The sequence below is a fragment of the Cnephaeus nilssonii genome (genome assembly GCF_951640355.1).
Source record: "Cnephaeus nilssonii genome assembly, chromosome: 16".
Lineage (NCBI taxonomy): Eukaryota > Metazoa > Chordata > Mammalia > Chiroptera > Vespertilionidae > Cnephaeus > Cnephaeus nilssonii.
The window spans coordinates 50,718,088-50,965,809 of record NC_137087.1 but is presented as its reverse complement, the minus strand read 5'-3'; the positions used below and the strand labels follow the sequence as shown (position 1 = coordinate 50,965,809).

The 247,722-nt window shown below is 47.0% G+C and overlaps 1 protein-coding gene across 2 annotated transcripts; it reads right to left on the bottom strand.

Moving 5' to 3' along the window:
* Positions 1-38,476: 38,476 nt before the first annotated feature.
* Positions 38,477-222,889, bottom strand: RBM20 (RNA binding motif protein 20; the record flags this gene model as incomplete). 2 transcript variants are annotated; one of them, XM_079794193.1, is made up of 14 exons in its annotated part: positions 38,477-38,678; positions 42,988-43,109; positions 50,467-50,601; positions 52,194-52,854; positions 53,988-54,074; positions 60,456-61,125; positions 62,825-62,904; positions 68,981-69,112; positions 71,527-71,670; positions 82,777-82,874; positions 83,480-83,571; positions 85,377-85,438; positions 86,831-87,917; positions 222,738-222,889. In XM_079794193.1, the coding sequence occupies 14 exons, from the start codon at positions 222,884-222,886 to the stop codon at positions 38,568-38,570; spliced, it is 3,630 nt and encodes a 1,209-aa protein (XP_079650319.1). In that variant the 3' UTR covers positions 38,477-38,567. The 2 variants fall into 2 exon arrangements, with proteins under 2 accessions (XP_079650319.1, XP_079650318.1); XM_079794192.1 differs by having other exon boundaries at positions 53,988-54,083; positions 222,738-222,886.
* Positions 222,890-247,722: the final 24,833 nt, after the last annotated feature.

Genomic DNA, 247,722 nt, shown 5'->3' with positions numbered 1-247,722 from the left:
CTTCCTGAGGGTCCCTGCCCTCATTTCCCTCAGGGGAATACCCTTCATCTTTCCGGGTCCTTCTCTAGCTGCCCCCCTAGACTCCTAGGTGTGCAAACCCCTTTGCTAAGGAATTTATCTCAGTGAATGCTCTCAACCTTTGAGATGTAAATCACTCCCATTAATGAGGAAACAAACTCAAAAACTCTTTGAGGCCTGGCCAGTGTGGCCCAGTTGGGAGCATTGTCCCATGCACCGAGAGGTTGCCCATGGGATTCCTGGTCAGGCACATACCTAGGTTTCGGGTTCCATCCCTGGTGGGAGCACCTATGGGAGGCAACCAGTCAGTGTGTCTCTCCTGCATCTATGTTTCTCTCTTTCCCTCCTTCCCTCCCTCCCCCTCTCTCTAAAATCAGTAAAACATATCCTTAGGCTAGAATGAATAAAAATAAATTGAAACTCCTTGAAGTCCCTTTGCTATTCATGAGTAGTCAGGCCACTGGCATTGAAACACACTACTCTCAATTCCAAGGCTGGGTTTTGAAACTCTGGCTATAATCTCTTTATTGAAACTCCCACCTCTTTAAAAGAAATTTTTTTTTAAATTTTTTTGAGGAAACTCCTTGCTATTTATGATGCAGCGATTCCATTTTGGAAATATATCAGAGGAAACCTGAAGCACTAATTCAAAAGAATATATGCACCCCTATGGTCATTGCAGCATTATTTACAATAACCAATATTTGGAAGCAGCCCAAGTGCCCATCAGTAGATGAGTGGATAAAAAAGACATGGTACATTTACACAATGGAATACTTCTGGGCTGAAAAAAAAAAAAAGAAAAAAAAAAGGAAATCTTACCTTTGCAACAGCATGGATGGACCTGGAGAGTATTATGCTAAATGAAATAAGCCAGTCAGAGAAAGACAAGTACCATATGATCTCATATGTAGAATCTAATGAAGAAAACAAACTAAAAAACAAAGTGGAAACAGACTCATAGATACGGAGAACAGACTGTCAGAGTGGAGGGAGTCGGGAGGCTGGGTGAAAAAGGTAAAGGAATTAAATTTTTAAAAACCCTCATAGATACAACAGTATAGTGATTACAAGAGGGAAAGGGAGTGGGGTGGGGTGGTAAAAGAGGGTAAAGGGGGATTAAATGGTGATGGAAAGAGACTTTGGATGGTAAACACACAATACAATATACAGATGATTATTAGAGATGAAACCTATAGAATTTTATTAACCAACGCCATCCCAATAAATTTCATTTAAAAAAGAGAGAAAGACATCTCCACCTCGTGTGGCTGTTCTTTGTGTCTTCCTCCTGGCTCTTTTCTTCTCATTCTTTCTTGTTCCCTAACCCCTGAGGTAATGACCAGAACCTTCTGTGTCTCTGTGGTCAGAGGACTCAGGCACTATCTCTGGCAGGATTTTCAGATTGATCCTGGGTGTCTCCAAAACTGAAGTGCATCCTCCCTCACTAGGTGAGCCCCTTTCCTGACTTACCCCTGCTGTGCAGTCACCCGGCCTGAGAATCATCTCTAATGCTATTATTCCTCTACACACACACACACACACACACACACACACACACTTCACTAGATACCCATTGACTACCTGGACACATACACACACACACACACACACACACACACACACACACACACTCTTCACTAGATACCCATTGACTACCTGAAACATCAGAACCTGAACCAGGCATTCAAAGCCCCCCAGTGTGACTTCAAGACTTTCTCTCTACACCCCTCCCAGTCCAAATACCCGCTTGGCTGCAACCCACTTGGCTGCAAACTCTCACTGATCCATATGCTTTCCCACCTCCTGAAGATTCTTTATCATATTGCCTTGAAATGCCTCTCCTCTTATCTCCCACTACTGCCTGGTGCAATCCTATCTATGCCTCATGGCCCTCCCACATAGGCCTTTCAGAGCCTCAAGACTTGATATGATCTTCCTGTCACCTGATTCCTCGCAGAATTGGCTTCTTGTACCTCTAGGGGCACTGATCACATTCTACCTTTCCTTGTCTTAGCAAAGTCCCTGTCCTAGCTTTCCTCCTGTTAGACTGTCACTTCCCTGAGGGTAAGGCCTGTGTCTTACTCACGTGTTATTGTGGTGCTTAAGAAGACACCTTGCACATTTATTGTATTCATTCAATAAACACACCTTGGTCTGAGTTCACTAAGGTTCTCGGCTGTTGGTGCTCAACCCAATCTCCTGGCAGGGCCCTCCTGGCATGGCCAGCATCCAAATCAGCCTCATGAGTCACTTTTACTTTTTAAAAGCAAAGCTTCCTGTTCACTCCGTTTTGTTTTGTTTTTCAGTCACCTACAGCTGTCTCCTTTCCTTTCTCTGCCAGGGCTCAACTATCGTCCACTGATCAGTGGCTGCTGGCTCCTATTTTTCATCTACGCCTCTCTTTGTTCACATTGTTCCTTTTCTCTCTCCTTTTCAGGCCCTGACCCTTTCCTTCTTCCTCCCTGCCACCAACCTCCTCTGGCCCCACTAGGTTCTTTAACATTTATTAAATAAGTGGTATATCCAGGCTGCAATGAAAGGCACCTCAAGTACTATGGAGTCACAAAAGAGTGGGATACAATTACCCATTTTTAAAAGCAACCAAAACAGCTGAAACTGGTTTGGCTCAGTGGATAGAGCGTCGGCCTGCGGACTCAAGGGTCCCAGGTTCGATTCCGGTCAAGGGCATGTACCTTGGTTGCGGGCACATCCCCAGTGGGGGGGTGTGCAGGAGGCAGCTGATCGATGTTTCTCTCTCATTGATGTTTCTAGCTCTCTATCCTTCTCCCTTCCTCTCTGTAAAAAATCAATAAAATATATATATATTAAAACAGGAAAATAAAAAAATAAATAAAAGCACCTAAAACAACCTCTATCTTCTAGTAAAGTATCCCAAAAGAACCCATTATGGAGTAAATGTTCTCATCCTTTTTACCCATTATCTTAAGGGCTACATATAATGCCTGGCATCCCAGAACCCGCCTTAAGAAATGCCCCCTAGTTGGGTGTGGTTGACCAGTTTGAACCAGGCAGTCAAGAAACAAGGCTCTAGTCCTAGCTCCCCTACTAACCACCTATAAGAAGTTCAACCCCTCTTAGAACCTCTGTTTTTTTTTGCCAGTAAAATTTAGAAACTGGGTTCAAGTAGTGGTTCCCAAGGTATTTTCCAGAGACCATAAACTTGTGGAACTTTAACAGATATGACCAAAAAGATGGGGGAGGGAACTGTTCCATAATCAAATCGACTTGGAAAGAAATTATTTTAACAAAGTTAGAACGGTCTATTTCCCCCCAAACTCTTCTCAGCCTATTTAATGTGCCTCGAGAATCTTGGGGAACCAGAGTAGGAAGTTAAATAATGTTCCCCCAACTTATTTAAACACAGAACCTTTATTTATTTTTTCTTTCAAGATACCCAGAATCATTGGTACTTAGAAATGAGTTTGGGAAATACAGATGACAGCCACTATCACCAACATCCCTTCCAGCTGTATTGAACACTAACCACCTGCACCTCTGCTAAACATTCAAGAATAAAAAATTAAAAAGAATAAGATGGAACATGGAAAAGTGAAAAGAATGTTTGCCCACCTAATCAATCCATAAATATTTATTATGTGCCTATTCTGGGAAGAGATGGACCTGAACCAGCTGTGTTTTTTTTTGTTTTTTTTTTTAATATATTTTATTGATTTTTTACAGAGAGGAAGAGAGAGGGACAGAGAGTTAGAAACATCGACGACAGAGAAACATCGATCAGCTGCCTCCTGCACAACCCCCACCGGGGATGTGCCCGCAACCAAGGTACATGCCCTTGACCGGAATCAAACCCGGGACCCTTCAGTCCGCAGGCTGACGCTCTATCCACTGAGCCAAACCGGTTTCGGCTGAACCAGCTGTGTTTTTAGCAAAGGTATTATATTCTACCTTAGGGGAGGTAATACTGAAAGCATAACTGCCCAGGCCTCTGGACCACGGTGTACACTTTCATTTCACATCGTAACTGCTTACTAACTGACTTTCAGTTTCCTAAAGCCCTGTGCCTAGGGGTTTGTGTTAATTTAGCTGTTGGGTGAGAGAGCTCTTTCCCTTAACTCATTCTATCCAGAATGATGGGATTATAATTTTCATTTCCCTTAAGAATGACCCATTTTAGGTTTTGGACATCATAATGTCTTCCCTGTACCCTGTATCCCTTAGAATTCAGTACTATTGAGATGCCTAGAGGGACACAAGAATGTTGTTTCGTTGTTTAGTTGTTAGGGTGTGTGAGGGTGAAGGTGGAGGATAATTTCTAGTTTTGCCTCTTAAGTTATGCACTGTGTCCCTAACTAGTTGTGCTGCTTTGGACATTTCACTTCTGGGTTGACTGAACGCTTCAGCTTCTTACACTGTCGAAGGCTTTGCCTCAGCAAGAAGTCCTTAAGGAGCCATTCCTGTTCTGACACCCAGTGATGCTGGGCCCTGAGATAGCACCCCTGGAGTCCTTTGGTGGGGGACGAGAGATGAGCGGGCTTGCCACGGGTGGCAGGGAAGAATGCCACCAGATGTGGACCAAGTGACTGTCACTCCCAACCCAGGGGCTTTCTCTGAATGCGAAGCTCAGATAATAACACCTCCCTCTATAGTACAGAGTCTATACCAAAGGCAAGAGTGAAGGCTGGTGTCGGGTTGGGAGTGCTAATGAGTTAACGTGGGTAAATTACTTGGAAACCCACAGGTGCTCAGCAAAAGATAAGCACCTTAAATTACTATTAGATCGCCAAGAGCTTGTCAATTCTTTAGACAAAGCTGTACTTGAGAACATGCGTTCCTTAGTAAGCACTGTTTGTGCCCCTTGAAAAAAGTTAAGAAGAGGCCGTCTCTGGAGACGGAGGGAGGCCTTAGCCCACTTCCTTCCGAAAATTTTTCAGCTGCTACTGCCATTTGCAGCAACTTCACCTGCCTGAGCTGACACCCTACCTCCTATTTCATCAAACCAAAGACTGAATTGTAGGAATTCCTGTAAGGCACTGAATTGATCTTCCAAATGGTAAAAGACACGAAACATGTTCAGAAGAAAGAGAGCTGCATAAAGAATCCTAATGATCATGGTGGTAGCTGACAGTTGTGTTGTGTTTTAAGGCTTACTGAGCCCTTTACCCCCTCCCTATGAAGTAGAGCAGCAGATATCACTCTCTCTGCATCAAAGAGGAGGAAAATGAGGCTTGAGCAAGTCACTGGTTATCATAGGGCTTTTAGGCTAAAAGGAAATGTGGGGATCCCTGGTCCAAACCCTTCATTTTACAAATGGAGCAGAGACCCAGAGAGGTTAAGTGAGTTGCCCAAAGCCACACAGCTAGTTAGTAAGTGGAGGCAGAATACAAATGAGATTTCAGTGTCCCAGCATTGCACATGGTAGGGACCATGTTGATAGGGGAAGTCCAGACTTCTTGACACCCAGGCCAGGGCTGGATCCTTTCTGCCACTCAACCTTGAGTCTTTTGCTTAAAAAAAAAAAAAGTTATGTATCTGAGCTCATTTCTGGTCTCCAGAGCCTCTGGCTAGCAGATGAGTCCATTGTAAGGTCCTGGATGTGAGGAAGAAGAGGGAGTTGGGGGAGGGGGAGTTGGATGATGTTTAGAAGCTGTTGATGGGGACATTTTCAAGAATCTCTTTTCTAGAATAACGAGCATAGAGTAACATGAAGGCTAGCACACAGAAGGAAATGCGGTGTTTTAAAATAGTACGTACCAAGGAAGGCTAATAAGGTTTTACTTCCCCAATTCAAGTTTTGAGGGTTTTTCCTGGTGTACGTCTTTCTGTTTTCCCCTCCACCAGATCTCTCCAGCTACCTTAGGATTTAGAAACAAGCTCAATTAGGACTGAGGAACTCCAGTAGATCATCTTTCCCTGCAAAGCCCAGAAATGTTAACACATTTCCTGCACCTGGCCTGAATTTTAATCCTGTAAAAACTCCAGCTCCTCCAAATTTTTCAACGACCCCGATGCTTTCCAGGGCTTCCTAAAACCGTCACACCCTGTGTCTATTTCACTGTGTTGAGCCAGGGTAGAGAAAAGCTCCTCCAATTGTGTCTCTGGAGGATTTATTTTCCTTCTCCTGGAACACTGGGTCCTCAGCTAGGCATCACGCTTCTCAGAGCTCATCCTCTTTTCTCCAATGAGCCCTGAATGAACCTGAGGTGCCATTGTGCCCTCCTCCTGTCTAAGATGCGATTTCTGCTTGCCTCCCAAACGAGGTTGTAGAGCCCAAGAAGCTGGGTGTGGAAATGAGGGACCCTTCATGCTGGAAAAGAAGAGGAATGAATGATCACGTGATCGAGAGCCTGAGCTACCAAGAAGCACAACCAGGGGTGGAGGGCAGGCTCGGGAGGTCAAAGCTGGGTGGAGGGAAGAAAAGGAAGTTAATAAAGGGAACTAATCAAACCTCTATTTATTTTGGGTAAAAAGGAATAAAAGTAGTAGAAAATAAGGAGAGAACAGGGGCAAGCCAAGAAAGATACTGTTTTTCATTATAAAATATTTATAATAAAAATGAAGTTAGCCCCGTGGAAGGTCAGAGATTGAAGAAGGTCCCAGGAGATGGTCGAGCGAGGCCAAGTTGCTCAGAATTCAGATGAAAAACTGAGGTCCAGAGAGGGGGAGAGGCCTGGCTCCAGCCAAATTACAGACAACTATTGTACCTCTTTCCCCTATGTAGAGCTACCTTCCTTTTTCCATATGGTTTTCTGAACACATCTTGTCCTTCAGCCCCCTTCCTTCCCCTCGCCCATCCATCTGTCTCTCTCTCCCTTTCCTCCTTTTCTTCCTTCTGCCTCCCCCCTTTCTTTCTTTCTTTCTCTCTCTCTTTCCAAATAGGGATGCTTCCAGGAAATAAATAAACAAAAAGCACACTGGGACTGACATTTTAAAGCAGCTCCAGGAACTCCCCAAATTCTGCATTTAAAACAATATGATTGGCAGCCCTTCAACACAGTTGACAAAGCCAGCATCGAAACGGGAACTAGCAGGCAACAAGGTGCCCTCCAAGAAACCAAGAATTCAAAAGAAAGAAGGGAATAACTCCTGAGGGGGCAATTTGAAGTCTTACCACCATATCTTGTGTTGTACATGTGTGAGTGCATGTGTGTGTTTGTTTTTAGAAAGTTCTTTCTCAGGGCAATGAATCTAGGCAGTGGTTTACTGATGAGCTTCAAAAGAACATCTTCAAATTTTATTATGCATATGCATTTTCTGGCACAAGGGGTCTTTAACATTTTTTCATAAGACACCCAAGAGAGTCACATCCCAAAATAGATGAAGAACTTCTGGAATATAGCATCCCCTTCAGAGCGGGTGTTCCACCAGAAAATGCCACCAGACTTCCCTCTGTGTGTCAAACCAGGTACAGAATCCAAGTGCCTGCAAAGTAACCACAGCAGGGAAACAAAACGAAACAAAATTGGTTTTAAAGACAGCAGTGGTCCTAAAAAGAAATGGACGCCATCTTAAGACATCACAGTAGTCACTGCAGTCAGGTATGGCAGCTGCCTTCCATTATGTTCCTCAATGGGGCAGAAATAGAGGCTGAGCCTCCCAATGTTTCCTAAACAAAGGCCACAGCTCCATCACCCATGAATTTATCTTTAAAACTCTTGAATTTATTTAAGAGAAGAAACAGTCTATGGCAAGCATGTCAAACTCAAAGGCTAACAGGGGCCAAATAAACAAAGTTTAAGTTTATGTGGGCCACAAAAAACAAAAGCTTCAATTTTCATAGAAACGTAGGTTGATTTCGATAAGAGACATGCTGAATACAAAGGGCTGAAATAAATGAGCCATCGTTAACATAAAATAATAGAACATTTTAATAAAAATTGTTTTTTCTTGAATATTAACTTACCAGACACTGAAAAACTGCACAAATTAATAAACGTAACGCAAATAAACCTATTTTTCTTGTTCTCCGAAAGTGAACAAGAAACAAGTTGTGCACACCAAACAAGTCAGCCCAAGACTAATTGACGTGGCAATTGGCTGCTAAGACATTCGCTGCTGGTATTAGTGGAGAGAAATGGTGCACCTGTGCATAAGGCGCGTAAGAGAAATGAATGCAACACGATTATAGTGATCAGTCATTAGCGAACATTGTAGTTCGTTATTAATAATTATGTATAACAGGATATTGTACAAATTAAGCTACAAAATTTTTATTAACTTTCTGACATACCGTTACATTGGCTGGGCCGCAAAAATATTCGTTGTGGGCTGCATGCCACCCATGGGCCACGAGTTTGACATGCTTGGTCTATGGTGTCTGTCAAAATACAGCAGGTCCTATCTAGCTGGCGTGGCTCAATGGTTGAGCATCAACCTATGAACTAGGAGGTCACAGTTTGATTCCTGGTCAGGACACAGTTTGATTCCTGGCCCGGGGTTTCAGGCTTGATCCCCAGTGAGGGAGTGTGCACGAGGCAGCCAATCAATGGTTCTCTCTTGTCATTGATGTTTCTATCTCTCTCTCCCTCTCCCTTCCTCTCTGAAATCAATAAAAATATGTTTTAAAACAGCGGTCGCCAACCGGTGGTCCATGGACCACTGGTGGTCCGTGAGGTCCGAAAGGTTGGCAACCTCTCTTTTAAAATATAGCAGGTCCTTGAATATCATCGTTTTGTTCAATATCCTTTGGTTATAACTCTGATGAGGGGGGAAAATGAATTCCTGGCCAGGGCCTCTATGTATGTGGAGTTGGCACATTCTGCCCATGTCTACGTGGGGGCTCTGGTTCCCTCCCATGTCCCAAAGATGTGCCCATGAATTGAATTGGTGTATCTAAATGGTCACAGTGTGAGTGAGTGTAGGGGTGTGTGAGGGTGCCCTGTGATGGGTGTTCTGTCCGGGGTGGTCTCCACCTTGTCCACAGAGACCTTGGATAGTCTCAGGCCCCCAGCCACCCTGAAATGGAATACACAGGCAGGTAGGAAAAGAAGTAGATACTTCTGTTTCTATTTATCTTACATTTGTATAGCTCACATTTATTTTAATATTTAATACTAGAGGCCCAGTGCATGATTAAATCATGCACGTGTAGGGTCTCCTACATGGTTTCGCTTTCAATCGCGGTGGAGCTGGGTGCCTGTCCGCTGGTGCACCAGGCACCCAGCTCCCACACTTTTGATGGTCTGTGGCGGGACGTGAGCTCGCCGCCCCAGAGGCCCCTTCTGTTCCGCAACACAGCCATGGCTCAGCGTCCTGCTGGCCCAATCGGCTACCCTGGCCACCCCGAGTCCCGCCCCCTGCGCCTCCCTCTGGCCCAATCGTGGGCGTAGCGGAGTGATGGTAATTTACATATTACCATTTTATTAGGTAGGATTAGAAGTGTTTTGGGTCTGTTTAGAAGTTTGATATTTTTGTGGCCAGAAATATGCTGTAGGAACATAACTCGTGTTTATATCAATTAGACTATGGTAAAATTGGTTTTGGTCATCATTTTGCTTGAAGTCACAGAACCTATCAACAATGTTAAGTGAGGACTTACTATGTGCTCCACAGATGTTCCACCACAAAAGGGCTCTAGGATGAAGTAATTTGGGAAGATTTGTCATCTCCCCTCTTATAGGATCACAATAAACAGTGGTGTTTTAAAGGTTCTGAGAAATCCTACTGTAAGTAAACCCATTTAATTCTCTCTAAGCCAATATTGGCTGAACTTACTTGACCATGGCACTCTTTTTGACACAAAATTAACATCTATGGGATACACACTGGGAAGCACTTACATAGCAGAATAGGACCTGGGCTAGAAGGCAAGAGGCCAGAATCCAGTCCTAGCTCTGCTACTAATTGGATGTGTGGCCTTAGGCCATTTGACTTCTCTGAAGGTGTAGAACTTAAAAGGTCTCCCAGATTCTTTCTGGGCCTGTGATCCATCCAGTATGACCTCTGGGTTGGCTTATGGCCTAAGACTCTGCTTTTAGCCATTTTCAATGACTATGCATATTTTCATGCAAGAGGCAGTATGGTATCCGCTACCGTTAATAAGGACAGTCTCTTAAGAATCCTGTGGGAGGGTAAGGTAAATTTCCAGGTATTAGAACAAGATGGAACCAACAGTGCCAGGCTGGGTTGGCTTTGTTCACTGTGACCCATGCATGTGGTCGTCCCAAAGCCATACACCTGAGTCCACACAGAGGCAGTTTGACTGTGGCCTTGCACACTTGATGGGACCGGTTTCTTGGAAATAGCACAACCCCTTTGAAGGAGCAAGGTTTTTTCAAGCATGATCACATATTTTAAGAGCAAATGCCTCTTTTTAAAAGACCAAAATTATCCCCACCGGCATTAGTATCCTCTGGGAGAATCCCGTATCTCAGAGAAAAGAAGTGCTGACTTTAGCTCACTTTCAAAGGTGTTTGAGTCAGTAACAGCCCTGCCAGCAAGCTTTCCCAGGGCACACCAGAGGCCTGGGAACTCTTTAAGTACCCCCTGCGAAGGTCTTAACTCTTGCACAACCAGTGGGGAAGTAGCCCAAGGTGACGCATGAAGATTACATGCACTTTCTGCATCCAAGGCAGAGGAAGCGCTATAAAAATTTTGCAGGCATAACGTAAGGAAGATGTCGTAAAAAGCAGGGGCCCAGAACTGCAGGCAGCAAGGCCAGAGATATGTTGGGACTTGTTCCATGGAAGGGCTTTCCCCAGCCACCGCTGTAGGAGTGTATGTGTCCTTGTAGCCAGGTGCGGCCACATGTTGAGGCAAGCTATGCTGAGTGCAGCTTCTTTCCTCTCAAACCTTTCAGAAATACTAGTAAAGCTATCTCATCACCCCTTTGCTCCTGGGTGCCCTGTGAAATGTAAACAGTTTAGTAAAGCATACCCACATCTCCCCAGCTAGGACAAACTGCCTTGTGTTTGAAAGGCTGGGATCAACAAATGGAGAGTGAGCCTGGCTGGCGTGGCTCAGTGGTTGAGCATCGACCTATGAACCAGGAGGTCACAGTTCAATCCCCGGTCAGGGCACTACCTGGGTTGCCGGCTCGGTCCCCAGTGGAGGGTGTGCAGGAGACAGCTAATCAATGATTCTCTCTCATCATTGATATTTCTATCTCTGTCTCCCTCTCTCTTCCTCTCTGAAATCAATAAAAATATATTTTTAAAAAACAAACAAAACAAAAACAAATGGAGAGGTATACAGCTGTGTAAAAGAAAAGGGACAATCTCCATGTACTCCAATGGAAAATTCTCCAAGACTACATTAACTACAAGTCAGTATTAATACATGCCATCTTATGTTATAAGAAATAGGGAGATATAAGAATAGTTATTCAGGCTTGTTTATCCTATATAATAAAAGCATAGTATGCAAATTGTCCCCTCGACGGGGAGTTCGACCAGGGGGCGGGGCTGGCCGGGGAAAGGGAGGGAGGCCCTGGCAGCAGCAGGTGGCAGGGGGAAGGGATGAAGGCCGCAGCCAGCAGCTGCTAGGGACCCTACCAGTGCACGAATTTCATGCACTGGGCCTCTAGCATTTACATAAAGAAACATTGAAAGGGTATACAAGAAACTAATGTAACTTTTACAACTATAAGGGCAGTGGAGACACAGGATATACAGGGGCCAGGAGGGGAACGACTTCTCAGCACATACCTGTTTATGTTATTGTAATTTTTGAACTTACTAAAACGTATAACAGACTGGGCTTGGGAATCAGCAAGACTGGATTTGAATACCGGCTCTTCTGTTTCCTAGTTTTGAGCAAGTTTACTTCATCCTCTCTGACCCTCAGTTTCCTCACCTGTCACATCACCTGGATCATTACAGCACCTATTGCAGTAGGGCTGTTGTTCAGACATGTTTGTAAAGTACTCAGCAGAATGTCTGACATAAGTACCTAATTAATCAAAATACTTTGGTTGCTATTAATATTATTTTTCCTTATTGAATTCTGTGATCCTTCAGATTTGGATAAAACAACACCTCCTGTGAGATGTTTTCCCTGATCCAGGGCAGAGTATGATAGGCCTGTCTGGTCTTATGCTGGTCTCCCAGGCTCAGCTTTTTGTTTGCATGTTGGCTCCCCACTGGACTATAGGCTCCTGAAAGAAAAAAAAAACTAACCCCTGCAGGAGGCACATAGTAGGTGCTTGTCGATAATAGTTGGAGACAGAATAAAGGACCAGATACTATTTTGATTTTCTGTACAGGAGTTTGCCTGAGGCGTCCATGGGATTTCACTTCCTGGTTTAGCCCAGCAGTGGCCTGTCTGTCAGTCGCTGCGTCTGCAGGGAGCTGCACAGGAGCATAATCTGCAACAATCGGGCTTCAGTGCTTGCAGCTGAAGCCTGGCTTTGCAGAGAATGAACCAAAGAGGGGGACTGTGGCAATGTATAGGGGCCTCAGGAAGGGCAGGAAGCTGGAGCTCTCCAGGGACCCCAGCAGTGCCAGACCCCAGGCAGAGCGTGCAGAATAACACTCCGGCTGTCTCAGGAACACTCTGGCCCAGCCCGCGGAGGAGGCCGGGTTGATATTTCTGCCTCAGCCCAGGGGCCAGACCCAACAGCCCCTGAGCTGTTTGTGCTCTCACAGAGCCTGCTCCCCTAGGGGGAGGGCTGGTTGGGAGGAAGAGCTGACAAAAATAAAACCAGAGTGGTGAGGTGCCACACAGGAAGCTGCATGTCTGGGAGCCAGAACAGAGCACAGGTATTTGGCTGACACACCACACCAAAAACGCTGCCTGCGTATCAGCCCGCACAACAGGACCCTATTTGCATTTGGGGGTTTCTTCTTTCAAGAGTCAAGTCAATAATACCTTCTGCTGTCAGGCAGATGGGGGTCCAGAGTTAGCCTCTGAAATTAACCAGATGATTGAGCGTAGATAAGGGACCTCTCTGAGCCTTATTTTTCCTTGTCTGGGAGCCTTTGGGAGACTTACGCAAAAAAACATATACTCAAGCATTTACATAATAAATGTTCCTTTCCTTTCTTTGTTCTTCAGCACTGTTAAAGAGAAAACTACAGGCCCCAAATGGTGTCACTTGTGTGAACATCCATGATACCAAACCTACATTTAATACCTGACCTAACTGTTATTTCAACCTTTCCTAGAAATATAATCTTAATCAATCGACCTGGAATTTTCTGGTCAAGTACCATTAAAGTAATCTGTCCAGTGGGCCCTCTCAATTGTCCCCATAGAAAGAAGAGGCAATCTTTATGATAGAACCCCTTGCCATGCCCTCTCCCCAAAAGAACACATCTTATTCTAAAAATAATCCTTTTATTTTGTTAGTAGCTCCTTGTCCCACTCTACTTCCCACAAACACCTTCCATTTTTGTACAACCCCTCAGAGCAGCCCTTCTGCTTGCTAAATGGGAAGCTGCTCGATTATGAAGCACTTAATAAAACCAGACCTATTTTCAAATGTACTCAGTTGACATTTGTTTTTTAACAGCACCATTGAAGGTGAAAGACAAGGCTGAAGTTAGGAGGTGAAATCTCACTGAAATAACACCATACACAATATACACACGCTGTCTACATACACACATACCACACCACACACACATAAGCACCACACCCATATATCCCACACACCACATACACAAACCACACACATACACATGCTAAACTTAAAACATTTATGAATCAACAACTCTAAAGTTCACAGTCCTTCCATTGGCTGCTCCCTAACTGGAAACAGATTGTCTTCCTCCTCAACTGTTTCTGGGGCAGAGCTCCCCTATTGTGGGTCTGCTCATAATGATTTCCTTTCCTTTCCTCAGTCACCATTACCGGTGTTCTCTGCAGCTCTGTCCTTTTATTCATAAATCTGGGAACTGAGGGCAGATTTACAAACAGTCATCAAGACCGCCATGTATTGGGTGACTAGTGTGTGCCCTGCACACTCCAGGATGTCTGATCCTCACCAACCCCAGCAAGATACTCCTATCATCTCCTCACCCAACAGATGAGGAAACTGAGCCTCAGAAAGATTTTTTTTAATTGCTGAAAGCCTCACAATTGGTAAGGGGCAGGATTTGAACCTAAGTGACCCATCATCCTGAGCTGTTTCCACTGCCCACTGTAGCCTAGCAACACAAAATCTGACTCAAGTTCCTAACCCACTGTCCTGAATGCCACCCAGGCCATTTCTCTCCCAAGTTACTACTTGGATTCCCCTTGGCCCACGCTCCCTCTCCTCCCCTCTGCCCTCTTCCCTCTTGGGAGCTGCAGGCTTTGCCCTCTTGGAGCAGTGCCCTGTGGGCAGGAGGCTGGAGGCCTCTACTTCCTCCAGCCCCAACAGCATGGCCAATGCAAACTTCTCACTGGAAAACACCGAGCCCTCTGGACAAAGGCTCTGTGTGATGTTCTAGTGCCTGCCCAACCGGTCTTCTGTGAAAAGACCCAGCTGGGGTAGCTGGGCTGCCAGGCCTGGGACAGGCAGAGTTCATCAATAGCTTCTCTGGCCACAGAGCTCAGATGGGACTGGAGCCAGGTACCGCCTGCCTTAGCGCCTAATCCCTCCCTGGCCTTGGTCAGCCAGAGCCTTTTTCTGGGAAATCAGCAGGACAGCTGGATTTTCAGAGGCTGAGGCTGGGGGGGGGGGGGGGGCGGTAGGGAGGTGGGGGGAAACCTATACAATATAAACTGAGTTTGGAGTCAAGCAGACCTAGGTTTAAACCCCACGTCTACCACCTTCTACCTGTCTGACTTTAGGAAAGTGACTTCTGCTGGCCAAACTTCCACTCAAATGAATAACATCCACTGTTCCTAGCCCAGTCCTTGGGGCTCAGTCTCCCTGTCTCAGAAATGCAAGGGTTGGGCCACATGACTTTGAGGTTTCTATCTAACATGCTCTCTGAGCAGGATGGCGTGACCATGTCCTTCCTGTTGTGGACAGCGGGGAATTGGATGTCTTGTTGTCTCTGTCAAGGTGAATTCAGCCTTGTGGAAGAGTTTCTGGTTTAATTAGACAAATGTTATTGAAGAGTTTGTGGAAGAGTTTCTGGTTTAATTAGACAAATGTTATTGAGCACCCCAGAACAGCCTGCGCCGTTGCAAGAACTCAGAGTACAAAGATAAGCATAGGCCCTGCCCTTAAGGAGCTCATAGACTAGACGGGTAGGAATGATAAGACCCATAAAAATAAGTAGAGTATGCAGTGAAAAGTGATAAGTGTACTGGAAGGGGTAGAGAATAAGAGTAAGAATGTGGAGAGCAGAGAGGGGGTGATTCTGGGCTGCGAGATAAAGCTGTGGCCATTCCATGAAGGGTCTTGAATGATAGCTTGGATTTTATGGGGCCTGGTTGTTGGAAGACATTAAAGGCTTCTGAAAGGGCAGTGGCCAGATCAGAGCCGTGGGGGACGGGAACCTTTTGTTAGTTCTCTACCACCTGGAGCAACCAGAATGGAATTTCTAAAAAGGAAAGACTGAGGTTCCACCATTTTTATAAGGGCTTCGTTCCCTGAATAAAATAGTGCAGGGTTTGCATAAAATTGCAGTGGTCAAAAGCTGCCTATTGTTCCTGAGTGTTCCCTAGCCTGATGCTCACCATCTCTCTCCTATGTGCCCTCTTACCCAGCTATCTCCCTGCAGGAAAGACATGAGAACGAGGCATATGGGGCAGGAGGCAGGTATCCAGCTCAGGGAAACGGTCCTGGCTCAACAGAGTGCCCTGAGTCCTTTGCTGACCTGCCAGCTTGGCTCAGTTCACAGCCTTCTGGGAAGGAGTTGGCCTATTGAGGAAAGGACGGTCAGTGAGTTGCATTTGGCTTAAATTGCCCTGCAGGGGGAGGGAGGGAGGGTTGTGTGTGTGTGTGTGTGTGTGTGTGTGTGTGTGTGTGTGTGTGTTCAGGACTAGTGTTTTGCAGCTGATTTCAATCTGGGTCAGAACTGTGCAGCCCTCAGCACATGGCTATCTAGAGAAGATAAGCTTGAACAATCCCCGCCAGGCCCCAGCAGTGATAAACTAGCCCTCTGGAAGTAAACACAGCTGTTTCCCAGGCTCTAATTTCTGACCATGAGGCGGCCTGCTTTGTTAGCAGAAGGGATCCAGGTAGATTGTGGGTTTGGGTAAAACTCCCAGAGAGGCCAGGCTCCGCAGCTGGCCCACTCTTTCGATGACAAACACAGAAGAGGCAATAGCGTGTTCTGCCCCACCCAAGTTCCTGCCGCTTGGTCATCCAAGAAAGCATGGTTAGGGCCACACCCGACAGGACCATGCCACTGAGGAAGACACCCAGGTTTTAGTGCTTATTCTGCCACTCAGCTACCATGTGACCTTGACCAGGTCACCTTGTCTCACTAGCATCCCTGTCCTCACCTATAAAGTAGGACTAACACTTTCATCAATGTGAAAATCAGGAAGAAAATCCCCCAAAGACTGCTGAGTAATCCAAAGAAATTACTTTGCCTGTTGGTGTATCTCATATTTTTTACTCAGAGTAAAGCTCCTTAGATCTCCTCTCGGAGCATGTGTTTTCTTAGTTTACACATAATGAGAATACGCTTGGTTTTCTGGCTTCCTGGCTACCACAGATGACAAACAATTGACAGCAGGGAGTACGCCTGCTAGAGACAGGCATACTGTGGACTGACAGAAACATTAATAGGCAACCAAGGGAGCAAGAAAAGAGAAAGAAAAACTAGAAACGAGATCTTGAAAAGCAACACCAGCCATTTGCTTATACATGTCAACAGCTCCAATGGCCATCAGGAGTAGGAGCCTCGTCAGTAACTGATGCTTATAAGGACTTTTCCAGGGAAATTTCAAATGGCTGCACTCTATAGCTACTGTTTAGCAAGGCAAGCTCCAAATAGAAAACTTTCCTTCCACATGTTTCAAATAAATAAAGCCTTGGTGCTTAAAGAAGGAAGTCTCCAATATCCTGAACATACAGATATCAAAAAAGACATCTATAGCCCATGAGTGCTCTGGTGGGCACAGTCATACCTGTCCTCTGCATATCAATATTTGGCCCAAGTATCGAATCCAAGAATAGAAATGCAGAAGCTATAGAAAAGGTAGAACCCACTGTCCAAATTAACCATTGGGATAGCGAGGGCTAATCCCTGGGTCTCAAATTATTTTTGAAGACTATTTAGGAATGATCATGGGTGTTGATGAGTTGGCCTAGAACATAAATTTGTGTTGCCTTTACTCATGTTGACGTTGTTACCTTTTCCCAGCATACCCTCTGTGGGAGGAGTTAGAAGGGGAATTTAACCAATCGAGCCACACACTTCTTCATGGGGCTGTTGGCCAGACGCCATTCTAGGTCCAGGGGAAGGTGGAGTCCCTAAGAAATAGGGGATTGCCCTCAAGAAGCTTACAGGCTAGTTTCTTTTCAAGGCCAGGGTCTAGGTCATACATGAGGTATTGGGTTAATAGCACTCTTCGCAATACTTTTATTTTTAAATACATTCCAGTGCACTAATAATACTCATTTATGCAGAAAAACAAGAAAATACTGTTGAGAAGAGAGAAAAATTAAAGGCATCTGCAATCCCATCACACAGGAATAACCAAATTAACATTTACTTTAATAACCAATATCAACAACTTGTAAAATTGTTCAGATAAATGAGCGCATTGATAGGATCACATCAAACATCTTTTTTTTTTTTAACTCAAAACATTATGGGTCCCTTAATGCATTCAGAGGGATGAGAGAAGAAAACCTCAGAACTGCATCATCTATGTTGGTAGGACGAATTCCTTATCTACTCCAAATAGGAAATCTTGAAATACTAAAGATATGAATGTAAATAAATGGAGCCATAAAAGTATTAGAAGAACACAGAGTCGATTGATTATGTAACATCAGGATGGAGAAGACTTCTTAAGCAAGAAGCCAGGAAGAAAAAAACCAAAAAAACACACAGATTTGAATAGTGAAACATTTAAAACTTCTACATTATGAAAGACAGCATAGATAAAGTTTGAAAGCGAATAGACGGGTAAAATATTTGGCAACAGAGGATTAACACCCTAATGTCAAACACAGACCTCTGGCACCCCAGTACCTGCTCCAGATGTCCTACCCCTAGCCCAAGGCGCTTCAAAACACAATGTCCTTTCTTTCTGCCAACAGATGTCCATGCTTAATGTACAAAAACATGCCTACAAGCAAGAACAACCCAAACAGAAAGATAGGCAAGGAATATAAACAAATAATTCATGCAAGAAAGGCAAATGGCCAACAAACATGAAAGATGTTCAACTTCACTGTTGTCGGGGAAAAGCAAAAATTTAAAAATTAACAGAACCCGGTGCTTGGAAGGATCTGTAGAAATGAGTGCTCTCACCCACCATGAGTGCAAATGTAAATTAGCACAACTTTGGGAGGAAGGGGATTTGGTAGAATCGAATGTGTATACTTGAAATGTATGTACTTTTTATCCAGCAATTTTACTCTCAGGATTTTCTCCTAAAGAAATAATAACATAGATTTACAAACATGCATGTCCACTTGCAGCAAGGTTTGTTGTAATAGAAAAACATTTGTACTAAACTAAATATCCACCAGTAGGTTGCATGATAACCTTGTATCCATTAGGGAATATTACCCAGTTGATTAAAAAGAGTAACATTTTGCATAAGTGGACTTATGCAAATCATGTATGTGAGAAGTTGTTGAATAGAAATAAATCAAATTGTAGACCAATATATACAACGATTTTTGGTTTGTAAAAATATGCATATGTATACATACATTCCTATCTGTGTCAGTATAAACCTAGGGAAAAGTGTGAAAGTATTTGAACCAAAGCATTAATAATGTATGCGTGAGGAGGAGGACTTCATTAGTCAGGAAGAGGACTTTTACTTTTCTTTTTACGTATCTTTTAAGCAGGTACAATTATTATCTTCTCTGCATATATAAGAAGTTGTCACTTGCCAAGGTCAAATGACAGAGATGCTACTGAGTGACAGAACCAGAGCTCCAGGGCTCCAGATAGGTTCACACGGCCTGAAGGCCCATGTTCTTTCCACATTGCCAGGCTGCTCCCTGGCTTAGCAAGAGCAGCTCACAGGATTCTACCTGCGCTTATCAGGCAAACAGAATTAAGTCTATGACTAGCCTTGGAGCCATTTCTTGGGTGGTTTCTGGCAGCAGAAGGGCAAGGGGGGAGCTGCAGGGATGTCCTGAGAAGGTACTCTGCTTCTGACCTTTGCCCCTGTTCCTGGAGCCTCAGAATTCCATGGGAGGTTCTGAAGGGGAGGGGGGTATGGTCACTGAGGCACCCAAATGGCCTCTCTGGAATGCTTTTCTCTGAAAAAAAAAAGGTTGCAAGAGTAGGTTTTGATACCTGCCAAGCTGAACACAGAGTGTAATCTAGGCCATCAACGGATGCTGCCTGGACCAAAGGCCAAGACTTCAGCAGCCTGGAGCACTCCAGTTCCCCGCTGTGAAGTCCGCTGGAGGCTGCGGCCATCAGAAAAGAGAATTCTGATCTAAAGGAAGGAGCAAGTCTGAGAACTGCTCAGCCTCCCAAGAGGAGGATCCCTGAGCCCTTGCAGAGACTGTGAAACAGCCCCAGCACCGGCAGCCTTGCTCACCTCCTTGATTTTCATCTGCAGGTGCTGTTTTGGCCAGCTCTCTGGCCTCTTGCCTGAACCAATATGACAGAAAACTTATCTTGGTTGATTTTCCTGGACCTGGCTTCTCCGCTGCCGGTCTCATGGTGCTCACCTGATCCTCCTTCCTGATCCGCCCTCCCGGAACTTCTCGGAGCTCTGAGCAGCTGCGTCCTGGCCAAGGTGACCCACTGACAAGCTGACACATTTATACTCCAAAGTTGTCGGGTGTCACTTTGACTCCTCATCCCACAGACAAGTGCACGGAGGCTGGTGAATTTCCAATGTCCTGACTCAGGATTGTAAACTCCTTGCGAGCAGGGACCCTGGCAAGTTTGTCCACCAATTGCACACTCATGGCCTCGTCCATAGGAGGCTCCCATAAAAAGTTGTTGATTAAATGAATACTAGATGAATCACTTAAACGCCCGTCTCCCCTGCCACATATGACAGCTTAAGGCGTTCTAACATAGCAGATAATCCACTTGTGCAGGGGTCTACAAACCTTTTCTGTAAATAGGTTAGGCTTTACAGGCAAGAGGCAAAACAAAGGCTATTGCATAGGCACTTCAAAAGCAAAAGACCCTGGCCAGGTAGCTCAGTTGGTTAGGATATCGTCCCGATACACCAAGGTTGTGGGTTTGTTCCTGGGTCAGGGCACTTACAAGAATCAACCAATGACAAAGAATGCATGACTAAATGGAACAACTAATCAATGTTTCTCTCTCTCTCTCTCTCTCTCTCTCTCTCTCTCTCTCTCTCTCTTTCTCTCTCCCCCCCCCCAGTATAAAAAAGCAAAAGGGAAAACAATTTCTATGAAGTTATTACTAATGAAATTCAAAATGTAATAACAATGGAGTACAGTTTTAAAAAATAACACAGTTCTCCTAATGAGAAGAATAACATTATTTTCTGAGGAAAGACATTTTGCTTAATGGGGTTCAAAGTTAGTGACCTCTATTATTTAAATCTATTGGAAGTGATCATGTATTAATGCTGATGATCTGTAATGAGATTTTATGTATTCCATCTTTGAAAATGAGTGTTGAGTTTCATATAATTCTCACCTGTCACAAAATATTATTCTTTTAATGTTTTCTTCCCCCACAGGCAGTATAAAAATAAGCAGGGGGCAGGCTTTGGCTTCAGGCTGGAATTTATTACTCCTGCACTTGAGGATAATTTAGAGGAAGATATTTACATTCTCTCTCTCACCACAACCCCCCAAATCCTATACTTTCTAAACCTCAGGGTTTCCAGGACATTTCACTCCCTTTTTTGGTGCCCTTTTCTTCTAAAAAATGGACACGTAGGCTGAGCCTGGCAACTTCCCAAGAAGGAGGTCTGGGAGCATCGTTATTGCCCAACCAGCCCAGCGTTAGCTCTTTGCCAACCACACGGAAACGAAAAACCACTGGGAAGGGCTTGCTTGAGCTTCTTCTCCAGCCCAATCCACAGTGGGAAGGAGGGGATGGGGAGGGCCTCAGAGTAGCTGGGTTAATGGGAAACAGTTGTTCTCCTCCCCGCCCTGTGCATAGAGGGAACACGTTTTAAATGCCTAAAATCTCCTTGCATCCTCAAAAACATATCATTTGGAAAAGACAACAGACCACAGCTCAGAATTCAATGCTGGCAAAACAACATAACTAATGCACTATATTTTGCAAATGAAAATGATTTTCAACCCAGAAATCTCTACCTGGCCAGATTCCCGCTCAATTCTGAGAGTAGAATAAAGGTGCTTCAAGAGTTGCAAAGCCTCAAAAATATTACCCCCCATGTTACTCAGGAGTTATTTGAATGTATGCTCTACTGAAAACAAAAGTAAATAAACAAAGAAACCCGAAGATATGGCTCCTGGAAATAGGACATGCAACCCAGGAGAGATTCAAAGGGCATCTGGGATGATGGTAGTGACAGTCTAGGACAACAGCTGTGTGGCAAGTCCAGAGAGCAACGGATTCCAACTGGAACTGGATAAAGTGGCTCAAGTGGAGAAAGAGTCCTAGAGGAAAGCTCCAGGCAAAAACAAAAACAAAAGAAAACAGAGATATATCTGACTGTGGAAAATTCTATTTACAGAACTAGGAAGACCTTTCCATTGGGGTCAACAGAAACTAACAACAACAAAAAAAAGGTAATTATTAACGAAAAAAAAAGTATAAGAAAGGCAATGGGATCAGAGTTTGCTACTTTGTTTGGGAGTGATTTATATCTATTTAGCTATAATCACAAAAAACACAAATACTGATTTAGAATGAGAGGAAGGGAGGTTGGGAAGGTTGAGTGTATGCAAGCTAAGACTCTCATCTACTAGTCCAGGAAGTCAATGGATAGTGTCTATAAAGTTTATTCATCAAGAATGAATGCACTGCCCTGGCTGGGTAGCTCAGTTGGTTAGAATGTCATCCCCATATGCCAAGGTTGTGGGTTCAGGACACATACAAGAAGCAACCAATGAATGCATAAATAAGTAGAACAACCAATTGATGTTTCTCTCTCTCTCCCCCCTCTCCTCTGTCTAAAAACAATAAATAAATTTTTAAAAAGAACACACAGTATGCACATTATTTAGAAACACCGAGGCAAATATCAGAACTAAAGCTGAAATAGTGGAGAGTGGTTGGGAGCTGGATGGAGATTGTGTGTGTGTGGGGGGGGGGGGGGGGCGGCGGGGGGGCAGTAAGCAGGGGAACACAGGGGACAGGCATTTTTGTTCCAAATCTTTTAGCACTACACTGAGTGGCCAGATTATTATGATCTCTGAATGCATAATAATCTGGCCACTCAGTGTATATCCTATATAATAAAAGGCTAATATGCAAATTGTTCCCTTGACCAGGAGTTCAACCAGCAGGCAGGCCGGCCAACCGCCCATGTCCCCTCCCCCTGGCCAGGCTGGCCGGACCCCACCCATGCACGAATTCATGCACCAGGCCTCTAATACACACACACACACACACACACACACACACACACACACACACACACTGAGTGGCCAGTTTACTATGCATTCAGAGATCATAATAATCTGGCCACTCAGTGTATTTGACTTATGTTAAATACATACATTACTTTGGTTTTTTAAATGGGGATGGAAGGCTATTAACCAGGTTGTCACTGGCTAATTGGCTCATACCGTTTGTCAGTTTCAAACCTTGCACAATTAAAAGTTCATGGATTAATAAAATGACAATTCATTGCATGTTCTGGACTTTGGGGACTCCTAAGAAAGAGTACAAACTGGGAATGTCAAACCTGAGAACAATAAGGACTTAGCACCTCATTACTCAGGATGCTATGCATGGACCAGAAGCACAGACATCACCTGGGGAACCTGTTAAAAATTAACCATCTCAGGTACCACCCAGACCTGCTGATTTTAAAAGATCCCGAGGTGGTTCATATGCACATTAAAGTTTGCACTGGGATGGTGGAAGGTAGCAGGGTAAATGGGGTGGGGTCGGGGTCCTGTTACAGATGATATGGTATACAGGCCCATGATACTGTCAATGGTAACGAATCAAGAGGATAACTGGGGGAATGTTTTAAGGATCTCCAGGGTTTAGAGGTCCTAATCCACATTATAATAATCCCACATTGAAATAAAATGTATATATCTACATACAAGGTGAGTTGAATTATAGGAAACTTGTTGACGTGTCACATGTTGTAGGCATGTAAAATTTAAACACTTATCAATTAAAATCAACAAAAAGTACAATGTCATCCAGAGAGTGTTCAGTCTAGGCACGAGCCATGGACCAAGAGTCTGGGCCAGACCATTATGCCGATGAGGCTATTGGTCAGCAGTACCCTTGGTTGCAAATGATAGCCCAACTCAATCTGGCTGAAGCAAAGATTATAACTGGAAAGCCTTCTTCAGGGTTGCCTGCGTGCGCATCTAGGAATTTGTTCCAAATATTTGTATATATCTGAACTGTGGCTCTCTCATGTTTTTGCAGTTCCGCTTGGCTTCCTTTTCAAACAGGTTCTTGCCACATAATGGCAAAAGGGCAGCTGGCTGCCTAAGCCTATAAGCAGTAGTTCTCCAACAGTTCTTAGAATTGAGGACCTCAAAGTACTTTTGTTTGTGTGCATTACAGCTATCAATGTTTAACTCCAGTAGAAAATAAAACTGAGAATTTTTTAAACGTATAATTAGTTCATTTAGAATAGCAATAATAAATCTATTACATGTTAACATACATAACATGTTTCTATGAGAAAATTCTGTTTTCCAAAAAAGAGTATTTACTAAGAGTGTCACCATTTTTTACATTTTTTAAATAAAGATCTCTAATCTTAGGCTTAAAAGAAGATAGCTCCATTTACTTATCCACTTCTGAATTCAATTTGTTGTAATATGTTGTTTGGGTTGAAGTATATGGCCTCACAAAGATATGTAGGTAGAAAAGGGAGAAATATTTTAATAACTTTTTCAGATAATTGTGGTCATGCTTCTTTGATACTACACCAAATTCAAAAATGGTAGTTTTTTAATTTTAATTTTTATTGATTTCAGAGAGAAAGGGAGAGGGAGAGAGATAGAAATATCAATGATGAGAGAAAAATCATTGATCAGCTGCCTCTTACACGCCCCTCACTGGGGATTGAGCCCCCAACCTGGGCATGTGCTCTGACTGGAACCATGACCTCCTGGTTCATAGGTTGACGCTCAACCACTAAGCCACGCTGGCCGGGTCAAAAATGGTAGTTTCTTAAAGGGCAGTTACAATGTGGAATCTAGAAACATGTAAATGACATTTTCATACTCTGGTACATTAAAATTCGTTGATCTGTCCTGCACTTTGAACAGATTTTTACCCATGCCTGATTTTAAAACATCATGGATTGATCATTTGAAAAATATTAGTTCACTGGGTTTTGCTAATCTTTCAATGTTGATGCATTTCATTATTCAATATTCCAAAATCACATTCTTTAATATCACCACTTAACCTCATCAGAAAAACATGTAAGTATTGGGAAACTATTAAGCTCATGGTAGAGAATATGACATTTCAAGATTCCAATTTTTACTTCAAAGCTTAAATTTTATCATTGATAACAAAACCATCATTTGTTTTCCTTCAAATCATAAGCTCACATCATTCATTTTTTAAATTTATTTTTAATTTTTATTTGTATTGATTTTAGAGAGAGAGAGGAAGGGAGGAAGGGAGAGAGAAACAGAGAGAGAGAGAAACACACTGATTTGTTGTTTCATTTACTTATGCATTCATTGGTTTCTTCTTATATGTGCCCTGTCTGGAGATTGAACCCATAACCTTGGCTTATCTGGAAGATGCTCTAACCAACTGAGCTACTTGACCAGAGTCCTTTATTCATTTTTGAGGAAACTTCTGGTGAATACCAAGTATGAATAACCACAGTTTGCCAGTCAGTCATTCTTTTCAGCCAAAATGATATTCCATGAAAAAATGTGGCTAGCTTAGTTCACGGCTCAAACAATCACATGGAGTGTTTTTCTTGAGACAATTCTGATATTTTGTGATGCAAAATTACATATAGAACCTCCCAGAAATAGACACCGAGAAGAGGTTAGATGTGAATGGTGGACTAGCACCACGAAGGATAAAGGGGTGGGAGCTAGGGAAGGTAAGAGGATCCTTAGACTAGAATGCTGGCCCACCGAAGGAGGAAGAGGAAAGGAAAGAGAATCAGGTAGGAAAAGTCTTGGACTGTAGTATCCTATAAAATAATAATAAAAGCCCAGCGATCAAACGGCAGAACAACCAGAATGACCAGTCGACCAGTCATTATGACATGCACTGACCACCAGGGGGCAGACAACTCAACACAGGAGCTTCCCCCTGATCGTCAGTGGGCTCTCACAGTGAGCCAATCCCTGCAGGCCACGCCCCCCCACCAGTGCATGAATCCCATGCATGGGGCCTCTAGTAGTTCAATAAAACTTCAGCCAGATCAATGAGCAGTTCTCAACCCAAAGTCAACCATTGGAGGAGTCTCTGTCTCCCAAGAATGAACCTGCAGCAGTGCACCCACTGTGCTCAGTCATTGGCTGGGAGTAGACCAGGGAAGCATGGCCTGGGCACAAATGTGCCGTCTGATCCAGAGGACAGCAGATGCCCAGCGGGAGATCTGAGTAGCACATTTTCATGGCCACCACAAGCTTTATGGGTACTTTCCATTTCATCACATCACAATATTATAAAGACATGGAAGCAAAGGTTGAGGTTTAATAATTTCTACTGCTTCATCCAGATATTTCTTAAGTGAAAACAGTTTTTTCCCCTTTTGAGTGTGTGGCAATGAGGAAAACAAGAACTACAAGTTTATTTTGGTGCCACTGCCTTGATTCATGCCAAGGTGCCAATATTTTTACCCACCATTGCTTTTGCATTATCAGTGCAAATGTCAACACAGTGAAAAAGGCATGTGAAATCTCAATCCTATCTAATAAAAGAGTAATATGCAGATTGATCATCACTGCAACACACAATATAGCTGCCCCCATGTGGTCAAAGATCCTGCCCCCATGTGGACACAGGATGGCCACCACAAGATGGCCAGCAGGAGAGGGCAGTTGGGAGGCACCTGGCCTGCAAGGGAGGGCAGTTGAGAAGGACCAGGCCTGCAAGGGAGGGCAGTTGGAGGTGATCAACCCTGCAGGAAAGGGCAGTTAGGGGTGACCAGGCCGGCAGAGGAGGGAAGTTGGGGGCATACAGGCTGTCAGGGGAGTGGTTAGGGGGTGATCAGGCTGGCAGGCAGAAGCGGTTAAGGGCAATCAGGAAGGCAGGCAGGCAAGCAGTTGGGAGCCAGCAGTCCTGGATTGTGAGAGGGATGTCCGACTGCCCGTTTCCGGGATCAGGCCTAAACGGGCAGTCGGACATCCCTTGAGGGGTCCCATATTGGAGAGGGTACAGGCTGGGCTGAGGGACAACCCCCCTCCGTGCACGAATTTTGTGCACCGGGCCTCTAGTATTATTATAAAAATAGTGTTGGCCTCAGGGATCCACTGAAAAGTTGTTGGGGACTCTTAGGAACCTACAGACCACACATGGAGAAACACTGACTTAGAGCTAGCAACCTCAGAGTTAGAGTGCATGGTGTTTGTTTGTTTGTTTTTGGATGGTTCTGGCAAAAGTTGAGGGGAAGATTTTGATGGTCCTATTTGGGTCATATTCCCCTCCCTGAATAAATTCCTGTGAAGTGGAGGATGAGGTGCTCTGATTGGTCAGGCTTGAATCCCGTGAGCACCTGTCTGAAAGGATGGGACAGATCAGTCTAACCAAATCACTGAGAATGGGCTTCTGTAAGGAGCCATTCTCTCCAAGGAAGATGAGCTAAGCGACGCTCACTGCACAGGCCAAAACAACCCATTGTACAGTTCAGGAGAGTAAGAGAAGTTGGCAGTAATATCCGGGCTACAGGGCCAGGCCTGTTCCTGCTGGAGGCTGAGGCTGAGGCTGGCGTCAGGCAGGGAAGTGGATCAAAGTGGAGGAGGAGAAGGTTCCCGGGCAGGAGCCAGTTTGGCAGCACATTAATGCAGCCCAGCAGAAAGGACCCGGCAACCAGGCCCAGGTTTGGTCAAATTATGTGTGTGTTTCCAGGGGCGAGTGCTTCATTCCGTGGCTCCTGTCACAATGGAGGGGCTGTGACTGTGCATGTTTCCTCTCGGTCAGACTTGACTTAGGAATCAGAACCCAGAGGGCCCTCAGGGGTGAGGCGTGGGGCAAGGCTGAGGGGATTCAGATGTTAGAAGCTGCCGATGGAGAATGACTGAGTCGACTACCCACAAGCCAATGGAAAGGATGTCCCACAGGCACTGCAGTCTTAAAATGGCACTCGCTCAGGTGCTGTTCCACCTGTCTAGACCTTTTCACATTTACTGTTTAACACTCTGCGCCTTCTACTTGTTGATCCTCAGAATTACTGCGCACTTAACTAGTGAAATGTATCAGGGTTATAGATGATCAATTCATCTTTTCAGTTCTGGTGACCAACCCCCTTTCTTGGGTCCCCTCGGTATCTCTCAGATTTCCTCCTCCCTCTCCAGCTGCTTTGCTCAGATTCCTTTGTACATCCCATAAATGAGGGCAGTCTTTGGGGGCTCTGCCATAAAACCTCCTTTCTTCTCTGTCCCAGTGCTCTTAATTACTACCATGTTTCTTTCTTAAAACCGCTGTAAAACCTCCTTCTCCCCGCCTCAGCCTGCACAAACACGTTCTTTGTGTGTGAGATCCCTGGCTATACTTTCCTCAAGAGCCTGGCATAATCAGAGCAATTGGTACACTGCCGGCACCAAGGCCACCAAGTACCCACACACACACAGGAGGATTGAAATCGGGTCATCTGGTCACCCAGATGTCCAGACTGTGGGGTGTGTGTGTAGTGGGGGATGAGAGAGGGTGGCACGTGCTTGTCTACCCATCTTTCAGATATTCATTTAAGTGGGGGGAAAAAATATGAAGACATTTGTAGAGGACCTGGCTGCAGCCCCTGAAGTCACGCTGCAGCTAACAAACGATTTGATAAGAATACAGTGTGTTAGGATTTAATTGGCCGTGTTTTTTCTTGCCTACTTGTACAAGAAATAAAAATGAAACTTACAATCCATGCTGTCACAGAGTCGATGAAAACTATTATCTGTGTCTTTCCAAGAATACTGAAAGCAAATTTGTAATCCAGAGACTGTAACCTTCCATCCCTGCTCCCATTTCTTTGGGTTTCCAACTCTCTAATACCCATAGCAGCCCAGAACCGCTCTCTCCATCAGGAACTCTCTACTCTCCACCAAAACACGACAAAACCTCCCTGGCACCTTCCCCAAAGTGAGTGCGTTCTCTCTCTTCCTCTCCCTCCTGCTCACTCTCCCTCTCTCCCTCTCTCCCTCTTCTCTCTGGGAGTCAATCTTAACCATCATCAAAGGACATCTCCCCAACCTCACTCCTCTGGTTCCTCCCATCCCTGCAGATTGACCAGTTTTGCTCAATAACGAAGAGAGGGAGGGGCAAAGGCCTGGCAGTAGGATTTTATTTAGCAAGGAAGGAGAAAGGGAAAGAGGCTCTGAATAGTCCTACAGGAATAATTCTTGGGCCTGGATCGAGAGAATAGGCAGATCACAGTGTGGGTTAAAATGGAGGGGGTGCACTGTGCTACAGCAAGGGGCAGGATTGGGGTGCAACCTGTAGTGGGGTATCCTGGGAAGGCTCAGATTTTATTTATTTTTTAATTTTAATTTTTTTGTTAATCCTCACCCAAGGATATTTTTCCATTGATTTTTAGGGAGATGGAAGAGGGAAGGAAAGACAGAGAGAAACATCCATGTCAGAGAAACATTAATTGGTTGCCTCCTACATGAGCCCTGACCAGGGCCTGGGCCAGGGAGGAGCCTGCAACCAAGGTAGGTGCCCTTGACTGGAATCAAACCCAGGACCCTTTGGTCTGCAAGCCGACACTCAAGCCCAGGGGTCCTCAAACTTTTTAAACAGGGGGCCAGTTCACTGTCCCTCAGACCATTGGAGGGCCGGACTATAGTTTAAAAAAAACTATGAACAAATTCCTATGCATACTGCACATATCTTATTTTGAAGTAAAAAAAACAAAACGGCAAAAACACTCGCATGTGGCCCGCAGGCCGTAGTTTGAGGATGCCTGCCTAGCCACTGAGCCAAACCAGGTAGGGCTGAAGGCTCAGATTTTAAAACTATCAACTGTGACCACAGGTCTTCAGAAGCTTCATATGCATGTACGCATACACACACACACACACACACACACATGTACACATAGGCACAAACACATGTACACATACACACGCACTCAAACACTAGGCAAAGGTCTTTCTATCCTACCTCACACAGCACCAGGAGGGAGGAAGGCAGGCGGGCCTGACCATGGCCTGTTTTCCTGGGATGCAGAGGCCCAGGGAGAGAGGTTGTGCTGCCTGGCTTGAGGTCAGGGCACCACAGGAGCTGGAGACCCCACCCCTCCCACCTGCCCCAAACTAACCACCCAAGGCTAGACAACCCGCTAAAAGAGTGACCTCCCCTGGGAAGGAAGGACTCAGATCAGGGGAGATGAGATGTGGAGAAGGAGGGTAGGCAGGAAGGTGGCCTCTGGGGAGAAGATCATGCTTCCCTGGGACCTTGGAAAAAATAAGGGAAGAGCTAGAAGGAGAGGTCTGCAGAGGCCCAGGGAAGGCGAGAGGGAGGGAATGAGGGAGCCCCACTTTAGCCGCCTGGCTGAGCCCTGCTGTTTGGATCCAGAGCTTCCAAGTTGCTCAGCAACCACCTGGAATCTCAGGGTCCTTATGGCTGGAGAAGGACCAGTGGGAGAATTTAGGAGGCCCCTGGTGATAAGGGTGGAATGCAACCTGGCTAACCAACGCCCACCTGATTGAGCTGGATGCTGCTCCTGGGCCAGGATCAGACAAGCAGCCAAGCCCGTTGAGCGTGCCCTGCACTTCACAGAGCGCAGGGCGGTGGGAGTGTAAGAAAGAAAGTGGGGAGGCTGTGCTCAGAAGGAACTCTCCATGGAGTGGAGGAAATTAGTGTCAACACAGGTGGAGCCAAAGTTCAATCTCATCTGCAAATCCCACCCCAGGGCAGAGCCCCCAAGGCTGGCTGCACCCTAGAAATTGGCCAAGCCTGCTCAGACCTCAGAGCCTGTGGGAAAAGTCAGGAAGGCTTTATTTACGGTGGACTTGAAGGACCTATGTAGGTGGATAGGAGCCCTGAGACTCCTAAGAGGCGATTTCCCAGGGGGCTTTGGGCATGGGGCCCATGCAGAACTGCTCTCTGGTGATGCCTGGCTGCAGGGTGTGTGTGTGACTGAGAACAGTCAGATTAATTATTAATCACCTGGCCAGCCTAATCAATCTAGACCAAGGTCTCTCTTCCAGGCAGTGAAATCTCGCTCCCTGACCGAGCCCCAGTGTTTTCTAGAAGCAGGGGAGAGAGAAGCCTCCCTGCAGCCCCTGGGGCTTTGGGAGGCATTGAATAGGTGTGGGCACCAGGCAGGGGTGGTGTCCAAGGTGAGCCAAGGCCATCCACCCAGTGTTTACACAACTGTCATAAACTGTGCCTTGTTCCCAGATCCGCCTGGAACGGTCCCTGAGAACTGGGTGGGCCTGGCTAGGTGGGGATGCAGAGCGAGTGAGGACAGATAGGTTTAGACACAGAGAGATGAGGCTGGCATAGGAGGCCCAGTTCTGTGGCTATAGGAGAATCTGACTGTTAAAAGGCCGAGCTCCGGGCAACACAAGCAGGGTTTGTGTCACCAGCTATCAAAGCCACCTCCCAGTGCTGGGTGGGTGGGAACCTGGGCGGGGGGTGGAATGGAGGGGGAATAAACAGGGTCAAGGGTGGGGGGTGGAGGGCAGGTGCTCCCTGGCACTGTTCCATGGACACACCCTGCTTCTCCAGCCAGCTGGTGGCCGAGCAGAGATCTGGGGCTCAGGCCTCTGTTGCTCCAGCCAGTCCCAGGGTAGGGCAGAGACGCTGTTCAGTACTTGCACTGACAGTCATTGATGGCTGTTCTGTGGCAGCCACAGGGGAGCAGACTCAGTGGCTAATGCAGAAACAACCCTACAAACAGATCACAAGGCAGCCTGATAACAACAAGGCAACCTCTGTGTGTGTGTATGGGGTGGGGACTGGGCCCTGGGACACAGTGCTGGAGCAGCAACACCTGCGGGAGGTCAAAGAGGGTCAAGGAAAGCTTCATAAAGAAGGTAACACTCACCTAGAATCGGAAAGAAAGTCCTAGTTTCCAAATAGAGAGAAAAGGGAAGGGCATTCCAGGCAGTGGGAAGACCATGTGCGAAACCAGGAGCTGAGAAGGAGCCTGTTTGGGGACCTATGAGCACTGAGCACGGCCAAACCATGAAGGAGGCTATGGGGGTGAGAAGGAGGGTGGAGATGAGGTAGGCATTAAGCAGGTGTGGCTGATGCCAAGTGAAGGCATACGAGGAGCAGGGCTAGAGACCAGGATGGCACCTGAATAAGCCTGCCCCACGGAGCGGGACTTGTCCTCTGCAGATGGGAGACTGCACTGGGAGGGTGGTGACAGGATCATGGCTCCCAGCAGGCCTGTGGCAGGTAGCCCTGGAGCTGTGAAAAGTACAGGGACAGAAGTGACCACCCCCACCCCCTTGCTGCAACCTCAGGCAAACACAAGGCACACGTCAAACGTGTAGGAGGCACACACTTGCCCAAGCCTGAGCGAGTTCGTTGTGGATTTGACACAGGGACTCAAGGGTCCTGGTCCCCAGCACAGGGACCTGTCTCTGAGCCAGAAAGTTCTCTCCCTCCTGGCCTTGCAGACAAGTGAGGGTGAGAGATCTCCTGGGCAAATGGGCAGGGGGTGCCCTCTGCACCCCTCATCCCCAGGGCCAGTCCTTACCAGACAGGTTTGAGGTAGTTCCCAGTCAGGTGGGGTTCCTTCCTGGTTGGCTGTAGTCAGCCCATGGGGGAACCCCAAAGAGTAAATGCCCGTGAGGTTTTCCCCAGGACCAGAGAGAGAGGGGACCCACCCAGAGCACCATGCTGTCAGGAGGGGGTGCTGGGAGTCAGGCGGCAGGGATGGCAACGGCCTCTTCCTTGTCGATGGGCATGGCCCCAGAAGCTCAGCCAAGTAACAGGAGACATTTGAAAACAGTTTGAAGGAGAAAACACACACACACACACACACACACACACACACACACACTCAAGCCAGCACACTGGCTCATGTGAGCTAGACAGGTATGAGCCAAGGTCAAGCCATTGGACACCTGGGGGTGTCACCTGACAGTAGGAACCATGTCGCACAGACCAGGAACCAGCCTAATGTCTCCCCCAGAGGGGCATCCACTGTGCTCTTCTCCAGCGTTGGCCTGCCAGATACCTAAGGATTTTTTCCAAGCCTCTCGGGCCCTCTGCTCACACCACAGAGAATTCTTCTAGAATACAGAGTCCAGTAGAACAGTTTCCCCAGATGAACTGGAAGGCTCGTGCTATTCTACCAAGGAGAGCCCAGTAAGGGAGCATGCGTCCCCGTTTTGCTCTGGCTCCCAGGAGGCTGCCAGTCACATCTCATGCTCCTTCACCACGATTCCACCGACCCTCCCAGCTCGCGCACTCGCCGCCCTTAAACTCTCCTCCGACCTCACTTAGAAGTTTTCAGTTGGCTTAACCTGGTCACACGCGGCTGCGTTGTATACCATCTCAGCTCCCTGTTGGGAAGCGGTGGCAGGTAAATGAGCAATGAAATTTCATCAGGAAGGAGCGGCTAAAGTGCAAAGTCTGGCTCGCATTCTGCGGCCCTGGGAAGTCCCCTTTTGGTCACACCCTTACACCCCGAATTATCCGAGAACAGAGAACAGGGTGCTTTCCTTCCCTCTCTGATGCAGGAGGAGGTGGCGCAGCCCCCACTCCAGAGTCCCTCCCTCTCTCACCTCCTAGACCCAGCTCCCCTGGCAAACTCTCTTCCGTGAGGAGGAGGAACAAACTGCTTCGCTGGCTCCTGCCTGCGTTCCTGGCAGTGTGCTGGGCGGGGGACCTTCTTTAACTACTTTGTGAGGAGGGGAGGGGTTGAGGAGATCCATTTCAGGAATTTAACAATGCAGGTCACTCACAAGCACCTGAGTCTCCCGCGACCACTGTTCCTGGGGGACCCAGGGTCTGGAGGCTTCAGGGAGATGCAGGCACAAGACCCCACCCCTGAGACAGGCAGTGGAGAAGAGCGGTTAAAACCACAGAATCATGCAACCCTGGGTTTGAATCCTTACTCTGCCGCACACCGGCTGTCTGAGCCTGGGCAAGCCACTCTGCGTCTCTGAGCCCCCTTTTCCCCATCTATGAAGTGAGAGAGTAACAATACCTGTCTGTCAGCATTGTGGAGACCAGGAGATAATGTCCCACAGTGTACACACCGAGTGTGGCGTACACGCTCAGGAATCTGCAGGGCTGATACTGGCATTAGAGCTGGCTCATGGAGGGCGGGGGACAAAGTGTGTGAACTCCAGGGCTCCTTGCTGGCAGTGACATGGCCCTGGGGGATGCCCCTGTTCCCGGTGACTCCAATCTCCCCAAAGGCCTGCTGACTGTGCTCAGCTCTCTGCCCTGAGGGGCAGGGCTCTCACAGATCTCATGGGAGTCTTAATGAATACAGTGCTTTCAGCCATGAACCAGGATAAAGAGACCATTGGAAAACTGACTTTTGCCCAAGCACTGTAAGTAGGAAGACAACTAAAAAATTCTGACACGTGCCCCAAACCCAGTCTGATGACCACCCCCTAACACCACCAGTTCCCACCATCACCATCTGTCTCCCGTCTTTAGACTTTTCCATGCTGGCGTGTCTCCTACCTTGAATGGTCTCCATTCACATCTCTCCTGCCCTTCCTCCGGTAAAACAAATATTCCAGGGGCTGTTGGGAAGTCCCCCGTCTAGGGCAGTGTTTTTCAAAGTGTGAGCAGCGGACTCTGCCTGCATGAAGTTTCCTAGAATGTAAATGCCTTCCCCGGGGCCTGGTAGGACAGAAACCCCGTGGAAGGCTCCAGGAACCTCTTTTTAACAGGCTCCCCAGGTGATTCTGATACACACAAAGCACAAAAACAGACCATTTTCTCCTGAGTCCTCGCTGAGTGCCGAAGTCCAGCTAGGACCAGACCTGGAAAACTCATGAAACAATGCAACGGAGAGAACTTAAATCCCCTGTCTCCAGCAGGAGTGCCCAGGAGATCTGGATTCTAGTCTTGATCTTATACTAATAAGCTGTGTTGCCTTGGGCAAGTCACTTTCCCTCTCTGGGCCTCAGTTTTCTCACCTGCAAATGGAAGGGCCAGGACTTGGGGGTCTCTGGGGCCATCCTACTTTGACATGCTTGGAAATCCACTTGGGACAGGCTCCTTTGTAGGGCCACCACGGTGGGAAAGGAGAAGGGGTGGGGGGAAGCCCAGATGTCCCATCACTGCCTAGGTAGACGGCCAATAGACGTTCAGAGGGGCACAGAGGTCTTAGGCCAGACAGGGACTAAGCTCAGTATCCAAGTGGCCTGGCCTCGTGGGGAACTGTAAGGAGCCAAACACCAGTGCCTAGGCCGCGGCAGGCAGGGAGGGGCAGTCCGGTGCTGATTCCTGGTGAGAGAAGTGAGCACAGAGAGCGGCTCTGAATGTCAAGCCCAGATGACTGGATCAGAACCAGATTCTAGGGCCACAGGAACTTTGGTGAGCAAATGGGAACACCAGGCATGGGACAAGGTGCAACTTGTGGGCTCCCCAGAATATTGCCATTGCACAGCTCCAGGGGGTGCTTTCTTACAGAATACCATGTGCCTGGTGCCTCCCAGAGTTGTGCCACATGGAGCGACATGCTGGGACGAGGCACCAGGGGCACCCCCAGGCATCCTGGCTCCTGAATGTAGGGGAGCAGGACGCGATTTAGGCCCATTCAGCACTTTGGGGAGCAGCCGACAGTTGCGGGAAGGTTTCTCCACCCCTCCTGGCTGGGAACTGGAGGCCTGCGCTCCGCTCCACCCAAGGAAGGTAACCTAGGCCGGGGGTGGGGCCGGCTGAACAGGCACTTTCCTCAGATCTAAGTCTGCTCCCACCAGCTACAGTGGCCCTACTCAGTTTGTCTTCTGGGGCCAGACCGCCCAGTCCCTTCCCCAGGGACTCAGGATCACTGCCAAGAGGAGGGCAGGGCCCGGAGAAGGTCCCAGATTATTCAAAGGGCTGGCCCACTGAGGTCCGGAGGCCAGCACTGGGTGGAGAAAGAACTTCAAGAACCACTGAGCTGTTGTTCAGAGCACAGATTCCAAAAGCAAACTAGATTTCGTGCTGTGCAGCAATGTTTTCAGTGGTGATTAACTTAACCCTGAAGGAACCGGGAGGGGATTACTACCATTATCCCTTCACGCCCAAGGAAGTGCAAGTTAGGAAGTCACAGGCTAACAAGTGCTGGGTGAGGCCCCACCCCCACAGGGGATGAAATTGCCAGAAATGGCCCGAGTCTGGTGCAGTGCAACAGGGTTCAGCCACCAGAAGACTGGGGAACAATAGGTAGCAGGATAGAGGGTTATAAGAGGCCAAGAGATTTTTCTACCTGATCTCCAAAAGGGACCCCAGCTCCTCACTTTCCCAGACTCAGTCCTTCCCAAGGTTCACCCTTGAGAATCTCCAAGTCCCCCCAAAGTCCCAGGTGGAAGCTCTTGTGTCTCCTCTTTTCAAGCCTTTAGAAACATTCCAGATCAGAGAGGGGCCAGGCCCCGGCCTCTGTGTCAATGAGCTTCCCCAGCTAAAGGTCAAGGGATCCCTGCGTGACAGACAGCTACTCCCAAGCTTTCAAATTCTCTTTATTAAAAATCTTTTTTTTTTCTTTTCTTGCATAAAAACAAGCACTTGCGGTCAGTTATACAGATCAGGAAAAATGCCGACAATTTATGGGACACTCAACAAATTCCAATACTTTACAAGTTCGAACTTCAATTAACTAGTGTTTCTTCTTTTTCTCGTAAGCTCAAAAAACAAACGCTGGTTGTCTTTAATACTGCGGTGTGTATGACACACGTAGGAATAAAAGGAGAAAATTAGAGAGTGGTGAAGGACCATGCCAATGGAATTGTACAAAAATAAATAAAAATAAATATATATATATATCTATATATATACACACACAAATATAGATTCTTAGATGATTTGGCAACTGAAGGTTCTGATTGAATGCAGAGCACACCTCTCCTTCCTTTCTCCCACGGGCTCTCTCCAGCTTTGCCATATGGAGAAGGTCAGTCTGTCAGCAAGGGAGCCATTACTTTCCTCAGGACCGAGGCTGTTTGAACAGGCATCCAGGTTTCCATGGAAACGCTGCTGGGGCGGGGCGGCGGGGATGAGCTGGTGGGGTCAGCTTCCCCTTTGCGGGGAAGAAGACTGCCAGCGGCTTTGAAAATGCACAGTCCTGGCCTCTCCTGAGGCCGAGGCTTTTCCCAGCAAGGTTTGGCCGGGAGGCGGGAGAGCTGGCCCTGGATGGCCCTCCAGTGGGAAGACAGACACACTGGGCCCAATGTTTTCCGAGAAATGGAGGAGGCTGGCTTCCAGAATGCCAGGTGAGAAAAAGGCCCGTGGAGGCAGCCAGGGGACCAGTTCTGGGCTGAGTCACCATCTTCCAACCGGGCTCCGAAACCCCGACCTTTCCAAGGCCCCCGGTGGCCCGGTGCCAAGTTCAGGTTTCCTGCTTCCCGCAGCCTCTTCTCACCACACCTGTCCGGGCCCATCTGTTTCCTCTGGTGCCTTGACTCTTCTCTCTCGCAGGTTCCCAACAGGTCCCTCCCTGTCGGTGACTGTTGGCCCCAAGGTTCACACGTGATCGTTTTATTTGTGTTCTACATTTCTTTCCTGTCTGTGCCTCAGTTTCCTTACTGATAAAAAGTCGGTGTCGAACTCAATCTCTCTACCCTTCTGCCATTAGTGGAGGACAGAATATGCGGGATAGTGTTATCTACCTTAAAAAGAAGAATGCAAAAACAACAACAACAACAACAAATCCCACCCAGAATCAACCTCTTCCTAGTCTACCTGCTGGCGGTCAGGAACAGAAACCACTGGGACTGTCTGCCAGGGGCAGAGCCAGGGAGGTCGCCTCCAGGCGAGTATCTCCATTGTGGGAATAGCACCAGGCTCTCTGAACTTCTCCCCGTCTTCTCTAGGGCAGCCGAGCCTCATTTCCCCCACACCATTGTCCCAAAGCCTTCCAATGGGACATTCGACTAGAGACCTGCAGTCCGCCTGGGGCCTAAGGCACTGCCCTCCAGTATCAGACAGCCTGCTGGGAGCAAGGGCTCTGTTCTTCACAGCATTTGACATCAAAGTCTGCCCCTGGGGTCAACTCTGAGAGGCCCTTGACCTTCTGCCAAATTGAAAAGGGCCTACCTACAAACACCAGTAACCCTCAAATGCTCTTCAGTCCTGCAGCCTCCTTTCCCTCGCTTCTCTGCCCCCACCCCGCCACCTGAGATACCATTTAAAACCACCCCGCAGGGGGGCTGCTGGAGCCGAGTGTAGGCGCCAAGGGTGAGCCAAGGACAGATGCCATTTCCTTGTTTTGGTGACACCCATGGCAGAGAGGCCGGCATTCAGCCTAAGCCCTTACCAACTGCTGTTTCAGCGGGAGGGGGAGGATGCTTCCATTTTCATCTTTAATTAGAGCGAATCTATACCAAACTCTTTGTCCAGGACAGAACGAACCCTGGCACCTCCTGAAATCAAGTGGAGGGGACTGTGTTTCGGGGAAATGATCGGAGGTTCCAATACGAAGGACTCATTTCCTCCCCCTGTAAAATTCACTTCATTTTACTTTAAGGCATGAGCCTGGCAGACGCCTAGAATAATTGAGAGGGTGAAGGAGTTATTCATAAAATCAGGGCCTTTTCCAACAGGTGGTCCAGCTGGAGGAGCTCCCAGCTTCTGCCAACGGACTGTCGAAGGGGCCCCTCTCGGGACGGGGGACCCCACCCAGATGCCCGCGCAGCGTGCCAGGCAGAGACACTGCCCAGGTTCGCCGAAGCGGTTCTTGACCCAGGAGTTTCCGTGAAATCTTTTCCTTGGGTGACTCAGCCTGGCCTGGCCTGGCCTAGCCCACCAAGAAGTTGAACACTGTGAAAATCCCTGAGAAGTTGGCTTTTATGAAAAGAAAACAACCATTGGCACGAAGGAGGGAGAGAGGGAGGGAGAGGGGAGAAGAGAGAGAAGCAAATGAAAAGACTGTCTGAAGGCAACGAGAGTGACAGGGAGAGAGTGGGTGACCCCGGGGTGGGGGGGTGGGGGGGGGGGGGGCTGGACGCACAGGGTGAGGCCTCTGGGAAACACTCCAGCGCGTTTTCCTGAGTCTCTGAGAACGAACCAGGCCCCGTGGCCAGCCTGGTGTCCTTTCCTCTCTGGCGTGAGTCCCTGTCCTGGCGGGCAGGAAGGCCCCACCTGGGTGGGCCCTCCCTCCCAGCTTCCAACAGGCCCAGGGTGTCAGAGCTTTTTCTTTTCAAACTGGGGCACGATTCCGCTGTCCTCGGGCCGCGGGCTGCCGGCCCCCTCCGGCTCCTTCAGGCCCTCCTCGGCCAGCTGGGACAAGTACTTCTGTGGTGGGAAGAGAGGGACACAGGAGGAAGGAAGAGGGTCAGTGGTGACTTAGCAGGACAGGAGAGGAGAGGAGTGGACGGTGTGTGCTTGGCCTCCCTCTCCTGTCACCCCATCTAGTGGGTGAGACCCCTCGCCGGCCTCCCCAGATCCTGCTGGGGCCACGGCACCCAGGATAAGCCATCTGCTTTCTCCCCCTTTATGTCAGGGTACAAGGGACGTGTGTCTCCTGCAGCAAACCTACAAAGTACAGCTCCTAACAGTAGCAGACACTTCCACAGCCCCTATCCCGTGCAAGCTCTGTTCTCACTGCTTCTCTAATCTACACTCGGTTAATCCCCAGGACAACTCCCCCTGTTTTCCAGCAGCCCAGCATCCGGGCAGCACATCCACGTGTGAAGGAAGAGGGAGGAGGGGGAAGCTGGAAGGGCCGTGGAGAGAAATGCTGTCCCCTAGAGATGGGGACAGACAACACCGCCGCCTGACATTTGAGACGCCTAACAGCCTGTTTCCTGCCAGGCAGGCGGGCAGGTGGAGTGGCCTGGAGGTCCTTCCACGGACTCCTGTCCTGTAGTTGGGCTGCCTCACAACCCGGGACTCTCACACTCCAGGCCGCTCCGGGGCTCTGGGTTCATCACAGCGAGACAGAATAGAAAACGTCGGGGCCCCAGCTGGGCCCTCTGCGTGCAGGGCAGCCAGGGGTGCTACAAATAGCCCTGGATTGGGAGCTGGCAGAGGTAGGCCCAGCACATGGTCAAGTGTGTGGGCTCCGCTGTCAGGTGACCTGGGTTCAAATCCTACATCTCTACAGGCCAGTCATGCAACATCTCTGACCTCTGTCAAGTGTGGGTCATATAAACTGGACAATGTAGGAATTTTAAACTTTAAACGATCATTTGGCTCCTTTGCTATTTCATTTTTAATGCAACAGGACTTAAATGAACTTTGATCTTTGTTTTAAAGGTTATTAAAATTATATGTATATACATATGGCTCTTGAGGACACCCAGCCTTCACTACACTACAGGATAAGATCTCCGTGTAGCACATATAAAACTGTAGATCGGTTTTCTGAGTGCTTTATACTGTAGATTACATCGGCACGTAGGGCTGAAGAGAATGACCTATCTATGTTCATCTCTAAAATTGCAAGTTAAGTACTGCTTTGATTTATTGTTTACACTGGAATTTTTTCTCCCCATGAAATGTAAGTAAAACTTAGTGTTTGTCCCCAATAAATGATAAGACTAAATTTTTTTTGTTAATTTGTTCTCAAATGTCACTAACTGCACTGACACGGGTTGCACGGACAGAACTCCTTCCACCTGCCCCTATCCTTCTTTTTAAGGGAAAAGGAAAAATTTGTAATGCTTGTGATTCCATTTGGGCAAATTCTGAAGGTCTGAAATAACTTTATATCAAACCATTGATTAATAAATGGCTACTAATAAAAAAAGTGTGGGTCATAACGGAACGGCCACATAAGGTTGCTGTGACGAGCAGGAGAGGGACCATAAAGCACTTAGCACAGCGCTGGCACCGAGTAAACACTCAGAGGCTGCTCTTTAGCACGAGTGGCACCAGTCATCTGGCTCAAGGGAGTCGCCCATCTTGGCCCAGCCTCAGACTCCAAGCTGTTACATGGGGGGAACCGTGTCTTCCTCCTCCCAGGGTGACCGAGGGGCAGAGAGATGACGGGCACAGGATGCCTGGGTCGGCCTGGCCTCTCTCTGGGTGGCTTTGCGAGGTGGTGAGCCGGATGGGAGAGGGGCAGGCCGTGCCTCCCTGCAGGCCAGGCTTAGATGGCGGCCGGGAGGCTCCTCCGCCTCAGCCAGGGAAGGGGGAGGGGAGCACAGAGAGGCAAAGGAGTGAGTGTGCGGGGTACGGGCATGCTCCTCGCTGGCCTGGCGCCAAGCAGGTGTCGCGTCTTCCCATCTGGTCCTGACTCCACCTGTTGTTCTGGATCTCCCCGGGTGGGTTCTCCCAGGGCCGGGACCAGCAGTGAGGCAGGGCAGGGGCTGCACTGACAGAACTCCTTCCACCTGCTCCCTGCCTCGAAGAGTAACACCCGGTCCCCACCTCAAGGCCTCCGGGGGGTGGGGACGTCGGGGGAGCTAAGCTTACAAGCTGCCTGACTTAGGTGTCAGCCAGCACCTGCTCCGTGGGTCTGAGTTCTTCACTCTTCACACCTATAACTTGGGCAGGGTGGGTGGGCAGACTCTGTGGACAGAGACAGTGTGTCAAGGTCACTGACAGAAACCCTATCTGGGAAGCCTGTGGCGGAGGCTCCCAGCTCCCTGACAGGTGCACAGGGAAACCTGAACTGTGGTTGGCAGGTGTGAGGGGCTTAGCCTCTGTCTGGGCTGGACATGCCCAGGGACCACAGGAATGGCTCTGCCCTGCTGTGGGAGGCGAGTCTGCCCGGGAGGGAACGGGGGTGTCTGGCCCTAAAGCCCAGAACGCAGTGTAGTCCACTACCCTGGAGAAACACGGGATTTAGAAGTAGAGGCTCCGGCACTCTTTCTAAGTTCCTGGGTGACCTTGAGCTGTGGGGTCTAGCTTATAATATCAAAAGTTCTTACATTGAGGTATCAGAATCCACTGGAAAGATTTTTAAAATTCAGATTCTCGTGCCCAGCTCTAGAGAGAATGAATAAGCAGGTATATGGTGGGTACAGGAAGCTGCATTTATAGCATTTATAGAAGATGCCAGCTAGTATGAGGACCCAGGTTTGGGAAAATCTCCAGACCCCACCCAGCGATGCCATTCTATAGGTTTCATCTTGTTGGGGTGGGGGCTGGTGATGTCTTCAGGGTGGATGGCTGCCCTCAGTGACTCTGTGTGAACTGTGAACCCGGTGTGAGCTCTTAGTCTGGCCAACTCAGGCCCTCACTGCCCTCCCCCAGGAGGGGCCGGGACCTGGGCCTCACCCCCATGGCTTCCTTGGCCACAGCGCAGCTGCTCTCTGGAGGGAAATCAGGAGGCTTAAATGACCCGAGTGTGGGCACAGCCAATGACAGTCCCTTGCAGATGGTGGCCCAGGCCATTACGGGTCTCAGTTTGCAGGACCAGCTTCGTAGAGTAAAAAGAGGAAAGTGATTAAGAATCAGGTGATCTGTTTCCAGGCCTGGTACCTCACCCTCTGTGTGGTGTCAGACACATCCCATAGCTTCTCTGGGCCTCAAATATAAAACAAGAGAATTGGCCCACCTCTGAGTTTCTTAACTAGGGGTGCACTTCTAATCATTTGGAGAACTTTCTCAAATTACATGTTCCCGGGTGCACCCCCAATTCTACTGAATAGCTGAGCTAATGTGTATACTTCTGAAATAGTGTCCACATCTCGGCCACTCTAACCATTTAATTGTGACAGCAATGCCTGCTCTGGAATTAGGACACGCTGCCACCCTGAGGGTCTTCCTGAGTGTAGACCTTGCATATCAAGAATCAGTCTGATTCCTGTAGCAAAGGATGTAGTAAAAACAGAAGATATCCCATGCTTTCTGATATGCCACGCTTTCAATTGAGTTACTAAGCCCAGCCTATGCCAGAAGTTAAGTATGAAAACCACTTTCTAATATGCTACATATTAGTTAGGTGTATATCCCAGAGCATATTACAATATTTCACTGATTTTTAAGATGCTTTTCCCGCCACAATAACATCTCTGAAATTGAGGAGCTGATGGAGTCTCACTGTTTAATTTTCAACGTTTTTTTCTTGGTATCAAAAAACAGTGTGTCTTACAACTGATGGCACCTTAGATTGGATGAAATATGGCACATGGAGTACTTTTTATACATCACCTGTTCATACACTATAAAACTTATTTTATTTATTGCTTATTTCCTACGCTAGATTGGAAAATCCATGAGGGCAGGGTTTCTGTCTGTATGCTTTTGTTTTTTTGTTGCTGTGACAAATAGTTGCAACGTCTGGACATTTAAAATAGAGGACAGTAGTGGCTTTTAGTCTAGCAAAGAGGGGCACCACGCAGGAGAACAGAAACACGGAGAAACCTCTGCATCAGGAGCACCCAGGCCTTGTGAAAGGGGTCAGCCCAACCATGGGCCAGTGAACACGAGCTCAAGTTACTCAGGATAGAGGGAGAGGCAGGTACAAAAAACCTGGCCCAGCAGAACGTGTTACGTGCCACAGTGGAGGCTGGCGCTCTGAGAGCGCAGGAGAGGCAGCCACCACGTGCAGCAGCCTGGTGGAGCCAGGTCTCCATGTGGTGAAAGGAGAGAGAAACTCGGAAAAGGAGACTCGAGAGCGCCCCGGTGCCAGGCAAGGACGGCCACTGGTTACCTGTAAGTTCCTGTAATGGACAGCACTGCGACAGTGGCTTATCTTCGCCATCTCCTCACTGGTGTAGAACAGCCCACACAGCTTGCAGTAAAACCCGGTCCTGGGTACCACGAACTCCACCCCTGCAGAAGGATGGGGGTAGGCCATTAGGAAGGCATGGGAGGCCCCTGGGGTCCTGCAGCCTTCAGGGGAAAATGGGGGCAATGAGCTCTGCCCCTCATTTGCTGTTGACTTTGGCGGGTGAGCTAGCTTCTCCAAGCCTCCATCTCCTCATGTGAAAACAGGCAGGAAGAGAGTAACACCCATTTCATTCACAGGTGGCTGTGAGTGGAAGGCATGGCCATGCTGAGCAAGAATACGCTCTGCAGCTCTGCAAGGGCCTCTGGGAACTAGGTCCAGGCTCTCCTGGTCCCAGCCCGCTTCTGGGGAAAGGAGGAGGGAGGAGGTTTCATTCATTTCCCTTGTTGGATGTCGTTCCTCTGTCATCTACCCCTCTCTGCAGCGCTTGTGGCCAGGACTCTGGAAGAATGCTCTCATTTTCGCTGGTTTGTTTTAGAATGATGTTCACCAGAGAAAACCTTTTAAATAAACAGAAGTGAGGAAACCTCACCCAGAGTCTTCCCAATCTAAACATTTTCTTCCACACTATCTATAGGGAGAGCCTTCTTCGGGAGAAGGGGGCAGTTTTAATTACACCCTAAGTGCAATGTGTCTCCCCCCTTTTTCATGTCCTAGTGTATCATAAACATTGCCCCGTCTTTCTCCAGTCTTTACATCTGAACCATCAATTCATAGTATCTCAATGTGTCATTTTAGAATCTGGGAGGCCTTTGGATTCTAAGGAAAGAAAACAGTGGCCCGGCAGCCAGAGAAGTGAGTGTCTTAGCCCAGGAAATCCATCTTTGAGGGGACAGCGGCTGCTCCAGCCTCCACCAAGGTGTTTGAGGGGCGCAGTTTCCCTCTCGAGGACACTGTCAGCAGAGTGGAAAGAGTCTGGGTCTGAGAGGGCACAGACCTGGCGCTGAGAACCTGTGTGCCTGGGAGAGTCAGCTGACCCCGCCCACGCCTCAGTTTCTCAGGCACCTGACTGCCCGGCGCCAGCTGGAGAGCAGGGCGTGAGGGCTGAGAGGCAGGACCCAGCGCAGGACGCAGGCCGGGGCCCCACCCTGCCTGTGCTGACACATTGCGGCTGGGCTTTGCTGCAGCCACAGCCGGCTGGTTAGCTCCCACTGCCCTCCTGGGGGTGGGCGGAGAGCTGGCCACGGTGGGAGGAGGGAATGGGGGGCTGGGTTAACTCCCACTGCAGGGAGAGGGGGTGGAGGGTGAGGAGTGGGGGGCGTAGGGGATAGGGAGCCTGGGAGGTCACACCAGGGAAGCCGGGAAGCGTAGCTTCTTGCAGAGAGGGACCCAGGCCAGGCCTCTACCAGTCTGGGGCTTCCTTCCCTTTCCGCCGAGTGCCCAGGAGGCCCCATCATAGGGAAGCAAAGGCTTGTAATTACCACTTTTTTTTCTATTAAAAAAAAAAAAAGCCACTTTTCAGTGTGGAGGGCAGGCCTGAGGGAGGAGGGCGCCCAGGCCTGCCCACCCCTGCCTGGACGGATTGCTCCTCTGCGGTTCTGGCCTGGGCCACCTCCTCCCCCAGTTCTCTCCAACTGCCACGCACACAGTGCCCTGCCCTCGGCCTCAGGCGTCTACAGCCGTCCCCAGAAGGGAGGCCGCCTCCCTCAGGCCCCGCTGCCCAGAGGGAGGCTGAGTCCTTCCCTCCGCTCCCTGTCGTGCCGGGGAGTGAGCAGTTGGCCCTTCCTCCTCACAAGCGGGCCCTGGCTGCTGCTGCAGCGAGCAGAGGCTCACGCAGACAAGATAAGGGCAACTAGAAAAGGAGAGGCACCGCCCGAGGCCACGGGAGCAGACGCAGCCTGTGATCAGGGCCACCCCGTCTGCCCTGCCCCAGACCCTGCAGGGTCGCCAACCGGCTGGCTCCAGGAAAGCAGCCTTGGGTTTGCCCTGCAGAGCCTGGCTGAGGCCTCCAGGATGCTCCAGGTTTCCCGAGAGGCCTCCAGCCCCTGCCTGGTGCCCAGCAGGGGTGCGGCTGGCTCAGCAACCGGCGCAGAGCGCGCAGCAGGGCCTGAGGTGGCAGCCCGGGCCCCTGTCAACCCAAGCAGCACAGCTACCGCCTGCGGTCTCCCGGGTGAGATTTCACTTCCACAAACGCTCCCATGGCCAAAGAGCTCGGAAGCCACAGGGTGGTGGGAGCAAAATGGAAGTTAGAGTTAGACAGACCTAGCTCTTTTCCTTACCCAGTGATCTCAGGTACATTACATTGGTCAACCTTCTTTTCTTTCTTTTTTTTTTAAATATATTGTTTAATCAATTTCAGAGAGGAAGGGAGAGGGAGAGAGAGAGAGAGAGAGAGAGAGAGAGAGAAACATCAATGATGATAGAGAATCATTGACAGCCTGCCTCCTGCACGTCCCCTACTGGGGATAGAGCCCACAACCCGGGCATGAGCCCTGACTGGGAATCGAACGGTGACCTCCTGGTTCAGAGTTTGACGCTCAACCACCGAGCCACACCAACCAGGCTACTCAACTTCCTGAGATGAGTTTCCTCATCTGGGAAACAGGGATAATCACACCACAAATGGTGCTATAGGGAAGCGCCTCTCGTTTTGCCTGGTGCTCAGAAAATCTGTTTCCACACGTTAGACATTTCTCTACAGAGGCCGACCTCCCACGCGTTCGCCTTCCTGCCCTCCATCCTTTCCCCGCGGCCGGGGGGGGGGGGGGGGGGGGGAGCCCAGACTCCACGGCTTGGCAGCAGCTCTCCTCGCTGCCCCGCCCAGCGGCCGGTCAGAGGCAGCGCTGGGAAGTCTGGCGGGGAGGATCCCCAGACACCTGGGAACTCCCCCAAGTACCTGGGAGCTGCCACAGAGGCCCACACCGCCTCAGGTCGCCTCTGGCATGTGAGAGCCAAGGGAAGCGGCAGCATCAAGAAACACTGCCACAGCCCCGACAGGTTCTGGAGCCACTTGGTCCTCCCCTATTTCAGCCTCTTTAAGTGCAATAATTAAAGCGGCATTTGCCTTCTAATAATAGCTCCTGGCGGGTAATTACAACTCCGTCATCCCAGCGAAGCCTGGGATGGGTGGAGGGGAAGCTTGCTTTTTGCAGGCAATGCCCTTTGGTTCTGGTTAAGAGCAGGCCTTGGCAGGCTCGCACTGCCTGGGGTCACCCAGAGCCGCCCACCCTTCCACCATGCCCACCCCAGACCCTGAGCAAGGGGCCTTCACCTCCCTTTCCTCCTCATGGTGTGCCCAGACCTTGCACTCCTCATTCTGCCTCTCTGTCCCCCACCTTTCTAGAAGTCCCTCTGCAACAGTGGCCGATCCTGGAGGTGAAGGGTTATGCAGCCCGAGTGAGAGGAAACATAGTAGGTCTCAATAACTCCTTCAGGAACAAATAATAACAACAGACAACCCTTTCTAAGTACCTCCCACGGGAAGACACTAAAACCTCACAAGTATTCATTCATTTAAATCCTCAAATTAACCTGGCATGGTAGGCTTCTGTGACTATGCCTGATTTATAGATGAAAAACGCCAAGCAGGGAGATGAAGTAAGCTGCTCTTTGCCCCCCGCCAGCTGGGTTTGAACCCAGGGAGTCAGGTTCCGCAGTCCGTGCTCTGACCCACAGCACGCAATTGCCTTCCCTACACGGCTGCCTGAACTGGGGGAAGAGGAGGGCAGAGTGGTCTCAGGTTGGAAATCCTCCGTCCTGACCTGAACTCGCCGTGTGGTCGTAGGGAAGTCTCTGGGCCTCAGTTTCCTCGCCTGTCAAATGCGGAAAATAGTACCACACACCCCGCCCCACCCCCAGAGATCAATGAGATCATGGGTTTCAAAGCGATAATCAAGTACGAAACGACTATTTTTACCAGCGCCAAACCAAAACGACTCAAGTGCCCATCCACGGGTGAACGAATAAACCAAACGTGGTATCCACAGTGCAATACTCCTCCACAATAAAAAGAAACCAACTGTGGACTCGCCCAACAGTACGGATGAATCTCAAAACAATTACGCTGAGTGAAAGAAGCCAGGCCAAAAACCGTCATCCCGTATGTTCCCTCTGTATAAAATTCTAGAATGCAAACTAGTAGTTAGCGTCCAAACTGGCATCAGTGGTTACCTGGGATTGAGGTATGAAAAGAGAGGGATTACAAAGGAGTATCAGGAAACTGGGGGGCGGGGGGGGGGGGTGGTGATGAATATGTTCATTATCCCGATTGTGGTGATGATCTCACAGGTATATACATTTGACAAAACTGATCAGACAGTACACTTTAAACGTGTGTACGTCATTGTACATCAATTACACCTCACTAGAGGTGCTTCAAAAATCAGAATGAGATGCCACGTTCCTCCTAATAGGTTGGTGAAAATGAAAAGTTAATAGTAGCCCTAGCCGGTTTGGCTCAGTGGGACAGAAGGGTCCCAGGTTTGATTCCGGTCAAGGGCATATGCCCGGGTTGCGGGCTCCATCCCCAGTGGGGAGCGTGCAGGAAGCAGTTGATCAATGATTCTCTCTCATCATGGATGTTTCTATCTCTCTCTCCCTCTCCCTTCCTCTCTGAAATCAATAAAAATATATTTTAAAAAATAAAAGCTGGTAGTATCCAACGTTGGCTGGGATGTGGAGAATGAGAACTCTCACTCAAGGTAGCAGTTAAAACTGGTGTAATCCTTCTGGAGTGCAATTTAGTAGCAATTATGAACATCTAAACTGCAAATACGTATGACCACACAAGCCCCAGGCCAGGACGCTGCCCTCCAGAAACACTGGCACACGGACAAAGGTGACAGCTCGCCTAGGAGGCAGCAGAGCACAGAGGCAGCCTGGTCCTAGAGTGAAACTACCGGGATTGAAGTCCCGGCCCCAGTCCTGGCTGATCTGTAGCTTTGTAACCCTGCATCTCACATTTCTGATCTGGGACACGGGAATAAAAATATTGCTGACCTCATAGGAGTTTTCAGAGAGCTAAATGAGATAATACATGCAACACACCAGGAATGGTGCCTGCATGGCAAATGATAAAAGCTAAGTTATTAAAGCATTTTAATAACGGGGGGGGGGGGGGAGATTTAAAGCATCCTAAGTATTCACCAGTACAGTGGTTCAATAAGTTACGGGGCATCTTTAAGATGGAGTATTTGCAGTGGTTAAAAAGAATGAATTTTCTATGTACTGATATGAAGAGACCTCTAAGATTCACTGTTAGATTAAAAAAGCAAATTGTTGAACATTATGTATATAGTGTGATCCTGTTTTTGTGGGAGGAAAACTTTTTGAGGATATGACAATGGCTACCTCTGGAGTTGGGGAGAGGCTGGGGGAAGAGATATGACATTCAATATTTACTTTATGTGGTTCTTAGTTTTAAAATTTGTTACAGTAATCTTTCACACTTTTTGTAATGAAAAACAGTAATAAAAAGATATAAATTATAAGGTAGCAGATTTTGTTCTTATCTTTTGCTTCTGTGTGTCAATTAGATTCCAAGTTCTTGAATGACGAGAGACTTGTGTTACATTTCTCGGTCCCTCCCCCAACTCCGGAGTGCCCAGGACAGAGCCGTGCACACAGTAGGTGCTGCTGACGGACTGAATGCATGAAGAATGCATGGATGAACTGTCTAGCACCCTTTTCCTGAAAGGCGGCCTTCACCACTATTCCTCAGGGTTACAATACCCAGGGCCCCTGTGCAGTCCTCTTAGTTCATTCTAAGGTCAGTGTTTCTTCTTTTTAGTTTCTATCCTGAGGCATGCTGGAGGCTACGCAGCAAATTTATCCCTTAAAAAAACAAAAGGACATTTTCTTTTCCATCTCACTTTATGAAAAAGATACACTTGGAGAACAGAAAGAATAAGAAACTTAAAAAAAAATAAAAGAGAAGCCCTAACCGGTTTGGCTCAGTGGCTAGAACGTTGGCCTGCGGACTCAAGGGTCCCAGGTTCGATTCTGGTCAAGGGCATGTACCTTGGTTGCGGGCACATCCCCGGTAGGGGGTGTGCAGGAGGCAGCTGATCGATGTTTCTCTCTCATCGATGTTTCTAACTCTCTATCCCTCTCCCTTCCTCTCTGTGGAAAATCAATAAAATATTTAAGAAAAGAAAAGAGAAGCATGACGAAATGGGTGACCCTCCATACTGACCTCCCTGCTGGAGCAGACACGCGGTCACTGGCAGTGGCCATCACATAGCCCACACGTCGCCCACTTCCTGACGGCACCTTCCCAAGCTCCTCTCTGAGCAGCTGCTACTCCTTTGTCTCGCCGCTTTCCAACCTTTCAGGGTCAACGCAAAGACTCAAAGGTGACGTTGGCTGAAGTGGGCGTCACTGGCTTAGCGGTGGTGTCAGCTCCCACGGAACCTTCTTAAAGGACCTTCACTCCCTACCCTGAAACTCTAGTTAACTCTCCTTTTTGAAAATGTGTCCTAGGTGGCTCTATTACTAACCTCCCTCCCCGCCCCACTCCAACACTTCCTTCCGCCACTGAAAAACCACCGATCTGGTCCATTCCCACATTACAGATGAGGGAACGAAGGCCCAGGAACGCCCAACCCATGGCTCTGTGTGAGGCGGTGCCATCCCTTTGTCCTGGAGCTAAGCCATCCCCCATCAGCGTCTCCCACCCTGCAGACCTCCCCCCTCACGCCACCAGCTACTCCCCTGGACAGAGGCCTGATCTCTATTCGGCCTCTGGCTGGGTTACCTTCCCTGGCCATGTGAACCCTGACAGCACCTCCCGCTCCCAAGCTCTCTGAGAAAAGTCAGTCTCTCTCTCTCTCTCTCTCTCTCTCTCTCTCTCTCTCTCTCTCTCGCTCTCTCTCTCTCTCTCTCTCTCATTAGTCGACTTGTTACTAAAGGACTTGGAGTGACTGGGGAAAAATACCCCAAGACGAAAACCATTCCTGGGCATGATTTGCCTGAGGATAAGTACTCACCCAGTATGGAGAAGGCTGGGCCCCAGGTCCCTCTCTGTTCAGTGCCCCCCACTGTCAATTACATAGAGCCTGCCCCCAACAGCCCCTTCAGCATCATTGCCTCAGAGAAGCTAATCACCCTAGAGAGAGAAGAGGCAGCCCTGTTTCGGGAAGGGCTGGCCAAGGACCACAGGGAAGACAGAAGCCATGCAGCCGTGGGGCTTCTGCTTCCCGCCCGGTAAGGCTGCCGCTCAGGAAGAAAGCCTTTCCTGGCAGGAAGCAGCCCCCAACCCCGAGCTCTGGCTCCCGGGGAGCGCCGTGCAAGGCCTGGTCCCCAGAGTCTCTGCTCTCCGATGGGAGCCTGCCATGGCAAGAGGCTTTAAGGTAGCACCTTGCCAACGTAGGTGATTGCATCAGACATGGACCAAGTGCCAAGCTCCGAGGCGTTACTAGGGAGCTCTCGCTTCCTGGGGCTGAATTCGCAGGAAGGACCTACCCAGAGGAATGCTGAGCTCACTGAACACATCCTCCGGTTCCCAGGAAGGCAAAGAAAGGGGCTGTTTCAGCTCCACTTCCGTGTACTCCGGTGACCTCACGTCCAGGGATTTCATTTCCAGGTACCTGGAGTTTTCTGCAAAACATGAGCCAGAGCAAAGAACTGATGAAACACGACATGCCTCCGCGAACCCCGGAAATGCCCTTGGCCGCGCTGCTGCGGGATCAGGGCTGGCCCTGGGACTCCTTAATTACCCGGGGCCAGGCCGGGGCCAGGACTGCTCGTTAGGACCCAAGTGCTATAACTGAAGAGCTTCCCCATTGCCAAGAGAACGCCACACAGGACAACGCGGCCCATCTTTGCATTGGGCCTGGGGGGGGGGGGCGGCTGCTGATGCCTTGGGTGGGGATGATCCGCACCCATTCCCCCAACTCCGTATCACCCCATCTCTGCAGGAGGAAGAATTACTGAAGGGCAATTACAGGGTGCTGACGTCCACAGGAGCCCCGAGGCAGCTGGGGAAGGCCATGCCTTTCTCTCACCCCACGCTCGTGTTATTAAATACGAACTCCAAACCCTGGGTGAGCTAAAGAGCCACGCATGCCAGTGCATGTTGAGACCTGTACCATGAAAAGAAAAAAGTGTGTGTGTGGGGGGGGGGGGGGGCGGTTTCTAGTGGAGCAAGGTGAACGTTTCACTCCTTTATTCTTGGCCTTCTCTGGATACAGCCCAGGCCCCGGCGTTTCTCTAGCAACAAGGCAGCACATGACAGAGTTTCCATGGAGACTCGGAGCCACGCAGGTGGAAACAGCTAGGTCAGCCTGACACAGAGGAAAGCCGGGGCCCAGCTCCCAGCACGCTGCCAGCACAGCCCCGGGTGGGACTGTGGACCGTGCCGCCTTTCCTTAGTCTCTGCCCCCTTACTTCAGCCTGTCCCCCGGACTCCAGCCCCTCAAAGGCTGCAGGCTTTCTGTGACACGAACCTCTCCTTCTTTTCCCCGGGAGGACGTGGACGGCTACTCCCCCTTCCTGCCCCCCGGCCCTGGATGGATCTTAGTTTCCACTTGGCAGAGAACACAGGGCTTAGCCTATTTTAAACTCTGTTTTTCATGATGTCATAGTGCCAGGCACAGACACAGCATCCCCTCCGGCGGAAGGTCCTGGGGCGAGTCCTGCTTCACCATCAGACCCTGGAGAAAAGTGGGTCTGAGGCGGGAAGAAGGGGGACGGGCATCCCCCTTCGTGAGCCCCTCATTCTTCCCCCTGCCCGCTCCTTCCTGGACCTCCCACTGTCTTTCCGTCCCCCCCCCATCCCCAACCGCCCCCCCTCATCCCGTTCCCCTCCCTGGGGCCTCACAGAAACAGCAGCCTGGGTGGTCCTCTGTCCTGCAGACAGAGCGCCGGCTGGCTGGCCCCGGGGAACTTTGGCTGATAATTCAAAACTTTTGCTAATTGTCGTTGTCAGCGTCCATCTGGGCTCCCATAAATTCAGAGAAGGCTGCCCTATCTGAGTTTGCTTCTCAGAACACATGTGACCTCCTATCTGATTTCCTCTGCACCATTTGCCTGAAAGCTCCAACACTTTAACCAGGCTTTTAGCAGCTCACTTTCTGCACCCGCCTAAACGCTGGCTGAGACCTTACCCATGTCCGTTCCGGCCCACTCCCTTCTCCAGGGGAGCCGTGGCCCATCTGCCCACGCACACAGGGACAAAGGGAGGTAGTTACCCTGGGTCGACACTCCTTGGCAAGCCTGGCTTTGGGGGTCGGTGTCGGCGGGGGGGCCGGCTTTCTCTTCCGGGGGACTTCCTCCACAAGCCCCATCTTCGGGAGTCCCCGTGGCCTTGCTGTCGACAAGACCCGGGCTGGGCTGCCGGGCCCTCTCCTCGGCTGGCTTGGGGGAAGACATTTGCTGGAGTGTAGGGGACAGACGAACATCTGAGCTCTCTGCTCCCTTTGCCTGCTTCTCGTAGCAATCTGAACCCTCCAGCGAGAGGCCAGTCTCGCATTCAGCTGGCTTCTGCTCAGCCTCCAGATTTAGGCCAGGCATTTCCACGTCCATGTCACTGGGACAGCTCGTGGGGGCAGACGGCCCTCCTTTGGGAGAGTTGGGGCTGATTTCCGTAGCCCCGTTACCTATGGTCTTGACTCCCTCCTTGGTGAAATCCTTGGCCAAGTCCAGGTGTAAGGCGGTGGTCACACAGGGACACATATCTGGGCACAATTTGTCCTTCTGGTCAATGGGCACGATCTCTTCCAGCTCTGGGATGTCCGGTTCCATGATAAAATCCTCTTCCTCCCCCACCTCGTCCACTGTAACCAGCTCCTCCATGTTTGTGGGGTACCAGCTCTCGTCCTCTGCTTCGCTTCCACTCTCCCAGTCTTGATCCTGAATAAAAACGCAGGATGGAGGTCAGAGGGTGGCTGAGGAACAGGTCTCGGTCTTCTACCAGAGGGCACGAGCCTCGCTCGACCCCAGGTCCCCTCAAATCAGAGTGATCCTGAGCATTCTTACCTCTACCTGGGAACATTTACTGGGCACCACTCGAGTCCCACATCACTGATTCATCCCTAGGATGAGGCTCAAAACAGCACAGGATTTGGAATAAGCCCTTAATGCTTAACCTACCACTGTTTAAAGTGACACAACGCATTTCAACTACCGGTACATAATAGGTGCTCAATAAACAGATTTTGGATGGATGATTAATTCGTAAACTCTAAATAGATCAACTTGCTAGGGTGATTTCCTTGTATGTAAAGCATCGCTAAATGTAACTGTGGGAAAGTCCCCCCTAAAATTCCCCCAAGTACCCTCTCCCAGCAAGGGTGCGACTTCCACAGCCCGGCTCATCGTCGGCCCCTCCCCCAAAGCTGTCCCCTAGTATCCCCAGCAGCCTACGGGCCCAACAGCCAGATTTAGGAGATCAGCTTCCTGGCCAGTGACACCCATCCCTCCGCCTCTCCTGACCGGGAAGGCACGAAGCTGGCCACATTCCAGGGACATCTCTTTGAGCTGTGGCAGCCCGAGCACTCTGTTTTTTTGTGTGTGTGTGTTTTCCACTTTAATTGTGTCAAATAATCTTTATGAGCACAGGAGATGTCTTGTTAATCCCAGGGTCTGGGCCTGCTGAGGTCATGGCCCCAGATGGAGTGCCCAGAGCCCCCCTTCCTGTCCCAGCCTCTCTCAAGGGACCTGCCTATTTTGGGCACCTGGCTCTGAAGCCCGAGTCTTTTTTTGGGCACATGTTTTCTCGTATGAGCGCAGCCAACTTGCTGGAGAGTACGGCAGAGCCCAGGCATGCGGTCAAGATCTCCCCATAAGGAGTACACGGAGAACACAGGCGGAGCCGGTCCTCCAGGGCGTGCTGGGACGCGGCTTCATTCATGGAACCACTGGTGGGCCCTCGAGCACATCCCACAGAGCAGGCGTCACTGGGCGGGACGGGGACTCTGTCGCTTGGTCCCCAGTGACCGTAGTGCAGACATGGCTACACGGTCGGCTTCTGCGACAAACTTTACCTTCTTGGTTCTTGTATTTTCTGGATCAGAGGACTCTGCTTCCCTCCCGTGCCGGTCCACTGACGGGGGGCTTTCTTCCACGTCCCCCTTTCCAACCTTGCCAAAGGAAGAACAGAACAAACCAAAACAACAGTCAGCAGTGGCACAGAGAGAAAGGAACACCACGAGAAACAACGATACTGAGCACAGCTAACAGCTGCCGGGGCTGTTGCACATACGTTTCTTCTCTCCTCACAAAACCCCTCAGAGGCAGGGACTCTTATCATCTGCATTGTTCGGATGAGGGAACTGAGGCTCAGAGAGGTTAAGTAACTTGTTCAAGGTCACACAGACTAATGGAGGCCCAGATATCAGAAATGTCTTCAGGGCTGGACGGATACCTTTAGGAGGTCGGAAACCCCTGGCAAACGGGGCACTTCTTACAGATGTGAAACCTGTACACAGGGAGGGTGAATAGAGAGCCAAGGGTGAACTGACCCTGGGGTGAACAACCATCACGGTGACATCTCCCCAACAGATCTGTCTTGGCCATAAAAAATCACATCCAGCCCATGTATGGGTACGAAGGAGGTTGTCACCCAGTCAGTGGCCCTCTCACCGCTCTTGTGCCCTATCTCTGTCCTGGAGCGACAGCCCCAACTGGCCATCCCTTCTCCCTTCCTTCTAACGCCCCCCTCAAATTAAGCCCCTCAGAATGGTGCTCATCCGGGAAACGGAACAACTGAAAGCAAATGTCTGGGTTGAGAATTAGGGTCTCTCACCAGCCTTTAACACGGGGGTCAGCAAACTACAGTCCTCAAGCCAAATCTGACCCAGTGCCTCTTGGTATAGTCTGGGAGCTAACGATGCTTTTCACATTTCTAAGTAGTTGCATTTTGAACGATTATATAAGTACCTCTATAATATCTTCCATTTTCTCCTTGGTCCACGTAGCCTAACGTATTTACTATCTGACGTTTTGTAGAAAAAGTCTTCCCACTTCTGCTTCAGAAGTTTTGGGAGGATATTCTTCCGTGATTTAAATTTTGGCCACCAAATCAATGACTGTTCCTGGGGACCCCAGGGGCAAGTTGCATTTTCTCCACATTTTTGCCTGAGGTTGGTTTGAAGTAAATGACTCCGACTTCTGATTCCTTCAAAGCAGACACACCTCACCGGAGCTGAGAGGAGCCAGCTGGGGCAGGAGCTCGGGACTAACTGGTTTAACCAGTTATTATGGACAAGGCGGGGACAGTTCAAATCCTCAAGTCCTTATTCTTTCAGTGTTTGGAGTACAAAATTCCACCAAACCCCTGCTCATGCCTTTGGAGCTAACCTGAGTGCACAGCAGGTCCAAATGCCATTTTAGCCATCAGAACCCATAGCGTCTACCAGCAGGGCACCGCTGTTGTTTATTTTTATCTCTCTGCATAAATTACCCATGGCCCTCCCTTGTCGAAATACATAACCCTCCCCTTCCCAAGCAGTTACTGCAGCCACACTCCTAGGTCAACACAGTAAGGAGAGCCTCTCCGGTTGATGCTGGGAGGGGCAGGGCAGGCCGAAAGCCCCCACCCGGCGGACCCTGCCCTTCCTCCCTGCACACACGGCGACAGGGCAGTGCTTTCCGTGCACCCCTGGCCTTGGCCTTGGAACAACTTCCCGGTGACAGCAGCAGCTTAAGGGGAACAGACACATGCTGCCAATGCACCCATGGCCCACACCAGCTCATGGACCAAGAAACTAGGTCCCAATTGTTGCAAGCAGGGGCCCTGTCACCACAGGGCCATGGCCACCACTAAACCTCCTCCTAACCGGTCTCCCCCTTCTGCTCTGTGACCTTCTCCCTCCTCCCAAGTCTATTCTCCCCAAGGCGATCAAGAATGATCACTCCAAAATAAAAAAACCCATCATACCCTCACTGCACCGTCCTGCTTAAACATTTTCTTTGCCTCCCCTTGCACTTAGGATACACAAACATCCTTCACCTGCCTCCAAGGCCCCTCATGACATGGCCTTTGTTGACCATTCTAACCCAGTCTCTCTGCTCCAGCAGCTCTGGCCTCCAGCCCCTGGGCCTTTGCACATGCTGTTCCCTCCGTCTGCTCTTCTTCCTTTCCACCCAGTAAATATCCACCATCCCTTCAAATCTCAACAGTCACATCCTAACCTAGGGAAGCCTCTGATTAGTTACAGGCACTGACAGCAATGTGTGCCTCCATCTCCTTCTTAGCCCTGAACACTCACACTCTCCTGCTCACTTGAGGAATTATTTGATTCATCTGTCTTTCCACTAGACCAGTGATGGCGAACCTATGACACGCGTGTCAGCACTGACACGCGTAGCCATTTCTGATGACACGTGGCCGCTGAGGCGGCCGCATGCTGAGGATGAAACATTTGCAAAATAATGTTTTTTCCTCAAAGTGACACACTACCCGAGTTATGCTCAGTTTTTTGGCGAAGTTTGACACACCAAGCTCAAAAGGTTGCCCATCACTGCACTAGACCATGAGCTCCATGAGATCAGGGGTCATTTCAGCTTCACTCACAACCGAGCGCCAGTGCTGAGTGCTCCATGGATACTGGTCGGTAAAAGAATGGAGGCTGGCAGGAGAGGGTGGAGGGAATAACAAGCTTGCACCTGCCTCCGTGTGCTTGGGTCTCTGTCTGGCCTCTGAATAGAGAGTAAGTGGTTTTCCATGTCTCCTTCCCGTGGATTGTTTATTCCCGTGGCCGCATTCTGGGCTCCATCTGTCCCCGGCATGTTTTGGTCTATAGTTTCTAACACGTAGGAAATTTTAACAGACAGCTGGGCTCTGGTCTTGCTCTAAGGAACGGGAGATCTGACAGCCCAGGGCATGCGCTCCGGACGGCAGACCCAGGATGGAGCTGAGCAGTGGCTGGCTGCTTGCTCCCAACACAAGGCGCCTCCTCCTCGGTCTGCCACGGTCCCATCTCTCCACCTGGCTTCACTCATTCCATCTGGCCTGGTCACCTGCCTGGCTTCTCTCCCTGGGCGTCTGGGTGTGTAGCCCCCGACTCCCTCCCAGCAGGTGGAGGAGTGCTTCTTTCCCACGGTCTCTCCAGCCATGGCCTTGCTCTCTCTCCTCCTGCCTATGGTCTCGCAGTCAGGGTGGCTCTCCTGCATGCACCTGGCCACCCTCAGCACCGAGAGCACAGACAGCAGCGCTGCCAGCCCGGGCCCTTCTCCAGAGACCCAGAGGGTTTCTAATGAGCACACGCTCGTTAAAGGCCAACCACAGCCTTGTGATCATGCCATTTCACAACCAAGAAAATTTGAGGGAGAGAAGAACAGGGTGTGACCTGGTTCTCAGAAGCCAGGCCTTGGCTTCCAGAGTCCGGGTCCAGTCATTCATGTCTTCAACAGGTACGCACTGAACGCCCACTCTAACCTAGGGACGAGGGACACAGCAGTGAGCACAGCAGACAAAAATGCCTGCCCTCATGGGCATTACACTTGGAGGTGGGGGTGGGGGCAGGGGGGATACAGACACTACATAAAATAAATAAAGGCGTTAGGGGATCGGTTAGAAGGAGATGGGTGCTACCAAGGAAAGGAAAGCAGGGAAGAAGAGAAGTGTGTCGTGTGATTGGGTGCTGTGGCCAGGATAAACTTGTGGGGATGTGACAATGCCTAAAGGCAGAGGTGAGGAGGGACCCACGTGGACTCAGGGGTGCGCCTGGTGGTGGGAGGTGCCTGGCATATTAGAAGAAAGGCAAGGACACCTCCTCAGCCCTGTGGCCTTCATCCCCAAATCCAGCCCCTCCTGTCTGTAATCTGAGCCCTGGGCGGCCCGGTTGGGGATCTGGGTTGTTCTCAAGATCACAACATAGAGCGGAGATCAGCGAGGAAAACTCTGTTCTGCTAGTATTCCACCACCGCGTGGTGGGCCCCTGGCTTCAGACCCACAGAAGAAGTCTGTTGGGGACCCCTACTAGTCCCTACTGACCCCACTCTAGGGCTCTGAGAGGCAGACGAATTACAGGGCCAGAATTGTGGGGAGCCCACGGGGCTTTCTGAATCTTTTCTGCATCAGGGGCTCTCAGGGTGACCTACCATGCGTGTCACCTTAAGGGGGCAAGGGTTGTGCGAACCAGTGAAGAGTGGCTACACAGCAGGAGAAAGTCTCTAAAGAAGAGTCTCAGAAGTGGGGGTCGGAGTGTGAAGGGGCAGCTCCACCCCTCTGCTGTGGGGACAGATGGTTCCAGACTGGAGGCATGAGCCCGTGCTCGCGGCCCCTCGGTGCCTTTTCTTGAGTCACTGACCTGTCTCCAACACCTTGGACATCTCCAGGTATATATGGTTGGCCCTCTATCTGCAGGTTCCTCATCTGCGCATCGGATAGAAATTCTCAAAACTAAAGTTAGGTTGTTGTTGACGTATACTGCATCGTGGCATCTATACTAAACATGTACAGACTTTCTTTTCTTGCCATTATTCCCTGAAGTGCAAAGTATAACAACTATCTACATAGCATTTACGTTGTATTAGGTATTATGTAAGTAATCTAGAGAAGATTTAAGAATTCACCGAAGGATATGTATAGGTTATATGCAAATACTGCACTGTCTTATATAAGGGATTTCAGCATCCTGGGATCTTATTATCTGCAGGGGTCCTGGAACCAGTCCCCAGAGACACTGAGGGAAGACTGTACACTCTTCTTAAACACACCCACTTGTCCATAAGCCCTCAGGATCCAGTTCAAGCCCTCAGCGGGGCCCATGAGGTCCTTCACGTCCCCTCTACCCATTTCCTAGTCTCCTCTCCTGACCTTCCCCCTGCTAGGCCAGTCAGGACAAACTGTGGCAACGTGCAGTGGGCAAAAAGATCACCGGTGTCCCTTCCATGGAATGCTGGGCCGTTTGCCAGCACACCCTTTGGGTATCTGGTTCTGTGAGAGTCTGGACTTGCGCTTAAACTGAGCTGCTTTACAACCCTGTGAATGCAGATAACTGAGAGTCGTGCAAGCGATTCTCGTCCATGGAGATGCAAAGGAATTTTATCTGGTCCCAGGTTCCCCGTGGAAGAGGTCAGCTTGCCTCTGTTAGCAAATCCGTGTCCACATTCCTGACTGCCTCTACCTGTTGCCTGATCTTTACCTTCTCTTCGGAACCGGCTTTTACATCTTACTGGTTCCCTCATTCATTAAGGACTTAAATAGCAGCTCTGACAACGCAATCATTTTATGTTTGCACGAAGCCAAGATTTTACTTTGTAAAAACATGATCCTTTAATATGCCCTAAAGATACAGTCATGAGGAGTATCTCCAGGTTCTTCAGCCAGTCTTTCTCACTTTTGCCCTTGCTTCTTCCCGATCTGTCTTCCCCCACTTTCAACGCTCAGCTCAAAGGTATACTCCTCTGTGCAGAGCTAACTGCCCACAGAGCAGCTCATCTGTTCCAGCCTGGGCTCCACTGTCTGCAAATGGTTCCTGTATGTCTGCTTCCACCATTAGACTGTGGCCTCTGCCTCCACACAGACTGTGTCCTATTCCCCTGTGGACCGAGCACACTACCTGCAAAGTGGCATGCTAACGCGCTGGCCGAAAGTGTGACTCTTCAACGTGCATGGAGCTGAGAATTGGGCTCCTTATTTGGGCTCAGCATTGCCACCACCTCCTGGGTCAGACTAGAAGATAGGCACGTTGGGATATTCCAATCTGGGTTCTCTGTGCAGACCCCTCAACCCACACTGCCCCACTCCTGCTGAAACGTAGGTAGTTCCAGCAAGAAGGAAGTGTAAGCCAGGTTAGCACATAAACCTTGCACCCAGAGGCCTCCTGCTGACCCACTGGGTGAACTGAAGTCACGCAGCAGGTTATGAGGCCTTTCAGACGCTTCGATGACAGATGCCAGCCAACTGCTGCCCATTTTTGTTACAGCGGAAGCAAAACACGGTGGACAGTGGCTAGAGAGACACACCACGTATAATTCATGGGTGGTGGCTGCTTCTCCTTTACCGCCTCCCTTCGCGGTCCCAGGACTGGTAGATGCCTTGGGCAGGAGAGGAGACAGAGTGGACCAAAGATCTAATCTCCCTTGGCAGAGTCTGTGGGTGCAAACGCCTCGGGGCGCTCCACCCTGGACAAACAGGAACACGGAGGCCTTTGCACCCCGTCCCTCCCTAACTTCTAGGAAAGGCAACAGGTGCTATGGCATTTGGTCACCTACGTGTAATTGCAGCTCTGCCATTTCCCGGCTGTGTGTCCTTAGGCAACTCACTTAAGCTCTCTGTGCCTCCATTTCTCATCTAGAGTAATAATAACATTATTAATATTGCTACCTCATAGGATCGCTGCGAGGATTAAAAGACTTGATTGAGAAAAAGTCTTAAACACAGTGCCTGGCACAAACATTCAGTTAGCGTTTCATTCATTCAGTAACTGTTGATCATCCTGATAGTCCCTTTATTACCTGTGGGAACCCGCCTCTCTTCCCCGTGGAGGAGATTACATCATTACCTCGTTCTCTGCCATTCTGCTTTCTTTTCTGTCCTCAGCTCCTTCTTGGTCTTTGTCGGCTCTCTTGGTTCTGGTTTTCTCACTCTGCTTAGACTTGGTGCTCTCGGGGGCCCTGGGGACCCTGGGCTCCAGCCCGTCTTCCTTGGCCACATCGTCCGGGTAGGGGTGTCTGCTCTCCCGCAGCCTGGCCTCGTCTTTCCTCCTGGACCGCCCGGGGGCATCCTGCTGCTGCTTCAGATACTTGTCCGACTTGCCTTTGGGCTCTTTCCGGTAGTAGCCGTCTTCCCGGCTCTTGTAGCCTGATGCAGAGTGGAGAGGGTTGGGGGACCCAGACCTGGGGTGCTTCTCTCGGTGGCCCCTCCCTGCTTCGAGCCGCTCCTCTAACTCGGCTTTGTCCAGCGGCCTAGGGTAGTGCTTGCGATCATGGGCCCACACATCCGTCCGGTCCCTCTTGTCCTCCCCGTTCTCCCTCCAGGGGGCCGGCTCCCTCTCTTCCTCCCTCCTGGCGTAGGGGGAGTGTTCCCAGGAGTCCCGGCCATTGCCCCAGTCAACCCTCGAGGGGCCCAGAGGACTGTGGGAAGAGCTGCAGGAGGTGAAGCTTGGCGTGTGGGACCTCGGGGACAGTGACCGGCTCACAGGACTGCGAGACCTCGGCCTTTCAGGGCCGTATCTGTGAGGGAGCAAAGGAGGGGGTTTAGAATCTGCACCCCTCCAGACCATGCCCAGATAGCCCGTCTGTGCACATAACCCCATCAGCCAGACGCTCTTTATCATGACTCCTCCTCCCTCCGGCTTCTAGAAGCAGGGGTTTTCCCTGAGCTCAGCCCTGCTAGCTCTGCCCCTTCGCCCATCCTGCTCCTGGAACTGGGATGAATAATCAGGCTGGTTTGGCTCAGCCCCATTTCTCTCCCTCTTGGAAATGAGCTCAGCTTTCCCATGGGTGTGCAGGTGGGGGGGCGGGGGTGCGAGGTTGCCCTGCTCCGGCCTGGTGGGCAAGGCTGTCTGGCCCTCGGGTTCAATGTCTGAAGCCACTCCCCCACTTCCACCTCTATCAGCATAAAGGGGACCTCTAGGCCTCCGTTTTCCTTATTTCTCATCTCAATTTGTTCAGATCCTGGGCATGGAATAAGGGTGCTAATGGCTGGGGGGCGAGGAGGGGAGGGTGGGCTCAGAGATTCCAAAAAAGAAGAACTAGGAAGGCATTTTGGGGTTGGCAGAGACCTTAGAGCACTGACCTGGTCGTTTTTCAGATGAGGAAACTGAAACACAGAAAAGGACCCGGACCTGCCTAAGGTTCCCAGCAAGGTCTCCTAGGTCACCCCTCCCCAACCCTCCCACCACAGAACTGCAGATGGCACAGTATGGCTTTGCACGTGTTTTTAAAAACCCAGATAACTGTGGTTTAAAAACAAACAAAGAAACAAAAATCCCAAACCTAAAAAGCTACATACAAAAACATACACATACAGATACTCACACTTTCTCTCTCTCTCTCTCTCTCTCTCTCTCTCTCTGAAGGTTGTTCAGTTATTTAGCAGGTAAACTGAGTCACATACCCCATATTCTGAAAGCATGGGCAATTTTCATTTAGTTCCCAAATCCAGGAAGACCATGCGGCCCTCACTGAGCAGGGGACATTGAGATGTGGCTCCCTAGGACCAGGCTAGGCTGCCTGGACCTCAGGGGAAGCAGCCTGGGCTCAGCGCCTTGCAGTGATGTCAGAGCACTATCTGTGGCCGCCCTGGGTAAGAACCACAAGGCACGCAGGCCAGGTGCCCACTCCTGCTGTTCTCCACCTTGGCTCTCTACAGGGACCCCGTTTGTAGGGCAGCGACAGTGGCAAACTTGTAGCCACAGCTCTGTGCGGTCACAACTTCAGTTGGGAGAAATAAGTTGGAAAATTTAATGCATTCAATGTTCAGAGTGATGAGTCATGTAGCTGCTTTTAGGGGGGTCATCTCTACTCCTACTCCTACATCTACATTTAGCCTTCAAAAATCAAGAGCTGCCTCTAATTAGCAGACACACACACACACACACACACACACACACACACACACACACTTTCAGGCTGTTTTAGCAAAGTATAGACTTCCCCTAAGAGCCAATTACCAAAGATCCTCTCCTATAGTCCTTTCTAACAAAGGAGGAGCCGCTGGAAGGAAGCTTAGCATCTTGCATTTTCCTGAAATTTAGCCTGAGCAGCACTTCTGACTATTGTGTTCCATCGGGCACATGGAAAGGTAGGGCGCAGAGAGATTGATGGACAGGGCAGGGGCAAGGGCAGGGCATGACTCAAATACCCTCAGAATGAGAAACAGGAGAACGTTCCAACTGCCCAGCATATGCCCTGCGATCTAGGACCTCACCTGTCTGCTTCCCGGAACATGTCCCTCTCCCTCTGGGAATGAATATCCTGGATGATGGCAGCCACATTTTTCCCGGGTTTCTAGACAAAGCGAGAGAGGTCATCAGACCAGAGACAGCCTTGCAAACACCAGAGGGACGCAGGTAGGACTTGGGTTCATGGTCCGGTCCACCAATGGGGAAAAGTGCCTTTTAGGGGAGAAAAAGGTTCAATAACCCAGGGGAGGAGGAGGAGGAGCATAATGCTGAACATTAGTGGGCTGAGTGGTCGAGGGAATTTGGCGTCCATTGAGCTGGGAGAGGAAGGAGCACACTCATGTGCTGGGGAAAAGTCTCTCTCAGTCCATCACATCTGCCTCCCACCCCTTCCTGAATAAAAGAAAATATCTGAGATGTAAAGGAAAGTAAGGGAAAGAAGGAGGAAGAGAGAGGGAAAGAGGGAGAGAGGGAGAGAGGGAGAGAGGGAGGGAGAGAGAGAGAGAGAGAGAGAGAGAGAGAGAGAGAGAGAGAGAGAGAGGAAGGCGGGGGTTGGCGGTGGGGGTGGGCAGGCAGGCATTGTAACTTGTAAAGAGACTTGAAGATCATCGAATGCAGTGTCCACATTTGACACTTGTGGAAGCTGAGACCCAGAGGGATGGAGTCGGAGCTCTCCTTGCACACCTCCAGGGTCACCAGCCACACTGTGGTCCAGGTAGATAGTGACTCCTGGAGTTGTGCTGGGTCAAGGAACACGTTCGAAGTCACAGACGGTTAGAGAATCAGGATTGACAATAGGCATTTCAACTCCAAGATCCTTTCCATGACCCATGCAGTACCTTACTCCAGCGTGTTCCTCCACAGCGGGGTGCTCAACCTAAATCGTGGGGTGGGCAGCATAGGCTGTGAGCCAGGATTCACAGCTGAGGGTGCCAAGCACCCAAAGGCCCCACCCATTTCTGAAATCACTATTTGGTGGCTGTGCCAGGACAGGACCAACCCCAGCCCCCAAATCCTAACCACGCCCTTTCCTAAACCCAGAACAGAAAACAATACCAAAATAATAAGAAATAAACCATTAGCCCTAGCCAGTTTGGCTCAGTGGATAGAGAGTCAGCCTGTGGACTGAAGGGTCCCAGGTTCAATTCTGATCAAGGGCACATGCCCGAGTTGCGGGCTCAATCTCCAGTGTGGGGCATGCAAGAAACAGCCAATCAATGATTCTCTCTCATCGTTGATGTTTCTCTCTCTCTCTCCCTCTCTGAAATCAATAAAAAATATTTATATAAAAAATAAGCAATTTAAAAAAGAAATTGATGGACACAAAAGAAAGGCAAGCATATCTTTCAATAGGCTACACAGAATCCATCCATTCCATTAAAATGTATGGAGCAGGGTGAATTTTATGGTATATGATTATATCTCAATAAATCGAAAAACCCTTGGTCTGTAATGTCAACTTTTGACAAAGAGTTTTATTAAGAAATGTAATCAATGGCTGTTTTTAATCCTTGATGTTTTTCTATATGTCTTACAAAGAATTGTGAAATCTCAGAGCTACGTGAATGTTAGGTATGATCATATGTCTCATTTTACAGCTGGGAAAACCAGGGCCAGAGATATGCAGTGAGTACGTGATCCAGCGGGGGTAGAATTCTGAGTCCTCCAGCACACGGCTGCTTATCTGTGTTAGGGTTGAGACTGAGGGTTGGGTTAGGGAAACACAAGTCAAGGAGAGAATGAAGGAGGAGGTGCCTGTGGTTTCAGGGAGAGAGGTCAGGGCTGGAACACAGGAAAGGGATACGAAATGTTCAAGCCAGGGAGGGAACTCTGGGCAAGAGGACCTTCAAACTGCCCTGACAACTTTCTGATCAGTCACTGGAAGACACTGGATTATATTACCCCAAGTTCCCTTCTGCATGTAAGATGCTATGATTCTGGAGAAGTCTCTATAGAACAAACCAGAAGATAATTCAGTTTTCCTGTCTGGTCTGCAAGAAGAAAAACACTTTCTATGTGTTCCTAAAGATTTTCTCTTTCTCATTTATTCCATGCACTTGTTGGACACCTGTTATGGGACAGGTTCTGCCCCAAATGCCCTAAGGACTAGAACTTTCCCTACAAAGAGTGTGTAGGGAGATAAGATTACAGCATGAAGAAATAGTCAAGACAGGAGATTGCAAGTACCTTAAGCTCTCTTCTTTCTCCCCTTCCACCTTGCCTGGTGAGCAAAAGGTGAGGTTAGGGGAGCAAAACCAATCAAAACTTCCCTCCACCTCTGCAAGCCCTCGTGGTACCCCATGTGGTGGCTCCTCTGGCCCTGACATGTTTGGATATATGCATGGATATAGTGTTTTGCTGTCTACTTCCCCAGTAGCCATTCCCCTCTCTCCACCCCTGCTCCAAAGATGCAGCAGGTGACAGAGACTTCACCAATCCCAGCACAGCCGTCCCCTGACCACAGAGACTGGTTCCAGGAAGGACACGTATCCTAAGGGACCTGGGTGATCAGGGTGCCTCTCGGGACTTCTGTGGGAGCCGCTGGGGAAAACTCTGGCTCACTCTTGTTAAAGGAAATGGGAGGGCGAGAAGCCAGAGCTGCTGAAGTCAATGACGCCATCACGCCACCTAGAGGAGAGAGCCTGGGGCTGCCAGGGGCATCCCAGGGAGACCCCAAAACAAAGCCAAGTGAGCAGAACACAGCATGGAGAGAAGCCAAGGCCTAATGCCATCACTTGGGCCCTGATTCCAGCCATACCTGCAGCCAGGGCTACTCCTGGACTTCTCATTTACACGAGCCAATAAATCCCCCCCCCACCTTTTGAAAACTTTAGTCAATATGTTTAATTGAGACAATTTTCTGTTCCTTACAGAGAAAGGTCCTAGCTGATGTCATCTTAGGGGCCATAATGCATGCATTGCTGTGGAGTTGAAACATGCTTTGAGCTGCTTTCTCACAGAGGCAGTGTGACAGCTTGGGGAGCAGGAAGCCCTTATGAAAGGTCAGACAACAATGTGTCCTAGACCGTTGCTGCTCAGAGTGCTGAGGTCCAGCTGCGCTGGCATCTCCTGGGAGCTTGTTTGAAATGCAGGATCACAGCCTTGCCCCTGAACTACTGAACAGAAATTTTAACAAACTCCGCGTGGAAGTTTGAGAAGCTGTTAGAATACTACCCCTGCGGTTTACTGCCCGCGTGACTGTAATAAAATCACCTGATTTCTGTTTTTCATGTGGACTATGAAGATCTCAATAACACAATATAGAGATGCAGCTATAGTGCAAACCCAAAACTGTCCTAGGTTTTAATGATGGTTCTTCCAGTAACTATGGTCTTGGCAAGTTGCCAAGCTCTATGAGCTTCAGTTTCCTCATCTGTAAAACTGAGGTAATAATACCGGTTTGACCAAGCTGATGTCAGAATTACAGGAGATAATGTATTTACGTAAAGTGCTCAGCACATTGCTTGAGTACCAGGACTCCATCAAAGGTGTGTACGCTTGTTATTATTGCTGGACAGTTATAATGACTGTTATTATCCACCCTGCACACCTCACAGGAGAGAGGGATTGTGAGACTCGGAGTGACAATGTATGAAAAAAAAAATGCTTCTAACCAAGGAACTCAGAGTATATAGTCTTTACTGATCTGGAAACTGAGGCTCACAGAGGTGAAACAACTTGTCCAAGTTCGTCAAAGCAGGAAGGGGCAGAGCCTAGGTTGGCACCACCACCCTTCAATCTGGCATAGCTCACACGGCTGTGGGTGGCTCTGTGTTTACCTGCTCTTCCTCCCACCAGACTGTGAGCTCCTCCACAAGCTTGCTCCCATGGTGCTGGCCCACTTCCTGCCCACAGTGGGTTCCACATTTGCTGAATGCAAGTGGACCACATGACCTCTTTAACCCCTGGTTTCTGCACCACCCCAAACTATCTCCCTTGGTAAGGTACTGGGGTGCCTCAGTACCTTGCTTTAAGAAGTTGAGTACTGCTATTAATCTTAATTACAACTTAACAGAACAGTTCATCTGGAGAACAAAGCTCCACTGGGAACCCAGTATGGAAATTCAACTTTAGGCCCCTGGGGAGAATGGGAACTCTGGCTGGGTGGAGAATGGGGTGGGATCTTTCACTTGTCTGAGAAAAGCCATGTGCTTTCATTAATCAGAAAAGAAATAAAGCCAGGTTCTGACAGAACTGTTGGCAAAGGAACTTCAGAAGCAAGATTGCAAGCAAAGCAGAATCAGGGCTTTGTCGGCTGGTTGACGTATACCCGACCTACATATAGGGACTTGTCAGAAGGCGAGTCTTGGCCAGAAACAGCCGCTCGGCCGTTGTCTCTGACTTTAACCATGAAAGCAGATTGAAGGCTGTGGGTCCTAAACGAAATGGACCCCAAGTAGATGTGGAATGAGCTGATGTGACCGGGAAAATCCCTATTACATGGGACGGCAGAAAGCACAAACTAAGACGGTAGATTTAAGCACAAAGGTAGCATTCATTACAATAAATTCAAATGGACAAAGTGCTCTAGATTAGTGAAATCCTGCAGACCATTAAGAGGACACATCTAAGAGAAAAGCATGGGCAAAGCCTTGAAAAGAAACTTTCCACCAGAGAAGATCCAAATGGCACGGCCGGTAAGCATATGAAAAAAGTGCTCAATATCAATTGATAATCAGGAAAATAAAAAACAAAACCATGACAAACCATTACACTCTCCCCATACAGGCAAAAATTAAAAAGTCAGATAAAATAAAATGTTAGCAAGAATGTGGACCATTGCCCAGCCGGGTATGGCTCACTGGTTGAGCATCGACCCAGGAACTAAGAGGTCACCAGTGGATTCCCAGTCAGGGCACATGCCCAGGTTGTGGGCTTGATCCCCAGTGGGGATTGTGCAGAAGGCAGCAGATGATCCTTTCTCATCATTGATGTTTCTATCTCCCTCTCCCTTCCTCTCTGAAATCAATTAAAAACCAATAAAAATATATATTTTTTAAAAAGAATGTAGACTCTCAGACACTACTAATAGGAGTGTAAATTTGGAACAACTAATTTTTAAAAGAGCTTGCTATTACCTAGCAAATTTGAGGCTATGCATGCCTGTGATTCAGCAAGTCCACTCCTAGTTATGTACACACCCTTAGTTATACATTGGTGTATGTGTTTACAGGATAATGTGTTTGGGAATGTTCACAGTAGCATTCATTGTCTCTAATACCCTAAAACTAGGAACAACCCAAAATGTCCATCAACAGTGGAATGGATAAATAAACCTGTAGTCATACAATAGAAATTTATACAACAATGAAAATAAACACACCCAACATGAATGGCATAATGTTGAGTGAAAGAAGCAAGACATAAAAGAACACAGACAGTATGATTCCATTCATATAAAGTTCAAAAATAGGTAAAACTAAACAACACTTGTTAAGGAAGGCACATTGCTTGGGTACCAGGACTGTAAGGTAAAGGAAGGAAATGATGATCCTCAAAGTCACAGGAGTGGAGAGGGAAGCGTTGAGCATGAGGGGCCTTTGGGTGCCATCAATGTCCTATTTCTTGACTTTTATGGGACTTAGGGGATTTCATCCATTAGTGCATTTAAAACTGTGTAATGCTTAATTAGTCACTTTTCTTTATGTATGTTGTATTTCACAATAAAATAAAAGAAGAAAGAAAGAAAAGACAAATGTAGGACAAGCTAAAACAAAAACAAAAGCCCTGTTTGGAATTATCTGAATTCATCCCTGAGTTCTGACAGTGGCCAATTCAGTCATGTGTGGTTTAGAAGGATTTCTATGGGGCTGAAGACATAACTACAGAGGATAGAGACAAGAATAAGATATCAAGGAGGGTGACAGAGGAAGAAAGTTACTGAAGACCTGTGTGTTCAGGGTTTATGCCTGGAACTTCTACCTCCTTCAAGACCTCCCCTATAAATCCCTTGTGGGTCCCAGGTAGTTAGTCATCCTATCGCAAACAACCCTTTGCATTCTGTACTTATATCCATAAGCATGTTCCTTGTCATATTATAATGCTTTGCCTTCCCATGTGATATCCTCAAAGACAGAGGGTAAGTTTTGCATCTTTCCTGTCTTCTCCTTAGGACCGTGCCTGGCAAGGACACACTCAGCTGATGCTTGTTGAATGACTGAATGAACAAGAGAATGCTTTACCTTCAGCTGCAATTCCTTGTATCTCTTAGACATCCGAATGAGCAACTTCTCCCCATTGATCATAGCAGACTTTTCTTGGTAATACTGGACCATGGCTTGAGCAGCTTCTGTGTAAGCCATCTCTAAAAAGGCCTAGGAAAGAATGGCAGGGCATACATTGGACTTGGCATGAATGGTCTCAAACTAAATTTAGTACAAGGTATGATTCCAAGTATACGGAGCTCAAGAATAGGCAAAACGGCCTGGCTAGCGGGGCTCAGTGGTTGAACCAGGAGGTCACGGTTCGATTTCCGGCCAGGGCACATGCCCAGGTTGCGGGCTCAGTCCCCAGTAGGGGGCATGCAGGTGGCAGCCAATCAATGATTCTCTCTCATCATTGATGTATCTATCTTTCTCTCCCTCTCCTTTCTTCTCTGAAATAAAAATAAATAAATAAATAAATAAATAAATAAACAAACAAACAAACACAGACAAAATGAATTAAAGGTATTAGAAGTTCAAGGTCTGCCTGGGGTGGGGTGGGGTGGGGTACTGACTGGGAAAGGGAGCATGAGGAAACCTGAGGTTCTGGAAATGTTCCATATTTTGACCTGGGTGGTAATTACATGGGTGTACACATGTAAAAAATTAATGGCGTTGTACCCTTAGACTAGTGCACTTTAGAGCATGTATTTCATACCTCAATAAAAATAAAAAATAAAACAGCAAAGGAAGAGCTCTCTTTGATCCCATCTGCTCAAAGAGACCTATTTATTAACTTCCCCAAAAGAGCTCATTATAAGATGACCCCTCTCCGGATCCCCATGGTTACCAAACATTCTTCTTAATTATGTATGTCCATCCTGGGCTACGTCATGCCACAGGAGTCCCTCTGCAATGGAAGGGTCCATTACCAACAGCTTCCCAGGGGAAGGGGTGACACAGGGGAGAGTGAATTTACTGCACAATGGACTCAGGCCAATCCCTGCAAAAGTTGTCCATTAACGGTGGCAATGGCAGAAGACAGAGGCACAGGCCCTGAGTATTGAGCTCTCACTTTCTTTGTGAAAAGAGAAATATATTTAAAATAATTCAGGGGCTCTCTAGGCTTAAAGGAAGGTCATGTCTTTGTGAGTTAAAGAGAGAGGAAAACCCTGTTATGTTTCCATGGCAGCTTTCCTCTTTATTTAACTGTTGTGATAACACACACACACACACACACACACACACCAAAGAAATGGTCTTTTCCATTCAGTTGGTGTCTATAGAGACTTTCTAAATAGCCTGTTTTGACTGACCTGTCAGTTTATCCCAGTAGCTATTGTGGGGAATTCATTATTATTATTATTCCTTAGATTTGTTTGGTTTGTACCGATCTCGTCCCTCAGTGTTGAGGAGGAAGTAGTCTGTGAGAATGGGGCCCTGACTGTGAACGCCAGCTCTCCCACTGCCTTGAACAAAGTCATCCTCCTCCTTCCCTCACATTTGTTGTTTAATTGAGATATGCTTTTCTCCATGCTGTCAGTCTTTGGCAGAGTGTGGGAGACTAGGAGTCAAGATTACTTAGAGTTTTATTCAAATTCTGCCACCCAGCTTTCGAATTGCCTCTTTGTTCATGCAAACATTTTAGCATCTCTAGCTCTCACCTGTCAAATGTGAATAATATTAATTCAATGACTTTCACTGCACTATTCTTACAAGCTGAATTTTGGATATTTACCCAAAATAGAATTGTGAGAAGTAGGAACAAAGAGACAAGGTGAGCTATCTAAGCCCAGGCTGATGGAGGAAGACCATTGGGGGTCCGATGTGGCTTTGAGTCTCCAAGGTTCATACTTTAATTAAGAAAAGAATTTCTTTTATGCCTGTTCCTCTGATTCACAAAATAAAAATACTTATTAACAACCAAATACAAAAATTCCTATTTCTGATCATTCTCTGTAAAACTCTCTCCCTGACTTTAGAAATGAAGACAAATGCGGACTCCCAAGGACTCCGTCCATTCCCTTATTTCCTAGACTTCCCAGGCATCCATCAGTTCCCACTTATTGGGCCTCAGAGGGTAACACCAAGGGTCCGTGAACATTCTTGCTCCCAAGTCAGTTGCTGGCTGGCTCAAAATCCAGGCCCTCAGCTATGAGAAGCTTAGAAGGCAAGACTAGCATTAGCTCAGGGGATTGGATTTCTATCTGGGGGGCCAGTTAGCTTTTCTATGCTATTGAGCACCTCATTCCAAAGCACCTCCTCACCTCTCGGCAACTTACAAAGGCCCGTAACCATCACAAGAAGGGTAAGGTGAAACAAAATGTCACCTCTGTTTGTTGGTTAAGACCAATGGGAGTCCAACTGTGCAATACCTCTTTATGCTAAGGACAGCTTCTTTAAAAAAAAAAAAAACAATAAAAATAATATATATATATATATATATATATATATATATATATATATATATATATATATAGAGAGAGAGAGAGAGAGAGAGAGAGAGAGAGAGAGAGAGAGAACTGGACAGACCACCAATTTGTGATCTGTCTGGTACATACCAGTGTGAAAGTGCCCAGACCTACCTGATTAGTAGACTTCATAAGGATGTAATTGGTGACCTTTCCAAAGGGCAGCCCCAAGTTAATGACGTCATTCTCAGTGCAGCTTCCCTCGGGAAGATTGCAGATATGCACCACGCGGCCAGCGCCCGTTTTCCGCTGTACAAACTAATAGAAACAAAGAGCAGTGGCGGGTCTGCAAAAGACATTTCCCTCTTGGCCTCTATTCCGGTCGTTCCTAATGGCTCTCTTCCCCCGAATAATGATTGCAAAACTACAATTTACAAAATTAATGCAGAAAAGAATTCATTCACACGCACACATAAGACATGGATGTTATGCCATCTCTTTATACAAAAGATTCACAACATTTTTAATGAACAATCATACCCAGGGCTTTGAGGAAATGGGCCATTGTTGCTGGTGGGAGGTTATCTACAATCTTTCGAGACTATACTTGAGCAATAGTTAATAAAACTTAAAATATACATAGCCCTGATCTTGCCATCCCACTTTTGGAAATCCATAAATGCGTCAGTATGCAAACACTTATGTACATGGATATTAGTCACAGTAATTTATAAGATGACAAAAAAACAAAATTGAAACAGCCTGGATGTCCAAAATAGGTGACAACGGGTTGAGATAATGGTGGTTCAAGCAAACAATGGGAAACTACATAGCCATTAAAAGGAGGCGGTAGATGAGCTGACAAGAAATAATGTTTAAGATAAACTACGTAAAAAGACAGGTTGCTGATTAGCATGCCATTTTTATAAAACCAAATAAAAAAATTAAAAATGCATGAGAAAGAGCCCAGCCGGTGTTGCTCAGTAGTTGAGCATTGACCCATGCACCAACAGGTCACATGCCCGGGTTGCAGGCAAATCCCTAGCAGGGGGTGTGCAGGAGGCAGTTGATTGATGCTAATGTTTCTCCCTCATCAATGTTTCTATCTCTCTCCTGCTCCCTTCCTCTTTCTCTAAAAATCAATAAAAAGGTATTTAAAAAATAAAAGTTTAAAAATATATGAGAAAGAGATAGATGATGCAAATGTTATAAAATTTTGATAATTATTGAAATTGGGGGATGGGGATACAGTGTTACTTATATTAGTCTTGACTGTTCTGTTTAAAACTTTCCCCAAAGGAAAAGCTGTTAAAGGATATCAGCACAGAAGTGAAAGGTATTATGGGAGGATACTTATCAACACTGGGTATCTACAAAGAGCAGAATGGGAAGGGAGGAAGGGAAGCAATGTTTAACCTTTTTCTTAGATACATCATATCGCCTCACTTATAATTTTTTAAAATTCCAATAAGGAAAACAAGAGCATAGACAGGATTTGAGGGATCTCAATGCATTGACATACACGTTCACAGCAACAGTGGTTTAAGGACCTGGCTTTCAAAGCTTTGTTGACCTTTGGAATCCTTTCTTCAAACAAAAGCTTGCTCACCAGCCTAACATGTGGGACACATAAGAGTCGCTGCTCTGCACAGAGTTTGGGGTCCAGCACCCTGCTGCCACACTCCAGCCAGCAGTCCCAAGGCACCTCTAAGGAACAGTTTGGAAGCCAAAACCAGGCCTAATCAAAGCTCCCAGAGGAAGGAAGTGTGTCTGTTTGGTCTGTGCAAACCTTAATCAGTCTGAGTCTCCAGAAGGTTTGAGAATTAGTGAAATCATAAGCCAACCCAATGTGGATGAGAAGGATGCAATTTTCCAAACCCAAAACACACTCTAACAGCATAGGCTGCATTTGCATAATCACCATTTTCTACGATAAAGTGAACGTCAACATCTAATTACATGAATGAGGGGGCTGGCTTGTTAAGGTAACAGTGGGCAAGTCGTAGGGCTAACAAGGGCTAATACCTGGGTAAATCGACCACAAAAAGCCCCCCCTTCTCCCATCTGGGCTGAGGACAATTAGAGTCTGTAAGAAGTTCCTTTTACGGTTCAGCCCTGAGATGGAGGAACCCAAGTGCCCCTTTCAGATCTCCCCATCTGCGATCACTTTCCCGACGGGAACAGGACTCTGGGTGTGACCCAGGTGGGACCCAGGGCTCTCCAGGGATGACAGGAGCAGGGCACTTAAGAGGCAGGATCTGTGCCTCTCGTCAGGGTCGGCGGTCCACATAAAGACACAGACCCAGTCAAGACAAAGTGGCCAGTCCTCCGAGTTTATCAACAGGAGGGCTGAGGCTGGGCGCTCTGACCCACTGCCTCCCAGCTGGGCACGTTTCGGCCACATGTGACTGTGTGTGCTTGGCCTGGGCTAACGTGTGCTTGGACAGCAGAGCAGACACGCAGGGCGGTTCTGGGCCGATCCCCTCTCCAGTTGCCTAGTGACCGGCACAAGGGCCAGCGCCTCTCTCATTGTCTCCTCCGGGCTGAAAAGGCAACTGGAGAGGCTTTTATTGGCGTGTGAGTGCAACAAAAGCTGCTGCGGGCGGTGGAACAGGCCTCGGAAGAATAAACACCCTCGCAGCTGCCAGTCGCCCAAGACCGAGACGAATTCATGCTGCAGACCTCGTTAGAGAGGCCCTGCAATGAATGGGTCTCAATTAAGGTTCGCACTGAAATGTTTAAATGCATTCCATGAGCGCTTTTTTCCTCCTAAGATTTTCAGTCAGAAACAGAAGTTGGATTTTACCGAGTCTTTTGTTGTCCTTTAAGGTAATCTCAAGATCTTTAATATTCCTCCACTTAATTATGTTCATGTGGAGCTTCCCAACTGGCAAACTGCAGATGGGATCTCGGTATGCCAAGATACTGACCGCTCAGGTGGAGGCCAAGTACCTCCAGTGACCACGAGCAGCTTCTTTGGTTTACCATTTTCTGAGCCAGCCATGAAATGAAAATCTTTGAGAATCTCTGTGTTAAGGGTTTGCTTGGAATTGTGTCTGGCTTCTTTGCATGTGACAAACCCCATCCAATTATAAAACAATGTTGTATGTGTTACAGACATACCTCGCTTTATTGCACGCCGGAGCACTGTGTTTTTTACGCACATTGCAGGCAAGACCCTCCACCCACAAAAAGATACGACTCTCTGAAGGCTCAGATAATCATTGCTAGCATTTTCTAGCAATAAAGCCTTTTTAGATTAAGGTATGTACATTGTTGTGGTTTTTTTCCCAACAAAATGCTGTTGCACACTTTATAGACTACAGTACAGAGTAAATATATGCACTGGAACAACAATGTTAGTGTGACTCGCTTTATTACAATTCGCTTTACTGCATTGGTCTGGAACGGAACCCACAAAATCTCCAAGGTGTGCCTGCATATTCTTTTGCAAATATTCTGTTTAGGACAGTTCAGGCTGCATTCTTTTCTGCCATCAAGCTAACATATCTCTTTGGTAAACCCAAATAGGTTCAAAATCATATTTGATTATATAGACATAGCTATTATTGCTATAGGTGCTCTGGCAAATCTGAATGATGAGTGAGAAGGTGAGGAAGGAAGAGTGGACCTGAGGTGGTCCATCGAGAGTAAAATTTGTTCTGGGGGCACAGACAACCCTGAGTGCCCTTGAGCAGCATCATGCTGTACATGAATTCCCAGCCCAGGTTCTCTGACAAGTCCTTAAGGGGTCTCTATATAATAACATCTGAAGGGACAGTCATTATTTTTTGACATTTTAAAAACCCGAGTTGAGGTCATACTTTGAATTTCTTGACTCTATCCGTATGGCAGCCTGGTTAGATCGTAGGTTGATCAGACAATCTGACTGGCGTGTCTGTGTTTCTGATGAATAAAAATGGGTGGCTAGTTAATTACTCACTAATATAAGTACTTTGGCAGATCCAGTACTTTTCCAAACATGGAATGCAGGATAGTGGCTGCTTGAGGTGGGAGTAAATCATTAAAAGGGGTTTTGGCTGGGAAAAGCTCAGACTTCCTGATGTAGTGGAACGAACCTAATCCCGGAAGACAGGGGGCCTGGACTCACTGATTAGGTACGTGACAGGGGCAAACTAGTTTTCCATTCTAGGCCTCAGTGTCCCAGTGTCTGGAATGAGGGAGGTGGCCTATATGTCTGAAGTCCTTTCCAGATGTAAAATATGCATGCTTATGTGGCTCTAAGTTCTAAAATTCCACTCCTCCCAGAAGTCTTGCCAAGCTAAACCCTAAGATCCAGGATAATGATAACTTTCCCCAACTGTGTTGGGCATATACAGGAAACCTGTGTCTTTCCCACTCTCTGTCCCAGGGAGCAAAATGTCTGTCCTCCCTCCCTATGCTAGCATCTGTGTCAGCATAAATACAGTCACAAGCATGTCCGTCTTTCAGACATGCCTGTCTGTGTCGGTGGTGGCCTCGTCTTTATAGGGCTGAAGATGAGCCCCAAGCAGTGAGAACCTTGCTAATGAAGTCTGCCATTCCCTGAGTGACTCTCTTCAAGGGCAGACACATATCAAGTGTGTGCCTCATGGTCTCCAGGCACCAGTGCCAGGGCCATGGGAGTGTCAGATAGACCTGGATCTGAATCTGCTCCCCAGGGACCCACCTTGGTCAAGTGACTGAATTTCTCTAAGCCTGAGCTGGCCTGTCTATAAAACAGGGAAAATAAAAATTGATTCCACACGCCTGTTCAGAAGACAAGAGTGCCACAACGTATGTAAAGTGCCTTGGTGCAATGCCTGGTGTCCAGCTGGCTCCTTTCCGCCCACAGTATAAGAATGTGCCGTGGTGATTCTAGACTGAGAGGGTGAGGGGGGATATAACTGTACTGTGATTATGTATGAGAAAGTCTGTGTTCTTAGGAAATTCCTACGGACATAGTTGGGGTGAAGAGATATACTGTCTCCAATCGTTCAAGAAAAAACAGGCATCAATGATTGCATAGATGGATGAAAGATAAACAGAGATAGATGAGTGGATAGATAAATGACTAGAACGATAGACAGAGATGGGTGGACAGATAGAAATGAACAGACAGATTGACAATTGAGACACATACAGAGAGACAGAAAGACACAGAGAGAAGGATAAGTGGGCCAAATGACTCTGGGTAAAAGGCATATGGATGGTCCTTAAACTTTCCTATAATTCTGAATTATATTAAAATTAAAAGTTACCAAAAATACATTTTAAAAGCTGTGCCCTGGAGCAGGAGTAGATGGGTTTAGAGAGAATCATAAGACCTCAGCCAACTGGGATTTTTGGTGTGAGGTGTTGATGGGCCCCATTAACCTCCCACCCGCTGCTCTGCCTGCTGAGCTTCCGGGAGGCGCATGTGGGACAGGTGCCTTTGAAACTTTCCAATCCCAGGTCGAATCTCTAAGAGAGCTGAAGTGTCAAGGGTTGTCACTAAAGTCCTAATTACTAACCTAAAGGGACAGATCCTTTCCCAGCCTGGGGGAATGCTTCAGTAGGCCTGCAGGCCAGCACTGCTATTGCCCCTAGTCCCAACCCCTTAGCCCCCACCCCACCCCTGAGTGATCAGGGGCCTGGGTTGTCCATTTTCACATGCTGGGGCCATTCTCTTAAAACCAGAAGCTGCTTCTAATGGTTCATGTGGCTGGGTCCCAGACCTCTCGCCTCACCCACAAACTCTTTATAGACGGAAATATGAAAGGAGCAAACACACTTGTGTAGCAAGATTCAGACCTCTCCGTGCCCTCTGATGCAGGTGGGAACAGGCTCTGCAGGTGAGTTCAGAGAACAGGCCCAGTTCAAATAACTCACAGAGTTGCAATAAAAATGTGGCTGAGGGCAATAGGCCTGGGGGTGGGGAGAAGTCTCTCCAAGTGCTTGCTAGAGCCACAAATATGAGCTTGATCTTCAATAAACCATTTCTGTGCTCCACACTGATCTTCTTTAGGCGTGTCCTAATTTCACCTGGCACTTGGTCTGCGGGCCTCTGTTGGTTTTGTGCTAGGGACACGTGAGGACAGAACCAGGGCAAATATTTATTCCTCGTGGTGTTGATTTAGAACATATTGTACAGATAGCAAAAGGGCGTGGGTTCCACGGCTATGGCTCTTGGAGGATAGACACAGATGTCTTTATTGACACTTTCTAATATTTTATAAAGCATATTAGCTTTGATTTAGAGTAAATCGACCTTTATTGGTGCCAGACTAGCCTAGGGTCTCTGGGTGGTGTAACATGTAATCCTTAGAGTCACAGAATCTTAAAACTGGGAGGTCATCTGGTCCAAACCCATCACTGCATATGTGGACACATGTGCCTGGGAGAAGTTAAGGAACTTAATCTGTGTGGATGAAGTAGTGCTAGGTTTGTGATTACAACTCAGGCTTCACTGAAAAATCAATCAAACATGGACTTGATAAATTACGGTAAATGCATACAATAGACAATGTTATATATATGATAGGGTTTTGTGTTCAGATGCAAGAAGATGGCTAGAAATCAATTAAAATACGTATTGTGAGCTCATGTTACGTGAAACAAACCATCCTGCACAACAGATTATATGGTGTTATCTGATTTGTGCAAAAATGCATACTCTTGGTAATTGCACCAGCAGATGTACACCAGCCAGAAACCCATAATTAGAGTAAAAGATATCTACCTCCAGTTTTCTCTGCTGGGTTAAATTTTCTATGGTTTACATGTCTGTGACTGAATTTTTTAGACTGTGTTTGTACTACTTTTGCAACAAGACAACATAATTAAGACCCGTAAAAAGAAAAGGAGAAGGAGAACAAAACCCACCCACGTCTGTTTCCTGGCTCTCTGTTCTCTTGGAAAATGCACAAGGTGACCCCCCGGAGGGGACAGGAGCAGTGACAGAGCTGGACTGGTGGGAGAGGGGTGGGCATCACGTGTCGCATGAATTGCTCCTCCTCGTGCTCTGGAAGCCAGGGGACCACAGTGCTCCGAACCATAGGCCCCGGGAAGCCAGATGTTCCAGGAAACAGCCTGCCGCCTGAGGGGCACCCTCTGGCCCTCCACAAACCCTTATGCTTCCCCGTGCCTCGGTTTCCTTATTGACACAAGTTTCCTGGCGCGCGGCGGCCCGGTGAGAAAGAAACCATAAAACCCATTTGTATCCTCGCAGGCCAGGGAGGCCCATCTGTGGCGCTGGCACTAAAGAGTCCCCAAGGTGGCTGTGAAAGCTTCCCTGCGGTTTTATGGGGACAGCCAGCAGGCCAAGTCCATCTTGGGCAGGTGCAAGGAAACTATTTACGGCCTGAGAAGGCCCTGAAGGCCCGCTCGGGAAACCTGATTACTCTATTTATGACGACTCTGTCAGCCAAAGACAAAGTGCCACCACTCAGTCAATGGCAGAGCCTCCAGCAAGTGAACACCCTCCCCCGGGGACCCTGGGATGGGCGAGGAGGGGGTGGGGGCAGACACTAAGTCACCCCCTCCCCATCTCCATCAACAAGAGACATGGAAAGGGAGGCTGGTGCTCCCACAGAGGCGAGACAAGTGTCAATTTCGCAGCCAGGCCCGGGCTGGCGGAGGCAGTAGACGGGACCTGCGACCGTTTTACCCCGTGTGACCCTCCGGAGACTGTCTGAGGGCTCAGGCCCAGAGCCCCGGTCACTGTGTTCTGCTTAAGAACGGGGAGCTGTAGACGCAGGGACCGCTCTTTGCTGCACAAGCAACAGTGATGCTACCACGGCAGAGGCCCTGGCTGGTCTGCAGCAAAATGTGCTTCTGGAAAGATGTGCGGAAGTGGAACGGGACGGAAAAAGCCCTGGCCCAGGCCCGGGAAACGCTTCTGCAGAAAGCCCAGCAGAGATTTCATGGGTTCTCATGGGGGCCGCAGGGGGATCCGGGAGGAATTTCCATCGCTCGTTAAATTTGCCTTTTCCGTTTCGATTTTCACAAAAAGCATACATTTTGTAAGCAGGAAAGATCGTGGAAATGAATACGCACAAGGAGTTCACTGGGCAAAGTGTCCTTTGCTAGCAGAGTAACTGCCCCTGATGCAGCTGCTTATCTTTGGAGGTCGGTATTTGTAGGCAGGGGGGGAACAATCAGTAATTTCCATGAGGGATGCCCCTGCTCTAAAGGAGCCTTGTAAATTAGCTTTCAGTAGCAGATTCGTCGGCCCTTCATTTCTCAGCCTGTCTTCAAATGTCAATATTTTTGTTCTTCAGGTTTGCCTAACGGGAGGCACACCTCAGTCAGTTCCATTTGCCAGAAATGGCAAACAAGAGGGCCGGAGGCCTACAGAAGGGTGTGGCCATCAGGCCACTGATGACACAGGGCTGGGCAGGCTTTGTCCTTGTCTCCCAGTCATCCTAGGCAAGGCTCATGTGACCAACAAGACCTCACAGAATGCATGATGATAACAACAGTCAAATAAGGCCTCTCTCCCTCCACTGGATCTGCAGAAAATGCCTTCAAACGTCTGAGTTCCTCCTGGGAGACACTGTCCCGGTGGCAAAGCATTCGGGTGCTGGGTTCAACTGGCCTCTGTCCCTTGCTCCATGGCTGATGGCTGGCCAAGGCCCAGGAAGGACTTGCATCCCTAAGGCAGCCTCAGATCCTACTAAGCAGCGTGTGGGGTGGGAGTGAGGGGAGCGGAGGGAGCTTACTAAAGAGACAATCACAGCAAGGAAGAAAACTCAGAAACCCTCAGCGGGAGGGAGGGGGGGCTGAGTGGTGAGCTCTCTAGAGCAGGTGTCCTCAAACTTTTTAAACAGGGGGCCAGTTCACTGTCCCTCAGACCGTTGGAGGGCCGGACTATAGTTAAAAAAAAAAACTATGAACAAATTCCTATGCACACTGCACATATCTTATTTTGAAGTAAAAAAGCAACACGGCAAAAACACCCGCATGTGGCCCGTGGGCCGTAGTTTGAGGACGCCTGCTCTGGAGCCAGGCCGCCTGTGCTCAAGTCCCCATGCCTCAATTCACCAGCTGTGTGACCTGAGCAAGGCACTTAGTGGCCTTCCGCCTCGGTTTCCCCACCTCACACGGCTGTCTGGAGGATGAAATGAGCTCATACACACAAAAATGCTAAGAATGCATTAAGCACTGTTTGAATGTCCGCTCCTGTTATCATCATCGCCCTACACCGTCCGGGGCTCTCCGTGTCCTTCCTGCGGCCTCCGGTGCAGAAAGCAGAATGTTTCTTGTGCGTTGCTTCTCCTTGGGCTCAAGCCAGATGGCCTCCCCGTCTCTCGGCATCTGGAGGAAACTGTACTCACGAACGATCACGGGTCAGCAGACGGCTCGTGCCTGCCCTGCACGTAAGGAAAGGCAGCCTCCCAACATCTCTCGGGGGAGCAGCGATGGCTACCGAGATTACTGGACAGATGAGAGCACAAGGAACCCTGAGACTTGCCCAAACTCACGGCGAGCGGACAGAGCCAGGCCTGGACAGCACAGGTTTCCAGGGCAGGTTAAAAGGGCTGGTTACTCAACAATAGCCAGTTACTTATGCGCTGCCTGGTTTACAAATCATTGTCACACACATGCTCCCATTGGATCTCACAGGGGGCAGGACAACTCGGGTCTACCCCAGCTTTGCTCCCACCTTCCAGCTCCAACCACTGCATCAGGAGATGGTGCTTAGACCACCACGAATGATGTTCTAAGATTTGACACATAATCAAAATAACCAATTACACAAGCCGGGTGAACACCTAGCCCTTTACTTTACCTTTAAAAGTCATCAGTAGAAAAAAAAATAATAAAAAAATAAAATAAAAGTCATCAGTAGAGGAGTATTGTCCCTGTTTAAGGAAATGGAGCTTCAGGGAAGCCAAGTGATTGCCTGAGGCCACACAGCTGCTGGGCTCTAGACCTGGAACTTGAACTTGGCCTCCTGGCTTCCACATCCATAGGAGAAGCCTCTGGTTCGCTGGTCAGTCCCGGAGATGGGGCTGAGGCACAGGACACAGGAAGAGTAGTCCTGTCTTTGCCTCTCCTCAGCCCCTCCCCTTTATCAGGGGCTCTTGGCCACCAGCTCTCTTTACTGTGCCCAGAGCCCTGGCCCACCTGCCTCCTGATCTGCCCTCCCTCTCCCCATCTGGGTCACAGTCCCCTCCCCTCAGTGCCGGGTCTCCGGGCAGGTTGTGGGCACAGAGATGCCTCCATGGTCCACAGGATGGAGAAACAGCCCTGGGGAAGGTCCTGAAGCTGCCAGCACCCCCACTGGGACACAAGGTCATGTAATCAAAGACAAATGACGGGGCTCCTTGAACCCAGCCATTCTGTCCTCCTGGGACTGACCCAAAGTTGCCACTGACCAGGTGGGCCCTGAGCATGGAGGTGCAGAGAGGGAAACCACCAAATTCTCTTTCTCTGAAACCTGGGCTTACAGCCAGGGGCTCCCTCGTGAAGCACTTCTATTAAACATCGCAAACAAAGAGATGAATAGAAATCTCAGCCCAGGCGGGCCTCACTTCCTCTCATGAACCTCCTCACTTCCCCCTCAGTCATCCCCCGGCCTCACACCTACACTGCTCAGCTCGCCCTTGGAAAGTCTGCGCACATGCCCGGCATGGCACGCGAGGAGAAGACACATGGAGGGGACAGCACATGGAGCCTGCTGTTGTGAGCTTGTGCTCGCTCATTGCAGGAGACGAGAGAGAGAGGCTGCAGCTGCTCATATCAAGAATCCAAAAAATACAGGCAAAACACACAGACACACGCCCTCTAGCAAATGCATTTTGTTTTACAGGCAGTTCTGCGTCTCCCACGCCTGCCATGTGTTCCCAAAGAACGGAAAGGCAGGCAGCTCCTGGGGACCAGGCTACACCCAGTGGGAAAACAAAGAGAGAAAAAGTGTCGTCACAACTGTTGGAAAAGGAGGGACGAGCTTTAGAGCGTTGGGGGACTAAAGAGCATGTTGTAGAGAGAGGAGACTGCAAACAAACACAACTAAAAAGAGTATTATACAGAAGCAGCCATTTCCCCAGGGGCCAGCATACCAGGAGTGCAAGGTCATTACTTTCAGACACATTACTACTGCTTCACATTTCAGAATTACCCACTCCCAGGAAACGGTCCACTTCAGTAAAATACCAGCGTCTTAAAAGCACACGCACAAACGCAAACTTATTCTTTTTAAACCAGTGCTGAATGCTAGAAAGTCTGTGAGTGCCTTCGATTTTTAAAATGTATGTCAGCATTTTTATCTGCGTGTTTCGATACTCGCTGGACTGAATTACACAAGTCTTGACCTCCGTCCAGGGACATGTTTTCCTGCACTGAGCAAAGCCACGGCGGCACCAGCTCCTTCCCAGGTCCCTGTGCCTGACACCCAGCCACAGCAGGGGATGCAAACGCCCCGGTGATGACAATGACCTGGAGAAAATGCTCTGTACTCACATTTGTCCCCGGGGAAGTCAAAGGAAAGGCGGGATTTGACGGAGCAAATGACCTTGCTGGAATGGCTGCATATGATGTTCCAAGATTTGAGGCATAATCTAAATGACAAATGACACAACACTGGATGAAAACCTAGTTCTTTACTTTACCTTCAAAAGTCAGTTAGGACATACATGAGGATGGGAAAATGGAAATTCCCTCTTAACATATTGATTAATGATTGTCATGATTATACCTCTGGGCATGTTGATAACCAGCAAAGCTCTATGTCTAAAATAGGTCAGAAAGTCCAACTAGTGTGGCCCAGTGGTTGAGTGTCGACCTATGAACCAAGAGGTCACGGTTTGATTCCCAGTCAGGGCACATGCCCAGGTTGGGGGCTCCATCCCCAGTAGAGGGCGTGCAGGAGGCAGCTGATAAATATTTCTCTCTCATCCATGTTTCTATCTTTCTATCCCTCTCCCTTCCTCTCTCTCAAAAATCAATAAAACATACTTCTTCAAAAATAAATAAAATAAAATAGGTCAGAAAATGTCCAAGAGCCCAGACAGCAGGCCCCATGCATTTCAGGGCCCTGGGCTCTGTTTGCCTTATAGACACATAAGGACACGGAAGGGAAGTTTGGTTATCGCAGATATGATGTGTTAAGCCTTTGGGAAAGCTGATCTGTGGCTCCAGCTGCCGACCGGTAGCCCTCGCTCACCTTCGTTCCCAGCAGGGTTATAAACGGCTGTGCTGTTGGGAGAGGCACACAGAGTTCCCTCTGCCGAACCGAGAACACACCGGACAGCAGCGCTGGAGAGGGGTGAAAAGGGGAACCAGTTACTCAAGAAGTTAAATAAAGAGCTACCATATGACCTAGAAATTCCACTCCTAGGAATAGACTCAAAATAGTTTAAACTCAATGTTCAAACAAAAACGCACACATGAATGAATGCTCACAGCAGCACTATTCACAGGAGCCAGAAGGTAGAAGAAACGCTCTGAATATAGATCAAAAGATTGATTTATAGATACAGAAAAGGTGATAACACACACACACACATACACACACACACACACACACACACACACACACACACACACAGATATGAATACTATTCAGCCATAAAAAGGTGGCATATGTTGTTATGGGGATGAAGCTGAAAACACTGTGCTAAGTGAAAAAAGCCAGTAACAATAGGCTACATGGGATATGATTCCATTTATATGAAATGTCCAGAAAAGCAAATCTACAGAGATAGAAAGCAGATTGGGGGTTGGGAGGAAGGGGAATGAGGAGTGGCTGCCTAATGGGTGTGGGGGCGATTAGGTGTGGGAGCAATGAACATGTTCTGGAACTAGACAGTTGTAATATTTGCACAGCCTTGTGAATATGTCATACCACTGCATTTTACATCAGTTTTACCACAATAAAAAAAAAATGGGGAGCCAGAGAAAACCTTTCTGAAATCATGGTATTAAAATGTACATAACACAAAATTTACCCGCTTCACCATTTGTAAGCGTACAATTCAGTGGCATTAACCATATTCACATTGTTTTGCAACCATCACCACCAACCATCTCCAGAACTCTTTTCATCTTGCAAAACTGAAACTCTCAACCCATTAAACAAGAACTCTCCATTTCCCTGGCTCCAGGCCCTGGCAACCACCACTCTGCTTTCTGTCTCTATGAATATGACGACTCTAAGTACCTCCTATAAGTGGAATCCTTCTTTCACTGAGCATAATGTCCTCAAGTTCACCCATGTTGTAGCATGAAATTCTTTCCTTTTAAAGCCGAATAATATCCCACTGTATGTGTGTACCACACTTCGCTGGCCTGTTCATGTGGTGGGGACCTTTGGGTTGCTTCCACCTTTGAGGCTATTGTGAATACTGGTAAGAAAGGGAGGCCTTCTAAATGCGCTCATGTCAGAACACTGAACCCCATCCTCGGTCCTACATCCCGGGGCCGGCATCCTGTTCTCTGTGGAAACCTGTAGCCCCTCCTCACTGGTCTCCGGGCGCCTGCCTTTGCTCTCCACTATCTATTCTCAGCACAGCAGCCAGGGGCCTGGTCAGGAGAGCCAGAGCACACTCCTCTTTCGCTCAGCCCACCAACGCTACAGTCACGCAAAGCAAAAGCGAAAGTCCTTACGACAAGCCAAGGGCTCAGGATCTGGGCTCTGGCATTTTCCTGGCTCCTTACCGGGCACCCCGCGGTGGTCACACTGATGCTGCCCGAGCATCCCAGGGCCATGCCAGGGCCTTGGAACTTGCATTCTCATGGCCAGGAGTGCAAGTCCCCAAGACAGCCATGAGCTCCTTCCATCCTCTCCTGAGGTATCTGTGCAAGGACCACACACACACACACACACACATCCTGCCCCTGCCCTGATGTTTCTTGCCCCCATGGATGCCATGTGATTCACTATTCATTTTGTTTATCATCTGACCCCTCCCCCCCCTAAGTGTCAGCTCCTTCGGACAGGGACTTCGCTGTGCTGTTCTCTGCTCTTTCCCCAGCAATACAAGGAAGCATGGCATGCAACAGGTGCTCAGTGAGGATTTCTTGGGCACGTGCATGAACCGGTTCTCCTGGACAGCACTTACTTTTCAGAGAAGACCAGGCATTTCTGAGCATGAAGTTTCCCTTTCACATGCAGCTCCCAGTCCTAGGCCAGAAGGAAAGAAAAATGACAGAAGCGGAACTGAGTCCACGGGAAGGCAGGGGTGAGTGCAGGCTTCCCGGCCAGGCAGGATCTCAGGGCACCAGGAGGCTGGACCAACCCTGCCGATGCATCTCTTCCCCGCCTCCTCTCCCTCCCAGACTCCTGACCAGCTCCTGCTCTCCATCCTACCTGCACAGCCCATGCCCATCCTCGACAGAAGCCCCAGATTCACAAACCTGATTCCTTCTCCCCCACTCAATGGACCCTAGTCCCACCGCACCTCCAGCCCATGTCCACATCCAGTTAGGAGAATCTAGCAGGTGCAATCACAGTGAGTTGCAAAGCCTTAGGAAAGGCTTAGGAGAGACAAAGCTCTCCATCACCTCTCCTGTCAGCCAGCCCCCTCCAGAGACTAGAGGTGAGAGGCTGTGTCCCACCTGAGAGACAAGATGCACCCAAGCAGAGGAGACCCAAGCAGAGGGGACCCAAACAGAGGGGAATGACAGGGCAGTGTGACTCCTACAAAGGAGGGATCATTATGAAATGCAGACGGGAGGAGAGACAGAAGGCAGTGGAGCTTAAGAGGCACACGCTCTGGGAGGGCCAGACCCATATTCAATCTCCACTCTGCTGCTTTCTAGCTACGGGGCCCCAGGGCCTGGAACAAGTCATTTCAGCTCTCTGGGCCTCAGTTTTCACTTCTGTAAAGTGAGAGTAGTACACGGGGAAGGTTTAATATATGCTAGCTGTTACTATTGCTTTGAAATATTTCACTGCATCATCAATACATTTTGGGGAGAAATTACACTATAATGGAACTTTGCTGCAGCTGAAGCATTTTACAACCACTGGGCAGTGTCAGGAGGCTCCATCTCCATTTCGCAGATGGGGATGCTGAGGCCTTCTTGATAATTTATCTAAGTCTTACCTGAGAATTTCTCTTGCCCCTGATCCAAAATTCTGCTCATTTGTCCCCGCTTTCAAACACAGTATAGTATATTGTCTCCAATACAATATATGTAACTTCTACGTGTATCACAGAGGAAAAGCCTTCTTCAAGGAGGTGGGAGGGTCTAGTCCCCAAGTCCCTTCTCTGTAACCCAGGTGGGGTCACTTGATTCTCTCCCTACCCCCACTCAGCTGCAGCTTTCTCAGCTATAGACATGGGGTAAGAATGTCTTACTTGCCTTAAAGTAAGGGACTGGCCCTCGTACATTTCTGGAATTCCTTTTGGTTCTAATACCTGTGATTGCCATCAAGGGTCTAGATGGCAACATTTTGTTCCCCAGTCCCCAAAGGTGCCAGTTTCTCGCCCATAAACAGTGAGAGTTGGGTGATGGTGGGGAGCCCGCCCAGGCTCCATCGGTGGCTCCTACGCGGTCTGAGATGACTCACCTTTAAATCAAACACCTTCTTGTCGCAGATGCTGCAGATGTGTGGCAGGTGGAGGGGGGCCACCCCATGGAAGTCATTCAGCTCGTGAGCCTGCAGGGGCTGCACGGACAGCACTGCCGGCTCCTCCTTGGCCCGCCGCCGTGCACCGCTGAAACCCTGCTTGCTGTTGTTCAGCCGACCCCCGAAGGAAGGAGGGGTCCTGTCTGGGGTGGGCTCCTCAGGGTCATACAGCTCGTAGGACTGGCTGGGGGGTGGAGGCCATAGGCTGGCGCCTGCAGCGAGGTCAGCCTTGCTCTGGCCGGAGAATCCGGGGGGGCTCTCCCACTGGCTGTTCGGACCCGGCAGCAGGGGACCTACCTCCCCTTTCAGGCCCCCCGTGGGCTCAGCCCCAAACCCGCCTGCCACGTGCGACCCTTGGGAGTTGGCTCCGTAGAAGTCTTTGGGAAAGGCGGCCTGGCCATCTTGCCCCGCTTGGCTGTACTGTCCTTCATAGGTCGCGCTGCCCGAGGTAGAGGCCGAGGCCGGCAGGAAGATGGGCTGACCATCCGTTTCGGAGCCGTAGGCCTGGCCGGAGGTGGCTTTGCCATACTCGTAGAATCCTGCCGCGGCGGGGCCTGCCCCCGTCTTGCCAATGCCCAGGAGGACCGCCGGCTGGGCAGGGGTCTGAGGCATGACGCCACTGAAGGGATGCATCACCATGGCGTTGGGGGGCTGGCTGGGAAGGCTCACCGAGGGTCCCGGGCCTCGTGTCTGGCCCGGGGGTGAGAAGGCAATTGTGTTAGAGGGAAACCGGGCACTGGGCACACTCGCAGCATGTTGGGGCACCCCGGTGTGGCCGTGGGGGGCGCTAATCACGGACGGATGCCTCAGCTGGTTGAAGAGCGGCTGGGACATGGCCACTTTGGAGAGGACTTGGTTCAGGACGGTGGCGGCCGCAGTGTTGTTGGTGACAGCTGTCTGTGCCAACTTCAGCCGGTGGAGGGTGAGCTGTGCTTGCAATTGGGCCAGTTGGAGACTGGCAGGCGAAGGAAGCAGGGGGGTCGGGTTACTGACCGAGAACGGGTTCTTGTCCAGGAGCTTGGCGGCACTGCAGGAAGACAGGGGTCGAGAGGCACAGCTGCTTTCCCCGAGGAGGCCAGGGGGCTCTCTCGGTGCGTAACTGTGGTCCCCCCCCCCACCCATGTAAGCAAGACCCTCCCACAGGGCCCCACATAGAAGGGAGTCAGCAAAAACCTGTGCTCACCCATACACATCAATGAAAAGTAAACCTCCAACAGCAAAGTTATATGAGAGCATGTTCCATCTCACTGGTAATCAAAGAGATATATTAGCAGCAAATATTTGCCTAACAAAGTGGCACATTTCAAAACACACACACAATAGCATTCAGTGCTGGTGTGAGATAAAGTGGAATGGACACGTGTCCATGACTGTCTTAAAGTCACACAACTCTGTTGAAAGGTAGCCACGTAATATGTACTCCTGAGAGCCACATGCTTTGACCCAATAATTCAATTCTATGAATCTATCCGAAGAAAGTGAGCTAAAATTCAGACAAAACTTGACGCCCAAAGATGTTTAGTAGTACTTCATTATTTAAGTGTCCACAGTTGAAAATTACAAATAATCCGAGAACAGGGAGGGGAGTTTTAAACTGAGTAAATTGTGGTATTAGCTACAGAAGGAAATGTTAAGTAGACATTTACTACTGGTGTTTAAGTTTCTGCTTCACTATGTAATATTTAAGACATTAAAAAAAGTGTACTTGGCACCAAGCTTAAGACAGAAAACATCCCAACACACAAAATGTTCCTTAGGTAGCCACTCTCCCCATCCACCCTGACCCCCATCATTGCCAATAGTATAATCATCTTGAATTTGGTATGGTCATTATTTATGCCTCCCCGCTTCCCCCCCTCAAAAAAAAAAATTAGCGACCTGAGAAAATCCATGTACTCTAATGTTAACTGAAAAAAGCAGGCTTCAAAAGTGCAGACAGAATGAGAGGTGTGTACTTGCGACAAACACATTTTCATCCTTGTCCTTATTTCACATCCAAATGCAGCAAGAATCATGCTCCCTTCAGCCCATGCTCAAGCTCAACCAGCACAAAGAATAACCAAACATTTACAAGAGAAGAATCTGAATTTGAGGTCGTAGGCAGTGGTGGGCTCACACAGACTCTTACTACAGGGGTGTTCTGTCTGAACCTGTGCCTTCCTCGTGACCTCTGCTGTGGTTACGGTGCTTTCTGGACCAAAAACCAGGATGCATAAGGGGACATCCTTTCCCAGAAAGTCTGGGGTATGTGGTTACCGCAGTCAGGGCTCTTTTGTGAGACCATATTTCTTGTGTCTTAAACAGCTCCCCCCCCCCCCCGCCTTTTTTTTTTTTTTATTGATTTCAGAGAGAGAGAAGGGAGAGGGAGAGAGAAACACTGATGAAAGAAAAACGTTGATCAGCCACCTCCTGCATGCCCCCTACTGGGGATCAACCTGGGCATGTGCCCTGACCCGGATTCAAACCAACCAGCAACCTTTTGGTACATGGGACAAAGCTCAACCAACGAAGTCACACCAGCCAGGGCTAAACACCTCTTTTGGGGAGTGGGTGTAATAGGGAAATATGTTTGGGGTGTTGATGAACTGGAATTCCCAGGACACTTGAAAGGGAAGAATGGGACTGTGCATTTGAAGCTGGGGTTAACATGGACAACCCAAGCTTTATATTCAGCATGCTGACATAAATAAGTGTGGCGTAGAAGCCACAAAGCTGCAACACTTCAGACAGGGTTTCCACTGTCACAGGTTCTGTACAGTACAAGTCTAACCATAATGAAACAAAGGAGAGAAGCTAGGGGTGAGCATGATTCAGGAATAAAGGGGAGACATGGAAAGTGTGTGGCATGTTACATCTCTCCCATTTTGGAGACACTTTGAAGAAAGCAAGTTTCTGCTTGGGTTGGTCTAAGATGGTGGTCGGCAAACTCATTAGTCAACAGAGCCAAATATCAACAGTACAACGATTAAAATTTCTTTTGAGAGCCAAATTTTTTAAACTTAAACTTCTTCTAACGCCATTTCTTCAAAATAGACTCGCTCAGGCCGTGGTATTTTGTGGAAGAGCCACACTCAAGGGGCCAAAGAGCCACATGTGGCTCGCAAGCCACAGTTTGCCGACCACGATCTAAGAAAATGATGAGGGGTGTGTGTGTGTGTGTGTGTGTGTGTGTGTGTGTGTGTAGGTCATGGGGAAGAAGGTAAGCAGGAGAGAGTCTCACATTGACTGCAATGCTACTGTGGGACCAGTGCTTAGCCAGGCTGCATTATCTCATTTGAGATATGTCAGTCATGCAGGGAAAGAACCTAACGCTCAGAGAGATTAGGTGGCCTTGCTTGCAAGGACTCGCAGTGAGTGAATGCAGATGTGGGGTTCCACCGCCAGCCAGGCTTTGAAAAGAAGAGCAAGGGCGCTGGTGGCTGGGTGTGCAGCCTCTCAGCCCTCTGAGTGTGTCTCAGGGGCTGCCTCGCTGTTTTGTTTGAAGTGAGTTCTCAGAAGATCAGGCACACCCGTGTTCAAATGCATGTAAAAAACACATGTCGGAGCCAGATAAAAATGACTCTGAGTTACTATTTCCCATCCTGTGAGAAATCAAGTCATGAAAGAGATCCCACCTGCACCCAGCCAGCAGCCCTGCTGTGCTCCAAGGCAGGAGAGCTGGCTGCATTTTAAGGTTTTGGAGGGATGGGGGTTCCAGGGGAAAGGTGGTCACAGACCTTGGCTCCTCTTAGGGGTGCTGGCCACACAGAGCCTTGTGGCCCCAGGGGGGGCAGGCACAGGTCATGGTGGAGGTGGGGAGGCGAGCATATGAAAGGGAGAGGAGGATGGTCAAGAGTCTGATGATAGATTTCTGCGGGTGTAGTACTAAGTGGCTGAGCTTTAGAAAAGCAATTAAGCTTAACGCAAAACCCTGCCCACAGGGAGCCAGCCCTTCCTACCAGGTTTGTCCTCAACAGCAGCCTGTCCTTGCTAACGAGGCGATAATGAGGTGCCAACTTGGTTTCCATGACCAGAGTAAGAAGAGGTTGGTTTTGTTTTTCCAGGAGAAGTCAGCTGTATTTTCTAAAACTGTGTCCTGGGCTGGAGAGTCCCCTTCACCCGAAGAGGACATGTGGGGAACTGCGGCCTTTCTGACCAGGAAAGCCAGCCTCCTGGGTGTCCGCCGGTCAGCCAGGGGAAGCAGGTGCGGCTCCGGGGACAGCCCAGGTTGCAGATCACCCATTCAGATCCAACATGAAATGAGACCGTTTTCTTCTCAACTCCTGCTTTGCCTAGCAAATTCTTACTGTCCCCAACTTTAATCAACCTTGAGGAGAAGTGATTTCACATAAGTCATCAGAGCTAGATACCTCTTTTGAAACAAGGACCCTAAGAGAAAGAGGAAGACCAATCATCCTATCTTTTAAAAGTCCTAAAATTCAGGGGCTTCTAGCAATCATATTTTTGACCGAAAAGTTGGAGCATCTGATCTGACACCCTCGGGCTAGAAGTGATGTCACCTTCCTATTTCCCCACTACCTTGGTTCCTCACTCCTATGTCACTTAGCACATCCTGCCTTGTGTTAAAAAAATAACTGCTTATGTGCCTTTCTCCTTCCACTAGACCTAAGCTCTGCGAGGAAAAGGAGCATGTCTTGGAGATTGTAGATTGCCCCAGCACACTGCCTTGCACTTGGTGGACACTCAGCAACAGCTGTGAACGGAATGAAGAAGGAAGACAATGGATGTGGCTCATCAGAACCTGGTGACTGTAAGAAGATGTGGACACCTCTTTTGAGAGTGTACATTTCGCCCTACCCGATTTGGCTAAGTGGATAGAGCATCAGCCTGTGGGCTGAGGGGTCCCAGGTTCGATTCCAATCAGGGGCACATGCCTGGGTTGCGGGCTTGATCCCCAGTGTGGGGTGTGCAGAAGGCAGCCAGTCAATGATTCTCTCTCATCATTGATGTTTCTATCTCTCTCTCCCTCTCCCTTCCTCTCTGAAATCAGTAAAAATATGGTGTGTTTTTTAAATAGTAATAATAAATAAAGTGTATCAATTTATCTTTAAAAAAAAAAGAGTGTACATTTTGTGGATAAAGGCCCTCATATAATTCAAAAAGCAGAATCTTAAGATACCCAGAAAGCAAATGGGTTTTGCTGTTGTATACAGCTTAAACAGATAGGGATGGTCTACAATCCCCCATTCCAAAGCAGGAGCCCCAATACACTCTTCTCCCTGTCCGTGTCTAGGTTTTGAAACTGATGGATAATCCCTGTGGTAGACTGAATAATGGCCCCCAAAGATATCAACATCCTAATCCCCAGAATCTATACAATGTCACCTTCCATGGTAGAGGGGACTTTGCCGACATGGTTAAATGAAGGAGTATGAGATGGAGAAACTGTCCTGGTGGGCCCAATGTATTCACAAGAATTTTATAAAACGGAGGCAGGAGGATCAGAGTCAGGGAGGGATGCTATTAGGAGGGAAACAGAGGTCAGAGAGGGGAGGAGATGCTATGTTGGCTTTGAGGATGGAGGAAGGGGCCATGAGCCAAGAAAATACAGGAGGCTTTTAGAAATTGAAAAAGATAAGGAAACAAATTTCCCCTAGAGCCTCCAGAAGAAATCAGCCCTGGTGACACCTTGACTTTGGCTCAGTGAGATGGATTTTGTACTTCTGACCTCCAGAACTGTAAGATGAAAAATTTGTCCATTTGTGGTAATATGTTACGGAAGCAAATAGGAAGCTCATGCAATCCATCAAGAAAATTATACATAGACGAGGCTTCCATTCAGGACACGGGCTGGATCTTGTTGGCATGAACGTATGTTCCCAACGGTCCTGAACAAGCACAGGTCATCTCACCAGGTGTCTGAAGACCCTCTGGGAACTCAGCCAAGATCCAGAAAAACCCAGAGGTCCCTTCCTTCTCAAAGTCACTTTCCTACCCAGCCAAGCAATGGCAATCTGAAGAGCTTGGACTTGCAGATCCTTGGGGATTGACTCATCCAGCCCCTTCATGAACAAAGAGAAAGTGACTTGCCCAAAGCTGGGTAGCAGTACAACCTTAATGAGAATTCAGATCATTCAAACCAGCTTTTAGCACCTGACAAAATAGCCTTCACTAAGCCCCAGAACTATCTATTTCATTGCCAACTTATCATTTCCACCCATACATATCTGTGGCCCTCCCCTCTGTTCAGAGAAGTACCTTCAATATGCAAAGCACTCGCTGAGCCCTGGGGAGATGCCAAGATTCAGCCCCTCTGAACCCCTGTAAGCTCCAGAGGTGACAGTAGGGATGTCCCGTGTCGGGGGAGCCGGTGGGAGACAAAGTTCCATGCACCTGCTCCATCCTGTCTTCTCCTAAACCTGTGCAGTCACATAGTCACACCTCGAAGGAGGGAGAGCAGCACAGAGAGTTACTTATGCAGTGCTGGAAAAGCCACCACACCTCCACCGGGAGGGCTGGCCCCCATCACAGCACAGCCTCTCTGATTCACCCAGGCTCCCACGGGGCTCACTGCCTCCAGGGCTGACGGTTCCTCTCTGAGCCACTAAGAATCCACGGTGCATCATTACACTGAAAACGCTGATTGCCTGCTCACTTAGAAAGGCTTTCTTGTTTTGTATTGAATTAAAATAGCACTTCTCTCCGTGGTTTTAAACATAAAATATAGCATAAAGGAGAAACTGTTGCCTTTCTAATGCGGGGAGAGTTAGAACATCCAGATGAAAACTGTTTCTAATGGTTTAATCCCACAGTGCCAAGAGGATGTGCAACATATTGTCTCCACCAGGAGAGCGCAACAGCTGTCCCCGCATGGCGAGGCTCATTATTCGCCCCAGCGCTCTTCTACATTTTATTCCGAGTCCCAAGCAGGAGGCAGTGATGGGTTTGTATTGGGGCACAGGGAGTGAGGCCATGTCCCGCCTCCATTTGAGCCGGAGTGCTAGAAAGTCAGCCAGCGTTTTGTGATGGGATCCATCCTATTCTGAAAGGAAGGCAGAGCACCCAAAACACAGGCAGGGCCCGGGGCCTCTGCTCTGCACAGACTCCATCGGGCATTCATGAATTTGTCCATTCGGCCCACGTGGACTGAGCATCTATAACGTGCCGGGCAGAGTTGCTAAATGGTGGAGACACAGAGATGGAGAAAGAGATACCTTCCCAAGAGGAGACAGACGCACATGGGGTGATGAATAGTCCTTCGGAGGTAAGCACAAAACAGCAAGGCCCGGGAAGAAGTGGTGCAAGCCTCAGACTGTTCAGAGAAATGTAACAAACAAAACAAAAGGAACCAAGACTTGCAAACGTCCTGGGTTTAGTAGTAATCCATCTGCAGATGCAAAGATGACCCGGCTGTTAGTGAAAGGCAGCAGGAGGGTGAACTGTGGTCTGAGAACTGGGCTCCCACCTGCCACTTACTGGTTATGTGATGGGAGAAAGTTGTATAATTTTCTCATCTGTAAAACAGGAAGAGTGATCCCCATCCCATCTGACAGAGCCCCCTGGCCACCGACTGGCTCAGCGATGGACACTCCCTGAAATTCTGTTGGCGCTATCAGGAGAGAGGCACCCTTCTGTCATACCTGGGTTGCCATGCTGGTTGAATTTGAGCCACCATGTAAGGAGAGCCTGCTTGGAAGTCAAGCCAACCCAAGACCCCAGCCTGGAGCTGGGCAGGCAGCTCCTGGGGGCCTCACAGGGACACCTTGAGCCACTTGCCCTGGACCTGCTTGGGCTTTTCTGTACACAAACCAAGGCATTTCCTTTATTTGCTTAATAAAAAAATAATAATGTAAAAAGAAAGCCAACCTACTAGAACCATCTGCATTTGATTCAGATGTTTCCCCTCCACGGCCCCATGATGATTCAAGAGTAGTCTGTCATCCCCAGCTTCTTCTGCGGAGGGGACCACTGTGAGGACCTAAGGGGTCACTGCAGGGGGAACAGGGTCAATCACTTTGGTGAGTGTCCACTGACCAGAGAGACCTGCTTCCTGGAGGTTGGGGAACAGAATGCTCCTCCACCCTGGGCCGAGTCAGAGCCCCACATGGTGGTTACAAGACCAGGGTATGCATGGGGTGTGGGCTATGCAACAACATTCTTTTAATCCTCACTCAAGGAGTGAGGATGTTTTTCCCATTTATTGTTTCAGTGCAAGAGAGAGAAACATTGATGTGAGAGGGACACATCAATTAGTTGTCTCCTGCACTTGCTCCAACCAGGGGCAGGGATCAAACCTGCAACCCAGGTACATGCCCTTGACCAGGAATCGAACACGTGACTGTCCAGTGCACAGGCCAACACTGACCATTTAGCAACATCGGCCAGGGCATATGCAACAACATTTTGCACGTTCAGAGATTCAGTCCTGGCCACACAGGTGCTCTTGTGAGTTGGGGACATAACGCCTTGACCTTCTCAAGGGGGCAGTTTCTAATCTAATGACACACCTTGCAGGTGGGAGTGGGGGAGTGGGGATGGAAAGGAGCTCAGGTTTCAGAGTTAGCATCCACTTGGGTGTGAATTCCAGTTCACCACTTGTAAGCTGGGGACTGTGGGCAAATACTTACCCTCTCTGAGCCTCAGGGTCCTCGTCGCTAAAGCCGGGGTGGCTATACCTAAGGTTTAGGCTTGTTCCGAGTTAAATGACAGGGTGCAAATAAATTGTTCCACACCGTTCCTAGCACACCGTAAGCATTCACTAAACAAACGCAGCAACAAACGCTACCACTAGTCTTCTCACCCTTATCATTACCACCAGCACTACTATCACTACCACCATCATCGGCATCACTGTCATCATCAGAGCAGATGGTGGGTGACAGAGGGAGATGGCAGAAAACACGAGGAGATGTGAATATGGAGAGAAGGCAAGTAAAAAACAAGGAAGGGCATCCGTTGAGAGAGAAGGGAGCAGGCTGGGGACTGGGACTTGGAGGGAAGAGAGTTATAAGAGTTGCTTGGTGAACGAGATACGTAGTCAACAGGAGACTGAAAGTGCTGTGGAATAATGAAGACACAGCTGAAATTCCATGGTGTGAATGTCCCCTGTGATGGTCAGCCAGCCAGAAGCAAAAGCCAAGAACCGCAGCCCAGCGTGGTTCAAGGTCTGGCTGGGCACAAGATCTTCCAAGATAACCAATCAGGAATTTAAATTCACTTCCAGTTCAACTCAGGACCCTGTCCAGGCCAAGCAATGGACATGCCATTTTTATTATGTGTTAGAACATAAAATATAATCCAGGTGAGAGGGCTCAGAACCTGGCCAGAGAGTGTTTTCCAGGTCTGGTCACACCTTCATAACAAGGCCAAATCAAATGAAGTGCAATCAGGGTCAAGTCTTTGCTGAGACCTGCCCTTCTGTCGCCTCCTGGGAGCTGAACTTCACATCATAAGTTCTCAACTCTATTGTAACCCTCTTAGACCCGAGGTCAGGACGAGATCCACAGGGAACAGTCCCTAAATGCCAGGGTACAAGAGGACGATGATACTACAGTACTACTGGGGCTAAAGTTTAAACTCTAGCTAATTATCACAAATGTGAGATCAAGAAGAGGCCTTAGAGACCATTTAGTTTAACCCACTCCATTTACAGAGAAAAAAAGAGAAGCCCAATGAAGTAGACATACTATGTGAGTCAAACCAAGTCACATCTCTAGACAGAGAGGAGGCGGGCCTGGAACCCAGCTCTCCTCATTCCTGGGGCTAATGGAGCTACTATGGTGGGCCACCCCCCATCAATGTTCACCAGCAAATTTTCTCCTTTTCAGGGAGCAGAGTGAAATTACACACTTTCTGGTTAGTGCCGTCTTCTTGGTAACAATGGGGCTATGGATTATCACTAGCTAGGCCCCTGTGACTAATTGAGATTACTGGGTCAATGCTGGTGTTATCCCACATTTGGGCTTCAGCTGTGATATTACCATATGATGATTCATATCACCATGACACCTCTTGCAGTGATTCATAACAGCATGGTAATCCTACCACCTCTCTTTTGTTTCATGTTTTTCAGTTGGAGTGTTAATAAGTGTTTTAGCTCTCTGATCACCAGGACAACCATAAGGGTACCTACTTCAGATACAACCATTTCTAGTTTATATTAAGAAGACTGAGACCAAGAAAGGTCGGATGAACCACCCGAGGGCATCCAGTGAATAAAGGATTTGAACGAGGGTCTTTTGACTGTAAGACCAATGTTCTGTCCCCTGTTATGGGTTCATTAAAGGAGCTTCTAAAGCCACATTCCTGGCCCTACTTCCTTGGGTGTGATTTTTTGTTTTGTTTTGTTTTGGGTTTGTTCAAAGGTACTAAATTATAAAGCTTGTTCCTTTATTCTGCGTTTTTTTTTTCTCCCAGCTTGTCACAGTGGTTTTAATTTTCCCCCCAGCTTTATGGAGCTATAATGGACATATAACATTGTATACATTTAAGGTGTACAATGTAATGATTTGATATATGTGTATATTGTGAAATGATTACCACAATAAGTGTAGTTAACACATCCAGGACATGATTTTAAATCACACATTTGATATCAAGTCACCATTGTACTCTGGTGGTCCATTATACTCTGAACTACTTTCATCAGGCAGAATAAGATTCTTGGAGCCAGGAGACCTATAGTCACAAAGGGGCAGCTCGCAGTTTTATAACTGACAAGAGAGGACTTGCCTTCCTGCTGAAGATATGAGAAGGGCTCAAAATGTACAAAGCAGAATGGATAGCCCAGCTAGTGTGGTTCAGTGGTTGAGCTTTGATCTATGAACCAGGAGGTCATGGTTCAATTCCCGGTCAGGGCACATGCCTGGGTTTCGGGCTCACTTCCCAGTAGGAGGCGTGCAGGAGGCAAGCAATCAATGATTCTCTCTCATCATTGATGTTTCTCTCTCTCTCCCTCTCCCTTCCTCTCTGAACTGAATGATAAAGAGAAAAATAGAATGGGCAATGCAGCAAATGCAAAGAAAATAATATATATTCTGCTAGTGTCATATAGGAAAGACTTAAAGCAAAGAGAGAATTAATGTCAACTTACCACCAAGAACCATAGATTGGGACTTTTTGTGTCTTTTTTTCTTCTGTATCATTTTTTTCTTTAAAGTATCCTTTATTTTATAAAATTATAGTATTATAAGTAGTAATTGTTTTTAATGCTCATATTTGTTTTGTTTTATTTTTAAAACTACAAAAATATGAAGAATATAATAAATACTTATGAACTCATTGCCCATGATCCCAAATTAACATATACTACAGTTAGGGCCATTTTGCCTCAGATTTTTTTCTAAAATATATTTTTATTGATTTCAGAGAGGAAGGGAGGAGAGAGAGACAGAAACATTAATGATGAGAGAATCATTGATTGGCTGCCTCCTGCATGCCCCACACTGGGGATGGAGCCTACAACCCAGGCATGTGCCCTGACCAGGAATCAAAACATGACCTCCTGGTTCATAGGTCAACGCTCAACCTATGAGTCATGCCAGCTGGGCTGCCTCAGATATTTTTAATAAAAAAATACATAATTATACAAATAAAGTTAAAGTTCCCTTTGGGCCTCTGCCTGATCCAATTCCACCTCCATCTTCGCAGTGAAATTTGCATGTGGTGTGTTTGTCTATTTATCTATATATCTGTCTGTCTATTGTATCTATTTATATAAAGAAAAAGTATAAAAATAAGAGACTTTTATACATGCATGTTTCATAAAAGAGCAGGTAGGACTGGTTTCAACAATATTTCTCCTAAAGAAACAAATGCATATTCTAAGTTTCCCTTAACCATTGAATATTGAAGGCAGTGTGATGGACCAAAAAATTAGTGAGCTCAGTCAACTTCCCCCCCACCTTTTTTTTTTTAAATGAGAAAGCTATATATAAAAGGATCGCCAAAATCTGATCTACCTTTGAAGTCTGATGACTTTAAGGTTTAATTTCCTTATCTGTAGAATGGAGGTAATAACATCTGCCCCGGTAGCTGTTCTCAACATCTAACATGGCGTGCAGATGCTCTGCAAAGCGTGATGATGGCTGATAATGATAATTATTATTGTTGAATAATATTGAATAATTATCATTATTATAAGTCACAAATTAAGTTCATTTCAAGCTCCTGAGAATGCTTCTAAAGAGAACATTGTTTCATGTATATGGCTTGGTTCAGATGTGTGTGTTGCTGGCCAGCCAGCACGAACTAATTTAATTTCTCCTATCCCTGATCACTTGGGCAGGCCGTTCAGCACAAGGAGAAGCTCTCTTAACTCTATCCATGAAGATTTCGGGGAAGAAATACCAAAAGTGCCTCCTTATGAGACTCTCTCCTCTACAAAGGCATTCCAGAGACAGGCCCAGTCTTTCACAGTAAAAAGCAGCTCGAATCCATTCGGGGCTGGAGTTGCTTTGTCTGACACACCATTCTTCAGGAAATTCATGTTGGGCAGAATTCCACTGGTTTTATGCAGGCTAAAATCCAGGGAGTTGGTTTGACTTCTAGGGTTAGAAGAGATCTTTCCCTGTCTCAGTCACATACCATATGGTGACCTCGCAACCGACAAACTTTTCTGGGGAACATGGGAGCCTTCTGAGATGGAGAAACAAGCTGTCTGAAATACACATTTTAAAACTGCTGCACAACTTTCTCTAAGAAGCCAGACATTCATGGTTACAGGCCAATACTTCCCCTGTGAAGGGCAGTATATGCAAGCATCAGCGCCTTTGCACATACAGGTCCTCCTCCCGGACAATCTCCTCCCTCCTCCTCCTCACGCAGGTAACTATCCTTCAACATGCAGTTGGATGTCACCTCTTCCAGGAAGACTTCCCTGGCTCCTACCCCCATCAAGTGTGTGCTGGTGCCCCTTCTATGATCCCCCATAATGCTCTGCTGTTCCATTAGCCCTCAATTACACTTTCTTCTAACTCCTACCATCCTCTATCATAATTGTGTACCCAGTCACTCCTCTCACTTCCTCACTGCCCCATCACCATTTTGAAGGCAGGAATTGTATGTCCCGTTTCATGTCACAGTGCCTGGAACATGGTAGGTGTGTGGAACCTCTAGGCATTTCTATATATGTACACACCTGATCCATGTGTATGTGTGTGAGACAGTAGATGTGTATCACATTCTCAATATGTTTTCTGGGGCAAATGTTCCGTGTGTGCTGTTCAAGGCTTTGAAGATGAAGTTCTGCAGAGAATGGGGATTAGATTCAGTCTTTGAACATGGTTGATATTATGTAAATACCACCAACCACATCAAATACAAAATCCTAAAATATTCAACAAACAGACTTGTTGCCACAGTTCTCCTTTTAACTAAATCTGAAGAAAATGTAATTTCAGTGTGAGATCTGAGGAGATGTAAGTGTCTAATCCACATGATCCTGAGATGAAACATATGCTCAAGAATGAATGGTCCCTATGTTCTCTAAACTTTCTTTTTAGTCGATTATATGACTTAGATTTTTCTGGTAAGTGTTATAAAATGCATTTGATTTAAAAGCCAATTTTAAATAAAAAATATAATTTTAGATTAATTTTAAAGAATTAAAATTCTCAATCAAAATAGCTGGTCTTTTTCTAGAGTTGCCTGATTGTTAACCTGGACATTTTAACCAACATGGTTTAAGCTAAATGGAGTCCATATGAAAGTGAAGAGGCAGTGGGAAGGTGGGGGATCCACTGTTGGGGTTATAAGTAGACCCACTTCTTAAACAGGCTCTACCACCAATAACTATACATCTTATTGTACTCACTTTACCTTGTAGACCTTAGTTTTCTCATCTGTAAAATGGGAGGGTCAGTTGAGACATTTAAGGTTCCTTTATCCCTTATGATTTTAGGATGGTGGGTGTTTCCCTTAAAGCTGTTATTTATGACACATGGAAAAGTTAGGGTGATCTGGCCACGGTACAGAGATAGATTTTACACTGAGCGATCTGAGATCTAGTCTCTACTACTCCTCTAGTTCTGGGTGGTGACTTACGAGAGAGGCATTTAACCTCCAGTTAACAGATCTGTCTGTAAAATGACAAGTTGCTACCAGAGCAGTGATTTTTAAACTTTGGTAGGCATCCAGAGAGCATCTCAAAACACAGATGCTGGGCTCACACACCCCCATCCCCCCCACTCCCACTTATTTCTCAGGAGGTCTGGGTTGAGGCCTCAGAATTTGCATTTCTAACATGTCCAGGTGATACTGATGCTGCCCTTTGAGAACCACTGAACCTATTTTCCAACTCTAAGAATCTATGGCGAGTTATAAGAAATGAATTAACTATTATATATTTAATGAACCACCTCTGCCTTGAATGAGCCAGCCAGCATGAACTAATTTAATTTCTTCTGTCCCCGATCACATGGGCAGGCCGTTCAGCACAAAGAGAAGCTCTCTTAACTCTATCCATGAAGATTTAGGGAAAGAAATATCAGAAGTGCCTCATGCCTCATTAGGTATGTTTCTTTAGGCACCAAAAACAAGAAGGGGCTTCCTTTTCCATGGGGGTTTTAAACACTGCAAAAATAACTTCAGGGGTTACACATAATCGCGCTTATACCTACCTCTCTTTAAAAAGACTCAATCACTGCCTTGGCCGGGTAGCTCAGCTAGTTAGTGCATTGTCCCACTATGCCAAGGTGCCAGGTTCGATCCCAGTCAGGACGCATACCAGAATAACCAACGAATGCAGAAATAAGTGGAACAACAAATTGATGTCTCTCTCTCTCTCTCAAATCAACAAATAAAAAATTTTTAAAAAAGACTCAATTGCCATGTTCAACATTTGGCCTCCTGTGATCAAAAACACTTAAGTTCACAAAACCTCAGATAACTTAGTTGATCGATTAGCTCAGCATCATGTTATCAGGTTTGCTGAGCGGGAGAAAAGCATAACTCCATTCACACTGCCTTCACTAATGCAGAAAACAGAAGGGTCAGATTCCAAAATGCCAAAAATTCTTCAGTCGAGCAACATCATGATTATGAAAAAAAATCCAAATTCACCATAGACTAAAACATCTTTAAATAAAATCATCTATATCACTAGATTACAAACTCGATGGCCCTGCAATTACTTGGGGTGTTTTTAAAAACAAACAAACAAAAAACAGATGCTTGGGCCACATCTCCAGAGATTTTAATTCACCTCGAGCACTGGGATTCTTAATACTAGCTCTCCGGGATTATTGTAAAGTTTAGTCTGAGACTCACCAATCTATAAAGGAATAAAATCAATCTGCTCTTCATTACTTTAAACCCCACAAGCCATTTCTGTCCCTACTAACGACATGGCCATTTGCCTTAAATTATACTTAAGAATAAACACTGACGTTTTCATTAGCCCGCAAAGGGTCACAGACACAGTGGGCAATCAACTATTTCTAAGCGATGCTGACGCACCATCCGCACAGTTCAATAAATACTTTTCGTGGCCAGACTTCTCCCGAGTGTGTGTACAGTTTGGGCCGCAGAGAGCCAGGTGAGGTTTGCTCAGGCGTGACTCTCGTACCTTCTAAACTAGAAGCACCGTGAACACATCACCCACATCCTAAAAACCTTTGAAATTCCCCGAGTAGCTTCCTGGCTCAGTGCCAGGCAAATCAGAAGCACCGAACAAATACTTGTTTGACTCCCTTGAATTTATGACTGTTTCCAAGCACATGGAAGGCAGACCTCAGCAGCATATGCTCAGCGTCCCCCTGTGAAATACGAGGTATGTGCGTCTCTGCGTTTGTGCTGCAGATGGGCACTGTTTACTTCTTGTAAGTTCCTCAGAGTACAGGAGAACCTTGAGGTTGGAACTTTATAAGCAGACCATGGAACTATTTCTTTGAGAAAGCTCCCATTTCCCCCAAAGTGGATGGAAGTTTCTGGTGCCTAAGAAGACATGCCTTTCTGACGACAGCCAACAAAACGCAGGTGCCACCTGAGGCAGAGAACACTGCATGCGGGTGACTTCTGGCTCCTGCCTCGATTTTACAAAGCTGTGGCCATAGGAAAGTTACCGCGGAGCGGAGACAACAGGCACAGCAGCAACGGCCAGAGGGGCAGGCCCCGAGGTCACATCTGCATGTGCCATTCTAGATATTTCTGTCACATCCACCATAAACTCAACTGTGGTTAAGATCCAAGCAGGCTGGGGCAGGAAAGAAGGGTTAAAGCTGACTTTTCACTCAAACCTGCTCTCCAGCACTTCCCTCGGCTTCGCCATCCATTGCTAATTAGGGGCGGCCCAGGCCTGACATGCCCACAGTGCTCTGTGGGGAAATTGATTATTATATTACGATGAAAAATAAGGAAGTCATTTCATCTGAAATATCAAATTCCACAAAATCATATGTGGCAGCTGTTAGGCTATGCATGTGGGGGAGGGAACGAGTGTGTGAAAATATTAACTCTCTCCCTTTCAGTTTTCTGGCACAGAAAATAAAAAGAGATTCGAATGCACATAAGGCAGAAACCAATGGCAAAACAACATCATGGATTTTTTTTAATGGATTTTTTTTTAAGGTTAAAAAATCCCCATGATGGAAAATACATCGGACACACCATCATTTTACAAGTGTATGCATGTGGGTTTGCTTGGACACACTTGCAAGCAGAAAACCAGGATTCCTCTCCCAAAGGTGTCCAAGCGACTTTTAATTGCCGCGGATAAAGAAGCGAGGTGGGTCGGCTTGGTGGTGCCTGCGCCTGCTAACGGGTCATCACATCCAAGTCCAAATATGTCAACCTGAGCCTCGCGACAGGCGTGGATACGCTTTCTTGCTTGCTTGGGGACTTTGAGATCGTTTTGCTTTGAAATTGAACTTTATTTGAAGACACCTAATCGTTGCTGAAATGCGGATCACGGCTCCTCCGGAGGCGCTCAGAAGCAACTTGCAAGCATTTCTGAGCAAAATATCCCGGCTCGTGAGCGCGAACACGGCACTCCGCACCCGGTTCGCGGCTCTGCCTCTGCACTCAAGAAGGGAAACACTGCAAGCGACTTGACATTCATTTCCCATCACTGACACATTCCAGCAATGAACACAACGCGCCTCCATCTTAGGAGACCCCCTCTTCTTGTTCACAAGACTTCAGGATTCCGAAAACGCCCCCTTCCCTTCCCTCAGACCCAGGGATCGTGCACTCTGTTTTCCCGCAGCCGCCCGACTTTTCTTTAAAAAAAGAGTTCAGTAACTGGCGTAAAAGGAACATGTAGACATCCCGACGTTGGGATCGCGGATTCCACTGGGGTCATGGGGAGCTATGCGAAGTCACATGCTACCCTGGGAATCAGTTATTACCATTTTTTTTAACGGGAGGGGGTGGGGACCCACATAAATCGCACACTCATGCACAAATGCTTAGCGCCAAGAGCATGGCCAGCAGGGCTGCCTGGACTGGAGAATAAAGAGAAACCCCTTGGTTCCCCCCCTCCCGGTGCTGGGGAAAGGTAGGATGACGTCATGCAACCTTACCTTTCCGAAAAAGACCAGGGAGCCTGGCATTGAGCGCTGACCTGAGGCCACCGAAGCCCGGAGTCATTTTGGGTGTCGCGCATGTGCCTCCCTAGAAAATTCCAGTGACATCCTACCGGCTCTCGGCGTGCCAATCATGACGGGCTTCCACTTAAACCCTCCGGAGTCTGGAAAGGGGCGCCGGCGAGGGCAAGAGCGAAAGAAACAGAGCAGCCCCAGTGCCCTGCATACCCATCTGGAAGGCGAGTCACATGCCACCCGGAGCCATTCCTGCCGCATTACACATGCTGAGTGTAAATGGCAAACAATATCAGTCCATGTTTACGCCGCATGTTCTCAGCCTCTTCACATATCAACACCCAGGCCAGCTTTGGAGAATGCTTCTGCAGGGGCTAATCATGTGGCCATTTTTAATAAGATTCCAAAGCCTCCCGGTTCTGGTTTATTTTCCTACTTTTTGCTAGTGGTGGTAGAGATGGCAGTTTGTTTGATTCCTTGCTTGAGATATATATATATGTATATACGTATGTATGTGTATATATGTACATATATGTATATGTATATATATACATATATATATATAATATTTATTTTATAGATTTCAGAGAGGGAGAGAGAGATAGAAACATCCATGATGAGAATCATTGATCGGCTGCCTCCTGCACGCCCCACACTGGGGATCGAGCCCAGAACCCAGGCATGTGCCCTGACCTGGAATTGAACCGTGACCTCCTGGTTCATAGGTCGATGCTCAACCACTGCACCACACCGGCTGGGCTGGGCTGGGCACTTGCTTGTTTTTTTTATTCTGGGTTTTCACGTGTGACAATTTGGTCCTGAAGGTCCCCCAAAAGACCTTCAGTGATGTAGCCACATCAGACCCCAACCCTCACTGACAAACTGACTCCCAGCCAGCAAACCTCCTGAACAGGTGACCCTTCCTTTTGTTCTGTGTGTGGAGCAGCAGGAGATGGAGTGAGGCGACCCATCATTTCACCTGCCCAGCGGTAACTACAATACTTTTCAGCAGGAAAAATGGACTGTGTTCTGCGCTAAGCAGTGGCTCTTAACTGGGGGTGAGCCCCCCACCCCAGGGAATGATGGAGACATTTTTTTTTTTGTCAGAACTGGAGGTTGCTACTGGCATTTGGTTGCTGCTAAAATGCTACAATGCTCAGTACAGAACCCCCAAACAAGAACTGCCCAGCCCAAGATGTCAACAGTGCCGCAGTTGAGAAACTAAGCCCTCCCACAAGTCCCGCAGAAAATATGATCCCCGCAAAAAAAGAAGAAAGAAAGAAAAACAAAACCGAGAAGCCCTCTCTATGAGGAATTCCTAAATTCCTCACAGAGGCCCAGGGATGAGCTTGGCCCGATTTACGGTTTAATGACTTAGGAACCTGATCAGTTTTCTCCCAGGAGCCACCACTCGCCTGCCACGCTGTGTCCCTCTTCTTCTCCCCAAATCTTACCCTATAACCCTTACAACACAATCACCCCAAACAAAACCTTCACGTGGTTTTTCTAAATAAAAACCTGCTGTCCATAGATTATGTGAAGCAGCCACCACCCAGCCCGTCCTGTCTGGGGTCTGATATTCATCTGTGATGCCCAGTCTCCACCATAATCCCCTCTCAGAATTACCCAGGAGGTTATGGTTTTTACAAGGGACAGCCTCCCCAGAATAGATTATAAAAGACGAGGGATTAAAGCTCACTGGGTTCTCCTATTTTACACACACGCTTGGAGGTGGGGCGGGGGTATGCTCCCTGGTCTCGGGGAGGCTCCTCTCCCGCTGGGACTCGGTGTGTGATGTTCCTGCAGACCACTGGGAAGTTGAGGTGAAAGCCAGTCGTGTCTGTCTAATAGCCCGCGTCCAGCTTTCCACCAGAGGCCCACTGCCCAGCATGCTCCCCAGAGAGCCCAAGGACTCTTTCTTCCTAATTTAGTCACAGCCCCAGGCTGCCCCAGGCTCACCTGGCTCTCGGCCCATGACGCAGTCACAGACACCTAAAGGCGCCAGTCCCAGATCCTGACCTATGGGAACCAGCCAACCTGGCCGCAGCGGCATTTCTGCTCAGGCCTTGAGTCCCTCCCACGATCTACTAGGTTTCCCCAAGGTGCACGGTGGAGCTCCAATCATGGATGGTACATTCTGCTCTTCCTCACTCTCTGTCTTACTTCATTATGCTCAGAACTTGCTTAGGATAAGAGTCTACTGAATAGATATTTATAGAACATTTCATCCCCAAACTGCAGAATACACTTTTTTTTTTTCACATGCCCATGGAACATTCTCCAGGATAGATCACATTCAGGACTAAATACATTCAAGAAGATTGAAATACATTAAGATTGAAGTACATCTCTTAGGATCACAATGGTGTGAACCTAGAACCCAACTATAGAAAAAAACTGGAATAAAAACACAAATATGTAGAAACTAAACAACATGCTACTTAACAACCAAAGAATCAAAGAGGAACTCAAGCAGAAAATTAAAAACTACATAGAGACAAATGAAAATGAACAAACAACTTTCTAAAATATATGGAATGTGGCAAAAGCAGTTCTAAGAGGAAAGTTCATTGCTGTATAGAAAAATCCCAAATAAACAAACTAACTTTACACCCAAAGGAACCACAAAAAGAAAAACAAACAAAACCCGAAGTAAACAGAAAGAAGGAAATAATAATTATCAGAGCAGAAATAAACAAAATAGAGATTAAAATAGAAAAGGTCAATGAAACTAATAGCTGGTTCTTTGAAAAGATAAACAAAATTGATAAACTTTTAGTCAGACTCGTTAAGAAAAAAAGAAAGAGCCTAATAAGTAAAATCATAAATGAAAAAGAAGTTACAACCAACACCACAGAAATACAAAGAATTGTTAAAGAATACTATGAATAATTATATGCCAACAAATTAGGACAACATAGAAGAAATTAGTAGATTTCTAAAAGCCAACAACCTTCTAAGACTCAACCAGGAAGAAATAGAAAATCTAAACAGACTGATTACTAGCAATGATATTGAAGCAGTAATAAAAAAGAAAAAGAAAAACTCTGCAAAAAAAAAAAAAAAAGTTCAGAACCAGACAGCTTCACAGGTGGAATCTAGCAAACATTTAAAGAAAAATTAATAACTATCCTTCTTAAACTATTCCAAAATATACTGACGAGGAAGGAATGCTTCCAAACTCATTCTAGAAGCCAGCATTACCCTAACACCAAAACAAAACAAAGACATCACAGAATAAGAAAATGTAGGCCAATATCCTTGATGAACATAGATGGAAAAATGCTCAACAAAATATTAGCACATGGATTCAACAATACATTGAAGGGATTATACACCATGACCAAGTGGTTTATTTCAGGGATACCAGGATGGTACAACATCCATAAATCAATTGACGTGATACATCACGATAACAAAATGAAAGACAAAAATCATATGATCATATCAATAGATGCAAAAAAAAGCATTTGACAAAATTCTACATCCTTTCATGATAAAAACTCTCAACAAAAGTGGGTCTAGAGGGAATACCTCAACAAAATAAAGCTATATATGACAAACCCTCAGCTATATCATACTCAATGGTGAAAAGCTAAACGCTTTCTCCTCCAAGAACAAGACAAGGATGCTCACTATCACCACTTCTATTCAACACGGTATTGGAAGTCTTAGCCACAGCAATCAGACAAGACAAAGAAATAAAAGGTATCCAAATCAGAAAGTAAGAAGTAAAACACACTCACTATTTGCAGATGGCATGACACTATGTATAGAAAATCCTAAAAACTCTACCAGAAAACTATTAGAACTAATAAATGAATTCAGTAAAGTTGAAGTATACAAAACCAATATACAGAAATCTATGGCATTTCTATATGCCAATAATGAACAATAAAATGGAGAAATTTTAAAAAATCCCATTTATAATTGCATTGAAAATTATAAAATACCTGGGAATAAATTTAAATAAAGAGGTAAAAGACCTATACTCTGAAAACTATAAGACATTGAAAAAAGAAACTGAAGAAGATACAAATAAATAGGAGGATATACTGTGCTCATGGATTAAAAGGATTAATATTGTTAAAATGTTCTCACTACTTAAAGCAATATACAGATTCAATGTAATCCCTATTAAAATACCAATGGCATTCCTCTCAGAATGAAAACAACTAATCCTAAAATTTGTATGGAACCACAAAAAAAACCCTAAGAGCCAAATATATATATATATATATATATATTTAAAAAGAACAAAGTGGGAGGTAACACACACTCTAATTTCAAACTATACTACAAAACTACAATAACAACACATGGAACTGGCATAAAAACAGAAATATAGATCAATAGAATAGAATAGAAAGCTCAGAAATACATCCTCATTTTAATTAATCTATGACAAAGGAGGCAGGAATATACAATGAGGTAAAGACCGTCTCTTCAATAAATTATATGTTGGGAAAATTAGATACATGCAAAAAATGAAAATGGACCACTCTCTTACACCAAAATAAACTCAAAATGGATTAAAGACTGAAATGTAAGACCTGAAGACAAAACTTCTGGAAGAAAACATAGTCAGTAAACGCTTTAACATCAGTCTTAGCAATATCTTTTTAAACATCTCCTGGGACCAGGGTAACAAAATGAAAAATAAACAAATGGGACTACATCAAACTAACAAGTTTTTCACAGCAAAATAAAAAGATAATCTACTGAAAGGGAGAAAACATTTTCAAATTATATATATCCAATAAGGAGTTATCCAAAATATGTAAGAAATTCATATAACTTAACACCAAAAAAACCTCCCAAACAATCCAATTAAAAATGGGTGGAAAACCTGAATAGGCATTTCTCCAAAGAGGACACACAGACAGCCAACAGACATGAAAACATGCTCAACATCACTAATTATCAGGGAAACACAAATCAAAACCACAATGAGATACTACCTCACACCTCAGAATGGCTATCATCAACAATCAACAAATAAAAAGTGCTGGCGAGGATGTGGAAAAAAGGAAACCTTTGTACACTGTTGGTGGGATTGTACATTGGTGCAGCCACTATGGAAAACAGTATGAAGATTCCTCAAATAATTAAAAATAGAGCTGCCATACAACCCAGCAATACCACTTCTGGGTATTTATCTAAAGAAAAGTAAAACCTTAATTTAAAAAAGCTATATGTACCCTTACGTTCACTGCAGCATTCGTTACAATAACCAAGATATGGAACAACCTATGATAAATGAATGGCAGCTCTGGCCAGTTTGGCCCAGTGGATAGAGCATCAGCCCTCGAATTGAAGGGTCTGAGGTTCGATTCTGGTCAAGGGCACGTACCTCAGTTGCAGACTCCCGGTCCTGGTCGGGGGCATGTGGGAGGCAACCAATCGATGTTTCTCTCTCACATTGGTGTTTCTGTCTCTCCCTCCCCCTTCCACTCTCTCTAAAAATCAATGGGAAAAATATCCTTGGGTGAGGATTAAAAAAGAAGATGTGGTATATTTTTACAATGCAATATTACTCAGCCATAAAAAAAGAATGAAATCTTGCCATTTGAAACAACATGGATGGATCTAGAGGGTATTCTAGTAAATGAAATGTCAGGAAGAGAAAGGAAAATACTGTATAATTTCACTTATATGTGGAATCTAAAAGAAAAAACACACACAACAGAACAGACCCATAGATACATAGAACAAGATAACTGCCAAAGGGAAGGGGGGTGGGAATGAAATACATTTTAAAATAATAGTTTACTAAAACGTGCTCCTTCACACTCATCTTCCCAAACCCGTATCTTTTTTTTTTTTTAATCCTCACCAGAGGATACACATTGATTTTTAGAGAGAGGGTAAGGGGAGGGGGAGAGAGATTGAGAGAGAAACATCGATGTGAGAGGGAATATCTATTGGTTGTCTTCCACTCATGCCCGAACTGGGAAATGAGCCTGCAGCCTTTTGGTGAACAGGATGATATTCCAACCAAGCCACACTGGCCAGGACTTCCCAAACCCATATCTAAGGCTCTGCTCTCGCTTACCCCCTAAGGGGGAAGTATGTAGTGGTTAAGAACACAGGCCCTGGAGCCAGACAGCTGCAATCGGCCACAGGAAATGGGGTAAAGGCCATGCCTACCTTTAGAATTATGGAAGAAGGGATGTGTCCAACAGCCCAGTGCCTGGTGTAGTGAGCACTGGCTGAGGATGTGCTATCGTGAGCTCCATAGAGTGATACACGGGTGGTGAACTTAATTATTAAGAAAAAAGGTTCCCTGATACATGGCCTGGCGTGCGATTCCCAGAAGAAAAGTCAGTACCTAGAATGAGCCCCTCAATGGCCTGGTCCTCGCTCTTACTCAGAGATTAGGACACACACCCTGGCCCCACTTGGAAATGAAAAGGCAAAACTAACCATTACAAACTGAAATATAGTAAGCACATGTTGAGCCCTAACCGGTTTGGCTCAGTGGATAGAGCATCAGCCTGTGGACTGAAGGGTCCCAGGTTCAATTCTGGTCAAGGGCATGTACCTTGGTTGCGGGCACATCCCCAGTAGGGGTTGTTTGTGCAGGAGGCAGCTGATGGATGTTTCTCTCTCATCGATGTTTCTAACTCTCTATCCCACTCCGTTCCTCTCTGTTAAAAAAATCAATAAAATAAAAAAATAAAAGATAAGCACATGTTGAGCACCTACTGTATACGGTGCCAGGCAAGGAGGGAAGGAGGACCATAAGGTAATATTGAGTGTGGATATACTAGGCACTATGGTACCCTTTCATACATTCTCTTGATCTTCACAAGTCTTAAAAGGTTAAGATCACCATTCCCACTTCACAGCTGAGAACGCTGCGGCTCCAAACGACTGGATCAGTTATCCCAAGTCCCAAAGTCAGTACGTGGTCCTTTGCAACAAAGTCTGTTTGATTCCAAGGACCTTTGTTCTACTGAAGCTCCTCCCAGGGTGCAGGGTGAGTCACGGTGTAAGTGAAAGAGTACCAAGGTGAGTGCTGCGGGGAAGGCGTGTTCCACGTGGAACCAGGCTGCCTAATGTGCAGGGCCCCGTGCGAAAGGAAAATGCAGGGTCGTGAAATTTTTAACAAGTATTAAAAATGTCAAGATGGCAACGGCAGAGCGTTAAACCAAGCACAGGACCCTCCTCCTCAGAGGCCCTGCGTGCACACATGCCCGGGAAGCCCGTCCCAATGGGAGGGAACTACTCTGATGGGGAGAGAGGAGGGCGTGGGAGCCACATTATTCATCCACCCGACAACAGCAGTTCCCAGAGCACCACGGCCCAAGGCCACCTGCTGGCCATCCAGCCTGCCCCTGCTTCCTCTGGCTAACCCCCCCTCCTGCACAGAGCTAGCATGGACACAAGGCGATGGGAACTTGGGGGTGGCACTTGGTTTGGGAGAAGCAGGAGGCAGGCCCAAACAAATACTGCTACTTATTATGCTACCGAGTTTCTTGAAGTGGCACGATGGAAGGGAGCCATCTGGCCCCCCACCCCTGGGAAGCTGTCCCAAAGCTGGTGGTGTAGCGATCCTCAGGGGAGGTGGGGGAGGGGTGACACACAATAACATCAGGAGTCACCCGGGCAGGGGGTATGCAGCCCATGCGTGAGGGATGCAGGCAGGGAAAGGCTCAGGACCAGCGAGCGTAAGGAACACTCCGCTGTGTCTGGCCTCATCACCAACGCACTGTGTGATGGTTAATTACCGAGTGCCAAGTACATAGGAACGTAAGGGCATTACCACATGGCCATCCAAAGTGATGCTTACTATCCACTTGCTATTTAATGTTAACTTTTTGCATTCGGATGTCGAGATTAAAATTACTCTTTGAATGTATCAATAATTTGAAATATAAAAAAATCCAAATAAATAAGTTTGTATGAAAAGAAACTCCAGTTTTTTATTCTACTGCCGCGCTTTGTAAAATCTGGGGTATTTAAAAAAATTAAATCCCGAATAGAATAAAGGAATCGAGAAAAAAGCAAGCGAGTGCAAAGGGTTAAATTAAAAACCAGTGCACAAAATCACATATGATATACAGGGTGTCCCCCAAAAATGTATACACACTTTGAATCCTTATAAAGGCAGTGTTTATTAAAATACATTTCGTTTTCAAACGGTAATAGAATCAGCTGTTAAAGTGTATATACATTTTTGGGGGGACACCTTGTATATAGTTACAGACAAGTAAAAAGCAAAATAAACCTGAGGTGGAAAAAAATATACTATTGGAGAACACACCAAAATGTTAACAGGGGCAGCTGTGTTTAGATGGTAGAATCTTAGGTCATTATTCTTCTCCTTTTGTAAATGTCCCAACTTTTCTCTAGGAAGCATGCTTATTTTTCAGTGGGAAAAAAAAAAGTAATTTTTTAGAGACAAATGAATTCAATTGGGCTAATACTGCCCCCTCTAGCTTATAAGGACCTTCCGATGAAGCTGTCTAACAGCCTCTTTCCCATAGCAGGCCCCTCTCTCCTGGAGAAGCACACGCACGGCAGATGGAGAACGGAGGCACCCTCAGAAGGCACGGCCACGCTCGCTTTCCCATGGAGACCAGCGCACACGATCCCTATGGGTTTTCACCTTGTCTTCTAGGAAGGCACCTTGCGCACAGCGGGCGGAACAGCCAGCATGTGGATCAGGGGTGAACAACGGTTCATTTTATGACAACAGACTTCTCAGCAGAGAGATCAAGATCATCAGCATCGCCCTAGCTCAGTCGTCGGCAAACTCATTAGTCAACAGAGCCAAATATCAACAGTACAACGATTGGAATTTCTTTTGAGAGCCACATTTTTTAAACTTAAACTTCTTCTAACGCCACTTCTTCAAAATAAGACTCGCCCAGGCCGTGGTATTTTGTGGAAGAGCCACACTCAAGGGGCCAAAGAGCCGCGTGTGGCTCGCGAGCCACAGTTTGCCGACCACGGCCCTAGCTGGTTTGGTTCAGTGGATAGAGCATCGGCCTGAGGACCAAAGGGTCCCAGGTTCAGTTCCGGCCAGGGGCAGGTAACTTGGTTGCAGGCTCCTCCCCAGCGTGTAGGAGGCAACCAATCAATGTGTTTCTCTCACAGGGATGTTTCTCTCTGTCTTTCCCTCTCTCTTCCACTGTCTCTAAAAGATCAATGGAAAAATACCCTTGCGTGAGGATTAACAACAACAAAAAGATCATCGGCATCAAGACAATGTTTGGCCCTAACCGGTTTGGCTCAGTGGATAGAGCATCGGCCTGCGGACTCAAGGGTCCCAGGTTCGATTCCGGTCAAGGGCATGTACCTTGGTTGCGGGCACATCCCCAGTAGGGGGTGTGCAAGAGGCAGCTGATCGATGTTTCTCTCTCATCAATGTTTCTAACTCTCTATCCCTCTCTCTTCCTCTCTGTAAAAAATCAATAAAATATATTAAAAAAAAAAACAAAACAAAAAAAGACAGTGTTTGGCCCTAACCGGTGTGGCTCAGTGGATAGAGCATCGGCCTGTGGACTGAAGGGTCCCAGGTTCGATTCCGGTCAAGGGCATGTACTTTGGTTGCGGGCACATCCCCAGTGGGAGGTGTGCAGGAGGCAGCTGATCGATGTTTCTCTCCCATCGATGTTTCTAGCTCTCTGTCCCTCTCCCTTCCTCTCTGTAAAAAATCAATAAAATATATTAAAAAAAAAAAAAAAGACAGTGTTTGTACCTGCCACAGTTCAAAGTCGACAGCCTCTTCGCTTTCCCCTTGCCTGTCCGCCCCAAACCGCTGCTGGTCTGAAGGAGGGGAGGAGGAGCACTGAGTCAACGGCAGACAGTGAGGCAGGACCCAGGGGAAAAGGCAGAGCCACCGCTTAGCCCCCGGAAGTGGGTTTGGGGCTGTGGTCTCCGTTGTTACCATTGAGATCCTTGGACTCAGTTTTGTATATTTGGGGGGGGGGGGGGTGCTAGGTAATTGTGTTGTTGTTTTTTTTTTTAATATATTTTATTGATTTTTTACAGAGAGGAAGAGAGAGGGACAGAGAGTTAGAAACATCGATGAGAGAGAAACATCAATCAGCTGCCTCTTGCACATCCCCTACTGGGGATGTGCCCGCAACCAAGGTACATGCCCTTGACCGGAATCGAACCTGGGACCCTTGAGTCCGCAGGCCAACGCTCTATCCACTGAGCCAAACCGGTTTCGGCTGTGTTTTCTTTGGAGGATGCAAGTGCCAAGAGAGTGGTAACCAATGACTAATGCAGGCTCGCCCAGGATCAGACTGTGTGGCGGGGCCTCCTCTATCTAATCTTCAGCACACGGAGCCAGGAGAGGCCGCCGCCGGTCTGTTTTCAGCTGGGCATCTTGCTGGAGCTGAGTCGCCACCCGCACGGGATGGACACGCTGCCACGTCCACTCCCTCCCCTGCTGTGCTGGGATAAGCCCCTGGCTGCCTGGAATAGCCCACTTCTTGGCCAAGAGGGGCAGGGGCCTTCCACGGCCTACGAGATCCCAGAGCGCGTGTGGCTTGTGAGGAAGCCGCTGGAAACGCTCCGGGAAACTTTCTTCTTCGCTCCTCTCCTCCCTTCTCCTCTTTTCTTTCCTAACTCTTTCCACGTACGTGGCAACTCACAGTGAGACGATCTCTAAACCCCCGTTTTTCTCTCTCACCAGGGCCAGCCCTGCCATCGTTAGCGTGGGCGAGAAGAGTTAGCCAGGAAAGATGAGGTCTCGGGCCCCGGGATAAATGCACGGCAGTAAGAAGTATTTGCTGCGAGACCCCCTAAAAAAAGCAATGGTGGAGGTTCCAGCGTCTTGTTCCCGGGAGATGCAAGGCAAGAACAAAGGCAGGATTTGCTCCCAGAATGAACCAGCTCCGCCTGCCTGCGCAAGGGGGACATTCTGCACGCAGGCCAGCAGCGCCCTGCGCAGAGGAAGCCAGTCGTGAGTCAGACGGTGTGGGAACAAGCCCTTCCCAGGAAAGGAAGCGGGTTCTTTGTTGGGCAGGGGTTTTCAACTCCCATCTGGTTAACTCTCGTTCCTCTGTAGGTTCTCTGGGGGCCCACAACACAGAGGCAGGAAGCGTTTTTAAGATTTTCAGATTTGCTCTCTAAAGACCGCGCACAGTCTCCAGAGATCCCACGCTGGGTTCTCAGGGTGACCATATGCTCAGGACCTTTGCATAATCTCTGTCCTCTGCCTAAACGTCCTTCCTCTAGCTCTGCACTGACCAATGGGTAGCTATGGACCACATGTAGCTATTTAAATTGAAGTTAACATTAAATAACATTGGAAATTCAGTCCTTCAGTCATACTGGCCATTTTTACCATACTGGACAGCACAGTAGGTAACATCTCCTGCATCCGGAAAGTTCTACTGGACATCGTTGCTTCAGGCATCTAAAGCAGGTCACAGGGTCATTCTCTGTCCCCTTGTCCTACCTTTATCATATCTGAAATTACCTTGTTTATTCCGTGCTCTATTGCCTGTCCCTCCCCTGGAATATAAACTCACGAGAACAGGATCTTGCCTGCTCCATGCCCAATGCCTAGGACATTGCCCAATGACCAGGCATAAACACAAGCTCAGTCAATATTGTGGAGTAAATGACTCACAGTGGGGTCTACCCATAAGTTGGAGATCACAGGGCACCAACCACCCAAGACAGCTGCAGCTTATCTTTCCATGAACCAAGATAATGTCAAAGTGTGGGCCCCATCAAGAGCACCCGGAGAGGCTGTGTGTGGGAGTGCCCAGATAGGAGCAGAGTAGCTGACACCCAACTTTGTCCTGTTTCTCCTCTAAGAACGCCAGTTGCCTTTATCGCCTCTATCAGCCGGTCAACAGTGCTGTGCCCAGCACTTGCATTGCCTTCCTTCTCTGCTTTTGTACAAGATCAAAAAGCCTCTAACGCGTTAGACACCCTCTACCACAGACTCACTTTTCCTCCATGTGCATATACAAAGCAAGTAATAGGATGGGGTCCCACCTAAGTTTAAGGAGTTGGTATTTTAATACTCTGCATATATGAGTGCTTTCTGATGCCCCCTGTGGAAGAGGAGGAGGAGGTGGACCCAGTCAACTACAACGTGGTTTTATTCTTTGTTGCAATTAAAACTCAAATGACAATGGTATTATGTTCAGGAAAACATGACATCCCCCCCACCCCCGGCCAAACACCAGAGGAGTATAAAGATACAAAAGTGGGAACGTACCTCGTGTCACATTTTACTGAACTTTCCTAACAAGCTGAGCACAAACGTCACCCTTGTTTGGGATCAAACAACTCAGCAAAGCAACCAGAGAGCAGGGCTGGAGAAATGGCACAGATAATGAATGGAGAATAGCAAACCAATAGAAAGCAAAAATAAGAACAGGCAGAATCTGTGCTCAGAATCAACCTAGGAAGGAATCCCCATTGTCAAGGACGTTGTGGAGCTGGAAGCTAACAGCCTGACATCTTGCCAGGAAAGAGAGGGGCAGTTTGGAGACACTGCTGCAGCATACCCTCTAAGGCAGCGGTGGCCAACCGGTGGTCCGTGGGCCACTGGTGGTCCATGAGGTCCGAAAGGTTGGTGACTGCTGCTCTAAGGTATGCTGCAGAAGATTTGAGGAAAGAAATATGCTTTATAATGTGTGTATGTGTGTGTACTGATTTGAGAGAGAGAGAAGAAGGGAGGGAGGGACAGAGGGAGAGAGAAAGAGAAACATCAAGCACGCCCCCTACTGGGGATAGAGCCTGCAACCCAGGCATGTGCCCTGACCAGGAATCAAACTGGTGATCTCTTGGTGCATGGGACAATGCTCAACCACTGAGCCACACAAGCCAGAGTGAAACAAATCTGCTTTTAAGCTCTTTTCCTCTTAAAGGCATACAGGGCAGTTATTTGCTGACGCTCTAACAGTTAGAGTCTAACTGCTCTCTTGATGACATTAACCAATACATGCACCAACCTCACTTTTGCAGAAAGATTGCAGAACCTCGAATTTTGAAAGAATTGGCAGGGAGAACACATCACTCCAGCCACATCTTGGTAATCAAATTCCAACATGCATTCTGAAAAGATTTCCAGGAAATTAAGTCTACTGTGATGCCTAAATCACAAATTATTTTTTGTTTCTTTGACCATGACTGCATGAAGCCTGGTGATAGGCCTCAAGATCAATTAGTTCCCGCCTTCAGGCTTTCTGTACTTTGTCTTTTGCTGAGTCTTCAACGGAGAAGCACAGCCACCTTTACACCTTGAACAAAGGATAGTCCTCCTCCAGGTGGGGCAGTCACAGTCACTGGTGTCAGCCCAGATTTGGGAGGGACAGTCACTGAGGTATGGGGAAGGAAGAGAACAGCAGCCAGCCGGATCAGCCAAATCAAACCTCATAAGTAACGGATGATAAACACCATGGACCACTCTCACAACCAGCCTTGGGGGGGGTGGGCTGTAAGCCTGTTTCCCTCTTAGGTGACCATCCTTGAGTTCTCTACATGGGACCAAATTACCCGAATTCTGAGGGCTAAGATTCCACAGTACTCGGCATGGTGCTTTCCGGACAATAGAAATCCTTTCCATGTTTTCTGAATCAACAATTTATAGGCTTTTCCTCGTATTGATTATAATTTCAGAGGTCTCCATCCAAATTTGGGAGAGGAGGACCAAGGGGTCAAAAAATTCATTCTTGACATTGGGAATTTAAAGTTTTAAAGCCTTGATCCAAGACCAACTAGTCAAAACGTGATGTTGAGAGTGAGCCAAAGACTGGACTCGGAAACCTGGCCCAAGCGTATGTCCTTATCGATGGCCAGAGTCGGGAATCCGCCTGCACTGTCACAGACACACGTTGGAGTGCCACGGCATCGGGGCAGGGGAGGAGAGACTGCTAACTACTGCTGTCGCTACAGCCTCAGTCAAAACTAGGTGCCTTCACAACTGCCCCTAACTTGGAAAGACTGGACCTTGGCCACCATAGGGCGACTCAGGACCAGGCTGAGGTCATTGGGAAACACCCAAGAGTGCTTTTCCCTTGGTGGTTATTTTTCCAAGGCAACGATGCCTCTTATTGAACAACCAATTGAAGTTAACCCTTGAGGAAAGAACAAGTGGCGTCAATCAAGATGGGCTCTTCAAGTTCATGTCAATGGGACAATCCATCAAGTCTCACACCTTTCCCCCCCTCCCAAAGTCTACACCAGATCAGTCTTCCATATGGTTGCTACTACTCTCTTAAAACAAATAAAAATGTGTGGTCCCACATTCCCTTGATCTTTTTGCACTGTAAAGTTCTTAAAGGCAGTGGTTGTTCCTAAAGGCAATGGTTGTTAAACATAAATGCATAATTTTATACAATAAAAATGTAAGAACTGTTTCCTGTAAGCATGAGTTAGGTGGTAGGTTATTCGGATAAACCCTCTGGACTGAAAACAACTCTGGATAAATCACCTTAAAAGCAGTGAGGACCAAACCAGCTAGGGCGCCATTTTATTTTCATAACCTCTCTAAAGGCCTGCCTCCAAACACAGCCACATTCAGAGGTGCAGGGGATGTCAGCATCAACATATGAATTTGGAGTGACACAATTTAGCCCATAACACAAAAAAATGTGAGTTTGTTCCAGAAAATGGGGAATGAGCTATGGGGTGAACCTTCTTGGAGGATGAGTCACGGAAGGCAATTCACCAAAGAGGTGGGTCCCCACTGGGACCGGTTCCCTCATTCCCTTCATGACACCCCCTGGAGTTCCCAGGAGCTCACGTCATCCTCCCTCTGGGAGAGAAAACTACAGACATCTGCAGGAACAGTGGCCTTGCTCCTCACCCAGGTCTGGGCGGAACAGAGAGGCACCCCAACAACCACCAGGCCTTTGGGCATGTCCCTTCCAGCCAGTCTCAGAGCAGCTAATTAGGTAGCTTGGTCGAATTTGCCATTTGGGGAACATTTTTTACACAACGCAGAGGAATATTGTGTAGCAAATAAAATGATGAAGTGGTTTTGTTAATTTTACCATACTAAAATTAAAAATTTCTAAAATAAAAATTAAAAAAGCACTGAGGAGTTGAAAAGACTATGCAGCCCTGCCAGGCCAATTTTGGGGGAAAGCTTGAACCCAAAGAAACTAGAGGATCATTTGTGTGCCAAAGTCACTTCTGCCTCGAAGATACTGGAGGGGTAAGGGTGATGAAGTCAAGGCACAGAGCACACTCACTGGAAAGACTTACAAGATAACTTTTCCTGCCTTAAGCTGGGACCCAAAGGCTACATTCTCAGGATTAGACTGAACCAGAACCAATCTGTCACCTGCTGCTCCTCCCTAACCCCACAGGCATAGAAAGGTTGTTCGGTACCTCAGCAGCGCAGGAGACGGGGAAGGAGATGGGAGGGGGATAAAATACTCTTAGAAAATGTGACCACAATCCTGCCATCATACATATTTCACTCCAGGAACAAAGAGCACAACAAATTTGGTCTGAAATGGTCCCCAACTTGTAATACCCCTAAAGCATCCAGGTGGGGGAAAGTACATTTACTCCAAGCCTCGGGTCATCTCCACAAGTAATTTTTTAAGGGCAACAGCCAGCAAAACAGTTAAAGATCATCATCCACAGAGGGAAATAAGGTGACATGAGTGAGAACCAGTATAAACAGCAGAGAGTAGTAACAGACCTGGGCAGGCTTCAGAAACAGCCCTGTTAGGTTTACGTATGCTCCCACATGAAAAAAGTAAACGACAAGTTTGCAAACATCTGCAGGGAAGAAAAAACGGTAAAAAAAAAAAAATCACCTCACAGATCTGGAAGAATATCAAACAGAACCTCTAGAAAGGGAAAATTCAGTAACATCAAAACCCCAACAGAAGAAGGCAACAGATTAAAAACAACAGAAGACAGAATTAGAAACCTGAGGTTAGATCAGAAGAAGTTGTCCAGAATATAGCATATAAAAGCAAAAATATGGAGAACACAGAAGAGTGGATTTACAACATGGGGGACACAGTGAAAAGGTCCAACACACATTTCACTGGAGTCCCAGAAGAGGAGGAGAGTGGGGATGGGGTTGAGATAATATTGAGGAAATAATAGCTGAGGTTATTTTTCCGAACTTCTGAAAGACACCATGGATTCAAAAGACCACAGAATCCCAAGCTAAATAAGTATAAAGCAATGCACATACCTAGATATATCACAGTGATCAAAAACCAAAAATAAAATCTTAAAATATATATATAGATTACCTTAAGACAAATGATGGTTAGAATGAGAAATGATGTCTCAACATCAAAAATGAAAGCCAGAAGATAGCTGAATAATATCTTTAATACAGTTGACCCTTGAAGAATTAGGGGTTAGAGGTGCTGACCCATCCTGTGAAGTTAATAATCCAGGTATAAGTTTGGAATCCTCCAAAACTTCAGTTGTCTCTTGGTATCCATGGAGGATTGGTTTCAGGGTACCCCCGCTACACACACACACACAAATACAAAAATCCATGGATGCTCAATCTCTGATATAAAATGGCATAGAACAGTGCATACAGTCAGCCCTCCATATCCGCAGATTCCCAGCCATGGATGCAAAATACTATTTTCGATCAGAGGTTGGTTGAATTGTGGATGTGAAAAAATCTGCATCTAAGTGGACCCTTGCAGTTCAAACCCGTGATATTCAAGGGTCAACTTTATACTAAAAAAAAAATAATAATAATGATCAACTATAATTCTATACAGTCATATGCAAGAAAAAAGAATGGCCCTCAAAGGTATTCAGGTCATAGTCACTGGAACCCCATGAATGTTACCTATATGGCAAAAAGACTGTGCCAGTGTGATTAAATTAAGGGTTTCCAAATGGGTATACCATTCTGGATTTTCTGGGTGGGTCCTAAATGCAGCCACACGTGTCAGCCACAAGAGAGAGGCAGGTGGAAATTTGACACAGATGAGATTCGATGAAGATGCTATGATGCTGGCCTTGAAAATGGAGCAAGGAGCCACGAACCAAGGTCTCTAGAAGCTGGCAAAGGCAAGGAAACAGATTCTCCCTTAGAGCTCGGGAGGGAGCGCATCTGACACCTTGACATTAGCCTCAAGAACCTGACTATGGGCTTCTGGCCCCCAGAACTGTACAAAAAGAACATATTGCTTTAAGTCACCAACTCTGTCTCAGCAGCCACAGAAAACTAATGCAACTGCCCAAACTATCCCTCCACCAGGAGTTTCCAGGCATACAGACCTGAGAGAATTCACTACCAGCAAAGGATACTCTCAAGGTTGTACTTCATACAGGGAAAGAGATCCCAGATGGAAGGCTGGAAACCCAAGAAGAATGAAGAGCAAAGACAGTGGCAAATGCAGGAGTAGATCTAAATGCACGCAGACTGAGTAGAATAATACACGTTGTGGTGTTCTTCTCAAATATATGGAATTAAAACACACAACAACGAGAGAAAATAAGCAAGGCATAGGTAAGTGTTTTTAGAGTGTTTCCAGGACCTGGTATTCCCCAATGGGAAATGAGAGCTTTGATAAACATTAAAATCTAAGTACAAATATCATAATTGTTAGAACAGAAGGAATGTATAAGGTTCAAAGTAGTAGAGGGAACACAGGTGGCAAAACTATAGAGAAAAGCAAGGCAGTGACCATAAAAGAGTAAGTGAGAAAAGATGCTGGGCTGGGTCGGGGCACTCAGAGGCCATTGACCTGGTGATAGTGACACAGGTGTTTGCTTTAATTTTTTAAACTCTGCAGATATGCTTTAAGTATTTCTGGTGAGGATGCAATATTTTACAAGGGGAAATGGTTGAAAGAAATCACGTATTTATCCCTTTCAACTAGTATGCCCAGACTCTTCTATCTTAGTGCTATGTCCACACTCAGCTCAGTGTTTAGCACATCAAAAATCCACAGGTGAGTTCTCCAGACACCATCTCATCAGCCTTCTGTCTACGGACAAGTAGATTCTTATTGTACCCAGTTTATAGATGACACAGCCGAAGTCTAATGAAGCTGAGTGATTTATCCAAGGCCATAGTGACTTCATCTAGACAATTAATTGAGGTTAACTTTTACTTCTGTTTTTCCAAAAATGGCAAACTCTGTTTTTTATTTGCCTCCCCTGTACGCATGCTCCATATGTCACGCATGCATCCTAAAGACCTTCCCAGTGTTAAATAGGTTGCATTGAGCCTGCCTCCCCTTGCCTCTAACGATGCCGCATATTGAAGAAAGACACGGTAGTGGCCAGAAATTCGAGTGCCTGTAATTAACAGGTGGTTTTGCAAGACGCTCCTTTAATCCTGATGCAGAGATACCATTCAAATGGTGCAAGAGCAGGGATTAAAAAACAGGACACATAATCAAGCCTGGACTTGAGAGTGGCTTCCCAATGAGACGCTTGCCAAACATAATGCTGCTAAAACCTCAGAGCCAAGCATCATACCAAAGGGAAACAGCACCCTGTGCATGGGGGTGGGGGGGAGAGGGGGTGCAGAGGGAGGGCACGGCAGCCATTGCCCCAGACCCAGGAACTGCTCAGGGATACGGAGGCACCATCCCACAGGGGTGGCAGAGAAAGAGACACACACACAGCAGCCGTGGCTTAAGAAATAAATCTGCACAGAGTTTTCAAGAAGCCACTTTTCATCTTAATGCAAATAAACATTTAAAGAACAACGTCACTTGTTGCTAATTTTCTATAGATTCTCCTAACCGATTAAAACAACTGCTATAAAGCACAAAATTCCCAACACTGGTCACTGAAAACAAAGGGCCCTCATGAGTGTGTCCATGTTTCTCTCTTAAATGAAAATGCTCTCTTCACACATGTCACACAAGCTAGTGACGAACTTTACAAGCTGCAAAGTCAAATCACAGCCAGGACTTCGGCAACCATGGGTTTCAGAAAGCGTGGCCATTTTCAGGTCACAGTGGCAGGTTCATTTTGGGGCCTGTCTAGAGCATATCCTACAAGACACTCTTGTGACAACAGAATGGAGCCTCTGCAGCCCCTTATTCTCAAACCCCCTTGCAGAGAAGGAACCCAGAAGGTGCAAAGAGGAGATGGCCAAATGGAGTGAAGAGTGGGAGGAACAGAGAGAGGAACAGATAAACCAGACTGTGAGAGAAAGAACGTGCATTTCTTTAGCACCTGCAGTGGAAAGATCGAGCTCAATGGAGGGAGTGTGTGTGCGTGTCTACACCCCCAATCTGATCCTGCTACAACTACCTCCCAGTTTAGATACTCAATTGAGTCTCTTAAAATTCATTCCTGTGGCTAAATGCCCTGCCTTTCAACTCTGATTTTCTTATCACCTGGCACCCAAACCAGTTTTACAGGGACATCATGTACAGTTTGAAGAATCTGTCCACACATACAAATGACTTAAGATGACTGAGGTCTTGGTTACACGCCCTGTTTGGATTGAGAGCAGTAATAACTGTAGTTACAAACACCCAGACCCAGTGGAAAATTGTACCACTAACCCCGCCCCCCACCCCCGCCTTTTTGTTTTTAAAGCTTCTCTCTGCAAAAAGGAAATGATCTCATCGATCACTCTGGCCTCATCCAGTCGGCCCCATTTCACAGATGAGAAAACTGAGGCAGGACAAGCCAAAAGGCCCATACCTGAGGCCAGATTCCAACACTCCTGTCTCTATATTAAACAGGACCACCTTGATCAAAATACTACTGCCTCCCTAAAGACCCCTGACACCCTCCCTCCCTCCACCTCACCCTGGCTCTTTTTCAGGCTATGACGCCAAGGCGGTAATGGAGACCAATTAAGCTGGTACATCCATGTCAGCAGCAAGCCGCTCCTACTCAGGCCCAGATAATTAAGAGTCTGCCACTTGGTAGGGAGCGCACGTCACTACAGGGCACCCAGACCCACCCTGTCAAGGAAAACAGCAAGGTCTAGGGCTTGACAGAAATCGGGCAGCCTATGAAGTAAGAGGCCAGGCCAGTAAGAGCTGAAAGCAGTGACTGGTACAGAGCTTGTGCTGTGGCTCTTCCCCACGCATTCTTCCTACTCTGCTCCTCCAGCGATAGTCACCTCTCCCGGGGGAGAAGGGGAAATGTGAGGGCCAGGAGGGAGAGGATCTCAGCAGGCAGGCAGTCCAATCCAATCCTCTTGTTTTCCAAGCGTCTCACCCATGACACAGCCTGCTGATGGCAGTGCCAGGACCAGAATCAGAATGGGGGGCGGGGGGCAGGGGACAGGGAGGCAGGCAATTTCCTTAATACAACTGTAGTTTCTACACTACATGCTGATCTGGGTTGGCAGTTGCTTTATGTTTTCTTTTTTCGGTATATGTGCCGATGAAGCCAGTACTCTTTATCTTTTCTTGGAAAAAAAAAAATGAATACAAAAATATTGATAGATAGAGCAAGCTCTCATATTCCAACCATCCAGAATTAGCCAGTATTAACATTTCCTCCCTTTTAACAAGATGGATCAAGTGCAGTCCCTGTCTCATCCTCTCTCCTCCCTCTCTGTCCAGAGGCAACACCTCGTGTATACTTTGAAGCCATATTCTTACACTACACACCCATAAGTAATGTTTTAACATAGTCAATTTTATCAACCTCTTCACTTCTGAGTTGTGTTTTTTGGGTCTTTTCTAAGACATTCTTTTTAACCCCTGAAGTCATAAAGATATTCTCCCAAAGTTAACTTCTAACAGTGTTAAGGTTTTGATTTTAATGTTTAGGGATAGCTGAAATTGATCTTTCTGTATGCTGTGAGATACAATCTAATCTTTTTCTATAGAAAGCCAGTTGTCTCAGCATGAGTCACCTTTCCCACTGGTCTATAATGTACCACCACCCCAGGCCAAGTTTAAATTCACAGGATTCTTAGGTTTTATTGATCTTTTTGCTCTTTCTTTTTTTTTCCCCCCAGAAGTATCAGACCTATTTATTTGTATATATAATTCATGCTTCCAAATGAATTTTAGAATTGGTTTGTGTAGTCTTAAGAGAAATCCTGCTGGAATTTTTATTATAATTGTTTTAAATGAGATGTTTTTATGCCAATACTTGTCCCATCTACTAGTATGAATATATCATTGTCCATTTACCTTGTACTGTGATAATGACTTAATTATCAGGATCATGACATAATGATTTAACTTATTCCTAGGTATCATGTCGTTTAATTGTTGTTATGAAGAACATTTTTCCCTATAGCATTTCTAATAGGTTATTTTTGTTGTACAACAATGCTATTGCTTTTTGTTTGTGGATACCATACTCCACTACTCTGCTTACCTCTTCTGTTATACATAATACTTTAGAAAATTCTTGGGTTTTGAAGGTACACAATCATATAATCGTCACATAATAAGAACTTTGTTTCTAATTTTTATCTTCATAACTTCATTTATTTTTCTTGTCTTGTTGCATTGTCTAAGACCCCCAGCACAGCGCTGAACAGCAGTGGTGATATCTAGCGTCCTTATCTTATTTCTAGCTCTAATTGGGAATGCTTCCAGGTTTTCCTACCACGGTCGACCATAGTTGCCTTTTCTATGTTCCCAACTAGTAAGCTCCCTCTGAGCAAGGCCTAACTCTCACACATCTTTCCACCCACCCTATCACAGCCCTTGTCACACAATAAGTACATGGTAAATGTCTGCTGATTGCTTATACACTTCTGAATTCTATTACTTGGTATTTATTTTGACACTTTCTGCTTCTCTGACCTTAGCAAATACAGGGGATGCTGGGGCAACATTTGGCCAGATGGTTTTAAGACAAGTGTTCTGTGTGTGTGTACATACTTAACTTTATGGTAGCTCATGAAGCAGGCTCTGGGATTCGTGAAGAAAACAGAATTCTGGTTTTAAAAAAATAAATTACTTCAGGGATTTGGGATTTGATTACCCTCTGTAGACTGTATCCTCTCCCTCCGCGTTCATCCCATATGAATGGAATTAATCGAAGGGATTAACTGGCCCTGAATGGGTCACTGATTGTTTTGGATGCGCCAGGACCTGCTCCTTTGTGCAGAGCAGCAACTCCAGAGGCAGGAGGGGCTGCTCACACGGTTGGAGTGATGCCACCTCCCTTCTGGCTTTTCAGCAGGAATGCAATCCCTGGGAATGTGGCCAGCCTCGTCCCCCTGAGGCTGGACACACAAAACCAGTAGGACCTCCAGTCAGTCCTGACAAGAAAATGCCTGTGGTGAGGAAGAGAGAAACAGAACCATGTTCCCTTCTTACGCTCAAGCCCCTGCTCCCTTTGCCACTGGCTAAGCCATCGGCTACTCCCATCGAGTCACTGTCCCCAGCTCTTAGCTCACTGCCTGAGATACACGGAGGAACATGAATGTCAGGACACCAGATGACTGTTACCCCCCTGTCCCCAACTATCCTCAACCTTGTTCAAGTTAAGAGCTGGAAAGAGGGAAAATAAACAACGCCCACACCCTGGGTAAAATCAGAGTGACTGAAGGCAGGGACCCACTCCTCAATAGCAGAGAGTGCAAACATGGAAGCGGGCACAGATGGTGGAGAGAAAATCATGCTCCTCTTGAAAGAAAAGTCCTGGGTTCAAGTCTCGGCTCCACCACTTACTTGCCATGTCATCATAGGCTACCTTTCAGCCTCTAAGTAACTCGTCTGTAAAATGGGGACAAGCATTATGGTCCTGAGTACTACTGCAGCGTGGGTCAGGGATAAGGAACAGTCTACTTGGTCCCTGAAAAGTCCAAAGCCCCTGAAGGAAGTCTGTACTAATGCCAGAGAATGAAAATCCCTGAATGGTTGGCTTGAAGGACCAGGGCAAGCTGAGAAGACTGGATAAGCCATCAGCTGGGCTCTGCCAGGAAGACCCAGAGAGCCCTCCCTTAAAGGTGTCATTAAAACTCCTTTATTACTTAGCAATCTGTCTCATTCAACCCAATGCGGACAAAGCTGAAGGGAGAGAGGCTGCCCAGGGCCCTGGACTGGAGGGCCGCCTGCTGGACCTTTCAGGGCCATCTTCACCTCCTCATCTCCTTCGGCCCCCACATCCACGCAGAGGCCAAATTCTTTTGAGTCAGTCTGCACTATGAATAGCAAATCCATCTACTCCTGGCCATTCCCACTGCCAATGCCCTGGTCGACATTCTTGCCTGGATTATGCTAATACCCTTCCCATCACTCCCAAATGCCTTCCATGGCTCCTACTTGTCACTAAGGAAGTCCAGACTTCCCAGAAAGGCACTGAGCGCTGAGCCGGGTCCATCGCCCACCTTGTCTCCCTCTAGGCCTTACGGGTCAGTCACCCAGACCACCCGCGTTTATCTAACTACACCGTGCGCCTTCTCGCCCGTGAACTTGGGTCATGTTGGTGCTCTGTCCTGTACGACTCATGTCATCAGCTTGTAGCAGAATGAACCAGATATACACCTCTCTTCTCCGGCACACAGCACCCCTAAGGGCATGACCTGTTGTATTCTCCTAGTCATGCCCCATGGTGCCTTTTACAACTTTTCAGAATGTAAAATTGAGGCTGAAATAAACAACGTGGGTGACCCCTGGAAACACTGTGCAGAGTGACAGCAGCCAGGTAGAAAAGCCACATAGTGTATGAGTCCATTTATGTGAAATGTCCACAACAGGCAGATCCTAGGGACAGGAAACAGATAGGTGGTTACCAGGGGCGGGGGGCGGGGGGCAGGGGGAATAGGGACGGAGGAGTACAGGGTCTCCATTGCGGGTGATGAAAAAGTTCTGGAACTACATAGGATTGCCGACTGCACAGCATTATAAGTGCACTGAACGACACGGAATTATATACCCTAACTCGGTTAAAATAACAAATGTTACGTTATGTACCACAAAAAGCAGGGCGGGGGGGTGGGGAGGGGAGGAACCTGAGGCTGAGAAGATAGAAATCTTTATTCCAGGAGAATACAGCTAGCCAGTGGGGTTCTAAGAGTGGGTTTTAAGAGCCGGTTTTTCATGGCAATTTCGAGTCAGCAGAGAGCTCCCTCCCGACAGCTCCACATCCAGCCCAAGTCCAGTGCATCCTCCCCAACCGATGCCCCTTCTGGTGATCCAGGCCTCTCGGCCCATGTTTCCAGAAGCCGCCGGGCACAAAGGCATCCACGCCTGCATGCTTCTCTGTGACTTCGTGGTGCCGGTCTCGGTCTCCACAGCCAGACTGTGGACAGGCCGGGCACAGCCTTCCCACGGGGCGTACTGAGGGCACCAGAGTGATGGGAACTGAAGAGCCCGCTGGATGCTATTTCCATTTTTTCACAGTTTTAATCTGCCTTTCATCCAGAAAGTTCCCACTGTTCTTTTGGTCAGCAAAACATAACAACAGCCTCCTTTCACCCTCGATTCAATCTCAGGAAATGCCTTTTTGCCAGAACAGAACTCACCAGTTGCTACCAACGTTTTCTCATTGATAGGGAGGGCGAGGTGAGAGAGTGTTAACACGATTTTCTCCACTTATTCGTAAGAGGAAGTTTCATTTATCTACTTCAAACACGGCCTGAACATTCTGGGTTGCATTTTAATAGAGCAAGCCAATAAATAAGGACACATGCAATAATGGCTGAGGGTTTAAACATGTACACTTCAAAAGAAGTTGTATGACTTCACTTAAAAAGGTGTTTTCCCTTTTCAGTCTATTGAGGGATTAGCAAGGGAAACCTAAGGTCTCGCATCCACTACTTACTTATGGCCTCAGGCAAGTCCCTCAGCCCCTCAGAGTCAGTTTTCCGATCCACAAAATGGGAATGAAAGTGCGGTGCTGTAAGACACCAGTGAGACACCACATGGGAGAGTGCTTAGAGGGCAGCGGGGCAGAAGGCAGGGGAATGCACGTCCGTGCCCTTGGCTCCACATCCTCCGCTCCGATGATCGGCGGGCCTGGCAGGTGCTCTGGGAGTCGCCTGGGCTCTGCGGAAGTGGGTTTGAAGTGGGAGGAAGGGTGCTATCCTGGCCGAACACCAAAACAACTTTTTTTTAAAATTGACACTCAACCTTCTTCTCTCAAACAACAATGCAAACACCAGTCATACACAACCAGGTGGGGGTTATTTATAAAGAGGGTTTTTTTTAAAGACTTTCTATTCTGAAATAATTATAGATTCACAGGAAGTTGCAAAAATAGTACAGGGAGGGAGGGCTCTGTTCCTATTGCTCAGCTTCCCCCGAAGGTAACATCTCGCAGAATGTCACATTACGATATCAAAACCAGGACCTGACATTGGCGCAATAGGATGAACTAGACTACAGATGACATCAGCTGTTTGCATATACCGGCGTTTCTAAGTTTATAAACACCTATAATGGTGCGGAGGGTAGAGGAAACACTGGTATAGAATTATTTACAACACCAGAATGAGATCAATAGAGTATAATTTTGATAGGCAGCTCATGAGTATGCAAACATTATTTCATTGCAGACAGTAATGCTTTGTGATTGTGTCTCTGTGGTGAGATGGTAATGGCAGCACCTTCTTTGCAGGATCGCCCATTCTGGGAGGTGGCACAGCTGCATTGATCCTTGTTCCCACAAAAGCCAAAGAGTTGTGCTTCCTTTCCAGCATGGAGTCACTAATGCCCATTACAGTCCTCACCCCAGGCCCCCTTCATAGCACTGCCAGCCCAGATCCACTCACACAAAAGCACAGAAGTCCCTCAGCTTTAAGGGCATCTCCAGGTGGAATTTGGTGCTGGGCTCGAAATACTCCAGGTAGGCTGAGCAATGCCGCCACCTGGTGGTTAGACAAAGAACTAAGAAAATCAGTGAAAATGGGTAGTCCGTTCGGGGACCTTGAGTTAACTTTTTAAATCTCTTCCAGGAGACTCTGCTTAAGATATGACTGTACTGAATTTTCTAAGAAAGAATGTTTTTATTTCTTTTTATTGAATTTATTGGGGTGACACTGGTTAATAAAATTATACAGGTTTCAGGTGCATAATTCCACAACACATCACCTATACACTGTAGAGTGTGTAAGAAAGAACGCTGTGTAATGAAAATAACTACCGTGTGGTGGGTTGAATATGGCCACAGAGTCTCTGAAGCCCCTCTGATGAAGAGGTGGGGTGTCATTTCCCCATCCCTTGACTCTGGGTGGGGCTGATGACTTGCTTTGGAAAAGAAAACATAAGAAATGATGCTGGGAAACTTCCAAGCCTCCACTTCATGAGGCCTCAGAGCTTCCCACCTCGCCCTCTGGGAGCACCATTTCTTCTGGGGCCCCAGGCATGTGAAAGAGGTCATTCGGAGCCAGGCTGTCACAGTGAACCCCTAGCAAGAGTAGTGACGAGTGAGTCCGGGCAAGGCTGGCTGAAGCCAACTCAAGTATAACCCACGGAATCATGAGAAACAGTAAACTGTTCTAAGCCACTACACTCTGGCAGCGATGGGAGGGGGAGGGCGCCTTGCAATGTAGTGGTGAATCTTGACTAGGGCACACATTTTGGGCGTTGCATACTCTGATTTTCTTATGCATTTTCAGTCCTTGCCACATGCTATGCTTTATTCATTCAGCAAATATTAACTGAGCATGCCACAACTGTTACAGGGAGGCACCCAGGACTTGGCATTGAATTAGACAGGATGCCTACCCCTCAGAAGGTCATGGCTATCGGAGAAGACACACATGCCAATGCTTTATGACAACAGAGTGGCATGTTCGGTTAGGACAGAGGAGTGACTACCTGGAGGGGAAGTGAAGTATGGCTATAGTAATTAGGACCCGCATTTAGAACCATGAGAATTTAATCCAGGGAATTTGTTATCCGGGCGAGAAGGCAAACAAAACTGGTGGGGGACCAGAGAGGGTGGGTAGAGCCCAGGAAGATAGTCAGCCACAGTAAAAAATGCCATCAGCCACAGAGGAGGGACACACACACCCTGGATCTCCCCTCTCCCACCCTCCAACCTCTCACCAGTGCCTTGCACCGGTCAAACCCAGCAGGAGCCGAGGAGATGCAGCCTGCAGGGTCAGCACCCTGGGACGGGAGCAGAGCATGGGGAGAGCAAGGAAGGAAGGACAGCCAACAGGTTTAGGGTTTGCATTGGGTGTTGTGGACTAGGAGGGCTTTACAACTGAGAAGGTGAATAGAATATTTTATGCCACACCTACATTTCTCTACTACAGCACCACCTCCCCCACTCCAACCCCAGAGCAGTACCAAGGCCTCTGAAGGTCTTTCATAATAGATCTGGTGCAGTTCTAGCTCTGCCATGACAGATGGTCAAGACCAGCCCAGCTGGTGTGATTCAGCATCATCCCATGCACCAAGAGTCACTGGTTCGATTCCTGGTCAGGGCATATGCCTGGGTTGCGGGCTCCATTCCCATTAGTGGGCATGAAGGAGGCAGCTGATCGATGTTTCTCTCTCATCAATGTTTCTCTCTTTCCCTCTCCCTTCCTCTCTCTCTCTCTCTCCCCCTCTCTCTCTCTCTCTCTCTCTCTCTCTCAAATCAATACAAATATATTAAAAACAAAACCAAAAAAAAGATGATCAAGACCATCATGACAGAGATGGCATAATTCCTCCGGGTCCTTCTCAAAGGAGAATCCCAACGAACAGGCAAACAGAAAACATTAAACTATGTGGTTAGAGAACAGAGCACTGGGCTGTGAGTCAAGATCTAGGCCAGAGGCAAAACCATGGGGCCCTCCCCTGAACAGTGAGGGGTGGGGCTCAGGGCTCTTCCGGGTCTCACATTCTTAGACAAGCCTGTAAGAGACCCAGGGCACCCACTCAGCTCTGTAACCCCTGAGATCTGGGAGACGCCGTGGCTTGATGGTGGACAGTAGTTACAGGGGCTTTGGGTTCAAATCCCAGCTCTGCTTTTGCTATCAATGGCCTGAAGCAAGCTGTTCACTCTTACGCCTTTGTGTCCTTGTCTGTAAAGTGGGGAAATAAGCCCTAATTTACAGGGCTGTGGTGAGGAACACCCCTGAGCAGCTGTTGGATGACCTAGGGCCGTGGCAGCATCAGCATCACCGGCAACTTGTTAGAGCTGAAACCTCTGGGGCTCCGGCCCAGGCTACTGAGCAGAAACTCCGGGGTGAGCCCAGCAATCTGTGCTCCGAGACGCCCTCTAGGGAGCCTGATGCCTGCTAAGTCTGAGAACCAATGATCTAGCTAGAACATAATAGACCTCAATCAGTACTAGCTGCTGCTGCTGTTTCTATAGCTTTAAGGGATGAATTTGGAAAAGGGAAATTTCCACACATAACCCACTTCTAGAGTCATCTGGAAAGAGCTGGAATTTGCGGACACCCCAGGCTCGAAGTCCAACACCAGTTGTGAGTGGCTTGAGGATTTGGCCAGCCGAATTATCCAGCTGTCTGGATAACCTCAGAGCTGTAACAAACACCATGGTGCTCTCCGCAGGAGATTAAGACCCTCCTAATGCAAGATCAGCAAGACAAGGGCAATAACAGACTGGAGCATTATTTACTTTAACTCCTTGTATGTTGCTTCTGCTTCTTCCTGCTTCTCTGAAGCCATCATGTCACCCTTCTGTGGTTTCTTTGAGCATCGTGAGTCTCTCCGGCTACCTGTTCTCGTTTTCTTCTTCCTCTTCTCAACGTTCTCACCCCCAAACCTCTGGGCAAAGACTTTTCTCTACTCAGATGTTTGCTTCTACTTTTTTAGGACTGAATATTTATTTCTTCCTTCCCTTTGTACCTTCTCCCTCTCTTGGAAAACCTCCCTGTCTCTTCCCCTCACCCCATTTGAGATATTCCCAGACTCCTCTGGGATGTGAAAAGAACACCTCATCTTGAACAGGTGGGATGAGTAACAACCCTGAGTAGGACTGTACAACTGGGCCAGGGGGGCAGGTATGTAAAATGACCATTCCCACAAGAGGTGGGAAGTGGGCATTCTAGAGGAGCAGGAGCCTCGAAGAGGGCACCACCAGACAATCCTGGGGAAGAGATGGGGAAACCTGCAACTTTAATCCGGGAGGGCTCCCTAGAGGAGGTGAGGTCTGAGCTGAGGTGAAAGAGCAGGACAAGTAAGAAGTGGAGTCTGAGGGTGAGGGGCTGCAGGCACAGGGAACAGCACCTACAGAGCTACAGGGAACTGAAAACCATTTCAGCCTGCCATGGAGTTAGCGAATGACAGACAGCTGGGAGGGGCAATCCTGCTGAGACAGATTCACAGAAAGGTTAAGACTGAAAGCTGGCAGAATTTGGTGGTAACTGGACATGGGGGTAGAGGCAGAGGTGAAGGAAAGGAAGGAGCCCAGGTGACTGGTGGGTCTCGGGCTTTCTGAGTAGATGGCAGAGTCTTGTGGAACAGAAAGAGAGGCAACAAGAAGAGGCTGAGTTCAAGTGCGGACACGTGAAGTTTTTGGTGCCAGAGGACATAACATGGAAACAGCTACAGGTCCCTGGAGCCCCACATCTGAAGCTGGGGAAAATGAGCGAGCCAGAGACTGGGGTCTCCTTGTTACTATGCTTTCTGTGGTACCTCTGTAGACAGCTTCTCTGATCTGTGTCCACCCTAAGGTATCTTAAATATGTGCGCTATATGATCCAGCAATCCTGCTTCTGGATACTCAGAGCAAATGGAAACAAAATAGAAAAAAAAGATGTATGTAATCCCATGTTCACTGGTTATTCACAATAACCCGGATAGGAAACAATTAAAGTGCCTGTCCATAGATGAATGGATAAGGAAGATGTGTATGTATAATAATAAAAGCGTAACATGCAAATGGCCGAACAACGGAACGAACGTCCAGGCGACCTTCTGGACGAAGCCGGGGCTGCGAGGGCGGCCGAGGCAGCCAGGGCGGCGAAGGCCTACTCTTGCACAAATTTTGTGCATCGGGCCTCTAGTGTATATATAATGGAACACTATTCAGCCATGAGTACGAAGGGCATCCTGCCATTCGAGACAACAGGGGTGGACCTTGAGCACATTGTGCTAAGTGACATAAATCCGACAGAGAAAGACAAGTACTGTATGCTATCACTTAGCTAAAAAACTTGTAAAAACAGAGAGTAAAATGGTGGTTACCAGGGAATGAGGGTTGGGGGACAGGACAGAGGTTGTTTAAAGGTACAAACTTAAAATAAGTTCTAGAAATTTCATGTACAATACAATGAATACAGACAACAATAATGTATTATAATCATCAAACATGCTAAGAGGCCAGAACTACATGATTCCAACCATTAAAAAAGAAAAACTAATTATGTGACGGGACAGAGGTGCTAATTATCGCTACAATGGCAATCATACTACAACATAGAAATGCGTCAAATCAACATGTCAAATATATTTTAATTGTAAAATATCCTTTAAAATATGTGTGTTTTTCATCTGAGGACTCTGGTCAGGGGAGGGATGGAAAGGTCTCCGACGAAAACTGGCATGGAAGGCAAGAACAAAGACTGTGCTGATGGGGATGGGAGATGCTGTGAAGCAAGGCAAGCTGGAGGGAGTGTAGGGAGCTACAGGCGGAAGCAGAGATGAGGGCTGCCATCTGGGTCTAGAAGTTAAGGAAAGCCCAGCTGATACCACAGAATCAGAAAAGACGAATGCAGACAGTAAGGCAGAGAGGACCTGAATCCCAGATGATGAGAGCCATGGCGCCCTGGACAGAAGCCCCCAACCCCGGGGTCGCTGAGGCTGTCTCTCCCAAGCTGGGGCCAGCTGGCTTCAGCACCCTCTCTCGGGACTCAGCAGAGCTAACTGGCTGTCCTATGCATGGGAACACTGCCCCCTGGAGGAAATGTGTTCACATGCTTTCACACAAATAATGTTAACATCTGCCGCCATCCTCCTGAGTAAGGAGAGTGATGAAGGTAAAAAATCCCCAGTCCACTACTGGGGTAGGTCCAGGTGCCCACACAGTGCCCCACTTACACACACCTCATAGTGCCCCATGGGGAGGAAGGTGTGGTAGGGCAGGAAGGAAGTGGGGTTCCACCCCTGAGGCAGATCCTTAGCTTAGCTCTGCAGAAAAAGCTCCCCACACCGGCCCCCCCCCTCACTCCCCTGCAGTCTTCCTCTCCATCTGGACCTTGGTCAAACGTCTCTTTCCAGGCCCCGCCCTCGCCCATGAAACACTCACATCCAGCTGGCACTAACTCGGGGGTCCAGGTCTGCCCAGCCCATTCGAGTTTGGCTGGTTCAAAAACACCCAACCTCAAAAAAAAAAAAATTAGCTTTCTTTCCACCACACAAGCCTAAGGACCTACCCTACACAAGCCATCAGAAACAGGAGCATTCTAACCTTCCAAGGTCAACATTGCTCCACCCCAACCCACAGCGGAGGCCATCAAACACACACCCAAGCCACAGCTTTTTACAAAATCCTAAACAGCCTTCTTTCTAGGGCTCTGGGGTGAGCGGCCCTGGGGCCTCCGACCAGATTTCCTTCCTTGGCCTTGGCCTTGGCCTTGACGAGGAACCTGTCTCCGCTCAGCAGTTGGCCAGAAATGCCAAGCTGCCAGAGCATCCGAGTTCCCAGACAAGTCTGCATTGCTGAGGATCAGGGAGGCTGAAGCAGGTCTGGCCTCTGGGGCAGAGAGCAAGAGGGAGACGGCACAGCTGGGGCTGCGAACAGAGCAGGCGGGGCCGCTGGCGAAGGCTTTCTTGCCGCTGCGTGGGGTGTCTGGGAGCCACCGCACCCAGGCCAGGGGCTGGGCCTACCCCCTCGCAGTTCATCTTTGCAACAATCCTGCCGTTGGCGATCATTTTACATTTTACAGGGCAAAGTTTTACAGATCAAAGCTATCCCCGCAGGAAGGCCCAGGCTGGGATTCAAACTGATGCTGAAGTTCCCTCAAGCTCCACTCTGCCTCCACCAGATCAGCCCTCAAACCCAGCTCTGTCTAGAAGGCTTCCTTTCTTCCCTACTTTCTTTCTTCCTTGTGCCTCCACGTAAGCACGTCTCCCCGATGTGAGATCGTCTGCGATGTCAGGCAGCCCAACAGAACAACCCTGCTCTGCGAGGAGTCTGGGTGAGCGCAGCATCAGGAGGACGGGGATGGTGTCTGTCCTGTTCACTACCGATGCCCCACGTCTAGGGCGGTGCCCAGCAGATGCTGGCACAGAGAAGGCACCCGGGAAGTGTTTGTTAACAAACACCCTCCCACTGCACAAATTCTTGCAGTTTTCATGGTCAAAACTCTTCCTACAAACAAGGCAAGATTTCAAGAGCCCGCAGCTGGGCTAAAGCAGCCAGGTAGACGCCGCATAACTTGGACATGTGCAGGCTCCCCTCGGTCCTCACGAGCCCAGGCCACACTCAACATTCAGAAGGACATCCATCTGATTTCCCGTGTCCAGCCAGAGATGCCACCTGCAGCAGTGACCTCCTGGAAAGACACTGGCACCTCCCCACACCTTTTTCAAGTATGGGTCAGCCCCTGGAAGGATTCTGAGACATCAGAACATTTCAAACACCGCCTACTAATTCTGCAGCTTAACGGGCTCTTCCCATTCGGTGCCACCGGTGGGGGCTCGCATCACAGGTCTGTGTGTCCCCAAGAGCAATGACAGACACATGGGACTGCCCACGTCTCACAGAGCTCCTCAGCCAGATTCCCTTTGGGGACGCTGTGTCTGAAGAACCCGTGGCACCATTTACTGAATTTCCTTTGGGAGAAGACCAAACGGATTGCATGGGTCCTGCTGAAACTAGGCAAGCTCCCTGGCCCCCATAAGATTGCTGTTGACCTGAACAAAAAGCCCAGCTGAGGAGCTGGACCTTCTATCAGTTTGGGAGTTGCCCCGAGATATGAATAAACCGGAGTCTCTAACTCAAGGAGCTTACCAAGTGTTTGAAAACCAAGGCAAGTTTAAGACTGATTTAAATTTTTTAGTTTAATTAAATTTTAGGGGGGAAATTTTTTTAAATATGTTTTTATTGATTTCAGAGAAAGGAAGAGAGAGGGAAGAAGAGAGAAACACCAATATCGGCTGCCTCCTGCACTCCTCCTTTGAGCCTGCAACCTGGGCATGTGCCTTGACTGGGAATTAAAATGGTGACCCCGTGGTGCATGGGACGATGCTCAACCAACTGAGCCACACTGGCCAGGGCTAGAAATATATATATTTTAAATGATTTAATTTTTTAATTAAATAAAATAATTTTAATTAGTTTATATTGTGAAATAATAAATGTACAATAAAGGGCATTAGTCTTGTTAACATACACATACACTCATCTAACTACTACCCCAATCAGGATATAGAGAATATTTCTAGAACCTCAAAAGGTTCTCTCATATACCTTCCTCCTTCACAAGGTAAACATCTGTCAGATATCCAGTCTTAGTTTTGCCTAATTTTGAACTTCATATTGTGGAATTATATCATACATATTCTTTGGTGTCTGGCTTCTTTCACTCAACATATCTGTGACATTCATTCATACTGAATGTGTGCCAGCGCTTCTATTAAATTTCTGAGTGGTATTCCATTGTATAAATATGGGACAATTACTTTATCCATTTGCCAGTTGATGGAAACAACCAGAGTTGCTTTAGCTCATAACTATTATAAGTAAAGCTGCTATGAACATTCTCACACATGCCTTTGTGTGTGCATGTACTCACTGCTCCTGATATACAACCGGCAGTAGACGGGTACGGTCATAGGGGAGACATATACTTAACTTTAGTAGACACTGCCTGTGTCCCAAAGTGGATTACCATTTTAGCTTACCACAGCAGAGTATAAGGGTTCCAGTAGCATGTATGAGACCTTCATTCCTTTTCACAGCCAAGCAATATTCCGTTGTATGGATAGACTGCCTTGAGTTTACACATTCACCAGCTGATGTACGTCTGAACTGTTTCCACTGTGGGGCTATTATGAATAATGCTGCTATGAGCACTCATGTATGCGTCTTTGTGTAGACAGATGTTTTCATTTCTCTTGGGATACACCCAGGAGTGCAATTGCTGGGCCACATGGTGATCTTTGTGAAACTTTTGGAGGAACTGCCAGACTGTTTTCCAAAGTGGCTGTACCATTTTACATTCCCACCAACACGGAATGATGGTTCCAATTTCTCCACAGCCTTACCAACACTTGGTATTTTCCTTCCTTCCTTCCTTCCTTCCTTCCTTCCTTCCTTCCTTCCTTCCTTCCTTCCTTCCTTCCTTCCATTCATTTTTAAATAAAGATACGTGTTTTAAACTTGCTCTCCCAGGAAACAGCAAATATAAATAGCATTATTGTTGCATGACCTAATCCCAAAAATGTGAAATGTAAAGCAGAAAATAAAACAGAACATCTTGTCCTATAGAGCTGCAAACGTGCTGACAAACATAGACAGTGTGTGCCTGGGGGGGAGGGAGCAAGTAGTGGAATTCAGGGCCAACGGGTATATTTCATGCCAAGAGCCTTGTAGACACGTAAGCACGTGACAGAGAACATCATTTCGGAAGGCGGGCTTCGACCTCTTTAATTTTTGTAAATACCACATGATGATTTTCTTGCTTTAAGCAACTTTCTTCCCAAGCTCTCTGGTTGCAGAGTTGTGACTTTACAATCCCACGTGCATGTTATTTCGGGTTTGCTGCCAAAAGATTGGGTTTCACCCTCTCCGGGCCTGAAAGTGTGAATGCTCCGTGCAGATGCGTTCGTGCCCTCCGAGGCAGACCGCTGGCCCAGGGAAGGGGCGGCTCTGCCCGGCTAATGCGCTGCCAGGACAAAGCGTGGGGAGCAGGGTTTCTTCCTAGCCTGAGCTGTGGTTAAATTCCTTACCCTTCCACCCCTTGGGCTGAAGGCTCGAGCCATGAAACAGGCCATCCTGGGCCAGGACCCCAAACTCCCGCCAAGCTGCGCGTCACTTAGCAACTTTGCTTACCTGCCTTTTGTATGTAGGACAGTGTCCTGAATTCTAGGGGCGGTGGCGGGTGTTGAGGAGGCAAAAAACCTAGAGCTGATGGCCGACTGGCGGGGCACTCTCATACACTGGATGGTATTCATATTAAAAAGAAAGAAAAAAAAAGACATACAGCCATCCTGCTAATAAAAACATATCTTTCCCATGGACTCACACGCGCGCAAATATGCGTGAGCAAGGATGTTCACTGCAGCACTGTCGGAAACGGCAAATTATGAGCAACAACCGCAATCCATAGGGACTGGGCAAATAAATGACTGGAATTCACACAGTGGAATTCTATTCCATCAAACCAAAAGCACACAGTGGTTTTGTATGACAGGCAATAATCTTTTCTGAGATACACTACTAACAAATATTAAGTGCAGCTACATAGTACTGGTGTACTATGCTGCTTTTGCATAAAAAAGATACGTGTTTGCCGAAGCAGAGAATATCTCTGGAAAGAGACCCAAGAAGACTAATGAGGGGAAGCAAGTAAAGTGAAGAAAGTCTCAGGAAGAAAGGAGACTCGCTTATTATGACATATACCTTTGAATCATTTGCATGTTTATCAACTGCATGCAATCTTTTCAAAGAGCACATTTATTTTAGTTATTTACCATAAAAAATATACATATAGAAGACAGAAACTTAACTTTTGTCCAAATCAATATGAGCCAAATAATAGCATACACTGAGTGGCCAGATTATTATAATCTCTGAGCACATAATAATCTGGCCACTCAGTGTATATCCTATATAAACCTATATAATAAAAGGCTAATATGCAAATTGTCCCCTCAATCAGGAGTTCGACCAATAGGCAGGCCAGCCAACCACCCATGTCCCCTCCCCCTGGCCAGGCTGACCGGCCCCCACCCATGCACGAATTCATGCACCAGGCCTCTAATATATACACACACACACACACACACACACACACACACACACACACACACTGAGTGGCCAGATTATTATGCGTTCAGAGATCATCATAATCTGGCCACTCAGTGTATACTAGTATACAGCTTGTGAGAAGACATCAAAACAAAGGCCTGAGCCAGTGTCATTGTTTGGGTTATTTGGGAGTGACTCCAAGAGCAGATCAGCTCTGAGCAGGGGCTGGAAGGATATGACATGATTAGACCACTCCCAACACCCCCCCCCCCAATATATAATTAATCCTTTATATGTTTGGCCAGCCTGTGAAAAATTCCAACCACTCTCCCTCCTGGCCTCAGGTATCATTATTGTTTTTTCTCAGATATCTTGACGTTATGACTATATTCCTTAAATATACATTGCTCCAGGGACTAGTTAAAAGCGCACCTTAAAAACAGAGGGGCTCAGGTGAACACGTTAAGCGCCCAGACTGTTTTGTCTTCCGGACGGAAAGTTTAGTGTCAGTCACCGGTGACTGACGAGGAGCTTAACATGTTAAAGCCCTGGCTCAGCCGCTGGGCAGATGGCCCTCTCCGTTTTCTCGTCAGTAAAGTCCACCCACTGTGAAGCTTAAATGAGGTCCTGCATGCGAACTTGGTTAGCCCAGTGTCACTGTGGCGTGATGGTGATCGGGTTCCTGGAGAGGTGTCCCGGGCTAAGCCTCACCCCATCCTCTCAGCAACCCTATTTTACAAATAAGAAAATATCCACCATTCAGATTAAGAACAGCTGCCCTGGCTGGTGTGGATCAGTGGGTTGGTCGACATCCGTGCACCAGGAGGTTGCAGGATCAGTTTCTGGTCAAGGTCACATGCCTGGGTTTCAGGCTCTATCCCTGGCATGCAGGAGGCAGCCAATCAATGTTTCCCTCTCACATTGATGCCTCTCTTCCCCTCTCACTCTCTCTCCTCCTCCCTCTCTCTCTCTCAAAATCGATAAACTATTCTTTAAAAAAAAAAAGATTAAAATTATTTATCTCAGTGGATTGGGCTGTGGTCTAGGTATGTTAAGGACCTTCTTAAAATGAGAATATGAGGGTATTTTTATATAGGATCTATACTAAAATTTTAACATCTTGGCTTATAGTAGACAATGAGTTCACCCCCAGGATTTAATAAGTTAGGCCCAAACATGAAATTAGAAGCAGATACAAATCTAGTGTTGATGGGGGAAAGAGACTGAACAGAGAAATTCATTTCCAATAATACCTGTAGTTCAACGAATCCTCAAAACTATTATCTGAAAGTAAATGATTTAAAAGTCACAAATGAGCAGGAGCTCCAGAAGCCAACTCATGAGTTCATTTCTATGCTGACAAGGCAATATGGGTGACCCTAATTTTCCTTGTCCAGGTCTCTTCTCCATTTCTTTTTCTCTCCCACAATTTCAACATCCTTTTATTCAGCATCCTGCTAGTGGATCAGCAGCAAAGGAAGTACAAACCCATTTCTCTGACTCGTTCCTGGAGTCATTCCCGCAGGGCACAAACGAGACCCTCTCATCACACTCGATGACATTACAACAACTAAATCGATCAAGAAAATATTTTTGAATAAGCATGCTTCTTTCAAGTTTTTGCCCAACGATCAGTGATTCCAGACAGAATGTAGACCTTCAGTGAACGATGAAAATGACCTCCTCGTTTAACAGAAGAAGGGGTTGATTTTATTTTTAAGAAAAAAGAGAAGGAATGATTCTAGTGAATGTGGTTTAACAGAGGTTCCCAGGTGCACTGAAAAAAGTCAAGACAAAGACAAGCCTGGTTAAACAACACACATCACACAAGCTGATTAGCTGGTCACACACAGGCGAGACCATCCTTTTGAGAAAGTGCTCCCTAAGAGCAAACCAGATCGCTGGGGATAAAATATGTCCATTACCTTGCGTTAGAGGCGATAATCTCTAAAGTGAGGGTCAACGTAGCCGAGCGAGTAGTTCTTGGGCATTCTGCAAAGTCATAGGCATATCAAAGGCAGCCAGAAAGTGCTGAGTCACCAAAGTGTGGGAAATGGGCAGCCAGAGCAAGTATGTCTCAGGCTAAACAGAAACCACAGGCGACATCCCCAGGGGTCATAAAAGAGGTTGCACCCCTGATATGCCCTGACCTTAATCAAGGCGCACACACCAAGGAGCTAGCCCTGCCTGGGCAACTCTATTCATAGTAACCACGAATCACGCTGCCTGCCTCCTCTGTGTGTCCAGGGATCATTTATCCAGAGGCAGCCTCCTCCGAAAGTCACTCCCCTGGGAAGGTATTCGGAAGCCACATCGACAATTGTCTCAGCCATACACCTGGCTCTGCGCGTGGTCTCACCTCATACTGCTACTCACCCTACACAAGGAGCATCCCAAGCAAGGGGTGAAGGATTGTGGGGGGTCGGGGGGGAATCACTGATTCCGCCCTAAAGAAATGTCTGAGTGGGGCAGATATGGACAGAATTAAGACACCGTGAACCGGCTCTGAGGCTAGAAGAGTGGACAGAGGTCCCAAGAAGGAGTTAAGCAAGGAGTCAAAAACTCGATGTCCCCAAGGGCACTGTCAATGGTGCAGACAGCGTTTGGGAGCCTTACCAGCTTCCCTCTTGCTGTATTTTTTTAAAGATTTTTTTTATCGATTTTTAGAGTGAGAGGAGGGGAGAGGGAGAGACAGAAAAAGAAACATCAATGTGAGAGAGAGAAGCATGAATCCATCGGCTGCCTCTTGCATGCCCCCTACCGGGGATCGAGCCAGCAGCCCAGGAGCATGCCCTGACCAGGAATACAACAAGGGATTGATGCTCAACCACTGAGCCACACCGGCCAGGCTTGGCAATTACCTAAAAAAGATGAATGATTGTACCACAAATGGCCTTCTCTGTACTCAAGGTATCTCCTCATTCTGAATTGATTACACACTTAGCAAAATGCTTAACAAGTTAGTATTGCTCTTGTTGCAGCGGTAGTAAAAATTGTGAATACGTGTCACCCTCAGCACTAATATTCCACACCAGCCACCGGCATCATGAGCCTGTACTTCCCATGCGTGATCTCATGTGATTCAGACAGCAATCCTATTGGACAGGGGAACAGCGATGGAATCTGCCCACGATCACGCAGCCTCGGTGTGACAGGGGCAGATCTGAACGCAGGCCCATCCGGTTCAAGGCCGTGCACATAAACCAGAGCAGCGGGCGCAGGGGGTCAGCTGACGGAGGCGAAAGATACCAGGAGCCGCTGCCTTTATCCCTACGCTCAGTCCCGAGACCTGGTGACCCAGCAAGCCCCCTATGACGTCACCGCCTCGCCTATAAAACTGGGATAATGACACCTGCCTCCCTACCTCCTCGTGTTGTTGTGAGGTTCAGACAAGCCCAGGTGAGCCCGGCAGGTTTAAAGCACCACGTGAACGAGAGACATTATTATTTGGCAAAACAAACCCTGATACTAACTTCAAAGAGGCAAGGTGAGCGCCACCCTCCCAAGACCACGGACATAAGGAAAAAAGACAAAAAGTCAAAGCCACTCCCCTTCACCTTGACCTGGGGCATAAAAATGAGAGCTGACTGCAATTCCCTGAAGCTGGTCCACCACTCAGGCCCCGTCCCTGCGCAGTAAAGATTGGGGCTCACCCAGGGAGAGGTCTGGCCTCCTCGCCCTTGCCTCCGGGAGGCGGCCTCCAGGCCCTTGGACTGTCCTGCCTGATTAGAGTGTCCATTTACCTGGGGGTCTTGGGCCCCGTAGACGGTCTCACAATGTGAGGTATGGTGGTAGCTCTGGACCAGGTGGTATTAGCATAACCTCCTGAGAGGCTGGAGTCTGAGGCCGGCCATGCGGGCACTCAACCACGTCTACATGGCCGAGCCCCAGTGAAACCTCTGGACCCCAAGGCTCAGGTGAGCTTCCCTCGGGCGGGATACTCCATGTGCGCTGTCATCCACTGTTGCCAAGAGAGAGGGAGCTTGGCTGGTCCCACGGGGAGAGGACAATGGGAAGCTCCTTTGCGCGGAGCTCTCTGTGCGCCTCTTCCCCTTGGATAATTCTGTTCTCGTCCTTTCAAAGTAACAGTGACGATGACAACTCCCAGTCAGTTCGGTACGTCTTCCTAACAAATTATACCACGAGGGTGGTCTCAGGGACCCCCAAACGTTGCAGTCCCTCTGCATTGTCATTTCATCCCCCACATAAACCGAAGGACGCAAGTGTGGTCATTCCCACCTCAGCAACAAGGAGGCTGAGTCGCTCAGCGTCCAGCACTTGCCTGCGGTCCCACCTCCAGCGGGTGGGCACCTGGAGGTCATCCCCAGGCTGCAGCATCGGGGAAACGCTCACCTGGGCACTCAGTGGCCCTGCCGCCAGCTGCTGGACCTGCCACCCTGAGACCTGCAGACAGGGCCTCGCTCCGTGCTGGGCTCTGAACAGCAGCCCATGCCGTCGGCAGGTAAGGGGAGACCTCGGGAAGTGCTTTAGTGGGAACAAAAACTACGGGGCCGTCCAGATGCTGGTGGTACTGTGACCTTCCCATTCCACTCTGAGACGGGCCACCTGCGACACGGACACCCCAGCGGCCCTGAAACCCAAACCTCAGCCCTTTCATGGTCAGTCACACCGGCCCTCGGAGCAGAAGCCTGGAGGGCAGTGATGTCATGCCTCCCAGGACAGGACATTCCACCCAGGGCTGCGTCAGGCGCGGCGAGGGGGGTGCGCCCAGAAAGGGCTCGGGCGGGAGGCGGCAGATGGGGCGGCCAATGGCACATCTGCCCCCAGTCAGGGCCGGTGTCAGCCGTGGCACCGCCGCCTGCCAGCCCGGGGAGGGGCAGGAAGGAGGCTGCACACGCAGCAGATTCCCCCCCAGCGTGGAGGCCAAGCTGTGCCTGTCAATCCCGGCTCCTCGTCTCAGGAAACCTGGCGTGGCGATGCCTCCCCTCCACACACACACACACACACACACACACACACACACACACACACACACACGCCGCCCCCGCGATGTGCCATAACAACGCTTTGACAAAGAGCAACGGATTTAACACTGTCCCCCCTAAACAGCTCTGTGGACTCTGCTGTCCCCAAAGTCACAGCCCAGCAAGATGTCGCGCTTACGAGCCAGACTTCTGCGCTTTGTTTGTTGCTGTTGCTTAAAGTGTGCCCCTGTTCCATTGTTCGCTATTTTATTTTAGTCGCCTGCACAAGAACGGAAGGAAAACCTGGTCATCAGAATACCTTGCTTTTTGCTTTGTACTTGCTGTTCAAGAATCTAACACCTAGTCCTAAGGGACTCTTAGTAAATTATTTTTTTAATAAAGGAAGGTGTGTTTTTTAACACAGAAATAACTGAAAAACAGTATTCGTAATAACAGTCATGGGAATTACCATCTGGAAATTTTTCAACACCCCCGAGGGGATAAATTCTGAAATAGGTGTTATGAACCTACAGCCCCGCAGAGATTCCCGGATGAGTTTCAGGATGTCCACAAAAAGCATGAAACTGAAATTGTTTGCAAAATCACGCGGGTGTGCACTCCGGAGTAATTTTTCTGAGGTGCAAGTCCAAAGCTTTCACCAGCTCCTTAAAGGGATCGCTGACCCCAAAATGTTAGAGCGACTAGCACATTCAGAACTGGCACCCTCCCAAGCTCATTTATTCTCAAGACATCCCGTGAATTAAACGGGGGAAGAATGATTGCCCGCCGGGCGAAGGGAAAGGGCAGTGACTGCCCAAGTTCACAGGGCGTGCCTGTCACTTTATTAGCAGCTCGGTCACTGTTTATCACAGTCCCCCTTGCAGTAACGCGATGGTTCACAGTGCTTCTCCAACCCACACTTAAAACTTCCTGAAGACGGAGACTGGATGTGCTAGAGGTCAAGCTCCTGGGGGGACGAAGGGCACCCATCATGGTAAACCAGGCGCACGTGCAGTTGGTGCTTGATAAATGCTTTTCGGTGAAATGTGACCGTGTCTTCCTTGCCCAGGGTTCTCACTCCGCAGATGATTCACAAGCAGCAAAAATACCTGCTTTGGCTACAAAGAAAGAATGCACCCTCTCTATGCACCCTGCCGAAGTGCAGCCCGCCGGCCGGGCACCACGATGACCCAGCACACGGGCGGCTGCAGGGACACTGTTGTGCATTACAAGTTACAAGGCACTATGTGGGCGGAGAAGCCCAAGATTCCAGAACATTACATACAAAGTTAAAGTCTATGTGACTCAATGGCCGCCCATCCCCACCCCAGAAACAGGACGAAGGAGTCCTGATTCCGCACCCTGCGCAGCAGCGAGTGAAAAGACGGGCCTGCGAGACACATTCAGGCTCCGTCCTTCCACAGAGAAGTGGCCAAAGGCTATGAAGCGCTTTGGCGCTCAGCTCCCAGCTCTGCGCAGTTTCAACCTGAGCAGGTGGCCACCTGTGGGCGTGGGTGTTGCACACGCAGGAACGGGAGTATGCATGTACCAATGCATCTGTGGCATTTTGAGGGTGTGAGCCTGTCCCGGGGTCAGATGGTGGTGATGGGTGTCCAACTCTGTGAATGTGCAATAAACCACCGAATTGTACACATTAAAGGGGTGAATTGTACAGTATGTGACTTAGCTGTTACCAACCAGAGGGTACCCACCTCTGCCTCCTACCTCACGGGGTTGCTGGGAGGATTACACTGCGTAGCCCTGGTGCACGTCTGGCCTGACAGCTACCTTGTCAGCATCACTCACAGTGGAACGGGTACCATCACCCTGAGCTCCGGGTTCCCCGGACATGAGGGAAGGGATGCGAATTGATAACAGTGATTGATTCTGGGACAGAATCTGAGATTGACAGTGATGGGGAAAACAGACTTTAACTTTGTATGTAATGTTTTAATATTTTAAAGCAGAATGCACTTACATAGTACTTGTGTGATTAAAATTTAATTTTTTAAATGCCTGCTATTATGCTTGAACTATGTCTTTCTATTAACCATTTCACATCCTCTGGCTTAACAACTATAAACACTGATGGCAGCTAAAAGCCAGGATGTCGCAGTCATCAAAAGTAACAGTCATTTCTAATACAATTAACTTTATTTCCAAATTACAGCACCCCCATCCCCAACACACAAATTAACCAAAGCAGAGAAAAGGCAGCAGGCAGAGTTGGGGCGGGGACAAGCTCCCCGCAGGGGAGCCTCCCCCTCCACAGCTGAAGAAGAGACAGGACTACCTGTGCCACGTCTCCTCCCAAACGCCTGAGTGGCAGGGACACATTTCCCCCACACAGTGAGGCTGCTCTGAGCTCCTGCATCGCACACTGGGCTGCAGGTGAAGGGGGCAGGGGGCTTTGCAGTGAATTGCCTTAATCTGCATATCACACCTATTTTTAGGCCTTCGTTTTATAGCTTGGTAAAACGAGCAGGTGCAGGGAATCCAAATACTCGGCTACATTAAGATGTTTCATGAGGGAGACGCTTACACAAGCAAAACCGCAGGCTGCTTGTGAAGTTGACACCACTAAGGAGGCTGCTGAGCAGCTCGCCGATGTGCCCTTTGGTCAATGAAAAGGCCTGGTCTGAGCAGCCCTGAGTTACTGCTGGGGAGATGGCACACACTCGCCCACCTGTCCTGGCCGAGCCTTCACAAGGGCAAGCACTCACACTGCCCACTGGGCTGATCATGGCACTATGATAGGCAGCCCTGGTTCCAGCAGGCTCGGCCCTCAGCAGAGAGTCCAGGTTGGACATGTCTACACACTCAGCCAATAGGTGAGGGGCCTGTCTATGCCGGACATGGCTCTGGGTGTGAGATTCGTTCAGCAGGAAACAAAGCAAAGTCTCTCTTCTCAGGGGAATGATATTCCAGGACAGGAAGATAGAAAAACAGATCAATGTATCATGTGTCAGGCAATGACAAGGGCTAAGAGGACAACTGAAAAGGAAAAAGAGGCAGAAAGGGATGGAGGCCTGAGGCCGCCGCTGAGACCGGGGCCAGGGAAGGCCTCTGGCAAGGTGATCACTGAGCGCGGTGCCTGCAGGAAGCAATGGAGGGGACTCTGCAAGCCGCTGGGCGTAGAGGGCTCTGAACAGCAAGAGCAAAGGCCCTGGGACACCTGAGGAGCAAGAATGAAAGTCAAGGCCATGGCGACCAACCGGGCAAGACCTCTGGTTCCATCCTGAGGATCGTGGGCGAGGCTCTGGGGGGTTTCAGGCAGAGGAGGAAAATTACTGGACTTGCATTTGAAAAGGTCACACTGGCTGCCCCACCTGCCATTCTGCTTGCCTCGGTTTCTCTTCAGTGTCAAAGGCTATCACCACATGGCAGACAAGAGGGCGGCCCGAAGCCCAGAGACACATCCTCTCTGGGAGAAGCCCAAGTGCCAAGGAACTGCTTCTCTCCAGTCATCAGTCCAGGGAGAAACGCTGATTGGAGTGACGTGACCGGGGTGCTTCTCCCTCAGTGAGTGGGGCCGGAACTTTGGTTACCCGCCCTCTCCAGTGAGTGAGGAAGTCGGTTTTCCTGATTCCATGATTGACGGCCCCACTAGGATCATGAGGAAGAGGGATGCGAAAGTGTGACGGGCACACTAAGCAACAGACAACACAACCCACAACAGGTCAGAAATGAACAAGATCTGAAATGACTGCCCAATGTCGCCCACTGACGTAGCCTGGGAACACCCATCTCACCCATCTGTGTATGTGAAGGTGGTGCAGGGGGCCCACCGTCCAAGAACTAAGGTACCCCCCTCACATTCCTTAACATTCCCTCCAGATGCCGCCTGAGGACAAAATGAAACTCACACTGATAGGATTTTGCTGGAGGGAGGTGAAAGGCAAGATGGGGGCGGTACAATGTTTATAAGATATGAAGGAAAAAGACAAGATGCGCGCCCCCCCCCCCCCAGTACTTTAAAAGAACAGGAAAGTATGAGGGTGTCATGAACTAACTATGAAGACTGTTCCTGTAGACCTACCTTCACCAACATCATCATTAAGAGCCACCTTGTTTTGCACTGTGCGAGGAGCGGGGTGAAGGGAATGGAGCAGGCATCCCCCAGCTCTGTCCTCAGATATGCAATTAAAGATGGACACGCTGGGGCAGGTGACCAGCACAGGATAAACAGGCACAATAAACACGACATCGGTACACCCACCCAACTTTTCCTTCTACAGAACCCAAACACGTAAGGAAGAAAACTCAGTCGACAGCTGTTTAAAGACACAATCACAGGAAGGATAGCAGGCACAGTCGTAAATCCATATTTCCCTCCATACGCCAGTCATTTATTCAACAAATATTGGGTTCCTCAAATGCCTTCTGAAATCCTGACCACCCTTGTGCTCTCATTCTTAAGTTAGGACATAATCTACATCTGGTGTTATTGAAACAACCAGATTGCCCCGATCCCAAACCCCTCCTTTCAATGGTGGTTGAATGTATAAAGGTAAACAGAGCATTTTAAAATTATGTTGGCTGCAGCTCAATAATGATTGTCTGCACCCAGGCCCACAGAGCAAGAGAAGCCAGGCTCCGAGCTCAGGCATGGGGGGCAGCGGGGGGAGGGGGAGGTGGGGTGGCGAGGTGAGACAATCCTAGCTTTGTCACTGTAGAAAATGAGGGCAAACCTTGCCTTGGGTCAAAGGATCTGGGACCTGCTCAGAGGGCTGTCTCCATCCCTAACCACCCACCTCTCCATTACCAGGAAAGGGAAAAGACAGGCACCTTCACATAAGGATGTCTAAGCTACTTATTGCTAGTTTTTTCCAAGCTGGGCAATTAGCAATCTATACTCCATTCTTCATCACTTATATCCCATCCCTTTACAAATGAAGAATGTGAGTCTTCCAGAGACAACTTTGCTTCGAGTCAATGACAGAGCCAAGAACATAGTAAAAAAAATTGCATCGAGCCTTTTAGTGCTCGCCCTTATGCTGTTCTTCTTCAGGCTCAAGGGAGAATTGCACTTCTGGGCCTTCTTGTAGGTGGGTGGGCCTGTGTGATTAGTTTTGGCCCAGGGACTGTGAGTAGGTGTGATGCCACCCCCAAGCAGAAGTACTTAATTGCCGGTATGAGACCTTTCGGTATTCTTGTCCCTCTCAGTGACCAATAAGCCTGTGTTCCAGGTAGTGCTGCTATGAGGTGGCCAAGCCTCTGTCATCCTGGGTCCCTGAGGGGACTGCATGGGGCAGCCCCTTTGATGTTTGCCCCACCAACCCAGGTAGGACGAACGAATAAGTGAGAAATAAATTTTTTTTAATATTTTTTATTGATTTCTTACAGAGAGGAAGGGAAAGGGATAGAGAGCTAGAAACATCGATGAGAGAGAAACATCGACCAGCTGCCTCCTGCACACCCCCTACCGGGGATGTGCCCGCAACCAATGTACATACCCTTGACCGGAATTGAACCCGGGACCTTTCAGTCCGCAGGCCGACGCTCTATCCACTGAGCCAAACCGGTTTCGGCGAGAAATAAATTTTTATAGTGCCCTGGCTGGTTTGGCTCAGTAGTTTGAATGTCAGACCATGGACTAAAGGGTTTCTGGTTCGATTCCTGGTCAAGGGTACGTACTTCAGTTGCTGGTTCAATCCCCAGCCCTGGTGGAGCAAGAGCAGGAGGCAACCAATCTCTCTCTCTCTCTCTCTCTCTCTCTCTCTCTCTCTCTCTCTCTCTAACTTCCCCTCCCCCGTCCCTTCCACTCTCTCTAAAAATCAATGGAAAAAATGTCCTTACTCCTTGGGTGAGGATTTAAAAAATGTTTTTCATTGTATTAAACCCCTGGGATTTTGTGGCTGTAGCATAAGTCTATCATGACTTAATAAAAAACCTCTTAGTTGAGGGGAAGCTAAGATATGTACACAAATAAGTAAAATACAATACAGCAAGGCTGACACTGTCCTGGCCTGTGAAAGGTACTTGACCGTGTCTGGTGAAGGAGTGAATGAATGAATTACATAAAACTGGCGTACACAGTATGCTAATGGAAGGCTAAACTAGGAAACATTAACTTCCATTTGAGAGTTCATCAGTAAAGGATGACGGATCAAAAGAAGTATGAATATTAACATAAACATTGAAAAAAAAAAACTGGATTCATGATATTTTGTCAAGTTCATCTGGGAAAGTCCCTACCAGGGTAATCCTTTTTCTCTGAGCCACCCCTCCGTCAGGAATCTGAAGACCAGGTGATGATTCAAACAGGCTAGAACCCCCACCCTGAGCTGCTGGGTCATCTGAAAGAAAATGATTCTCCTCCTCCTCATTGAGAAGCATGTTGGCAGGTGGACCATGTTGGCCCTCCTCTAGAATGCCATGGGGTTGCGGACTACTGGATGGACTCCCCAGCCTGGCACGCTATCTGCTGCTCCCACTGGTGGTCTCCATTGGCCAAGGGCCACCCACAGCTCCCAGGGGCTGTGCCTACTCTTTGGGGACAGGAGCTCCTTCTGACAGTGGCCAGCGGTCGCTCTCATCGGCAGGTCACTCAACAAACCTGGGAGCAAAGGTTCCTGCTCTCAAGTAATGTGATCCTCCAGGGGTGTCTCAGGTTGGCAGCTACTGGGATCCTCTGTGTCTTGCCACTTCGGCAGCTCCTAGGAGCCTGGATGGCTAACCCAGCACGCCTACAAGCACCGAAAACACTGCTCCAGAGGGACCATTCTGGGCCAGCCTTCTTGTTGCCGCCATGGGACGGGAGACATCTGCCATGAACTCCTCCTTCACAAATCCTTCTCATTGCCCTCCAAGGACTGCAGATATGGTTACATTTCTCGCTGCCTGGAATGGTCAAGACCCAAGGTCATGAGCCTCTTGAAGCAGGGAACATTCTATCTCTCTTAAGAGGGTCTCCTATTCTTCTTCAGTCCTGAGTGTGCCAGGTCCTACGTGTCTACTCAGTGGACTTGGCAGAAGTCTCAGACTCCTCTTCCCGCATCCCACCTGCAGGATTGGGAGCACCTCCACGACTCTAACCTCAGGCCGGACCTGCTCAACCCAGGTCCTCACGGTAGGTGGGAAGCGTCATTCTCACTCTGGCCTCTAGGTATTCCTTCCTGGGTTACGATCCTGTAACAGGGATCCTGGGACAGGCATTTCCTAGGGGTTAATGTAGCTAAAGATCATCAGTTTTCACAAGGAAGTATTTCTTACTGCTCCTAATCAGCCTAATGAGACAGCCCTCCGTGGGTTGGAAAATACACTGGCACAGGATTCTGGTTCCTGACTGGCCACTCAGTAGCTGGGAAAACAGGAGAAATAACCTCCCCCCTAAGCCTCGGTGAACTGGCATAAGATCTGCTCTAGCTGCCGTACGGAACGTTGGGAGACTGGCATGAAATTAATGAATGTGAAAGCTCTTCCAAACCACTATACGATGCTGAGCAGTATCAGTCCATTTATTCTTTAATATGCAAGAAATGCATATATTTAACTGATTTTTAAAAATTCCTTATCGATGTCATAAACATTCAATTCCTTATCGATGTCATAAACATTTTTTAAACCAGAATGCAGGGTCACCCCCTGGTCCTTTCACTCTGGACCGGCATGTACTAACTTTTAAATAAGTACTAACTTTTAAATAACTGCTCCACCCATTTTAGTGTGCAAATTATCACAGGGACCCAGAGAGATTTAAAGGCCTGATCCTCATTCCCTAGTGATTTACACCAATCAGGGTTATTATCCAATTTAATCTGGCTGTACCTAAGAGAGTGGAGAGGACTTGCTATATCATCCCAGTTCCTCATTGAACAGGGAAGGAAACTGAGGCCCAGAAAGGTTAACTCAGTGGTCGGCAAACTCATTAGTCAACCGAGCCACATATCAACAGTACAACGATTGAAATTTCTTTTGAGAGCCACATTTTTTAAACTTAAACTTCTTCTAACGCCACTTCTTCAAAATAGACTCGCCCAGGCCGTGGTATTTTGTGGAAGAGCCACACTCAAGGGGCCAAAGAGCCGCATGTGGCTCGCGAGCTGCAGTTTGCCGACCCTGGGGTTAACTAATAACCAACAACAGCTATCATGGTAGCCAACACTTGTGGCTTTTTACTCTGAGCCAGAGACTTGCTTGGACCACACAGCAGGACTGTGGCCCAGCCAGGCCCGGAACCCGAGAGTCCAGACTTCTTCCCATGGGTGTGCATATAAATCCGTTCCTCTGCATCTGCCCTGTTAGTCCAGCCTCTATGTTAACTGCTTATCTTTTGTGGTTCTCACCTTGAAAGACCTGAAGAGCAGAGAGAAAAGAACAGCAAGGAGGGAGACAATGGGCAGAACAAAAGAACAATAGAGGAGGCAGCCTGGGGAAACTGAGGCAGAGAGTAACGGAGAAGAAAGAGAAGACTCAGAATATGAAAGCCAAGGTGAGGATGACTTACAGCCACTGAAGAGAGGACGATAGAGAACACAGTAGATGTACTAACAGATGTGCTGGGGAATTACTGAAAAAAAAAAGACTGTGTCTGCCGAACAGAAAGATATATTTGAGTCCAGGAGATAAAGTATCCACCTTTTGCCAAGGCCTTTGGTCAAAGCGTTTCTGCCCACAGACAGCACGGGCAGAAAAAGAAGAGGTGACCTCCCATCCCCCTTGACCCCACATCAGGGCAGAAATTCCCCTTAGCAGGGGGACTGGCAGGAGCTGGCTGGAGTGGGGCGGGGCCCAGGTTGTCCAGTCCTCCAACCCAGTGGGGTTGCCCTCTGGGAGGCAGGTGTCCACCAGAATGCAGGGTCACCCCCTGGTCCTTTCACTCTGGACCGGCATGTACTAGTAAATCCTGGCCCATTCACAGGCGGCGGGAGGGCTTGAGTGGTGCCACCATGCACGGCAGGGTGAGATGTCAGCAAGGGTTTAGAGGCCAAAGCTGTTTATCTCACACTGAACTTGACCCCGCATCACAAGGAGGACAGCCCTGTCCTGGTTCAAAGGCAAGCTGCAGCGTTGGCCAAAGGCCACACATTTCTGATCTGCTGCTGAAGAGTGAGAGGAGCGTTTAAAACGAGAAAGACAAAGGAACACAACAACTGATAGCCGAGGACTTAAAATGACATAAGATTCCGTCGGGGCCTCGAGCAAAGCTGAATGCCAGGCCCGGATTACCCCCAAGTTTACAAACACTCACTGAATGTCTTTGCCACAAATAGTACCACCCACTCTCAGCCACGCTCACTCCGAGCCACTTCTCCATCTGAACTGACTGCCCACAGGAACGGGAACCCCAGCAACTGCGCAAGGCTACCTGCCAGCATCAATATGAGCTGCTCCTCTTTTAAAAGCTACAACAAATAAAAAGTTTTTCTTACATCTGTATGGTGCCCCCTCCCCCAATTACAAAAATAACTCCTGCCTGTTACAGAAACTCGCATTCAGAGCTATAAAACTGAAAAAGTGAACGCCTTCTGAAACTCAGCCTCTGGTAATTGCCGTTAATAATCATTTGAGAAACAAGAGTTGAAAGTAGTTGAAAAGAAATGTCTATAATAATAAAAGCATAACATGCTAATTAGACTGGACAGCCAAACGACCTTCCAGATGTCTTTCTGGATGAAGCCGGGGCTGCGAGGGCCGAGCCCTTTGCATGAATTGCGTGCATTAGGCCTCTAGTATCTAAATAAAAGGCCATTAGGAGGGTCCTCACAAGTTCATGTAGAGGGGGGGGGGGGAAGGCTGATCAATGTCTAGTTCGTTAATCTGGAAACTCAAAAGCCCAAAACTAGTCGAAGCTGAATTACCAGGTAGCCAGTACCCTTTGTTCAAAAAGTATTAAGAATTTCAAGTGGGCTGGAAGAGGTTAATCAGGGGGCGGGGGGGGGGGGAGAATTTACGTAATACTTTCAACAATAGAGATTTATTTCAAAATGATGACGACAGAACATGAAGCCAGCAAGGGCCCTTCTGAGCACGGGGTCTGTGTGACTGCACAGTCACCCTCGGGAAGCTGGCCCTGCCTATACATTCATTTAACCATGTGATTACCGAGGGCTTACTTTGTGTTTTGAAGGCTTCAGATCTATCATATTTGACTTGGGGACCATGCATTATGTTTTCTAAAAATTCTCTAAAGCAATACACTAGCAGGATGAGAAGGCCAGGAAAAATGTTTTTAAAAACTGGTATATTTTTCTACTTGCTCTTGATTAAGTTATATGTTTCCTGATGTACTTTCCAGTTGAAATGAATTAGCTATGCGGTTAGTATGGTAGAAATACAAAACACTCAAGAATAAAACCTTAAGCTCCATTTCACATCCAAAAATCTACATCCGAGATTATTTACAACATGAGTCGTTTCTTAGGATAAATTTTATAATATGTTTTCTTTTCTTTTTTAAATAACAAACGATGTGCTTCTTTCCCTTGTCCTCCAGTAAGTGTCACTAAATAGACCTCCCTTAAAAGTAAAGGAAAAGTAAACCTATCACTTGGCAGATCAAACTGTATAAAATTAAGAATTCTCTTTAGCGCCTTTAAAGTACAACAGGTTCGTTTTATGACAAAAAAAAAAAAAAGGCTAAATAAAGTAGTCTTCTTAGAGCCTTCCTGGGTCATTTAAATGTGTTTCCGTGTTTAACATGATCTGGGTTACATATAAGAATAGCATGATCTTTAACACATGAGAAGAATACCAAGAATTCCTTCTAAGCTGCTATAAAAGGCTTGCAAAAGCCAGCAAAAGGCCTGGACCACATTCCTTGGCAATTATCAGCATGAGGAGGAGGTAGAGAAAGAGCGGAAAGTGCCTTGCAGAAGGCCTTGCCGATAACCAAGCCTCTTCCATCGGGAGAAACTGCTGCAGGACCTCTTCTCTCTGAAGCAAAGGACAATCACTTTTGTCCTCGAGGTTCAGCCTCTGATAGACAAGCTGATCACATCGTCCTGAAATCCCCCACCCTCTCGGCCCAGGAGAAGCCAGAATCATTCTCCTTACCCAAGCTGGCATTCTGACGGACACATCTCAGAACCCGGGGAATTTGTCCAAGTTTCCCTTGGGGTTCAACATAGTCACTCAATGCCACGCTGCTTAATCAGAACTACTGCTTTTCCTGAAGGAGGTCAGAGACGATGAAAAGGGAGGTCAGAGTCCAGGGCTAGCCCCTCCTTCCTGATGGAGAAAGGAGCACAACTCACTTTTCTTTTAAATCCTCATTTGAGGATATGTTCGGTTTTTTTATGATTTGAGAGACAGAGGAGAAGAGAGGAGAGGGAGGAGGGGAGAGGGGAGAGGGGGAGAGATCAGTTGCCTCCAGTACTTGCCCTGACCAGGAATCAAATCTGCAACCTGGGCGTGTGCCCTAACTGGGAATCAAACCCAGGGCCATTCAGTGCACAGGACAATGCTCCAACCAACTGAGCCACACTGGCCAGGGCCACAACTCACATTTCTTAAGACCCTTCTGCACGCCAGAACCAACTCCAGGCCCTCTGGGGAGATTATATTATTAACCCAACAAAAGCTTACCATTTTGCAGATAAGAAAGCTGACTATGGCTAGTAAGATAACTTGCTCAGTCATAGGGATCCACACAGGCAAGGCTGGGCTTCAAGTTGAAGTCAACCGAACTCCCAAAACCAGTGCCGGCAAGAAGGGAGGGCTTTGTCTCCCAAAAGTTTAAAACCATAATAAAACCACTAAAAGTCTTTTCCTTTTCACCAAGCACCAGCAATTCTAAACAATATCAGTAAGAAGTTAGTCCTCCTAGAAAACAAATATTTTGTTGGCTCAAGTGCTATACAATTCCTGCAGTGACTGTTGTGTTTGAATGATAATATACATGTAAACTTCAAATTAGCACAATTGCATTACCTATCATTTGATAAGTATTATGTTGACATGAGAGGTAATTTGAAGCACGCCTGGCTTTGACACATGCAAACTGAGACTTCTACGGATTTCAAAAATAAATTTGGAATAGGTCAGAATATTTTGACTCCACCTCGGACACAGTCCCTGTGTCCAATCCCTGCAGTACCATATTCTCCAATGTTGAAACAAATAGTTTTTTAAGTGACAGCACAGTGATTGTAAAACGAAGAAACAGAACTGGAGTTATTTCCATTCAGTCACCCTGTCACCCCTTGGGCATTCTGTGTGGGGGTCAAATTTATAACAGCAAACTGCAAGATGTAACAATTTTGCTTGGTAAACACAAATTTCAATCCAGATGTGAAGTATTTTATCACATTTAAGGAGTATCTTTAAAACGAATGTTTTCTTTTTCAATCCTTCATTGTGGGGAGGAATCAAGAAAATAATGACTGCTCATTACATGATTTTTACTGAAAATAATTTTTGTCATCCAGAGGATAGGAATGTGAAAAAGTATGTATCTGCTCCAGCTGCAAACACGCTAGGTGAGCCGCCACTGCGCTCCATTAAACTGACCCCAATGCATAGGAAGCAGCAGCATCGGCCAGGACCTGGGAGACCAGAGTGTGGCCTGGCCAAGAGACTAACTCTTCGTCCACGGCGGTGAAGCATTAAACCAGCTGGTTTCGCCCAGGTCTGTGCGGCTCAGATCATTGAGCGTCATCCCATACACTGAGAGGTCACCAGCTCGATTCCGGTCAGGGCACATACCCATATTTTGCGGGCTTGATTCCCAGTAGGAGGGCATGCAGGAGGCAGCTGATAGATGTTGCTCTCATCCATGTTTCTCTCTCCCTCTCCCTTCTTCTCTCTCTAAAATCAATTAAAAATATGTATATTTTTTTAAATCTTTAAAAATAAACCCAGCTGGTTTTCCAGAAATGCCATGCTTCAGTTCTGTCCTTTAAGTTAAGGACACCTCGATGAAAGAATTTATGCTTCTATAATGATCCCTATCTTTGATCCAAATTTTGCAACAAACTCCATGCAAAATTGATGCTTTTCTTCAAATTCAAGTAATTCCAAATTCTTCCCAAATACAAAAGACCATCGAATTCCCAATCTCAGGCACTGGTGGCACCAACCGTGACAACCCTTTCTCAAACCTCCACTCTCTCCCCCGGCCAGCGTGGCTCAGTGGTTGAGCATCAAAGCTATGAACCAGGGGGTCATAGCTCAATTCCTGGTCGGGGCACATGCCTGCGTTGTAGGCTCCATCCCAGCAGGGGGCGTGCAGGAGGCAGCCGATCAATGATTCTCTCTCATCATTGATGTTTCTATCTTTCTCCCTGCCTCTCCCTTCCTCTGAAATCAATAAAAATAATTTTTTTTAAAGAAAAACACCTCCACTCTCTCCCTATCCTGCACCTCCCACCCAGCTGTCCACTGGACTTCTTCAAGCTTTCTATAACCTAACAGCATACCATCTATGTCAGCTCTTATTTGCAACTACTCAGTTCCCAGACCCAAGATGAAACATTCTTGAAGACAAAGACTATCATCATGCCACCTGAATCTCCTTGACACAGTCCTGGATACATTATAAAATCCCTTTAATTTTATTTAGCAAGTACTAAAATAATACTTACTGTAAGTCAAAGAATTGAACATAAGTTTATTGTTGGGAGGTACAAATTTAAATAACAAATGGTAATACCCATTATAGGAGTAAACCTAAACATGCAATTACCACACAACCCAACAATCGCACTCTCGGGCTTTTATCTCAGAGAAAGAAAACATGTTCATACAAAATCCTGTACACACATGTTCATAGCAGCTTCATTTGTAATACCAAATATCAGGAAAAGCCTAGATGTCCTTCATTAGGTGAATGGTTAAACAAACAGTGGTACATACATATCATGGAATACTATTCAACAAGAAAAAAGAATGAACTACGATACACTCAACAACTTGGGAACGTCTCCAGGAAATTATGCTGAATGAATAAAGCTAATCTCAAAAGTTGCAAACTGTATGATTCCATTTAGATAACATATTTTAAGTGAAAAAATTTTAGAAATGGAGAACAGATTAGTCATTGCCAGGGGTTTCTGGGAAAGGGAGGGATATGGGTATAATTATAAAAGGGCAACAGGAGGGATCCTTGTGATGATGGAACTGGTTAGCATCTTTTTCTTTTTTTATATGGAATGCTTCATGAATTTGTGTGTCATCCTTGTGCAGGGGCCATGCTAATCTTCTCTGTATCGTTCCAATTTTAGTATGTGTGCTGCCGTAGCAAACACGAACTGGTTAACATCTTGACTGTAGTGGTGCAAATGTGAACCTACACGTGATAAAATTGCATTCACACAGACAAATGTGCTAAATGCATACACACAGGCGAATGTGCTAAATGCATACACAGACAAATGAGCACACGTAACAGTGGGGAAATCAATATGAATATCCTGGTTGCCATACTGTACTACAGTTTTGCCAAATGTTATCATTGGGGGAAACTGGATAAATGGAGGGGAACTCTCTGTATTATTTCTTACAACTGCATTCGAATCTACCATGATTGCAACAAAAATTTCAGTTAGCAGAGTAGTAAGCCAACAAAAGTATCTCTAATTAGTAAGATGTATTTATCGAACAAACACTTATATGGTGCTTACTAACTGCCAGGTAACATTTTAAGCATAAATGTTAACTCATTGAATCCTCCTAATAACCATAGTTATTAGGCCTGTAGTACTATTATTCCCATTTTACCGATGGAGAAACTGAGGTACAGAGAGGTCAAATAACTTGTCCAAAGGACACATAGCATGTAAGTTAATGGACGGGGTCTGATTCCAAGGCAGGAATCTAGATCCAGAACTTTCCCCTTAGAGATCTCTGCATTTCACCCTTGAAGGCTGAGGGCTGCCAAGCAGACTAGATCCTGAATCCTGACAGCGGCTCTTCTAGAAGATTCCCAGAATGCAAGCTGAACATACGATACACCCTTCAGATCATAAAGCCGACCATGACCTTCTCATGCTGTCAACGTCAAAGGAAGTAAACAACTTTAAAGGAATTAGACAGATTCTAATGCAAAACCTTCCCCTGGGTGGGAGGGCGAACACTTCTAACACTTAAGAGCAATCGCGTGGAGTCAAGGGGCTCGTCCTTTTGTCACCTTTGGCTGGAAAACGGAGAGAAGAGCTGGGCACATTTGGGAGAGCATTTCAGAAAGGAAGGGTGAGGAGCCCTACAAAGCACAATGCATCTGGGAGCAGATGAAAGGGGAAAGCTGAGACAAGACCATGTAATTGCGTCACGCTTCGCACACCCCTGGCCCTGCTCGCAGGCCCTATCACGGGTGCACCGTATCTCCTCTGGCACTCTCGGAATGGCCCCCACCCGCTCCCCCTGCCTTATCAGTTTCAAGCCCATCATCGTCTCCTCCACATGCTGGCCAATGCGGGCCCTGGAGACTGAAACCCAGAACCTATGTGGCATTCTAGAGTTGCAGGCCTATAGCAAGGCAATCTGGCTTGGGAGATTTTCAGATTATCGAGTGGGGCGGCAGGAATGTCACGGCCCTGTGGGTGGACATGGGGACATTCATCAAAAAGACAACTACCATGAAACCGCAGTCTGCCTTTCCCACTGGAGTGGCGTAGAGCTGGAGTACGTGCATGTGTTCGAATGAGTACAAACCCAAGTTATTTTAGAGAGAAATCACTTCCCAAGGATCAGTGCTAGGAAGGAGGAAAGGAGCACTAGACCCACACCTTCCACAAAGACCAACTCCCAATCACAGGGCACTAATCATGAGTGCTCTGGCTAAGTGATGCCCACAGTATGTTGCCCACGGTCCAGGCTGATACGATGCACCATTCAGAGTAAAAGGAACGGGTACCAGGGAGTAGGGGCTCGACTTTCTTACCGTCATGTCTCGGAGATATTGCAGGTTTGGTTCCAGGCCACCGCAATAACGCGAGTCATAATCTTTTTGCTGGTGGATTATCTTGCCTTCAATTTGGGGGAAAAAAATCACATCATCTGTGAGGTGCATTAAAACAAGATATGTCGGCACATCAGTTGATGAAAATTAAGTCCAACTATGAACTCCAGGCTGCGGGAAACTAGGTGGAAATAAAGTTCTTCACATTCTGTAATTTTAAGAAAGAACAGCAGGGAATGGAGTCCGGAGCAGGAAAAGGAAGTCTCAGCTCACTCTATCCCAGATAACCCCAAACGACCCAGGTCCGTGCGTCAGTGGTCACCTGAAACAGCATTTCCTTTGCAACAAGGACCCGAAACGTTCTGCTCCCAGATAAGAGAGAAGTAAACAAGGAGACTCTTGGGTTGCCCACCCTCCATCGCCACTTCTCATTTTGGCTGCTGGCATTAAATGCATGAGATCCGGAACCATGCCAGCCACCCTATGAAGAGGAGACCACAGAATGAGCGCATCATTAGACATGGCCAGGTGGGGGATGAAAGGCCCAGGGCCCCTGAAGACCCCATCGAACCACTAAACCAACCCTGGCCCAGTAGACGATAAACATCCTGCTGGTTTCAACCATGTGTGTTGGGTTTTCTGTGGGTAGCCAAATATTTCTTCATTGGTAAAACTTAGGCCAACAAAATAGTTGTTTTCTAGGAGGAATAACTTCTTACTGATTTTGCTCAACAGTTGTATGAGAGTTGCCAGTGTCGCCTTCCCTAACTGGCCCAAGGCTTGAAACTTGGATGACGCCTGTAGGTCTCTTTGTCCTGGCATCTAAACCTGAAGCCCCCAAGTAACAGAATGCAGCACCTACAACTTCAGCCGGCCTTGTCACCTGGAAATCTGGGTTGGTGCCAAAGGCACAATAGATAAACACAAAGACACAGGAAAAGAAAAAGAAATGTGGGGGGAGGGGGAGGGGAGGGGAAGGGGGAGAAGAGTAACAATCAAAAGGGGACATATAAGGGGGAAAAGGAAACACGTGCCCTTTGAGAACGGGTACTTTTTTAAGGGATGCCCTCATGCTTTCCAAAATGAGCATGCTCTGAGTAAGAAGCCACTGCGCGCCTGGTCTCCCACATCACGTGGCTCTAGAAAGGCTAAATCCCACCAGTGGAGCCCTGTGGCCACATGGTGCAGACGTGTGGGTGACCGATGGGCTTCTTGCATTGGCTGTGCATGACTTGGCGAGGCAACACATATTTTGCATTAGCTTAGGTTCTGACATTCTATCATGTTCCCTGTCAAGAGGCCAAGTAGTTGTTGGAACCCTGCACACCAAGTGACATATAACAGAACCTTAGCAAAGGGGACAGCTCTTTGCCAAAGGAACCTTAAACTAAAGGCTCTTCTGGCCTCTCCCATCTCCACTGCTGTGGTCTGGTCGGCTGGGCTGGGAGCAGAAGTCCACTAAAGAAAGGTCACCATCCTGTGCCAACATCTAAAGTACCTTTCCAGGAGGCAATGTTACCAGGTGTGGGGCGGCGACCTGCCATCGGGTTGCCTTCAGCCATGGGTATCACTGAGTCAGGAAGAAAAGTGAGACAGAGCAGGCAGCCCAGGCTGAAGGGGCCATGGCAGAGGCGGAGGGAAAGGCCATCAAAACGACACTTTGTTGTCCTAGCCACATACCATCCTCAGCGAGCCTTCTCCTGCCACCCCAGGGACACTGTGTCAGGCTATAAGGGGAGAACCTCAGATGCCACCTCACATGACTCTACCCAGAATGCCTGTGACCCGGTGGCTGGAGTGTCTGTGGCCTCCTTGAAGGGTGTCAACATTCTCGCAAGGACGCTAGGCCTCGCAGGCAGGCAGGATCCCTGCAGGGTAACTGCCAGGGAGGGCAACTCCCCGTGAGGAGGCTGGCACTGATGTCCAGTGCTTTCCTCTCTGACCCAGCCTCCAGGTGCTGCCATCTACCGCCTCTTCTGCATTTGCTAGGCGCCTGCTGTATGCTCAGAACCATGCAGGTTTGTATGGGGTAATGTCAGGAAATAGAAGGCAAGGTCTCCGCCCTTAGGGAATGCAATACTGAGCTTAAGCAGGGGGCCTTTTCTTTTTTAACCTGAGGGGGTCAAGGACAGAATGGATTGCTGGTGGCGTGGGAAATACGCTGATAGGCGTTCAGAGGAGGGAGGTCCCAAGAGAAAGGGATGCTCAGTGAAGACTTCTCAGAAGAGGTGGGACTTGAGCAAAAGGTTCTAGTTCGGGTGAGGGCCAGACAGGGAGGAAACAAAGGTGAGGAAGGTGACAGCAGAAGTGTGACTGTTACACGGAACAGACTGGCTCAGAGATCAGGAAACAGCCAGCACGGATGGCATCCAAGGGGGTAGCGAGCAGTGAACTCTCAGACAGGAAGTGCCACACATGGGTGGGGTTAGCCGCATGGCAAGCTAACAAACAACGTGTTGTCTTTCTGCCCCTGAACAGCTCTGTGTTCCCAACATCTGGCGCGTGCCTCGTTCATGGTCAGTGCTCCATACATACTGATGGGTGAACAAATAAAAAGTATTGAGCACCCTCAGCCATGCTGGAGGCCACAAAACAATACTTAAAGGCAGGGATTATAAACTTAGATGCCCACAGAGCCAGGCAGGTAACAGAAGTGTAGCTGGCCAGGAGTGAGTGATGAGCAAAAAATAGATGTTCCAACTTTATGGGGGACAGTCCCTACCCAGCTGCAGCCCACCAAGGTACATGAGCCCAGTGTTGCCAGGTCTTTTGATTCTCATGTGAAATCCCCCAATTTTTAAATAATAGCAATGAGTTAAAACCAAAATACATAGTTAGGCGTTGGCCAGGTAGCTCAGTTGGTTAGAGCGTCATACCAATGCACCAAGGTTTCTTCAAGTATGATCCCCGATCAGGACACATACATGAATCAACCAATGAATACATAAATAAGTGGAACAACAAATCGTTGTTTCTTTCTCTCGCCACCCCCCCCTTCTCTACCTCTCTAAAAATCAATTAAAAAAATAATAATAACTACATAATTTGGAGCCACATTCAGCCTGTTAGTGATCTTTAGCTACCAAAATAAATTTTTTGCTCAAGAAGTTTATAGTCTTAAAAAGTCCCCAATTAATATAATGAACAACATAAACTGACGAACAGGGACAGATCCAGAGGCAAAGAAGCATCGATCAGACTGCTAGACCTCAGAGGGAAGCTACGGGAGCGTGGGCGAAAGGAGATCAACCAAAGAACTTGTATGCGTGAATATAAGCCTAACCAATGGACATGAACACCAGGGGGGTGAGGACATGAGTGGGGGGGGGGGGGTTGGGGGGTTAATGGAGGGATGAGGACACATATGTAATACCTTAATCAATAAAGAAATTTAAAAAAAAAAAGTCCCCAAGAAGCAAAACAAAACAATAGAACCTCATAGTAACTACCCGAGGGAAAGAGAGGTGGGAGCAGGGAGAAGAGGGTAAAGGGGGGATAAATGGTGATGGAAGGAGACTTAACTTGGGGTGGTGAACACCCAATACAATATACAGATGACGTCTTATAGAATGATACACCTGAAACCTACAGAATTCTATTAACCAATGTCACCCCAATAAACTAGAAGAAATGTGTACGGGGTGCCTTTCAAGAAACTGGAAATGTCCCATATTTTGATCTGGGTGATGGTTGCAAGAGTGAGGTCAAATTTAAACATTCACTGAGCTACAAACCTAAAAGTTGTCCACTTCACTGTATGTAGGATATAATTCAATTTCGAAGGTAAAATGGCAAGTAAGTACAGAGTCCTCAAAGCTGCATAAAGTTCTCTCTAGAGTGTCCTTTCGGTAATGCTGCCCCTCCCACCTGAAAGCCCCTCCCTCCGTGCACCTGCTGCCACCCGACTTACCCTGTAAGAGGTGGCCCTGCAGCACCTCTCCAGGAAGCCTCTTTGCCCCCACCCAGTGCAGGCTGAGCTCAGCCCACCGGCGTGCTCCCAGGGACCCAGCCCACTGCGTGACACCTTCCCCGGCCCAGCACTCATCACCTCCCTGTCTGCCTCCCTCGGAGCGTCGAGGTCCTGGGGACTGGGACTGGAGCACCTGGTGGGCATCCAGAAAGTGTCTGACATGACAGCTCACCCTCCTCTGGCAATCAGCAAATGGAAGGGTGCCTTCCAACTCACCACCCCACCCCATCCCTATTTTCCTAGAAGAGACTGAGCAGAGAATCTGGACACTGAGATCTGAAGAAAAATGCTAGGGCAGTGGTCGGCAAACTCATTAGTCAACAGAGACAAATATCAATAGTACAACGATTGAAATTTCTTTTGAGAGCCAAATTTTTTAAACTTAAACTTCTTCTAACGCCACTTCTTCAAAATAGGCTCGCCCCGGCCGTGGTATTTTGTGGAAGAGCCACACTCAAGGGGCCAAAGAGCCGCATGTGGCTCGCGAGCCACAGTTTGCCGACCACGGTGCTAGGGGACTGAGTGAGAAGCTTGGGGAGGGGAGAAACATGTGCATGAAGGGATTTAAGATGGGATTCTCTTGCAACCAGCTGGGGAGACTTTCTACCGAGAGAGAGGAAGTAGGTATAAGATTCTTAAATCACATCCCTGGTTGAAGCCAGTGGTGCTAAACTTCAGTGGGCATCAGAATCACAGGAGGGTTTGTTACAGATTCCTGGGCCCACCCAGGTCTGGAACAGGACCAGAGGATCTTCATCCCTAACCAACTCCCAGCGGATGCAGCTGGTCGGGGCCCTCCCCGGGAGTGGCACCAGATCTGACAAGACCACAGCTAGGAAGCTGAACAAAGCCTCATGATGCATCCGTTCTTTCAGTTGCTCATTTAGCAAATGTATTCAGTCTTGACCACGTGCAAAGCCATGTCAGTGATGCAGACATAATTCGAATGAATGGCTGTGTTCTTTCACCTTTGGCCACCAGAAAATGGACTGAGTGCCCTTCATGGGATCTGCTGCTGAAGCAGAAAAGGACACCACCTTTCAGCCACTCCCAAGTGTTCGAATGGGCTCAGGTTCAAATGCCTGACTCTGAGAATAAAGTGTTCAGGGTCCACCCCCACCAGTGAACTCATCATCTCTTTCCCCAAATGCCTCCAATGAAATGAGGGATTTTCTTGGGTTGCCCTTCCATATATCAATCACCTCCTTCGTTTAACCACAAGAAGAGTTGGATGTAGATTCTGGTCCTCAAGACTGGGCAGGAAGACAGATGAATTTCCCTGGAGACCCAGCCAGCAAAGGGTCTTCAGAAGAGGCCGAGGGCAGAGGCAGCTCTCCAGCAGACAGGCGAGCACACGGCTCTGAAATAGCACCCTTCCCCTGTCCCGGGCAGGAGCTGCGTTCTGACATATTCAGTTACGAGTGAGTGCCTGGGCAGTAAATCTAAATGGCCCACGATATGGAATGCTCGGGCGGCATGCAGTTGGATTATTTATGCCCTCTGCACCTGTGGAAGCTGAGACTTAATTATTTATATCGTGTTAAATTTCCAATCCTGGGCTTCCAGTCTGCAGATGAATAAAGCACCTCAGTTAAACTGCCGGGGACTTTCGGTCACAACTCAGCAGGGGCCGGAAAAGTGAACAATTTCAGCGCGCGGGGATATCATCTCACGCTATCTAAGGATGTCCTAAGAAATCCAATCGTGTGTGGAGAGCCGTAAGAGCCCTTTGAAGCAACAGCACCTGCACAGCTCAATGCTGTCCTCTCAATGAACATGTAACTCAAGAGGTAAAGGCACAACCTTTGACCATGGACATGAGGCTCTGTTAGAATAATTTTCCTGACACATGTCTGACTCGTTAGGAGACCACTGGCCAGATTTACTCCAATTCCTTGGGGGAGAGTGTTTTTCAAAATTGGAGGAACTTGCAAGTTACACACCAGTGAGCTTCTCATGGTGTCTGAGTAACATGCAAGACTAAGGCACATTCTAACAGAACTGGTTCCCCGCTTGTGGTAAGAACCAGTTGGCTGCTGGTGAAAGGCCTACGGCTTGGAAATTACTATTTTCATCCAAACCATCACCAGCTCTTCGCTTCCAGCAGAGCTACTCAGAATTAATTCAGACGTCAACTCTTCTCTCGTCTGTCTCTCCCTGCATTAGAAGTTTGAGTCCAATCGCCTATTGTAATGAGATGATTAGATAGATGCCATTTTGCCATCATTTCCTCTGAAGAGAGACTATCACCTTTCACATATAATTTTAAAAGATTTCCAACGCCCAGCCCAAATTTGCCTACTGTTTCATCACAATCCCCCTCTCCTTAAAGGGGGCTGCTTACACCTTCGACATAAGGACCAACGCAGCCCCAGGCAATACCATGCCTGGGACTGGGTCACTGCGTTATAGGGACAGGACGAAAGGTTCTACAGTCTGAACAGCAGAATCATCTCCCTTTTGAGGAGCAGCTGCCTTTTCGTTTGGTTCTCCCAAAGCACAGGAAGTGGTCTGCTTTGTGTGCTTCTGCATTTTGCATCACCGGGATATCAGTGGTTACGACAGTGTTTGGCACCTGGCAGGTGCTCGATAAAGAACTGTTGAATGACTGACTCTCCACCAGAAAACACCCACCCTGGGGGTCAGGGGCAGTCACAGAGCCCTCGCACCACAGAGATGGGGGTTGCTTCTGTGGGCTCTGAACCAGTTGCTGAAAAGAAACTGGAGAAATTTAAACTTGAGCCTAATGCAGTTCATTCTGCTGTACCAATTAAATGGACTAAAGACCATATAAAAGCAAAGTCATTTTACAAGAGTGAGGATAACTGTCAGTTGATAATGAAACCTTATCAAAATTCCATAGAATCCCTCTATCTAAACTGTAAGTAACTAGTATGTTGAAAACGTTTTTATATATAGCCTCATAATCCTCTTTTTAATTTCTCAATTACAGTTGACAGACAATATATTAGTTTCAGGTATACAACATAGTGATTAGACATTTATATAACTTATAAAATGATCACCATGATGTCTAGTACCCACCCGACACCATACATGGTTATTACAATATTATTGCCTGTGTCCCCTATGTTGTACTTTATATCCCCGTGACTGTTTTTATAACTGGCAATTTGTACATCTTAATCCCTTCCCCTTTTTCACCTGTCTCACCAATCCCCCTTCCATTTGGCAACTGTAGCCTGATAATCTTGTATATACTTTCCCATTTTTAATGGGTCAGAAGACAGGCAGCAAAATATTTCATTAAATATTTGACAAAAATAGAATATACATCAATAATAATAACAAGCAAAACCCTCATGTCCCTTGATACTTTACTTTGTAAAGAAATAATATGCCATTTAAAATGAGAGTTTCATTCTTAGGCAAAAAGGTAATCAAAATCAAATAGACAAAAGTAACTATTTTGCCAACAGTTCAGTTTAAAAATGGTCATGGTTGATATGGACAAATGCCAAACACACAATTTGCCAAAAGTGACCCATAAAGAAATAGAAAAGCTGAGATAATCTATAACAAATAAGGAAATTGAATCATTACTCAAAAGCCTCCCAACAGATCCAGGGAAGGAAGGGGAACCAAGATGGCGGCATAGGTAAATGCCTATACTTGCCGCCTCCCACAACGACATCAAAATTACAACTAAAATACAGAACAACCATCATTCAGAACCACTGGAAAGCTGGCTGAATGCAAGTCCTACAACTAGAGAGGTAAAGAAGAAAGCACACTGAGACTGGTAGGAGGTGTGGCAGCACGGAACAGGCTGGTCCAGCACCTATGTAGGCCGCTTTTTTAATCGGGAGGGAGATCGTCTCTGCGGAGACTGCCCAGAGGAACAAGGGGTCCAGACCCATACCAGACCCGCAGCCCAGGTTCCCAGAGCTGGGAAAAGAAGTCCCTACGGGCAGTAAGAACTACAAGCTATAAAAACCAGTGCGGATTGGGGCTCAGTGACACAGATGTTGCTGGAGACCCAGATGTTCCTCTTAAAAGGCCAGCACCATGAACTGAACTTAGAAGCTCCTGCTTCCTCTGAGCACCAGCACTAGGGCTAAGCTCTGGGGAACACAGATACAAAGGAGGATGAACTAGATTGTCTGGCATCAGGGCAGGAACTCGGGGACAGCTTTCTCCCAGACAGAGATGCTCACAGGGATCATTGTTCCTATACTGGGAGCTCCCTGGTCTCAGGGCTGACTGGCAACCATTACTGTTTGCTCTGCCCTGGTGATTCCCTAAGACTCAGCCTCATCCAATTTACAACCCCATCCAAGCTTCGTGCAGCGGTTTTTGCATATTAATGGCCTGTCCTTGCTCAGGCTAAAATCTCTCAAACAAGCTTCAGCTGGGTCAGGGAGCCCCAAACCTATCAATAAAAGGCCCAAGACCCAGCACCAGAACCAGCATGCCTTGCTTCATAGCTGGGCCTCGTCTGGGCACTTCCAAACCTGATACAAAGAGGAAGAATCTGCAGATCTCTCTGTAGCTCCTGCTGGGTGGCCCCAGGCAGTGGCTAACTTTGCATCTTCCTGGACACCCAAGAGCCAGTGTACCCAGTGGTCAGTGTCAGACCATACCAGATTACAGCTCTACACAGCCATAAGTGACACACTCAAGGGGCAGATTCAGTGAGCACCAAAGCCCCACTGAAGCAAGTCCTGCTCCATTGGGGTGTCTCCTGCATAGCAGCTCTTCCACTGTAGTCGCAGCTGGTCCTCACAGCCAATTGGCCTGGAAGTCATTTCTCCCAGTGACACCAACAGCAATCAAGTCTCAACTACAACAAGATTGCACTCACAGCCCACAAAGGGATGCACCCAGAGCTCCCAGCTCAAGTGACTGAGGAGGCTGAGCCACTGGGCCCTATAGAACACCTACTACACAAGGCTACTCTATCAACTCAAGGAGACATAGCAGCTGTACCCAATACATAGAAACAAACACAGGGAAGCAGTCAAAATGCACAGACAAAGAAACATGTCACAAATGAAAGAAATGGAAGAAAGCAAACTACTGGACATAGAGTTCAAAACCACAATTATAAGGTTACTCAAAAATCTTCTAGAAATTTCCAAGGGACTTAGTGAGACTTTCAAGGATCTTAGTGAGAATGCAAAAAAAAAAAAAAAAGGAAAAGGACCAGTCAGAAATTAAGCATACACTGACTGAAATAAAGAATAATATACAGGGATTCAACAGTAGAGTAGAGGATTCTAAGAATCAAATCAACAATTTGAAATATGAGGAAGCAAAAAACACCCAATCAGAAGAGCAAAAAGAAATAAGAATCCAAAAATATGAAGATAGTGTAAGGAGCCTCTGGGACAACTTTAAGTTTACCAACATTCTCATTATGAGGTGCCAGAAGAAGAGAAAGATATTGAAAACCTATTTGAAGAAATAATGACAGAAAACTTCCCCTACCTGGTGAAAGAAATAGACTTACAAGTCCAAGAAACACAGAGTGTCCCAAACAAGAGGAACCCAAAGAGGACCACACCAAGACACATCATAATTAAAATGCCAAGGGCTAAAGACAAAGAGATAATCTTAAAAGCAGCAAGAGAAAAGCAGTTAGTTATCTTCAAGGGAATGTCCATATGACTGTCAGCTGATTTCTTAACAGAAACTATGCAGGCCAGAAGGGAGTGGCAAGAAATATTCAAAGTGATGAATAGCAAGGACCTACAACCAAGGTTACTCTACTCAGCAAAGCTATCATTTAGAATTGAAGGTCAGATAAAGAGCTTCACAGACAAGAAAAAGCTAAAGGAGTTCATCACCACCAAACCAGTATTATATGAAATGTTGAAGGGTATTCTTTAAGAAGAGGAAGAAGAAGAAAAATAAAAAGATTTTAAAAATATGAACAACAAAATGGCAACAAATACATACCTATCAACAATTGAATCCAAAAATCAAAATAAACAAATAAGAAATCTAATGAACAGAATAAACCGATGAATAAAATAGAATCAGAGTCACGAAAATAGAACAGACTGACGATTCTCAGAGGGAAGGGGTGAGGGGCAGGAAGAGATTAAACAAAGATCATATATGCATATATGCATTACCTATGGACATAGACAATAGGGTGGTGAAGGCCTGGGGAGGGGCGGGAACCAGGTGGAAGGGGGCAATGAGGGGGGAAAAGAGGGACATCTGTAATAATCTCAACAATAAAGACTTAAAAATTCAGATGACTTCACTGGTGAATTCTACCAAACATTTAAGGAATTAACCCCAATCGTTCTCAAACTCTCCAAAAAAACTGATGAGGAGGGAACATTTCCTAACTCATTCTATGAGGCTAGCATAACCCTGATACCAAAAACACTACAAGAAAACTACAGACCAATACATCCTATGAATATTGATACAAAATCATCAACAAAATACTGGCACACTGAGTTCAGCAGCATATTAAGCTAATTGTACACCGTGACCAAGTGGCATTTATTCCCAGAATGAAAGAATGGTTCACCATACAAAAGTCAATCAATGCAATACAACAGAATAACAGGGGAGAGGGGGGGATGGGGGGGAAGAGTGGGGAGACAAACAACACCTACTCTGCTAAGAGGGAAGTCTGGCCCAATGTGACCAAGCTCTCAATTTTCAAGAGAAGCTAGAATTCTGGATTTCCTTCTTTCTCTGAGTCCTTAGTCTTCTGATTTTAGTTCATAGCACTTACTAGCTGACATTCTATGTTCTGCACATGTGTCTCCTTGTTCATGTCTATCTCCCAGAAGCTAAGCTAACCTCTGTCTCCCAGGGCCTGAGCAGAGCCTGACCCATAGGAGACCTCAATCAACATGAGCTGAAACAAGCAGGTACAAACAAGAGAGTTGGGCTGGATGACGGATCCTTGTGGTGATGGGAATGCTCTGTATCTTGACTGTATCAATGGCAATATCCTGGTTGTGATATTGGACTCTAGATTTCAACATGTTACCATTGAGGAAAACTGGGTAAAGGATACGCAGGATCTCTCTGTGTTATTTTATACAATGCATGTTAATCCACCATGATTTCAAAATTAGAAGTTTAATTTTTAAAAGCTTACAAACAGCCGAAACCGGTTTGGCTCAGTGGATAGAGCGTTGGCCTGCGGACTCAAGGGTCCCAGGTTCGATTCCGGTCAAGGGCATGTACCTTGGTTGCGGGCACATCCCCAGTAGGGGGTGTGCAGGAGGCAGCTGATCGATGTTTCTCTCTCATCGATGTTTCTAACTCTCTGTCCCTCTCTCTCTTCCTCTCTGTAAAAAATCAATCAAATATATTTTTTTTTAAAAATTAAAAAATTAAAAAAAAAATAAAAAGCTTACAAACAATCATTTAAGTGAGCAAACAAATGCCTGAAAGGTCTACTAAAAAATATCTGACCAGTATTATTTTTATTTCCAATTGTTGGGCGGGCGGGGAGGGGGGGGGTCAAGAAAAAAACTGACATGTATCACTATATAAGTTTAAGGCATATAGCATGATGGTTTGATTTACAGATATTGTGAAATGATTACCACAACAGGTTTAGTTAACATCCACCATCTCACATAGATACAATTAAAAAAAAAAAGACAAAATGGTTTCACCCCGTGATGAGAACTCCTAGGAATTACTCTCTTAACAACTTCCCTATGTACCATACAGCAGTGTTGACCACAGTTGCCATGCTGTACCTTACATCCCTGAGACTGACTTGCCTTATAACTGGACGTGTGTCCCTTTTGACCCCCTTCCTTCAATTCCCCCTGCTCCATGCCTAAGTGAGATCATACAGTATTTGTCCCTCTCTGTCTGGCTTATTTCACGTAGCATAATGCCTTCAAGGTCCATCTGTGTTGTCACAACCTGACCAATATTCCTCAAAACTGAAACTATCACAGACGAGGAGATCAAGGAAACATGACAACTAAATGCCATGTGGGATCCTGGAACAGAAAAAGGACATCAGTGAAAAACTGAGGAAGTCTGAATAATGTCTATAATTTAGACGATAGTGTTGTACCCAATGTCAATGTCTCAGTTTTGACAAATGTACCTTAGTAATGTAAGGCAGTAACATTAGGGGAAGCTGGGTAAAGGGTAGATGAGAACTCTCTGTAGTATTTTTGCAACTTTGTAATATATACATATATATACACACACACACACACACACACACACACACACACACACACACACTTTCAGAGAGAAAAGGGGAGAGAGAAACATCAATGATGAGAATCACTGATCGGCTGCCTCCTGCATGCCCCCTACTGGGGATCGAGCCCAAAACCTGGGTATGTGCCCTTGCCCGGAATTGAACCCGGGACCCTTCAGTCCGCAGGCTGAAGCTCTATCCACAGAGCCAAACCAGCTAGAGCACAACTTTTTATTAAATCTAAAACTAGTCCAAAATTGAAGTGAGTTTTTTTTTAAAATGTAGGGTTAGAAGAAAAACGTCCAATAATGCACCAGGTAATTAACTAGAACTGTGCGTGCTTATTTCAGATAAAGATCATGTAAATCTGAGCAATAAAAAAGTTGGGGTGTACCACCTATAAACAATTTGCTGTAGTTTGAATCCACAATCCCTCAGCCAAAATCCTTGGGGCCAGATTTGCTTTGGAATTTAGAATCTCTTTGATTTCAAAGAAGAAGCATGGCACATGTGCTGTGCATTCAATCCCATTGGGGTCCAAGGGCGGCATTTATCATCAAACATATGGACATTTCTTTAGCAAGAACATGAACAGTCACACCATGTAGGATAAATAGAGACCACAAACAGCCACCTTCCCTTTGTAAGATTGTGTTGCAAAATAATTTTGCTAAAAACTTTCAGTTTTCAGAATTATTCAGAAATTCAAAATAGTCGATAGGGGGTAGTGAACTGGATTAACAGGATTCCAAATAAATAAAGCTTTTGATTTTTAATGTTAGACTTCCAAATTTCTAAAAATTATTATCACCTTAATATCTCTCTCTCTCTATCTCTCTCTCTCTCTCAACACACACACACACACACACACACACACACACACACACATTTAGGAGTAGCACTCAATTCAGAGACAACAAGGGGTGGGGGAGGGGGGTTTCTAGAATGTTGATAACATTTCATTTCTTAATCCAGGACTGGTTAGAATGGTGAAGATACGATGATGAACTGTGCACATACAATTTGGCCACTACTCTGCATTATGGTAAATGTTAACAGGACTTTTTTTCAGAAGCAGCAATCATCACAGAATTAAATTTAAAGCCACAACATGTTAACACTGCAAGAGTCTTCTGTCATTTAAGATACGTAGTCCTGTTTCCTGGGTTCCCAGAGTGGTGAAGTGATCTGCCCGAGATCACACAGCATGGTGGTGAGAGAGCTGAGACCCCTCGTCTGCCTTCTAATGCAGGGTTCTTTTTTATAATGCTAAAACATGAGATTTCTGTTTCAAACATTTGTTCTACAATGTGTTACTAATTAACTGGGAAAACTTGTAATACCATCACATTGGAGTTAATACCACAACATTTTTTGCTCATTTAGATTTATTTTTTCCCATGAAATTACTGAACTGATGTCTGGATCAGATGTCTGTTTAATTTGGTGTAACTGTACTTCTCTCTAATAATGCATGAAACCATCAATGACCATAAATACGATCTGAGAGTTCTGCCACATCAACCAACCTAATCATTCATCTATAAATATATCATGAATGATTTAAACCACATTGATTGGGTTCATTGTTTTTTGTTGTGTGTTTTTTTTTTTAAGCCCTAACCGTTTTGGCTCAATGGATAGAGCGTCGGCCTTCGGACTCAAAGGTCCCAGGTTCGATTCTGGTCAAGGGCATGTATCTTGGTTGCGGGCACATCTCCAGTAGGGCGTGTGCAGGAAGCAGCTGATCGATGTTTCTCTCTCATCGATGTTTCTAACTCTCTATCCCTTTCCCTTCCTCTCTGTAAAAAATAAATAAAAATATATTTGTTAAAAAAAGAACATAACTTAATGCTTTCTCCCACTGGAAATGTAAATGATGGAGGAAGAGGCACACAAGCAGAAAATTCCCAGTGCCAGGCATCTATGAAAACCTGGTTCTCTCAGATTGAAATGTAACTTCCATAGAAGAAAAAACACCGTCAAATCAGAGGTTCTCAACTGGCTTTCAAAGTGTGAATCCCTAAAGTGTGTGTGTGTGTGTGTGTGTGTGTAGGTCATCAGAATCTTAGAGGGAGCCATGGCCTTGGGAAAAGGAGGGCTGAGGGAAAGAATCAGTGGCCACTATCCTATATAATAAAAGGGTAATATGCAAATTGACCCTAACGGCAGAATGAGCAGAACACCGCTTGACCAGTCACTATGAGGTGCACTGATCACCTCTCGGTCCCTTTCCCCAACTGGCAGGCTCTGATCACCCAATGGTGAACAGGGAACCGGGTTAGGTGGCAGGGGATGCAGGTGGTGCCAGGCCAAGGCCCCTGACCCACCAGTCGCCCCACACACAGAGGGCAACCCACGGCAGGGGCGGGGCCGGCGAGGGGTTGGAACAGCCGACCTCTTGGTTCCTCCTGCAGCCAGCACACTCCAATCACCCGATGGCGAATGGGGAACTTGAGGTGGGTGGCAGCGGGGGGCAAGGCCAGCGGCAGGCAGCTGGGGAAGATGGCCCTGTTCGCAGGCCAGGCCTAGGGACCATGACTGCACATGAATTTTGTGCACTGGGCCTCTAGTGTGTGTGTGTGTGTGTGTGTGTGTGTATCCTATCTAAGAAAGAGGGAATAGGCTAATTGACCATCACACCCTCACAAAGATGGCGGAGCCCACAGCCAATAAAGAGGGAATATCCTGATTGACTGCTACACCTTCAAAGATGGCTGCACCCACAGCCACAAGATGGCGGCACCCAGTCCCCTCAGCCCCGCTGGGGCAGCAGGTGCACAGCACAGCAGGGCCCACCCCCAGGTGGGTTATGCCACTCTTCGAGCCTGCCTTCAGAGTCCCCCAGTTCACTCAGCCCCCCAGCCACCCAGGGCTGGCCCGAGGCACAGGCAAGCCTTGGATGTCGGCTGCCTAGCCGCCCAGGGCTGGCCCGAGGGACGGCCAAACAACTGAACAAGCAGGTTATGTGAGGTGACCAGGCTGGCAGGGGGGTTAGTGAAGGGCGACCAAACGACTGAACAAGCAGGCTGCGTGGGGTGACCAGGCCAGTGGGGGGGCCATGAGGGGCAACCAGGCCAGCAGGGGGGGCAGTTGGGGTGACCAGACCGGCAGGGGGGGGGCAGTTAGGGACGACTAGGCCAGCACAGGGGAGCAGTTGGGGGCGACCAAGCCAGTGGGGAGGGTCAGTTAGGGGTAACCAGGCCAGTGGTGGGGTGCATTTAGGAGTGACCAGGCCAGCAGGGAGGAGGGAGGAGAGGGCGACCTGGCTGGCAGCGGGGGGCAGTTAGGGGTGACCAGGCCGGCATGCAGAGGCAGTGAGGGGTGATCAGGCCGGCAAGGGGGGCAGTTAGGGCAATAGGGCATACAGGCAGGTGAGCAATTAGGAGCCAGCGGTCCAGGATTGTGAGAGGGATGTCCGAATGCCGGTCTAGACCAGCAGTCAGACATCCCCCAAGGAGTCCCGGATTGGAGAGGGTGCAAGCTGGGTTGAGGGGACCCACCCTCTTGCCGTGCACGAATTTCGTGCACCAGGCCTCTAGTAAATAAATAAAGGAAAGTGAAGTCTGGGAGCGACACCCCTAGTTTCCAGGGCAGGTTTTACAAAATATCTAAACAGCCCTGCCAACGCACCTTGGACACTCGGGGCAGCCCCGTGAGGCAGGCAGGTAGCACTGGTTTCCTTTTGCAGGTGAGGACAATAAAGAACTTGTCAACGCTCAGTGGCTAACATATGTGGATGCAAGACACTGGGAATTGGCACTTAAACTAAGTTCTAGGCACATCAGTCTCAAGCACTGCTGAGGACTAACGGGGTCTCTCGAATGTTCTCCCATCAGGTCAGCCCACACCATTGTGTTTTTAAAACAAAGCTCTTCTGCCCTGGCCGGTTTGGCTCAGTGGAGAGAGCATCGGCCTGCGGACCAGAGGGTCCCAGGTTCAACTGTGGTCAAGGGCACGTCCCTTGGTTGCAGGCTCCTCCCAGGCCCGGGCCCTGGTCCAGGCATGTGCAGGAGGCAACCAGTCGATGTGTTTCTCTCACATGGATGTTCACTCTGTCTTTCCCTCTCTCTTCCACTCTCTCTAAAAGATCAATGGGAAAATATCCTCTGATAAGGATGAATAACAACAACAACAACAAAAAAGATCTTACATTGTATAAAAGTATGATAGAAATGCAATTTTCAGTGCATGAGTTTTAATTTATTTTATTTTATACAGCAATTTATAAAAAATACTGCCTTTTTCTTCTCCATACCCTCTCTCCACCCAAGGCTAGCTCACATCCAAACTTTATTTTCCATCCTCCTTCCAGCCATTCCTTGTAGGTACTGAAACCCACCAGTGGTAGAAATACCTCTCCCTCTGTGCCTTCCGCACCAGAAGTTGGGCGTCTTTTCCTGCCCACCCTCCCAAAGGGCTCTCCTCACTTCTTCACCTCTCACTATGGACTACTAGGGACTTGCTACCCAAAATAGCAAAGGGAAAAAAAAACCACATTCCACCACCCTTTCCTATCTAGGTGTTTAAATGCCAGCGCTATCTTCCAGCTACCCTATGACCATTCTGAACACGGACACAGCTGTCAACAGAAGAACAGAAAACAAGAAGGTCCTGCGAGTTTGACCTGACAGAAGACAAATTTGTCACCAGTCTCCAAGTCGAAAATAGATCACCCACCGCGCAGAAGGGCACAGGGCTCTTTTCCACTCTTATCTCCCAGGCCTCCAGCGGTTACATGAAATGCGCTGTGCACTTGATGGAATGAAATGCCCGCCAAGGACATGATGACAATGACTCTGTAAGGTTACGTGGGAAAGTGCCGAGCTTCCAACGTGACCACAAACCCAGGCAGGACTGGAAGGGCCCACACAACATTTTTTCCCCCAAAACCAACAGCTGGTCCAATGGCCTCCTTTTACAAACAAGCAAACCCAGTCTTCACGTCATTTCCAACATGTGGCTCTCCCAGAGGCAGACCCAGGAACCTGTGCTAAACTAGACCTTTGGGAATAAATTCACTTCTCAAGATGTCAGGATCTACCACAATCATCCAGATACGACACAATCGTTCTCTACCTTTCTCCTTCATATTACATTGGTGGAGTGACTCTTTTGGTGACCCTAAGATTCAAGAGACCTACAGCTCACTCAAGCATGGGACTTTATTATTATTTTTATTTATCTTAGAGAGATGGAGGGAGAGAGGGGGGGAGAGAGAGAGAAAGAGAGAGAGAGAGAGAGAGAGAGAGAGAGAGAGAGAGAGAGAGAGAGAGAAACATCCGTTTGTTGTTTCATTTACTTATACATTCATTGGTTGCTTCCTGTATGTGCTGTGACAGAGGATCGAACCACAACCTTGATATATTGGGATGATGCCCAAACCAGTGGTCTGCAAACTCATTAGTCAACAGAGCCAAATATCAACAGTACAATGATTGAAATTTCTTTTGAGAGCCAAATTTTTTAAACTTAAACTTCTTCTAACGCCACTTCTTCAAAATAGACTCGCCCAGGCCGTGGTATTTTGTGGAAGAGCCACACTCAAGGGGCCAAAGAGCCGCATGTGGCTCGCGAGCCACAGTTTGCCGACCACGGCCCTAACCAAGTGAACTACCCAGCCAGGGCCTTGAGCCTGGGCTCTTTTAGGCTGCTGCAAAGAGAGTGAAATCAACACATAGTGAAAGTCTGTGGTTCCCTTTTATAATTTATTTTTAAGTACGAGTAGCTCAGCTTCTCATCCACTTCGACATCTCAGGAGAGATGAAAATGTTCGTAGAAAAAGCATGCCAAGTTTTGAATGCAGTTTCTCAGTGACTAGTGGGAACCTGCCTGAACTTCCAAGGACTCTGTAGCACACACATTTCTACCCTAAAGAAGGTACACATTAAGCTGCAATTTATGAGGCTCTGTCTGTCAGTGAATTCTGTAACAGCAAGATCAGAAGCTCCCCCTTTTTTTCTGACTTTAACAATGTCTTGGGCAAATGATAATTCTATTCTTTTGGGTTTGTGTGTGTATGTGTTTCCTTAACTGAGTCTGGGAGAATTCTTTCTATGAATTTCTTTCAAGGCCGAGTAAATTTACTCATCCTTCCCCCCAAAATGAATTAGTTAAAAAATCTTTCAAAGTGAGGGATACAGCCCTGTTCTTAGTCACAGTACATGCTCTGATTTTTCTCTCTTCCATCGCCATCAAAAAGCCCTGTGTAAAGAACATTTCCTGAAATCATTTAAAGGGCTAACAAAAATGTAAGAGTCACACTCATTGGCTGTTCACCTAATATTCCATGCGGTTACTAAAGGAATCATTTTAATTATGGGGAGTCATAGAAGTTTCTCCTACTTTAGAAAGCTGACTCAACATGTTAATTTTGTGTTTAAAAAGAGATCAGACGGCTCATATTTTGGAAGCCTGTTTGGCTTTCTAATTGAGCCATTTAAGTTGACATTTTACTTTTATCTAGAAATGTGCCTACAAAAACAATGAAATTCTATTCACTTTAAACTCTGCACCTAAGCCAGGTTTTTACCCTTAACATCTCCCAACAAACAGAATAAAAAAAGGAGCTCTTAAGAGCAATTGTGAGTGTTAGATGACACTCACAATTCAAACCTGACCTGGCATGTACCCGAAAATACTACAAACTCCTCCTCCACCCAACAAGATTCGTGGAAACCAATTACCCAGCACCCAACAGGCTCCAACCGCCCTCAGGCTGACCTCCCACTGCAACTCAGCCACCTGCGTGGTAGATTGCCCAGTGCTCGGGCTGAAAGACACTAATAACTGCCTTCTTCCATTAACAAGTTAATGAAGAGCGACCTATTAGGTCTGAGGCCACCGGATGCCCACAAGTAAACGAAAGCCAACTATGAAATCAAGAAGGTGGTCAAGTGTTAAATGAGACCAAAGTCCAAAAGAGGCGGTATTTGGCAGCCACCTCAAAAATGGGGAATATCCTCATCCAAAAACTGAAAAAAATATCTATGAGTTTTTACTGATATAAATAAATTAAGGGGGAAGAAAGAGCAGCTCTTCCTTAGAAGAGAATTCCGGTTAATAAATGTAGAAGACAAGAGTGAAACAGAAATTCAGCATCAGAACCTCAGCAGTAACTGCTGCAGGCAAGCTCCATCAAGGGGAGCTCAGATTAGCAGGCAGGAGTTTCAGGAGAAACAAGATATTTGCATAACCTTACAGGATCTCCATGGAGATATTCTTAATCCCACAGGGGGAGAAAATCAACCTTTACCTTTACAGTGAATACCACCTCACCCAAGCGATTACGTGATGCACTGACATGGCATGTCCCTTCTGTGGGACTCTTATTTTAGAATGCATAAGTTCAATCTGGTCATGAGAACATATCAGAGGAAATCTATGTTCTTTTTACAGCAGGGGTTGCAAAACTACAGCTCGAGGGCCAATCTGGGCCTCTGCCTATTTTCATAAGTGACGTTATACTGGAACATAGTCACACCCATTCGTTTACATATTGTCTAAGGTTGTTTTCATGCTTCAGCATAAAGCTGAGTTGCTGCAACAGAGACCATATGGCCTGCAAAGCCGAAAATATTTATTATCTGGCCCTTGACAGAAAAAGTTGACTGGTCTTTGTTTTAAAAAATAACTGGCCGGCCCTAACTGGTTTGGCTCAGTGGATAGAGCGTCGGCCTGCGGACTCAAAGGTCCCAGGTTCGATTCCGGTCAAGGGCATGTACCTTGGTTTCGGGCACATCCCCAGTAGGAGGTGTGCAAGAGGCAGCTGATCGATATTTCTCTCTCATTGATTTTTCTAGCTCTCTATCCCTCTCCCTTCCTCTCTGTAAAAAAATCAATAAAATATATTTTTTAAAAAATAACTGGCCAGTACTCTTCAAAAGTGTCAAGGTCACCCTGGCCAGTGTGGCTCAGTGGTACAGTATCGGCCAGCACACCAAAGGGTCAAGGGTTCGAATCCCAGTCAAGGGCAGGTACCTGGGTGGCAGGTTTTTTTCCCAGCCTCAAGTCAGGGAGTGTGAGGTAGGCAACTGATCAATGTGTCTCTCTCACATCGGTGTCTCTTCTCTTTTCTTCTCTTCCACTCTCTAAAAATCACTGGGGAAAAATATCCTCTGGTGAGAATTTTAAAAAAGACAAGTTCGTGAAAGACAAGGAAAGACTGAATTGTCATACACTGGACAAGGCTATGAAAATGTGACAACTAAATGTCATGTGGGATCCTGGATTGCATCCTGGAATAGGAAAAAGAAACATTTATGGAATAACTGCTAAAATCCAAAAAATAAAAGTATCTGTATTTGGTGACTAGCATTGCACCAATATTCCTTTCTTGGTTTTGATACATGTATCGAGGTTATGCAGGATGTTAACACTAGGGGAAGCTGAGTGACAAGCACACAGAAACTCTCTGTGCTAAATTATCTATATTATAAAAACCCAGTGGCCCTAATGCTATAACAGCCAAAGACCTGAGTGGGTGGGTGGGGCTGTGTGATTTCATGCGCTGGGCTTCTATATAATAAAAGCCTAATATGCTAAGTCCGGTCGTCCAGTTGGCCGTTCAACCAATCAAAGCATAATATGCTAATGATATGCTAAGGCCACTCAATAGCTTGCTATGATGTGCAATGACCACCAGGGGGCAGTCAACTGGTCAACCAGTCACTATGACATGAATTGACCAGCAGGTGGCAGACGCTCCAACAAGTAAGTTAGCTTACTGCTGGGGTCCAGCCGATGGGGTCTGAGCAAGACAGGCTGGACACACCCTGAAGCCCTTCCGCAGTCCCTCCCTAGCTGGCCAACCTTCCACATCCCTCCCCAGCCCCAATCATGCACTGGTGGAGTCCCTCGGCCTGGCCTGTGCCCTTACAATCTGGGACCCCTTGGGGGATGTCAGAGAGCCGGTTTCAGCCCAATGGCAGAATAACCAGTTGCTATGACACACACTGACCACCAGGGGGCAGACATTCAATGCAGGAGCCACCCCCTGGTGGTCAGTGCACTCCCACAGCGGGAGCACTGCTCAGCCAGAAGCCGGGCTCATGGCTGACGAATGCAGCAGTGGTGGCGGGAGCCTCTCCTGCCTCCGCAGCAGTGCTAAGGATGTCCAACTGACAGCTTAGGGAGCAGGCCTAAGCCATCAGTCGAACATCCCCTGAGGGCTCCCGGACTGCGAGAGGGCGCAGGCCGGCTGGGGAACCCCCCCCCCCCCGGCATGAATTTCATGCACCGGGCCTCTAGTTTCAAAATAAAAAGCTAGAAAGAACTGCAATGAAACCCCTCAGCTGGGTCTGAGGGAGCGGCAGCAGCCATGTCGAGGCCAGCATCACCTCTCAAAGTTTGTCTTTATGAGGCTTAAAGGCAACTGTGAAAATAAGTCCAGCATCACGGACACTCCATGCCCGGGACCTGACGGCAGACAGGATTAGCAGAGGGGATTCCTTGCTTTAACCAACACTCCCTTTAAAAATATAGTATAGCATGGGGATCCCTGTACTTCAGGTACTACATAGAAGGGTATACTTGGACATCTATGTCTCCCTGCAGTCTCTCAAAGCCTACACGAGCCCTAAGAGATAGGCAGACCCAGGATTTTCTTAGAAGTGTCTGCCGGGGAGGTTCGAGCCCACCCACAGCAGAGGAGAAGGGTCTGACAGCAGAGAGAGATAGTGCCTCCCAGGACGCAGGACCAGTTCTGTCCACAGCTCCTCGTGCAGCCCTGACGAAGGAGCGAAATGCCTTCTGTAGATGTTTCCCCTCATCATTCACTCGTGGCTGCCCTGCGCGGTCAGCTAGGACCGTGAGGGAAGCTACCCCATCAAGCAACTGCCCCAACAGAACATGCCACATGGAGTCAAGAGTTTTCATGAATTACTTCCAAAGTGTTGAGTTCAGTTCAGGGCAACTTCCCTGTTCTGTTAATTAAACTTTGGGACATTGAAACACAGGCCAGGGGAGATGACCGGATAGAAAACATTGTTCTATTCACTTACCTCCCAGCCTACAAAAATGCAAAACAAAAAAAAAAGATTTTTCACGAGTTTTAAAACGCAAATCACGTCTATAATTTTGCCGGAGCAGAGAGAACAGAGACAGAGATTGCGAGAAAGAAGTGGAAAGAAGAGAGGAGCAAAGGGAATGGGGCCAGGCTGGGAGCACAAAGGGGGAGCAGGAAGTGAGAATGGGAGGGAAGCTCTCCCCTGCAAGGAGCAGCTGGGCAAATTGACCCCCAGGAAACACCTGTCTCCCCCCAAGCCTTACTGAGCACCCCAGTCCAAGGGGGCCAAGCTGGAGGGAAGAGCAAGGTCCCCCCAAGCCGAGCCATGGAAGGTGGGTCAGCCTCCCCCAGGCACCCACCGCTCCCAGCCCCCAGGTGAGCCGTCGCTGTGACCTGGAGCCCAGGCTGGCTCACCCTGTGGGTGAGTCCCAGCGCTGGCCAAATACCCTTGGCAGATCCCGGCTCACAGCTGAACATGCAACCCAGCAAGGCCGAGGCCATCCATCAAGGGAGCCAGGTGAGTGGAAACACGATGGAGCTGCGAGAGGGAGGCTCCTACCACCTTTTTAGCTGACAGTGCTCCTCCCACCCCCCACTCGGACAGAAATGAACCCCTGTGGTGGAGGAAAGCGGGCAGTGGCCAGTGCCATCTGGAGAAGGAGGAGGAGGGTTTTATGAATGGGCCATCTGGACAGGAAGACAGCCCCAGGCCTTCCCTGGCTGGGCCGTCCCTCCTCCCTCAGGAAATTCCTTCAGCCCCATCTGCTGGGAAGGAGGCAACACACCCAGGGAGCAAACCCACCACCCACTCCCGGGCTTCTGCCCCCACCAAGAACATTCCAGTGGTTTTGCCAAGCAAACTAATGGCTTTCCCTCCGGGCAGCCTGCGTGACAACAGGTGCCCGCCTCTAAAGCCACCACTCACAGTTTCTGGGTTCTATTGTTTTTAAAGTCTGTATCATTGGTTTTCAAGACATTTAAAACAGGGGTGTCCTCCTCTTGGAGGCTGAAAGGGGGCAGGGTCCGTGTAGAGATGAAATAAAGTCCGAGGTGCCCTCGGCTGCCTCTGGCATGACAGGGCAGGAGCTGTGAATGACAGTCACCAAATGCCTGACTCTGTGGCCATCTGTGGGCCGGCCTGTCTGCCTGGCTGGAAGTGTGTGTGCATGTGCCTCAGTCTGTCAGGGCCGGAGGAAGACAGACCTGCGTTCCCACTGTGGCCAAGCCCTCCCTCAGAAACAGCCAAGCTGCAGCTCGACAGACCTCCAGCCCTCTACATCCACCTGCTCAGTCCTCCCACCTCGCCCTCGGAGACCATCTGAGGGTTCACAAAGCACATTTGACTTTCAAAACCATGAGTAGGACACCAGACACAGGGGGTTACACATGACGTGCCCACCTGAAAGAACTACAATAACAGAAGCCATAGCAACTTAACAAAAATGACAGCGTGCTATGTGCCAGGTACTGTGCTAACCACCTTAGCCTCCATCCCTGCTCCAACCCTGGGAGGAAGAGAGGAGTGTTTACAGATGAGACACAGAGGCTACATTTTACAGATGAGAAAACTGAGGCTCGAGAAGGGCAAATGTCCTGCCGGAGTGCACACTGCTACCTAGTGGAGTGTTCTGGAGTTGAACCCCGAACCTGCCCACTTACCCACTATGAAATCTCCTTGTCTCTCACCACAGTGGCAGCCCCACAGGAACTCATCTGTGCTCTGGGCCTTGAGTAGCATAAATCGGGTCATTCCAGGAGTCAGTGGTATTGCTGAGCCTGGAACTTTCAGACTCCAGGCCCAGTGTGCCTTCTACTGTACCATGAATATGTTGTCTTTATTTTTTTTTACATTTTTTTAATATTTATTTTTTTATTTCACAGAGGAAGGGAGAGGGATAGAGAGAAACATCCATGATGAGAGAAAATCATTGACTGGCTGCCTCCTGCAAGTCCCGATAGGATGGAGCCCGCAACCTGGGCATGTGCCCTGACCTGGAATCAAACTATGACCTCTTGGTTCATAGGTCAACACTCAACCACTGAGCCATGCTGGCCGAGTGATATTTTTCTTAATTAAATTTATTGGGGTGATATCCTACCAAATAAAAGAGTAATATGCAAATTGACCGTACCTTTGCTACACCCACCAGCCATGCCCACTAGCCACGCCCACCAGCCAATCAGAGCAAGTGTACAAATAAACCCAACTAAGATGGCTACAGCCACAGAGAGCAGGAGGGAGGCTTGGGTTTCCCAGGCAACGGAGAAAGCCAAGCTTTCCGCCTGCCCTTGCTGGGCCTAAGCCTCCACTCAAGGCTACAAAGTTTCAATTATAGAAGGTAAACAAATCCAAACAGAAATGGTGGCAGCCACGGAGCTGGAAAGAACAGGAGGCTAGGGTTGCCCTGGCCAGCCTAGGCCTCCATTCCAGGCTACAAAGTTTCAATAATAGAAGGTAAATAAACCCTAAAAAGAAATGGCTGCTGCCGCAGAGCGAGCAGAAGGCTTGGCTCCGCTCCAGGCTACAAAGTTTCAATTGTAGAAGGTAAATAAATTCCAGATACCAGGGCCTCCACTTGGGTTGCCAGGGGGCATGGCTGGCCTGCAAACCACCACAGGCCCCTCTCTCAGGCCGCCCCACGCCCCAAGGGAACCCCCACCCTGATCTGGGACACCCTTCAGGGCAAACCAGCTGGCCCCCACCAGTGCACCAGGCCTCTATCCTATCTAATAAAAGAGTAATATGCAGATTGACCATCACTCCAACACACAAGATCAAGATAGCTGCCCCCATGTGGTCAAAGATCCTGCCCCCATGTGGACACAAGATGGCCACCACAAGATGGCCAGCAGGGGAGGGCAGTTGGGAGGCACCAGGCCTGCAAGGGAGGGCAGTTGAGAGGGACCAGGCCTGCAAGGGAGGGCAGTTGGAGGCGATCAACCCTGCAGGGGAGGGCAGTTAGGGGTGACCAGGCCGGCAGAGGAGGGAAGTTGGGGGCAAACAGGCTGGCAGGGGAGCAGTTAGGCATCAATCAGGCTGGCATGGGAGTTGTTAGGGGGTGATCAGGCTGGCAGGCAGAAGCGGTTAGGGGCAATCAGGAAGGCAGGCAGGCGAGCAGTTGGGAGCCAGCAGTCCTGGATTGTGAGAGGGATGTCTGACTGCCCATTTAGGCCCAGCAGACATCCCTCGAGGGGTCCCAGATTGGAGAGGGTGCAGGCTGGGCTGAGGGACACCCCATCCCCCCCGTGCACGAATTTCGTGCACTGGGCCTCTAGTCTATATTATAAAAACCCAGTGGCCCTAACACTGTAACAGCCAAAGATCTGCGTGGGTAGGCAGGGCTGGGCGATTTCATGCGCTGGACTTCTATATAATAAAAGCCTAATATGCTAAGTGTCCGATCGTCCAGTTGGCTCCCCCTCCATGCACGAATTTCATGCACCAGGCCTCTAGTTGGTTAATAAAATGATATAGGTTTCAGGTGTATAACTCTATAACACGTCATCTGTATATTGTATTGTATGTTCACCACCCTAAGTCAAGTCTCCTTCCATCACCATTTGTCCCCCCTTTGCCCTCTCCCTCCTCCATCCTCCTAACCGCCTTCCCTTCTAGTAATCACCATACTATGGTCTATGAGTTGCTGTTGTTTTTGTTTCATTCCTTCACCTTTTTCACCCAGGCCCCCAAACCCCTCCCCTCAGACAGCTGGCTGTCTGTCTACCTTCTGTACCTATGAGTCTTTTTCTTTTTTCTTTTTCTTTTTTTAATACATTTTATTGATTTTTTTACAGAGAGGATGGGAGAGGGATAGAGAGTTAGAAACATCGATGAGAGAGAAACATCAATGAGCTGCCTCCTGCACACCCCCTACTAGGGATGTGCCTGCAACCAAGGTACATGCCCTTGACCAGAATCAAACCTGGGACCCTTCAGTCTGCAGTCCGATGTTCTATCCACTGAGCCAAACCAGTTAGGGCCCTATGAGTCTCTTTCTACTTTGTTCATTAGCAAATATGAAGTGGTTCTACCCCAAAACGTCCTCCTGCTGTCCATCTCTTCTGACATGAAATTTGGACCTAGAAACACTCTTTAAGGCTGTCAAGCCCAACCCCTTCATATTTGAAGTCTCCGGGAAGCCAAGCTCAGTGACCAAAGGAGCGGCCGCAGGGCAGAGGGGAGAACCCCGGACACACTCAAGGATGCTTCCCAGAACCGAACTGCCTCTTCCCAGGATGAGCAATGAGGGAGCAGCCACCCGATCAGACGTGTTCACGGTGGCCCTGACTCAGGAGGTCCATTCTACAGCGACACTGAAGTGGGTGTGATGCGGCTTTAACTAAAGCGACCAAACTGTGAGAAGATTCACTGCTCATGGTCTCGGCATAGCCATGGAATCAAATTCTGTCTCCTGAAGCAGAATTCCATTTAGTGCCACTTCACTGGATAATTAATGTCAACTTGATGTATTTAACTTCCTTGACACCTACACACTTTTTTGCATAATCACTTTTAATCTTTGCTCTTTGGTATTTGAGTAGGGGGAGGGATTGTTTGTTTGTTTGTTTGCTTGCTTTAATAGGATTCTGTTTTGTATGAATAAGCTTTTCAGTATTCCCATAGCTCTATTCCCCTGCCTTGGATTGAAAGAAATCCTTTCTTTTTCTTCATATTATTTATCTCAATGCATGTTTTTATAGTTATCTATATGTATTTTGGTTTATGTTTGTTTTCTCCACTAGACTGTAGGCTCCACCCATAAGGATGATATCTGTTCTATTCATCACTTAAGTCAGCACCTAGCACATAGTAGGTGCTCAATAAATACTTCTTTTACTTGAATGAACTAGGAATGAAGTGTCCCAGGTGTTTGGGAGGCAGCAGGCTCTGGAGGATGCAAACCCCTTTTACATTAAGCAAAGCAACTTGAGAAGTTATTTTGGAAAACGAAACAATGGGCAACACTCCAGTTTTTCCAAAATACCACTTAGCACCAAACAGACCTGTGAGTAGCGGTCTGACTCTAGCCTTATGTGAAACTTAAAACATCTACAGTGACTCTGGGATTTCAACACAATTTTCACATTTTCGGATACACTACATATTTTTTTAATTTATTTTTCCTTACAGCTTCTTACATCCTCAAGTTTCAACATCAATATTGGATTAAGAGCCACAGAGAATATTTGATGGTTCCAAGGAAGACAAACTGAATTATACCAAGGACACAGAGACAAGTACAAATAGGTTGATCAGAACAAGTAGACTGATGATCAGAAAGGGACTAGAAATTGTTCTTCTTTGTGGACACGTTGCACCGTGGCTTTTGACATTCTTGAAGGAAGTAACGTTACAACGCCTACAACCACAGAATGTCACACAGACAAAAAGTACCTAGTGAACAGTTTGAAATGTGCAGAAGCCCAGGTGCGAGAAGCACACTGAGTGCTGTTTCTCCATAAATTCTGACAGTCATATTTCTAATTCGCATTTCATGTTGGAGCACAGTTTTCCCTCCGTTGATTTTTTTCCTCTTAATGTTTTGTTTAAATGTCTTTGTCTTAGTCATAAATATCCCATGCACTGTTGAACTTTATAGACAATTAAATAAGCTACTTTCCAACATCTAATTTTCCTCTCTGAGAGGCAGGACCATTCTCTGTGGTCAGGAAGCAGGGAGCAGCAGGCAAGGAGCCTGGTCCCTGCAGCCGTCCCGATTTCAGCCCCTGGAATGCACGGTTGGCACCGGAGCCTGTGCCAAGGGCGGTGCAGCGGCAACGTCCTGGCTTTACCCTCCACGTTTTAGAGAACACAGAGAAATGCAGTCAGTTCCTGGAGCAATGCGGAATCACATCCGGGACTTACCGTCCCTTCTTGGGATGCTCCGGAAGGAGGAATCCAGCATCCGGTATCCGTGTTGGCTAATTCCTACTGCAAGTGACACCAAATAAAATCTACCTGAATTATGTCTTAGCCTCATTCCTTCTCTTTCTCAGAGACCCCTTTGTGGCCCTGGGTATATGTGAGAAACAGAAGCCCATAGCAGCTATCGTTTTCCTGCCTCCTTCCTCCCTCCCTACTTCGCAACCTGCTAGGTGATTTGCATATATTATTTCACTTAATCCCCCAGCAACCCTGAAGTATTATTATTATCTCTTTTTCACAAAGGATGAAACTGGGGTTCAGAGAAATAACTTCCAAGGTCATAGTTAGTGGGAGAGCCAGAAAATGAGCCCAGTTCTGTCTGACCTGACAGGTGGGGCTCCAGAACCTAAGGGGGGCCTGCAAGTCACATCAGGACCTCTCCACTCTCACTAAAAGCTCGTAAGAACACAGACTCTGACGCTAGGCTGCCGAACCCCAACTTTGCCACATACCAGCTGGAAGTTACTTCACTTCTTCATGTCTCAGTGCCTCTGCTCTAAAGAGGATATAATGATTGTTATCTGTTTCATAAGGTTGTTGGAGGATGAAGAAAAAAAAAAAGCCCTTAGAACCATGTTGCAAGCGCACAATAAAGGTTAGCTGCTAATAATAGGCTGTTGATGATGATGACGGTTGTGGAAGTGGTTTCAAAGATCAGCCTCTCTTCTTGTCTTTGGGCTCCTCCCAAACCTAGACCCTATCTAACCTTTTACCCATCACAGTTCAACAAACACCTTATTCTCCTAACCAGGCACTCTTCTTCCTTTTTTTTTTTTTTTTTAATTTAATCCTCACCTGAGGATATGTTTTTATTGGTTTTTAGAAAGAGAGGAAGGGAGAGGGAGAGAGAAACATCGAGCGGCTGCCTCCTCCCATACACATCTGACCAGGGATCAAACCTGAAGCTTACATATGTGCCCTGACCAGGAATCGAACCTACAAGCTTTTGGTGCACGGGATGATGCTCTAATCTACTGAGCCACCAGGCCAGGCCAGGCTCTCTTCTTTTTTCCACCTGTCTTCTCAGGGTAGAACTTCAATGACCTCACTTCCATTGATCCCAAGCCTACTCGTCCCTTCAAGGCCCTTCCAAATCCCACCCTCTCCATGAAGTCTTCCCTAAACACTGAGGCCCCACGGGTCTTCTCCTTCCAGACCATTCGCCTAAGGTTGGCACTTAGAACATGATCATTGTTCAGCAATACACTGTGACTGTAGGAGTATATCCAGACTTGAAACATTCAACTGTATTTGACTTATCCCATAACTAGGTTGCAAGCTCCTTGAGGGCAGTGTGTGAAATATTTCTATATCCTCTACAGGCAAAGAGGTGGTGCGCGCACGCACACACACACACACATGCATGCATACACACAGCCATATAAAATAGGCATATCCTCTGGTGGGAGAACCCTCACGTTATTGGCTTATATTAAGATATTTAAAATAATTATTTGAGATAGTTAAATCATCTCCGAGAGTACAGAATGAACTCAAGAAAGTCTAAAGAATACAGTCCATCAACATCCTCAAAATAACAGACCATGTATTTGCTCTCAGAGACTTAAGCAGTATCAATCTTAATGCCTGCACCTACTACCAACTTGTTAAAATGCAGGCTTCCTAATGCAATTAAAATTATTTGGATTAAAAAGCTTCAACACTATTAATCCAGTGAGCTTCTAAGTGATCCACAAAGACTTGGAAGACATTATAGAGCTTGACACAAATGTCCAGCTACAGGTTACATAATTCAAGGCTGCCTGTCATCTGGAAATGGGCTGGGAATTGAGAATAATTCTAAGGACGTATTCAGAACTTGTTTATACTGCAGGACAGTGAAATCCTGCTCTCGCTCACTAGTAGGAGGGTAAAGACAGCAGCTTTGGATTGAAGAGCTCACTGCTGTTGCAAGCAAAGTCCCAGGAACATGAGGCACAGAATAATGGCCTGGTGACAGTTGCAAGTTTTCTAATGGATTTTGCAGAACTTAAGAAAGGACTGTGAACAATTCACACATGAATACCATCCTACACAAGTTATCTATTACTAAAGCCTAGCCTTTCCAATACATCTGCAGACTAATCCTATATACTAAAAGGCTAATATGCAAATTGTCCCCTCTACCAGGAGTTTGACATGGATTCAACCAGGGGGCGGGGCCAGCCAACCGCCCACTGCCCCTCCCCCTGGCTGCCAGGCCCAATCGGCCCCCATCTGTGCACCGGGCCTCTAGTAATTAATAATCTTATATAATAAAAGCATAATATGCAAATTGACTGAACAGCAGAATGACCGGTCGGCGGGGGGCGGGGCTGGTGAGTAGGCGGCGCCAGGCCAGCCAAGGTGCGTGCCAGCAGGCAGAGTGAGGGCATGGTGATGGGGAGCGGCAGCAGTGACCAGTGGTGGAGGGGCAATGGGGGAGGGGGGCAGGGTCAGCCGCTCACCCTCTGGCGCCATCCTCTGATGGGCCCGCCGGTTGCCTCCCACAGAGGGAGGCCAGACTGCGGCTTAGGCCCACTCCCCATGCCTAAGCAGTCAGTCGGACATCCCCTGAGGGCTCCTGAACTACGAGAGGGCACAGGCCAGGCTGAGGGACTACCCTGTTTGCCGAGTTCACGAATTTTCGTGCACCAGGCCTCTAGTAACTAATAAGTGACTTTTTAAAAATATATATATTTTATTGATTTTTTACAGAGAGAAAGGGAGAGGGATAGAGAGTTAGAAACATCGATCAGCTGCCTCCTGTACACCCCCTACTGGGGATGTGCCTGCAACCAAGGTGCATGTCCTTGACCAGAATCGAACCTGGGACCCTTCTGTCCACAGGCTGACACTCTAGCCACTGAGCCAAATCGGCTAGGGCTAATAAGTGACTTTTGTATGCCTTCCCGTCTACCTTATACACCAAGGGACTGAAATGTTGCCTCTCTCTCCAGGCAACAACCCTAACACTTAATTGTAATATAAAGGGTAACAGGGGGTGGGGTGTCTAAAACACAAAGTCAGGTCCAGTCCCTGCCCAGAAAGACACCTCCTCAAACTGCCCAGGAAAAGCCTCTCCAAGCGAACTCCTTCTCCTCAAAAAGGAAGCCAGCCCCCAAAAGGTGTGCCACATGAGTTATGAAGCCATGACAATGTCAGATAGTGCTCTACCTTAAACACACTGACCCAGGGTAACCTCTCCAATCACCTCCCTAGATGGTTGGCTCAGGGGATGGAGCCTGGGCCCAGGCACCAGAGGTCGCAGTTTCAATTCCTGGTCAAGGACACCTACCTGGGTTGTAGGTTTGATTCCCGACTCCTGTAGGGGTGCGTGTGGGAGGCAACCAATCAATGTGTCTCTCACATCGATGTTTCTCTCTCTCTCTCTTTCTCCTCCTTCCCCCCCATTCCACTCTCTTTTTTTTAAATATATTTTATTGATATTTTACAGAGAGGAAGGGAGAGGGATAGAGAGCTAGAAATATTAATAACAGAGAAACATCTATCAGCTGCCTCCTGCACACCCCCCACTGGGGATGTGCCCGCAACCAAGGTACATGCCCTTGACCGGAATCGAACCTGGGACCCTTCAGTCCGCAGGCCGACACTCTATCCACTGAGCTAAACCGGTTTCGGCTCCACTCTCTTTAAAAAAAAAAAAAAAAAAAAAAAGTCAATGGAAAAAATATCCTTGGGTGAGGATTAACAAAAACAAAAAACAAAAGCAGCCCAGCCATCTTGGCTCAATGGTTGAGCATCGACCTATGAACCAAAAGGTAACAGTTTGATTCCCGGTCAGGGCACATGCCCGGGTTGCGGACTCGATCCCCAGTGAGGGGCGTGCCGCAGACAGCCAATCAATGATTCTCATCATGGATGTTTCTATCTTTCTCACCCTCTCCCTTCCTCTCTAAAATCAATAAAAATATATATTTTTAAAGGCAGGGAGTTGAAAATAAATGGATTACTCTCCTCGCCTGCGGCCTTGGCCTGAGAGAAAAAGAGACAGAGAGATAGAAATTTAAAATATCCCCACACTTCCCCCCAAAGAACTATAATAATGAGGCTATCACCTCATATGGAAAAAAGCTTATACAAAAAGATGTTTACCACAGAATTATTTTTTTTAAAAAGAAGAAAAACCAACCACCTAAATATACAACAGGGGAATGGCTATCTATACTTAATACAAATTAGGCACAGCCCTGGCCGGGTCGTCAGTTGGTTAGATTCTAACCGTTAGAGCATCATCCTGATAAGACAAGGTTGCGGGTTCAATCTCAGGTCAAGACAAACACAAGAAGCAACTAATAAATGCATAAATAAGTGGAACAACAAATCGATGTCTTCTCTCTCTCTCTCTCTCTCTCTCTCTCTCTCTCTCTCTCTCTCTCTCTACCACCCTTCCTCTCTCTCTAAAATCAAGTTTTAAAAAATTAAAAAAGTATTATGCAGCCAGTATGTATGTTTGTAAAATAATGTTGTGACATAAGCAGACTTCAAAATTGAACATTATCACACAATTAAAACTGGGGGCGGGGAGGGACTAATTTATGTCTAGGAAAAAGGGAAAGGGGACTATTCCAAACAGCAGCTACCTCTAGACAGTGGGCCCATGAGGGGTTTTTCCTGTAAGACACACGTCCTAAGCATTTATTGGAAAAACCCCGAAGGTTCGGGTCCCAGGGTGTTGAGGGTATTGTCGCTCCCAGAGAAAGGAGCCGCTCTCCATGGATCATCTGTGAGCGCCCGGCCTGGAAAAGGCCCCGCGCAGGGGCAGAGGCTGCCCAGGGATCAGCTCCCAGGGCGCGGGAGAACCTGGCGGGCAGGTGCGTCCACGCCCCGCGCCCTCCCGCCCTCCCTCCGGGAAGATACTGGCAGGGGGCTTTCCGGATGACCAGGACTCCGACCCCGAGAGCTCGGAGGGTCCGAGAGGGCAGCAGCGGCCAGGGGAGGGGGTCTCCGCGGGGCGGGGACGCGGGGTCCTGGCGCGGGTGGCACTTGGCGCCCAGGAGGCTCCCCGGAGCCAGGCTCAGGGAGATGGCTCAGGTTTCCGGTTTTTCACCGCACAGAAGGACTGAATTATTCGGAGAGCTCAGCAGAAACCACCCGGATTACGGAGAGGAAAGCTGATCGAGCCCTGAGGGAGCACGGGATGCCACGCCGCCCCCCTCGGGCCGACTGAAGCCTCACCACTGCCCCAGCCGCAGGGTCGCGGGCATCACCGCGGAGCTGGAGAGTCCGCTCCGCGCGCGGGAACGCAGCCAGGAGGGTCCTCTGCGCCCCGGGGAAGAGCAACCTCGGGCAACCGAGATTCTACATTCACAGGCACCTGACCAGAGAGGAAGGCCAGCCCTGACCCGGGCCCCAACTTACCCACGTGGGTGCTACACCCCAGCCTAAGGGGGGCGGCCGCGTGGAAGCCCTGGAACTCCGCGGAGAGGAGTAGCTGTCAGCTCTGCACCTTTGGGCCAGCTGACACGGAGAAGGGCTCTCTGTTGTAACGGTTTAAGGAAGGAGTCCTAAATAACATGAGTCACTCCAACAGCACGGACTTTCTGTAGATTAACATTTAGAATTCATCTTTCCGAAGAGGAAAAAAAAAAAAGATTTGAAAGGAGTGTCTTAGAAATACTGTAAAAAGTAAAAAGATTTTTAAAGCCACTATTTCTTTTTTTTTATTATTGTGAACTAGAGAAATGCATTTAACAACAACAACAACAACAACAAAGAGCGTGAAATACTTGCATAGCCACTGTCCTAGGCACTATGCAAATATTAACTAACTCATTCCTAAGGTAGGTACTATGGCTAGCTCCATTTTACAGAGGCAGTAACTGAGGCTCAGGGTGGTTAAATAACTTTCCCAAGGTCACACAGCCGGTAAGTGGCAAGTGGCAAAGCTGGGATTCAAACCCAGGGAAAGCGGTGTTCATATCCTTTCATGAAACTCTCAAAATTATCATAGTTAAACGCCTACCCTCACAAATTACTGCTGACTCTGAAAACTGGTACAACTTTATGGTAAGGCAATAGGGAAAATATATCAAGAGCAACAAAAATATTCATACCCTTTGACCTAGCAATCCCATTCCTGGGAGAAATTCCAAAGCTACATGTATGAAGATATCCATTACTGTAGCATTCGTAAGAGGAAAAACTGAAATCATATTGCTCATCAGTTGATGAATAATTAGATAAATTTTGGTAGATCAACTCAGTGGAATATCAAGCAGTCATGGTAAATTAAATTATGAAGATGATGTAGCTGAAAAAAAATTTTTTACAATATATTAAGTAGAAAAAACAATATAAAGTTGTGGGTACTATTTCAAAATATATGCGCATGGCCAAACATAAAAGGAATGAAGACAAAATAGGCAAATTATTGAGTCTGATGAAGAGATTATTGGTCATTATTTTTTCTTTCAGAAATGTCCCTTTGTGTTTTACAGTAGAGTTGTTACAAACAAAAACCGGAGAAAGGAAGTATGTCTGAAAGGATTTATGAGAATAAGCCGTATTTCCAGAAGAAAACCTGCAACAGGGGTGGTTCTAGTGCCCTCTGAGCCAGGTTCCCACGTGCCGGGAAGGAGGAGGATCATGCTGGCAGGTGGAAACGGCACCCGCAGCCCGGAACTCCAGCTGAGAGGAACACTGGGGATTCCAGGCCTAACCTCCATCCTACAAACCCTAATAACGTGAAAGAAGCAAAGGGAGTGGGAGGGGCTTGTCACAGTCCAGTCATGAGAAATTTAGGCTCGGATCTCATCTCAGAAGACAATTTAAGGATGTGCCACATTCTCCACTTCCTTATCTATCTGTGCCAGGTGTCACTCAACAGTCCCTGAGAAAGAGACATCCATTTCTTAGATTCACCCTGAAATCCAAGATGTGGAATCCTTGGACTCCCCAAGGGGTCAAGTTGAGATAAGAAAAAAACAAGCAAAAATGTTCTCCTTAGCAGGAACCACCCAAAAAGGTGAACCTAAAAGAGGTGAATCCTTAGACTCACTAAAGGAGTAAAGCTGAGTCAAGGTAAAAACCAAGATAAAATATCTGAACAGCCGAAACTGGTTTGGCTCAGTGGATAGAGCGTCGGCCTGTGGACTAGAAAGGTCCCAGGTTCGATTCCGGTCAAGGGCATGTACCTTGGTTGAGGGCACATCCCCAGTAGGGGGTGTGCAGGAGGCAGCTGATCGATGTTTCTAACTCTCTATCCCTCTCCCTTCCTCTCTGTAAAAAATCAATAAAATATATTTTTTAAAAATCTGAACAATGAAATAGGGTGAAACTGAATGGCTTCAAAGAAATAACATATTATTTTGAATTCAAAACTCTGCTTATCAGGGGTTTGTTAGTCCATTCACAATGTCCCTAGCATCTTTCAGTGCCCACCCCTAGCTCTACATTGTTTTACCAACTGGACGCAACCCCAAACATCAGTCTGGCTGGGAGAGGCAGTCCCTTAAAATTTACTGCAATCCTAGAACAGACTGCAGGATCTCAGAGGGAAGGCAGAGGAGGGAGGGCAGGTGGGTGGGAAGTGATCAACCAAAGAACTTGTAGGCATATATAGATGCATAACCCATGGACACAGACAATAGGGTGGTGAAGGCCTGGGGTGAGGGGTGGACTAGAAGGGGTCAATGGGGGGGGGGGGAAGGGGACATATGTAATATTTTCAACAATAAAGATTTTGTTTTTTATTTTTACTGCAACCAAGTAAGGGTGCAATGTTTTCAGAATTGAAAACAATGTCTGAGCCAAAAAATGATGTAATCAAACCCAAAGTTTTATTGAAAAGATCATTAAAGCATGTAAGTGGTTTGTTGAGCTGCAGACAAAAACCCACAAGAGATTTTTCAGACAGAGGGTAGTGGCCTATAACCACATCATACTTCATTTTGATTGCTTTTAACAGAAAATGCAAATAATATGTATATGGAAGGACCTTATTGTTTAAATATCATTCCTAGTCCCCAAAAGTCAAATATCTACCTTACCATGCACACACACACACACCTCACATACACACCCCTTCCTCATGCTCCCCTCTGCCTAGAAACAATTTCAAAGTTCTCCAGCCATGCCTGGCCAGTGTTGCTCAGTGGTTGAGCATCGACCTATGAAATAGGAGGTCACCGTTGGACTCCCATGCTCAGGTTGCAGGCTCGGTCTCCAGTAGGGGGCATGCAAGAGGCAGCTGATCAATGATTCTCTGTCATCATTGATGTTTCTATCTCTCTCTCCCTCTTCCTTCTTCTCTGAAATCAATTTTTGTAAAAGTTTTGCAGCCATAAACAACCTCACCATCAGCAGATTAGCCAGAATAATTGACATTTTAAATTAATCTTCTACTTATCTTCAATGACAGCTTTGCTTCCATAACAAAACAAAACAAAACAAAAATGCTTAGAAATGACAATGCCTTAAAGGACAACAGGAGCAGAATATACTACATTTACGTAAAAGTGCAAAGAAAAATGACACAACTGGAATAAGCTGTCAATATTTTTCGCATAAAATACCATTTTCAAAATCACTTTTCAAAAACACAAAACAAGGGCCAGGACTTACTATGATTAACAGGCTTTTCTTTTCTATTAAAAAAAAAATATTTTACTTGAAAAATGTCCACAGGACACTCACTGCCCTCGGAAGAAGTTCAAAAAAGAGCCTTTGTCAATCCCTGCCTTTGAGTGAAACTTTAGGCCCAAGAATCTTAAGATTTAGGATCAACTCTGCCCTCTGCCCTCCCCTCCCTTCACAGGCCTCAAAGAACAGAGAGTCTAAACAGATTTCAGAGAGGGAATTTAAGAGGGTTTCTGAAAGTTTTCCCTAACACTCTCATCACTCACCGAGAACTCTCTGGACAGGAATGACACTCCTTACGTTTTCCCCCTCCCTCCCTCCACCTGTTGCCCCAAGTCTCCGTGGAGTGCCAGGGCCATTCGCACTTTCTGTTTGAATGACAAAGTCTCCCCTGAAACCCAGCGTCTCACCTTCTACCCAAGTGTGGCTGCTTCTGAATTGGAGCCCCTAGAAAACTATGTACCAATTAGGGACTATTTGATATCTAAGCTTCACAGAATGGCCATAGGTTGGTTGCTTGGTTGATTGGGTGGTTGGTTGCCCTTGTGTGCAGTGTGTGTGTGTGTGTGTGTGTGTGTGTGTGTGTGTGTGTGTGTGTGTGTGTTGTTGTTGTTGTTGTTGTTGTGTGTTGTTGTTGTTGTTGTTGTTGTTGTTGTTTCAGTCTAATGACTAACTCCACCTTAACCTTCCAGAAAAAGTGAAGCTGGGATGGGTGGAGACATACAAACCCAGACAGCAGGGGATGTGGCTAGTTGTCCCTAACTTTCCTGTGGGCCTCCACTCTAGGTAGACCCAGCCACAGCTCAGGATTCCAGGCGGGATGCTTGGCATAAGTAAGTAATTGAGTTAAGGGAGATCTAAAGAAAGACTTCACGTTCACATTCATATGCTAAACTCGGTTAAAAATAGACTCAAGAAGGGCCTGACTTCACTTTTAATTTTAGCCTGGTGATGAACAGGCACTAAAGACAGAAAGTCACCAGGCATTTTCCTGAGTGCAGTGATCTTCGTATTTTTATAAAAAGGAAATGCAGCATGTTCTATTAATAAAAGTGCTGCGGCCTCGGTTAAATATGGACAGTCCGTAAATCAGGGCTCCCTCTGGCTGAGCTGCCCCAGGCCAGAGGCTTCCTCACACCCAAGCCCTGGCAAGTGGGCGGGCCACATGCAGTGGGGGAAAGTGAGCCAGACACCCAAGATCAAAGGACACAAGGTATGGCTCCTGGACACTTCCCAGGTGACCAAGTGACTCAACCAAGGGCATTGGCCAGGAACTCTTAAAGGGCTCGTGAAAAGAAAGGTCTACACTGCAGAATGGAACTCTGTATGTTATGATGTTTAATGAGGAAAGGGGGGGTGGGGGCGGGGTATGGCTCTAAGAGGTAAACAGCGTAGAAGGGAGAGAATGTGGTGCTTCCTTCAGAAAAGACAATTCGACCTTTTCCTCCCGATCTCAAAGATGGTGAAGTGGAAGTTGGCCTCCAGCTACCCGGCTGGACTTTCCCATGGACCCACCTAAGGAGGATCTTCTTGTGGCTGCCCTTGGTCATCAGACCACAGAACAAAACAAAAATGCGGCCAGTTGGAAGAATGGTGGCCCTCAGGGCGCTGAGCCTTGTTGCCCAGGCAAAACAGTAGTTCCCCAATTTAGGCAAGGCTTCCTCCCCTTCGCCCCCCCCCCCCCCCCCCCCGCACCCAGGTCCTGCAGAAAGTGCTGGAAAATGAGCTAGGGTGAGAGGAGAAGAGGGTGTCTGTAAAGCACTTCCAAACACACAATCTCCAGCCCAGCTCTGGGATTCTTAGGCATTTGGCGAAGTGTGTTTCTGCTTTCTCTTCTGAATACACATCTGAGGCCTCACAAGCTCGTGAAATCCTCCCAACAACCAGAAGAGGCTGGCTGAAGAAACCAAGGCACAAAACATAAGGGCACATAGCTAGTGGGTGACAGAGCGTGTTGCTTTAACCCAGGTCTCTCTCAATCCCAAACCGAAGGTGGTGCAGCAGGCAAGGCCCAGCCAGGCCAAGGTGGGAGGTATGTAGTCTTTCCACCTTCTTGCCTTTCACTTGGGCAATTTTCCCTCCTTCAGAGGAAAATTCTGGTGTTTTGGTTCTTGTTTTGCTTCTGCTCCCGTTTTCCCATGTTTATATGACAGCTGCTGGTGAAACCCTATAAACCCTCAATCTAAACAATCCCACAATAGTCTGAGCCATAGAAGGACATAAATTCTACAGAGTAAGGTGGAAGGACCATGAGCTTTGGACTTTGTGAGTTAGCATCCTAGCTCTTCTAATCGCTACCCAGGTGATTTCAAGAGTATACTCCGTAGCCCAAAATTAAATTCAGGGACAAATAAAATCAGGACTGACCACTAACGGAGCTGGTGGGTTTTACTTTTTTACTTTTATTATGGACATTTTCTAACTATACAAAAGCAGAGAGAACGGTATAATTAAGTCTCATGTACCCATCACCCCGGTTCAACAATTATTAACTATTGATCAATCTTGTGTATCTGCTGCTCACTCTCCACACTATTATTTTGAAGTAATTCCCGATACATCATTTGGTCTATAAATACTTTAGTATATAGTTCTGACAGAGTAACTTTTTAAATTTTAACATAATCACAATATCAGTATCACAACAATCAATCAATCAATAAATAGCCCTGACCAGGTAGCTAAGCTGGTTAGAGCATTGTCCTGATACGCCAAGGTTGCAGATTTGATCCCCAATCAGGGCAATACAAGAACCAACCACTGAATGCATAAAATAATGGAACAACAAATCAATGTTTCTCTCTCTCTTTCATCAATAAAAAAAGTTTTTAAAATAAATAAATACACGAATAATTTTATAATTATTTAGCCTCAATATCCAGTGTGTTCAAATATCTTAACTGATCTCAATTTTTTTATTACTTAATTTTTTGAGCGAGGATCCAAACAAGGATTACAGACTGCATTTGGTTGTTAAGTATTTTTAGTCTCTTTTAATCTATAGATAATGCCTCTTGCTGTTCTTATTCTTACTAAGGAAACCAAGTCTTCTGACCTGAAGAATGTTCCACAGTCCAGCTGGTTGATTTTTACCTACATGGTGTTTTGACATGTTCCTCTTTCCCCTGTATTTTCTATAAACTGGTAGTTGTTACTTGAGCCTGGCAAAGATTCGGGTTCTATTTCTGATAGTGCTATGTACTTCCCACTACATCACCTCAATGGGCACATGATCCTGGATTCTTTCTTTTCTGTGACATTAAGATTGATTAGTGGAAATTATCCGAGAGATGCAAATCAAAACGACAATGCAGTACCATCTCACACCTGTCAGAATGGCTATCATCAACAAATCAACAAATGACAAGTGCTGGCGAGGATGCGGAGAAAAAGGAACCCTCGTGCACTGCTGGTGGGAATGCAGACTGGTGCAGCCACTGTGGAGAACAGTATGGAGTTTCCTCAAAAAACTGAAAATGAATCTCCCATTTGACCCAGTGATCCCACTTCTCGGAATATATCCCAAGAAACTAGAAACACCAATCAGAAAGGATATATGTACCCCTATGTTCATAGCGGCACAATTCACCACAGCTAAGATTTGGAAACAGCCTAAGTGCCCGTGAGCAGATGAGTGGATTAGAAAACTGTGGTACATCTACACAATGGAATACTACGCTGCGGTAAAAAAGAAGAAATTCTTACCATTTGCAACAGCATGGATGGAGCTGGAGAGCATTATGCTAAGTGAAATAAGCCAGTCAGAGAAAGATAAATATCACATGATCTCACTCATTTATGGAATATAATGAACAACATAAACTGATGAACAAAAACAGATCCAGAGACAGAGAAGCATCGATCAGAACGTCAAACCTCAGAGGGAAGGTAGGGGAGGGTGACAGTAAGGGGGAGAGATCAACCAAAGGACTTGTATGCATGCATATAAGCCTAACTAAAGGACACAAACAACAGGGGGGTGAGGGCATGAGTCGGGGGGAGGGGGCAATGGGCAGATAAGGACACATATGTAATACCTTAATCAATGAAGAAATTTTTAAAAAAAATTGTGCAAGAAAAAAGAAAGCAAATAAGGTTTCAATTATTGCACAGGAAAAAGAAAAAGAAAAAAGATCAGCTGCCCTGGCTGATATGGCTCAGTTGGTTGAACGTCATCTCATGCACTGAAAAGTCTCCAGTTTGATTCTCAGTCAGGGCACATGCCCAGGTTTCAGGTTCAATCCCAGGTCAGGGTGCATGCGGGAGGCAGCTGATCGATGTTTCTATCTCTTCCTCACCCTTCCTCTCCCTCTAAAATCAATAAAAACATTTTTTTAAAGAGTGATTAGTGGCTTTGAAAATCATCAGCCTGATCTGTCCATTAAAAAGTCTCCCATCAAACCAGAGACAAAGAAGCATTGAACTGACTGCTCAACCTACGAGGGAAGGCAAGGAGTAAGGGGGTAAGAGATCAACCAACGGACTTGCATGCATGCATATGAGCATAACCAATGGACACAGACAGTAGGTGGGTGAGGGCATGTGCTGGGGGGTGGGAACAGCCAGGGAGAGGTGAATGGGGGAAAAAGGAGACTAATGTAATACTTTAAACAATAAAGAATTTAAATTAAAAATTAAATTAAAAGTCTCCCATCAGCTCCAGCTAATGTTTTAGCACCATTTAATCACCACGTTGTCTAAACTAGTTATTTCACAAGGGGATGCAAAGTGGTGATGTTCCATTTCTATAATTCCCTCTGTACTTATTAGATTAGATGAAATTCTTCCATAAAAAAGAACTTTTCCTCATCAACAATTACCCTTAAGGTAACCAATAAAAAAGTCAGAATGAAATGCCTGATTCTTTCCCACTCTTGACCAGTTTTCAGGATGAGTTGGTTCCGGGCACCTTCCATGGGGACCACTGAATTTTACACATTGTAATATATTTGATGTATGTCAATCCACTATAGTTATTCTTTTTAATGCTCAAATTGTCCCACATTTGGACACTGGAGGGCCCTTCAACTTGGCTCCTGAGTCCTTGGACAGGACACGAGTGGTCTTTGATAGATCCTTTACTTCCTGATACAAACTATTCCAACTCAAGTTGTACATTTCCTGTTCCAAACCTGGAATCAGCCATTTGCCTGAATAATCTTAGTTCCTTTTAGTGGGAAATTGTACTTAGCGGCCACAATCTGGACATTACAGGTGCTAGTGGCTACTGCTATTGATTATTTCTAGGCTTTTCAGTGGACAAAGTTAGGAAATGCCTTTTCATTTGTTAAAGAGAAAATATATCAGGAGTTCATGCTGAAATTTCTAATTCAAATTTAGGATTACAGGATTTTTACTTAACATCCTCTAATAAAATGGTAATATGCAAATTAACCATCACTCCGCTACATAAGCCACGCCCACCGGCCAAGCCACGCCCACCCGCCAATCAGGGTGAGTATGCAAATTAACCCCAATCCAAGATGGCTACAGCCACAGAGAGCAAGGTTTCCCAGGTAACAGAGGAAGCCAAGCTTTCAATAGCCGTTGCAGGCCTAAGCCTCCACTCAAGCTACAAAGTTTCAATTATAAAAGGTAAACAAATTCAAACAAATGGTGGCAGAATGGAGCTTGAGAGAGCAGGCCAGGGTTGCCGGCGGCAACAGGGGAAGCAAAGCTTTCCGCACACCCTGGCCGGGCCCACCCGCTTAAGACTACAAAGTTTCAATTGTAGAAGGTAAATTAACTGCCACAGAAATGGCTGCCGGAGCCCCAGGCTTGGCTCCGGTCCAGGCTACAAAGTTTCAATTATAGAAGGAAAATAAATTCCAGATACCAGGGCCTCTCCTTGGGTTGCCAGGGGGCGTGGCCGGCCTGCAAACCACCACAGGCCCCTCGCTCAGGCCGCCCCACACCCCAAGGGAACCCCCACCCTTATCTGTGACACCCTTCAGGGCAAACCAGCTGGACTCCACCCATGCACCAGGCCTCTATCCTATCTAATAAAAGAGTAATATACAGATTGATCATCACTGCAACACACAATATAGCTGCCCCCATGTGGTCAAAGATCCTGCCCCCATGTGGACACAAGATGGCCACTACAAGATGGCCAGCAGGAGAGGGCAGTTGGGAGGCACCCGGCCTGCAAGGGAGGGCAGTTGTGAGGACCAGGCCTGCAAGGGAGGGCAGTTGAGAGGGACCAGGCTTGCAAGGGAGGGCAGTTGGAGGTGATCAACCCTGCAGGAGAGGGCAGTTAGGGGTGACCAGGCTGGCAGAGGAGGGAAGTTGGGGGCAAACAGGCTGGCAGGGGAGCAGTTAAGCATCAACCAGGCTGGCAGCAGAGTGGTTAGGGGGTGATCAGGCTGGCAGGCAGAAGCGGTTAGGGGCAATCAGGAAGGCAGGCAGGCAAGCAGTTGGGAGCCAGCAGTCCTGGATTGTGAGAGGGATGTCCCAGATTGGAGAGGGTACAGGCTGGGCTGAGGGACAACCCCCTGCCGTGCACGAATTTCGTGCACCGGGCTTCTAGTCTTTAATTATAAAATTATTGTGTCTTTTTTATGTGCTAAAAATATTGGTTTCTGATGATTTTCACATAACTTATACATACACATACATGTAAGTATATATAATCAATTCAGAATAGTAATATCAATATTATTACTAACAATATTATTGAAAACAGCTTAAGACTTATTTGGAATTTGTTTTGACCTTAAGATAAATTCTCTTATAGGTCTGTAATCCAATAATTATGTTTTAAGGTTATCTGAAATAATTTTCTGTGTGGTTAAATAGCAACTTGAAACATAAATTTGCTTCATTTTGCTCTTGATTTGGGGTGATTTTTTCTGTCTTAATTAAAGTTTGTTTATAGTTAAGAAAAACATCCATAGGGTTCCAAAGGTAAGTCTACACAACAAAATACATTCAGAAAAACCCAGCTTCTATTCCAACCCATCCATCCATTTCCCTGTAGAGGTGATATTTTTAGTCGTTTGCTCTTCCATTTATTTCATTATAAGCAAATACATATGTGTTTCTCAGATAAAAGAAAACTTGCTCTCTATTTTTTGCACCCTGCCTTTTTCACTGAACAATATACTGTGGAGATTGTCCCCTTCTTTCTTATAGCTGCCTGGAATCCCATTGTATGCATGTCCCATGGTTCCTTCAATTATTGAAGGATATAGGGTTGTTTCTAGTCTTCTGCTATCCCAAATAATGTCACCATGGAAAGCCTTGTACATATATCTTTTCTTATTTTTGCCTGTGTGTCTTTGGGGTAGATCTCATAAAAAGAATTGTTTGGTCAAAAAAATAATGCACATGTAAGTTTGCTAGGTATTTCCAAATTCTCCTCCATATAGCTGGTACCATTTTTACATTCCCACCATAAGGTATATTTTACATGCTGAATTCAATTTTTTTAAAAATCTCTCAAATCTCAGGGGCCTTAAATAAAAAATCCATGAAAAGGATTTTAATTAAAACTAATTCAATCCCCTACATTTTGGACAACGGAAATTTCTTTTGAAAACAAGTAGTGATGTGCTCAAGAAAATGCCTTTATCCCCAGCCTATCCTGACTTACAGTACACACGTTGAACATAATTTTCTCTCCCCTGCCTATGTCAGGAATGTAGGCACAGTATTACATATCCAGATGAAACTATCATAGGTTAGTCTGGGTCTTTGTGAACTACAAATGATGCCCTGATTTGGAAAATCAGAGTTGGAGGGGTGGCTTCTCAGTGCTTTCTCCTCTCCTAATCCACCTTCATCCTTTTCACAGATCACAGATCTGATGAGGATTGAGTGCTGGCTCCTATCCACACCACTGAAGAGCATCACCTTACCTCCCTTTCCCCATGGTATCGTCCCAGCATTTGCGTTTAGGCAGCATGTAGACTTTGTTGGTTCTCCCTGGTCATCCCTACTTCTAACATCTCTCAAGTCTGGCCTCTCCCCTCCATCACCACTGCCACTGCCTTAATACAAGTAGCTAACATTTAAGGGACTTGTACATACATACTCTCATTTACTCCTCACAATAACACTATGAGATGGATGCCCTATGAGCCCCATTTTACACCCGAAGAAATGGATGCGCATTGAAGTTCCGTAACTTGTCCAATACTACACCAGCTAGCAAGCAAGTAGGGGGCTGGGATGCAAACCCAGGTATTCCAGTGCCAAAACCTACCTTAACCTGTCGTGCTATGGTGCTTCTTAATTTCAGAGGCTCATCATCTGAGTATGGGGGACTCCTAACTGACATCACCACCTCTAGGTGCACACTTAAACACACACACACACACACACACACACACACACACACACACACACACAAACACACACACACCTCTGCCAATTATCCTCTCTTCTCCAATACCCATGTAATCTTCCAGAACACCAATCTCATTACATCAGACCCCTGCTTACAAATGGCTACTCAAAAGACAGCATCCAAACTCCTAACTTTAAGATACAGCACCAGCATCCTGCCTTATTTTACATCTCAGCTCTCACCATTCCCCAGCTACCCTTTCCCATATCAGTACCTTTTAATTAAAAACACCCTCTGACCCTCCATTCACCCCATTGCCCCCCCTTCCCCCGGTCAAGTAGAATTACTCAGAGGGTGCCAGTTCACCATGGTCTTTCTCACCTCTGAAAATGCATTTCTACCCAGAATGCTCTTCTCCCACCTCCATCTAGACCCCTTCCTCCCCAATTCACCCAACAAGCCCCTAGGCATGGATTTCAAATCAACTCAGAATGACCTCATGAGACAGCTGAACCCTCCTTCTATATATAGTTCTATCTTCTCCTTTTCTTACACAAAAGATAGCAACTGTATACACTGTCGTTGAACCCTACTTTCCCCTCATATCCTTGGGATTTCTCCATAACAGCACACAGAGATGGTCCTCATAGTATGGGAGGATGTAGCCGAATTTATTCACTAATCCCCTGTTGAGAAACATGTGGTTGCCCAGTCTTTGGGGCCCCGATTTCAAGGGACTGAGACCTAGCCCTTCCTGCTCTTCATCCAACATCAAGATCCCACCAAAAGCATAGCTCAGATGTCTGCCAAAGAGAGTCCAACCAGACTGGCCACTGCCAGAACCAAGCCACGATAAAAGCTCCGAGGCATTGAGGGCCAGTGGGAGCAGCCCAGGTTCTGCACCTTCTTTCACTTGTAAGAATCACACAGGAACAAAGGCTATGATCATCTAACATCTTGCACATTCATGTCAGTTTCCTGAATCACAATGCTCAGATCCCAGAGTCACATATAGTTCATGCCCTGGGTGGGCTCAGAGAAGAAACAAATGCCACCATGTAGCAATGCCCAAGCTTGGCATTTTTATTAACAGTTCAACTAGTCCTTCCAGAAATATTTAGTGAGCTTCTTCTAGGTGCCAGGTGTTATTCTTAGGTGCTGGGGAATAAATAGCTGAATAAAACTCCCCTGCTCCTAGAGAGCTTAGATGGCACAGGCAGGGAGAGGGGGGATATAACAGACAATAAAAATATTATAAGTAAAATAAGCAGATAATATATAATCTGTCAGAAGATGAAAAGTGTTATGGGGAAAACAGAGCAAAGAAGGGAGACTGGACAGGAAGGTGCAGGATGTGGTCGGAGTAGGGCTCCTTAAGAAATCATGGGCAATACCTTATTTTCTGGGCAACTCCTTTTTGCAGGTGCCACAGATCAAATGTCATTGTCATCATCGCCACAATTAAACTGTCATCAATTACAAATGTCAAGGTAATAATGAAGTATCCCAGTTGCCTTGAGTTGTGTTTTAGAAATTGCTTGAAATAAATTGTTTAGGACTTTAAAACCATTTTTGTGATCCAGAAATTTCTGCTATTGAATGTTTTGGTGCAACAGGGTTTAAGGGATGCTCCAAGTGGTCATTCCCACCATTTCTCCTACTCAGATCAAATCTCACAGGAGAAATTCAGCCTGGAATTTGCCTGTACCTTTATTTTTATTTTTTAAATATATAGTTATTGATTTCAGAGAGGAAGGGAGAGGGAGAGATAGAAACATCAATGATGAGAGAGAATCATTGATTGGCTGCCTCCTGCACACCCTCTACTGGGGTTCAAGCCCAAAACCCAGGTATGTATCCTGACCGGGAATTGAACAGTGATCTCCTGGTTTATAAGTCAATGCTCAACCATTGAGCCACACTGGCCAGGATTGCCTATATCTTTAAAGGCTTGATCAGGTCCCTGGCTAGACTTGACTAAGACAAAAGTCAGGTTATATTATGACACTCTTTATTCCTATCAATGCATGTTCACATATGTTCTCATTGGTTGTTATAACAAACTCTACATTCTATACTAAGCCCACACCCTGACCCCCTTTAACAAATGTGGGACCTGAAAGTGTAGCCCAGACCAGAGTTCAGGTTCCTTACTTCCTGGGTCTGTGCCCCCGCTCCACACATTTATACTACACCCCAAACATAAAGGCAGGGTATTTGTATCACTTTAGCCCTTTCAGACAGGCAGGCCGAATAAAACATAAGTTGGAGAAAGCCAAGCTTTGGTCTCACCCCAGTTCTCTTCCATGAGACCATCCTGAGTGGTCTTCTCATCAGTTAGATCAAGTCATGTTGCAGTTAAATTGCTCGTTCTCTCATGTATTAACAAGCTGTGTACCAGAAAGGACACCAAGATGCTGAGGACACCAAGATGAAAGACACTGGCTCTGCCCACAAGGACTTCACAGGTCCTTTAGGGGAGACCGACAAGAGGTAAGTGTGGGGTAAATGCCACAGTGGTGGCCACAGGGCATCACAGGAAAGGGGCACCCAGCCCCCCTTCCTGCATGGGGTCAGAGAAAGCTCCCTAGAAGAGGTGAGGTCTAAGAAAAAGCCATAAAAATTAAAGGCATGTTCTAATAGGGGTGCAGTAGAGAGAGCAGGAGGACTGTCAAGACAGCAAGCCCAGGGCTGGACAGCTAAGTGGGGGGCAGATCCAGAAGGGCTTCTAAACAGTCTCAATCTCAACCTACAGGCAACAGGAAGCTCCAGCAAGGTCTTAAGCAAACAGATGACAAGATTAATAAGGTGGTGCTGGTGTGTAGAAAAGAAAGATCTGAGGACAGGCCCAGCTGAGGCAGGGGGAGAGGTCAGGAGGCCTGGACGAAGGCAGTGGCAATGGCATTGAAGGGAGGAGCAGACACTGGAACGGGCCGGAAGCCTGGTTCTGAGCCTGGGCTCTTCAATCATTGGCTAGGGGACCCTGAACTACTCGTAGTTCCTTAATCCCTACCTACTTCACAGGGTTGTTGGAGGATTAAATGGAGTAACCGAGGAGGGAGAAGAGTGCCCTGTGAACCCTACAGCTCAGCATGAGTAGCAGGAACACAGTGCCACTCACTCACCCCTGCACTGTCCCATCATTGCTAGGTGACTTAAAGTGACACTCCCGGGCACGTGAGGTTTCTCTGCTCACTTCACTTCTCTAACAGCTGAGTGGTCTTTGGTAAATCTGGACCTGGCTTTCTTTTCTATAAAACAAGAGAATGGATTAGATGATCTCTAGGGTCCCTCCAGCTTAAAGTTCTGCAGTTGTGTTGTCTTATTCATCTTATGTCCTCACCTCCATGACAGTAATTATTTTGTCACATGAAAAATTACTGAAGGAAGATTTCTCCATCTAAGAAAATACAAACTAAGCTAATAAGTGGCTGACCCTGAAAAAAAGCCTGTGTTCCTTAACTGCCCTGAAGGGTCATATTAACGTTCTCTGCTCAAAGACACATTTTTTTTTAATAAAAATTCAAAGGTATTTTCACCCCCAAAAATGTATAACATCTGGGTTCCTAATAGGTTAAATTAACACTGGCCTAGACATTTATCCAAGAAAACAAAAAGATATGTCCACATAAAAACTTGCAAAGGAATGTTAATGCCAGCTTTATTTGCAATAGCCAAAAAAAAAAAAAATGGAAACAACCTAAAACAATAGGCAAATGGATAAACAAGTTATAATATACCCATAAGATGGAATAAAAAGGATCTTCTTTTGATATATAGTATACAAAACACACACACACAAAAAAAAAAAAAACAGATAAACCTTAAAACCATTATGTTGAAAGAAACCCCAAAGAATGGGAGAAAATATTTGGAAATCATATATCTGATAAGGGTCTAGTATCTAGAATTTATAAAGAACTCTTACAGTTTCACAACAAAAAGACAAACAATTTTAAAATGGACAAAAGATCTGAATAGATGTTTTCCAAAGAAGTTTGCAAAAGGCCAACAAACACATGAAAACATGCTCAACGGCATTGGTCATTAGGGAAATACCAATCAAAGCCACAACAAGATACCACTTTATACCAGCTAGGATGGCCATAATTAAAAACAAAGGAAAGTAGCAAGTGTTGGCAAGGTTGTGGATCAACTGGAACCCTTCCCATTCGTTGCTGGTGGGAAGGTAAAATGGCACAACCACTTTGACCAGCAGAGTCAGACAGTTCAATAAATTAAACACAGAGTTACCATGTGACTCAGCAATTTCACTCCAAGACATTCTATACCCAAAAGAATAGAAAACAGATGTCCAAGCAAAAACTTGTACATAAATGTTCAGAGCAGCACTATTCACAATAGTCAAAAGGTAGAAACCCAAATCTATCAATTGATAAATGGTTAAACAAAATGTGGTCTATCTATACATTGGAATATTATTCAGTAATAAAAAGGAATGAGTACTAATATATACTAGGACATAAATAAACCTTGAAAACATTATGCTAAGTGAAAGAAAGCCTGATACAAAAGGCCACATATTTTATGATTCCATGTATATGAAATGTCCAGGCAAATCCTTAGAGACAAAATCAGGTTAGTGGTTGCCAGGGGGCTGGGGGAAGGTGGGAATGGGGAACACTGCTTAATAGGGACAGGGTTTCCTTTTGGGGTGATGCAAATGTTCTGGGACTAGAGGGTGATAATGGTTGTACAACATTGTGAATGTACTTAAAACTACTGAATTAGACTTTAAAATATTTAAAATGGTAAGTGTTATGCTATATGTATCACAATTTTTAGAAATATTACTTCCAAAAAAAAAAATCAGTACGCTGAAAGAAGCCAGGACAAAAAAAAATAAGTACATACTGTGATTCCATTGGTATAAAATTCCAGAAAATGCTAACTCATCTACAGTGATAGCAAGCAGATCAGTAGTTGCCTGAGGGGGAAGAGGTTAAGGGAAAGAGAGAAGGATAAATTATAAAAGGCATGAAGAAACTTTCGGGGCTGATAAAAAAAAATATTTATCAAGTTTGATTGTTTGATGGATGCTTTAAACATGCGCAGCTTAGTATATTTCAACTATGCCTCTGTAAATAGACAAAAACATTGTTTAAATTATCATTGGACCTCTAAATTCTTAGACTTCTTAAATGTCTAATCAAAATACACCGAGGAACTTAACTGTAAATTCTTTCACAGGTCAAAAGCAAACAATCCTTTCCTGATTTATGGATTCTATTAAGTCAGGTTTTGGGGGGGTTTTTTTACATACCGTGGTTTCTTGAAGCAAAAGAAACCTGTAACAATGTCTGCTAAGACCGTTCAACAAGTACGCCCGGTGGAGACTGAGCGAGCTTGATGTGGCCATGTTTCAAGTCAGGAATTCTTCTTGCTATTAATAGGAACCTAGGACACTTTAAATCATTGCTGATTCCTGGTTTTCTGAATTGGTTCAGAAACGGTCTGCTAGAACTTGGCAGACACTCACTTTGCAAATCAAACTATCATATCTGTTATTATTTTAGCACATGCTGAGAGGATTATAAGTGTTTATATACTCTCAGTGAGCATCAAATTCAGATCTTGCCTAACATGCCTAACAAGCAGAGTCAGACAGTGAATCGATGCCAGAGTCAGATTTGCTCGTGGAATTTAAATTGGGATATGGATTTCACTTTAAACCAAAAGGCATGCTTAAATTACAGGAAAAAAAGGGGGGTAGGACCCCAAAAAAATGGTTTTAATTGGATTGCTTAGTTTGTCTCATATTAAATTTTACCTACTTTCAAAGTTATTTCAGCAATTTTTTTTCTATACTTTTTTTTGTAAATGATAGGTTTTCTAGAAATTATTTTGAGGACACAGATATTTACATAGAAATGATATTTACCTAACATTCTCCCATCCCAGCCCCACCCCATCCGTTCTTTCATAAATACTATTTCTTAGCTTTGTTGGGTCCTTAAAAGTTTGTGACTTGACATACTCATCTGTAAAATGGGGAAAATAACAGCCCTTACCTCAGGATTATGTTGGATTGAATGAATTAAACATAAAGTGCTTAGCATAGTAGAGGGCACACAGGAAGCACTCATTGAATGTTCATTGTTATTCACTTTACATTATTGTTCCCTTTTACAGATGAGAACACTGAGGCTCAGGATTAGTGGAGGCAAAGCTGAATGTGGAACACAGAGCTTGGCTGCTCCTGATTCTTTTCACTACTCCACACCACCTTCCCCACCCACACATATTTTCTGCATGAAAATAAAAGCACCAATCTGGAAGAGGCAAAAATAGCTGTGTAACTTAAATCTAGAAAGCATGAATAAACCGGTAGTCACAGACCAGCTCCAGGACTCACCAAGTTTAGGTTCCCGGGCAAGTCATCAGTCATTTTTAAAGTCAACCTCATATAGTGATTTTGAAAAGGAAAATAAAAGGTTTTGCAAAGAGTGGACATAGTTTCAAGAGGATGCCAAAAAATTGTGTGAGCTAGCAAAAATTACATTAGCATCCACTCACTGCCACCAGCATTAAAAGGGATTTATATTAACTTGGGATGGACATTAAAAAACACTGCAGCTCGTGACAGAATGCCTGCCGTAGAGGTTAAGTAGGAAGTGATTGGCCCATCAGTTAGGTTCCTATCAAGCCGGGACTAGAAAAATCCAGAAGCTCCAGATATATGCACAGGCTGGTACAATACAACATATTTTCAAGGCTATCAGATTTCAACTATTCATTCTAACATGATATTTAGTTATCATTTAAGTTCCATATATCTCATCCAAGGGGCTTTTTCAGAATATGGTCAAATTAAAATACAAAACCACTAGATGAAAGTTTGTTGGGAAACAGAATATTCAGGGGGTCTACCTCTCCCAAAGACGACTTACTAATCACAAAGAAAAAGATGTCCGGTTATGACGGAGAGGCTGAGTGGTGACCACATTGACCAAAGGAACAAGTCAGTGGAACACACATCACCTGTTGCATACCGTTCCCAAAATGGTTAATCTGAACTGGTCATGAGGAAATGGCAGACACATCCAGATCATGGCTCATTCTACAAGACAACTAGCCTGGAATCTTCTGTCATGAAGAACAGAAAAAGGCGGGTATACTTGCTAAATTAGAAGAGATACCATAAATAAATGCAAAACCAGGTTGTTGTTTTCAAATAGCTATCGGAGACATTTTTAGAACAATTTGAAAAAGTTAGAAATCTGTTGTTCTCAGAAAAAATTATTTAAGTAAGATTAATTTCCTTAGCTATGATAACAGAATCAGGGTTATACCACTTACTCTCATGCAGCTGGAGGAGTGGAGTGTGATGCTCGGATTGCTTGGCAGGATGGCACAGAGCAGGAGATGTCCTGGGAAGACCCAGTCTACGGCCACCTACACAAAAACCTACCGGGGGCCTTGGCTGGTGTGGCTCAGTTGGTTGGGTGTCCTCCTGTGAACTGAAAGGTTGCGGTTTGATTTGCTGGTCAGGGCACATGCCCAGGTTTCAGGCTCAATCCTGGTAGGGGGCATGCAGGAAGCAGCTGATCTATGTTTCTCTCTCTCCCTCACTTCCTCTCTCACTAAAAATAAACCAACTATTGTTTTTTTTAAAAAATAAAATAAAAAACCTACGGGCTGGGGGGGGGGGGTGGATAGGGAGGAGAAAATAACATAGCCAAGGATGCTTTCTGTAATCACCTTGAGGGATCTGAACAGACTAGAGCCCGTGGTTAAATAGTTTAAGAATGTTCTCCATTTCACTGTCCCCTATTTCCAGGCAGACAAAAGTCTAGCAGAAACGTAATAGAAAGATGAGGAGTCCCATCCCAGCCTGACCGCTGCCTTGCTGTGTGACCTTGAACAATTCACTTGGCTTCTATGATGCTCATTTGCCTTACGGAGAAATATAGGAGGGCTGGGCTAAAGCAGCTCTCAGCTGCCTTCCAGGCCTAAAATCTAAAATGCTAACGTAATGGGCAGTTGAGTCTTAAAGACAGTACAATACCAATATGAAATGTCTATTCCTATTTTTGTTCTAAAAGAAATGCAGTTTTCTTTTTTCTGATTATAAAGTTAATACACACCAATGGAAAGAAACAGAAAGTATAAAATTTTAAAAAAGACAAACCACTATAGCTGCACCGCCTAGAGTTAGAACCACTGTTAACATCTTTATATTTGTTCTTTAGATGTTCAGGCTTCACAGGCAGCTATATAGACAACCACACACATTAAAAAACAAAACAAAATATGAGATCCCTGTGGGCATGCGGTATGTGATTATTTTTAGTTAACAGTATTATATGGTTTATGTCCCATATTAATAAGTATAAGGTAACAGAACTGTCCTAATGGCTGAATAGTACACACTATTATTATACATGCAAATGATTTATTTTCTCAACTGAGGAACATTTAGGTGACTTTTCATTTTTGCTGCAACAAATATTCTTATGTACATAACTTAAAGTCTATAAATAAGATTTAATCACACAACCCATCTCCCCATTTTATGCAGAAGGCTCTAAAAAAAATCTCTTAAAAAGCAAATCAAGCCTCTCCATGTCGCCTGGCAATCAGTGACCCTGTTAGCCCGGGAGGACGCAGGGCCCAAGGAGACCTGTCCTTCGGAGGCTCTGGAAACAACATCTGGTCTCTCCCATTCAAGGAGGCCACGGAGAAACCTGAGGCCCAGCTTTTGGACAACCACGATCTCTCCGCGAAGTGTTTTTCAGGCCGAGAGCTCTGGGCGGCGTCTCTGCAGCCCACACGGCAGACTGACCCTGCGTCACGGCTTACCGAGTCCAGTCCGCGCGGCGGTCAGGCCCCTAGAAGACACCTGTAGGTCCCGAATTTGTATTGTTTGTCTTTATTATATATATATATATATATATATGTATATATATATATATATATATATATTATTATTATTATTATTATTATTGATTTTTTACAGAGAGGAAGAGAGAGGGATAGAGAGTTAGAAACATCCATCAGCTGCCTCCTGCACACCTCCCACTGGGGATGTGCCCGCAATCAAGGTACATGCCCTTGACCGGAATCGAACCTGGGACCTTTCAGTCCGCAGGCCGACGCTCTATCCACTGAGCCAAACCGGTTAGGGCTGTTGTTTGTCTTTAAAAACAACATCGTCATCAAACACACTCCCACCTGCCTGTGTTTAACACAATCCAACTTAGATACGTGACAATTATTGGACCTGTCTCCTGAATTGAAAACAGAATTCTTTGTGTAAACTCGAGTATTCATTTTAACATCCGAAAATAACTAACATGCCAAAATAATTGTTTTCACTTTTAAAAATTTCTAGTGATTAGTAGACAATATCAAACGTCCTCCTTCTCACTGACAGTGCCTATTTTTCTGACTTAAAATCATGTCACTGATTCAAATACAATTGGCAAATGTTGGAGAAAGCATTTTAATGGTCATTGCTGTTTTCATAAGCCATCAATCTCACAAACATGTACCTGGACCCATGGTTAAAATATTGCTGACCCAGTCGCTCAGTGGTTGAGCTTCGACCTATGAACCAGAAGGTCATGGTTTGATTCCTAGACGGAGCACATGCCCAGGTTGCAGGCTTGATCCCTAGTGTGGGGCATGCAGGAGGCAGTCAATCAATGATTCTCGCTCATCACTGATGGTTCTATCTCTCTCTCGCCCTCCTTTCCTCTCTGAAATCAATAAAAATATATATTTAAAAAATTATAAAATTAAAAAAATAAAACTGCTTTGGAGTTTATTTTATCAGATGTACAGCAGGAGAGGGGAGGCATGCTTCTCTGACAATCACGCAATATTCCTGGAGGTTCCCATAATTTTATTCTTGGAAAAAACTGCCATCGATCATTTCCAATCCCTGGGGAGGCTGGCTATTAGGAAGGTTAATTGGCTTGTCCAGGTCACCCACTCCCAATTCAAGGCTTTCTTGTCCTCTCTGCCCCTTTTTGTCAGAAACCCAATAATTAATTTAGAGCAAAGATGTCCCTTTGACACTTGCCAATATCAGGCAGGTCCTAAATCATCCTATTCAATAATGAATTTTAAATAAACCAAAAGAAGTACCTTTAGAATATATACAACCTTGTCTACTCCTTCAGTGTCATGACACTGGGGGGTCAGGTTGAAGGGCAGATCTATTAAGGGCCAAAAACGAATCCGGGAGAGGATCTACAGACAAGTTGCAAAACTGAAAAGTATTTAAGATGTCCAGACCGCAGTGAGCGGAGGCTTCCAGGTTTGGGCTAGAAGTGGGAAGTGGCAACTGATAACTGATGGGTCTTTACTGTGATCGAGAAAAAGCAGGTGCAAAGTAAGGGCAGCAGCAAAGGGCCTCGTGCATCCTTAAAGCAAATACCCACATTAAAAGAAGGGCAAAGTGGCGTGAAAACTATCTTTATGGGGTGACAACCACCCCCCAACCCATGCGTGACCCTCAGCCTTTTGTTTCTGAACACATGGGAAGATTTATTCAGCGAACCGAGCTACAAGTTATTAACACCTCCTCATGCAAGTTGCTTAACGGCTCCCTTTTTGCTCATAAAACACATTCAAAGCAATATGTACTATCTCCCTGACGGATGTGCTGTCAGTGAGTGGGAAAAGTTGCCTTGTAAACCGTCAAGGGGACTTACTCGTATTTATCTTAGGAACATAGGAAAGAGGAGGATCGATTGACTTGGCTGTAACTCCTGCTGCTGTAAAGACTTTATCACAGCTCGGCCGGCGTGGCTCAGTGGTTGAGGTTCGACCTATGAACCAGGAGGTCATGGTTCGATTCCCAGTCAAGGCACATGCCCAGGTTGTGGGCTCAATCTCCAGTGTGGGGCATGCAGGAGGCAGCTGATCAATGATTCTCTCTCATCACTGATGTTTGTATCTCTCTCTCCCTTTCCCTTCCTCTCTGAAATCAATAAAAATATATATATTTTTTAAAATACTTTATCACAAGCCCTGGCTGGTTAGCTCAGTTGTTTAGATCATTGTTCTGATACACCAAAGTTGCAGGCTCGATTCCCAGTGAGGGCACATATAAGAATCAACCAATAAATGCATAAGCAAGTGCAACAACAAATTATCTGTCTCTTTCTATCGCTTTCTCCTTTTCTCTCTCTCTCTCTCTCTCTCTCTCTCTCTCTCTCTCAAATCAACAAATAAAAAAAGACTTTATCATATTAGAATATGTGTCATCATATCCAAAATACACAAATAAAATATTGGGGGGTGCAAAGGTCCTTCCCTTCCACCTCTTTCTCAAACAGCTGGCAGTGATGACTTATCCCCAAACTTGCTGTCTGTAAATGTCAAAGACTGAAACCTTAGTTGGGTGAAATTTAAACGGTGACCACCCACCGAGCCAGGCAAAATATCAGCCCACCGCCAACACCCCCTTGGCGGTGTTGGAAACCAAATTCACATTCCTGATTCAAAAATGTGCCTATTTAATTAACGTCAGGATTTCCCAGTCTTCTTCCTGGTGGGAACAAGCAGTATCAGGTTTCCAGGATAACACACATATCACCAAGATCTGACCAGGTTCATTACCCAGAAAGTGAAATGCCATAAACTCCTTTCTACAAACCACTAATTACAGTCTTTGCTCTGACTCTGGAATACGGATCACTTTACATTCTGCAAAACTTTTCAACAGGCTCTTCTAAAACAGAGCTACCAGTCACTCACACCAGCTGTGGCTGCGCAGCCACTTTCCCTGTTAAAATACACAAACTCCTATCAGGGAGACCATTCCAAACAGGATAATTACTGTGGCAGGAAATGAAAATCAGATTAAGTGGGATTTTTGTGGCACAGGAAACCCCTTCAGGCTTTTGTCTGGCAGGGGGACCGGCTGATGAGGGGAGAAGGGAGACCTGACCCTGGATTTCTCTTTGGAGTTTTAACTCCGCTATCTCAAGCTGCTTCTTCCATTCTTACTTTCCATGTTCAGTGCAGTCCATTTTAATTCTATCCCTTGATTGGACCCCGGTTCCCAACATGGTGCGGATTCTTGTTTATCAAAGCTGTGGATGGCACACCATTAGTTTGTCCACGTGAAGACTAGCTGTTGTGGGCAAGGAAGAAATATTAGTTTAACTGGAATCAAAAACCTACAGCCGCAAGAAAAAGAAATCAGAGAGAGAGAGAAGAAAAAAAAAAAGAAAGAAACTAGATAATGTGGGATTTCACTGTGAGTCAATCCTGGTGGGGTTTCTTTTCCCCCTGGTGACTATAAGGAAAAACAAAGAGATCCTAACAGATCAGAGTTCACATTCCAACTGGGCTTTTAACATTATGAATTTGATAAATTGCTCAGGAGGTAGCAAAAGAGTAAGCGATAGAAGAATAAAATGGGTGATAAAATTTTTCTTCTTTTCTTTCCCTATAGCACTGGCATTGGACCAACCCTGTGTACACCATATGTATAGTCATTTACCATGACGAATGGGAATAATGTACTACATTTCATAATACTGATCTCTATGGACATGTCAGAAAAACTCGTAACTGGATGGCTACACTTACTATCTAAAAATTCTTATCACAACAAACCCTCAAGCACAATTTCCTTTTAAAAAAAAATAATAATAATACCCTTAAGAGACTTTGCAGAGAAGCAAAGAAAGTTTGCAGAATGCTAAGAGCCCACCCTCTCTCCTTCGCTGTTTTGGGTAACCGCTTAATCCTTTCAGATGTTTTCTCCTGCTGAATGCTTGTCTTACGTGCAGTTTAAGATGGTATTTAAAATTGTCAAAATTCCTTCCACAATTGTATCCCTGTTTCCCCTAAAAACGGACTCAAAACTGATGTTAGAAACTGGCACAGATGTTAGAAATTCCATCCTTTTTCCAGAAACAGACTATGAGTGAGGTAATATCCCTTTTGGCAAATTCCTATTTCCTCCCTAATTTTGGATGTAATTGTCAGCATGTCCATCAAAGCGGGTGGACATCACACACAACTCGCCTGCATATCGCTCCCTAAGAGATACGTGGAGATCTTTCCAAATGCGGAATGTCTGCAAAAATTCTCTGCAATCAGAGTGACTGCTTGTAATATTTTCTATTCTGAATCGAGGAGAGCACTTTGCTCTGAAAACACAGTCGGCCAAAACACAGTCGGCCAGTGTAACTAACGCCATGCGGAAGATCATAAACTTGAGAAATTAAAGCTGGATTTATATCTCCATAAGTCACAAACACATGCCGGTGACAAGAGCTAGGAAACGCTAACCCAAAACTTTTTCAATTTTTATCATTCATTTCTATTCATTGCTTATCAAAATCATCTGGAAAGGGGGAAAGTAAGTCATCTATACTCAAACTAAATATGCAACCTGATGTCATACATTAGCCAGGAATATTTTGCTGCAAATCAAACAATTTCAGAAAAAATCACCTATGTGGTCACCTCATGGAAGGTGTGTGTGCTTGTGTGGTTAATTTTCACCATGATTTAGTGATACATTTAGTAGTGGCATTTGACAACTGTCTTCAACATTTCACGCAGAATTGAATAGCCCTGCTTTCAATGTGGAGAGAGTTTTAAAACTTATTACCTAAGATTTCAATTTCTGATGTTCATCAAGGTTAACAAATAACTTCTTATAAACAAGAACTAGGTTTGATTTCAAAGCACAAAATTAAAACGTAAAATACTTTTGAAGATATGAACGCTTCAAAGATAAATCCTTAAAAAGCATTCACTGAAAACACTCGGCTCAGTGTTATCTTACTTTCTGCTAACACGGAGAATATATCTTAAGCCCTCAAATTATTCTGATTTCCTAAACTCATCCCAAATCTCCTCTCAAAGTATTATTTATACTTCTTTGTTGCCCAAGTGGCTGACATATGCTTTACATTTCATGCAATAATATCTCCACAGCGGCCAACTTAGAGAATGCACATTTAAAACGAAGATCTCACAAGGTATGAGCTATGTGAATCTGAACATCGCTGATAGTCTTTATCGGTAATGCCAATATTGGCTGGGAGTCCAGGGTTATCAAGAGCAGAAAGGTCATGGACAATTCTTGACGAAAGCCAAGAATGCAATAATAAGAAAGCGAAATGTCCCCAAGTAGAACAAAAGTACTCCACAGAAATTAACTTTCGGTGCAATCTTCATTAAGTACTGAGACTGGCTTTCATAAAACAAACACCAAAACCAGTCTCATTATTATTCGTCATAAACCCCAAGTCATCCTTGTAGAGAAAGACCTTGAGAGATAAGTGCACAAATATCATTATTCTTCGTGATACCCCGTGTGTTTATCGACATAAACGTAATCTACCACAGTTCTCTTAAGGCCAAATACAGTGTATGTGAATAGGAACCAATTTTTATTATGATCATGATGATTATTTTACCAAGTCATTGACTTTACCCCAAATTGAAAGCCGTTATTAATGAAAATCAGTAACCCTGGACATTAAGACGTACTGAAACATTAAGAAGTGAAAAATTTCTTGTAATCCTTAAACGCTATGCCATATGAAGACTGGTATTTTCATCACTGTGAAAGAGGTCCTAGCTTCTCCTCTTATAAATTACATAATAACCTCACTAAAGTAACTAGGAAAAAATACGGGTCCCACAACAAAATTTATTTCATATTTGATCCACAAGAGGAGAATTGCATCCAAAGCTCTAGTTCACAAAATTCCGAATCAAGAGGCCAACAGCTCCTTTCTCGGCTGAGGGCAACTTCCCCACTACATTTTCTCAAAGATGGCTGATGCAAACAGCACCTCATAACTACAGAAAAATGGTTGCTCAGATTAAATTATGCAAACGTAGTTTCAAAATAACATGCTCAAGTTTCAGCGCACTAAAGGTGGACCTGCAAAGCATTTGCCACGTTACGCCTGGTTCCAGCGGAATTTCTGTGGGTACCGAGGGGGGCGCAAACCCCAAGTCATCCTTATATAGAAAGACCTTGAAAGAGAAGCGCACAAACATCAAATCCCACGGGCACACGCCCTGGCTTGGACCTGGCCCCTGCACTGATCTGTCAAACAAGGCGAGCTGTCAGGCGCTTCGTGAGGTCTCCATCCTCGACTTCTGGCAGGAGGGGCCATCTTTGAAAAGCTCACGCTCATCTTTTCCAAGTAAGATATTCCAGATACGGAATTTTCAAAATGGAGATGCATTTACAGGGTAAATTATTTATCACAGGAGGTAACTAAAATACACGTTAAATGATCCATTTTCTACAAAATGGCATTTATTTTCGACCTGGCAACATTTCATAATCAGACACCCATCTACAAAGATTTTTCTGTGGGCATAAAACTACTAGTTTTTATTTTTTCTAACTAAACGTAAATGGTAGAAAAAATGCAGGGTGATTACAATACTATAAAGCAAATTCAATAAATTTAATGTGCAGCCTAATCTTAAGCCACAAAATATTGGCCTGGCAAGAAGCATGTTCGATGTTTTCCGATTAATAATTGGTCAATTAAGTATCTTTTTTTTTTTTTTTAGTAAATGAACTTTAAGTTTTAAACATTTTTTTCCTCTATTGGTTGATAATTATAGTAAAGACTAGAGAGAACATTTAAATAATGATGTACATAAGCTGTCAATCATATTTAGTCTTACTGAAATAAGCTGCAAAACACTAGGAAGAAAATGGCAATATGAAATATTTTCATTTTTATGTAGTTGGAAGGTGGCTAGCAGTTGAAAGTTATATAAAAGTAAGTTAAAGTAAAAAAAGTGTCATACATGGAGCTTTGTATTCTGCTGGTCAAAAAAACGGGAACCATTTTGTTCTGAAATATACCAGCGTTCTTTGACGTCAAACTTGCATTTTCACTATCCTTTCCATTACATAAATCAGTCTTAATCACAACAGTCAAGTACCATGTGCTTCCATTTACATCCCATCCCTGGTTATTTCTCTGACTGCATTTAAGTAAGTTTATGTAACTCAAAGCATCCATGCAGCAGCGCCGAAAAGGACGCCTGCTCTGTTCCAGAAGGGTGATGTTGCTGTGCTGGGGTGGGCATCTCCAGTTTCCACAACGCCGCCCAGGCTCTCACCGTGCAGGTTTCGCTCTCCTTCCTAAACTCGTTTTCAGGACTTCGCTAGAAGCTGCGGGTTTGAAACCCCTAGCAGAGCCAATATCCTTCAACCAAACCAACGTTCTAGGCCTCACACTGTGGGATAAAGTCTCAAAAGAAGTAACACCACGTCGCCGCTGTACTGGTAGGTCCCCGCGTGGGCTGCAGTGAGTGTCTGCGGCCTGTGGGCCACCCCAAACCCCAACCTGCCCGCGCGCCCGCCGGGAGGCCGGCTGGAAGGGTCACCCCCCGAGGCGCACAGGCCCGAATCGCGAGATGCTAACTTCACTGGAAGCCGGTTGCGCCATCGGGAACTCCTCGCAAGGGCCTTCTTGAAAAGTGTAAACACGTCTTACCGGGCAAAGCAAAACAGGTTGTGTACCAGCCCCCGCCACCCTTTGCACCCAGGGTCACTGGCTGCCTCCAGAGGCACCGTGAAGAGCGACTTCTGGGTGGCGGCATTTCACTTGCACACGCTCACGCGCGCGCACACTCACGCGCGGCTCTCCATACCTTCCAGCGGCCTCTGGGGACCAGAAAGATGAAATACAGCCTCTGGTCCATGTCCCCTAATTTGAGCTATTTTAGTTCAAAATAATCCAGTGACATCCCTGAAGAGGAGCAAAGCGGGGCAAAGAAAACCCACATTACTTTCCCCGAATAACTAGGCTTCCTTGCCCCCAACCTCACAAGCAGCCAGAGTGACGCCGACTCTGCGGGGGAAATGGGCAGGAGGACTTCAAACGCACGGCGGCCCGGCCAAGTTTAGCAGGGGCTGGGGAGGGGAAGCCCCGGAAGGGGGTGTCCGGGATGTGTTCCCCAGCGCACCCCGCTCCCTCCTCTTACTTTTGGATGATCTGGGGTAGGCCGGCTGGGGGCGGAGGCGGCGGCTGCATCCCTCGCGGGCCCGGGGCTGGAGGCGCCGGGGCACCGGGCACGCTGCGGGCATCTCTGTCCGGTTGCTCGGAGCCGCTGGGGTCCGCGTCCTGGCTCATGGCTGCGGCCGGCACCCGGTGAGGCGAGAGCGGTCCCGGCTCGCGGCGAGAGAGCGCACGCGAGGGGCGGCCCCGGGACACGGGCGCTCACTGGCCGGGGTCCCCGTGCCCAGTCCCCTTGTCCTTCCCGGTGGCGCGGGGAGGAGACGCGAGGGGCGGGGAAGAGGCTGTCCCGGCGGCGCCGCCTCCTCCTCCTCCCGCCGCTCCCGCTCGTCCGGCCAGGCCACGCGGAGCTGGGGTCAGGGGGCGTCTCCCGGCCCGCAAGAAGCGCTCGTGGCCGGGGGCTGCTGGGAGCCCGGGGGGTCCGGAGAGCTCTGCCCGCCGAACCCCGGCCTGGCGTGCTGGGGGAGTGCGGCGTGCGCCCCCCGCCACCGCGCGCCCGCGGGGTCCCAGGCCCTGCGCTCCGCAGCGCAGGCAACCGCGTGAGGCGGCCAGACACCCGCCAGCCGCCGCCGCCGGCCGGGCCGCCGAGCTGTGGGCGCTCCCGGGAGCCGGCTGCTCGGGCTGCCCGGAGACCGAGACGGAGACGGAGACGGAGACGGCGCGCCTGGCGCTCCTGCCAAGCGCCACGGACGGAGCGCGCCCCGGCGTCCGCGCACATCACCGGTGCGAAGTGCTCTCGGCTTGGCACCTTCCGGCGTCTGGCGCCCGGCCAGCGCCACCCGGGCTGAGGGGCCCCGACTCGGGCAGTGGAAAACCCGGACTCTCCCCCAGGTGGATGGGACTTGGAACCCCGGGTCTTGGAGGACCAGGCCCGAGGGCTCTCCAGACTGTCAGTTCCAGCTGCTGATTTCAGGGGTCCCGAGAAGCCGCTGGTGCGGCCGCTGTGGTTTGTCTCCGTCTTTTCCCCTCTCTTCTCTACAAGACCCGCCGCAATCCCGCGAGCGCAAAGACAAAAGCAAGCATACTTTCTGTTCTTGTTACTTATTGGCGAAATCTCAGCGGAAATGGGAAGAATGGAAAAGAGAGAATACTCAGACTTCGCGCCGCCACCATCCCCGCCTCTGAAGCTCGGTTGGTTGCCCGGGAGCCTGTGCGCGCCGGTTCACCTGTGCACACCGGTTCACAGCGCCGGTTCACCTGTGCACACCGGTTCACCGCTGCGGACGAGGGCATCCTGCCCTGAGGACACACCCAGGCAAGGGGCAGCTTACTGTCCTGGCGCTCGGATGGGGGGCTGAGGAGGCACCTGGTGCTGAAGAAGCATCTAAGATCACGAAGTCACCCAGGAAATCCTTCAGTATCCTTCGGGCTAAAGGGCTTTCTAAATTCTGACACCCGCAGCCTCACGAAGCAAGGGAAAGTGTCCCTTGAGTGCCTAGGAAGCTAGAGCCCACGCCAGGATGCCCCACGGCCTGGGAAGAAGTTTGCGGAGGGTCTCAAACCCACCCGTTCCCCTCCCACAGCCACGTCGAGGAAAGTTCTGGAGATGGGTTCTCTAGGACCGGGTAACTAATTGAATTCCCTTAAAGATGCTTTCTTCTAGACAGTTCCCGTCAACTTCCCTGCCAGCCTCAGGAAACTAAGCCTCCCTTGATTTGTTATCCTACCTAGATATCTCTCTCTCTCTCTCTCTCTCTCTCTCTCTCTCTCTCTCTCTCTCTCTCTCTCTTCTACAGATAAAGTGATGCATCAATTCCTTGTATTCATAAAGATTGTCACAATTCGCAAAATTGCACTTCACCAAAAAACCCAGGTGAAGAGAGATTGATGGTGGTCCCCGTTTTGCAAATGAGGAGGCATCAGGGTGATTTGTCCCATCACACCCCGCTGGTAAGAGGCTGCCACTAAATTCCTGGCTGTAGTTTCCATAAAAGCCCACCTTCCACCACCAGAATCTTCTTGTTGATGGAAATTACCCGAAATTACAATTGCAACTCTCCCAGATACTAAAGCTAAAACCTTCTGTAAGCTTGCATTAAAATCTCCCTCTGAGAATCTCCCAGAATCTTGGTGAAGGGGCTTTGTATTCAGGAAGACAGTTGTTAGCTGTGGAGTGACTCAACCTCTGTGAGTACCAGTTACTGGTTAGGTAAATTGAGAGTGATGAGACCCTGGCTTACACAGTTACTGTTGGGATTAGAGATAATGTATCTTGCATATTTGGGCAGGAGGTATTCAATCTGACAATCAGTGCTAACATGATTCCTTATATTCCAACCTTGTAGCCAAATAGAACAACAGATCTCAAACTTCAGGAAGCTGAGTGCCTGGAGGTCACAATGTTGATACAATTAAATCCATTCCCATGACATTTTAAAGATAAACAAATAAACAAACAAAAAAGAGCCCATATTATATTAATGCAGCTCTCTACATCTCAAAAATAATGTATTAGCATATGTGACAAAATAACAATAGTGGGTAAATCTAGGTATTCACTGGGCTTTTCTTGTATCCTTGCTATAAATTTAAAATGTTCAAAGTGCTGAAACCGGTTTGGCTCAGTGGATAGAGCATCGGCCTGCGGACTGAAAGGTCCCAGGTTCGATTCCAGTCAAGGGCATGTACCTTGGTTGCGGGCACATCTCCAGTGGGGGGTGTGCAGGAGGCAGCTGATAGATGTTTCTCTCTCATCGATGTTTCTAACTCTCCATTCCTCTCTGTAAAAAATCAATAAAATATGTTTTTTTAAAATAATAATAAAATGTTCAAAGTAAAAAGGTGCAAAAATTAATAATTCATTAGGTGTTTCTCAGAAATCCCATTTCCATGATCATAGCTTAATCTTTGCAATTTATAATATGTTACGTCATAACTCACATTTGAATTGCAACAGGTGCAAAGGGAGAGGGGAACGGTGTAGCAAAAACCTCAGCTAGTTCACTCCCTACCTCACATCCCCCCAAAATGGAAGTATTGAACAAGCATTTCCTTTTTGCAAGGCAAACATTAAGTGTATTAAACAGTTCCAGTAAAAGATGTTTTTAACTTGTGTTTCCTCACTTCTTTCCAGGAAGTATGAAAAGCATCCCAAGCTGGAGTTGCAGCCATTTAAGAAACCGTCTTGCCTTGTCTGACCGGGCCCTCGCCACCCCGCTCACCCCAGGTGCCTTCACAGTTACGGAAGTGAGAGAAATGCTGTGTGAGTCACCCGACTTGACAAATAGGGAGGGTGACTAGGAGGTGAGGGCTGGTGACATCTCTCTTTGTCCCACTCTGCAGAAGTATCCTTCCCTTCTGACCTACCAGTGAACGACGGTTAGGCGGTGAGGCTTTGCTGCCTATGAAGGTAACTGAACGTTTAATAGAAGTCAGCTTCTGAGTGCCTGCGTAGATTATTATTTACTTCATGCTCACAATAACCCCGTGAGGTGGCTACTGTTATCCAGATGCTAGAATCGGGGAAACCGAGGCTCAGAGAGCTGTAAGAACTTGCCCCGGGCCCTAACTGGTTTGGCTCAGTGGATAGAGCATCGGCCTGCGGACTGAAGGGTCCCGGGTTCAATTCTGGTCAAGGGTATGTACCTTGGTTGCGGGCACATCCCCAGTGGGAGGTGTGCAGGGGGCAGCTGATCAATGTTTCTCTTCCATCAATGTTTCTGACTCTCTACCCCTCTCCCTTCCTCTCTGTAAAAGGTCAATAAAAAAAAATTTTTTTTTTTAAAAAAAGAACTTGCCCCAGGTCACCTGGCTTTTAAGGGACAGAAGCAGGACCTCAACCAGGTCCAGCCACTGCCTTAGCGACAGACTTGGAGCTGATCCCATCTGTCTTCTTTTGCTGGGGTGCTTGCCGCCTGCATCTCCCAGTGGCCGTAAAATGCCATCTTCATTGTCACTCAAGTCTGCGGCTCATTTCTATCCAGATCAGTACATTTATAGGAAGGATCGAAATTGATATCTTACGAACAAGAAAATTCGAAAGAAATTCAGCAGCCTGGCCGGAGGTGCTGGGAAGGGGTGGGGAACTGGAACCCAGGATTCTGTCACTACTAGGGTCACTCTCAAACCTCTAACTCTCAGGGGCTCTGGCACCCTGGTGAGTTTGGGAATATTAATAGATGTTAACTGGATTCTAGGCACTGGTTTTAGGCGTTTTCTCATGCCTTATTTCATTTAATATCACCATTTTGCAGACAGAGAAGCTTGGAACCTGTCCAAAGTCATGGGGATAATAAACTGGAGCCCAGGTTTAGACCCTGGTCTCACTCCCTGCAATCCCCTGCCCTGTCTGTCCAAAGGGAAACTAGCCCACCTTGTAGGGTAGTTGTGAGCATTTACCTCTGCAATTAAACATACTTAATATGCACTGATATTTCATAGATGTATGTTATTACTGTTATTCTTTTAAATAGTAAATTATAAAGTTTGATAATACCCAGAGCTGGCAAAACTGTGGGGCACAGACACTCTCATGCACTGTGAGCGAACCTGTCGGTGGCTGCAACCTCCTGGGAAGTGAGTCGGCACCGTCAATAAAACAACAACAAATAAAACTGACTCAGCAGTCACCCTTCTGGAATGTATCCTGTGGGTTAGTTGGTGGCAAAAACTAGAAACAACTGATTACATGAAAAATGGCCCCAACATCCAAGGAATGCAATGTAGCTCTTACAAAGAAGGGGGTAGATCTACACACACTACTAGGGATAGACTTCCAGGATGTATTCTTAAGGAGAAATGCAAGTTTGTCAACAGTATTGCGGTACGATTAAATCAAACAGCGTAAGACATTTCTGGAAAATTATACAAGTAATTCATTATTAACATTAATTACCTCTGGAAGTTAGGATGGAGCAGGAACCTTTTATTTTTATGACCTTTTTTTAAATTTTTTTTTTTTTTTTTAAATTTCAGAGTGGAAGGGAGAGGGAGAGAGAGCTAGAAACATCAATGATGAGAGAGAATCACATATGGGCTGCCTCTTACAGGCCCCACACTGGGGACTGGCCCACAACCCGGGTATGTGCCCTGACCCAGGAATCGAACCGTGACCTTCTAGAGGTTCATAGATGAAAACTCAACCACTGAGCCATCCCAGCCGGGCGCTTTTATGACTTTTTATATTATTTGAGTACATAACATTTCTTAATTAATCCTCACAGCCACCTCTTTTAGGTGATTATTTTATGCCCATTTTACAGATAAGAAAACTAGGGCTCCAAGAAGTTCAGCCACCTGCCCAGCAAATAAGTGGAGAAGCTGCAGATGTTACCCCAGTCCTGATGACAGTTATGGTGGATGGAGGTTTCGAACTGCTGGGCCTGGTGCTCCTTGACGCCATGGGGCTCTGGAGACCAGAAGTGTCTCTGCTGACTCCTGGTTGGTTTGACCCTCTCTGCTGTTCCCAATAGCTCAGCCTTTGGTTCCCCATGTCTCCACGAGACCTGGCTCCTCTCTTTCCTCCCCTCCCTCGGAGCTACAGCACAACCTTTTACGTGCAGTCCCTGGAACCCCTGTAGCTGTTTTAAAACCATCATAAAATAAAGGCCTGTGTCAGCTTCACCAAGGATTGCCTCTCTGAAAACCCAGGAGAGAGCGTGGCTGCAGGATGCTGTTTAAAAATAATGTGGTTACTCATGGAACTGGATGCACATTTGAATTTGAAGGAGACAGTCAGGGAACTTTAGCTGAGGAAAACTGAGGACATGACCCATGAGGTTCTTTTCTGCCCAACAACTCGTCCCTCATTGGCTGCAGGGACAGGCTAAGCCTGCATCTCCCGGGTCGTGGATTTATCAGCCAGGCCCTCGGTCCTCTTGGGAGCCGCACAGGGATTGCATTAGAATCAAAGTAGCAGTGGACTGGGAGCCAGAGAATCCGGGTCCTGGATCACTAGGTATTTCCAATAGCCCTGGAGAGAAGAGCAGTTTTCCCAAACCAGGCGTGACATCAGCATCTCTGCCTGCCCTGAAGGCATCACTGCCCCTAGCCCAGGTGGCCCTCGTGCTGTCCTTCCACCGCGGAAGGAGTCCCTTGCCTGGTGACAAACCAACAGCTGTGGGTTGAGTTCAGAATCCCAGGGGCTCAGAGCAGGGGAGGGCAGGGTTCCCTGCTGCGGCTTCATGGAAAAGAAGAATTTTGAGCTGTGCTTTGACGCATCCAGGGAATGGCTTTATCTCCTTTGCTATTGCTAAGAGACAGCAAAGCAGCAGGGTGAGATAGGGGGGTTTATCCAACAAGGTGCAGCTGAATACTTTCGGAGGGGAGAATGGGAAGTCGTGGAGATATGAAATGAATGTGGGAGAAACATTAGCTAGTGGCTAATGGCATGATTTAAGTTCCAAGGGGCTCGGCACCCCCGTGGAGACCCAGCGTCTACACTAATCCCTGGGGAATGTCACCGTCATTCAGAGGCCGATAGTGTGACTCCAAGCCCCAGCCAAGTGAAATAGCACTTCTCAGAGGCAGAGGATTCCTTTATCTAGCCCTCCCCCGAGCCACCTCCTCCGTCTTCTTTTATCACCGGGGCTGTCTGTCTGTCAGGCCAGTTGGTTGTCAGGGAATAAACATCTCAGGCTCTTTGCCCACCAGCCTGGGGATCAGGTGACCATGATGGAAGGCAGCACCGGAGGCGTGTGCATGCCAGCGTGACGCCAGTCACAGTCAGAGCCTGTGATGTGCTGACCTCACTGAGGGGGCACCCGTGCAGCTGGCCTGGACCTGGGGCGGGTAGACGGCTTCCCCTCCCTGATGCGGCATCTTTGGTCATCCAGGGCCACCCCGCGCAGGGGAGCCTGCCTAGTCCCCTTTCAGCACAACAACTGCAGTCAGCATAGCTGCATGAGAAACCCAGCCCCCTGACCTGCCAGCTGAGCGGCTGTAGGCACGTTACTTTACCTCTCTGAGCCTCAGTGTTCCCATCTGAAAAATGGGAATAATAGTGGCCACATCCTAAGGTTATTGTGAGGATTAGATGTAAAGCACTTAGAGCAGGCGTCCTCAAACTACGGCCCGCGGGCCACATGCAGGTGTTTTTGCCGTTTTGGTTTTTTTTACTTCAAAATAAGATATGTGCAGTGTGCACAGGAATTTGTTCATAGTTTTTTTTTAAACTATAGTCCGGCCCTCCAACGGTCTGAGGGACAGTGAACTGGCCCCCTGTTTAAAAAGTTTGAGGACCCCTGACTTAGAGGCTTGGTAAAAGGGTACGAACTTTCAGCTGTAAGATACATAGAACTGGGGGTCTAATGTAAAACATGGTGAGTATAGTTCCGAATACTGCATTGTTTAAGTGACATTTGCTAAGAGAGTAGAACTTAAATGTTTTCACTGTGGGGGTAAAAAACGTGAATACATTTCCTCCCACCTTCTACAACAGGACACAGGGGCAGTCTAGCTCACAGGCCCCTACCTGAAGCCCTCTCCTTGCCATACTTGATTCAGTTTAGGCTAAAACAACATCCTGAGATTGCCTTCCTGAAACAGGCTTTTCCATCTGAATCTCTTGGGCAGGAAAGGAGGGAGGATCAAAGGTTCTGTAGGAGTATTTTGTTTCTTAATAAACAGCTTAAGTCAATATTCCAAAAGGCAAACTTTTGGTGCCTTCATCTCACACACACAGACAAAAAACGTGTGGCAATGGTTGTGTCCATGAACTGGGAGGGGTCTTTTCACAGTGTATGTGACATCAAATCGCTGCCGTGTACACTTGAAATATCTTACACTTTTATGTCAATTATACCTCAATAAAGCTGGGGTTTTTTTTTCTTTTTTGTTTTTGTAAGCCACTCAGGCCAGTGTCACCTGGCATATGGTTGGGGCTCAGCAAGCTGTCATTAGCTATTTTTAATATTATGTTTAATAGTACAACTTCTGGACTTCCCACTGGAGAATCCGTGATCAAAATGCACAGTCTTCTCTTGAACGAGGCAGGGGGTGCTCTGTGGCAGGATGTCAGTCACCTTCTGCATATACAAGCCCCAGAGGGAAAGAAGGGTCCTGGCATCTATTAATCTGTTCAGCCTCCCCCTGGTGCAGCCTGGAGCACCTCCTTTCACACTAAAACCCCTGGCCAGGCGGGTCAGCTCTTTCCCTGGAAAAACACCTCCTGCATTCACCCCTCTGTGTCTCCTCCTATCGCCCCCTGGTGAGTGCCCCTCTTTCTCCATGCCCTGCCTGCCTGAGCCCACTTCTACCCCAGGAGCTCACTGCTGGTCAGCACAGCCCACCTGGAAGCTAATCACGTCCTCGGCGGTAAATCACTTTTTTAAAAAAAAATTATTTCAGAGAGAGAAACATCGATTTGTTGTTCTGCTCATGTATGCATTCACTGGTTGACTCTTGTATGTGCCATGACCAGGGATTGAAGCCACAATCATGGCGTATCGGGACAATGCTTTGACCAACTGAGCCACCCAGCCAGGGCTCACAATGTATTTTTTTTTTAAATAATGTGATCTCTTTTTACTGTCTTGTGATTTAATTTTTCATGTGTCATGCCTTGTTCTCCTGACTGTATCAGGAACACCTGGGCTGCAGAGGCTAGACATGCCTTTCTTAGTAGCCCTTTCATCATCAAACTCTGAGATCTGGCTATAGTAGAGCGTATATTTATTTATTTGGCCCAGCACCCGAATGTCCGCTATAAAGATTCGGAAACCTGGCGTGGTTTTTAGTTCTGCCATTGGTTGGCTTATAGCAGTATCATAAGAATCAGACAAACCTGAGTTCGAATCCTGACTCTTTTGCTGAACAGCTGTGTGACATTGGATAGTAACCTAAATGCTGTGGGCCTTGGTTTCCTCACCTGTTAAATGATGTTCAAAGGTTGGGAGTTGCAATGCTGTAAGTTTGGCACATAGTAGGTCTGCAGAATTCATCTGTGGAATGAATAATTAATGTAAGTGCTTAGCACCATGCCTGCCAGTTACGTTCCCTGTGAAACAGACTCTGAGACAGAGATAGGGTTTATTAGAAGCTGCTCCCAGGATCAACATGGGGGGAGGAGGAGGGAAGGAAGCAGAACTGAGCAGAAAGAGAAGTTGGGCTATGATAAAAGCTCAATGGAGACCTCAGCCAACCCCACAGAAATTCTGAAGCTGGGATGACCCTTCAGGAGTGGTAAAAGTGGCGCTTAGCATTTCCACATGTACATCCTCCCAGGCTCAAGTTTAATAGAAAAGTGAGCATGCCTCTCCCAATGGTCCTAACAAAAGCCCTATTCCAGTGGTCGGCAAACTCATTAGTCAGCAGAGCCAAATATCAACAGTACAACGATTGAAATTTCTTTTGAGAGCCAAATTTTTTAAACTTAAACTTCTTCTAATGCCACTTCTTCAAAATAGACTCGCCCAGGCCGTGGTATTTTGTGGAAGAGCCACACTCAAGGGGCCAAAGAGCCGCATGTGGCTCATGAGCCAAAGTTTGCCGACCACTGCCCTATTCCATTCCTCTGGCTCTGGCTGGGCCATGTGCCTATTCATGAACCAATCTATGGCCGTAAAATGTGATAATCTCATTGGCTGAGCCAGAGTCAGATCCTCACCCCTGGTGCCAGATGTGGCATTAGCTCCACCTGAAGCATGCACGTTGAAAACTGGACAGTCTGCGATTCCCCTCGTGGAAAATCTAAGGGTGCCAAGAATGAGTGGATGCTAGACAGTAAACCCCTGACAGTGTTTATTCTTAACCGAACGGATGTTAGCACACAAACAGCCTCTGGTATGGCAGGTGCATGAAAAACACAATAATGTGGAATGCAATATGCCTTTGAGTTTCTGACGCAGAGGAGGTATTCAGAAATGTTTGCTGAAAATAATTAAATAAATATGCCAAGTAACCAGGGAAAGCAAGCATCTATGAGGTGATCCTCAAGCTGTGTTGTGTGGGGTTTTTTTTAATTCTTTATTGTTGAAAGTATTACATATATTCCCTTGTTCCCCCATTGACCTCTCCTAGCCTGCCCCTGCTCCCCTGCCCAGGCCCTCACCCCTCCTACTGTCTGTGTCCATTGGTTATGCTTATATGCATACAAGTTCTACCAAAAATAGGTCCTCAAGCTGAGTCTTAAATCTTAGCCCGAGGGAGGCTTCTGAGCTGTTGGATTGTTCTGTTTCTTGAGCTGGGTGCTGGTTGCATGGATTTATTCACTTTGTGGAAATGTAACAAGCTTGACATATAAGATTTGTGTCTCTTCCTGCTTGTATCTTATACTTTAATAGTAAAAGAAAAAATCTCACATGTTCTGAGGCACAGAGGATAAAACTATATTCTTTCTTCATGTGCTAGCCTTCTTTATATACGAAGGAAGTTAGAGCTTTTTCTCTGATATAGGTGGCAAATGTTTCCATCTACTACATTATTTTTCTTTTAATGTTGTTTGCTATATATTTTTTTTGCTATGCTAATGTTGCTTTATTTTTATACAGAGCAATTCATTAGTCTTTCCTTTTGTTGCATATAGACTTTGAGTCAGAAAAGTTCCTCCACACCGAGATTATTTTTTAAATTATCCGGATTTTTTCTAGTATCCGTATGATTTTATTTTTACTCATAGACCTCTGATCCATTTGGAGTTTATTCTGGTGTTCAGTATGAGGCATGGGTCCCATTTTATCTTTCTCCTAATGGCCATCCAGTTGCCCTAACGCCACTTATTAAAAGAATCAGCTTTTCCTGTGATTTCAGATATTATCTTTATCATATGCTAAGTTTCCATATCCACTCAAGCCTATTTCTGGGCTTTCTATTTTATTCTCATAGTCTCTATTCATTTACCAGTTTTAATTCTAGATCCTTTGTAATATTATTTATTATTTGACAAGCTTACCCTCTTCTCACAGCTCTTTCTTTGGGAATTTTTTTAAATAACTATTCTTGCATGATTATTTTTCTATGAGTGCCAGACTCAACTCCTCTAGAAAAAAAATGTGGTATTTTCAGTGGTATCATGTTAAAATTATATATTAACTTGAGGAGGATTAGACCTTTATGATCTTGAGTTGTCCATCAAAGAACATGGGGTATCTTTTGCTTTGTCCAAGTCTCCTTTCATGCCTTTGGGGGCATTTTAGAGTATCTCTCAGAGAGCTTTTGATGATATTAGTGGTAGCAAATAAAACATTGGGCATTCCAGCAGATCAAAGCAACAATTTTATTACAGAAAATGTGATCCTAGAGGAGAGGACAGAGCCTAGCGAGTCATAACACCAAAACCAGCTGGCCAGTCTCACAGCCCAGAGGGACAGGAGACCTGGAGCCAGATGAGGTAGCCATAGTACCTCTCCTGGGACTCGACACCACCCGTCTGGTACCCTAGAGACTCCAAATGACTTGCTGGGGGACTACGTTCACAGCCAAGCTTGCCTCTTGCCTACTATGCTTTCTTATGACTATGTGACTCCTTTTCTAGATGCCAAGTGCCACAATATTAGGTAACTCCCTAACAGATATTGTTAGGATTTCTATATAGTTCAAATATTTGTTAGTTTATCTCTAAATGTTTTATGCTTTTTTTGTTTCTATAATAAGCAAAGGTTTCTCTTTCATTATCTCCTTTAACTGGCTATTGTTTGTGTCAATATAAATGTAATTAATTGCATATTTATATATCACTCTGTCAAGTGATACTGAAGGCTGCCAGCTCTGAACAAGGCACTGACTGGGAGGGATTCTGCAGGAGGTCCAGGCTGTGGTGCAGGTAACCTGCTGCTTGGGCCACCGGACACCGAAGAGCCTGTGGTGCTAGAGCGGTTGATGGAAGAAGATGCTGTGTAGGACTTACTACAAACCTGAGTTCTGGAACAAGCCGGGGTGTGTACAGCAGAGAACTGTACACCATATGAAAAACAGCCAGCTCCTGGTAGAGCCGAAATCTCTGATCTTGCTGACCTTGGACTAGCAAGTGGCTATGAGGCCAGAGATGCCGTATTATAGTTCTACTAGAGGCCCAGCGCACATGAAATCCTGTGCGAGTAGTAGCTCGGGCCCTGCCCTCCACCGCTTGTAGCTCTCCCCTGTGAGTAGCTCACACCCCGCCCCGCCGCAGGGAGAGCTGCTGCTCATTTGGTCGTGATGCCGTAACTGAGTCACAACCACAGGCCTTTTATGATATTGATTGCTCTGTAACAAATTATCACAAAAGCAATCACTTAAAGAAAGACAATTTTTTTAGCTAACAGTTATATAAAGGACAGAAGTCCAGAACGGTTTAAACAGGTTCTCTGTTAGGGTCTCACAAGGCCAAAATCAAAGTGTTGATCAGGCTGAGCTCTCATCTGGGGGCTGTAGGTAGAAATCTGCTCCCAACCTCATCCAGGTCATTGGCAAATTCAGTTTCTTATAGTTGTAGGACTGAAATCTCTGTTTTCTTTTTGGCTGTCAACTAGGGCCTCTCTTAGCAACTTAAAGCCAGTGCATTCCTTCTCCGGTGGCCCCCACCATCATCAAGCCAACAACAGTGTATCCAAGCCCCCTCATACTTCAAATCTCTCTGAGTTCCTCTTTTGCTACCAACCAGAGATCACCTTAAGGTCAAATGCACCATATAACATAACAGAATCACAGGATGGGGAAGGGAGGTCATCTCATTATAATCATAGGTTCTGGGAATTAGGATAGAACATTTTGGGGGCCACTTTAGAAATGGTCCCTACCACAGCTGCTCATCATAAACTGGGTTATCTTAGACCCACTAAGTCATAAGCTCAGGAAGGTCTATCAGCAATCCATTGCAAGATGGAAGTTGTATATTGGGTTTAGGCATGAGCAAGGCCAGAGTACACAGTAAGCTGCACTAGCAGATGGCTGAGAACCCCTGGTCACCCATCATTGTCGCACCAGGGCCTCTCCTTCAGCTCATGTCTATGTTCACAAGGGCAGGTCCTTTAGGACCAGCTGACAGAGGTGGAAAAGGCCTCATAGATGGGTCATTTGGTACATGGAGCCAGAATGCACTGCTGTCACATGCTCGTCCTCTTTGGTGTAGCACTAAGAGTGGTGACAGGAAATCCTCCTGGTGGGAGTGCTTCAAGGGCTACACTTGGTCATCACTTTGTATGGCAACAGGAGCCCAAGATAAGAATATGCATGGACTCATGGGCACAGTGATGGAGCTGATTGGACAGGGTCGTGGGAAGAGAAAGATTGCAATATCATGTGCAAGGAAGTCTAGGGTGGAGGTATGTGGATGGACCTATGGAACTAAAGCATTATTTATCGCAGCATTATTCACAGTGGCCAAGACGTGGAGACAACCAAAGTGTCCTCTGATAGAGGACTGGAGAAAGAAGATGTGGGACATATACACAATGGAATACTACTCGGCGGTAAGAAAAGACGAAATACTGCCGTTTGTGACAATATGGATGGGCCTTGAGACTATCATGTTAAGTGAAAAAAGTCAGAATAAGCTAAAAACCATATGATTTCATTCATAAAACTGAAACTCATCGACTCAGACAACAGTGTGGTGGTTACCAGAGGGAAGGGAGGGTAGGGGAGGAGGGGGCCTACTATATGGAAGATGGTTTGACTTTGGGTGGTGGGCACACAGTGCAAAAATATTAATGTAGTGTCTACTATAAACATGTGTTTGATAAATAGTAGTCATTTTGTTGTTATCATTATTATTTACAGTAATAGTAAATGAAAGAAAAAAACAATGAAAATAATTCCTTTAGGCTGATTGTGACTAATAAAACAATAAATTTTAACCATCCTATCTAATAAAAGAGTAATATGCAAATTGACCGTCACACCAAGACACAAGATGGCCGTCCCCATGTGGCCAAAGATGGCTGCCACAAGATGGCTGGCAGGGGAGGGAAGTTGTGGGCAGTTGGGGGTGACCAGGCCGGCAGAGGAGGGCAGTCGGGGGAGACCAGGCAGTTGGGGGGGGACCAGACCTGCAGGGGAGGGCAGTTGTGGGCGATCAGGCAAGCAGGGAGGGCAGTTAGGGTTTACTGGGCCAGCAGAGGAGGACAGTTGGGGGAGGGACCAGGCCTGTAGTGTAGGACAGTTGGGGGGGACCCAGGCCTGCAGGGGAGGGCAGTTTGGGGGGACCAGGTCTACAGGGGAGGGCAGTTGTGGGTGATCAGGCCAGCAGGGAGGGCAGTTAGGGGTAACCAGGCCAGCAGAGGAGGGCAGTTGGGGGGGGATCAGGCCAGCAGGGCAGGGCAGTTGGGGGGGCCAGGCCTGCAGGGAGGGCTGTTGGGGGCAACCAGGCCTGCAGGGGAGGACAGTTAGGGGCAACCAGACTGGCAGGGGAGGGCAGTTAGGGGCAATCTGGCCAGCCGGGGAGAAGTTAGGCATCAATCAGGCTGGCAGTGGAGTGGTTAGGGGGTGATCAGGCTGGCAGGCAGAAGTGGTTAGGGGCAATCAGGCAGAGGCAGGCAAGCGGTTGGGAGCCAGCAGTCCTGGATTGTGAGAGGGATGTCCGGTCGCCCAATTAGACCTAATCCCAGCTGGACATCCCTCAAGGGATCCCAGATTGGAAAGGGTGCAGGCTGGGCTGAGGGACAAACCTTCCCCCGCCCCCCTTGCACAAATTTCATGCACTAGGCCTCTACTTTCTTTAATATAGCTAAATAATGTTACTGTTTCTATAATTTCAAAAATTGTGTGATTAACTGACCTTGGTTTATTACCGGCTCTCTGAGCCTCATTGATGCAGTTGAAAAAAAGTACTATGTCCTATTGCTTTATAGGGTTTCAGTGAATTAAATGAATTTCCAAATGTGACAGTGTCTTGAATGTAGTCACCTACCTTTCTCAGTTCTTTCTCTCTTGCCTTCATTTCCCATCTGGCATCCTTGTGAAGGGTGTACTGGCCATGAGGGAGACCCTGAACAAAAAGGAAGGGTCTGTAACTCAAGTGAAAATCCGTGTGGGTCTTGTGTGACTTCAGGAGGTGGGGCAGCAGGGCTAGAGGGGGGCGGGGGAGCTGGTGAGCAAATCCAAGGAGAGGGACCCATATAAAATCTGAGGCTCCAGCTTCCCACCTCCAGTACCTGAGCCTCCAATGTACTCTGCGCACACCCCCCCGCCCCCGCCTCCACACACACAAACACACCCCTCTGTTATTACTACTGGCTGTTTGGATCTGAGTGACAGGAGCCTTTGACTTTGTCTCCTACCCTCCCAGCCCCCTGCTCCAGACTGAGAAAGACAAAGGTCTTGCCTAGTCAATAGTCAGTTGTTGCACGTTAGAGAGCCCCAGCAGCTGATGGCACCAGAGAAAGGTTAGTCCTGCTACTGGATTTGTCACTTTCCGACTCCAGAAATACCACCCATTCCAGCCTCTGTGTGTTCTGCTCTCTCCCTCTGAGAACACACGGGCAGAAATTGGATTAAGGACCACTCACATTAATGTAAACAGGCACATGTATTTGGAGTCCTTTTCTTTTAAAAGCCCAGCAGCCTCCTTTGCACCTGTTGGCGGAATATCAATTTTCTCTGTTTCATTCATGCTGCGTGGGGGACTCAATTATAGTTTCAATTACAAAGTCAACAGCATTTGGGAAGCCCCGCCAGGCACTTTCACTTAATCCTCATGAAAACTCTGCAAGGTAGGTGTCATTATGCCCATTTTTTTGGACGAGAGAACCGGGCCTCAAAGAAGTTCAGAAACCTGGACAATGTCACACAGCAGAGCGAGGATTCCACGTGAGGCCTTTGGCCTGCGGAGAGGCTGGTCTTTCTAGCACAGACAGAGTGCTGGGCTTGAAAGGTTCTCAGGTAGTTCATGCTTCAAGGCACTACCGCTGCTCCAAGCACATAAGAACAACAGATCAAATACTTTAAAAATTAATCTTGGCCCGGCCGACGTGGCTCAGTGGTTGAGTGTTGACCTATGAACCAGGAGTTCACTGTTCGATTCCCGATCAGAGCACATGCCTGGGTTGCGGGCTCGATCCCCAGTGTGGGACATGCAGGAGGCAGCCATTCAATGATTCTCTCGCATCACTGATGTTTCTGTTTCTCTTACCCTCTCCCTTCCTCTCTGAAATCAATAAAAAATATATATATTTTTTAAAAATTAATCTTGGCTCAAAAGCCACAATAAACATCTCCATGGACTATCAGAATGAGCTGGAAAACCAAAATTCTCAAGCACACGAAAAAATCTAACCCTAAGAAAGAAAGCTAATCACATCAAACGATTAGAAGAGAAATTTAATACACATTAAGTTAAAATAATAGAATTGTCTGGCAAAAAAATGTTAAGGGGTATGTTTAGATTGCATTGTTCTCAATGCATCTTACCAAATGGTCACAGTTTCAATTTGTCCTACTAACAATGAAGTTCATTTTGATCTCTTCACTAAGATAGCACCTGCCAGGTTTCTCTACACTGTACTCTTTCCCCTAACTAAGAAGAATTTTGTGGGGAGGCCATGAGAATGCTATTGCATTTGTGCAAACTACAGTCAACAATGTATTCAACTGAGATAATGGCAAAGGAGGGGGCCTATTTCATAAAACTCTGGAAATAAGAGCCACAAGCTAGGGTAGTTGTTTGGAGATCAGGAATGAGAGGAGAGGAGAAGCTAATGCTGGTGTTAAGTATTCTGGTGGATGGAGGGGAGCTATGGCACACAGAAGAGCGAGCCAGGGGAAGATGGGAAGTTCAGTCTGTGGGTAGGTTCTCACTCCCAAACCAAGAGTCATTACTTTTATTTTGAATTCATTTACAATGTAATATTAAAACAGGTAACATATTCATGTGGTCTGAAAATATTAAAAATATACAGAATATTTTATTTGGAAATTAAACAACATACTTCTAAATAATCCACTGGCCCAACTGGTATGGCTCAGTGGTTGAGCATCAACCTATGAACCAGGAGGTCACAGTTTGATTCCTGGTCAGGGTACATGCCCAGGTTGTAGGCTCGATCTCTAGTGAGGGGTGTGCAGGAGGCAGCTGATCCATGATTATCTCTCATCATTGATGTTTCTATCTCTCTCTCCCTCTCCCTTCATCTCTGAAACCAATAAAAATACTCAGGGGGGAAAAAAAGAATTAAGTGAAATAGCAAAGGAAAAGCACTCTGCATTGGTACATGCCTAGCTCAGAGCACAGATCCTCCACACAAGGTACTCCTCCTACCTTTCCTCATGATGTGTGCGCAGGTGTGCGTGTAACAGGTGTGAGGGTGTGTGTGTGTGTGTGTGTGTGTGTGTGTGTGTGTGTGAGGAGGCAGGACTGGCTGTGGGATACAGCACTCACTTGGCTCAATTACTCACGGCCACAAAATAAAAAAGTTGCTCCAAGCATGTACAGTCCCCAGGATGATTATAAATCCCACAGCCCTGGCCCCAGGCCAGACCACTCCTTGCCCACCCTCCCCCACCTTCCCCGCTGGAGGCCAGAGCCCTGCTGCCTTACTCTCTCCCTGGATGGCCTGGCCCATGGATGCCCAGGTCCTGGGAGGCCACAGAGCATCAGAGGCTCCAGGGTGGTCCTGAAGGGTTCCGAGCACAGGCCAGGCCCTGGAGGTCTGCTGGGCTTTTTGGAGAACCACCCCACCCCCCCTCCCCCCGGACTGTTTGCCTGCTCTGAGGACCTCTCTAGGTAAGACTTATCAGTCCAGAAACAGTGAGTAGAGAGATGGACGCCTGTCTGAGAGGTCAAATCCCAAATCCCACCCCCACCCCCATACACACACACACACACACACACACACACTGGAGCTCACAGAGCAGGTGGGTAGAGAGCAGGTGGGTGCACTTTAGGCCTCAGCTTTTCTGAGAAGCGGCTGGAATTCCCATTTCTGTACACCCTTTCCTGTTGAGCTTTGGGAGGCCTGGCAACTTAAAGGACTCCTGCTGTGAATCTATTTCTAAACCAACCAACCACCTCCTCCCTGCTGGGCTCTGGAAAGCTGTTTCCTGCAACTTTGCTAAAGGTGAGAAGCACACAGACACCTCTGGAAAGTCAGCATGAAGCCAGGCAGGCCTCTCCGTTTCCCCAGAGGTTCCAGTTAGCTCCACGGGGTTGGGGGGCGGGCGGTGATCCTGGGGCAAGATTCCCTGGGCAGCAAGTCCATCCTCCTGCTCATCCCACTGACCAGGAAAGTGGGGCGCTGAAAAGGGACAGGACTTTCTTGAAGTCACCCACATTGAAGCAGGTCCAGGCTGAGGTCAGGAACCCAGGAACACACTCTTGCCTATCTCTGTGTCCCCAGCATCAGAACTAAGGCCTCGAGTGATGCCTTAACAGAGGCTCAAAGTGATGCTGAGCTGGACTCAAAATCGCGTCTCTCTCTCTACTCCCCCAAGATGCCACTGAAAAAGTTCTAAACAAAGAAATACTTTGGCCCTGGCTGGGTAGCTCAGATGGTTGGAGCACTCTCCCAAAGTGCCAAGGTTGTGGGTTTGATCTCCAGTCGGGGCACATACGATCTCTCTCTCTCTCTCTCTTTCTCTCCCTACCCCACCCCCCATTCCTCTCTCTAAAATCAATAGATTTTTTTTTTTTTTAAAAAGAAGTACTTTGTAAGATCCTACTTGAGAGTGACTGTCCTAGATGAAATATAGTTGCAAAATCTGGGCTTTTCCTCCCACTGAGAGGAGGGGCCTCATTCCCCTCACTTTGGAACTGAGCTGGGCTTTGTGACTTGCTTGACAAGTTGAATAATGTGGAACTGATGTCTGGGACTCTCACAGCTAGTTTCCCCTAACATCATACCAGCTATGGGAGGGAAGCCTTGGACGCTCCAGGTCAGCCTCTCTGCTGGAACCCCACTTAGGTGACCACCATGGATGCCACGTCATGTAAATATCTGTGTTTTCTGATGGTCTTAGGCTCTACAGCAGCGGTTCTCAACCTGTGGGTCGCGACCCACAGGTTGAGAACCGCTAGCAGGTTCACCTAAGACCATTGGAAAACACAGATATTTACATTACGATTCATAACAGTAGCAAAATTACAGTTATGAAGTAGCAACGAAAATAATTTTATGGTTGGGGGTCACCACAACATGAGGAACTGTATTAAAGGGTTGCGGCATTAGAAAGGTTGAGAACCACTGATCTAGAACATACCAGAGAACAGAGCAGCTGGCTGTTGAGTCCTTTCTAACGCAAGTACACACAGCCCTGAATTTTATACACTTTGTATGCATGGCTTTCTTTCAAGCTTCTCTTTTTTTTTTAAATGTTTTTGTTTGTTTGTATTTTAAATGTATTTTTATTCATTTCAGAGAAGAAGGGAGAGAAAGAAACATCAATGATGAGAGAGAATCATTGATCGGCTGCCTCCTGCATGCCCCCTACTGGGGGATGAGCCTGCAACCTGGGCATGTGCCCTGACTGGAATCAAACCATAACCTCCTGGTTCATAGGTCAACTGATGCTCAACCACTGAGCCTCACCAGCCGGGCTCAAGCTTCTCTTAAATCTATTCCTGACCCCAAATATTACTAATGTGACTTTGATGCCAACTGGCACAAAATATTAAACCTAATTCTTACTGAGCAACCACTGTATGCAAACCACTCTGTTCTCATTTAATTCTAGAACCACCTTTTAAGATACTTTTGCCCTAGCTGATTTGGCTCAGTGGATAGAGCATCAGACTGTGGACTGAAGGGTCCCAGGTTCGATTCTGGTCAAGGGCACATGCCTGGGTTGTGGGCTCATCCCCAGTGGGGGGCGTGCAGGAGGCAGCCGATCAATGATTCTCTCTCATCATTGATATTTCAATCTCCCTCTCCCTTCTCCTCTGAAATCAATAAAAATATATATATTTTAAAAAAGATAGTTTCATGTGGTGTCTCCATTTTACAGAAGAAGAAATGGAAACAGGTTAACAAACTTGCCCAAGACCACACAGCTAGCAAAAGTCAGAGCTGGGATTCCAAACCCTTGCTTTTCTCTCCATGTACCACCTTCCTCAATGCGTGGGGCTTCCCTGAGGCCCTCCCCACATATGAGACACCACACTGGACAGGCTATGTTGGTATCACTAGGGCCTCTGGGGTAGATGCTGGGGTGAGGGTCCAGTGCCCCAGGAGAGCTGCCTCCAGGATGATGGATGAGCACAAACCCCAGGCCCAGCCTTTCCCCACCTGCCTGAGCCCCCTACTCAGGCCCCTGCCACAGCTGTCACCATCACAGCCTCTGATCCAATTACAGACCCCGGAGCCCCCGGCGGCCTCCTCCTCCTCCTCCTTCCAGGGCACAGGAAGGCAGAGACCCATCCTGCCTGGGAACAATGCTGAAGCTGGAGGGCGAATCTATCAAAGGCACTGCCAGCTGCCACCATCCCTGTGGCCCCCACCCTCTGAGCTCATTCCCTGGGGTCTCAGGCGGCTGGTGCTGAAGAGGGACAGGAATGAGGGCCCTGCGGTGGGGATGTGTGGAATCCTGCAGTTGGCTTTGTTTAGACATGGAATACCCCAGGCCTGGGCTCTGCACCTGCTGCTGGAGGAAGTCATCTCCTCCTCCACCCAGAGCACGTTCACGTGCACATGCACACATGTATACACACACACACACACACACACACAACCCCAGAGAAAGTTACCTCCTCCTCTACCCAGAGCATGATCATGTGTACAAGTACATATGCATACACACATGCACACACACACACATACATACACACCAGTGGAAGTCCCACCCAGTGGAAGTCCCACCCAGTGGCTTCCCAACACACTATTGGCTCAAGATACCCAGGCCTGGATTAACTCTGGGCTTCACCGTTTATTCATTTGGTGACTCTGGACCTGCTCCTAATCTAACCTTCAGTTTCCTCATCTGTAAAATGGGTTTATCACAGCACTTGACTTATGGGTTTTTATATCCCAGGTCCTCACCAAATGCTTGTTGAATAAACCCAGAATCGCCCACCCCTCAATCTATCCATTCATCCTCTGTGGTGCAGATCCCTGACCCCCACTGTCCTCCATACCTCCCTTCCTTCCCTCTACCTCCACCCCTAACCAGCTGGGCTTGACTTTAGTTGCTCTTTATTAGGCCTTCCCCATCCATCCCTGAATGCTACTTTCCCCCATGATTCTGAGGGCTGGAGTGGATGGTCTGACAAGCTTTGGGTGTTTAGAAAATGAATCCAATACTTAGAAATAAGGCAACAAGCCCACTGGATGCTCTTTCAAAGCCACAATAGAGCACTTTCCAACAGGTGCCTGTGGGTCACCTGAGTCCCTAAAGAAAGGTCGCTTTGTTTGATGCACTCTTTTTTACAAATTAGGGCCCAGATTCTGGAAAATTAGATGTTAACTTCAAAGAAATGGAGGATTGGGAAGTTGGACATGATTCTTAGAAGCTAAAAGATAACCCAAAGGTTATGGTTTTATGGACCTACAGCATGTTTGTCATCCTGCTAGCTCCCTCGTTAATGAGATAAACGAATCTCTGGGACATGCTCACTATATTGTGGATGAGAATCGTATTTTCAACTTTTCAGAAAGTATGCTTCAACCTGATCTCACGTCCCGGAAGGAGGCCAGAGCTGGGTGGAAGGACCCGAGGGTGAGAATCGGCAGGAAGAATGCTGAAGCCACTGCTGATGATGACAGGATGCAGAGGGAGGCTGAGCTTACGGTGGGGACGTGCACCTGTGTCCTGAGATGTTGATCTTAGGATGCTGATGGTAATGCTTTGGGAGGTTGGCAGGTGGATAGAACCACAGAGGACTGATTGCCAAACAACAGTGGTGAAAGCAAGTGGCAACCGAGAGCCAGGAGCTCAGTGGTCCCTCTCCTAAACCCGACCTGAGGACTCACTGGTGGCCGGACTCACTGGCTGGGCTGGAGGAGACGGCCACTGAGTTGGTCACACCCATTTAGACTCTTGGCTTCCAACAAAAGCCCTGGAGAAACCACTGATGTACAGGGAAGGTGTCAGGGCTGCAGGGAGCAGCCGCCAGGCCCCCGAGCTGCACACACTGTAACACGAGGGCTACGATCACCCGCTGAACCCCACCATCAGAACTGCGGGCAGGCAGGGCCCTCAATGGGAGCCTCCAGGTTCCTTCTATTAAGGAGGCCTGTGAGTCAAGCTGGGAGGTTTAAAACGACTCTCCCCTCAAGATAGGAATTTGCTGAAAGTCCCCACAAAAGAAAACAACAACAAAAACAGGGGCAGAGGCGCACTCCTGTGGCTGACCTGAATGGAGGCACTCTGGCAGGTCATTTCTGGAAACCCAGCCCTCCAGCTCCGAGCCCTTTCTATCTAAAGTTCTGCCAGTCACACCCCTCAGGCCTGAGCCCCGCCACACCTAGCTGCTGCCCACTGTTTACCTTAGTTCAGATGCAAGTTTTACTTTCTCTTCGGATAAAAGCAAAATCCTCAAGTCTGGTGCTTTCCTGTGTACAGATGCCGCAGGTTCATCTTCCTCCGAAGGTCAAAGCGTTCAGCAGGGCTGACTGCTCGTGAGGCCAGTAGATTTTCCTGGTTGATAGGTTATTACACGTGGCCCACCTGGGCCCTGCCCTGCCCTGATTTCCACTCTTCAGGGGGAAAGGCTGGAGAAATTGCATCAACAACCACTCCAGGTGAATTCGGTGATGAGATGAGGCCTGAGTAACGTAGCTGTAGATCAGAATGCCTCCAATTTCCTTACGAGATAGTATGTGGTCCTGCATCCATTTCTAGATAAAGTTCTGGCTAAATTATTCCAGATTCATTCCTAGGGGGGGAGCAAGGGGGCCCCAGAGTGCAGGTTCTCTCTAGCACTTACTCCCCCTTCTCTGTGGGGAGAACCAAGTCAAAGAGAACCAGGGCCAAGGCACCAAGAGTCTGTGGGAGGAGTCACTAAGGCGAGAGGCAGCCTGGGGCGGCCCAGGGGCTTGGCCCACTGGCAATAGGTATTTTTCCATTGACTTTTTTTTTTTTTTTTTTTTTTTTAGAGAGTGGAAGGGAGGAGGAAGACACACATGGATATGAAACGAGATAAGTGTCCTTGACTGGAATTGAACCTGTGATCCTTCAGTCCATGGGCTGAGGCTTTAACCATTGAGCAAACTGGCTAGGGCTCCATCGCTTTCTAATAGAAAGCTTTAGGCAAGTTACTTCACCCTCGTGGAAGCTCTATTCTGCAGACTGGGGTTAACACCACCCACCGCCAACTTGTTGCCCTGAAGTGAAATGTTAAAAGGGCCTGTTTGGTACTTATTAGATAGGTAATAACCCCATTTTCATGGTTCAGCAGCAGAGAAAGCTGCTGCTCTGAAGAGAAACCAGCAGTGCCTTTGCAGGAAAGGGCTGCCATTTTATTAACAAGATTCCATTCAACAGCTGCTGCACCGCTTTCTACATCACAGTTCAACCTGTTGCAAGTACTAGGTGCCTTGACTGAAAGCAGCCAGTTTATGACTGAGCTGCGAGCAGTTAACACGTAGCTCATAAACTTCTGCAACAGAGAAACCTCAGGAATATCACACGTCGATGCTCCTGGAACTCTAATAAAGGAGGAATTAGAGAGGAAACAAGTTTGAAAACTAGACTGAAAAAAAGGAAGGGCTGGCATGTGTCAAGGGCCCCCTCTAGCGGTGCTGGGAATAATTGAGATTTAGGATATTGGGAGAGAAAATAGCGGCATGGACAAAGCTGAAGAAAGCATCAACCTTACTAACCTTTGCAGTCATCATTTCTAATTCTGAGGTGTATGATAGATTCCTGTTTGAAAACCTCTTCTAGCAAAAGCGGGTGCCTTAGAGGTGACACAATTCTTTACTGTGTGACACGTTAACTGCCTCTCAGACCTGAGTTCCAAATTATTTGACTTTACACCATGTCCTTCATGTTTAATTTTCTGTTGTGGTTTTCCTCTCTCACTATATATACTTCCATGTTTCCAGTCTTTGTAACCATTTTTATTTTATTTTTATTTTTTCAATATATTTTATTGATTTTTTACAGAGAGGAAGGGAGAGGGAGAGTTAGAAACATCGATGAGAGAGAAACATCGATCAGCTGCCTCCTGCACACCCCCTACTGGGGATGTGCCCACAACCAAGGTACATGCCCTTGACCAGAATCGAACCTGGGACCCTTCAGTCCGCAGGCCGACACTCTATCCACTGATTTTTTAAAAATCCTCACCTAAGGATATGCTTAGAGAGGGGAACAAGGAGAGAAACACTGATGTGAGGGAACAATTGGTTGCCTCCTGTTCACAGCCCAATGGAAACTTAGTTATGTGCCCTAACTGGAAACCAAACCCACAACCTTTCGGAATACGGGATGACGCTCCAATTAACTGAGCCACACCGGCCAGGACAATAACCATTATTTTTAATGGCTGAATAATTGTAGACTTAATTGATTAGGCTAGAGCATGACTTGGTATCACTGTACACTTGAATGTTTTATATAATCAACATGCCAGGCATTGGTCTGACCCACACAGAATCCATAAAAGATGACATTCAAATGCTAATGTCCTCTTTGCAGTGGACTTCTACCCACTGATGCAATGACTTGAGAGAGTAAATATATCCATGCTCTCCCTGCAAACCTAATCTCTGTGCTGCCTCATCTCCCTGCAGCTACTGGCTGCCACAAGGGCTGTTACACCCAGGAGACTCTCTGTCTCTAGGAAGGGGAGACTGAGTGCCACACGGTGGCAGATTTATGGAGCAACTCTGGCATCTTCCAGACGGAAGACTGGCAGCCAGTCCCCCTAGGACATTGAGACAAGTGACCTGCACCAAAATACGTGAGGTCTGAAGAAAAAGGGGGAGGGTGGGGAGAGCGAAGAGGTAAAGAAAACGAACGATGGTGACTCACCCTAAAACTATTACTTTAACACAGAGGACCAACCAACACGGTACAAACACAACACAACATCTCCCCCATTTTCATAGTTCAGCAGGGAGAATAAAGGCCTAACACGTCGAAGAGTCCACTCTGCTCAAGGCAGGAAAGCCTGGGCTTCATTCTGGCTCTGCCAGTTACTAAGCTGTGCGTGCTCACTTCGTCAT